At 45.0% G+C, this 247888-nt stretch overlaps 5 protein-coding genes and 1 non-coding gene across 6 annotated transcripts; 4 read left to right on the forward strand and 2 right to left on the reverse strand.

The window, feature by feature from the left end:
• Positions 1 to 18677: 18677 nt before the first annotated feature.
• Positions 18678 to 88293, forward strand: HDGFL3 (HDGF like 3). The gene is made up of 6 exons (XM_060259737.1): positions 18678 to 18811; positions 70445 to 70521; positions 72941 to 73079; positions 75565 to 75723; positions 82673 to 82819; positions 86451 to 88293. Exons 1-6 carry the CDS (start codon positions 18728 to 18730, stop codon positions 86454 to 86456), a joined length of 612 nt encoding a protein of 203 aa, XP_060115720.1. The 5' UTR covers positions 18678 to 18727; the 3' UTR covers positions 86457 to 88293.
• Positions 88294 to 94366: 6073 nt separating this feature from the next.
• Positions 94367 to 129061, reverse strand: TM6SF1 (transmembrane 6 superfamily member 1). Its single transcript, XM_060259738.1, has 10 exons — positions 128922 to 129061; positions 121316 to 121419; positions 120042 to 120139; positions 116625 to 116728; positions 113756 to 113838; positions 110870 to 110991; positions 103332 to 103436; positions 99851 to 99943; positions 97804 to 97923; positions 94367 to 94692 (listed from the first exon to the last, which is right to left on the reverse strand). Exons 1-10 carry the CDS (start codon positions 129011 to 129013, stop codon positions 94501 to 94503), a joined length of 1113 nt encoding a protein of 370 aa, XP_060115721.1. The 5' UTR covers positions 129014 to 129061; the 3' UTR covers positions 94367 to 94500.
• Positions 129062 to 146832: 17771 nt separating this feature from the next.
• Positions 146833 to 162678, forward strand: BTBD1 (BTB domain containing 1). Its single transcript, XM_060259835.1, has 8 exons — positions 146833 to 147358; positions 152434 to 152590; positions 153702 to 153807; positions 155058 to 155255; positions 156764 to 156956; positions 158626 to 158713; positions 160249 to 160395; positions 162176 to 162678. The coding sequence occupies exons 1-8, from the start codon at positions 146937 to 146939 to the stop codon at positions 162332 to 162334; spliced, it is 1470 nt and encodes a 489-aa protein (XP_060115818.1). The 5' UTR covers positions 146833 to 146936; the 3' UTR covers positions 162335 to 162678.
• LOC132587997 (U6 spliceosomal RNA) lies at positions 157973 to 158075 on the forward strand. The gene has a single exon (XR_009556484.1). It is a non-coding gene; the product is annotated as a U6 spliceosomal RNA (small nuclear RNA).
• A 13935-nt stretch (positions 162679 to 176613) lies between the features above and the next one.
• On the forward strand, positions 176614 to 182286 carry C19H15orf40 (chromosome 19 C15orf40 homolog). The gene is made up of 4 exons (XM_060260166.1): positions 176614 to 176806; positions 179319 to 179445; positions 181165 to 181292; positions 181610 to 182286. Exons 1-4 carry the CDS (start codon positions 176705 to 176707, stop codon positions 181700 to 181702), a joined length of 450 nt encoding a protein of 149 aa, XP_060116149.1. The 5' UTR covers positions 176614 to 176704; the 3' UTR covers positions 181703 to 182286.
• A 46481-nt stretch (positions 182287 to 228767) lies between these two features.
• Positions 228768 to 233764, reverse strand: RAMAC (RNA guanine-7 methyltransferase activating subunit). The gene is made up of 3 exons (XM_060260177.1): positions 233589 to 233764; positions 231787 to 231963; positions 228768 to 229471 (listed from the first exon to the last, which is right to left on the reverse strand). Exons 1-3 carry the CDS (start codon positions 233723 to 233725, stop codon positions 229273 to 229275), a joined length of 513 nt encoding a protein of 170 aa, XP_060116160.1. The 5' UTR covers positions 233726 to 233764; the 3' UTR covers positions 228768 to 229272.
• Between the last annotated feature and the right edge of the window lie 14124 nt (positions 233765 to 247888).

Genomic DNA, 247888 nt, shown 5'->3' on the forward strand with positions numbered 1-247888 from the left:
ATTCAAGAAAACAGTCACCAAGCTTCCTATTGAGTCCCATCTCTGAACTGGAACCAAGTGCTTGCAAGGAAGAGATGGGACCCAATAGGAAACAAATCATTTTGATAGATGCATTGCAGGTGATGTTTTTGAGTTTCTGAAATAAAATGAAGATGGGGAAGGAGTCATCAGCTTTGCCCAGGTTTTACTGTTCCTTCCTGTTATTCCTCTCTGAATTTCTCACACAGTATCTACCTGTGGCTTCTGGTGACATATTACAAATATTTCACCAGAGGGGAAACCAGATATGACTGAAGCAGTCTGCATCCTTTCCTGAGTGAATGTAGTCGGGAGAAGATGCTATGGAATAAGATGGCTTCTATTCACATAGCATCTTGGGCATAAAATAGCTGTACAGAAGTCTTGTGGGGATCCCTGCCATGACTGAATGCAGCCATGCTATGCACATGCACCAGTTTGGACAAATCAACACCATTTGCAGTGTATGTGTTGGATGCACATGATCAGCTGGACATGGAATGCTGATCCTTCAGCACTCGCTCAATTTTTTTTTAAATGGCTCCTGGTAAAAGTTAGTTGCTGATTAAGTCTTAAGAGTTGCTAAAGAAACACCAAGACCTATATCACCAAAACAAACAGACAAACTCTGCATAATGACCATATGATTACAGAAGTCTGAGAGTCAGGGCGGTATACTGGTTAGAGTTAGACTGCCAGACTAGGATCTGAGTGAGCCATCTCTGAATCCCTACGCAGCCTTGGAAGCCCTCTGGGTGACCTTAGGCCAGTCCTTTCTCTCAGCCTTAGGTACCTCACATGGTGGTGGTTGTGAGAATGAAATGGAGGAGAGCAGGACTTTTTTTGCAGGAAAAAAAACCCAGCAGGAACTCATTTGTATGTTAGGCCACACCCCTTGATGTCACCATTGTTTTACAGGAGAGGAGATCAATGTAAGCTGGTTTGGATTTCTACTGGGGTGAAAGAGTGGGTGTAAATGAAGCACATTTTAAAGGTGTTACTTGGTGGGGTTTTCTGGGGGAATGTGGTGGGACAAAGTTCTGGAACCTCTTTGTGGAAACAACATTCACAATAAATGTTTAAAAGTTCATGAGGGGCACCTGTGTGTTTCTCCTTTATTTCCCTCTTGAGAATCCCAGCACCTCTTTTTCCAGAAAAAAAGCCCTGACCTCTACAAATCTACTATTCAGGACCTCCTTGTGAAGTAACTCCACACTACTCTCTCCAAACAAAAAATGCAAGAATCTCACATGAGATTAACACCAAAAGTTTAACATTCATTTATGAGATTTATATCCTGCTTTTCTACTAACAGATAGCACAAAGGTAGTTTACAAGTGGAAACTGCAAAAAACAAAAAAGTTAAAATCCCACCAAGCAGACAGCAATAGCATAACAGCCACATACACAAAATCCAGCAATAATATAAACAATCAGGCCTCGGATTCAGTGGGAACTCACAGGAGAACAGCTCCTGAACCTTTCTGAGAGTTCCTCCTCCTCCTTCTGAGAGTTCTACCTCTTTGTTAATTGAATAGTAGATGCAGCTGCATAACAATCCCTGGATGAGCTCCACTACCTATTTTTCTACAAAATGACCCCTGTAAATAATATGCTACCAAAAGCGATGAAACCTTCAATAAAATCATGTAAGGCTGAACTCTGAGCTTGACAGAGGCAACAGAAGATACTCATCTTGTAATAAATAAACTCATATTATAAGAACAACACATGGTGCTTTGGAAGATAGATCAGTGACAGCAACCTTTATGTGAACAGGAAAAAAAAGGTGGCTGAGCATATAATAATGAGACAGCTCACATGAGCCAACCCATAAGTGTACCACCAATCTGAATACACAGTTGTCTAAACATCTTAAAAGACTCCTAAACATGTTGATAGGCAGCACATTGCTTATACGCAACCTGGCTAGACACTAATTAGATGCTAGGTAATTAGGCACAAATTAGACAGTAGCTTGAAAACCCTGATTCTACTTTTCACCTTTCCATGTCAAAAAAGGACATCATTTGAAGGCAAATGATTTGCAAAATCAAACTATGAACTAGACAAAGTTGAGAGAAAATATGCTTATTTTCTAGGAATAGAGTGTAACAGGATGGTGCCTTACAGAATTATTCTTTGCTTAAAATCTCACTGATGTCCCCTCTACTTCTGCTTTTCCTTAACCAAGAGCAGGGCTTTGTTTGCAGAACAAGCCGAGCAGGAATTCACTTGCATATTAGGCCACATCCCCTGATATCATTATTGTTTCACATAGGGCTTTTTTGTTTTAAAAAAAAAAGCCCAGCAGGGACTAATTTGCATATTAGGCCACACCCCTGACACCAAGCCAGCTGGAACTGTGTTCCTGCTCAAAAAAAGCCCTGACCGAAAGTGTTTTCTGTGACTCATACTGAAATGCATAATATTTTGGTTATGACCATAAAATGGAGCTGATGAACACCATAACTATGGATGGGCATGAACCAGCTCACGAACTAACATTCATCACAAATCTTGGGCAGTTTGTGGTTCACGAAGTGATGTTCATGAAAGGGCAACTGGCATGAACATTCCACAGATTTGGTGCTATTTGTGCCAGTTTGTGGCAGATTGTGAATGGAAGCATTTTCCAGACAGACTGTCTCCACTCAAACTGTTTACAAAACTCCAAAGCAGCAGGAAAGTGGAATTCTCCAGCCTTGGAAACACCAATAGGCACTGCTGGCTGCCAGTAAGAGTTCCCATTCTGCTCTATGGGATCAGAATGCTATATATAAGATCAGCTCAGCTCTGCAGCCTCTTTTCTCTTGACTGTTTGCAGTTACAGAGAGGCAGGGAATTTCTTAAAAGTGGACTAGCAGAGCACGTTGTCTTGTGATTCAGTCTCCTCTGCTGGGGTTTTGGTGTTAGGTAGACTCAGAGCTCTGAGCCACCCTGTCTCTCTGTTCATGCCAAGGAGAGGGGCTTAGCTAGTGGCTTCCTCTGCTAAAGACTCACATTTTGGTTGTGATTCCTCTCCCCTGCTGCAGTTTGGGGTCTTAGGGGGACGCAGGGCTCTGAACCACCCATCTCTCTGCTCACACCAAGTAGAGGGGCTTAGCTAGTGAGTTCCTTCACTGAGGACCCACATTTTGAGAACTCTTCTTCCCTGCTGGGGCGTGGGGTTCTTACATGGACTCAGGGCTCTGAACCACACTTGGAAACATTTCTGCACCCTCCCCATTGACCCATGTGTATCACACCCAGGTCCAGAGTGGCACAGCCCCCCAATGTCCTCCTCCACCTTTTGTAGTCACCTGAAAAGGGTGTACCCCAGTATGTTTCCACTGGGGGAATGAGTGGTAGCCAGTGGGAAGAAGAAGAGGTCCACTCCCTCTTAGTAGGAAGAGTTGGAGGAGGAGCAGGAGACCTCTCCAGGAAAGGCTCCCCACAGGCAGGGTACTGTGTGTGGTGCGACATCAAGGCAGGCCACCCTCTAAGAGGTCATTCCCATGGGGACGCTGACAGTGCCATTCAGAAGGGCCCAGGAAGCAGCCACTCACCTCATTGGCAAGATGATTGGTGTGGATAGCCAACCCTTCTCCCTTGTGGTAGCCTTTCGCCGGCTGCTGCAATACCTGGCTCCTTAGTACTCTGTCCCCTCATGGAGGACCATGAATTGACTAGTCTTGCCCACTTGTCAATGGTGAGCTCTCCAGAGCACAAGGCAAAATGAAGCACTTCACAGCAGACCCCTGGAGCAGCCAGGAACATGGCTATCTCTCCCTCACCACCCACTAGTAACAACCAGAGGGCCTATCTGTTGGGGCTGTTGGGGCCTGGCCCAGGCTCCAGGAGGGCACAGTCCTACCACTAGGTTACAAAGTGGTTCTGCTTCATGCGCAGGGGGTGGATGCAGACCACACAGCTCAAAACATCACTGCTGTGTAGTGTAGTAGTGTAGTGTAGTTAGTGTAGTGTAGTGTGAACAGACCAAGAGTGGGTGGGAAGCAGCAACATTGTCCCTGGCTATATGGTCACAGACACAAGCACGAACATGCTGACAGTGTTGAAGGCTACTCACCTCAAGGGCATCTTCAGCCTGGCACACACACTGCCTGGTTGTGAAGGATGCGCTGAGGCTGGAGAGCATTGTCAAGACCACCTGGGATGCTGCCACCCTTAAGATGAGGGTCTTGCTGGAGACTTGCCATTGCCTGGCTGCCCACTTCTCATGCAGCATCAAGTCTGCCCATCTACTGCACAAGAGGCAGGAGAGGGGGATGGGCCTGAACACCGGCTCATGCTGGACTTACTTACCCATTGGAACTCCACTTACACTATGATTGTGCATTTGTTGGAGCAGAAGAGCATGGTGCAGGTTGTAATGTCCTCCAGGACAATCCTGCACAGAGAAGAGGAGCTCAACATCAGATCCAATGACTGGCTGACCCTCTCCCAATGGTGCATGTCCTCAAGCCCTTCTAGGACACCAGTAATGTGCTCTATGCCCATACAACCAGTGTGGGACAAGTCATCCCCTGATTAGAGGGCTGGAGTGAGTGCTGGCCTCCACACAGCAGCCGGACCCCACGGGGATGCCTGTTCTCTCATGGGTCAGGGCCTTGACAATGAAGTTGTGGATGGGTATCACCACCAGGTTGCATCCTCTCTGCAAGGAAGGGAGGGTACAGGCTGACATGTTTGTGTGACCTCTGGATAAAAGGAAGTATTGCTCCCTGGAATTCATAACTCGTGCAATGGAAGTATGAGTTCTTCATAGGAGTGTGGAGGTTACAGGCCAACAGATGTGGCCAGAAGGAACAGCAGGGGGAAGAGACTGGGGGTAGGAGGAGCCACAACTTGGCACCTCTGCCTCAAAGAGCCAACCAGGGAGAAGTCTTGCTACTAGTTGTCAGTGGTGAACTTATTGGCATGTGATGGTGGAGGATTTGGCAGAGGTGAGGGTGAGGGAATAGCTTGCCAAGTCTCCTGAGCCTGCCAGCACTGATGCCCTGGAGTATTAGTCACACAAGACTGCCAATGGTCTGACATCTCTTGTACGGTCATGAGTCTCCAGTTGCCCTCCTACCAGTGTCCAAAGTGAGTGGGTGTTTTCCTACCTCAGAGACATTCTCAGCCCCCACCTGCACCTGGCCAGGGTTGATTAAATGGCCTTCCTGAAGGTCAATCTCTCCCTGCCAGGTTATCCCTCTCTAGACCTCCCAGGGAAAGTTCCAGGCCTCCCATTGTCTCCCTCCATTCCTCCTCCTCTCCAGGTGATCCAGAATGCAGCCTACAGTTTGTGCCCTTGGCACTTGAGAGGCAGAATGGCTGCTCTGCAGAGTGGGGGTGGGCTCCCTCACCCAACACCTACCTCATGAATCAACAACATCTGCCTCATAACACAACACCTACCCCATGACCACTTTAAATGGAAAAATCTGATATTCATTAGTCTGGTTGGGCTGGGAGGCTCTGCCTGCCAAACTGCCATGGTTTTTTGAGGGGGGAGATCCTGTCCTGTCAGATGTCTGCCTTTCTGTTGTGGCTGGCATCACTAATAACTTTAAGTGGAAAACTCTTATTTCCACTGGTCTGGTTGGGCTGGGGTGCCCACCAACCTGTCAGGTAGTAACTTTGGGGAGCTCCTATCAAAACTCTGGGGATGTGTGCCTTTCTGTTCTTCAGAACCTTAAGGGGGCTGTGAGCATAAGGAGGATGCTTACCTTGCTTCCAGTGTCTATCTGGGCAGTGGGGTCTGCCAAGGTGAAGTTTCCCTCTGATTTTGGTGTCACTGGCTTGTTCCTGAGCCATTCTATAGACTGGAGAGGCCTTTTGTGGGGATCTGTAACCCCAGAAATGTAACCCACTCTAAATTGGAGAGATTGTCCAAGTTGTCCTTTAAGTGCTTGCAGAGGAGAGGCTGAGGGACTTGGGAATGTTCAGTCTGGAGAAAAAGTTGAAGGGGGACATGATTGCTCTCTTTAAGTATTTGAAGGGCTGCCACTTAGAACAGGGCAGAAGCTGCTCCTGTTGGCAGCAGAGGAGAGGAGTCACAAGAATAGATTTAAATTAAGGGCGGAAAGGTACCATACCAGCTGGATATTAGGAAAAACTTTTTTACAGTAAGAATTGTTCGACAGTGGAATCAGCTACCAAGGGAAGTGGTGAGCTCCCCTTCACTGACAGTCTTTAAGCAGTGGCTGGATGAATACTTGTCTGGGATGCTGTAGGCTGATCCTGCATTGAGCAAGGGGTTGGACTAAATGGCCTGCATGGGCCCTTCCAACTTTATGATTCTATGAGATTGTAGAGGAATGGGGGGCAGGGTGAAGTTCCCTGTGCCTTTGGTGTGTGTAGCTTGCATTGTCTACACTTTTGAGCCTGTGCCTGACATCTCCCCCAAAGCACTTCCTGGCTTGACTTAGTCCTGTTGGGGTTGCAGTGCCACAGTGGCACTGGTTCTGCTGGGATTGCAAAAATGCTCCCCCCCCAGTTTGACCTGATTTAACCTTAGTCCATTGGAAACAATGGAGGATAGGGCATCTTCTTTGAGGTTCCATAATTTAGACCCCATAAATCCAATATTCACCAAGCATAGTGGCAGGTAGAGAAGAGTCATATGGAGATCCCCTGAGTTTGGTGTCTCTAGCTTCCACAGGATCCATTCTATATACCCCTGAAACTTCTGAACCTGTGCTCAGGGCTTTTTTTTAGCAGGAATACATAGGCATGCAGTTTCAGCTGGTTTGGTCAGGGGGTGTGGCCTAATATGTAAATGAGTTCCTCATGGTCTTTTTATATAAAAAGCCTGTATGAAACAAAGGTGATGTCAGGGGTGTGGTCTGATATGCAAATGAGTTCCTGCTGGGCTTTTTCTACAAAAAAAGCCCTGCCTGTGTCTGTCATTTCCTCAGGAAGCACTTTCCTGGAGTCACCTTCTTTGGGAACTGTAACTCAGACCCAGTAAATCCAGTCCTTACCAAATTTGGAGAGCAGGTAGAGAAGAGTAAGCCAAAGATCCACTGTGAGTTTGTGTCAGACGAGGAACTTCAAACGGAGACGGATCATACTGTTACAAAGTTAATCCATTTATTTGAGAACAATCAGTCTAGTATAGAAGCAAGTTGAGTTTGATAACTCTCAAGGCTATGCCTTGCCTTTTTGTGCATTTCAGAGAAAGGAAACAATACAGTATTTTCACACCTTCAGAGACGGTCGCCGCTTCCCATACTCCCTTAGCTCTCTCCCAGGAAGCTCCCCACCAGTCGCCTTGGGCGTGTTAACTTCAAAGGCCCCAGATGGTTTCTAGGCCGAGTGTGAAATTCCTCCCCTTGCGGTTAGGGATGGCTCTGGGGCAGAATACAGGTTGCTGTTCTCACGGTTAGTACAAGCAGGGTCATAGCAGAGTACAATATGGCATTAGTCATGTCAAGCAGATACATTATACAGGTTATTATACTATAGCTAAGTTACACGTCTGACATACTGCCCCCCCTAAGCTCTTGCTCGGGGTTTGTCTGGGTGCAGTAGGTAAAACTTCTTCAGCAGTTGTGGTGCCCGCAAGTCGGCTGACTTCACCCATTCATCACAACTCAGGGGGAAGTGTTTCCAGCGGACCAAGTAATACAGTATCCCCCTCTGGACCCAAGAGTCCAAGATCTCCTGCACCTCGTCGTGACTCTGGCCCTTCACTCGAATAGGAGGTGGCTTTGCAGGGCGGGGGTGCCAAGATGTGGCTCCAGGGTCCTTGCGAAGAAGACTGCAATGAAAAACAGGGTGGATCTTACTAAACATCTTCGGCAGCTCTAATTCTACAGTAACCGGATTGATAACCCTCTTTATTTTGAATGGTCCAAGGAATTTGTATGCTAACTTTCAACAGGTTTGTGGCAGGGGTAGGTTTTTGGTTGACAAGAACACCTTTTCTCCCACCTTGAATTCCCACTGTGAAGAATGTTTCTTGTCGAAGTAGTCCCTGTAAGTCTTTTTTGCTGCCTCTAAGTTGTCTTGGATCATCTCCCACCCTTTCCTAATGCCCTCCCACCATTGTTGACAAGAGTTGGGAGGTGAGGGGCCGTTAGTGGCTGGTAGGGATGGGAAGGGCCTCCCCTCATACCCGTTAACTATTAGGAAGGGCGAGGCCCTGGTGGAGCTATGCACACTATTATTGTAGCCGTACTTGGCGAAGGACAGGAGCTCGACCCAATTAGACTGTTGGTAGTTGATATAGCACCTGAAGTATTGTTCCAGAAGCCCGTTTACTCTCTCCGTCTGTCCGTCGGTCTGGGGGTGATAGGCCGAGTTCAGTCCTTGTTCTATCCCAGCTATCTTGCAAAACTCCCGCCAGAAGTTGGCAACAAACTGTGGCCCGCGGTCGCTAATGACCTTCTCTGGGAATGAATGGAGTTGGACCACGTGATGGAAGAATAAATACGCTAATTTCTTAGCCGTGGGGAGTTGCTTGCATGGGATGAAGTGCGCTTGCTTAGAAAAAGTATCTACCACTACCAGCACTACTGTCTTCCCTTGGGAAGAGGGAAGTTCTACTATAAAGTCCAGGGACACCACCCCCCCCTTGTACAGGTATTCCCTCAGCACTTCATTTATAAAGTTCATAAACACTCCCGGCGCCCCTTGTAGTCTGAAGGGCATTACTAAGTACTCGAACTGTCCCATGGGCATATTGAAAGCCGTCTTCCACTCATCCCCTTCCTTGATTCTAACTCTGAAATAGGCGTCTCGAAGGTCGAGCTTGGTAAACACCTTCCCCTCCGAAACCGTGCTCAATAGGTCTTTAATTAAGGGGATCGGGTACGCGTTAGTCATGGAGATCCCGTTAATCCCACGAAAGTCTGTGCAAAGTCTTAGGCTCCCGTCCTTCTTCTTTCGGAACAGGACCGGGGCCGCGTGGGGTGCTTTGGCCGGTCTGATGAACCCTTGCTTTAAGTTCTTGTCGATAAACTTTCTAAGCTCTTCCTTTTCCGCCCACCCCATTGAGTACAGTTTCGCCCGGGGAAGGTCTTGCCCTGGGATCAGTTCAATGACGCAGTCTGTAGCTCTATGGGGTGGTAGTTCATTGGCCTCTTCCTCACTGAACACCCGCTTTAGGTCTTGGTATTCCCTGGGGATCGACTTTATTTCTTCCACTGACATGCAGATTTTTTTGTTCTGCGGCGGCGGGCTCAGGCCCCATTCCTCCCTCCAGTGGTGATGGGTGCATCGCCAGTCGGTAAAGTCTACGGTGTGGGCCTCCCACTGGATGTCGGGCTGGTGCCTAGCCAGCCAGCCCACCACCACCACCACGTTGAAGGAGGAGGAAGGGGCTATTACAAAGATCTCGATCTCCCAGTGGTCGCGAGTCCCCATCGGTACTGCCTGGGTCTCTTTGGTGCATGGCTCACCCCGCATGACTGACCTGTCCATCTGCTCAAACTGGATGGGTTGCGGGAGCGGGGTCCTAGCTAGTCCCAGGGCTTCCACCAAGCGGGGGGTGATTATCTCCCGCGTGCAGCCCGAGTCGACAAGAGCTCAGGTATGCATGAACCTTTTTAGATTGGGGTTCAGTAAGGTTACCTGCACAAACATTAGCTCCCCCGTTATTCTCACCATTATTGGTGCCGGTGGTTTCACAACCTGCGTCTTGGCACCCATCAGTGCAGGTTGCTGTCGTTTCCCGCCGGCTCGGGGTCCCGCGACTCCTCGCTGAAATCTTCGATGGTCATAATATCCTCATCTACCACCACCGATGTGGCGGCGCTGCCCCGATTGGGCTCTTTCGGTTTTCCACTTGCCTTCTTCGGGGTTCCTGCCAGTGCCTTTACTGCCGATTGCGGGGCACACAGTTTCTCGGGGCAGCTTACTGCTAGGTGCCCCGGATCCCCGCATCTGAAACACCTCCACCCCGCGCCTGGGGTCGAACTGGCCACTGGGACAGGGGTCTTCTTTGCTTCGGGCTTAGTGGGAGTCTTAGCGGCTCGCCCCCCTTTCCCCACCACTTGTTGTTGGTGGCAAAGTATCACATGTTGGAGGTTTGTCTCTACTTTACCCGCCAACTGGATCCACCCCACTAGGGTTTCTGGCCAGCCTTGGGTGTAGCAGCAGTCGAGGATGCTTGCGTTTCTTGGAGCGGGTCCCCGTACTGCCGCAGCATTGCTTGCAGGAAGTCGTACACCGAGCCCAACGCTGGGCCTTGGGCAGCATATAGGCCGACGAACCATTTTCAAGTGGCCCCCTTCAGTTTAGATGCTAGGTAGTCCACCCGGCTGGCCTTTGTGGGGAAGGTCACCCCCCAGTGGGTCATGAAGCTGTTACACTGGATCGTGAAGTACTCCACCTCCTCTGGGTCCCCGTCGAAGGTGATCTGCAGTTCCCGACCCCTCGCGCCATCCCACGGAGCTGGTGCAGGCAGTAGCGCAAGTCCCACTGGCCAACCAGGTGGCCGCCCTGGCCCCGGTGCGGGGATTGAGCCCCTCAGTTGCGCGGGCGTGTCGTGCGGCCCTTCCCCCGGCGGTTCCTCCGATTCTTCCCCCTCAGTGGTTCCTCCGGCTCGTCTCTCAGGGTGTCGATGGGTTCATCCCCCGGGGGGTCCTGCGGGTTCCCTCTGGGCATGCTCCCGATCTGCTCCCGGATCGCGTCCAGTTGCCTTTGTAGTTCTCGGGTGATCTGGATGTGGCTCGTCTGGACCTCGTTGTGGATTTCTCTGGCCCAGATGAACATCTCATCTCGTAGCAGCCGCGCCTCCTCTCCTCTCCGAGGGTTTCGTCCATTCCCTTCCTCCGCGCTTCTCCCCGATCCGGCATCTTCTCCCTCTGCCCCGGTCCCAGTCAGCAGTGCGGTGTAGCGCACTGCGGCCTCGTCCATTAACACTGTAGAGGTCCGCGGTTTCCACTGCTTTGGGGTATAAAGCAGTGTTGAAAAATGCACCAGCGATTTGGCTTTCCTTTGGACTACCGTCACTCCCTTCGGGACTGTCGTCTCTTCTATCGGTTCGGTGGGCTCTCCGTTATCTGGCGTCCTGTCGGCCATCCAGCCAAAGTTTCCAGTTCGGATAAGCACCGGGAAGATCAAACTCAAAATGTCAGACGAGGAACTTCAAATGGAGACGGATCATACTATTACAAAGTTAATCCATTTATTTGAGAACAATCAGTCTAGTATAGAAGCAAGTTGAATTTGATAACTCTCAAGGCTATGCCTTACCTTTTTGTGCATTTCAGAGAAAGGAAACAATACAGTATTTTCACACCTTCAGAGACGATCGCCGCTTCCCATACTCCCTTAGCTCTCTCCCAGGAAGCTCCCCACCAGTCGCCTTGGGAGTGCTAACTTCAAAGGCCCCAGATGGTTTCTAGGCCGAGTGTGAAATTCCTCCCCTTGCGGTTAGGGATGGCTCTGGGGCAGAATACAGGTTGCTGTTCTCACGGTTAGTACAAGCAGGGTCACAGCCGAGTACAATATGGCGTTAGTCATGTCAAGCAGATACATTATACAGGTTATTATACTATAGCTAAGTTACACGTCTGACAGTTTGGTATCTCTAGCATGCCGCATCACAGACTTTAGGAACTGGTTCATCTAGCGCAAAAAAGTTAATGATGGTCCATGGTTTGCGAACCACACCATCAAAGGAAAAGCACTGTTTGTTCAGTTGATGTATATTTACAAGACTTATCTGGACAACTTGGTCAGAATATGGTAAAAAAACCAAATTAAAAAAACAACAACCAGCAACTCTATACCACAGAAAACCATCACAATAAAGCTGCTCGATTTTTAAAGCTATAAAATCATCTCACATTCTCCATAAAGACATCACAACACCCAACAGCCATCAAAATAATATTACAGCAGGAAACAAGCCAGAGATCAGTAGCCCAGCTCAGCTATGCTAACATTACACAAGTTAGGCTGTTGTCTTTCTGAGACCCTGTCAGGATTCCATAGGAATCCACCAGCAAGCCCTGACCTGGATAGCCCAGGCAAGGCCAATCTCATCAGCTCTCAGAAGCTAAGCAACATCAACTCTGGCAAGTACTTGGATGGGCGACCTCCTTGGAATACCAGCAGTTGAGATGTGGGGGCAGGCTTTATTCAGTTTCCTCCCTGAATATCCACCAGGCTCCCAGTAGGGGTCACTCACCATAAGTCACTATGACAGTGGTGGCGAACCTATGGCACGGGTGCCAGAGGCAGCACTTGGAGCCCTCTCTGTGGTCACACGCACTCCCTCCCCACGCACAAGACTCTGGAGTCATATCTCATTGAAGAAGAAGAAGAAGAAGAAGATATTGGATTTATATCCCGCCCTCCACTCCGAAGAGTCTCAGAGCGGCTCACAATCTCCTTTACCTTCCTCCCCCACAACAAACACCCTGTGAGGTGGGTGGGGCTGGAGAGGGCTCTCACAGCAGCTGCCCTTTCAAGGACAACCTCTGCCAGAGCTATGGCTGACCCAAGGCCATGCTAGCAGGTGCAAGTGGAGGAGTGGGGAATCAAACCCGGTTCTCCCAGATAAGAGTCCGCACACTTAACTCCTCCTCTCCCCAAACTCAGGCTCCTTTCCCCAAATCTCCAGGTATTTCCCAACCCAAACCTGGCAACCCTAACTGGGCCTCCTTCAGAGAGACGACAGGGCACTCCAACCTTTTTGAGCTCATGGGCACCTTTGGAATTCTGACATGGGGGGGGGAGGTGCAACCACAATGAAGCTCCCAAGCACAACACACAGAGGAAAATTCCTTGCAGGTGTTCCTGCAGTTTTCGGGAGGGGGTTAGATAGGACCCACTAGGGCAGGGGTGGCCAAACTTGCTTAACATAAGAGCCACATAGAATAAATGTCAGATGTATGAGAGCCACCAGACACGAACGTCAGATGTCTGAGAGAAGAGAGGAAGGAAGGAAAACAGGTGGGGAGGGAGAGAGAGAGGTGGAAAGAAAGCAGCTTGAACTTTAAATGCATTCTCCAAGCCACTGGCTGGCTTGGCTTGAAGAAATGGTTTAAAAAGACAAATGCCTTCTTTGGTGGGGGCTTCAAGAGCCATATGTGACTCCTGAACCACAGTTGGCCACCCCTGCACTAAAGAGATGGGTATAAGGCAGCTTCAGATTTTCATGTGGCCAAGACCTGGTTGTGTGTCATATTTCAAAACTGTTGTGGCACGGTCCAAGCCGAAGGCAAGAAGAGAGCATGGGTGTGTGGGGATGGGGGGGGCGGGGAGGAGAGATCAGGACCTTGATTCAAGCACATTTTTTTGAAGGGATGTGGGTTTATTACAGGAAATGTTGGAACCCACTTATCTGGCAGAAACAGCCAGGATCACCTCTGGTTTAGGAGTGGAAAGGAAGGAACTGCAGGCTTCCTTGCTTTCAAATACGATGCTTCTGATAGCAGTATCTGAGCAGAGCTCTTTCAAGCTATAGGGACCATCAGGCAAATTGTTGATAAGCTGTTTTTGAACTGTTGCACTGCTGTTCTGGTTTCTCAGAGCATACCTGACAAGTATTTGTCCAGTGCAAGTCCTTTCCTCTGCTGCCAGCAGGAACAGCTCCCTGCCCTCCTCTAAGTGACAGTCCTTCTAATACTTCAAAAGACTAATCATGTCTCTCCCCTCAACCTTCTCTTCTCTAGACTGAATATCCCCAAGTCCCTTAGCCTTTCCTCATTAGGCTTGCTCTCCATGGTTACTGGGAAGTAATCTACAGTGAGCACTGTGGCACCTACTTTCTACACATGCACAGGATTGCAGTTTTAGCTTAAAGAAAGAAGATATTGGATTTATATCCCGCCCTTCACTCTGAATCTCAGGGTCTCAGAGCAGCTCACAATCTCCTTTATCTTCCTCCTGTACAACAGGCACCCTGTGAGGTAGGTGGGGCTGAGAGAAGTTCTCCCAGAAGCTGCCCTTTCAAGGACAGTTCTGTGATAGCTATGGCTGACCCAAGGCCATTCCAGTAGCTGAAAGTTGAGGAGTGAGGAATCAAACCCGGTTCTCCCAGATAAGAGCCCACACACTTAAACTCTATGCCAAACTGGCCCTCCTTTCTCACATCAGACTTTCTAGTTAATACAATTCAGACTATCCCTGAAGTTTCCAAGGGTAGTCATGCTGGCCCATAGTAGAACAACTCAAGCCCGGGAGCACCTTAGAGACCAACAAGATTTGGGGAGGGGGCACAAGCTTTCCAACATTAGAGCTCTCTCAATTAGATAAAAGCTTTGACTCTCAAAAATCTTGTTCTCTAAGGTACTGCTGGACTCAGATTTAGCCATATAAATCAGTGGACTCCTTTCATCAACTTATTAACTAACATCATGTATCCCCTGCCTTCCTCCCCCAAAAGGACACTGAAGTGGTTTGATACACTCTCCCCTTCTCTTTTATCCTCACAATTAACCTATACGGCTGGTTAACTCAGAGTATATTACTGGTCCAAGGTTTTCCAGCAAGCTGCCAGGGCAGAGTGGGCATATGAATCAGGACCTCCCAGATCTGATTTGGACACCCTAACCACCAGCTCCTACTAAACACACTATATTTTAATGTATTCTTTTTTCCTAATGGCAAACTAGAATTATGTTTATAATGTATGTTACATGTTCAAAAGTAAATTAGGTGGACAGGAACACCTCTGGGAAAGGCATGTTCTCAGTTTAACCCAGACTTGCAAGCAACAGAGCAATGAACAGCCTCCGTTTATTGTCTTATGACACTCTCACCATCATTCTCCCATTCTGACATGTTACTATTTTGTTGGTTTCCTAAGCAAATGCTATCCAGACCAAATGTCCTTTCAGTTTGTTAATTTCACTATGAGTTGTTTTTTCTAAACTAAAACCTCAGTATTCAGGTGAAATTGCCATGTTGGCACTTTGCAATAAATAAGTGGGTTTTGGATTGCAGTTTGGGCACTCAGTCTCTAAAAGGTTCGCCATCACTGCACTATGACTTCCAGGTCCACACACACACTCAAACATGCACACACACGAGTACAAAAATACACACAGACACAAAAAAGAATCCACTGGCAACACCTATCCACTATCCTTCTTTTCTTCTCACCTTATCTAGCCTGGGGCTCTTTTGCTTCATGAATCCTTATGGGCAAGGTCACAGGGTTGGGAAGTTCCTGGAGATTTAGGAGTGGAGCCTAGGGAAGGTGAGGTTTGGGACCTCTCCAGAGAATTTGGCCAGACTTTAATTCTTGCAGGCAGTTGCCACTCTAAAATCTTTGGGCTATTCCTGTTGACAGCAGAGGAGAGGATTCACAATGTGTTTAAATTAAGGGTGGGAAGGCATCGACTGGATATTAGTAAAAACTTTTTTACAGTAATAAGTAAGAGTTGTTCAACAGTGGATCTGGCTACCGAGGGAGGTGGTGAGGTCCCCCCTCACTGGCAGTCTTTAACACTTATGAACACTTATCAGGGATGCTGCTGACCTTGCATTGAGCAGGGGGTTGGACTAGATGGCCTGTATGGCCCCTTCCAACTCTGTGTGATTTGTTTCTGTGACCCCTCCGCCATGCCAACCTTTGCTGTTGCATTCCCTCCCCACCAGTGCTCCGCAGTGTTAAAAAATCCTAGCAAGTAGAAAGCTAGCAAAAGAGTTGGTTGGATTAGAGCCTTTCCCCTTGTGCCAGCTGATAATTTGCAGGTTTTTTCTTCCACAAGCTTTTGCCTAGGCAGCCTGAAGTAGCAAAGTTCATTCTGTCACCTCATGCTGGTGCAGGTGCAGAACGGGTCTGGAGGGAGGGGGGGGAGCACGGCAATAATTTCCTTCTATGTTCACGTTTAGAAAAAAGGGTCAGCATATGGTCTGTCTGAACCAGCCCACATTCACACCATTTCTTTCTAAAGCAATAATGTTTAAGTTTCTGCTTAATGTGTTCAACAGTTCAAAATAGCATTCTCACTCTTCAATCCCATACCATTCAAAATGGGAATGCTTGTAGAAGAAAATTGGAAATTAAAGCTGGGCTGAGAGAAACTTGGGCTAGGAAAGCCTGCCTGATAAAAAAAAAAAAACTTTTCCTTCAGCCTTTGCTTATTGATAATAAGCACACAAGGAAGGCAAAACTCACTGTTATATTTCCACTTTGCCATTGAGAGAACTGACACTAAAAACTTACCTGAGGCAAGCTGTTCAGGTCCCCACATGAAGCACCTAGTTCACTGCTAGGCTTATCTGCCCCATAAACTTAAGCAGATTTAAGTTTTTTCCTCTCCACAGAGAATCCTAGAAACTCAAGTTCTGGAAAGGACTCATTTTAATGCACTCCACACTTTGACCAAACTACACTTCCCAGAATTCTTCGGGGGAGACAATGTTTATTCAACTGGTGTACAGCTTGTATGCACTTGATGTTCCCCTTCTCATTGTGCATAATGAAGGTCTTAAAATTAGTACTGTCCATGAAAAGGTAAATTTGGCTTTGCTGGCACATTGTGAAAATTGCCCTTGATATCTGGCCTTTTGATACCTGGCACCTAGCAGTGCTTAACCTCTCCTACTCCACAGCCATTTTCCCCAAGAACTTGAGAAACATTTCTGAACATTTGCAGAGCACCTTCCATACTGAGGGGAAACCAGATTTTTAAAAGACTGACAAGGAAATTTGAAACATATGTCATCCTTAGGACAGTGTTTTTCAACTGACAAGAGACCCCTTGAGCCAGTATAGAATCAAATATCACCTCAGAAGGCTTATGTAATTTGTTTTCATTTTTTAAAAATGTCTCTTACAGAATGTAGAAGAGTAATTATCTTAAAACCATCTTAGAAGAGCAAGCATACCTATTTTTCTGGCTTGACACTGGATTTACTTAGCAGGAGCTTCAGGTTTTTTTAGTCTGTGGGCCCAATGTGGACAGATGCCACCACAAAATGGTTGCTAGGAGGACAATCACAAAATGGCTGCCTTGGGGTGCTGCAGCCAGTCACAAAATCTTGGGAAGTCACAAGCCAAGCAATTCCCTAGGATGGAGGCGGCTGTTGCTGAATGGGTGAGGGGAGGGTGCTCCCTGCAGACACAAAGGTAATGCTCTTCTGAAGTAGCTCCTACCCCTCTGAGGTAAGGAAAAGCTGGGATGGGATCTTTGCCTTGGGGAAGAAGCAAATGGGTGCCAGTCAAGGTGGCTCAGCATTAGGAATCACTGCCCAGTTTAGGGGATGAGCTGTGAAGAATCCTGTGCCAAATCTCTCCTTCCTCAAAAACTCTGCCTAGACGCCAAACGTCAGATAACAAAGATCCTGGCAGGAAAGCCTGTCAGAAGAACTTGCTAGGAAGGCCAGGGAGCAAATGTGGGTGGGTGGGTGTAGGTGTACATGTGCTTGACTTCTCACTCAATTCTCCAAATGGCCATCCAGGAAAACTAGCTGCATTTTTTCCTCCATGTCACAAGATGAAATTCTGGGAAAGGCCTGCCAAATTCCTGACTGGTTTACTTTTATTATTATTTCCAACCTGCATTTTTCAGCCCAGCTGGGTTCCTCAGATGCCAAAGCTATTCTGAAATGCAGGAAATATATCCTCTCTGAGCCAAGAGTCCAGTGGGGCCTACCCAGCTCCAGCTGCCCCCCAACCCCAGTTCTATGGAACCTATTTACAGTTCAAATGTTAAAGATGGAGGCTGCCCCTTTTCTCTCCACCCCCCCCCCCCCGAGGTGTCCAGGCGCTGAATCTGAAGCAGAGGGTTGCTGTATGCATCTCTAGGACTTAAGCGGCATTTGTTTCCATTTTCTTTTTTTTAGAAAAACTAGGAAGAATCCAACCGATAAACCCAATTTATTACTCTCCTTTTTTCCTCTCCTTCCCAAACAAATATCCAGTAAATCAGAATAAAGAGTCTCTCCCACGCATCTTTTTTCCTGAGCCCAGCCGCTCTCTCCCTCTCTGTCTCTCAGTGTAAAGGACAAAAACAGCCGTCTTGTACAGGCGCGCTTTGCCTGTTTCTGTTTTCATAGAAACCGATTCGTGTACCTAGAAAATAAGCGAAGCCGAGAGAGAGAAAAAAACAGGGAGCAAATTCGGGGAGGGGAAGGAGGGTGGGGGAGATGGTGTTTTCCGTCGCTGCCCAAGGAGTCATTTTTGGAGGAGCAGGAAGGATCCATCTTTCTCTTGCAGCAGCAGCAGCAGCGGCGGCGAGTGTCGGGGAGCGGAGCGGGCAAGTGGAGCGAGCGGCGGGAGGCGGCGGCTCCATTTCCCTCCTCGCCACATTGTTACCGAGCCAGAGGTTGGGGGAGGGGGCTCTGCGCCTCCCCCCCCCATGCACACACCCCCTAAAGTAACCCCCTCAAAGCCCAGCCTTCTCCTTCGCCCAGGACCCCCGCGAGGCAGCTGGGTTCTCGGGGGCTGGTGGCGCTGAGTCCAGGGCCTCCAGTCCCCCCTCCCTCCGGTCGCACATCCACACTCACTCACTCACACACACACACCACGCCAGCTCCCGTCTCCTTCTTCTCCACCACCACCATCACCACCACCTCCTCCTCCTCCTCCTCCTGCCTGAGAGGCCGGGCCCAGCCCAGCCTCGCCTCCGGAGCCGCTTGCAATCCCGGGGAGAAGGGGGCGACCGCACCAAACCGCCCCCCCGCCCGGCCCCCGGGGCCTTCGGAGGAGCAGGGCGGGAGAAGGGGGCTGGGAGAAGGCCCGGAGGGGAAGGAAGGGGGGCCCGCTTGCATCGGACTCGGCGCCAGGGAGGGGAGGGGAGGGCAGGACCCGATGGCTCGACCGAGGCCCCGCGAATACAAAGCCGGAGACCTGGTTTTTGCAAAAATGAAAGGCTACCCGCACTGGCCGGCCCGGGTGAGTACGCGGGGGTGGGCTGGGGGTGGGGGAGGCATGCCAGGGGGGAGGGGGAGGGGATGCCCGCCAGCCCAGCTACTCCCCCCCCCTCCAGGGCGGCCCAGCCCTTTTCTTGCGTGCTGCCGCAAAGGGGGTATTGTTTTGTGCATGTGTTTTAAAGCCCCTTTTCCCTTCCTTTCTGCTTCGCCTTTCTCTTGCTTCTGACAGGGGCGTGTGAGCCATTGCAAATGCCGAGCGGGAGGGGTGGGGGCTTCCTCTCCCCCCCCAATCCCATCCGCATCTAACCTCCATTCTTTCCCACCCCACAATGGGACGGGGGGGGAGTCGTTCTCCTCTTGCCCCCCTCCCTATCTCTGCGCCCGCCGCCATCCATCCCCCACCCCATTGTGGCCTATTATTCTTGGACCTTTCGCAGCAGCAGCAGCAGCAGCCGCCCCTCTCCACCCCAGGGGGGTGGTGGTGGTGGGGAGCAGATGGTGGCAGTAGCGGGTGGCTGTACCTGGAAGTATTGTTTTTAAGGGGAGGAGGCAGAAACAGCCGCTGCATTATAATGACGCCGGTTTATTATACTCTCTCTGCCTCTCCACCAAACACAGGACTGAATGCGGCCGCTGCCGCCGCCACCTTCTCTTCCCCGCCCCCTTGCTCCTTTGCAGGCAGCAGAAAGCGGGGGGGGGGGGGGGGAGAGGAAGAACAGCCTCCCCTTTTGCCAAAAATATTATGAGCAAAATCCTATAGGCAAATGTTTTCCAAAGCCAAAGAAGGGGGCAAATAGTTGGAGGCGGAACCTATCAAATAATGCGGTTGGTGTTTGTTTAAAAAAAAATTGACACAAATGTTCAGTAATCCTGCAGCTATTCTTTGGGTTCAGGATCGGGGCCTAAATTTAGAAATGGTGTGCACCTGGGCTTCTGAGTCAAGTGTCTTATGTGTAACAGTGGACAGGTACATAGGGATGGGGTGAGGGGGGTGGGCTGGACATCTTGCCCTCATTTTCTGTGCATTTGGAATGGCGTTTTTACAAGGGGAAAAGTCTGCAGTTCATGTCCATTTCTTCCTTGTATGTACTGAGGGTGGGCAAAGGGGAAGGGGTTGCCAACTCTTCACCTGGTCCCTGTAGGTGGGCCTTATTTACAGTAATCCCTGCTGCTGATTTCTGCTGATCATGCTGCAGTTGAAGGCACAAGAGCAGGCCAGATGGGATTCCCCCCCTCCGGACTAGTTAGCACCCCTCACAGAGGCAATTGAAAGATATGCCTGTCTGTTCACGTGTATATGTGTGAGACACAGAGAAAAATTAGAATACAGTTCAGCCTCATAGATTCACAATATACAGTGCCAGCAATGAATCCAATTCCTCAGTCAATATCTAGGAACTGGAAAGGCAGATACTGGAAAGGCATCTGAAACCCCCCCCCCCCTTTTTTTGTGTGTGTGTGCAAATGTTGGTATCCATTTTCATTTCTGCCAAATCTGCTGTTCCTCTAAACTCAGTACTATGGCATGAAATATTATTCCATGAAATAAGACTCAAATTTGATTATCTACCATCCATTGAAAATTTGGGGAACCATCCATCTGATTAGAAAAAAATCATTGAAATAACAGCATTTACAAATGTTGTAAAAATGTACAGGGAAAAAGATTGGAAGTTGGGGGCTCACCTGCTCAGAGGGTTCTCAGATCTCATTGCTGGGCCTTAATCGTGGTTGTCAAGGCATGTTGACTAATAACAGCACAACAATGCTTAATCAATGTTTGGATTTTATTACACACCCACACACTTACAGTTAATTTTTATCTCATACCATTTGGGATGTATATGAACCCAAGACCCATCTGTAGTACAATAACATGCCATTGAAGCAAAATCTCACCCCCATCCCTGCAGTGTAGCAGATTAGTAGCATAACTTGTGATTCAACACATTTTGCAAAGGCAATGTACCGTTTCAATATTCCTAAAGTAATTTGGAAGTCATTTGAAGCCATGATGAGTTATGAATGTATTGAAAAGGGTCACATGTTCAGGTTTGACTTCACCAAGTCAAAAACGAGTTAAAATGGGTTTTGAGCATGAAACCAATATCAAGCATCCTGAAGAAGAGTTACTTTAGCCCTTTAACACTTCTATCCATCCACCCTGTGTAGTATCTTACCATACCTAGTGTCCATAGAAGGAGAAGGAAAAAAACCATTCACAAAGAGATTTCTTCCTGGACCAATAGGCTTCCTAAGTTCTCCCTAATATTGAATAAACGATTGTGATTTAAACTCAACATATAGCTTTGGGATTTATAATAATTATGCCTGAATGTACCCTTCTCATTAAACAAGAACCTGTGAATTTAGGGGGAGGTATTTGTGAGTTTCCTGCATTGTGCAGGGGTTGGACTAGATGACCCGGAGGTCCCTTCCAACTCTATGATTCTAACCCCAAGATTGCTTGCTCCTTTTGAGGTTTTTAAAAAAAAATTCAGTGTTTCAGCCCATCTCATTTCAAATTTGCTAATAACTATGGACATGACCCATCCAGTGCTGAACTCTTTTAAGCCTTGTTGATTTTGGAGGAAGATACAAGAATGTACAAACAATGGGACTTGGGAGAAATGTATTTTTGGCCATCATTTTTTGTATGGACAATGAATGGTCCTGCACACGGTCACTTAAGCCCATTGAAACAAATAGGATAAAGCATACTTAACTCTCAGTTGGGTTGTGGCCAGTACACACAAGCAATAATTCCCGGATGGCCGAGTGAGGCCTGCAAAGAGGTCAGACAGGAGTCTGGTGAGAGAGTTGTCACCATGCCAGTATTGTGTAAAGTGAAAGTGCTTTGCTTCCAGGTCAAGGAGGTAAAATTCACCTGGAGAGCCATAAGCAAGCCAAGAAACCAGATAGGTGCATCTCCTTAATACAAATAACTTAAAAAAAAAAAAAAAGTACATAGGCATATACTACTCTATAGGTCTACATAGGTTGTTCTTGTTTTTTTACACTTAAAACCAGGCTTTCTAGTATGGAGGTTAAAGAAGCATAGATCGGATTCTTGTCTGGTTTCCCAGCAAACACTGGGCAGTCCAAACCTGCTTGTCATGAGCCCCTGTAGAGGGACCATGATGTTTTTTGCTGCTTTTTGGAAGGGTCTGCTGCTAAGGCATATGCATGGAAAGCAATGCAGCCACAACTCCTTACACGTTTTGCATGTAAGCTCTAAGAGGAACACGCAAAGTAACAGAGCATCTGTTAAAGTTCCAGATCACAGCAGAAAGTCCCAGATCGCAGCAGCTCCAGTAAAAAGGAGGTGAAAGACCTCTGCCTGCGACCCTTGTGAGCTGTTGTCCATCAGAGTAGGCAGTACTCACTTTGATTCAGTGGTCTGAATAAGTATGAGGCAGCTTCATGTGTTCTTGTGTTCAGCATCATAAGAACATAAGAACATAAGAGAAGCCATGTTGGATCAGGCCAGCGGCCCATCAAGTCCAACACTCTGTGTCACACAGTGGCAAAAAATGTTATATACACACATACACTGTGGCTAATAGCCACTGATGGACCTGTGCTCCATATTTTTATCTAAACCCATCTTGAAGGTGGCTATACTTGTGGCCGCCACCACCTCCTGTGGCAGTGAATTCCACATGTTAATCACCCTTTGGGTGAAGAAGTACTTCCTTTTATCCGTCTTAACCTGTCTGCTCAGCAATTTCATCGAATGCCCACGAGTTCTTGTATTGTGAGAAAGGGAGAAAAGTACTTCTTTCTCTACTTTCTCCATCCCATGCATTATCTTGTAAACCTCTATCATGTCACCCCGCAGTCGACGTTTCTCCAAGCTAAAGAGTCCCAAGCGTTTCAACCTTTCTTCATAGGGGAAGTGCTCCAGCCCTTTAATCATTCTAGTTGCCCTTCTCTGCACCTTCTCTAAAGGCCACTCAGCCACTCAGCTTATTCCTCATTCCCCTCCTCTCTTGTCATGTGGCTGGTGTCATGTGACTATGATGTCACGTACTGGCAGCTGAAAGGGTCCTGTGTCTTGTGCTGCTGCCTAGGGATTTAAATGGGGTCCTTGATCAGGAAAAGTTGATGGCCACTGATCTAGAGAAATCTGCTCCTGGGCTGTTCCTTGATTTCCAATAATATCAGTCCGAGAGTCAAGTTTAGAACCAGCGGTCATTGCAAAACAAGGGTGGATTTAGAGTGCAAGGAAGAAATACATTGTGTAAATGTACAAGCCACATGCATATTTAAATGCAAGACAAATGAATTTGCCCATTCACTAAGATAACAAAGGCCAAAGGGTCATTGTATAGAGCAGGAAGCTCTTCTATTATTCTTGCTTTCATTGCTGTTGGAAATTGATGGAGGGCTTGTAGAAGTATCACTGTGCCTTCAAGCATCTGCAGAAGCTATCCAAAGGTTGTTCACTTGTCCCTAAATGGATAAATACCAGAGAACATGGGGGAAGTTCAACACATAGCTGAATATATCGTTTCATAAATCTCTAGCACTTGCTATCATAGCAGAGCTAGAAGCACAGCAGAACGAAAGATTCAAGGTTTAAAGCAAGCCCACGGAAGTTTACCAGCCCATCTTTCCACGCAACTCTCAGTTTACAAAAGCGTTCTTGCTCAATTGTTTCAGTCTGATCCCTCATTGCCAGACCACAAGCAGGCCAGTGACTGTTTGTAAATTTGCCTTAGCTTGAACTGTGGCTACAGGCCTGAGGTTTCAACCAGTGTCTGCACAGCTCGGAAGTGAAGGAGGGTTACTCACAGTCAGTACTTGGGTGGAAGACCAACAAGGAAGAGCAGAGCTGCTGTGTAGAAGAAGGCAGTGGCAAACTGCTCATCTCTTGCCTTGAAAACCAACATGAGGTGGGGGGATCCAAATGAGTTGATCGTGGCTTGACCACATTTCATTTTACTTCAGTTCAGGATGTCTTCGGACTCTGAGCCTTTGAGTCAGAAATACATCACTTGTGAATGCTGTTATTGATGGACAGGAAGTAGGTGATTTTGAAGCTGTAAATATGTTCTAGGTTTCGTTTTCAAACTACAGATCTGAGAGAAATGACACCCCCCACCCCCTCGTTTAAGTGTATCTTGTAAAAACACCTTTAGGCAATAACCTAACTCAGAATAGATCCAAGTAGGCAGCCGTAATTGATGTATTGGTGTTGAAAAGGAGCAAGGGACTTGACATAGATTAAGCTATGGCCCTGAAAAGATGCACAGGATAAGATGGACTGCAAGCAGCAAGGGCTGTGGCTCAGTGCTAGAGCACTGCAGGTTCAATCCTCATCCTCTCAAGTTAAAGAGATCCGGTAGAAGGTGATGTGAAAGGAACTTGACCTGAGACAGTGGAGGGCTGCTGTCAGTCAAAGTACGGTAGATTATACTGACCTTGATAGGCTAACAGTCTGACTCATTATGAGGCAGCTTTGTATATTCAAGCCTCTACGCACTTCTCTCGTGATCTGCAATTTCATGAAGATGCCAAGTATCTGGCTCATTTTGATTATAGATACAAGGACTAGGCTGCATGAAAAGAAGTGATTGTCTGTTAACTACAAGGAGCCAAGGTGTGTGTCAGGATCCATTATGGATCTGCAAGACCCTGGTTGTGTTTTTCATTCTCCTAGGAAGCTGCCTGGGGACCTTAGACATCTCTCTCTCTCTCTCTCTCTCTCTCTCTCTCTCTCTCTCTCTCTCTCTCTCTCTCTCTCTGCCTCTCTGCCTCTGCCTCTCCTGCCTCACAGAGTTGTTAGGAAGGTAAAAGGGTGGGATAAAAAAATGAACTAGCTAGATACCATCTGTACAAGGCCAAGAGAAACAGCACAGTGTCGTTGTGACAGTCTTCCTTGGTGGTTTTCCATGCAGCCAAAAAGGTTGATCTTTTGACTGCAGTCCATTGTACCCCACCCTGTTCTCCTGCATGGGTGAACTGGTTGTACATCCCATTTGCAATTGATTTAGTTTAGCTGGCCAAAGTTAATTATAACAAGACACAGGGTGGGATCAGACAAGGAATTTGCCATAGTGTCTCCTGGCTTTAAAAAAGCCAGTGCAGTTTGAGGCACGCTGTGGCACCTGACTTGGGCCACATACACGCTTAGGGGAGCTTCAGACTACTCCTGCGCATGCACAGTCTGCCCATGGTACACCCCAGCCATTCAGACAGCCCAAAAACACACCATGCAAGCACTTCAGTGATTTGCCACCAGGAAGTAGGCCAAATCGTTCATGTGATTGTGCCCTCAGATTAATTGCAGGCAGTTTATTCCACTGGTTTCAGTGGGATGTAGGCTTTGATGGAGAAGAACAGGATGAAATGGGCTATATCTGCTGCAAATAGAGAACCGTGTGTTTAAATGCTCTTCTTAGTGAAGTACTCCCTGTGAAACAGAAACTAGCACAGAATATGTCTCCCCTCTGAGCTAGTCTTCTGTTTGCATGGAGTGTTTATTTTTTTAGCACCAAAAGGAACATTTAAAGCTGGAATCTACACAGACTTCCCATGTAGTCTGCAAAAGCACAATTCATCCTACTACCTCTGCCACTAAATTGGGACCAGGGACCAAGGTTGCCCTGAATATATTGGCAAGCTAGGCAGTCACCTTCAGAGCCAAGATTTGCTTCATTCAATGGAAGTGTATTTCTATATTTTCAACAAATATATTAATACATTATCTCTTATTTGTAGGTGCCTAGGGCACCAAAAACCTTTGGGCTGGTGCTGTCAGGACGTAGGAATGTATGAAACTGCATTATACTGTATTAGGCCATGGGTATGTTCAGCTCACCACTGGCCCATCTGACCAGCATTAATTAGTGTATTGGGGCAGACAATTCTTTCTGGACCTGTCACTGAAGTGGAAATGTCGGGTCTGGAACCTGGAACTTTAGGCATGCAAATCTGGTGCTTTGTATCAGCAGCTATTTACTATGATGATTGTGGACCTGTTGGGGTCAACCACAGAGAAAGGTTGGGATTCTAATAGAAAAAGAAGAGTTGGTTTTCATACCCCACTTTTCACTACCTGAAGGAGTCTCAGAGTGGTTTACAATCTCCTTCCCTTCCTCTCCTTACAACAGACACCCTTTGAGGTAGGTGCAGCTGAGAGATCTCTGACTGGCTCAAGGCCATCCAGATAGCTTCATGTGGAGGAGCGGGGAATCAAATCCAGTTCTCCAGATTAGAGTCTGCTGCTCTTAACCACTTACGGTTGCCACTTGCCAGTCCCCTGGTCTGGGTGGAGGTTTCCCCGCTTTTGCACGCTCCTCCCTGACACTGGCTGGCGGGAGGGAACTCTCACCAGCAAATGCCCCAAAACGTGCATTGATGACATCACCCAGAAGTGACATCATTATGCTGCCAATGCTGCTCAGTGATGTTCTAGTTTTTGGGCAAAGCCATAGAGTTTTGCCCAAAAACTAGAGAGTTGCAATGCAACATCACTAGTGTGACAGTGTCACTTCCAGGTGACATCATTTTGTGCACGCACAGAAGATCCTGGGAAGGCCTGAAGATTCCCCAACAGGGGAAACCCTAACCCTATAACCACTACACACTGGCTCTCAGTAGCAAGAATCACAGTGCAATCCGAAGCAAAGTTACACCTTTCCAAGTCTGATGAAGTCCATTAGGATTAACTTCTGTTTAGGATTTCACTGTTGGCTGAAATGTGTTGAATGCTGCAAAAGCACCATATACATGCGAAGTGCTATTATTAGCCTGTAGAATGCCACAACATTTTGGCATTTATAGTCTAATGCCAGTTATGCATAATTTAAAGCCTACTGAAATTAATGACTGTTGAGTACATAACAATTCTGCACTGGACTAGGCCTTTAGCTGCATACCTAGCACAGGGGGGGAAGCAGGGAAGAATGCCATTGGAGGTGTTTTGAAAGTTTCTACAGTTTGTACTTTTCTTTTTTAAACCAGCCAGCTTGTTCAGCTGGATGATCTTTTATAGGAAAAGCTTTCAAATCTCCTTTGGCTGGCACGGTTCACCTGCCGCTCATTGCGGTATGCAGCCTGGCAGTGCTCCCTTATGCAAACTTACTCCAGGCTAAGTCCATTGATTTTGACTCTGCACCGCCGTGCTTCTCAGAGTTGTACTCTTAAGTCCATTGAGGTAGATGGGTTTAGAAGGATCAAATCCAGACAGGACTGCCATGTCAGTCTTTGTAGCCACCCTGCTAAATTTAGGATCTCGCACATGTCCCCATATTTCATCTTTTCAAAATGAAATTTCTTTGGCAATCAGTACAATTTTTATTGCATTAAAACACAGAAGTGCTGTTTGTGCAATTTGCAATGTGTTTGTTCTTTAAAACAGTAGTATTTTAAATGGAAATGTTTTACAAAGAGCAGAATTATACATGCTTTCTTTAGGGTTGCCTTTAGGCCCAACATATTGCATGCCTCCATGAAGTCAGACCTTTCTTAAAACACAATTTTAAAAACATTTTGAAAACGAGAACATTTTTGAATGCTGCTTGAAAAGCTTTAGATGCTGCCTGGCTTGGGTATAATTATGACAGTTGGCAACCCTTTCAGAATGTTGAGAGCCAGCTATGGCATCATGGGAAACTGGCAAGCAAAATAAGGATCCTATTGTATTTGTCATATCCATATTCAGTAACAGCTACAATAACACAAAGCTGGGTTATATGTGTTCATGTGTTGCAGAATCATCTCTGATGTGATTTTACATTTGCAGGTTTCCTATAACCCTCTCACGTGCAAACTTTAATGAGGCTGATTGTTACTGAGTGGGTTGGAACTGGCAAATGGCTGTGTGCCTCAGGAGGTTTGCTTTGGTGGCCATGCCACTCATGCATTTGGTTTACTTGCTGACTTCTGCTTTCATTTTGTGTGTGTGGGGGAGAGAGATGGGTTTTCCTATGAGATTTAAAGCGGTAGGTGTGCCTTTCCCACTCTGCATGAGAAGCCTCCCTTCCTGCACCTGTTCTTTACCTTTAAAAGATGAAGAGAGATCCAGGTCATTCTGTTTGTGTCTAGCTTTCCAGAGCTATGAGACTTCATCTGGCTGTGTTTTATATTTTCTTAATGGCTGAAAGCTTGGATTTTAACCAGGGCTAGCACAACAAACAGCCTATATAGACCCACTGGCGGGGAAAGTCCCATCTGTTTCTAGGGGTTTTTCTGAGCTTGTGAGCACAAAGGGAAGATTTCTCAACAGAATGGGAATTGGAGAGAACATGCATGTTGGTGTTTCTGGATTACATCAACTGTGCATCTTTTCTCATCACTTCCTCTGTTAACAGTGGAGACCAGCAGAGAATTTGAACAAGTTAATATACATTAGTCTAGAGGAAAGGGCATTGAGCTTTTTGGACTGGGTGGTTGGATGCAGGGGTTTTTTTGGAGTAGGAACTCCTTTGCATATTAGGCCACTCTTCCCTGATGTAGCCAATCCTCCGAGAGCTTACAGGGCTCTTAGTATAGGGCTTACTGTAAGCTCTTAGAGGACTGGCTACATCAAGGGTGTGTGGCCTGATATGCAAAGGAGTTCCTGCTACAAAAAAAGCCCTGGTTAGATGTACATTGGAAGTACAAAATTTAAACTACCTTATATCACTATCATGTTCTGAGGAATTTTCTTTTAAAACATTTTTTGTAACATCCAGCCTGGTGAATGTATAATTCAGTTGGTCCTAATTATGTGGATTGACTTCTGGGGTTTGGTTTGGTTTTGGATTTTACTTTTGAACCCATGCAGCTACTAATGTAAATCAAGACAGGCCACTGATCTGTCTAGATCCAGTGTTGGTGCTGGTTTATTAGGGTCATACATGGTCAATGAAGGTATTCTCTTGTGGTTTTCTCTTTAAAGTTAAAAGCAGCTGGTGCCCAATGCTGTTTCCTTGATTTGAATTTCCTTCCTGAAGTTGCCATTTTGACCCATGAGGGAAATCCTATGTAGAGCCTTTTTTTTAGCAGGAACTCCTTTGCATATTAGGACACACACTCCTGATGTAGCCAATCCTCCAAGCGCTTACAGTAGGCCCTGTAAGAAGAACCCTGTAAGCTCTTGGAGGATTGGCTGCATCAGGGGTGTGTGGCCAAATATTCAAAGGAGTTCCTGCTACAAAAAAAGCCCAGCTCCTATGGTATTTATGTTTTCCCCTGAACAGTAAATAGCAGCTTGTGTGAGAGAATATGTAAATTTGGAACAATCATGTAGGGAGAAAGGATATATCTCCCTTCCCATATGATATGTTCATGATCCAGTTCACATATGAACACACCGCAGTTGTTTTAACTTTAAAAAAGGGCTCTGGAAAATCTTTATTGTTTGTATTCCATGGCCTGTACAGCGGTCGTTTTGTAGAAAAATTGGTGGTGGAGCTCATCCAGGGCTTGTTATGCAGTACCATTCAATGGACAAGGTGGACCTCTCAGAAGGAGGAGGTGGAACTCTCAGAAAGGTTCATGAGCTGTGGACCAGCATGAGCAAATTGGGCCCAAATAATGGGGAATTCTGTCTTGGTCCCATTGGATGCTTGGACAAAACTTCACACCATGTAAAATGCTAAGTAAAGTAAATTCCTTTATTTTCAGGGGACTTTTTCCTCCTCGTTATTTCATTCTCTTATGCACTTTATGCTCAGCTATTAAGCATTCCTGTGTATATTGATGAGAGGATGGTGTCTGCGTGTGTTGCATAGATAAAAAGCTATTCTTTTATTTACTCTGGGTTATGACGATGCAGGAGTTCTTTGCAACTCCTTCAAATACATGAACCCAACTGTAATCTTAAAAAGCTTCTCTGGACCAAGGCCACGCAGACCAGGAGCTCTTTTAAATAACCACCAATCAATCAGTCACTGAAAAACTGGGAAACCCTTACTCTCACCATCCATACTTCTAGGGATGTTGGATCCACGCCATTCCCTACCCCACGCTGACTTCTAACAGTCTTTGAAAATCAGTAATCATCAATGATCCATCAGTAAATGGTCTCCTTTCTGCATCATTTTCCAGGCTCCTGTTTTACTAGAGTATTCTGATTATTGATATTCTGGAATGCATCATGTCGAGGAGGAGTTATAAGTGATAGGAAAGGAGGAGGAAATGTGGATTAGTGGTAGGTTCCCAAGTTCAGTTCCCAGCATCTCAAGTTAAAAGGGTCAAATAGTAGATGATGTAAAAGATCTTCACCTGAGACTCTGGAGAGCAGCTGCCTATTGGAATAGACAATCCTGATCATGGGTGGACCAATGGTGTGATACAATAAGGCATTTTTCATGTGTTTGAGAGGAAAGTGGGGATGTTTTTCTGAGATCTCTGCTTTGTGTGGTTGCATTCCTGGTATACTAGAACTGGCATTGTTTCAGAGCATTGTGGGTGGCAGTTAGCACATATTGGGGCTGTTCAGATGCACAGTATAAGCAGTTGTCACTGCTGTTTCATACCGGATTAAAAGTGGTTGATCAGATAGCAACATCTGCCTCCGGGTATTAACTTGTAGTAGCCCCCCTCCACCAATCCTTCTCGGAACCGGAGTATTTCATTACCTGCTCCTTTGTGGTGTTTTTTGAGTTCTCCGGTTTCGCCTCATAGTTTCCCCGTCTGGATAGTTCTCGACCAACTTCCGGATGTCTGAAGGCTGTCCCGGAGCAAAAGGAGCCTCAGACATCTGGTTTACGGTCACCATTTTTTTAAATTACTTAGCGATATATGCATAACTGCATAACCACATAATGTTTTAACCTATGTGCATGCACATGTGCACAAATGTGCATGACATGCATCATGTGTGCGTGCTCATGACGCTCATAAAAGTGGAGAAAAACCTGCATGGTGCCGTCGTGTGAACGGCAGAAGACGGTTTCACCGCAGAGTGATTCGAATTGCAGTACGGCAGTCTGATGGATAATATCCGGAACATAGATATTTGGAACAGAACCGGGTCAGTTTAACACGGACTCAACACGCTGTGTGAAAAGGGCTGGTGTGTATGGGAAACAGTAAACAAGCATTCTCTACTTTGGGCTTCACTTTTCAGTCTTCATTCATGCATCTTTCAAACATACATTTTACTGTATCTGAAGCAGGGATCTCTCCTTCTCTCTTCGCCCCTTCCCCCCATTTTACCATCCTTTTCCTTGCTTTTCCCACTCCTCTTGATCCTGCTTCCGTTGTTACCCCCTGCCTGTGCTACCCTCACTTCTTACCCTTCTCCTTATTCACTTCTGTACTGCAGGCTCCAATTCTGTCCCCCCCCCCCCCAAATGCCATTCCACTCTTACCACTTACTCCTGATACTTCTTCCTGCTTACCTCCTTGCCTGTGAGAGCCGGTGTGGTATAGTGGTTAGAGTATCTGGGAGACCCAAGGTTTGTATCCCTACTTTGCCATGGAAACTCCCTGGGTTACTGTGGATCAGTTACACAATCTCAGCCTAACTTACTACACAGAGGGGAGAGTGGAATGAGGGGAGAATGATAAAAAGGCTCTTTGGGTCCCCAATGAGAAGAGAAAAGTGGGGATTAAATAAATAAACAATTTCGCCCAATTTATCCAGTGTCCAGTTACCCCCTCCTTACCTATTTTTCTTCCTTCGTCTACTGACTACTTTAAAAAAATGTTTTGTTCACATCTTGAGTATTTACGCAACCCTAAAAGTTTGCATGGGGGTGTTATATGACGTCTGTACATTGCTAGTTTCCTGTAACTTTTCATATTTTTATATTATGTATGCATCCGCAAACCTAATTAATCCGCCTTTGTGAGCTTTAAATTAGGCTTCTGGGGCCACCCGTGCAAGTTAGATATATTTTATCTTCTCCTTTAATTTCAAAGAGCCCTTCTGTCACCCATCCCTGAATGGTTAATTTTTAATAGTTTGTTTTTAATGCTTGTATTATATTTCTAACAAGAAAACATATCCTGCCTTGAGCCCTAAGGATAGTCAAAAATAAGTGAAGGGGGAAAAATCAATGGTACTTTTTTTGTGATGACATTTGTGTCGCTCATACAAAACCCTCATTCATTTTGATTCAGAAGTTTCCCCAGGCTAACAAATGTTGCATTTTAGACCATTTTGTAAATGTTGATATAGTAATTAGCTCAAAAGTTTCCTAGAGTGGGAATGGCTCAAGTCAACTCAGAAAAACATGGCTTCCCCAACATTTCCTGTTTTTTTCAGTGTTTAAAACAATTTTATTGGTAACATATGGTAGCAAATCTATATCTATACCTTAGAACTTAAAAAAGGAAAGATTTACCTACCCCATATCTTACTTTTCCCCCCACCCCTCCCCCCGCCAGTGTTATTTACTTAAAGAAAAACAAATATTAAAGGTACCCTTAACTATTAAAAAACCAAAAGTTATATTCTTGTTTTAAAAAACTTAATCATTATCAAAGATTGTCCAATGTCCTCTTATTTTCCACTCTTTTTCTACGTATCTTCTGAACTTCTTCCACTCCATTTTAAAAACTTCTAAATCATAGTCTCTTAATATTCTTGTTAATTTGTCCATGTCACTCCATGACATGACTTTTATAATCCAATCCCATTTCTCTGGTATTTTTTCTTGCTTCCACAACTGCTCATACAATGTCCTAGCAGCTGAGAGAAAGTACCAGATTAAAATTCTGTCTTCTTTTGGAAATTTTTCCATTTGTAATCCCAACAGAAAAGTCTCTGCAACTTTGTTAAACTCATATCCCAAGATATTAGACATCTCTTGCTGAATCATCTGCCAAAACATTTTAGCTCTTTCACAAGTCCACCACATATGGTAGAAAGAACCTTCATGCTTTTTACATTTCCAACACCTGTCTGGCATCTTGTTATTCATCTTTGCTAATTTTTTAGGAGTCATATACCATCTATACATCATCTTAAAGCAGTTTTCCCTAATACTTTGACATGTTGCGAGTTTCATAGAGTTCTTCCACAAATATTCCCAAGATTCCATCTTTATTTCTTTATTTACATTAATTGCCCATTTTATCATTTGAGATTTCACTACTTCATCTTCTGTAGACCATTGTAAAAGTAATTTGTATACTTTTGAAATTAATTTCTCATTGTCTCCAAGCAGAACTTTTTCCATTTCTGTTTGTTCTTTCGTTATTCCTTCAGTTTTGATATAATTCTCCACCAAGCTTTTTATTTGTTGCATTTGAAACCAATCATATTTATGACTCAATTCTTCAGCAGTTTTCAGTTCTATTTGTATTTTTTATAATTGTATTTTTAATAATTGATTATATGACAGCCACTTTTCTTCGCCTGTTTTAGCCGTTATCTTTATCACTTCAGCTGGCACTATCCATAAAGGTCTTCTCTCATCACCATATTTCTTATATTTTATCCATGTATTTAATAGGTTGCTTCTTATATAATGGTGAGAGAAAAGACCATCCATCCTCTTTTTTCCATAATACAAATATGCGTGCCAGCCAAATTTATTTCCGTGACCTTCCAACACTAAAAGTTTTTTGATTAACAATGTTATCCATTCTTTCATCCATACTAAACAAACTGCTTCATGATACAATTTTAGATCTGGTAGTTGGAATCCGTCTCTCTCTTTTGTATCTGACAGAATTTTCATTTTAATCCTTGGCTTCTTCCCAGCCCACACAAATTCTGAAATTTTCCTACGCCATTTATCAAATTTTTTGGCATATTTCACAATAGGAATAGTTTGAAACAAATACATTATCCTTGGTAGAATATTCATTTTTATTGCAGCTATTCTGCCCAGCAATGACAAATTAAGCTTGTTTCATTAGGGTTTGTAGAATCTTTCGGGATCAAGTGCCGTGTTCTACTGCAGAAAGTTTTCCTTCTGGAAGGAAAACTTTCTCCAATAGAACACAGCACTTGATCCTGAAAGATTCTACAAACCCTAATGATGTTACCAGCCGTGAAAACCTGAAATCTTTGATAAGCTTGTTTCATTTTAGCATATCTTCATCCATTTTATGCCAGAACTTCTCATAATTATTTTTAAACAGATCAGTGTTTTTCATTGTTATCTCCACCCCTAGGTACTTTACCTTGGAGGTGACTTCACAGCCCGTTAGTCTTTGTAATTCTTGTTGTCTATTCATCTGCATATTCTTACACAGAATTTTAGATTTTTCTCTATTTATAGAAGTCCCGCGAACTCCCCATATTCTTGTATTTTCGTTAACAACAAAGGTGTAACTTGTATGGGGTTTTCATTTATAAACATTCTATCATCAGCAAATGCTCTATATTTGTAAGTACATCCTTTTATTTGTAAGCCTTCTATATCTTTTTCTTCTTGAATCTGTATCAATAAAATTTAAAGAGTCATTATAAACAACAATGATGAAAGCGGACAACCTTGTCTAGTACCTTTGCTAATTTTCATTTCTTCTGTGAGGTCTGCATTAACACACAGCCTTGCCCTTTGTTCAGAGTATATTGCTTTTATCATTCTTATAAAACTTTCTCCCAGCTCTATCTTATCCATTACCGCAAACATAAAGTCCCAGCTTAAATTGTCAAATGCTTTCTCTGCATCTGCAAAGAATAGTGCTACTTCTTTTTCTGGATGTCTTTCATAATATTCTACAATATTTACAACAGTTTTGTAATCCACATTATTGGGTTATGGTTAGCCCCAATTTTAGATAAAATCTCTATCTTCCTTGTTATAAGACTTAAGTCTTTAGTTCCCCACAGCATGTCAATTCTAGAAAAAGTTTTATGTCTTGCTGAAAAAAAAGTGTAATTCCGTACTTCTGGATTAAATTTCCTCCATATATCTTCTAAATTTTCTTGTTTAGCCAATTCAAAGAAAGACTTTGGCAATTTCCCTTCTTTCCCATCATTTTTTTTCCTTCCAGATCTATCCAATGAGTTCTTCACTGTTCCATTAAAGTCTCCCATTAACAATACTTGGTCATAAGTCAGCTCATCCAACTGTTGTGTAATGTCTTTTAAAAAGGCATCCTTTGCCATTAGGCGCATACAGTCCCAATAACAACGTTTTTTTCCCATTTAATATCTTTGCTGCTACAAATCTTCCATCCTTATCTTTAAATACTAATTTTGGCTCCAATTCTTGTTTAATATATAAAACCACTCCCCTTTTCTTCTGTTCAGCTAGTGAAAAAAACTCTGCTTCCAATTGTTTGTTCCATAAAAATTTATAATCCTTTTGTTTAATGTGTACTTCTTGCAAACAGATTATATTACAATTTTGTTTCTTAATCCAATGAAATGTTGCCCTTTTTTGTGGTGAATTTAGTCCATTAACATTCCAAGACAATAATTTGTAATCCATCATGGTGCAAATTCTTTATTTTCTTCAAAAAATCTACGCAACTCCTGAGCATTTGTAATTGTGACTCTTTTTTCCTGGAGTTCAAAGCTCAAACCTTCAGGTATTATCCATCTAAACCTCGTGCCATTGTCTCTCAACTTTTCTGTCAACTTTTTGTATGTTCTCCTATCATTTATCACTTGCCTTGGCAGCTCCTTCATGATTCTCACTTTACTGCCTCCCACTATCAATGCCTTTTCAAAATTTTTGTTCACGATCCTTCCCACCATTTCCTTTGTCATATATTTTATAACAACATCTCTTGGTAAATTATTTTTCTTGGCAAAAAGTGAATTCACTCTGTACATATAGTCATACATATTTTTGGTCTCATCAGGATCTTCTTCTAGGAATTCTACAATTATTTTTATTATATATCCTTTCAGATCACCATCCTCCACTTCAGGTACTCCTCTCAGACGTATCTGAGTTTCCATTAATTTGCAGTCATGAATTGTCACTTTTTCTTGAATTTTCAACAAGGTGGAATCATATACTTTCATTTTTCCTTCTACTTCCTGCACTTTCTTAACTGTTTCCCCAGTTTCCTTTCTGAGATCTTCCATGTCTTTTTTAATCTCTGCAATAATTTCTTCTTTCGATTCATCTATCATCTTCCTGACCCCTCTCATCATTCTGGCTTCCATTGCATCCAATTGTTCCTGCATTTTTTCCATTGAAAGAGCCCTTGTTCGGGGCTGCTTGGCTTCAGACATTTAAAAAAAAACACCAAAAATTTTAATCTCACAAATCTCGTATTTAGCTATCAGATTCAAAAGATTTAGGCTTACTTTTTATAATAAGCTTTATTTCATCTTCCTCGGAGCTTCCTAGGCCAAGATATGAATTTTTAAAACTTTTAAACCCTTCAAAAAATAACGAAATTTTTGACCTCACCAATTTTCAATTTGACTATCAGGTTCAATAGATTAGGACTTGCCCTTTATGGCAAGCCCAATTTTGCCATCCTCTGAGCCCCTAAAGTCCAGATATTTATTTTTAAATAAATTTTCCAAAATAGCGGCCGCGACTTTTTATTATTTCTTATTATTTCTTTTTCCTTTTAAAAAATTCCGAGGAGCCCACAAATAATATGACCAATAGTACTTATCTTCTTACCCTCTTTTCAGTTGATTCCAACAATTTTTAATGTCCCAAATTCTTTTAAAAACAATGTTTTTAATTTAGCCTCCCAGCAATGGCCGCCGATGTTTCTCAATGGTATATATTCCTAGAGTAGGTTTTCTTTCTACTACTTCCTGTTTTTATTGCCACCAACTCACAAGGAGATCTCACGATACTTGACGTACTTCCTGTCTTGCTCAGATGTGCTGCAGGTCTGTTCCAGTGTGACGATGTTGCTTTTACTTCCAAACCGCAAGTAGACAAAACAATAAATTCCTTCTCACTTTTTAGCAGTTTTAACACTGTCCTTTATATTTATAAAATCCAAATTTCGCCTCTTCCTTCCCTCTTCTTCCAAGCTTTCTATACTTTCTTTTCCCGCCTTTTAATTTTGTCCCTTTAAGCTATAAATAGCTCTGGAATGAAAAAATAATCTTCTGTACCTTTTCTTCCAATTATCCAAGGTTCCACTGGTTTTTCAAAGCAATGTTTAGCAATGTCCAAGAAGGTTAGGATCCTGACGAGCTTATGTCAAATAAATGACTCTGGGCACTTCTGCAGACGATGACTATGCAACTTCCCCTGAGACCCCTCAAAGCCTCAAAGAAGTCCCCTCCAGGGCTCCCTTTAACCCAAGGTAAATCTCCTCAAAGTTTTCCGTGCATATCTTGGACTTTTCTCTAACTGAGAAAAGTAGGCAGTAGGCATTAATTTGCCTTCCACTACCCCAAACAGAAGTTCCAGCCTGCTCCCGTTATGAGAGACAGCTCAGCTCGGCATTTTCCTCCTTCGGAAGTCCCACCAACATTTCCTGGTTTGACTGCAGCAATTTGTGACTTTGCTTGGTTATTTATTCTGTGCTGAACACAATGGAGAGGTGACTTGACCATGAATCCTTGGATAAGCTGGATGTACAAACAGTAACACAGAGGGGGGGAGCTTTTGTAGAAAAGACCCAGCAGGAACTCATTTGCATATTAGGCCACACCCCCTGACATAATTGTTTCACACAGGGTGTTTTTGTAGGAAAAGCCCAGCAGAAACTCATTTGCATATTAGGCCACACCCCCTGACATCACCATTGTTTCACACTGGTGCTTTTGTAGAAAAAGCCCAGCAGGAACTCATTTGCATATTAGGCCGCACTCCCTGGTGCCAAGCCAGCCAGAACTGCGTTCCTACTAAAAAAAAATTTTAAAAAAATTGCGTGTGTATAGAGGGCGGGGTGTGTGTGTCCTTTCAGAAGAGGTTTCCAAAACAGTGTTCCTTGGGACAATGGCATTGCTCAGAGGTTTTAGAGGGATTCTTCAGAAGGGAAAGACATAATGGCAGACTAGGTTCCTTGATTTCTCCTTCAAAGCAAGCCCAATATTTGTTTTGTTTTCTATGAGTTCATGCACAGTGGCGGTGAGCCCTAGCCAGTGCTGTGTGAGAACTGCATGTGAGCCATAAATTTAGCCCTCTGCAAAGTGCAAGGATTCCACCTTTCCCTCGCTAAAGCCACTAATCCAGAGCAGCTGGTGGCTAAGGACCCCCAAGTGGATTGCACCCTGACCAACATGCTTTACACCAGTGGCACCACTGTGATTTTTTTTGTCTTTGTTTACTTAGTTTTAAATAAAACTAGAAGAAATAAGACAGAAAAAGAGAGGAGGCAGGTGAAGGGCGAAAGCTGTCCAGATGCTAAACAGCTGAGTAGAAGAAGGAATTTGGATAGATTTAATCATTTCTCATTTTCATATGGCAAGCTGCAGTTCACAAAATTGCCTCTCCTGCAGAATTATTAAGGGCATAAAAAACCTCCCCGACCTTACCTCTTTGCCTAGAAAGAAAAGAAGAAAGATGAATGTGCACAATGAAATAGCGCAAGTCTGTTCATGTCACACTCGTTGTCATTATTAAAAATGAACCTGAAACCCTTCATCTTTTTAGACAGATGGACTTCCCATGTGTTGCAGTCCTAAAAAGCATTTCCTTTAGAGTGGACTAGAGGGGCAGCACTTTTAAACCAGAGGCAAACGTTCAGCAAAGCATGACAGTACCAGGGCTTTTTAAAGCAGGAATACACAAGAACGCAGTTCCGGCTGGCTTGGTGTCAGGGTGTGTGGCCTAATATGCAAATGAGTTCCTGCTGGGCTTCTACAAAAAAACCCTGTGTGAGACAATGGTGATATCAGGGGGTGTGACTAAATATGCAAATAAGCTCCTGGGTTTTTTCTACAAAAAAAGCCCTGGACAGCACCATCTCTTGTATTTGCTTGTGAGGGAATCCCATGGTTCCCATATTTGTTTGTGAGGAAATCCCAAGCCGCCCTGAGCCTGCTTCGGTGGGGTAGGGCAGGATATAAATCGAATGAAATAAAATAAATAACAAATAAAATGTTTGGACATGCCCCTGCAGGACCGGATCTACGTGTTTTTTTGAGGGGGGGGGGAATTAAAAAATGATGCCCTTTATGGGCCCATTCTAACTTACGGGCTCATAGAATAGAATGGACTCCATATCCAATTTGGTGCCCCCCTCCGGTGGCGCCTGGGGTAAGCGCCCCTTCTGCTCCCCCCTAGATCCAGCCCTGTGCCCTGTGTTTTCATTTGCTAAAATTGACATATTAATGGGAATGGCCATGTTAAAGGGAATCAACTACCAAGGAAGTTGGTGAATTCCCTCTCACTGGCACTTTAAGCAGCAGCTGGACAAATGCTTGTCAGGGATGCTCTAGGCTGACCCTGCATTGGTTGGACTAGATGGCCTGTATGGCCCCTTCCAACTCTATGATTCTATGATTCTTTATAATTTGGCATGTGATTGAAGATTCTAATATGAGACCTCACTCAAACATGGAATTCTGCTATGAGAACATATAAAGTTGACCAGTATAGGACTATTCCCTAGGCCCTGCTGAAGGTCAGCTCTTAGGCCATGCTCAGGTAATAAACTGTTCAGAGATTTGGTGGCAGTTTGGAAAAGCTGTTGTAGAATGTGATGCATTTTAATAACATTAAGAAATGTTATTGATAAAATTAAATATTTTTGGCTAATCAATTAGAGGGGGTTTTAGGGTGGGTCTTTTAATTAAATTAACTATGGATTAAATTAGGAGTGTGCCGGACAATTGGGGTTTTGAAGTGGGGGGTGGGGGGGTTAAGTTTTGAGATAATACAGGTGTGGGGTGAGGTCGTCTTGGTATTAGTGAAGGCCACACCGGACGCAGGTATGGATGCCCGACCTGGGGATTCCAGTGCTCCTGGGGAGGGGAAGGTACGATGGTGGGAGCAGACAGAATTATAAGGGAAGGAGACGGAGACAAAACAGTGCTCGGCCTGCTTCCAGTCTGCGTCCCATCCCGACGGTGACAGGTAGTGGGATCAAGAGGAATAGCCCGCCTCCATCATTGGTGTTATGTAATGCCAGGTCCATAAATAATAAGACCTCGATCCTTAGGGAGTTCCTGCTCAAGCAGGATATGGACCTGGCTTGCGTGACCGAGACCTGGGTGCAAGATGGGGAGATGGTGGCTCCCTCCCAGATGACTCCCCCGGGTTACTCGGTCTTTCACCAATCATGGACTAGTGGGTGGGGGGGAGGGGTGGCGCTATTCATATGGGAGGATTACTCCTTCCAGGCTCTCCCGGCCCCAACGATCGATGGTATTGAATGTGCGTGGGACATTGGGGAGGGGTTGGCGATCTGGCTGGTGTACCATCCGCCTAATGCATCGGCCAGCACTTTACCATCCCTGATGGAGGCCGTGGCAGGCTGGGCGTTGGAATACCCAGGGCTGATGGTCCTGGGCGATTTCAATGTCCATGCCGATGACACAACCTCCAATCTGGCAATGGGCCTAGTGTCTTCCATGGCGACACTGGGACTCTCCCAATTTGTTACAACTCACACACACTAGGCTGGTCACATGTTAGATTTGATCTTTGCGTTCGGGATTTTGGTGGACGATATTGCCGCAGAAGCGGTGTCATGGTCGGATCACTTTGCCCTCAAGGCCCATGTGAAGGCGCCGCCCCAACCCTGTATGGGCGGAGAGCCTATTTTGGTTCGCCTGCGGAGTCTGATGCACCCTGAGCGGTTCCAAATGGCCCTGCGGCATACCTGGCCCCCTGGTGATTCCCTTGATGACCTGGTTGAGGCTTGGCATGGCCGGCTATCCAGGGCCATCCAAGGGATCGCTCCCCGACGTCCTCTGTGCCCTCATGTGAGGCTGGCTTCATGGTACACCTCGGAGCTACGGCAGCTGAAACAAAGGCTCAGATGACTAGAGAGGCAGTGGTGGCATACTCGTGATGAAGCGACAAGAACATCCTACAGAATGTTTATGAGGTCTTGTGAGATGGCAGTCAAAGCTGCAAAAAGGACTACTTTGCGGCTAGGATTGCATCTGCAAATTTGTGCCTGGCACAATTATTTAGTATAATTAGGAACCTTACAACACTGCCTCAAGGCAGCCCAAATGTGAGAGAATTAAAAATAGGCTGTGAGGCTTTTGCGAAATTTTTTGCAGATAAAATCACGTTGCTCCACCAGGACTTTCCGACCCCATTGGATACAATACAAGATCTTGAGGCTCCATGCCTGTCTTCTGGTTCAGTTCTGGATCACTTTGACACACTTAGCCTGGGAGAACTTGACGGAATTCTCTCTACTGTACGTCCAACAACTTGTGATTTGGACCCATGCCCCTCTTGGCTGATTAAATCTTGCTAGAGGGAGCTTACATGTCCTTTATGGGACATTGTAAATAGATCCCTCTCAGAGAGCCGATTTCCAACACCTCTGAAAGAGGCTATGGTCCGCCCTCTCCTGAAAAAGAGTACAGCAGACCCGGCCGAATTGGCAAATTACCGACCAGTCTCAAATTTACCATTTTTAGGTAAAATTATCGACAGGGCAGTAGCGCTACAGTTGCAGGGTTTTCTGGATGACACTTCCATCTTAGATCCTTACCAGTCCAGCTTCCGCCCAGGCCATGGGACGGAGACAGTGCTGGTCACCTTGGTGGATGATCTCCAGCGGCATCTGGATCGAGGCGGCGTGGCGGTTCTGATGTTGTTAGACCTGTCGGCTGCATTCGACACGATCAACCATCGGTTACTGACCCGTTGGCTCGCCGACACAGGGATTAGGGGCTTGGCCTTACAGTGGCTTTCCTCTTTCCTTGATGGACGGGGACAAAGGGTGGCAATTGGGGGAAAGCTGTCCCAGAGGCACACACTAGATTGTGGGGTGCCACAGGGAGCAGTTCTCTCTCCGATGTTATTTAACATCTACATGCGCCCCCTTGCCCCAGATTGCCCAGAGGTATGGGCTGGGGTGTCATCAATATGTGGATGACACCCAGCTCTATCTACTAATGGACGGCCGGCCTGACTTCCGTCCCAAAAAACCTGGCGCTGCAAGCGTGGCAGGTTGGCTCAGGCTGAGTGGGTTGAAGCTGAATCCAACAAAGACGGAGATCCTTTGCTTGGGTCATGGCGCTCTGGGAAGAGAAATTCCTCTCCCAGTTTTTGACGGTGTGTCACTGAAAGCGGCGCACCGTATCAAGAGCTTGGGGGTTCTGCTGGAGCCTTCATTGTCAATGGAGGCCCAGATAATGGCCACTGCCAAGTCCATGTTTTTTCATCTTAGACGGGCGAGGCAGTTGACCCCCTTCCTCGAGTGCCAGGACCTAGCAACAGTGATCCATGCAACGGTCACCTCAAGACTAGATTACTGTAATGCCCTCTACATGGGGCTGCCTTTGTGCCGAACCCGAAAGCTGCAGCTGGTGCAGAACGTGGCGGCTAGGCTGTTGTTAGGGCTCTCGAAGTGGGAGCACATACGGCCAGGGCTGCGCGGGCTGCACTGGCTGCCGCTTGCAATACCGGGTTCGGTACAAAGTGCTGGTTATTACCTTTAAAGCCCTATATAGTCGAGGGCCTGCCTACCTGAGGGACTGTCTCTCCCCATATGAACCCCAGAGAGCACTGAGGTCAGGAGGAAAGAGCCAGCTGAATATCCCTGGGCCGGGGGAGGCCAAATTGAAGAACACAAGGGAACGGGCCTTCTCTATCGCAGCTCCACACCTGTGGAATCAACTTCCGGATGAAGTGCGGCCCTGCAGAGTCTTGAGCAATTCCGCAGGGCCTGCAAGACTACTCTTTTTAAGATGGCCTTCACTGAATGCTGAGCTAATGATAGATTCACTGCTGTTGTATTCCGCCATCAATTTATTAAAAACCTGTAATTTAGCACCATAACTGTTAATTTTAATTGGAATGTTGATTTAAATGATGGTTTTATAATGTAGTATTTATTGAATTATATGATTTTATTGTATTGTATTGAATATGTTGTGAGCCGCCCTGAGCCTGCTTCGGCGGGGAGGGCAGGATATAGATAAAAAGTATTATTATTATTATTATTATTATTATTATTTTGGAAAAAATATTTTAAAATATGCATTTGCTTGCTTTCTCTGCAAAAATAACCGGACTAGACACTGTGTGTAATCCGATGGGCTTTTTGACCAGCCGTAGTCCCTCACTCTCTGGATTTTACGGGCATGATCACATCCACCCTTGTCTCATAAGAACATAAGAGAAGCCATGTTCGATCAGGCCAGTGGCCCATCCAGTCCAACACTCTGTGTCACACAGTGGCCAAAAAAAAATCAGGTTCTATCAGGAGGTCCATCAGTGGGGCCAGGACACCTGAAGCCCTCCCACTGTCCCCCCCCCCCCACACCAAACACCAAGAATACAGAGCATCACCTCATCCTGCAATGCCTCCCCTGCATACTAAAAAGTTTTGCTGCACCTCCATGGTGTATTTCTGGCTGTCTGAATAGGCAGGGGTGTGCCATGCATGCACAGGAGTGGTGTGAACACTCTTAGTGTTTACGTGGCCTGCACCTGTGTTGGGCACCTTTTAATTGCTGTGGCGTGCCTCAAACAGCACCAGCTTTTAAAAAGTCAGTAGACTGCCATGGCAACTTCATGGTCTGATCATACCTGGTGTTTGAGCTATTCCAGTTGATTTCAGAATCCCCTTTGCCTTGCAGGTGGGAGAAAATTGTTACCCCTTGCATTGAGACACCCCCCCCCCCCGTAACATATGTGGCTCGAAATGCATCTTGTTGGCAGTATGCCTAAAGGAGGAAAGATCCCATTCAGCAGTGCTTTCCCTCAAAGTGTGCATCCACATGCAAGGCCCAGTAGTTGTAAGCAAATACATCTTTAGGAGTGGCTAGAATAAACATCATTCTAATGTGTTCAGAGTACACTCAGCAAGTGGTGATCTGCATAAAACAGACAGGAGAAGAGAGCCAGCCTTATTTTGTTTGTAAATGCTATTTTTTGTCTGGCTGTATTTGTTAACTTTGTTTGAACTGGCTGGATTTAAACAATGATTTTGATATTTGTTAAAGTTGGACTTCCAGGTCACTGCTGCTGCCATGACTACGGCCTTTATTTCTTGAAGCTGCCGAAGGCTAGGGTTGCCAAGTCCAATTCAAGAAATATCTGGGGACTTTGGGGGTGGAGCCAGGAGACATTGGGGGCGGTGCCAGGAACAAGGGTGTGACAAACATAATTGAACTCCAAGGGAGTTCTAGCCATCATATTTAAAGGGGCAGCACACCTTTTAAAATGTCTTCCTTTTATAGGAAATAATGAAGGATAGGGGCACCTTCTTTTGGGGCTCATAGAATTGGACCCCCTGGTCCAATCGTTTTGAAACTTGGGGGGGGGGGGGTACTTTGGAGAGAGGCACTAGATACTATACTGAAAATTTGGTGCCTCTACCTCAAAAAACAGCTCCCCCAGAGCCCCCGAAACCTCCAGATCAATTCCCCATTATACCCTATGAGAATCAATCTCCACATAGGGAATAATGAAGTGCTCAACAGATGTCCCCCCCTCCCTGTTTCTGGTGACCCTGAAGCGAGAGATTGGGCTCTGTACTCACGAGTTGCTGCCAACTTCTTCAAAGTAACACAGACACACCATCCCAAGAGGAAGCCTTTCAATCGGAGACTGAAGCCTCCAGAGGTGAAAAGGCACATGGTCCTCTGTGGGCGGGGCTTCCCCCCCCCCCCGCCGGCCAGCTGACTGGGGGCGGGAAGGAGCCTGGGAAAGCAGAAGAACCCACGCTGGGACCTGGGGATTGGCAAGCCTACCAAAGGCAGCAACCCTAAGGTTGAACATCCTGGCTTTCTAGCACAAAAAGGTGAAGTTCACAGTTCCCAGAGAAATCAGAAAGGGCAAAATGTCTCTTGTTTTGAACCAGCTGATGGAGAAGGGCCCAGTAGTTTTGTCCATCAACTAGCTTTCTTATACTGAGTCAGACTCTTGCTCTGTGTAACTCAGGACCATTGCCAACTCTCACTGGCAGCAGCTCTGCTGAGTCTCAAACAAGAGTCTCAGGCCTTTCCTGAAACCTGTTACTGATGATTGACCCTGATAACTCTGGTGTGGAAAGAATGTGCATTTTCACTGCCCTCATCTCTGCAGTGAGCCTATGGATAAGGCCCGTGGAGAGCATTCTCTAGACTTGGCCTCTGTTGCAAATGCCTGAGGGGCGGTGGTATTAGTGGGCATGGCGGAACTGAATGATGAAGTCTGAGTCCAAGGCAGAAAGCTGGCTAGTAAGAGTTACCCGGATTGGTCCTCTATGCAGCTGGGTGTTAAAAGCACAGCAGTGCAATCCTATGCAGAATAACTCCAGTGGACAACTATAGTTCATTTCCCTGGGTTTAAGAAGTTGGCTGTAAGTGCTCAAAAGATACTTTCAGGTTTGCATCTTTTCTGTTTCCACCAACAAATAATTTTGCTATCAGAAAAAAAAGAACTTGAATCAAATTTGCAAGGTTTCCTGTGATTACCATTTATATTCAGCTCCAATTTAAGTATGTTGCCATTGGCTTCAATTGCTCTTTCTCTAAGCAGCAACATTTTCCTGGATTGCTCCAAGGTTTGATGCCTGCATCTTAACATTTTTTGTTTGTATGTTATCAGTTGTGCTACCAGAATTCATTCCAGTCTGATGCTCTGTATTTGCGGTTCTGTATGGTCACCATGCTCTTTTCTGCCTCCACCCAAACTCCTCTCCTGCCCAAACCAGATATGTTAAGCCAGATATCTGAGACTTGTAGCTCATTATGGAACCCAACAGTGGTGGAAAGTGCCATCAAAATTGCAGCCCACTTATAATAGCCCTTTTGGCTTTTTCAAGAGAAAACACATGATTTTCCATTGTCTTCCTTTGCATAGCAGCCCTGGTGTTCCTTGGTGGTTTCCCATCCAAGTACTAACCAGGATCGCTCCTGCTTAACTTCGAAGATCTGATGAAACTGGACTAACCTGGGTCATCCATGTCAGGGCATGGAACCATACATGGCTCTTTTAAAAAATAAAAAACAAAGTCAAAATTAGAAGTTAAGAAATATTGGAGTGGTAGATGAGATGCTAGAATAACCAAAACTTAAAGAAAACAGCTATCAAAGATCTTTATGTGACTACAGGTCTTCTTAGGAATGCTTTACAGAAAAGGAAATGACAGTTGCCGGCTATTAAATATAAACCATGCGAAGATTTTTGCAGTAAAATAATTGTGCTGGATGCTTCTCTGTGCATCTGTGAGTTATTGTGAGGACCTTGTGGCTGCAATCATGCATAGTAAATAATGCACTTTCAAACCACTTTCAGTGCACTTTCCAACTGGATTTTACTGAGCGAACTGGCAAAATCCAGTTGGAAAGTGGATTGAAAGTAATTTATTTAGTGCATATGATCGCAGCCGGTGCGTGCTACTTCCTAACAAGGACAGCACAACAACCAGAATCTTTGTGGATTATTAATCAACATGCCAATTATCAACAAGGCGAAGATGAATATTTTCATTGTTTGCAAATAGGTTTTCTTAACCTGGCTATTTGTTGATCTCCTGCTCTGGATTTTATTGTTCTTTGGCTCTTTTATTATAAAAGGTTGTTGACCCCCACTACCCCCCATCAAGGTGTGCAGGAGAGCACTGCCATAGGTTTTAAGCTTTGCCAGTCTTCCAGGTTTGTTTTGGGCTGGTCAGGAATTGCATTTTGTTAGGAAACATTTGAAATGTACCATGATTCTTCAGTCACCATATGATTTTTATATATTGTGAGAAAGGGAATGCAGATACATTTTGCCTAGGAAGTTCAGCTCTTTTAAGAGTTTGTGATCAGCTAAGCTAGTCATCTACCTCTTGATCATTTAGCATATGCATTTTTAAGTGTTTACTTTTAAAAGGTGTATCCCGTTTTCTTAAAAAGTGAATTGACTGAATTTAAATAAATAAAATTTCAGGGTAGTGAAGGGGGTGGAACTTACAGTATAACAAATGAAATGTCAATAGAAGAAACAAGCATCTGTAATACATTTTTGTGTTTCAAACAATTTTTATTAGTAACATATGGCAACATATCCAATTTCTTATATCATTAATAACTACTTTTTTAAATCCCATATATTACTTTCTACATACCCCTCACCCCTTTACTTGACCCTCGCCGGTGTAGTAAATTCAAAACATTTTAAAAGGTACCCCTAATTAATAAGAACCAAAGTTCATATCTTCCCCCCACTTATACTTAATCATTATCAAAGATTGTCCAATATCCTTTTATTTTCCATGCTTTTTCTACGTATCTTCTGAACTTCTTCCACTCCATCTTAAATACTTCTAAATCATAGTCTCTTAAAGTTCTTGTTAACTTATCTATTCCACTCCATGTCATAACTTAAACAATCCAATCCCATTTCTCTGGTATTTTTTCTTGCTTCCACAACTGCGCATCCTAGCAGCTGAGAGCAAGTACCAGATTAAAGTTCTGTCTTCTTTTGGAAATTTTTCCAGTTGTAATCCTAATAGAAAAGTCTCTGCAATTTTGTTAAATTCATATCCCAAGATCTTAGAAACCTCTTGCTGAATCATCTGCCAAAACATTTTAGCTCTTTCACAAGTCCACCACATATGGTAGAAAGAACCTTCATGCTTTTTACATTTCCAACATCTGTCTCACATCTTGTTATTCATCTTTGCCAATTTTTTAGGAGTTATATACCATCTGTACATCATCTTAAAACAATTTTCGTTGATATTCTGGCATGCTGAGAGTTTCATAGAGTTCTTCCACAAATATTCCAAGTTTCTGTCAAGTCGACGGATTCAAGAATGAGTCAAAGTTGATACTAAGTTCCCATTTATTGATAACCGGTACTTTGGCGCAAGCCTCTAGCTTGCTAAGAATGAAACCAATACAGTGATACATGGGTTTTAAGGAACACTTCAAAACATTTCTTGGGGGGGGGGGGTTTACAGGAGGAAACATTCACACACAACTACTAGATACTTCCTCAGACGATAGCTAGCAAATGCTCTTGAATTGTTATGCAAGGCTTCCTCCCACCTCAGGCCCTGAGAAGGCGCCGGCTAGTTCCTTCACCCCAGTTACAAATCAAAATAAGAAAAGGGGGGAAGGGGAGCAACTAAGGTAGAACATTAATAGCAGTGGATCCATTTAAGATTTTAACAGGGCCTATTGCTTAGGCCATGATCCCCCAGTCTTAAGTCGTTATTAGTCGATCTTGACAGTTTCCAGCTGTATTTCTTTATTTACATTAATTGCCCATTTAATCATTTGAGGTTTTACTACTTCATCTTCTGTAGACCATTGTAAAAGTAATTTATATACTTTTGAAATTAATTTATCAGTGTCTCCAAGCAGAACTTTTTCCATTTCTGTTTGCTCCTTCCTTATTCCTTCAGTTTTAATATCATTCTCCACCAAGCTCTTTATTTGTTGCATTTGAAACCAATCATATTTATTATTCAACTCTTCAGCAGTTTTCTGTTCTATTTTGCCACTTTGTATTTTTAACAGTTGACTATATGACAACCACTTTTCTTCCCCTATCTCAGCTGTTATTTTTATTACTTCCGCCGGTACTATCCATAACAGTCTTCTCTCATCTCCATACTTCTTATATTTCATCCATGTACTTAACAAATTATTTCTTATATAATGGTGAGAGAAAAAACCGTCCATCTTCTTTTTTCTATAATACAAATATGCGTGCCAGCCAAATTTATTTCGGTGACCTTCCAACATTAAAAGTTTTCTGTTTAACAGCGTTATCCATTTTTATCCACACTAAGCAAACTGCTTTCTGATATTATCTTAAATTTGGTAGTTGAAATCCACCTCTCTCTTTTGCATCTGTCAAAATTTTTATTTTAATCCTTGGTTTCTTCCCGGCCTACACAAATTCTGAAATTTTTCTTCGCCATTTATCAAATTGTTTACTATCCTTCACAATAGGAATAGTTTGAAACAAATACATTATTCTTGGTAGAATATTCATTTTAATTGCAGCTATTCTACCCAACAAAGACAAATTGTTCCATTTTAACATGTCTTCATCCATTTTACGCCATAACTTCTCATAATTATTTTTGAACAGATCAATATTCTTCATTGTTATCTCCACCTCCAGATATTTTACCATGGAGGTGACTTCACAGCCCATTAGTTTCTGCAATTCTTGTTGTTTATTTATCTGCATATTTTTACACGGAATTTTTTATTTTTCTCTATTAATACAAAGTCCCGCCAACTCCCCATATTCTTGTATTTTAGCTAACAACAAAGGTGTAACTTGTATGGGGTTTTCATTTATAAACATATCATTAGCAAAAGTTCTGTATTTATAACTAAATCCTTTTATTCTTAATCCTTCTATATTTTTTCTTCTTGTATCTGCATCAATAATATTTCAAGAGTCATTATAAACATTAATGGTGAAAGTGGACAACCTTGTCTAGTACCTTTGCTGATTTTCATATCTTCGGTAAGATCTGGATTTATACATAACCTTGCGCTTTGTTCAGAATATATTGCTTTTATCATTCTTATAAAGCTTTCTGCAAGCTCCATTTTTACCATTACTGCAAACATAAAGTCCCAGTTTAAATTGTCAAATGCTTTCTCTGCATCTGCAAAGAATAATGCTAGTTCTTTTTCTAGATGTCTTTCATAATATTCTACAATATTTACAACAGTTCTAATATTGTCTCTTATTTGCCTTTTGGGAAGAAAACCTGCTTGATCTTTCTTTATAAAATTTATCAAATGCTGTTTAAGCCATTGTGCTAGGATTCTTGTATAAATTTTATAGTCATTATTTAATAGCGAAATTGGTCTATAATTTTTTACGTTTGTGACATCTCTATCTTCCTTAGGTATCAACGAAATAACAGCTTCTGTCCATGTGTTTGGTATTTTCCCTTTCATTCTTATCGTATTCATCAACTTCTGCAACTTTGGCATTAATTCCTCTTTGAAGATTTTAAAAAATTTAGTTGTATATCCATCTGGCCCAGGTGCTTTTTCATTTTTTATTGCATTGATTGCTGCTTCAATTTCTATTTTTTCATTTGGATCATTCAAAACTTTTCGCATATTTTCAGTTAAGGGCTCTATTTTTACCTTTTGTAAATATTCATCTATCTTCTCCTTTATTTTAACACCTTTAAATAATTTGGCATAATACTTAAAAAATTCTCTTTTTATTCCCTCTTGGGTAACCACTTCTCTTCCATCTACCACAATTTTATTAATAATTTTACTTTCCCTCTTTTTTTTCAATTGCCAAGCCAAATACTTTCCCGGTTTATTTGCTCCCTCAAAGGTTTTCTGCTGCAATCTTTTCAAACTCCATTCCACTTCTTTAACAAATGTCTCATTTGAGTTTGTAATATTGTAATTTTCCTTATAATTTTCTTTTTCCCGGGCCTTTTTCTCAACTCCCCTTCTTTTTTTTAATCTCATTTTGAATGTCCAACATCTGTTTCTCTTTTACTCTTTTGTCCTTATTATTCAAAGTAATCAACATTCCTCTCATAACTGCTTTGTAAGCATTCCAGACCGTCTGGAAATCTATGTCCTCTCTGTCATTCATTTGGAAAAAGGCTTTAGTTTCATTTTCTAGGTATGTCACTGTTTCTTTATTCTGTAGCAAATCTTCATTCAATCTCCAGCTTCTCAACTTCTTGGACAATTTTGTAATCCACATTATTGGATTATGGTCAGCCCCAATCTTAGGTAAAATCTCTATTTTCCTTGTTATAAGATCTAAATCTTTAGTTCCCTACAACATGTCAATTCTAGAAAAAGTTTTATGTCTTGCTGCAAAAAAAGTATAGTCCCGAACTTCAGGGTTAAATTTCCTCTATATATCTTCTAGATTTTCTTGTTTAACCAATTCAAAAAAAGACTTTGGCAGTTTTCCTTTTTTACTGTTGCTTTTTTCCCCTCCAGACCTGTCTAATGAGTTCTTAACTGTTCCATTAAAATCTCCCATATTCAAAACTTGATCATAGGTCAGTTCATGAAGCTGTTGTATAATATCTTTTTTTAAAAAGCATCCTTTGCACCATTAGGCGCATACAGTCCCAATAGCAATGTTTTCTTTCCATTTAATATTGTTTTTACTGCTACAAATCTCCCATCTTTATCTTTAAACACTAATTTTGGCTCCAATTCTTGTTTAATATAAAAAATCACTCCCCTTTTCTTCTGTTCAGCCAATGAAAAAAATTCTAGTCCCAATTGTTTATTCCATAAAAATTTGTAATCCTTTTGTTTAATATGCACTTCTTGTAAACAAATTATATTACAGTTTTGTTTCTTAATCCAATGAAATGTTGCCCTTCTTTTTTGTGATGAATTTACATTCCAAGACAATAATTTGTAATCCATCATGATGCAAATTCTTTATTTTCTTCATAAAATCTACGCATTTCCTGTGCATTTGTAATTGTGATTCTTTTCCCCTGAAGTTCGAAGCTCAGACCTTCAGGTATTATCCATCTAAATCTTATTCCATTATCTCTTAATTTTTCTGTCATTTTTTAATATGTTCTTCTATCATTTATCACTTGCCTTGGCAACTGAGCCCGCCTCGGTGGTGTGGGGCGGGATATAAATCGAATAAAATAAAATAAAAAATAAAATAAACTCCTTCATAATTCTTACTCTACTGCCTCCCACTATCAATGTCTTTTCAAAGTTTTATTCATGATCCTTTACTGTTTTATTCATGATCCACCGTTTCCTTTGTCATAAATCTTATAACAACATCTCTTGGTAAGTTGTTTTTCTTAGCATAAAGTGTGTTCACTCTATACATATAGTCATACATGTTTTTAGTCTCTTCAGGATCTTCCTCTAAAAATTCTACAATTATTTTTATTATATATTCTTTTAGATCACCATCTTCCTTTTCGGGTACTCCTCTCAGACGTATCTGAGTCTCCATCAGTTTGCAGTCATGGATTGTCACTTTTTCTTGCATTTTCAACAAGGTTGGAATCATATACTTTCATTCTGCCTTCTACCTCCTGCACTTTCTTAGATGTTTCCTTTCTGAGATCCTCCATATCTTTTTTAATCTCTTCAATAATTTCTTTTTTCGATTCAGTTATCATCTCTCGCATACCTCTCATCATTCTGGCCTCCATTGCTTCTAATTGGTCCTGCATTTTTTCTAATGAAGTAGCCCTTGTACGGGGTTGCTTGTGTTCTGACATTTAAAAAACAGCGAAAATTTAGACCTCACCAAATTCAAATTCAACTATCAGATTCAAAAGAATAGGACTTGCCTTTTATAATAAGCCTAATTTCGCCATCCTCCAAGCTCCCAAAATCAAGATATTTATTTTTAAAGTCTTTAAATGTTTCAAAATGGCGGTCGTGACTTTTTGCTGCTCCTTACAATTTTTTTCCCTTTTAAAAACTTCTAAAGTCCACACACATAATATGTCCAATAATACTTATCTTCTTGTCCTCTTCTGAGTTAATTCCAACAATTTTTAATGTCCCAAACACTTTAAAAACCTTATTTTAATTTTGACCTCCAAGCAATGGCCGCTGCTATTTCTCAATGGTGTTATATTCCTAGAGTAGGCAAAAATGAATAACAAGATGCCAGACAGATGTTGGAAATGTAAAAAGCATGAAGGTTCTTTCTACCATATGTGGTGGACTTGTGAAAGAGCTAAAATGTTTTGGCAGATGATTCAGCAAGAGATTTCTAAGATCTTGGGATATGAATTTAACAAAATTGCAGAGACTTTTCTGTTAGGATTACAAATGGAAAAATTTCCAAAAGAAGACAGAACTTTGATCTGGTACTTGCTCTCAGCTGCTAGGACATTGTATGCGCAGTTGTGGAAGCAAGAAAAAATACCAGAGAAATGGGATTGGATTGTCAAAGTTATGACATGGAGTTAAATGATAAGTTAACAAGAACTTTTAGAGACTATGATTTAGAAGTATTTAAATGGAGTGGAAGAAGTTCAGAAGATACGTAGAAAAAGAATGGAAAATAAAAGGATATTGGACAATCTTTGATAATGATTTATAAGTGGGGGGAAGATATGAACTTTGGTTCTTATTATTAGGGGTACCTTTTAAAATGATGTTTTGAATTTAGTACACTGGCGGGGGTCAAGTAAAGGGGGGAGAGGGAAGGTAGAAAGTAATATATGGGATTAAAAAAAAGTAGTTATTAATGATATAAGAAATTGAATATATTGCCATATGTTACTAATAAAAATTGTTTGAAAAAAAAAAAAGAATTCCAAGCCAAGTAGAAGAGTCCACCTGGTGGACCCATGCGGTCTTGGAAACTAGGAAAACACTAATGTGGTGAAGATTCCTTCCATGTGGCTTCTCACATAATCTTTGCATTGTGGGAAGAGCCGTACCACAAAATGGTTAAATGAGAAAAGGACCTAAATTGGATATGGGAACTGGTGAAGGTTTTATATAGATGTTACTGAATGACTAAGGCTGGGTATAGACGAGCAGCTTCAGGCACCCCGGAGGTGCCCCAAACTGTGCCACCCCAAATTGGAGCGGACGGAAGGACTTTGTCTACCACAGAATACTTTTGCTAGATATTCATGCCAGTAGTGACATCTGAGGTCACCTCAATGTCCATTGAGCAGCCAATTTTTAACCTCTTATTTGAGACAGTGCCAGCAGCTGTTTTCTCAGCAGGGCTTTCTAGACAATGTGCCTGCATTTGCTGGTTCTTGAGCCAGCTGAACAGTTGTCCTTGAGATAGCCCCTTTTAATGACAAAGAGATAACCCTTTCTGTCTGTCTCTACAGTAATAAGAGCAGGATCTCACAAAGCCCTGTGCCTTGCCCAGTATTTGCAAAGTGAATAGGAGCAAATTAGGATTCAGATTATAAAAGCATTACCAGATGCAAGAACTGAGCGATTTAGCATGTGTAGTAAGATAAGAACCTGATATCTCTGTTAAGCCCTTAGGGTTCCATTGTCCTGAGTGTTGTAATAACCTGTAATTCAGCAATCTCCTATTCTAGTCTGTATCTGAAATTCCTTTGCAATAAAACAGCTGCTTTGAGGTCCCCCATTGAGTGTTCTGGGACGCTGCAAAGTTCTCCTACAGGTTTCTCAATGGTGTGATTCTTAATATCAGATTTGTGTCCATTTATCATTTTCCCCTCCCACCCTCTCTCTACCTATATGTAATGGTTGGCAAAGTCTGTTTCAGTGTATCTGAAGAAGTGTGCATTCACATGAAAGTTTATACCAGGAATTAAATGCCGTTGGTCTTAAAGGTGCCACTAAACCCAAACTTTGTTCTCTTATTTCAGACCAACACAGCTATCTACTTGAATTTGACTATTAGCATAGGCTAGGCTGCAGTTTGCCTTTCTCTTGTCCATGAATGTTCCTTCTAGACTTGAAAAAAGATTTAGTTTGTTCCTTTCAGAAGACTTCACACTTCAATTCTTTGGGGTTTAACTTCAAATCAGCTACTGTAAACCTAGCACAGATCATTTGCAGTTTCTGCTCATAAGTCTTTAATTGAAAACCATTATAGTAACCAAGTTGAAGAAGTTTCCATAAGTGGAAACAAGTTACTCTGTAGTATTTCTGCTATACAGTATTTATTTACTCAAATGCAAGACTAGGGTTTTTCCAAGGATGCCATTAAAAAAAGGAGGGAGTCATCTTAAATTCACTAATAAACTACAGTTTATAGTCAATAATTTTTTTAAAAAAACCTTTTTTTGTGAATAGCATTTTTAGGCTTAGACAAGTGATCTTACTCAGGGGTGTTAAACATGTGGACTGGGCCCACAGTGGGCTTCTATCAGACCCCTGAGCAACTGGCTGTCATCTGCTTCCTTCTCCCTATCTCTTGCTTCCTTCTGTATAACAGCTTGCTTTGCCAGGTTTGTTCATTTGTGCAGGAGCTACAGAGCAAAACCTCTATTTTCTCCATTGGCTGAGGTGCCTCCCTTGGAGAGGAAGGGGGAAGGAGAGCTTGTTTTTCCAGGTTCTCTAAATCACACAGCAGAGCTACTGAGCCAAGCCTCTCTCCCTTCTATTGGCTGAGGCACCTTCCCCTGTCCCCTGGGGAAGAAAGGAAAGATCCACAGCTTCTTTTGCCCAGTTCCTTGGATCCCATGGGAGAAATACAAAGAAAGCACCTTTAAGACCAACAAGTGCTAATATTTTAAGCATGTTTTATGGTTTTTAAATATATATATATATTTAATTGTGTTTGTCTGTGTCCTTTATAAAGTTTATCTTAAATAGATATACACATGGCCTGGTCTGACATGGCCCAGTCCAACATGGGTCGGCCCAACCCGACATGGCCTGGCCCAACAAGGTCTCATTTATGTCAGATCTGGCCCTCATAACAAATGAGTTCAACACCCCTGTCTTACATATTCTGAGTTGTCTTCCTTCCCTGTCAAGCTCAATTTACCCATTACTTCCTTCAGCTAACGGTCAAAGAAAGCCAGACTTTATTTCCCAAAAGATGTCTTAGCATTTAAACCAGCCAATCAAAGTAAAGCTCACTGCTCTAAACCTAGTGAACCTCTCGGCTTGGCTTCGCGAACGAAGATTTAAGAAGGGTGCAATAGTCCACGTCTGCTGCAGGCTCGCTGGTGGCTGACAAGACCAATGCGGGACAGGCAGGTCCGGCCACAGTGGCTGCAGGGAAAAGTCTGATTTAGGGTTGGTGCTGTAGCAGTGCGATTTTTCCTCAATCTCCTTTTGTCCTTGAGACCAGCTATGCGTGCGTTCTCAAAGGAAGAGACAGCCGGGTGGATGGTGTGCCTCCATGCTTTGCGATCTGAGGCTAGGTCAGACCACTGGTGATGGTTGATGCGACAGGTGCCAAGGCATTTCTTCAAGGAGTCCTTGTACCTCTTCTTTGGTGCCCCTCTATTTCGATGGCCGGTGGAGAGTTCGCCATACAGGGCAATCTTGGGAAGGCGGTGGTTTTCCATCCTAGAAATATGCCCTGCCCAGCGCAGCTGCGTCTTCAGCAGCAGTGCCTCGATGCTGGTAACCTCCGCCCGCTTGAGGACTTCAGTGTTGGGCACAAAGTCACTCCAGTGGATGTTGAGGATGGTGCGAAGGCAGCGCTGATGAAAGCGCTCAAGGAGGCGCAGGTGATGACGGTATAAAACCCACGATTCGGAGCTGTAGATGAGGGTTGTCATCACAACCGCTTTGTAAACATTGATCTTTGTGCCTTTTTTCAGATGCTTGTTGCTCCACACTCTTTTGTGCAGTCGGCCAAATGCACAGTTTGCCTTTGCCAGCCTGTTGTCAATCTCCTTGTCGATCTTGGCATCTGAGGAGATGATGCATCCAAGGTAGCTGAACTGCTGAACTGTCTTCAGAACTGATTCACCCACAGTGATGCAGGGAGGGTGTTAATCTTCCTGGGATGCAAGCTGGTGGAGAACTTCCGTCTTCTTCAGACTAACTTCTAGGCCGAATAGCTTGGCAGCCTCTGCAAAGCAGGACGTCATATGCTGCAGAGCTGATATCATCAGCAAACAGTAGCTCTCGGATGAGTTTTTCCATTGTCTTGGAGTGGGCCTTTAGTCGCCTCAGGTTGAACAGGCAGCCATCGGTGCGATAGCGGATGAAGACACCATCGTCATCATCTAGATCTACTGCGGCTCTTTGAAGCATCATGCTAAAGAAGATCGTAAAGAGAGTTGGCGCGAGAACGCAGCCTTGCTTTACACCTGTGGCTATTGGGAAGGGCTCCGAGAGGTCGTTGCAGTGTCTGACTTGGCCTCGCTGGTCTTCGTGTAGCTGGATGATCATGCTGAGGAACCTTGGGGGACATCCTAAACGTTCCAAGATTTGCCACTGGCCTTTCCTGCTAACGGTATCGAAAGCTTTGGTAAGGTCGACAAAAGTCACATACAGAGCCTTGTTCTGTTCCCTGCATTTCTCTTGGAGCTGCCTGAGAACAAATACCATGTCGGTGGTGCTCCTGTTAGCTCTGAAGCCGCACTGGCTCTCTGGGAGGAGTTCTTCTGCAATGGTGGGCACCAGTCTGTTCAGGAGTATTCTGGCAAGGATTTTGCCTGCGATGGAGAGCAGGGTTATCCCCCGGTAGTTGGAGCAGTCTGACTTTTCCCCTTTGTTCTTGTATAGGGTGATGATGATTGCATCGCGAAAGTCCTGTGGTAATTTGCCTTGTTCCCAGCAGGTGACAAGTACTTTGTGAAGTGAGCTATGCAGTACTGTGCCCCCATGCTTCCAAATCTCTGGTGGGATTCCATCAACTCCCTCTGCCTTGCCACTTTTCAGTTGCTTGATGGCTTTAACAGTCTCTTCTAGGGTGGGGATCTCATCCAACTCTGTTTTCACTGGTTGAAGTGGGGTGAGGTGGATTGCTGAATTTTGAACTACGCGGTTGGCACTGAAGAGAACCTGAAAATACTCCAAACACCGGTTCAGTATGGATGCCTTGTCTGTGAGGAGCACTTGGCCGTCTGCACTACGCAAGGGACTCTGAGCCTGATATGATGGACCATATACTGCCTTCAGGGCTTCGTAGAACCCTCTTAAATCACCAGTGTCTGCACACAGCTGAGTTCTCTCTGCAAGCTTGGTCCACCACTCGTTCTGAATGTCTCGAAGCTTGCGCTGGAGGTTGCTACATGCAGCGCAAAAGGTTGCTTTTTTTCCAGGACAGGAGGGCTGAGCAAGATGTGCTTGGTAGGCAGATCTCTTTTTCGCCAGTAAATCTTGGATCTCTTGATTGTTCTCATCAAACCAGTCCTTGTTCTTCCTTGTGGAGAACCCGAGGACTTCTTCAGAGATCTGCAGGACGGTAGTTTTTAGGTGTTCCCAGAGTGCTTCTGGAGAAGGGTCTGTGGGGCAACTGGGGTCCTCAATTCTTGCCTGGAGTTTTGCCTGGAAGGCAGCTTTAACTTCAGCTAACTGGAGACTGCCAACCTGAAACTTCCTCCGAGGGATACCTCCTCTCCTGGGTGTGGATTTAAAGTGAAGATGGAGATTGCAGCGTACAAGATGATGATCCGTATGACATTCTGCACTGGGCATTACTCAGGTGTGTAAGACATCTCGAAGGTCTTTCTGGCGCACCAGAATGTAGTCGATAAGGTGCCAGTGCTTGGACCGTGGGTGCATCCAGGTTGTCTTCAGACTGTTCTTCTGCTGGAAGATAGTGTTGGTGATGGTGAGCTGGTGCTCCGTGCAGAATTCTAGCAGGAGGCGCCTGTTGTCATTGCAGTTGCCAATGCCGTGTTTGCCAAGTACTCCTTTCCAGGCTTCCGAGTCTTTACCTACTCTGGCATTGAAGTCACCAAGGATGATCACCTTGTCCTCTGTAGGGGTCTTCCGTACGAGGTTGTGTAGATCAGCATAGAACTTGTTCTTTTCTGCAGGATCTGCTTGAAGGGCTGGGGCATACACACTGAAGAGTGTTGCATGCTGCTTGTTTTGAAGTGGGAGGCGCATGGACATGATGTGATCTGAGTGACCTGTTGGCAGGTTTTCGAGTTTGGAGGCAATGGAGTTCCTGACCATGAAGCCAACGCCAGAAAGGCGGCTCTCAGCCTTTGACTTACCTGACCAGTAGAGGGTATAGCCAGCACCGTGTTCTTGAAGACTACCTTCCTCAGGGAAACGGACCTCACTGAGAGCTGCTATGTCGATATTCAACCTGAGAAGTTCATGGGCAACTAGAGCAGAGCGTCGTTCAGGGCGACCACTGTCTACTGTGTCAAGCATGGTGAACCAGGTTTACTACAATATCATAGTCCATGTAGGGGTCCCAAATCCCCCGCCTGGGTGGAAGACCCCCGATTTGGAGCCTCCTCCCCCCGCTCGCCAAAAATCTGGAAAGCGGGGGGGAATGGTGGCCCTTCCCACCAAGACGAGCCGAGCGCAAGCGGGCCTCTGGCTGGGTTGGCTGCCCACCGAGGTCTTGCACCGCTGGAGCTGGGCGCTCCTTCTCAGAGCCCTTTTCTTTCTGGTGGCGCAGCTTCTCTTCCCGCCTCAGCTTCCGCGCCCTGGTGGTGGAGGACCGGCTGTCCCCGGAAGGAGGGAGGGAAGCGCGCTTGTTGGCCTCTTCTGCGGCGGCAAAACAAATGAAAAAAAAGTGAGCTCCGTTGCTGCTGGCCGCGCTCGCCGCCTTGGCGCCCGCAGCCACTTTGCAGCGACGACGGCTCCAGCTGCATCACCACCCCCCGCGCCCTCGCTTCCTACCAGGGGCCACAGCAGAGCCACTTGGGGAAACCCCCGGCAGAGCGGCCGCTTTCTACAGGAGCCAGCAGGTGACAGGACTGTACGCGGGTGGCGGGACTGGCTCTTCTGACTGCCTTGACTCGAGGGAGGGCAGGTGAACTCCCGGCGGCGAACTGGTGTGGGTGGGCAGGCAGGCAGGCAGCCGGGTGGGCGGCTTCTGTTGCTGGGGAGGGGAATGCCCTTAATCAATGGGCAGGTGGGAGCGGCGGTGTCGGACTTGGAAAAGAAGGTGCCGGGGTTGCCTTGGGCACTTGAAGCTGGGGGACAGACAGTCGCCTGGCCAAAGTGGGGGAAGGCAGGGACTGCTGGGAAGGGCGAGCGAGCAAGTGCCAGAAGGGCAGCAGCAACGGAGCATGGGACCAGCTGCCCATCGTGCCTTCCTTCACAGTAACACATACACACCAGAGTTGAAGAGCCCATGATCCTCTGGGGACGGGGCTTCCCCCTCTGGTCAGCTGACTCGGTGGCAGCGCGGGAAGCAGTCCCCCCCCCCCCCGATGTAGGACCATGGCGGAGTGCAGATTTGCATTGGGGGGTGGATCCACATGTAACTTGAGGTCTTATCACCAGCTTTAAGAGGGGATTGGATAAAAATATGGAGCAGAGGTCCATCAGTGGCATAATTGCCCATCTTGGAGTTCAATTATGCTTGTCTTACCCTTGTTCCTGGCTCCGCCCCCAATGTCTCCTGGCTCCACCCCCAAAGTCTCCTGGCTCCACCCCCAAAGTCCCCAGATATTTCTTGAATTGGACTTGGCAACCCTAAGTCCATGGCATTTTCTGTAATGGGGGAACTTGTACAAGAGGCTGTGAGATGTTGTTGTTAGCTATGTCTAGGTACATATATATATTGCATTGGTCACTTAACAGATATTCCTCTGAAGCCCAAAACTCTTCAAAGATTGGGATATTGGGCATTTGTGAGTAATATGTTCCCTGCAAACTTATTATATTCTTTTTTATCCTGCAACTGGTTTTTATAACATTGCCCTTTTTAAATGTTGGCTTTTATTCAAAGTGGGGCAACCCAGAAGTCTTTGTAGTGCAAAGGTTAAACAGATTAACTCTGTGAGCAGTTCAACTGTGACTTCCTCGATTTTCTGGCAGCCATTCATATATTTCAAGCCCTGCCCTTACAGGTCTTGGAATATATATGGCTGAGAGTTGGAATTTAGGATTTTGACTTCACACTGTACTAGCCCATCCTGCTATCTTCTATGAAGAGCTCTTACCTGGTTTGGGTTTGCCCCCTCCCCTAGTGAAGAAGTAGGAATCAGAAGGGACAAGGCCAGAACCTCTGGGGCCAGAAAATGTTTAATCCTTCCCAACCCTGTGCTGAGTCCTCCTTGCTAAGGGGCAAGCCAGGGCAGGAGACTGAACTGTTATGTTCTAGATCAGGAGTGGCCAAACTGTGGCCTGGGAGCCACATGTGGCTCTTTCAACATATTGTGTATGGCTCTTGAAGTCCCCACCACTCTGTCAGCCGGCTTGGAGAGGGCATCTCTCTCTTTAAATCACTTCTCTAAGTCAAGCCACCCAGCGGCTTGGAGAATGCACTTAAAGTTAATGTTGCTTTCTACCTCTCCCTCCACATCTTCCTTCCTTGCAGCTCTCAAACATCTGATGTTTATTCTGTTTGGCTCTTATGTTAAGCAAGTTTGACCACTCCCATTCTTCACAGAATTCCACATCTGGACAAGAAGATATAATGGAAATAGCCACATCTTACTTGAGGTTTATGAGCTCCAGTTTGGGAAATTATTGGAGCTCTGAGGGCAGAGCTTAGGGATGATGAGGTCTGGGGAGGGGAGATAGCTCATCAGGGATATAATGCCATGGAGTCCACCCTTCACTGTTGCCATTTTATCCAGGGGAACTCTGTAGCCTGGAGATCAGTTGCAGTTCTGGGAGATCGCCAGGCCCCACCTGGAGGCTAGCAACTCTACTTACATTGTCCTCATGAATATTATCTTTGTGCGCAGTGGGATGATGTGTGATGCGGGTGAGTGGGGAGAGGAATGAAAGTCATTTTTGCTACTGAATGCTAAAGCTCCAAGCCTGATTGTGGGTTATTACTTCAGCCAGCACTTCACTTCAGAATCTGCTTGTTTCCTTTCAGAAGCAGCCCAAAAGAACCGTGTGGGCTGCCTTGAGAAGCAGAGAAAAGCGAGTGAGGAGGAGGGGGGCAGTAGCAAGAGCCGTGCTTCTGTCATTAGCTGTGAGCGCCTGCTACTAGCATCTGGCCTCTCATCTCTCTTTTGTTCCTGGATTCGAGCCCTGAGGGGGTTTCTTTTTTTCTCTCCTTAAGGTCTTGCTGACACTGAGAGAAATAGCCAATCCAGTTCAGAGAAAGGGAGGGGGGCAGCATGTAAGGACAGGGGGGGGGACTGATTTGCGGCTGATTCCAGCTGTGGTGTGTGTATGTTGAAAGGGGGGGGGGTGTCCGCTGTAATGACTGCTTCTCTTTCCCATTGCTGTTTGTGTGTGGAAAATAACAGCGGGTTTCTTGCCAGTACTGAGATGATTCAGCTAGTTAAATAACAGGTAGTTATGGCGTCTGCACTCAGATAAGATGGGCCATGGGGATTTGGTTTAGAGCAAGTACTTGTGTGTGAGGATCACTTTGAGTTTTATTCTTTCTCCCCTCCCCCCTTCCCTTCTCTTTAGAGGTCTCTCAGGGAAGCACAGATTGCTCTGCTTATGGACAAAAGGTTTATCTGACTGAGGGCCTGGACCTCTGCAGTCTGTCTGCCGTTGCAGTGGGTTTAGACTGGCGTAACTGCACAAGCTTGTATTGTTGTGGTGCACATCTAAGTAGTGAAGTGACAGATTTCAGGGTACCACTGAGGGAGTACATCCCTTTCCTCCCCCCCCCCCCTTGTACCCTAGAAGCTCTTTGATTCATGAATCTTGAGCAGCAGAAGACGCTTATGTCTTATTTTTTTTTAATTCAAGGGCTAAAAGGACTGAGACAGATTTCACAATTGCTAGAGTGTTCTTAGGCTCCTTATCACTGAGCAAAAGAGCCAGGGTTTCCAGAGTATGAGGGTACAATTGGTTGAATAAAGGCTTAATATAGTAATCCCTAATAACCTAAAAAAATCTGCATTCCAGTGAGGTAGTACATTTTAATGTTACCCTCCAAGAAGACCTGCAAACTTATCCCTTCCACTTAGTAACTGGCCTTTTGCTGAGAAAAAAAGGCTGTATGGCCTGGGTTTGTCTACGTTACTATATTTATTATGAGGTGTAACCCCAAGAAATGCTGTTTAAGTATGCTTGACTTTTCTTTTGGTTTTCATTTGTTTATTTGCTATTTAAGTTAGATATGGGTATTTTTACTGGTCCTGTGAAACAAACACTTTAGAATCTAGAGGTAACTGATTTGTTTCTAAGCACAATTCAAGATGCTCATTTTAGGGTTGCCAGCCCCGCTATTACAACCGATCTTCAGACAACAGATATCAATTCACCAGGAGAAAATGGCCACTTTGGAAGATGAACTCTATGACATTATGCCCCAAGCCCCACTTTTTTTCTGGCTCCACCTTCAAAATCTCCAGGTATTCCCAACCCATCCCTAGCTAGGATTATTAACTGTCTGGGATAAGAGGACATGTGGGTATGGTATAGCACAAGAAAGCAGAGAGAAGGAATAAATAAGTTGTCACAATGCCAGAAAATAAGTTGTGGGTTCTCACAAGGTCCTGTACTAGGAATGGGCCAAATTAATTGGTTCATAAATGAGCTGGAGTTAGCAATAAAGGCACCAACAGTGCCATCCTCAGCAGAGTTGCCCTTCTTTTTTTTTTTTATATTGACCTTCTTCTAAGCCAGTTTACTTCAATGGACTGAGAAGGGTATAACTCTGATTAGAACTGCACTGCAAGTGAACAGATTGGAGCCCAGTAATTTGGGATTGCAAAATGCAGAGCAGACTGCAAAGAACTGAAGAAGGGTCTTTCCAAACTGGTTGAGTGGGCAACATTCTGAAAAATGAGGTTCAGTGTAAGTAAAGTAAAGCACATTTGGGGCAGGAAAATTATAACTCTGTGTACACTGATGGGATTTAAACTGGCAGTGACTAACTAGAAAAGGAGATTTGAGAATCGTGGTGGATAGCTCAGTGAAAATGTCTGTTCTGTGTGCAACAAAACAAATTCCATGTTACAGTTAAGAAAGAGATGGACAATAAAATGGCCATTCTCTTGCCTTTCTATAAATCTGCGGCAATGCTACATTTGGAATATTATCCAGCAGCTAGATCTTGATAAGTTGCAGAGAAAGACAAAAGAATGATTGAAGAGGGTTAAAGCACTAGGAAATGTCTAAATAAATGGGGGCTTTTCAGGGGGGTTTTTTTTTGGGGGGGGGGGGACAACTGGGGCCGCATAATAGGGTTTTGTAAAATTAATTCCACTTTCCTTAAAAGCTCAAGCCAATTGCAACCAAATTAAAATATGCAGAGTAAGTATATTTTTAGGTCTGTCAACTAATTAAATTATTTTAGTTGATTAATCAGCTGCCTTTTAACCAATTTACTGATTGAGTAATCAGCTGAGTTTCAGTGCATTTGCTTATTTCCCAAAGTCTCAGTGCAAGAGCCCTTCGAACTATTGAAGAAAACATAAAAGAGTTCATAATTTCATAAATGTGAATTAGCATTCATTGTTCAATGGCAAGCTATCTTTGACATTTTATTTTTCATTCCACGTTCTATCAAGAGAGCAGAAAACATAACAGACTAAAGTGGGGTCCTTTATTCATTTATTTATAACCCACCTTTCCTACAACCTCAAGGCAAATTGCCTAATATAAAACCAAGTAGTGAGCAGAAGACATCCAGTAAAAATGCAAGTAGGTTAGGATGACAAAAATAGGAAATAATGCAAACAAAACCGTGTAAGATATGATCTACCTTAAAAGGGCAGAAAGTGGAAGTACAAAAGTAGAGTTGAGTAGACTACAATTAAATTTCCTTTACAAGAGCATCCTATTGAACCTCAGTTTTGGTGAGTGAAATTGTCCTTCATTGAGTAAAATTGCACCACTGTCCCACTGTGAATTACGGTGCAATCTTATACAGCGTTACTTCAGTCTAGTCTCATTGCAGTGTGTTGAGACACGAGGAACTGTGCAAAAGGGTGAAACCCTAAACAAAATTACACTGTTCTAATGACCCCATGAACAGTAACAAAAGGCTAAAAGATATGGCGCTTGAAGATGAGCCCCTCAGATCAGAAGGTGCCCAGTATGCTACTGGGGAAGAGTGTTCAAGTAATCACAGAAAGAGTGAAGCGGCTGGGCAAAAGCCAAAAGGACGCTTAGCTGTGGATGTGTCTGATGGTGAAAGAGCAGTCCAATGCTGCAGAGAACAATACTGCATCGGAACATGGAATGTAAGATCTTTGAATCAAGGTAAGCTAGATGTGGTCAAGCAAGAGATGGCAAGACTGAACATTGACATCTTGGGAATCAGTGAACTAAAATGGACGGGAATGAGTGAATTTAACTCAGAGGATCACTACATCTATTATTGTGGCCAAGAGTCCTGTAGAAGAAATGGTGTGGCCTTTATAGTTAACAGGAGAGTGAGGAAGGCAGTAATGGGATACAATCTCAAAAATGACAGAATGATATCGGGTCCGTATCCAAGGCAAACCATTCAGTATCACAGTAATCCAAGTCTATGCCCCAAACACTGATGCAGAAAAGGCTGAAGTGGATCAGTTCTATGAAGATCTACAACACCTTCTAGAATTAACACCAAAAAAAGATGTCCTCTTCATCATAGGGGACTGGAATGCCAAAGCAGAAAGTCAAAAGGTAACTGGAACAAGTGACAAGTTTGGCCTTGGAGAACAAAATGAAGCTGGACAAAGACTAATAGAGTTTTGTCAAGAGATTAAGCTGGTCATAGCGAACACCCTCTTTCAACAACTCTACACGTGGACATCACCTGATGGGCAACATAGAAATCAGATTGATTATATACTCTGCAGTCAAAGATGGAGAAGCTCCTTACAGTCAGCAAGAACAAGACCTGGAGCTGTGGCTCAGATCATGAGCTACTCATTGCAAAATTCAGGCTTAAATTGAAGAAAACTAGGGAAGCCATTAGGCCATTCAGGTTTCACCTTGATCACATTCCTTATGAATATACAGTGGAGGTAAAGAATAGATTTAAGGGACTAGAGTTGATAGAGTGCCTGAAGAACTATGAACGGAGGTTCATGACATTGTACAGAAGGCAGCAATCAGCACCATCCCAAAGAAAAGGAAATGCAAAAAAGCAAAGTGGCTGTCTGATGAGGCTTTACAAATAGCTGAGGAAAGAAGGAAAGCGAAAGGCAAAGGTGAAAAGGAAAGATTCAGCCAACTGAATACAGATTTCCAGAGAAAAGCAAGGAGAGATAAGGAGGTCTTCCTGAAGAAACAATGCAAAGCAATAGAGGAAAATAATAGAATGGGAAGGAGAAGAGATCTATTCAAGAAAATTGGAGAAATCAAGGGAACATTTTGTGCAAGGATGGCCATGATAAAGGACAGAAACAGTAGGGACCTAACAGAAGCAGAAGAAATCAGGAAGGGGTGGCAAGAATACACAGAAGAATTATACAAGAAGGACCTCAATGTCCTTGACAACCATGGCAGTGAAATTGCTGACCTTGAGCCAGACATTCTGAGGGTGAAGTCAAATGGGCCTTAGAAAGCATTACTAACAACAAAGCGAGTGGAGATGATGGTATCCCAATTGAACTTCTCAAAGTCCTAAAAGATGATGCTGTTAAAGTGATGCACACATTATGTCAACAAATCTGGAAAACAGAACAGTGGCCATGGGATTGGAAAAGATCAGTTTATATTCCAATCCCAAAGAAGGGCAATGCCAAGGAATGTTCAAATTATCTCACCGTTGCACTCATTTCACATCCCAGCAAGGTCATGTTAAAGATCCTACAAGCCAGGCTTCAGCAGTATGTCGATCGGGAACTACCAGATGTTCAAGCTGGGTTACAGAGAGGTAGAGGAACTAGAGATCAAATTGCCAACATTTGCTGGATTATGGAGAAAGCATGGGAGTATCAGAAAAATGTCTATTTCTGTTTCATTGATGATGCTGTTAAAGTGATGCACACATTATGTCAACAAATCTGGAAAACAGAACAGTGGCCATGGGATTGGAAAAGATCAGTTTATATTCCAATCCCAAAGAAGGGCAATGCCAAGGAATGTTCAAATTATCTCACCGTTGCACTCATTTCACATCCCAGCAAGGTCATGTTAAAGATCCTACAAGCCAGGCTTCAGCAGTATGTCGATCGGGAACTACCAGATGTTCAAGCTGGGTTACAGAGAGGTAGAGGAACTAGAGATCAAATTGCCAACATTTGCTGGATTATGGAGAAAGCATGGGAGTATCAGAAAAATGTCTATTTCTGTTTCATTGACTTCGCTAAAGCCTTTGATTGTGTGGATCACAACAAACTGTGGTAAGTCCTTAAAGAGATGGGAGTACCAGACCACCTCACATGTCTCTTGAGAAACCTGTATAAGGGTCAAGAAGCAACTGTCAGAACAGGATATGGAACAACTGATTGGTTTAGAATAGGAAAAGGAGTTTGACAAAGATGTATATTGTCACCCTGCTTATTTGATTTATATGCAGAGTGCATCAAGCGGAATGCTGGCCTGGATGAAGCACAAGCCGGAATTAAGATTGCCAGGAAAAACATCAACAACCTCAAATATGCAGATGACACCACTCTAATGGCAGAAAGTGAGGAGGACCTAAAGAGCCTCTTGTTGAGGGTGAAAGAGGAGAGCACAAAAGTAGGCTTGAAACTCAACATCAAAAAAACTAAGATCATGGCAGCCAACCCCATCACACCTTGGCAAATAGAAGGGGAAGACATGGAAGTAGTGACAGACTTCACATTTCTGGGATCCAAGATCACTGCAGATGGTGACTGTAGCCATGAAATTAAAAGATGTTTGCTCCTTGGGAGGACAGCTATGGCGAACCTGGGCAGTATAATAAAAAGTAGCAACATCAGCCTGCCAACAAAAGTCCATTTAGTCAAAGCGATGGTATTCCTAGCAGTAATGTATGGCTGTGAGATCTGGACCATAAGGAAGGCCAAGTGCAGAAGAATTGATGCTTTTGAGCTGTGGTGCTGGAGAAGAATCTTGAGAGTCCCTTGGACTGCAAGAAGATCCAATCAGTCAGTCCTAAGGGAAATCAACCCAGACTGTTCTCTGGAAAGTCAGATGCTGAAGCTGAAGCACAAATACTTTCACCACCAAATGAGAAGGGAGTACTCACCGGAGAAGACCCTGATGCTGGGAAAGACAGAAGGCAAAAGAAAGGGACAGCAAAAGAGGAGATGGCTGGACAGCATTACTGATGTAACTAACACAAAATTGAGCAGACTTCAGAGGATGGTGGAAGACAGGAGGGCCTGGCATGACTTTGTCCATGGGGTTGCAAAGATTCGGACTCTAATGTGCGACTGAACAGCAACAACAAGGTAATTAATATAAGTGGACTTAGAAGAATGCAACTCTGTTCAGGATTGCACTGTCAAATCAACCAAAGTTGTGCTGTTTGAGCCTGTGCCGGGTTGCCCAGAAGGGCTGTTTACTCCCAAACAAATACACATAATCTTAGGCGTATTTACACAGAAGTCAAGCCCACAGCATTCAGTTCCCAAATAAATGAGCATAGGCTTGCAGCCTTAGTTGGCTAATCTGCTAGTTAAACCAGTTAAAGCTTGCAGTCTTGGTAATTTAGTAAATCCACTTATTTTTTCAGAATGCATTTCAGTTGCTCAGCTGTCTTCAGGTTTTCTTAGGAAGAGCAGAATTTCAGTTCCCCTGCTTCAGATGCTTCTTGTCCTGTTTAGTAAAAGTGTTTGTGTGAGATAACCCCCGTGCTCATGTTAAGAAGTATTACCATTTATCAGCATCCCCAGGCCACCGACAGAAGTGCTGGCAGAAGTAGCAGCTTGCTGATTATGACAAAAGGCCAGTAAGAATGTCTGCTCCCTTCTGAAAGGGATATATGTGAGCAATGTGGCTTGCCTTGCAAGTAAGCATCAACTTTTATCAAACCACAGACATTTCACCAACCCCTGAACCTTGCAGAGCCAGTATGCCAATGGGTATTCTGGAGAGGTGGCCCAGAAATTGTCTAAATAAAAAAATAAATAAATTAGGCTGAGACTGGCAAGAATATATAAAGTTGTCAGCAATCATTTCTGGTATGTCAACATGCCAGTTGTTGCTGGTGCGTTGCTGGAGAGAGCCAGAGGGGTGTAGTGGTTCCAGAGTATCAGACTTGTAGGTTCAAATCCCCAGTTGTGCCATGGAAGCTTACTGGGGTGATCTTGGGCCAGTCACATGCTCTCAACTTAACCTACCTCACAGGGTTGTTGTGGGAGTAAAATGGAGGAGAGGAGAATAATGTCAACTGCTTTGAGGAGAAAAGGTGGTACACAAATAAAATAAATATATAAACAAACACCACATGGATTTCATACATATGTGTTGGAAGTGCATTATATACCAGTAGTCCAATACTGGTGAATTATTGGGAAATGATAGAAATAATGCTCTCAAAAGAATTCATATACAATATCATACCGGAATTATTTTTATTATGTAGCTCCTATTCCAAAGAAATACAGGGTTGGGTACATTATATGTCATTATGACTGCCAGATTAAGCTGAAAAGACTGACAAGGAGATCTTTTGTAGATAAGATTAAAAACTATGAGCTTGTAAACCTTACAGCACTTCAAAAAAGAGGAAGATGTACAGGACATTGATCAAATATAGCAAAAAGTTTAGCTCTGTAGGGAACAGACAATATACAATATGTAAAAGTTCCCATCTTATAGACAGTTCAAAGGGGCAAGATAAGGGATAGGGGAGGGACGGTGGCTCCGTGGTAAAGCATCTGCTTGGTAAGCAGAAGGTCCCAGGTTCAATCCCTGGCATCTCCAACAAAAAAAGGCAAGTAGGCATTAAAAACCTCAGCTTGAGATTTGAGAGCCGCTGCCAGTCTGAGTAGAGAATACTGACTTTGATGGACCGAGGGTCTGATTCAGTATAAGGCAGCTTCATATGCTGCATGGAAACGGAGAAAAGATACAATATTGTTTGTTTCTCATGTGGAAATTGTTTATTTGTTCATTCTTATGTATGTATAGCTGGAAGAAAAATAAAATAAAATTTTTTAAAAAAAAAGCTTTTTAAAATGAGGCTAGAATGTTGCACTTGGACTAAGGTGGGCTTGCCAACTCTGGGTTGGGGAAATTCCTGGAGATTTGGGATTGGAGGATAAGGTTTTGAGAAGGAGAGGAACCTCAACAAACTATAACACCATAGAGTCCACCCTCCAAAGCAGCCATTTTCTCAATGGGAGCTGATTCCTTTACTCTGGAGATCAGTTGTAATTCCAGGAGTTCCCCAGGCCTCACCTAGAGGTTGGCAACCACAGAATAAAGATCCTTTTCTAACAAGGGGTGGCCAGACTGTGGCTTGGGAGCCGCATGTGGCTCTTCCACAATATTTTGTAGCTCTCAAAGCCCCCACCGCCCCATCAGCCAGTTTAGAGAAGGCATTTGTCTCTTTTAATTCATTCTCCAAGCCAGATGGCATGGGGGCTTGGAAAATACATTTAAAGTTAAGTTGCTTTCTTTCCACCTCTGTCTCCCCCTCCCCTCCCTCTCCATCTATTTCCCTTCCTTCTTTCCTTCTTGTGGCTCTCAAGCATCTGATGTTTATTCTGTCTGGCTTTTGCATTGAGCAAGTTTGGCCACCCCTGTTCAGCTATGAAGTACGTAGTGGCTCTCCTGAAAAATTGTTGAGGAGGCCAAAAGGGAATGAACCTGTTAGGCTGCCTGCAGGAAGGGGTAATGGCTTGAACAGACATGAAGCCGTCTTATATCGAGTTAGGCCCTTGGTCTCTCTGGGTCTACAGGTTGTCTGCTGTTACAGAGTCTCAAGTGGAGGTCTTTCGTGTCAAGTGGAAGTGCAGAGGGATGAAACTGGGACTTTCTGTGTGTGAAGCACATGCTCTTCCTCTGGGCCACGGCTCTACTCCACACGTTGCCCATTCAGAATTAGAATAGGTGACCTCTCAAGAAAGCTTTTGCCATTTGAAAGGAAGTGGGGTGTCATCAATATGTGACATGATTGATAAACATCTGGATGTCTTGGGAGGCAAGTAGAAATTTCTGAGTTAGGCAATTCTATGAATGAGGCACCCATGAAAGTTAAAAACATGCATTTTTGTTCCCACAATGAAAGTTGGGTTTTTCAGGATTCCAGCAAGCTTCAGTATACATATGTATGTGCAAGTTTCTCCCGTTGGAAGTGGCCCACTGATGGCTGCATCGGGCTTTTGGAATGCAGTGGCTCTTGCTTCTTCCCACCAGACACACTTCTCATTGGCTAAAGGTTTGACCTCTCTTTCTGTTCAACAGATTGATGAACTCCCTGAGGGAGCAGTGAAGCCTCCAGCAAATAAATATCCTATCTTCTTTTTTGGGACTCATGAAACGTAAGTGAATGAATGGCATGTTCTTTAAAACACACACAAACTTCTTGCTGCTTTCCAGCTGAACTGAACTCGAGTGGAAACTGACATGAGGTTGAACCAACACCAGGTTGTTATTTCCCAAAGGCCTCTGCTTCAGCAAAACTCCCAGGGTGGGCGTGGAAGTTCCTCTTGAGAAGGGGATGTGGATGTGTTAGCCAAAATGCTGTGTTCAGATTGGGAGCTCCTTGCTGGAATATTTATGTGTCACATTTTTTAATCCTACTCTTCTGGCAAGGAGCTTAGACTGGTGCTGAGTGTCTACAGCAGGCCTGCAATATTTCTGACCCACCCAGCTGAACAACCCGGCCCCCTCCCCTTTCTGTGCATTGCAGCCCGCCGGGTGCTGAAAGAGCCCTGTTACTGTAGCCTTAAAATGGTCAGTTAGAATTGGGAGGTTGTTTGTCACACCTCTTTTTTAGGTTACGTCATGCAACTGATGGTTTGCATCCAGTGTGGAAGATGGCAGATTGTGCGGGTCTGGATTGGAGTGTTTTCAGTTGGTCTTCTATCAAAAACCAGGGTGTTTCTGCTTTGTTTCTCAGCAGACCTCTTCTGAAATGACAAAATATCATCCCAAAGCCTCTTTTTTTTAAACCACAATCCCATGAAAGTGTTCAGAATCTTCTGATCTTCCTTTAAGGTGTTTGTGGCAGTTTATATTGTTCTCCCTGACCCCATTTAACCCTCATGACAACTCTTTGAAGCCAGTTAGCAGCCCAAGACTGGGGATTTGAACTAGAGTTTCCCAGGTAATGGTCCAGCATTCTAACCATTACACTACATTGCGTCTTTGTGGAAACCACCTGCGTTGCACTGACAAAGGGTGAAGTGTAAGGAAGTGTGGTGGAACAGCCCCACTCTGACCTGCAGGCCCTGTTCTGCCATGCCTTCCCGGGTGTCTGGGCACCAGTAGCTGCCCAAAGGCTCCTCGTGGCATCTGTCATCCACCTGGCTTTCCCAACACCGGAAGGGGCTTTCTCTCCCTCTCTTGGTTCAACTGCTATCACCATCTGGCCTTTGTAGGAATTTCCCACTGAGAGCACCAGGGCTCCCAACTTCCCCTCCCTTTTCTGAGGCCTGGACTCCCATGTCTTCTGCTGTCCAGCAGCTGGTTACCACGGGAACAGCTTTACTGCATTGTGCACCACTGGGAGACTGGCCGCTCGTCAACTGACTGCCTCTCCCCTTATTCTGGTGCTCCTTTATTAAATAGCATGCCTGGAGTGATGGAGGTCTGATGTGGTACAGAGAACTGCTGCCGGCATTCAAAGTTATAAAGCACTTATTAAAAAGAAAAAGTCCACATGCACACTCTCAGCATAGGCACAGACTGAGCAAGGGATCCCAAAGAAAAGTCAAAATGCAGTTCCTCTGTCCCTCTCTTGGTACATGCCCCAGCAGATGTTGATGTAAGGCAGGTTCTTTAGCTTAAAAGGTTACAAAGGGCTTCTCATTGCCTTGAAGCCTCTGCTCAGGTGCTCAGTCCTGCAGACCTCAGGGAACCGTTGTGTCTGCCTTCATGCCCAATTTCATCACCTCTCCCACTGATCAGGTCAAAGAAGCTTTTCCTGAAGTGTCCAGGAAAAGACTTTTCTAAGGGTTTCAGCCTCCAAAACTGTTCCCTGCTAGATGTCACTTGCCTAGCTGAAGGGGGTGTGTGTGTGAGAGAGAGAGAGAGAGAGAGATTTGACAATCTCACTGTAGCCCGCCTGGCTTTACCGTCTGCATTGGTAACTCTGTGGTGGGTGACATCTCCCCAACCTGTGTTCTGCCAAGACAGAAAACCTTTTTAAGGTGAAGATTTTGCTCAGTTCAGACTGCCAAGGAAAAATGAATTCCTCCACAGGAAGCATTCAAGAATGTCATGTGGGGGTAGAGTTCTTCTTGGGCTGTAAAGATGGGAGGGTATTGTGTTTGTTTTGTTTCCAGCTGTTCAGTCATTTAACAGTTATAATGAAAAGCATGTATGGAAGACATTTTCCTCACCACTGAATTACTACAGTCAGCCAACACATGATAAAGGGCTTCCAAAACAGTAGGGCTGTGTGTGAAATCTGTGATACATTTGCAGTTAAAAAATCGTTGTAACTGTTCCCCTCCCCGTGTGGCAGGCGTTTTGATTCCAGGGAATAAATGACTGCAGTTTGTGGTTTCACCATGTGAGGGCGCATTCACACAAACCTTTAACTACAAAGGTACTGTGTATGTTGTTCAAAACATAGAGAAAAAAACAGCCTAAAATTAAATCTCAGAAGTGAATTTCTTTATTTAAAAAAGTAACCTGTTATCGCTAGACTTCTCATCTTTCTCTATATGGAAAACATTGTTTTTTAAAAAGCGGAGAACTCCTGTTTGACTGTGACCTTTGTTGAAAACGCAGTGCTTTCTTGGGGCCAAAAGACCTCTTCCCATACAAAGAATATAAAGACAAGTTTGGGAAGTCGAACAAACGAAAAGGATTTAATGAAGGCTTGTGGGAAATAGAAAACAACCCTGGCGTCAAGTTTACTGGATACCAGGTAAGGCTTGCTTTTCCTTTCATCCACGTGTTGTTTATATCCCTTCCAAGGTTACTTGACTGAAGTGCAAACAATTGGGCTGCTGCACCAGGAGATATCGTCAGCTTGATACCTTGGATGGGTCCAACATGGGCAGGAAGGATCTTGTGGCAACAGCATTTCTGTTATCCTGTGCCAAATCCTCAACAATGCTCAGCTGGGCTATTAAGAATCAGGAGGCCTTGGGGGTTCTCTGCTTTGAGTTTTCAGCTAGCACGGGTGGGTTTCAAACTTTCTGCTTTGCAGAGGATGGTGGGATGGGTTTGGACTGCTCACTGAGTTTCTGAGGGGCAATTGTGAGACTTCATTTGGAATACTGTGTACAATTCTGGCCACCGCATCTCAAAAAGGATATTATCGCATTGGAAAAAGTGCAGAAAAGTGCAACTAGAATGATTTAAGGTTTGGAACATTTTCCCTATGAAAAAAGGTTAAAACGCTTGGGGCTCTTCAGCTTGGAGAAACGTCACCTGCGGGTGAAGTACTTTTCTCCCTTTCTCACAATACAAGAACTCGTGGGCATTCAATGAAATTGCTGAGCAGTCAAGTTAAAACGGATAAAAGGAAGTACTTCTTCACCCAAAGGGTGATTAACATGTGGAATTCACTGCCATAGGAGTTGGTGGTGGCTACAAGCATAGCCAGCTTTAAGAGGGGATTGGATAAAAATATGGAGCAGAGGTCCGTCAGTGGCCACAGTGTATATATATATATATGTGTGTGTGTATACACACACATATATTGGCCACTGTGTGACACAGAGTGTTGGACTGGATGGGCCATTGGCCTGATCCAACATGGCTTCTCTTATGCTCTTATGTTTGTGTTAGTGTGCCCTAGAGCTCAGCAAATAGTCCCTTGTCACTATACATTGCAAAGAAAGCTTGGTTAGGATTCACAGTCTTTCAGGGAGGTTTGTCTGCTGACATGGAGGATATGTTTGCAAGGAACTTCAGGGATCTTTACAGTACTGTCAGCACTGGAGAATGTGTGAATCGTGTGCCAAATTCTTTAACACCTAGGCCAAGTCCAAACAGGCAGCTTTTGATACAGCACTGGATTTGTTGTGATGCACATTGGAGGTGCTGCCCACATGGCATCCTGTCATTCCTTGTTTAGGGCTCTTCTCTGGGAATCTTATATGGAAATTATATAAGGCAAGGTACATATTTCAATGTGAATGGACCTATACATATACATATATATATGGGAAAAGCCATCTTTTCCCATCCCAGTACTTCCCTCATTCTGAGCTCTTGCAGTGGGGGAAGGAGAGGTTAGAGTTATGTGAATTTGTCCTGTTTTATCTTAGTCACCTTGGAAAGCATTTATTGACTTATGTAGTTGTTTCATTTTCTCTCTCTTCCTCCAATGGGGACCCCAAAATGGCTTTCAGCATTCTCCCCTTCTCCATTTTGCCTTCACAACAACCCCAGTAGGTAGGTCAGGCTGGAAGTATATGGCTCCTCCATGGCAGTGAGCCTCCATGGCAGAGTGGGAATTTGAACCTAGGTCTCTCAAATCCTAGTCAGTATAGCATACTGTACTTTGAAATGTGCAGCGTCTACTTCCTTAATGGGGATGTCTGTGTGCAGTTGTATAGATCTGTGCAGTATTTGTTACAGGTGCTGTCCTCTTTAGCCAGTCATTCTTGTGTTTTGCTCTGAATTGTTTTTGACAGAATGTAGCTTGTGGTTCACCAGAAAGCTGTAGTTAACGTCATTGTAGGAAAACCAAGGATGGAGACCTCTGGCCACTGCAGTAGTTCATGTTCCTTATTGCCAATGGAACAAACTTTCCAAAGGGTTTCAGCAGTGCTATTCTTGAAAGGACTAAAACGCATCACCCAGAAGAAAGTTTTCTGATCTGTAGCATGTGGACTCCCATCAGCTCCCTCCCCCCACACTCCCTACCGAGTTTCTTTCTTGGCACTGGGGACAGAGCTTGCCATCTTGGAGACTGCAAAATAAGCCATCTAGGTGGCTGATAAAAAGGCTCAGTGAATGCCTCAAATCTGTCTGAATGTAGTAAAAGCAAAGAAATGTGTTAACGGGCAAAGAGTTCAGCTTGCAGAGAATCATAGTTTTCATTCAAAAAGATATGCCTAATAGTGCATGGGTAAACTCATGCTGAGACCTCAGAAGTCAAAGAAATAGTTGAAAAAAGGTGCAGGGAAGGGCTTCTAGGCTCTGTGTCCTTCCCCTGTCTAGAAAGATCACCATAAAACTTGCAAATTAAGAATATGCAAATCAGTCTGGATTGCAGAATCCAGGATTTTAGGGTGCCTGTTTGCAAAATTTCCAGAAAAAAATGTTTTACTCGAAGTCTATGCTGCTGTATGTGGAATGGCAGGGCTGCCAGGCACCTTGGATCAGTATCTGAAATACAGGATATTACAAAAGCTAATTGGTGGGAGTTCTGACTGGTGTTGTTTAAACTTTCAAAGGCAATTCAGCAGCAGAGCTCATCAGAGACTGAGGGTGAAGGGGGGAATACAGCAGATGCCAGCAGCGAAGAGGAAGGGGACCGGGTAGAAGAGGACGGGAAAGGCAAACGAAAGAATGAAAAAGCGGGCTCAAAACGGAAAAAATCCTACACTTCAAAGGTAATTCTCTGTTTTATGGAAAGCAAAAACAAGATCTTTAAACTGCCAGCCGAAATGGTAAAGTGCTACTAAAGAAAATGCCACAAGCAAAAAATGAGCTTGAACTTAGGGTGCATTCACACTACACTAAATAATGCATTTTGCAACTGGATATTTTCTATTCTTACACAGTAAAAATCCAGTTACAAAACACATTATTTAGTGTCGTCTGAACACACCTTTAGAGTAGCTAGGGGTCCCAACCCTCCCGCCCTGGCGGGGGACCCCAGTTTTTCCAGCCTCTTCCCCCGCCCCCCCCCCAAAATGGAAGCGGGGGAAGGGTGGGAAACGGCGCCAAGGAGCGGGCGACGCCGCTGCGCTGCTGCCGCCTCTTCTCCGTAGCTGCTCCTCCGAGATGGGCTCAGCCTGAGGAGCAGCTATGGAGAAGCGTGGCGAGCCCCGAATCTGGGTCCTTCTAGGACCCTGAGCAGCAACGCTTGAGGAGCAAGGGGGACGCGCTTCGCTTCTCCGCCGGAGAAGGAGGAGGCGGCGCTGAACTGAGCCGTGGCGGGAGGAGGAGGAGGCAGAAGGAAGGGAGGTTGAGAAAGGCAAAAGGAGGGGGAAGAAAAAGGAGGAGGCTGCTGTGTCGTGGTGTGCGCGCGCAGCAGTAGTGGAATCGCCGCTGCCTTCGCTAAACCGAGGCTTGAGCCCGTGGGGAGGCGCCGCCACCACCCACCACCCCCAGAGCCAAGCTGCCCAGTCACCAGCCCTCAGAGCCCAGGTAAACCCGAGAGAGCAGCAGCGACCCCTCCTCTCCGCCCTGGTACGCCTCAACTCCTCCCCTCTTCACCTGCCCTCCTCAGGGGGTTGCTTGGCAACGCCCCTTGCGAGGGAGGGAATCGAATGTGTTGGGGGCCGCTGTTTGAGGCGAGGAGATTGGGAAAGATTGGCCTGGCTGCCTCCTCGCCTTCCCTGCTGGCCGGTAGGGTTGCCAATCCCCAGGTGGGGGCAGGGGATCCCCTGGTTTGGAGGCCCTCCCCCCCTTCAGGGTCGTCACAGCCTTGATCTTGGCTCCACCCCTAATGTCTCCTGGCTCCACCCCCAAAGTCTCCTGGCTCCACCCCCAAAGTCCCCAGATATTTCTTGAATTGGACTTGGCAACCCTAAGAGTAGCTAGGAATGGATCTGATGTTTACCAGAAAGGGTTAATTAAAAACAAAACAGAAGCATGTTTTCAGATGTTTCCTCAGTTTGTGACAGATATTTTCACAGCTTTGCTTTATGCTTGCCTGTTCCTTCCCCCATCCCCCTTTCCCTCATGCGCAGAACACAATGAAGGCCTCATACTTTAGGAAATCTTCACTCACGTTACAAATTTCAAGTTAAGAAGTCATCCCCAGCAGATATGTTGTATGCACACATTTCAGTTCCAGGGGGGTTAAATACCAATGAAACTGTGGCTACATTCTGATGTCACCAGAAACCTTTGCCTGTTTTGTGATAGGCATGTACTTGGTTTGTGCATATTGGAGCATGTTACTTTCTCAGGATTTGTGAACTGGGTTTGAACCTTGTATTAGAGTTTTGGGTTGGGGGGATTAGAAATTGAACTCCAATTGGCCTTGGCACTTGCATTTTGGATGTGGATATAAAGTATTTTTATTTTATTTTATTTTATTCGATTTATATCCCGCCCTACCCCACCGAAGCGGGCTCAGGGCAGCTCACAACACAAAAACTAACAAAATCAATTTAAATACATTAATAATACATTAATAATTATAATTATACAATAAAATACATAAAATACTTATAAAATACATAAAAACACGTAAAACTCACTTCAGTATGTACTATGCTACCTTCCTTAAATCAATTCTGGCCCTCTGGCAATTCCCTCGATGACCTGGTGGAAGCCTAGAATGACAGGCTCTCCAGGGCCCTCGACGAGATTGCACCTAGGCGCCCTCTGCGCCCTCGCCTAAAGCTAGCACCCTGGTATAACCAGGAGCTGCGACTCAGACGACTAGACAGGCAATGGCAGTGCACTCGAGACGAAGCGACTAGAGCATCTTATAGAGAAGGTATGAAGTCCTATGAGATGGCAGTCAAAGCCGCAAAGAAAACATACTTTGCGGCTAGGATTGCGTCTGCAACTTCGCGCACGGCACAATTGTTTAACACAATTCGGACTTTGATAACGCTGCCACAGGGTAGCCCAAACGCTAGTCAATTGGAAATCGGCTGTGAGGCTTTTGCGAAATTTTTTGCAGATAAAATCGCGTCACTCCACCGCGACACCCCCGCCATATTGGAGACAGTATGCAAACCCAAGGCTCCTTGCCTGTCTTCAGACTGTATTCTGGATGGTTTTGGCGCTCTCAGCCTGGAGGAAGTTGACAGGATCCTCCTATCTGCACGCCCTACAACTTGCAATTCGGACCCGTGCCCCTCCTGGCTTATTAAATCGTGCCAGAGGGAACTTAGGTATCCTATACGGGATATCATAAGTAGATCCCTAATGGAAGGGCAATTCCCAACACCTCTTAAGGAGGCAGTGGTCCGCCCCCTCTTAAAAAAACCAACATTGGACCCGGCCGAATTGGCACACTATTGGCCAGTCTCGAATTTACCCTTTTTGGGTAAACTCATTGAGAGGGCACTGGCGTTGCAACTACAGAGCTTCCTGGAGGATGCTTCTGTCCTTGACTCCCATCAGTCGGGCTTTCGCCCGGGTCATGGGACAGAGACAGTGCTGGTTGCCCTAGTGGATGATCTCCAGCGGCATCTGGACCGAGGCGGCTCGACGGTACTGATGTTGTTAGACCTATCGGCAGCGTTCGATATGGTCGACCATCGGTTGCTGACTTGCCGTCTTGCCGACGTGGGGATTCAGGGGTTGGCTCTACAATGGCTTACCTCTTTCCTCAAGGGTCGGGGACAAAGAGTGGCGATTGGGGGTGAACTGTCCCGGAGGTACCCTCTGGATTGCGGGGACCCTCAGGGAGCAGTTCTCTCCCCGATGTTGTTTAACATCTACATGCACCCTCTTGCCCAGATTGCCCGGAGATATGGGCTGGGTTGCCACCAGTATGCTGATGACACCCAGCTCTATCTACTTATGGACGGCCGGCCTGCCTGTGTCCCAGAAAACCTGGACCTGGCATTGCAGGCTGTATCTAGATGGCTCAGGCTGAGCGGGCTGAAGCTAAATCCGTCGAAGACAGAGATCCTTTGCCTGGGTCGCCGTGGTCCGGGGAGGGAGATTCCCTTACCGGCCCTTGATGGTGTGCCTCTGTCAGCGGCGCACAGGGTTAGGAGCCTGGGGGTGGTATTGGAGCCTACTTTAACTATGGAGGCCCAGATAGCAGCCACTGCCAAGTCCGCATTTTTTCATCTTAGGCGGGCAAGGCAGTTGGCTCCTTTCCTGGAGGACGATGACCTGGCAACAGTGATCCATGCAATGGTCACCTCGAGGCTGGACTACTGCAATGCCCTCTACATGGGGCTGCCCCTGTGCCGAACCCGGAAGTTGCAGCTAGTGCAGAATGCCGCTGCCCGGCTGTTGTTAGGGCTCCCTAGACGGGAGCACATTCAGCCGGGGCTACGGGGACTGCACTGGCTGCCGATAACATACCGAGTTCTGTACAAGGTGCTGGTTATGACCTTTAAAGCCCTTTATGGCCTGGGACCTGCCTACCTTAGGGACCGTCTCTCCCCACATTCCTTGAGGATGTTCCTTTTGTTTTACTTGCATTTTGGATGTCATGGCAAATTTGAAGGTTTCCAAAATCAGGACAGCTTTAATCTCACTCTACAAAGTAATGTTGCACACGTGCTACTGTGTTTGCGCCAGGCAAGTATAACAAAAAAGGTATGCAAAAGTAGAAAAAAACATGACACATACGGATAGCCAGCCAAACACCATTCTGAATTAATTTTCCTCAAGATGTTCCCATATAGTCCTGTTTGTTCATACCATTTGTAATTGTAAAGGCAGCCAGCAGGGGTCAAAAAAAGTCTCTCATTTGTGTTATGTAAGATGCAAAATAACAATCTGTCTGGGTCATTTCCCCCCCTTTTTGTACACTTTGCTGATATACCATACATTTTTACTGTCAGTTGTTCCTGCGTACTTATGCATTGGTTACTGTTATATTGAACACTATTTATAATTCATAACACTGTTTATAATGTGCCTGCCATATTATTTCAGAGTGTGGATTCAGGTAGTGTTTCATTTGTAGTTTATTATATACCCCTGTTTTTGTTATACCTTCCCACAGTTTTGTATTTTGTTCCTGCATTCCTTGAGGATGTTCCTTTTGTTTTACTTGCATTTTGGATGTCATGGCAAATTTGAAGGTTTCCAAAATCAGGACAGCTTTAATCTCACTCTACAAAGTAATGTTGCACACATGCTACTGTGTTTGCGCCAGATTGTTATTTTGCATCTTACATAACACAAAGATTTGTTCTGACATCTAAATGTGGCCATGTTTTCACATCCCTGGGATTGAGGGTATGCATATGCATAGAACAGATCATTTATTGGAGATATCATTTGTCAAAAGATGATTAGCTGTGTATAGCCTGCATTCTCAGAAAACCTTTTGAAGGAGACGGACGTCCGACAGACAGACAGATCCATCCATCCATCCATCCATCTACTTATCTTTCCCTACCTTTCTCCTGGTACAGTTAGGAGATTTTGGCAATGATTGCCATCAGTTGACAGCTCTTCCTACCACCAACTTCAAAATAGTTCATTGGGACTTTTTGAGAGAAATGGTTCCTTGTTGACCTTAGCAAAAATTGTTTTTATTTAAAACTACCAACCACAAGAATTGCTAAAATCTGGTCTAGCTCAGTCCAGACCATGGCATTACTAAGATGTACTACAAAAGTGTGAAAATATATGCAACAGATTAATTTTGTAAAAGAAAAAAAGAATAGTAATAGTCAGTCTTTCTAATAACAGCCTAGTTAGCTCAACCTAGCCCAGTCTCATCAGAACTGATGAGGCTAATCAGGGCTGGCCCTGATTAGTACCTGGAGGGGAGACCAACAAGCAAGAGTAGGGTTGCTAAGCAGAGGCAGGCAAGGGCAAACTACTTCTTTTCATCTCTTGCCTTGAAAACTGCATGAGGGATTGCAATGACTTGGCTACAACTAGACATCTCACTTTATCTTTAATCCTGCTAACAAAAGAGTTTCCGGCTCAACATTAGGAAGAACTTCCTGACCGTTAGTGCGATTCCTCTGTGGTACAGGCTTCCTCGGGAGGTGGTGGGTTCTCTTTCCTTGGAGGTTTTTAAACAGAGGCTAGATGGCCATCTGACAGCAAAGAAGATCCTGTGAATTTAGGGGGAAGTGTTTGTGAGTTTCCTGCATTGTGCAGGGGGTTGGACTAGATGACCCTGGAGGTCCCTTCCAACGCTATGATTCTATAATTCTAACAAATTTGACAGTGACCCAGCTCTAGAAACCCTTCTCCTGTGACCATCTGAACAACTGGCATTTGGTTCTGTGTGTACCTGTTCTAGCTACTGATTCTGGTTTCTGGCTTCTCCTTCTGCTGTGTTTCTAAATATTTAATTTCTGAAATTCGAATGCCCTGCCTTTCCCTGGCATTATGCAAAACACCTGAAAAGAGAAAAGAAGAAGCAAGCAAGATCCACTGAATACACCATCAGCCCTCCAAGAAAGCACACATTATAAATCATGGCATGTCCAGACCAACCGTTTGCTCCTCGTAATCACACAAGGGGTGGTGTTAGTGCAGGCCACAACATTTCCCTGGATGAAGACCACCAGCTGTCAGAAGCACAGGGAGGGGTTGTGTAAAAACCCCTCCATTTTCACCACAGTGGCCAGATTTTGTTCTCTGTGTCTCCTCTGGGAATTGTCTTCTGTCATACCATTTTGCTGAATTGTTCTGGGCAGTTGTAATATTGTTAGCTGTCTTGAACATGTCTGCAGAAAGGCAGGATGTTACTCTAACAAGTCAACAAATAAGATTATTGATATCGGAGATGTGTCTGGTGCCTCTACTTTTCAGTCCCTGCAGGCATTGTTGCCCTGGTCCTTGCATCCAGCCCTCCCCATATCCACCCTCTTGTGCATACTCTAGCGGTGAGAGAAGGGCTGGGTCACTGGGCCAGCGAGAAAAGGGAGGAGGAGAAACTATAGCTGCCTTGCCTCCAGGACCTCTGGCAGATTGAAAGATATAGACGAAAACCTTCAGGATGCAGTCTGGCAATCCTATCAATTGCTTTTATTTCATGTTCCTGCAGTTGGCTTGGATGGATATTCCTCTTTGTCCTTCTTCTGGGCCATTGCCACGTCCTCCATTAGTAATGTGTTTTCCTTCTTTAAACTTTGCATTGGGTGTCTAGGTGCCATTCAATAGACCCCAGGCTAATTGTTTTTTGGGGGGAGGTCCTAAGATAAAGCTGTTTACTTGACAGTCCTGCTTGCCACTCAGTTCCATGTAGGAAGACTTTTTGAAAGATGGCCCAGCCAGGTGGTTGCCTGCCAGTGGGGGTGCAGTGGTGCAAACTTAGTCTTCTCTTAGAAAATGCAGACTATGATCCTGGGAGGAGAAAGCCTGTCTGAAGGCATGGAGATGACTACCAGTCCTGGGACAATGAGGGGCAGCCAATGAAATCAAATTAAATGCAACATAGATCTGCCATCAAAATCTTAATTTCTTAATAATCAGATTCAGATTATTTATTATTATGGTTCATAACCAATAAAAACAATTTAAGAAGCCAGTCCATTCCAATCTGATGTACAAAGTACTCAGACATTTAGACATAGTCATTACAGTAGAATTAAAATATTCGAAAAAGGGAGCTTTGGAAGATAATTTTAAAAAATTTTAATAATCTGCCATCAAAATCTTAATCCTTCCAAGTCTTAAAACATTTATTTTAATTTGCTTTTCCCCATTGGATATACTTAGAAATCTTCCAAGCAGTCACGGAAATCTCCCGGTGATGAAGATGACAAGGACTGCAAAGAGGAAGAAAATAAGAGCAGCTCAGATGCCGGGGAGGCAGGCAACGACACAAGAAACACCTCTTCAGACTCGCAGAAAACTAGTGAAGGGGTAAGGCTGGCTTGAACCTCCTCCAGAGGAGGTTGAATCACTGGGGTAGCATCACCGTTCCAGCACTACGTGTGAAAACCCTCGTCCTTTGGGCTGTGCTCACTAGCATTTGGGGCCAATTCTGAACTCAGGCCCTCCTCCGTACATTTTCTCTCTGTGGCTATTTAAATTTGGGTTATTTTTAGTGCTGTATTCAATAAGCGGGGCTTGGAGAGCTGGTTAAACTTTCTCACTCATTTGTATCTCTTCCCCCCCACCACCATCCACAAACACACATACCTTCTCTCTAAGGAGCTTAGGACAGCATACATAGGAGCCCCTGTCCTTATTGTACCCTCAGAGCTACCTTTGTGGTAAGAAGCTCGACTGAAGGGTTGTGACTCGTCTGCTGTCCCCTGGTGAACTTTGCGGCTAAGTGCGAGTTCCAGCCCAGCTCTGTAGCCATGGTACCACAGTAATTGGTCAGTAATGCTGCTGTTGCTATCCTGCTACCTTAAAAGGAACAAACATTTCTGATAGGTTAGGGAGTGACTAGACATTACTAAAAGGCCGTAGGAGAGTTAACCTTGGTCCTTGGCACTGAAAGAAAATTGCTGTTGCTCCCAGATTATGCAGCACATGTGCTCTTTCTCCCTTCTTTTACTGCTTTTTGATAAGGATACAGTTGACAAGAGGAATGCTGCATCCGTTTGGCCTGTGCTCTACACAGAAAATCATTCCCTCTCCCGCATGGATAACCTTGTTTTATAATTTTAGTTTATTTTTGACTCTGTGCCTTTGATTTGGTGAATCAGCTTGCAAACACTCGACAGGTCAGACGCATGATTTAAAATCTTGCATAAATCCTTTGTCCTCTTACACACAAGCCGGATAAAGAGCTGGGCCTTGTGGTTCTTGAAGATTCAAGATATGAGATTGTTCCAGTTTTAGGTCCTTTTAGTATGTGTGTAACTAACTGGGCCTGAAGACCATAAAGCCGAATTAAAGATCACATAGCCTTTTGCAGAACTATATGCAGACCCCTCCCCCCCCCCCCACATACATACACCTTTGGCCAACACACATATTGTTCCTTTCCATCATTCAAAGAAGGCATAATCAGTCATAACACAGGAAAGTGTTCCAGGCCTCTGCATTGTCTTTGGAATCTACCATAGTTCAGGGTTTTTTGTGATCCTGCTCTATACCCTTGACCTGTTAAATACATGGGAGAAGTGGGTTAAGAATACCCAAGAGGAATTCTGCCATGTTACCTAGAAAACTAACAATGTTTGCACCAATCCCATCTAGCTCATCAGATCCTCTTGGCCCTATTTGTGTCACAATACTGCTACACTGACCCTTACATTAGATTTCCATTCACTCACCATGCCAAGCAGCACTGTATCATGGGTTGTGTATTCTGCAGTTCCTGCATATCTGAATCATCAGTAGGAAGGGACCTCCAGGATCATCTAGTCCAACCCCTCCCCTGCACAGTGCAGGAACTTCACAAGTACTTTCCCCTAAATTCACAGTTACCTCCCCTTAAATTCACATGGTTAGTATAGTTACCATGCAGGTAGCCCTGGCTGCGTAGAAGAAACCTAGTCTAAAAAGTGAGTGCTGTCAATCGAAGACAAGGGTGTTTGTTTTTTCTTTTTTTACCACATGATGGCACCATTGGGCTCTGTATGCAGTGCTTATTTAGCCAGCAAATCTCAAAGTCAAGCTAGAATTAGCTGACTACGTGAAGCTGCCCTATACTGAGTCAGGCCAGTAGTCCATCAAGGTTAGTAATGTCTGCTCAGCCTGTCAGCAGATCTTCAGAATCTCAAATGAAGGTCTTTCACATCACATGGTCCTTTTGACTGGAGATGCCAAGGATTGAGTCTGGGATCTTGCATGCCAAGCTGCAGCCTAGGAGACAAAAGGTATCTACAAGAGCCAATTCACATGACAGCCATCAGCACTACTTTCATGGCCATATTAGAATTAAAAAACAATATTCTGCAGAATTTAAACCCCACCTTTCTACTGTAACAAGGTTCACCAAAGTAGCTAACAAATTAAAAAGATATATATAATAAATCACATCTTAAAACCCAACAAAAACCCATAATCAAAACCAGAGCTGAAATACATAAAAACAGCAATTAAAACATTGGATAGGAATGAGGGGGTCGCTGATAGAATGTCAAAAGCCATGCGTCTTCACCTGTTGGTGGAAGATGGCCACAGAATGGCACAGATGAGTTTTCCTGGGGAGACAGCTCCAGAGTTTTGATGCCACAACTAAGATGGCCCTCTACTAGGTTGGCATTCACCTGATCTCAGAAGGTGGGAGCACCCAGATCACAGCCTCAGAAGATAACTGCCGTGGTTGGGTAGGTACATAAGGGGAGGGCTTTTTGTAGCAGGAACTCCTTTGCATATTAGGCCGTCCCCCCTTATGTAGCCAATCCTCCTGGAGCTTACAGGGCTCTTAGTACACGGTCTGCTGTAAGCTCCAGGATGATTGGCTACATCAGGGGTGTGTGGCCTAATATGCAAAGGCGTTCCTGCTACAAAAAAGCCCTGCATAAGGGAGTTGGTAGCAAATAGGGCTTTGAAGATCAATGCCAAGATCTTGAATTATGCACTGAAAGAAACTGGGAGCCTCTGTAGGTGAGCTAAGACGAGTGAAATGATCCCTGTTACCCACTCCTGTCAACATCCTAGCTTCAGCTTTCTTCACCAAGTGAAGTTTCCAAATACTTTTCAAGGGCAGTCTTATGTAGACCACATTCCAGTAATCTAATCTAGATGTAACCAGGGCACACAACCGCAGCAGCCAGATCTTTTCTGCCCAGGAAAGGCTGCAGCTGGTTAAGCAGTCTAAATTGGTAAAAAGCACCCTTGCACAAAGCTGCCTCCTGCCTTGATCAAAGAGCAGCCCCAGACTACAGACCTGTTCAAGGGGAGTGCAACCCCAGTCATGAACAGGTTACACCTTGAACCCCTGGTCAACATTTCCATCCACCAGTAGCACTTCCTTCTTGTTGGGATTAAGTTTCAGTGTATTAGCCCACATTTGCTCCAAAACTTTCTCCAGGGGCTGGTTCAGGGTTTCTTCAGCAGCCTCCCTGGGATCAGCCAGATGCAAGATCTGAGTGTCATCCACATATTGGTGACAGCCCACCTCAGGTCTCCAGATGACCTCATCCAGCAGATGCATGTAGAGCAGGGGGGCCGAGATGAAGTCACGTGAGTTTTTCCAGGCTGCAGCTGAAATTGTACATCCCTTTCCATCCCTTTTACTGCAAAAGAGGCTTTTCAACATTCATTATAAAAAAAAAAAAGAATCCATGCATGGAAGCTGCTTCCATGCCTGGATCCCCTTTGCTGGACTGTGGCAGATTGGTTACAATATTAATATGTCCTCTCCTCAGTCGTCGTGATGCTCATCCACTTTGGCTGAGTTGTACTGGAACCTGTGAAGCCCTGTTGACTTTTGCAGGAGTATTAAGCATGCATTTAAATCTGTTCTCTGGCAATCAGTGGGGTTTCAATGTGTTGAGGCTGCTGGATCATTTGATGGCTGGTGCAGTCTCAATGGAGTCATGTAACTCTTTTCAAAAGTTGCTTCATATTTTCTTCCTTTTCCCCCCAGACTTAACCAACAAATTGACTGCTGCATATTAAGGGAAGACACAAGATGATTACATGTTTGGTTGTCTAATATTCTTGGATTTGATAGAAGTCAGCACATCTGTTCATCAGCAGCATCTCTGTTTGTTTGCACATTTATCCACATTCCTACCCATCCTGTTTGCAGAAAGCAACTTTCAACTTCATTGTTACCTACCTGCCCTACAGAGAGGGGGACCCCTTTTATGAACGTCATTTTATTTAATCACGTAAAGATGCCCTTTTCCAGCCCAGCAAACGTGATGTGCAGCAACATTGCCAACGTGCCCACACTAGATGCCTTTTGCAACAAGAGGGGGCCACAACTTCAAACTTCATTGCATTTGCCCAAGTGGAGTCTGGCTTACAGAAAGCTTTTGCCACAATAAATTCATTAGTCTTTAAGGTGCTGCGAGACTCTTTGTTGTTTTGGCTCCAAATTTTAAATCATTCTTGCCATTTGTCTGCCTTTATTCAAAAAGAAAAATATATATATATAACACACTTGGAAATAAGTACCCCCTCATAAAGAACCTCAAGAATTCAGTCAGCTTACAAACCACAATTTTTTACAGTTGTTCTTCATGTATTTTTTTTAAAATGGTGTAAACCGACAGTATGGATCCAGCACCTGAAATTATTTTACGTGACCCTTCCAAATAGCAGTCAACTCATGGTAAAAGGAAACAAAACACAACAGCACGGCTTGCCCTGCAGTTTCATTTGTAGGGAAACTGGGGGGAAATGAAGTTATAAGAAGTGAAGATTTTCCCTCATTTCTCTTTTGGATTTTGTATGCCACATGTAAATGTACATATTTGTATGTAATGCTATGCCTGAGATTGAGCTCTGTGAAGCTGTTAATATAAATTAACTCAAGGATGGCACCAACCCACCCATTCATGAGAGGGTCAAGTTTATGCACAGCACCCCCACCCCCTCTCTCTGTGCTTGGAGGTTAAATTGCTCTCCTATTTCCACTTAAGAATACAAAATATGGCCATCTTCAATTGAAGACCTGATAACATCTACTCAAGTTGTGATCCCTGCTCAAAACTCAACTATTTAAGAAAATACTTTTCCTTATTAGAAATACCTAGATAGCGATCCTCTTTAATACTTCTCAAAATCATGATGTAGTGTAAGTTCTCTGACTTAGTTCCTATATGTGGAGTTAGTGAAAGTCTTTTGTGTTTCTTTAGATAAATACAAGGAATTTTTTCAACACCAACACAATTTGAGCTTAACACAGCTCCCCCCCCCCTTTTTTTTGTTTGTTGGGATGCCTTCAGTTTTTTGACCTTATTATGATGCAAAAGCCCTGTGGGAAACCAAACCAAAACACCCAGTTTTTGTTTTTTAAAGAAAAGATTAGTAAAGAAAAAAAGATTCTGCCATATTCTTTCCTGATTTTTCTCCCCCTTCTTCCGAAATTAGATCTAGACGAGTAAGTAAGCATTCCAAACTCCATTATTCTGTGTACATTATTGTTGCTATTGTGAGAATAGAGAATTTTATTTATTTTTTAATGCCAGCTTTTATTGTGAAAACATATGGGTTTAGTCCGGTTTTATCAATCCTTGTTATGCTTGTCCTTGGACCATCTTTCGCGTACTCAAGGTTTGTAGTTGAAAAGTTTACTGTACAAAAAAAACACACAAAAAATCAAAAAAGGTATTGTTTTTACAGAATAAATTTATTGGAATGTGTATCAGGAGTAAGGTTTGAGGTTGTAAGCAGCTAAGTTAGCGTCGTATTTGGCTTCATACGTGTAACAATGTGAGGTATTCATGTAACTTGAGTATTAAAGCAAAGCGTTCTGTTAACACTGAGTTGGCTATAATAGAACACAAATTCAGGGGAGGTCTCTTTCTTTCCATCCCGTTGCTCTTCTTATTTGTGACGCTCTGGTGGTAGCCCCAGGAACAATCTACTGCAACTGCATGGCCACAACAGATCATGCTGTTACATACCTACCGAGTTTGCCTTCTCTCCTTCACCTTATCTGTTCTAAATGTAGTAGGCCTCCAGGAACTGGACATGGAACTGTCTGCATTCAAAGTACATGCTCTATCACTGAACCATGGCCTTGTTGAGTATCCCAGCCATGGCAGACTACACCTACAGTTTGTTCCACGGGTCCTCCACCTTGTTGAGTGTCTGGATGCTTTTGGAGGGAAGGGTAAGGAGCACCACCACAAAATGGCTGCCATGCAAAGTGCAACCGATCACAAAATGGCTACCATGAAGGCAATTATGAAATGTTGGGAGGTTCTAAATTAAGCTCCTTCCTACGATGGGGCAGTTATTCCTACAAACCCAAAGGTTATGCTTCTGGGGCTCCTCTGAAGCACCTCCTGCTCCAATAAGGTAGAGGAAAGCCAGAACTGACTCAGCTTTGGGGAAGAAATTATGGGCATCATGGTAGCCAACAAGAGCATTGCACTGGGCACCAGTAGTCTATTGTGCTGTGCAATTTGATACATTTTGGTCAGTGTCAAACAGTTTGTGCACTGAGAAATATGTTTGCATGTAGTTGGGCATATGGCACTTCTTAAAAAGTAATAGGTGAGAAAAAATAATAGAAAAGGATTAATTCCTCTTTCTTTTCTGTCTTAATAGCCTACATTAGGTGTTCATTATGGAATTATTGAGCTTTCAAAGACATTTATTGACTCATATGCTAGTACTCCGTTCAGCAAAATGTTAAGCTTTCCTCTGGCCAGTGGGGAGAGGCAGCCTCAGGATTCAAAGAAAGGTTAGGGAGGGGGGGGAGGAGATCACATCCCCAGGTAAATGAGGGAGGGGGTGTCTCATCGCCATTCTTTTTGAGGGAACTCAGTTATTCTGTTTCCCTTTCTCTGTCTTTCTCCCTCATTTTCCAAGCCTTCCTGTCTCTACTTTCTCTGCCTTTCAGTCTGTCTCTTACATTCTCATTTTCTGTGCCCTGTTTCTTGTTCCCTTTCAGGGTGTTTTTTTGGGGGGGAGGGGGCAGTGAAGAAGATGACTGCAGATTTATACCCTGTCCTTCTCTCTGAATCAGAGACTCAGAGCAGTTTACAATCTCCTATATCTGCTCCCCCCACAACAGACACTCTGTGAGGTGGGTGGGGCTGAGAAGGTTCTTACAGCAGCTGCCCTTTCAAGGACAACTCCTGCAATAGCTATGGCTAACCCATTCCAGCAGGTGCAAGTGGAGGAGTGGGGAATCAAACCCGGTTCTCAAAGATAAGAGTCCGCACACTTAACCACTACACCAAACTGGCTTTACACCAAACTGGGAGGCAACACACTGGCCACTTGTGCTGAAGGAAAATGGGTAGGTACCCTCCAATGCCCTGGAGATGGTCACACAAGTAGTCCTGATTCAGTCATCTCTACTTCACCTAATATGCCTGGATTTTCCAGTTTAGTTGGGATTCCAGCCTGTTATAGGCTGAGGAATATGGTAACATGAGAGAAAAGAACTTGGTCCTGGAGACACCACTTTACATCACTGATGAGGATGGTGGCCCTGCAGGGCCAACTAAACATTCTAAAAACAACACACATTCAATACCACATGGGAATGCATCAATACGCGGCAAAATGGTTACATGTTTCTACACAAAATTTTTCTATTCTGTTTTGCTGTTCCTAATTGTGCCTTCCTGGTTGTTTAGCTGGACATCCCAGAACCCAGCACAACCTAGAACTGCATACTTGGATGGCCTCTATGTGCTTGCTCAGGTAAGAAACTACATTTCTTATCTGAGCAAGCACATAGGCTCTGAGCTGGTTTGTAAACCACAGATTTGTTGCCTGAACCATGGCCATTGATCAGTTCTTTCCACAAGGCTGTAGCTTTCCTGGTGACAAAGGGGCTTGCCCGGACTCCTACTCGCTGTTCTTCAAACATGACAACTCCAGGGATTACTCCATCCCTTGAGGTGGCCATCTAGGCTTAGACATGCTGCCAAATTCTGTGCCAGCCTTGGGTTTACAGTGCAGTGAATGCCTTTTTAAAAGAAGAGTTCAGAAATCAAGAACTATGCCAGGCTCTTACAGCATCATGCCTAGCAGGTTTCTCTTGTCCATTTGGCCCTGTAACACGAGTGCATGGGATGTGTCTCTGAGTGCAGGTGCTGGATTCTGTCCCATCACTGGTTTCTTCACTTCCTCCTTTACAAACAAGTGGCCTTCAGGGCTTTCCTTCCTGGTCAGCTGCTGCAAGCTCTACCCCACCGTCCTTATCCAGCATGGCAACTTGCACGGCACTTGCTGCTGCTCATTTTTGTCCATCACTGTTAATGCGCCTTTGTGTACTGACGTCTTTCTAAGCCCCCCAAAAAGAAAAAGCTCCTCAAAAGACAAGACAGCAGAGGCCAAGCTAAGAAGTAATAGATATAAAAGGAAAAATGACCAACTATCTTGAATATATGGTTCAAGATAACCTAGCACCTTGGGAATAATAATAACAGGTTAAAAAAGGTAAAGGTAGTCCCCTGTGCAAGCACCAGTCGTTTCCGACTCTGGAGTGACGGCGCATCATGACGTTTTCACTGCAGACTTTTACGAGGTGGTTTGCCATTGCCTTCCCCAATCATCCACGCTTTCCCCCCAGCAAGCTGGGTAATCGTTTTACTGATCTTGGAAGGATGGAAGGCTGAGTCAACTTTGAGCCGCTACCTGAACTCATCTTCTACTGGGATTGAACGCAGGTCGTGAGCAGAGAGCTTGGACTGCAGCTTTACCACTCTGTGCCACAGGGCTGCTTGTAAGAATAGGTTACACAGGAGTAAAATTACCAAACTATTTGTAAATGCAAGGTACACTATCCACCAATAATATGAACAATGCAAAAAAAAACAAAGTAATACAAATGAGATCTTCCCAGTCCAATTCAGCACTGCTTTAACTTTTGCTATTTCCTCTATTTTCATGGATTACCATGAGGGTACAGAGTCTTTCAAGTTAAGAAAGTTTCCATATCTACATATTTTCTGTGTGATCTGAAGATATTGTGAGAATATCTAAACAAGTGTGTGCCCAGGATCTTGTCCTTGTTATATTTGTCATTATTTACACCTTGTATGGGCTAAATTGTGGAAAGACCATTTGTAGTTATTTTGCATCGTTCATATTTTTGGTGGTTAGTGTACTTTTTAAAATCCTAAATAACCTATTCTTTTATCTCAAACCATATGTTCCAGACAAGGTTGGTTATTATTCTATTATTATTCTATGTATCAGGTTTTGACTGCCTCTGCTTTTGTAAACACTACTGAGATTCGTAAGCAAAAAAGACAAATTTCCACTCCCAAGGTATTTACAATATAAACTGCAGAAGAAGAGACAACAGGAAGAGACTATCAAAGCATGAATGAGGACGAATGCAATTCACGTGTGCTCCAGTTCCATTGCAATTAGTTGAATTATTACAGACCTGCACATCAGAAAGAGTGACCACCCAGTGCATATAGAAGGGGCCATTTAAAGTGCCGCATCTGTGGGAAGAGGGAGTAGTTGAATCCTTCCTTCAGCCACCCACTCAAAGCACCCAGGATCAGATCATAAGTACTGTAAAGTGTAGTCTGTGTCTAATGGGTTAAGCCCAGGCCTCGGATTCAGCGGGAGCTCACAGGAGCCCAGCTCCTGAACCTTTCTGAGAGTTCCACCTCCTCCTTCCTACCTTGTCCATTGAATAGTAGGTGCAGCTGCATAACAATCCCTAGATGAGCTCCACCACCTATTTTTCTACAAAACGACCCCTGGTTAAGCCCAAGGTTTCATGGAAAAGATGGATTTTAAGAAGGTACTGGAAGGGAGAAAGAGACAGACAGGCAAGGGGTGTGGGAGGGAGTTGTACAGCCATATTGGTCCGTGCAAGATCCAAAAACAGTAACGGAATCCATGTAATGCCTTTTATTGGGCTAGCCAGATTGGCACAAAATTCTGTGCAAGCTTTCTGAAGGAAGATTTTAAGCACAGAGGCAGTGAGGGAGAATGGGCAGAACCATTTAAGAAAATCAGTAAGTTCAAGGGGTGTTCTCTCCTGAGGCAGAATTGCAGGTTTGGTGCCCTGACCTGGGAGGCCCAGGCTAGCCTGATCTCATCAGATCTTGGAAGCTAAACAAGGTTGCTTCGAGTTAGTACTTGGATGGGAGATCAACAAGGAAGTCCAGGTTGCTATGCAGAGGCAGAAAAGGCAAGTCACCTCTGTTCATCCCTCATCTTGAAAATGGGGGATTGCCATAAATCAGCTACAACTTATCTACATATCTACATATTTTCTGTGTGATCTGAAGATATTGTGAGAATATCTAAACAAGTGTGTGCCCAGGATCTTGTCCTTGTTATATTTGTCATTATTTACACCTTGTATGGGCTAAATTGTGGAAAGACCATTTGTAGTTATTTTGCATCGTTCATATTTTTGGTGGTTAGTGTACTTTTTAAAATCCTAAATAACCTATTCTTTTATCTCAAACCATATGTTCCAGACAAGGTTGGTTATTATTCTATTATTATTCTATGTATCAGGTTTTGACTGCCTCTGCTTTTGTAAACACTACTGAGATTCGTAAGCAAAAAAGACAAATTTCCACTCCCAAGGTATTTACAATATAAACTGCAGAAGAAGAGACAACAGGAAGAGACTATCAAAGCATGAATGAGGACGAATGCAATTCACGTGTGCTCCAGTTCCATTGCAATTAGTTGAATTATTACAGACCTGCACATCAGAAAGAGTGACCACCCAGTGCATATAGAAGGGGCCATTTAAAGTGCCGCATCTGTGGGAAGAGGGAGTAGTTGAATCCTTCCTTCAGCCACCCACTCAAAGCACCCAGGATCAGATCATAAGTACTGTAAAGTGTAGTCTGTGTCTAATGGGTTAAGCCCAGGCCTCGGATTCAGCGGGAGCTCACAGGAGCCCAGCTCCTGAACCTTTCTGAGAGTTCCACCTCCTCCTTCCTACCTTGTCCATTGAATAGTAGGTGCAGCTGCATAACAATCCCTAGATGAGCTCCACCACCTATTTTTCTACAAAACGACCCCTGGTTAAGCCCAAGGTTTCATGGAAAAGATGGATTTTAAGAAGGTACTGGAAGGGAGAAAGAGACAGACAGGCAAGGGGTGTGGGAGGGAGTTGTACAGCCATATTGGTCCGTGCAAGATCCAAAAACAGTAACGGAATCCATGTAATGCCTTTTATTGGGCTAGCCAGATTGGCACAAAATTCTGTGCAAGCTTTCTGAAGGAAGATTTTAAGCACAGAGGCAGTGAGGGAGAATGGGCAGAACCATTTAAGAAAATCAGTAAGTTCAAGGGGTGTTCTCTCCTGAGGCAGAATTGCAGGTTTGGTGCCCTGACCTGGGAGGCCCAGGCTAGCCTGATCTCATCAGATCTTGGAAGCTAAACAAGGTTGCTTCGAGTTAGTACTTGGATGGGAGATCAACAAGGAAGTCCAGGTTGCTATGCAGAGGCAGAAAAGGCAAGTCACCTCTGTTCATCCCTCATCTTGAAAATGGGGGATTGCCATAAATCAGCTACAACTTGATGGCTCTTTCCACCACAAGGAATGGTAAAGGAAAACAAGAAAAGCAATTTTCCATTCTCTGGCTCATTGAACAACGTCATCCAAATGCAAAGTGTGGGATTTTTGTCTACACTGCCTGGCTTTGAAGCAATGATAGGTGTCTCTGCAACCAGGTTCAATGATCAAATGGTCCAGAGTCCCATCTACAGTGACCCAAGGGTTAGCTGCATGCTGGTTCTATGTAGGACTGGCCTACACCAACCCAGTGGTGAGGATAAATGCAGAAGCTTAGCTAGCTCCCTCCAGTTCTAACTCAATATCAAACAGCATACTTACAGATAATGGTGATTGTGTGAAAAGACACTCTTGAAAAGTGCTATGAAAGATAGAATAAATCTTTATTTTCAGCAGAGATACATTAAAAACTGGCAGGGCACTTCTTTTTGAACATACCCCAGGATTTGTAACAGCAGTCCAGTTATGCAAACGCAAATCCATGACTTCTGTCTTCTCACTCAGCCTTCTCTTCTGGCTTTGGTTTCAAGAAAAACTCCGGATTTTGGACACATCTATAAGCCAGTAACTGAGGAAGGATTCCAAATGTTATGTTGAGAATTAGAAACCAAACCCTTGCTTCTTCAGGGACTCTGTAGCTGTAGGGCGTTCTAGCATGTAAGGAGGCACCAATGTGTGAAAACTGAGCCTGTTACACAAAGAGAGAGGGACAACTTGAAACAAATCTTTGAGTGTCTTGTTATTTGACACACACGCTGTCTCTCAAACATATATTTTGGTTGATTAATAATACTTCCTTTAATCAATTAAATCATCACCTGGGGCCTGTGGTTATTTATTCAGCACCTTGCCAATCACAGAACAGTGCACTGGAAAAAGTATTCAGCATCCTGGGAATCCAAGACTTCAGGAGTTTGTATAAGTTAAATTTCTAGTTCAGGAGGCCGCAAAAGCAATGATTCAGCACTGCATATTTTCTCACATGCAAACTGACTTTAATGTTTTTAGTTGCTTAAGGTTAGTGAAATCACTACAGAATGTGGGAGACCACAGCACAAAGCCTAACTAACTGAGGGCTGTCCCTAAGGGATATATGCATGATTGTGTCATGTACACTCACCTTTGAGTGCTTTTCTAGTGTACACAATTAGGGTTTGCAGGTTTTGTTCCGCAGCCCTGACACAAAGCTAAATATCATCTCTGCAATATTCAGGATCTGGCCCATTATTTGTAATTAAGATATTACTAAAAAAACTGCTTTTTTTCCTTTTCTAGAGACAGGTTTTTGCTCTGTCACTGTTACAGAAGCGTCAGGCCACTGGAACTGTTCTGGAGTAAATTTACATCAAAGGTTATGTCCAGGGAAGAGATGGCCAAGCCAAGGAATATTTTTAGCCTAAACAAACATGTAAAGATAGAAGCAATAGAGGAGCACTCGGGGATTGAAGCTGTCTTTTGTCTCCCATCTGTTATCCTCTATTTCAAGCGACAGATCATTTGCAGTAACAATCTCGTGCCCAACCAGACTCTGCAGGGGGAGAGAAAGGCCCAGGTACAAGCCCCATCAAGGTCTTCCATTGAAAGGAAAGAGGGGCCAGTTGTGTTCCCCTGGGGGCTGCAAAAATGTTGGGAAGACACTGGCAGAAAGGTCAGAGAAGGTGCTGAAGGGTTGAGAAAAAATATCCCAAGAGCTGTACATTATAGCAAACATGACTCCACTATCAAAATTGGCATCCGTACAGCTTTGGTCTGATCCAGCAGGGCTCTGCTAACCTTTTCAAATATATGTACCAAGTTCTCCCTGAACTATGCAATATCATGACAGTTAAGCCCTGAGCTGAGAATACAGCTTTTTGCTTATCCTTTGGCAGCCGTATGGTTCAAAGCACATACAAAAACTGTGGTTTTTTTAACAAGGAGAAAGGGAACTGCTTGATGCTTCCTGAACTGGATGAAGGGGACCTCAAGAAGAGCCTGCTCAGCGGTACCTAGCGGTATTACGGCCAGACTGGTGGATGGAAATGGGGCTGCCACTCTGCGTTTAGAAATACCTGGAGACTTGAGAGTAGGGCTGGGGATGGTGGGGTTTAAGGAGGGGAGGGGCTTCAGTGGGGCATGATGCCATACAGTCCACCTTCTGAAGCAGCCATTGGCTCCAGGAGATGTGGAAGACATTTTCAAAATAAAAATAAATAAGCAATCCATGCAGTCTGGAGATCAGCTGTCATTCCAGATCTCCAGCCTCCACCCGGAGGTTGAAAAATTAGAAGTCACTCAAGATAGCAACCAGTAAACAATACACAAAGGTTATAGTGACACAATTACTACAATTATAATGCACTACAATAACAACTTCATAGGTAAAACCAATAATAACACTTGTACATTAAAAAATGGAACATTCTCAACACAATACTAAGTCCATAATAACACAGTTTCAGTAGTAGAGTTCCAATGTACAGGAGGGCAGCTTCATATCCTGCTTCGAAGTTTCTTCCAGCGAGGAACACTCTACACATTCCTTTCTCCAATGGAGCTGCAAAGTAAATATTTTTCCAAGTAATTCATGAAATATTTTCGAAGTCACACATCAAACATTCCAATCATACAATCAGAGATGACAAACTTGTTAATATCTCTACACATCTCACCTTTCCACAAAATCTCTGTCTTGTTATGTTACTTACACACTCCAATAATTCTAAGAACTTCCAATTGGAAGGCAACTTCAAGCTCTTCCTCCTTCAATAGTTAACTGAAAACATAATACACACCATTAACACAAAATTAATAACACCAGTACCACCCTGCAAATTGCATTCCCCCAGCCAATACACTTACATTACACTTCTTATACATTAAAAATAGATAACAGTCTCATTCAAACAGGCAACAGTTCAATACAGCTCAAGGCACCTCCACTCTAGTGGCACACTGTTTAAAAAGGAAAGGTGAGATGTGCAGATACGTTGTTAACAAGTTTGTAGTCACTGATTGCATGACTGGAATGTTTGATGTGTGTCTGAAAATATTTCATGAATTACTTGGAAGAATATTTACCTTACAGCTCCACTGGAGAAAGGAATGTAGAGTGGTCCTTTGCTGGAAGAAACTTCGAAGCAGGATATGAAGCTGCCCTCCTGTACATTGGAACTCTGCTACTGAAACTGTATTATTATGGACTTTGTATTGTTTTGAGAATGTTCCATTTTGAAATGTACAAGTGTTATTATTGGTTTTACCTATAAAGTTGTTATTGTAGTGCATTATAATTGTAGTAATTGTGTCACTATAATCTTTTGTGGGTTGTTCACTGGTTCCTACCAGGAGGTTGGCAACCCTAGAAGCCCAGGTCCCCAGCTTGTGAGCTCAGCTGGACAGGAGGATGCAAAATGCAGGTTTATCTTCACATCTGAAATAAACATAGCCATCTACAGGAGGAGGAACCACTAAGTCCAGAGTCTAACTGCACCTCAGATGGCTCTGCTAGGGCTTCTACGGCCGCCATCTTTCCTTCTTCCTAGAAGGCTAAGGAGCCTACAAGATATGAGTTCTGCCCAACAACCAATTCCAGTCTACCTAATATTTTACAAGGATGCAAACAAGAGGCCTTATGTAAGGAGCTGACTGATTGGCTAGCTACTGTGTTAGCTCCAGTTGTACTGACTGCTGATTAGCTATTCCTTGTGTCATTCATGAAGCCACTTCCCCTCATCACTCCAGCTTTTAAAACAAGGTTTTAAAAAGAACGAAATTGTGAGACCAAGACATAAACATGACAAAGTGCTATTGGTAATACCTGGGCGAGCCCTCCAGCATGTATAAGTGTTAAATCCGGCATCCAGGAGCACCCAGGCACAAGTAAGCCATAGAGCGCCATGAGGTAATATGGCACAGAGTAGAACATGTACACCAGCATCTGCACAGCAGAGGAAAAGTTAGTGGGTCTGTCCCTTCAGAACCAGAAACACACAAGACTCAGCAGGGCAGACACACTGGTCTCAAGACCACCATCTTCTCCATTTGTGGACAAAGCAATCAAGGGTGGAGGCAGGTTCTATTTTCACTTGAAAAGGGGATGTGGGCAGGGGAAACAGAACCCTCTCTTGCATTTTGTCCTCACACTCTTGTCACCCTTTTCTCCCAGCCTTGCTCCAATACCACAAGTGAGCTGGTCTGGGAGAAACCACCCCTGAAATGACAGAGCAGGACACCTGGTTGGGCCTGAGGCTCCAAAGACTTGGATCTATCCAGCATTAGGCATTGTTGTGGCCATTGTTGTAGAAAAATAGGTGGTGGAGCTCATTAGAACATGCCATCCACCCCCAGCCAAAAGCAACCTGACACAAAAAAGAAGAGCCCCAGGCAAGCGAGGCCTGCTTGGGCTGGCTAGAGATCCAGCCAGCCCAAGCAGGCCTCACTCTCCTGGGCTGCCCCCCAGCCGGATCTAGGGGGGAGCAGAGGGGGGTGCTTGCCCTGGGTGCTGCCGGGGGGGGGGCGCCAAATTGGGCATGGAGTCTATTCTATTTAATGGCCCATAAGACAGAATGGGCCATAATGGGGTGTTATTTCTTAATTCCCCCCCTCCAAAAACTGCCCCCCACCCCAGCCAAAGGCCAGCAAACTGCCCAAAATCACATAAGAAGTGGAGAAAGGGTGGCACGGACTTTTCCAGAGATTAATGAGGGCTGATGAGGGTGTGGTAAAGCCCCTGGTGGCTGGCTGGCTGCCCGCTCTCCTAATCCAGGGATTGTTATGCAGCTGCACCTACTATTCAACGGACAAGGTAGGTGGGGAAGAGGAGGGGGGCCGTCAGAAAGGTTCAGGAGCTGTGCTCCTGTGAGTTCATGCTAAATTCAAGACCTGGTTGTGACTTTAAAAAAACTTAATTAAGTTTTGCGTCCATCACTCCTTTCTGAATTATTGCTCAGCAACTGCTCAGTCGCTTGCTCTCTCCCTTCCGCATTCAGGGGTCCGAAGAATGGGCCTGCCCCTACACAACACACTTGGACACATCATAACTCAGATGAAGTGGATGGGGAATTTTCTCCTGTAGATTTCCCAGACCAATTCTCAAAAATTCTCTGGGGGGAAAAGCGGGAGAAAGAGCTTTGTGTTTTGTTTTTTTAAAAATCAGGGTAGCTGATTTAAACTCATCTGTTTTTTGATTGAGATGCATCACAGTATGCAAACAATTAGACACATCCGTGAAGGATGAGTTAGTCAGTGACTGTCACAAGAAGTGCTAAATGGATCCTCTAGGTTTAGAAGCAGCATGCCTCTGGGGATCAGACAGTGGGACTAAACGAGAGGGGACAGATATGGAATAGATCTCAGCAAGACCCATAAAGCAGCACTTAACTTCAACTTAGCACTGGCCACAGTGTTAAGCAAGACTCCTGGCCTAAGCTGTTCAGCAACTCTGAGGGTTTTTGAACCAGGTGATTGATTCAGATATGCAGGTGGAAACCCAGAAAGAAGAAGATATTGGATTTATATCCCGCCCTATACTTTGAATCTCAGAGTCTCAGAGCAGTTACAATCTCCTTTAGCTCCCCCTCCCCCAATACAGACACCCTGTGAGGTAGGTGGGGCTGAGAGAGCTCGGACAGAAGCTACCCTTTCAAGGACAACTCCTGAGATAGCTAACCCAAGGCCATTCCAGCAGCTGCAAGTGGAGGTGTGGAGAATCAAACCCGGTTCTCCCAGATAAGAGTCCGCGCACTTAACCACTACACCAAAAAAGGCACTCGTGGGATGAATTTCAGCCTTCCTATGTCCTCTCTCTTCAGGATTCACTGTTTTCCAGAGTCATAGATTACAGATTCTCACTGCAGAATGTTTACCTGAAGTTTTGGATAAGCAGCAGGATCTTTTAGGTAAGGTTCATGAAACTGGTTGTATAACCGGCACAGTTCAGCTGGGCAGTCCAAGGCAATCTAAAGAGAACTACATGGCATTTAGACTGCAAGTCCTCTGAATAACTACCATGCATAGCCTCTGTATAGCACCTAGCACACTCTTGTAAATGCTGCAGTAAATGCTAAGTGTGGGATTGCCCAACAAAGAAATTTGTCCAGGGGTATCTCAAGGCCTTTTGCCATCCCAAGAGCCCTGCTCCTGTGCTGCCCCCACCAGAAGCCCCCCCCCCCGCCCCCGAACCTGATTTAAGCTCATGAAGCAATCTTATATCAATTCAGAGCACTGGTCACTTGGATGGTGACCCAGCCCTGAGTTTGCCTCCCCAAATTCAAGAGTCAACCCATGTTTGGAAGACATGTCAGAGCAACTATGTAACAAGGCATCCCTCCATAGAGAAGGCAGAAGACAAATCCTTTTATGGTGGAATGTTAGACTGAGATTACTTTTCCTAGAGCAAAACACAATGACCAGAGAGAAACCTAACTGGCATAAACCTATTTGTCAGTAACAATCTCTTCACAGTGTGCACATCTTTCTAATATGCTGCTTTGTCCTTTCCTGGGACAGATTGTTTTTATACTGTTGTAGAATATAAAATGACAATTAAACCCACCCATCTTTTTCTCATTTTTCACCAAAAAAAAGTGATGTCTTATCAAGCAACGCAAACAACATTTTCTCTGCAAGAATTAAATACCTTCCAACTTTGGGGAGGTGGGTTTGTTTTGTTGCTGCTGCCCCTATAACCTTTAGTACAGGGGTGTCAAACTCATTTGTTATGAGGGCCGGATTTGACATAAATGAGACCTTGTCAGACTAGGCCATGTATATAATAAAATGTAATGCCAGGTAGTGGACATATAAACTTTATAAAGGGCACAGACACACAATTAAATATTTTTTTTTACTTAAAACATGCTTAAAATATTAGCATGCTTGCAGTATTTTGTTTTACAGTCTCTGATAAATGTCACCTCTTGCTATGAATTATTGCATCAAAAACTGCAGACAATGTCTGTGCTGTACCAGATTGAATATGTGCTGTTCAGGTGTACACATCTGTAAGTTGCAAACCTACTTTTGATTCACTGACATTCCTTTCAGACATCTCATGGTCAATGCTTTGAGCCTAAGACCCAGAGGAACATGAAACAGCTGGGCATTGTGAGCTTTTGTACAGAAGTTGCTTCACGTACTAGTCAAGAACATGTGAAGGCACCATGGCACAGACTGAGGGCTATGTGCTTGTCTACAAAACTATCATTTCCCCCAGAAAAATGACTACAACTAAAAAAAAAATACAACTCCCCCCCCCCCCCCAAAAAAAAACCAACTACAAAAACAGAGAGACAGCCACGTACAGTGGTCAGTGTCAGCCTACTATCCGGGAAGTCTAAATTCAAGACCCCCAATCAAAGGAAAATGTGAAGGAAGGGGGGAGAGGGAAAGGCTGATTTGCTGCTCTGGCCTATCTGAGAAGAAACACAAAATGGCGACCGAAAAAAGCAGGCAAGGGAAAATGAAGCAAACCACAGCCAGTTGCTGGAGGGCCTGATTGGAGCCCTCTGTGGGCCTGTTTGACACCCTTGACAACAGAATGAAATCCAATGACTCTTTTCTCCAACCAAAAAGTGGGATCCACACTTAAAAAAAACCCCCAACTTTGTTTGCTCTTGGGGATCATGTTAACACAATTATTTCAAGGCAAACATCCCAGGCTATTGAACAGAGAAGGAAATGGGCAATTCTTACAGTGAAGCTAGTCAGTTCCGAGCCAAGGGTTTGCCAAATGCAGCCACAGCAGTTGCTTGTGGCCACTGAGGCACCGTGGGAACTAGGTAGGCCGAACAAAGAGGTATCAACAAGACAATGGCAAATGTGATGGGAAAGAGACTGCAGCAGGAATAAGAAGCAGCAGAAGAGCCATTAAAGGGGAAAGCACATACAACAACCATTTCTCAGACTCCAAGAACAGCAGTGGATCCCAGAGTAACATGCCCCAGATCTTACTGGTTTCCACAACTGCAGACCTCTCTCCATTTGCTGTTAAATGAATGTTCTACCTCTTCTTGTGCTATGATCAAGTTTGAGGTGGGTAGCTCAGGTGATGGTCTGCAGCAGGAGAGCAAGATTCAAGTCCACGAGCTTTTTCAACAAGATTTCCAGAGTGCAAGCTTTCAAGAGCCCTTGCTCCCTTTGTCAGATACAAGATATTTGATAAAGACACTTTGACTCTCAAAAGCTTGCACCCTGGAAATCTTGCTGGTCTTTAAGGTGCTACTGGACTCATTCCTATGATCCAGGTGGCCCACATTCTAAAAGATATCCCAAAAATTGATGAAACAAAACCCTTTTAAAAAAAGAAGAGTCCAGGGGAGGGAGGGTTAGAACAGCACTCCATGATTATTCCACACCAACAACTTCCAAAAGGCTGTACCTCGTATAGGTTATGGAAGTATTAGAGGGAGGGGCATTAATGCTCCTCTTCAGGAAGTTTGCTCCAGATCTTCGGGGCAATCACAGTTAGGGCCATGCTCCTTACTGTAGCTGATGTCAGCTCTTGTTTTGAGGAGAGATGGCCAGCAAAGGTCTTCCCAACAGATCTTGGAGGGCAAATGGATCTGAAGAGCAGTAGGTTTATTGTATGAAGGAAGGGAAATGACTGTTGTGCAATCAAGGGAATAAAAAAATTGTGATACTTATCTGTAGATCCAGGTGGGCAGCCATGTTGGTCTGAAGCAGTAGACGTGTCAGGCACAAGGGAGTGTCTGAGGAAGTGTGTGTGCTCATGAAAACTCACACCTTGAATAAAACTTCACTGGTACTTGACTATAGTAACCAATGGCTGGCAAGTCCCACATTTCATGGATAGTCTCCAGCAGCAAAGAACCAAAGCTTTTCTGGGATGGTTTCTCTTGAGACTGGAGCCCATCAGTAGTGAGCCAAACAGTGGCTTCCTGGGGCCCTTTCCCATGCCAGATGGGAGACTTAAGCCTCATGTGTTATGGTGCTGAGCTGAATTGGCTTCCCCATGTGCCTGTATTTTCAACACATCTGCTGGCTGTTTCTCATGGCAGAGACAAATCAAATCTGCCCAAATCAGTGAGCCCCCCAGCATCCATGCAAAGATGCCAAGGCCACTCTACAGCCCAGCAGGTGGGACTCTAAAACTTCCCTGATGGGACTCGGACCACTGCTCTAACTCTCTGCCAGAGAACGGAGCCTCCAGAGCAGCTTCCCCCAAGGCAAGAGGAGCTGCCCTTGTAAGGAAATGTGGCCTGTCCCTCCCAGGCAGAAGCAGGTGCACATTTCACTCCTGAACTCAAAAGTGAGTCTGGACCTCCCCCCTACCTTCCAAACATTGCAAGAAAAACAGAACAGGGGACCTCCTTTTGATCCACTCACCATGCCCCTAAATAGGCAAAATCCAGTTGCCAAGATGAAGTATGCAGCCAAGAAGAGGTCCACGGGTCTTCTGAGAAGTCGTTTCTGCTGCACTTCTTTAATCGCCTGCAACGTAATGTCGTGTTTAAGTAAAGACCACCAAGAAGCTCTGCACTAAGACAAACAGTGATCAAAACACACTTTGCAGGAGATGTGGCAGCAGTTATATTTAGCCGCAGGCAACCAGTTCTGTACACTAAAACATGTTCAGCGTAGAACCGTATATAGAAATGGGAAACGGGATATAACCTTTGTAAGAAAACAAAGGGGCCAGAGAGTTCTCTTCTGTAAGAAGAACCTGGTCTCTTCCTGTCATGGACCCCGTACCTGAAGAGACTTTACAGCAAGCGCCTCCACCCTCTGATGTCTGCCAGGACAGCTGCCCAGTCTAGGGTTTTCTCAGTCATGGCACCAGTGTTCCCTCTAAGCTGAGTTAGTGTGAGCTAGCTCACTGGTTTTTAGCCTCCAGCTCACACATTTTTGTCTTAGCTAAGGAAAAATGGCCCCGGAGCAAACTAATTTATGCAGTAGTTCACAACTTTAATGCCAGTAGTTCACAAAGTATAATTTTTGCTCACAAGACCCCACAGCTTAGAGGGGACATAGCATGGCACCCCGTTTGTGGAACTCCCCCCCTTACCAAATGCAGTTGCAATATTTTTTGAGGAGTGAGACTTTGCTTGGACCGGGGGGGGGGGGGGGGAGTGTTTGTTTTGAAACTTACAGGATCAATTATTCGGGTTGTGTGTGTGGTTTTAATTGCCAAATGTCCATTTTCGTTTTGTTTTCCTTGTAAGCTTCTTCAGGAGCTTTGAGATGAAGAAGCAGAATAGAAACGTGACGAAGATAAAAATATGGATGACGGTGAGCATCTCTAGCGGGGCTTACAATGGTTTTTTTAAAAAGACAAACTCGTCAACTACTCATTAGTCCGGTTGACATTTCAGAAGAGGCATCTGCAGTCACTGGCAGAAACTGCCTGCCCGGGTGTCCCTAGAGGAGGCTATACAGAGAATGCCCTTTTGTCCTTGCTTAACCCAAACACAAGAGTACAGAAAGCAATGGCAAGGTCCGTTCAGCAAACAACTACAAAGTGGCTCCACCTTTGCCAGTCTGAATTTGTGCTCAGTGCTTCTCCTATAAATTGAAGCTGTTTAGGCACAGTTTACCCTCAAGTCTCCTAAACAATTGCATTGTGTAGATAACTGATCATGTATCACAGATTGCAGTTAAGTTGCTGGTGGTTTCACTTTTGCAACCAGCTTCTCTGCATTTAATTTTTTTTGTTTTATATCAACAGTCCTGAATCAAACTGCCTTGATGAGGTGAAACTGAAAGGCAAACAGATGCTTCTGTCTAATTTTTTCCCCCTGTCAAGTCACAACTGACTTACAGTGACCCCTTATGGCAGGGGTGGCCAACGGTAGCTCTCCAGATGTTTTTTGCCTACAACTCCCATCAGCCCCAGCCAGCATGGCCGATGGCTGGGGCTGATGGGAGTTGTAGGCAAAAAAACATCTGGAGAGCTACTGTTGGCCACCCCTGCCTTATGGGGTTTTCAAAGCAAGAGACATTCAGAGGTGCTTTGCCATTGCCTGCCTCCACATCATGACCCTGGTATTCCTTGGAGGTCTCCCATCCAAATCCTGGCCAGGCTGACCCTGCTGAGCTTCTGAGATCTGATGAGATCGGGCTAGCCTGAGCTATCCAGGTCAGGGCTCCATCGAAATACCAATTAAAATCCAGCTTTTCTGCAATAGTTATGAAACAACAGGGAAACATGTTAACAATGTATGGCCGGAGAAAATTCATTTGAAGAACAAATCATCTAACCAGTGCTGGAAGCTCCTTATTGTACAAACTATGGTCATGATCCAAGTAGTGCGTTTTTATTTGAAAATGCTATTGTTATATTTGAAACGAGGTTTTTGTGTGCTGTTTTTAAAACGGCAGTCTGCTTTGTGGGTTCCTTGTACTGGAAAACAGGATTTAAAATATTTTAATAAATATGATTAAAAACTTGAGGCCTGCAATAAATTGAATTTATTTTGTTTTCTCTCTCAGAATCAAAGCAGATTCCACAGTGTCAGACAATATGCTCTTATAGATCCCAGTAGGCAGCCGTGTTGGTCTGAAGCAATAGAACAAAGCAGTAGACACGAGGCACCTTTAAGACCAACTAAGTTTTATTCAGAATGTAAGCTTTCGTATGCTCTTAAGCAGACTTCATCAGACATATGGGAATGGACACAGCAATTCTTAATATGTGTGCAGGGTGGAATCATGGGAGAATCATAGCAGATTAAAAGAACCACAACTAGGATCTGTGTTTGTTAGTGTAGGACAAAACAGGGCAGAAAAAACACTAGGTGATAAAAAGCAGACTGCTGTCGTAGGGGTGCCATAAATGTAGGTAACATTCTGGCTTTGTTAGTTTAAATAGAGGGCATGTTTACTCAAGAGATTATAACATAGTTTGCCATAGGATGGGTTGGTATATGCAATAAGACAAACAGCCAATAGCCCCCATTTGAGTATGTCAATACAAAAAAACAAAAACAAAAAACCCAAATATTCTGATACACTGTTCTAAAAGAGAAATAACATAAGTTAGCCCTTAGAAAAACAGGGTGCATTAAAGTATAGTGGAAGGTGGGTTAGTATATGTAATGAGACAAACAGCCCACATCCCTCATTTGAGCATGTCAACACAAAAAAACATTATTTGATACACTGTCCTGAAAGAGAAATACATTGGAACACTGGATGCACAGCTATACTCAGTGAGAGTTGGTTTAGTATATGTAATGAGATAAAAAACCAATATCCCTGTTCAGTCCTGGGGAGGTGTTTGTTCCAAGTTTCATGATAATTTGTAATTCAGCAATTTCTCTCTCCATTCTGTTCTTGAAGTTCCTTTGCAGTAAAACAGCTACTTTGAGGTCACCCACTGAATGCTCAGGAAGCTCATGTTAGCTTGCAGGCTCCGAGGATGCAGAGAGAGGAATCACAGAGGAAAGGGGCCCACTGATGCCCAGATTCTCTGGGCTGAACACATTTACTTTCTATCCCATGCTTTTCCCCTTATGGAACTCTAGCTGGCATTCATGGGATGCCCAGGAAGTCTTCCAGCAAGGTGCTGACCAGGCCCGCCATTCTCTACTCTGAGGGCAGCTCTCCAAGGGCTTGAACAGAGGCTTCCCCCAGCCTTGCTGGTACAGCACAGTGAACAAACTGCAATCCAAGAAGCCCCCAGCTCAGGTCTCTCCTCTGAGATGGCCTCAGTAGCCAAGCTTAGGCAGGCTGGTGGCTCTGAGTGTCAGCTCTCCAAAGCAATGTTAAAGACTCACCTGATGGAACTGCCAAAATAATTACAATGATAATGATATTGGATTTATACCCCACCCTCCACACTGAATCTCAGAGCAGTTCACAATCTCCTTTATCTTCCTTTCCCACAACAGACACTCTGTGAGGTGGGTGGGGCTGAGAGAGCTCTTACAGCAGCTGCCCTTTCAAGGACAACTCCTACCAGAACTATGGCTGACCCAAGCAGGTGCAAGTGGAGAAGTGGGGAATCAAACCCGGTTCTCCCAGGTAAGAGTCTGCACACTTGACCACTACACCAAACTGGCTCTCGGGAATGGCTCATCTGCAATGGAAGCAAACACCGAAAGCATGCTACAAATACCAACGCTATACAAGAGGCAGTGTGGTGTAGTGGTTAGAATGTTGGACTAGGATCTGGGAGACACAAGTCTGAATTCCCACTAACCTCCCTGACAATGACCCCTATTCCAACCCACGATGGAGACTAATATATGTCATTTTGTTTAGATTTCTTGACTATTTAAGTATCCAAATTAGAGTCCCAACTATTCTTGTCTGCTACAGAAGCCATAAATTGAATGATAAGAACCAAGTTCTTTCCCAGAGGAAAGGCACTTTCATGGCAGGGCAGCCAAAAAAGCCTAGAGAATCAATGAGATGACTCTATATTTAGCATCATGCTGCAGACATAAAGCTGACCTCTGCTGATAATTGGCTGAAATGCTCATTTTCATACACAGCACAAGCTCATCAATTCAAATCTGACAAGACTGAGACAGAGTGCGCTTCCCACGCAGTTACATTAATATCAACCATTCAGGCAGGAATGTTTTTTTGGCCACTAACACGTGGCCAAAAAAACATTTATCTGATATTGAAGGATGGCTTTTCAGATGCGAGGGATGTGGACTGTCCCATATGATTTCGCTATAATTAGCAAACAGCTCATCCTGCACAGTTAATTCAATTTTTTTTTTCCATTAACACTATCAGAAATGTCCTCGGCGCAAGCCTTCTGGAAATGGGTGGGAGCTTTTCCAGGTCTGAACTTAGAACTTTCATAATCCAAAATGTGATCCTGTCTGCCTGGGGCAGTGGGGAAAATATTCTGCATATTTCCTGAGGCTTTTCCACTGGTTATTTTACATGTTCTTTGGGTGAGCCCAGGCAAAGGGGCATGAGCCTTTAAGGCTTGGGGCTGTACAACCGTTGTACATCTCTGTTCATATCCAAGAGACGGTCCCCATCACAGCTGCTAGTCACTCAAGACACAGTATGCTGCATCCTGCAAAGTGCTGTCCTATTGGCCTGACTTGCATGGCCCAGGCTAGCCCAATCTTGTCAGATCTTGGAAGCTAAACTGGGTCGGCCCTGGCTAGTACTTGGATGGGAAACCACCAAGGAAGTCTGGGGTTTCCTACACAGAGGCAGGCAATGGCAAACCACCTCTGAACATCTCTTGCTTTGTGCATAAAACAATTTTATTTAATAACATATGGTATTCATGTCCAATAAAACATTAATAAACCCCATTATCTATCCCATACATTACTATTTTTCATCCTCTCTTCCCCCCATAGCTTGACCCCCGCCGGTGTCATTTACGGTATTTAAGATACTTATAAAAAGAAAGTAACCTTATCTCTTAAGAATCTTATAACACACAAAAAAATTATTCTTCAAGAAAATACATATTTCTAGTATTACTTATATATCACCCTAACTTCATTATTATAATTCACCTTCATTCTTCATTTTTAATATTTTAACACTTAATTGTTATCAAAAATCACCCAATGCCCTTTTATTTTCCATTCTTTTTCTATATATCTTCTGAATTTTCCCCACTCCGTTTTAAATCCTTCCATCTCATAGTCTTTTAAGATTCTTGTAAGTTTGTCCATTTCACTCCATGACATAACTTTTACAACCCAGTCCCATTTTTCTGGTATTTTATCTTGCTTCCATAACTGCGCATACAATGTCCTAGCAGCTGAAAGTAAGTACCAAATTATAGTTCTATCTTGCTTTGGAAACTTTTCCATTTGTAATCCCAGTAAGAAAGTCTCTGCAAGTCTCTTGAATTCATATCCCAATATTTTTATAATCTCTTGTTGAATCATCTGCCAAAACGGTTTTGCTTTTTCACAAGTTCACCACATATGGAAGAAAGAACCTTCATGCTTTTTACATTTCCAGCACCTGTCTGACATCTTGTTGTTCATTTTTGCCATTTTTTTTGTCATATACCATCTGTATAACATTTTAAAACAATTTTCTTTAATATAACATGTCAAAATCTTCATAGAGTTCTTCCATAAGTATTCCCAAGATTCCATCTGTATTTCTTTATTTACATTAATTGCCCACTTTATCATTTGAGATTTTACTACTACATCTTCGGTAGACCATTTCAGTAGTAACTTATATATTTTTGAAATCAGCTTATCATTATCTCCCAGCAGAACTTTCTCCAACTCAGTTTGCTCTTTTCTTATTCCTTCATTTTTAACATCATTTTCCACTAAACTCTTAATTTGTTGCATTTGAAACCAGTAAAACTTATTATTTAGCTCTTCGGACATTTTTAATTCTATCTTATCTCCTTGTATTTTTAACAATTGACTATATGATAGCCACTTTTCTTCACCCGTCTCCAAAGATATTTTTATTACTTCTGTTGGCACAATCCACAGCGGCTTCCTCTCATCTCCATATTTTTTGTATTTCATCCATGTATTTAACAAATTTCTTCTTATCCATTTTATTATTCCCATCCATTTTATTATTCCCATAGTACATATATGCATGCCAAGCAAATAAATCTCCATGACCTTCCAGTACTAAAAGTTTTCTATTTAATAACGTCACCCATTCTTTTATCCACACCAAACATACTGCTTTGTGGTATAACTTTAAATCTGGTAGTTGGAATCCTACTCTGTCTTTTGCATCTGTTAAAATTTTCATTTTAATTCTTGGTTTCTTTCCAGCCCATACAAACTCTGAAATCTTCCTTTGCCACTTTCTAAATTGTTTATTGTCCTTCACTATCGGAATTGTTTGAAATAAATACATAATTCTTAGTAGAGCATTCATTTTAATTGCAGCTATTCTACCTAGCAATGACAGATTGAGCTTGTTCCATGTCTGAACATCTCTTGCTTTGAAAGCCTTCTGGAGTTGCCATAAGTTAGGTGGTGGTGATGATGATGATATTAGATTTATACCCCACTGTGCACTCTGAATCTCAGAGCAGCTTACAATCTCCTTTATCTTTCTCCCTCACAACAGACATCCTGTGGGGTGGGTGGGGCTGAGAGAACTTTCCCAGAAGCTGCCCTTTCAAGGACAACTCTGCAAGAGCTATGGCTAACCCAAGTCCATTCCAGCAGCTGCAAGTGGAGGAGTGGGGAATCAAACCTGGTTCTCCCAGATAAGAGTCCACGCACTTATTCACAACACCAAACTGGTGCACCTTGATCACATTTTCCACTTCCACTGTTATGAAGCAGAAAGGCTAGGCCTGAGGAATAGCTATGGTTCAAGACTACTACAGCACACATTTGGTATGTGGAAGGTCAGAGGTTCAGCTCCTGTTATCTTCCAAGTCTAATGGAACTGTTGCACAGGAAGGTGTTTAGCCCTGAAATGCGTCCTTGAGATGCTACATGCTCTACTTGGACAAACACAGAGGCTCTCGGTATATTTTCCAAATCTTTGACTCAATGGAGTAAACTATTTCAGACTTGTTTAAGACTGTTTCAGGCAGAAAAACTGGGCAAAGGGGAAAATGTAATCTTCTGTTTTTACTATGGTCCCAATCCAAATCAGGACCCCCAGACAAAACTGCTTCAGAACTCCCAACACAGAACTTCTAGAATCTCTAGCTGGACTCTCCCACCACAGGCACTGGGGAAAAACACTTCTGCACCCCAGACTCTGGAAAGCCCCTGATACAGAGTACCCGCTAAGCTTGAGGAACCCTGTATATAGCACCTCTGTACATCTCGCATCTTCACTTTATTTAGGCCTGTTAAGGACCGAAGGCCTAAAATATGCTCCATTTTTTAGCGTTCCACAGAAATGCTTATTACAACAGACATACCCTTGAAATCAAAGAGATGCTTTTCATCAACTTTCTTCGCTTTGCTCTTTTAAAAAGTTACCTTGGCTGTAGAGTTGAAGGTCTTTGGAGATTGATTATAAATTCTGAATCCAGCCCATATCGGAAGACAAACGTACGGTATGTTTAGTAAAAGCGCAGGACAGATCCTTGTTCCGTACTTTCCTAGTCAGCAACAACAAAAGCTATTAGCTACAGGACAGCTGGCTGATTTAGGGATTCTTTGAGTGTAATCAGGCAGACTTTTTGGCCTGCTACAGCCACCCCCGAATTTAATGTGTGTGATCACATGTGCACATCTGTTCCCCACAGTTAGCTCTCCTTTACCTCGTGGTGAGATGGCCTGGGAACAGAGTAAATAGTTGTTGCAGCGCTTCCATGGTGCGTTTCTGTCCATGTGATCAGCCTGGGTGCACCATGGATGTGCTGTGTGCACACAGGAGCAGTGTGAATGCTCCTCTCAGTGTGCATGTGGCCCATGCATGGGTCAGCTGCCATCTGATTGCTGCTGGGGTGAGTTTTTATCTGGGGCGGCTTTTTAAAAACCAAGAGACCACCATGGCAATCGGCTTGTCTGATCCCATCCTTAGCCGATTCATCTGTTAAAAGATGACATTCGCAGTGCTATCCTAAGAAGCATTACTCTTCTAAATCCATAACTCTGCTCAGGACTGCTTTGCCAGCTGATGAGACACATTTGCACATTACCAGACTCTCCAAGACACAAAGCAAGGAGCCCTTCAACCAATAGGAACTGAAATCAAAGGAGATTTTGGCAGAGGCTTTTGTTTCAGCTGCACATGAGCAGCTGAGCTACATAACAAGGGGAAGACCTTCACCAAGGCCTCTCTTGCTGCTCTCATGGGTCAGGGGAAATTAAAGTCCTTTGCCTCACTATGAAAGACAATGGCTGAGATGGATCCACAAGGCATGGAGGAACAGAACGGGCTGGGGATCCCTGGATCGTGAGTGGGGGGAGGAGAGGAAAAGCTCATGGGACCTCCAGCTGACTATCCTTTGCCCCAGTCTGCTTTGCCCCAGTTTTCAACAGCATTATCCTCTTTCATGACTAATTTGAGCCAATGTGCTCAGAGGAAACTGATTTTTTTTTAAAAAAAAATGTATTTACAACATTTTAACAGACCCCACTTCAGCTTCTCCAGGCAGCCAGAATTCCCTGAATTCTAAACCTTGCCAGCCACTGGGCTTTATTTGCTTAAAATATATGTAAATATGACTTTCTCCCAATATGTTAGAACCAAAGATAGGCACGCACAAACACACACACAAACATTTTAAAATCAAACAATGACCAAGTCAGAACCATTAAAATGTTATGCAGCCTTAAAAGCCAAGAACCAATAAGCTTTAAAGATCAGCAAATGCCCACATAAATAAATAATTCTGTCTTGAATGTATAATACACCACGTTGTTCCGCCAAATACACATAGCGCTGATACTGCCTGGCCAGCTAAAAGCAAATGCTGTTTAATTCTATTGCTGTACTCCAGGCTTGCACATTAACAGGCATCCCCCCATCTGATCCAGTCTTCAATGCTGCAGCACCATCAGCCATCCTTCTTACAAACTGGACATGTTTGGTAAGACCTCACCTGGAGTATTGTGTTCAGTTTTGGGCACCACATTTTGAGAAGGATATAGACAAGCTGGAACGGGTCCAGAGGAGGACAACAAAGATGGTGATGGGTCTGGAGACCAAGTCCTATGAAGAAAAGTTGAAGGAGCTGGGCATGTTTAGTCTGGAAAGGAGGTGGCTGAGAGGTGATAGGATCACCATCTTCAAGTATTTGAAGGGCTGTCATATAGAGGTTGGTGCATAATTGTTTTCTTTGGCCCCAGAGAGTAGGATCAGAACCAAGAGGTTGAAATTAAATCAGAAGAGTTTCCAGCTCAGCATTAGGAAGAACAGTTAGAGTGATTCCTCAGTGGAACAGGTTTCCACGGGAGGTGGTGGGCTCTCCTTCTAAGAAGGTTTTTAAGCAGAGGCTGGATGGCCATCTGACAGCAATGTGGATCCTGTAAATTTAGGGGGGGGACCAGTATTTGTGAATTTCCTGTATTGTGCAGGGGGTTGGACTAGATGACCCTGAAGATCCCTTCCACCTCTATGATTCTATGTGTGAATGAATGTCTGAGACTGTTTTTTCTTGAGCCCAAACAGGGCTTTTTTTGAGCAGGAACACGCAGGAACGCAGTTCCGGCTGGCTTGGTGTCAAGGGGTGTGGCCTAGTATGTAAATGAGTTCCTGATGGGCTTTTTCTACAGAAAAGCTCTGTGTGAAACAATGTTGACATCAGAGGGTGTGGCCTAATATGCAAATGAGTTCCTGTTGGGCTTTTTCTATCAAAAAAGCCCTGAGCCTGACCCTCCATCAATCTCAACCCAAGTTGCTGTGCTTCGCAAAGGTGCTTCCCAACTTCTCCATCCCAGGATCTTTTAAACCGAGATGCCAGAACTGAACCAGGGGCTTTCTGCATGCAGAACAAGTGCTCTACCACTGACGTACAACTCACCCAAAATATTGCTGAAGGGAAGCAGCCAATGAACTACAACAGATATTTCTTCTCAGTTAATTTACACACATCTATTTGAACCAGTCCCAAGTTAAATTTGTTTCAAGGCTTAAGCACTAATGGAACAAACAAAAGAGTCGTTCCATACCCCCACCTCTGCCCCAGGAGGCATGGAACACAAATCTGCATGCATTCCAGGCACAAGATCAAAATCTGCAGTAAGCCTGATTTTCTGTTTGTTTACCATGGCATGCAAAAAGGTATTCAGTTATGCAACAATGTATTATTGTTTGAATTTTAACCAGGAATATATTTTTGTGGTTTCATCAAATGTAGGATCCTGAATATGAGTCAGTTTCAGCAGTGCACAAAGAGGATTAAGTGATCTCCTTACCTACAACATTTCCAGGAACAAAGACAACGACACTCATCAGGATGGATCCCAGCCAGTACAGACCGATAGTCCGATAAGTTTCCCTGAAAGGGAGAGATCGAGTGTCCAGATCACCATCCATATGCTACTGAGCTCCAAAACAATTTTGCTTCCAGAACAAAGACATACGTATTTGAAACTGTGAGATTATTTAATGCAAGGCTCTGGTGGGACACAGCCTCCCTCCAAAATATTCTAGATCCCTTGCCTAATTTCCAGCCTTCTTTAGGGGGGATGCGGGGGGGGGGGGGAAGCATGGTCAAGCTGCAACTGATTTATGGAGCAAGGGACTTTCAAAGCAAGTGAGAAAAGGGAGGGGGTGCCATTGCCTTCCTCCACAGAGTCTTCCTTGATAGTCTCTCATACAAAAATTGACCCTGCTTAGCTTCTGAGATCTGATGAGATTGGGCTATAAGAGGCTGCTTTCCCCTGCCTTTAGTAACAAATCATTAAGTATATTAAGCTAAATGGGTTGGATCCATATTTATGATTTATTTATTTTTGCAAATGGGCTCAGGGTGGATAACAACAAAAGTTAAAATAATTAAAAACTACCAACTAAAACCATAACAATACAATAAATCAAACAGCATATATGTCACAGGCCACGATTTCCACTGGGCACATTCTCTATATCAGTACAGCTGTAGGCCCAAAGAAGTAATAGTAAGATTAAGATTAAGATAAGATAGCATCATGACAGGGAAGGGAGGCCAAGCAGATGGAATAAGATGCTTAAAACAATTTTATTGGTAACATATGGTAATAAATCTATTTCTTACATATTTAAAAACTTCTTTTATCTACCCCATATATTACTTTCTACGCACCCCTCCCCCCGTTACTTGACCCCCGCCGGTGTTATTTACTTAAAATGCAAATATTTAAAGGTACCCTTAACTATTAAAACAAAAATTTATATTCTTCTTTTTTTAAAAAAACTTAATCATTATCAAAAATTGTCCAATGTTCTTTTATTTTCCACTCTTTTTCTACATATCTTCTAAACTTTTTCTACTCCGTCTTAAAAACTTCTAATTCATAGTCTCTTAATATTCTTAATTTGTCCATTTCACTCCATGTCATAACTTTTATAATCCAATCCCATTTCTCTGGTATTTTTTCTTGCTTCCACAACTGCACATATAACGTCCTAGCAGCTGAAAGCAAGTACCAAATTACAGTTCTATCTTCTTTTGGAAATTTTTCCATTTGTAATCCCAACAGAAAAGTCTCTGCAACGTTCTTGAATTCATATCCCAAGATCTTAGAAATTTCTTGCTGAATCATCTCCCAATACTTTTTTGCTCTTTCACAAGTCCACCACATACGGTAGAAAGAACCTTCATGTTTTTTACATTTCAAACATCTGTCTGGCATCTTATTGTTCATCTTTGCCAATTTTTTAGGAGTCATATACCATCTATACATCATTTTAAAACAGTTCTCTTTAATACTATGACACGTCGAAAGCTTCATAGAATTCTTCCACAAGTATTCCCAAGTTTCCATCTGTATTTCTTTATTTACATTAATTGCCCATTTAATCATTTGAGATTTCACTACATCCTCCATAGACCATTTTAAAAGTAATTTATATATTTTTGAAATTAATTTTTCATTATCTCCAAGCAGAACTTTTTCCATTTCTGTTTGTTCTTTTCTTATTCCTTCAGTTTTGATATCATTATCCACCAAGCTCTTTATTTGTTGCATTTGGAACCAATCATATTTATTATTCAACTTTTCAGCAGTTTTCAATTCTATTTCCAAGCAGATGGAATAAGGATTGCCTCAACCAAAGGTGAAGACAGAAGCCTTGCTGAAGAAGTCTTACAGTTGTGGCACAATCCTCAGCAATTATATGATCTTTCAAAGCCCGCTGACTTCAAGGACTTTTGAAAAGGTGCAGCTGTGTTTACAACGGCACTGCTGTTCTCTCAGAGGAAGAAGATTCATTTATAGTGGGAATAGAGTCAACCCAAAGCAAAAACCTTAATTATTTTTTACAGCGTCTTCTGATGCTCCTTTAACGCTGTCCCTCAACCCAGTATTTCTAGCTATGAATTCTATGTATGTTAATATAGGATAAGCTGTTAGGGTCATTTGTGGGTAGGTACAGAATTCTACAGTACAAAGTTCTTAAGGGTTGAACTAATAAAGGCATTTATACTACAATTCTATATTTTAAAAAATAAATCATTGTTTCTTCTTTCCTGGGAGCTTTGGGAATTATGGGAGGGGAGGAGGGACTAAAGATTTCTCAGCTCCCCAATTAAATAACAATTCCCAGGATCCTCTGGGGCAAACCACTGCAGTTAAATTCATGTACAAATGATGCAAACCAACATAGACCTGCCTAAAAGCTCTCTTTGAGTTATATAGTGCTTGACAATTCCTCCACTATTGCCATGACCCCATCTCTTCTTTGGGGAGCAACAAACAGCAATATAATCCTGGAAGAGGAAGGAAAGACACTCTGCTGTTGCTAGGAAACAACTGCAAAGTCTGATCACCAATTATTTCTGAGTGACAGATACCACTTTTTTATTTTAAAAAATCACATTTTCTAGTGCCTGAGGATTCAGAAGGCAAATCCTTTTGGATTCAGAAGGCAAATCACAGAATAGATCAAGAAATAACTTGATTTGCAGTCCTAAGGGATCCAATTTGGGGGTTGGGGGGTTTAAGCAGGGAAGAAACCCCATCTTTGCTTTTCTGGCAGGAGCCTCCAACCTTCCCCCACCACAGCTGGTTGGAAAGCCCGTTCCATGTAGATTCCTAGAAGATGTGCAACATATACAAACGAAGGGGGGGGGATCTGACTTACTCCCAAGCAATGGCCGCCACCATTAAGAGATACATCAGATAGTGCACAGAGCCATCCCAATAGCAGATCACATGGCCATAAGCCGTGTTTAGGTAAGGTTCACCCTAAGGAAAATAAATGTACAGGGAATCACATCAGAAAGCATCGCACAAATGTACAAACAAAAACAGCCCAGGACTGCCCTCCAAAAAAGCTCATTCAGTCCAGAGATGCATATTCATCAAATTTCAACTTAAAAACAACATACTGGTATCTGACGTCACCACTCATGAAGCATGCCACATAAGGGTACCCTGCTGAATCCAATGGATTTACCACCGAGTAAAGATGCATAAGAATGCAGCTGGCCAGTTTTGATACTATGCAATCAGATGGATTTAATGGGTCAAACTGTACCGAGACTTGAGATGTAGCAAGGCACGTAACCCTTTGTCTTTCCCCCAAGTTCCCCTCAGCAGCTTCTTCTGTAAATCACAGTCATGAGGCAGGGCATACATTTAATAAATAACCCCAAGAAACAGCAGCTTTGCAAATATGGATTGTACAGCAGACAAAATACTGAAGCCCTGGGGTTTCACTAGATGACCCTGGAGGTCCCTTCCAACTCTATGACTCCATGATTCTATGGCTGCAGTCACACATACTAAATAATGCACTTTTGATTCACTTTCAGTGCACTTTCCAACTGGGTTTCACTGTGTGAACTGGCATAATCCAATTGGAAAGTGCATTGAAAGCAGATTGAAAGTGCATTATTTAGTGTGTATGATCACAGTCTATGAGTACTTTTAACAAATGTAGTGTAGTGTGGCATTAGCTTATATACGGACTAAAGCCTACATCATCAGCTGCGGAAAAGGGTATCTTAGACTGGCAAGTATGTAAATCTAAAAGGGGTGCCAAGTTAAAAACAAAGCTTGTTAGAAGTGGGGCAAAAAGGAAACAAAACCCAGAGTTGCAGCAGGTTTGTCTTATTTCTCTAGATGAAGCCTAACGTATAAGAATTATTGCTAACTTGTTTTCTCTGTATGCATTTGTTATATGTATACATGCCAATCAATTGAGGATGGCACTTGATGGTAGCCCTTGATGGTGCCACAAAACTACATAGGTGCTTTATTTCTTATACCAGACTTCGGGTAAAGATCAAGTTAACATTACCCATCTAGTACCCTAAGTGGTTTGGTCCAAATGTATTTATTCCTCTGGAGAGCTGAACTATGGATATCAAAATGGTTCCACATGTTTGAGGTGGGGTCCAGTGCCATGGAAGCATCCATTGTCTCCTGGGGAACTGATCTCTGTAGTCTGCAGATGAGCTGTGATTCCAGGGGGGGCCCAGGTCCCATTTGGAGCCTGACATCCCTAGCTGCAAAGTCAAACCCTTTTAATAACTGAGAGCCACCAGCTTCCTTTTTATATTATGTCACTGTAACATTGTTACCTCTCCAAAACAGGACTATAAAATTGTTATATTTAATAAATAACCCCAAGAAACAGAAGTTTAGCAAATATGGATTGTGCAGCAGGCAAAATAGATGACCCTGGAGGTCCCTTCCAACTCTATGACTCCATGATTCTATGAGTACTTTTAAATAATTTAAATAAATAATATAAATTAAATTTAAATATATAAAATACACACCCCGTATATTTATTGCTCTGAGCTACATACAGCCACCTTTTCACAAATTCTGTGGCTCAGCATCTCTCTCTTACTTTGAAAGAAAAGAATCCCCCATAAAAGTGAGAGGGCAGAGGGAAGCCTGCCTAGGAGTCGATGTAGGGGCCTACATCTCCCAGGGTTCTGTCCCTCTGATTGGGTAGCAGTGTTTGGGAGGGAAAACTAGCCCAGAGGGGGTGAGACCTGGGAGGAAAACATAATCAGGCTTGGCTGGAAAGGGAAGTGGTTCCTTCTGGAGAGGCTGCAGACAGAGGAGGAGTGCTCTTTGGAACAGCTACAGCAGGAAGGTTCCCTCACTCAAGGAGGGTTAATCTTCAATATTAGAAGAAAGAAAAGTATAGATAGCCATGTTAGGGCTGTTTATTTATCTGCACCAACCTTTACTGTTTCTTATTTTGCTGTTGTACTAATGTTTTACTACTCACTTGCTGTTCTAGAGCACTTACATTAAACTTTTTCTTATTAAACTGCCTGGGTCCTCATGTCTCTTCAGTAAGCTTCCCAATCCCCAGGGCCCAGCGGGGGATCCCCCAGTTTTACAGGCTTTCCCCCGCCCCGAGACAGCGGGGGAAGCCCTGCTGCCACAGGCACCATGCACCTCTAGATCTCCAGCAGGTTTAGAAACCTGCAAACAGGTCCCATTTCAAAATGTGTGTGTGTTTGTGTTTGTGCCTTTAAATAAGAACAGGAAACAGGAAGTACTTCATGGGGAAGGGTCAGCAGCACAGTCCCCCCATTTGTTTTGCTTTCGTTTCAGAGCAATTAAGATTGCGTGTGTGTGTGAGAGAGAGAGAACAACATAGTCCCTGTTCTTTTCAGATGTCCTCGTGGAGGAACCAGACCCAGTAAGTATGTGTGTGAGAGAGAGAAAGAGGGTTGTTAATCCCTAGGTTTGGAGGCCCTCCCCCCACTTTAGGGTCATCAGAAAACAAGGGGAGAGGGAAATGTCTATTGGGACTCTTATTCCCTATGGAGAAGATTCCCATAGGGAATAATGGGGAATTGATCTGCAGGTATCAGGGGCTTGGGGGGGGGGCTGTTTTTTGAGGTAGAGGCACCAAATTTTCAGTATAGCATTTAATGCCTCTCCCCAACATACCCTCCAAATTTCCCCAATGTCTCCTGGCTCCACCCTCAAAGTCCCCAGATATTTTTTGAATTGGACTTGGCAACCCTACTCTTCAGTCATGATTAAAAGGTTTTGCTAATAAGGAAGACACAGGAGTTGAGTGGGTGTTTTGGGCCCTCCCAGAAAGACCCTTACCAGAGTGGTGGCAGCCAGCAGAAAGCCCTTCCTGGTCCCCCACTGTGTGACAGTCCCCTACAAACAACTCTCTTGGAGAGCAAATGAAATAATATGGTGACCTCAAAGGAATCTCCCCTTTCCTCCAAGAAATCTATAAACATTCCATCAACCCAGTTAATGGATTTAGGATCCTACCCAAAGACAATGTGGAAGCATAACTATGCAGTTACTTTACAGTTTGTATAACGAAAGGCTAAACTTCCAGAGATATACACTTTACAGCTTTCTTGTAAGCAACTCATATTAGCCATTTCATTACCAGCATCAAAAGCGAACAATCATAAATTACCTTACTGGACTTATTCAGAGCTTCGTCTTGCCACCACCCCTCCTCTTTCCAGTAAGTGTTTAAACAAGAGTCCCACCCAGTCATCCACCAGTCCACTCCAGCCTTTATGCTTGTTCAGAATGTTATTTTTTTATCTACCTCTTTCAAATAATGGGTCATGAATCCATCTATGATGCCATCTTGTTCAAGCCCAATGATCAGGTTCACGACACTTGTGAAAGCAAACACCGCATAGACTGTGGAAACATGTGAAGGAAAGAGGGAATACAGACAAATGTTAGTTACAGGCCTAGTTCCATGCCATCCACTTCAGTGCAGAATGTCAGGGTGCCATTTCAGAACTGCAATCCTAATCAAACTTGCTCAAAAGTAAATCCCGCTGAAATTAGGAAAGGTAACTTTTCTCTGCAGACAAATGTAGAAAAACTAGAGTTTCTTGCCGAGGGAGCACACAAGACAAAGGATTTCAGAGGGCCATTACATCTGAAAGCCAAATACGATTTAAGTCGTTAAAGACCCATGAAGATTTTGAAGAGGCTTAAAGTACGAATGCTTTTCAGCTAAGAATTTCTGGAGGCCAGTTCAACGAGTCAGACAGCAAGGTGTATTGCTCCAGCTTTGTAGGTTAGTCTTATCTACTTTTCCAGAGTTGCAACAGGATCTTATGCAATTCCACAGGCTCTGTAAGGCAGAGATGTTCTGTCAGGCTTTCAGTTGAGGTTTCTGGATGTCACTTCTCTCTTTTTTTCCCTACCCCACCCCCCAAGATGCTTTGTAAGTTTTCTTCTCCCTCCAGCAGGGCTCCCTGGTAGTCCAGGATTCAAGGAAAACCAATAGGGCGCCATCTGAGTTTTTACAATTTTAGCTGCTTTGTGAGTTATTGATTTCATGTATTTTAACTATGTTGTAAATTGCCCAGAGCCTGGCTCGAGCTGGGATGGAGCAATTAATAACACTAATAACAACAACAAAATGAGGCCCAAAACTGTGGTCTAAAGGTGCTCCATGAGCTTCTCAGGATAGAAATGTGATAAGCAGAAAGCTCCGTTCCTTTAGTCATCTGACCTTGCCCATCCAGGTCAGATCAAACTAATCACTTGAACCTTTCTTAGCCCTCAACTGCCATGCCTGTACAAGCCTTTTCAATCTAACTGCACAGAACCAGCAGTGGTGGTGGTGCAAAGTGTCATCAGGTCCCAACTGACTTACGGTGACCCCGTTATGCTTTCAAGGCAAGAGACGTTCAGAGGTGGTTTGCTACTGATTGCCTCTGCGTCACTACCCTGGAATTCCTTGGTGGTCTCCCGTCCAAGTACTAAACCAGGGCGAACTCTGCTTAGCTTCTGAGATCAGACAAGGCTGGGCTAGCCTGGGCCATTCAGGTCAGGTCAGGGTATGGAATTCATACTTACTATAAAAGAGTGGGTCCTTGGGTGATTTTCTCTTCACCAGAAATCGAGCTGCAAGAGCCACTAAGAGGAGGACCAGCAGTCCAACGGCTACGATGGCCCAGGAGCTGCACAAAGAAGGTCAGAAAGAAAGATCACATTGCTATGATTTTGTTAGGTCATTTTCTCAGATACAACCAAAACCAGAAGATGATGTATTGTCGATGTTCTAGATTAGAAAACTAAAAAAAACCTACATTTTTTTGGATATTCTTTTATGTTTAGTTGATTCACACACAACCTGCCAAATCGGGAACAGACTTTTTAATACTTACGTTTCTAGCGTGTGTTGTCATTATTTAGACTACCGAAAAAGGCCCTCTGGCAGGCCCGTAGCCAGAAAATTTTGTGTGGAGGGGCCCCGAGGTAAGAAATTTGGTGGGGGGCCATAGGGTCAGATGGCCCTGTTTGCAGGGAGGGCTTCTCTTGAGGAGCCCTTCGCGCACACTCCACGAGTTTCCCTGCCTCCTCTGCCCACCCGCCAGCCGCTGTCAAACCCTCCTTTCCCTCCCCTCCCCGCAGGCGATCACAGGGCCGTGCCATGATCACATGTGGGAGAGGCAACGGGAAGGGATGGGAAAAGAGGGGTGGGCAGCAGTAGCGGCCATGGCGAGCTGGCCAAGGAGACACAGGTCGTGGTGGCAGGCGAGCGGGCAGTGTGCTGGGGATGTGTGCAAAGGGAAGGGAAGAAGTGGGCAGCAGCAGGCCTGCAGAGGAGGCACAGGCCGCGGTGGTGGGCGAGCAGGCAGCGTGCTGGGGGGGGGGGGTGTGGAAAGGGGAGGGGTGAGTGTCGGGCCAGCGGAGGAGGCACTGAATGGAGGGGCCCTACAGGGAGAGGGGGGGTTAACAGAGGGGCCGGGGCCCCCTGTGGCTATGGGTCTGCCCTCTGGGCTGGTGTGTTTGGTCTAGTACAGGGGTGTCAAACGTCTCACCCATGGGCCAGAACCGCCCCACCCAGAGCTTTAATCAGACCTGTGGGGCTGTTTTCTCCAGCCTCCCCCTTTGAAGCTTAGGGGCTACTGAAGTTCCCAGCTCCTCCTTCCTTGTCTTTGCAGGCTGAAGCAGAAAGCAATTCTGGGCTTAAAAAGAAAATATGGAATGGACTTTCCATTAAGGTCGTTGTGCCCAGATAGATTGCTCTGGGAGTAGTCTGTCTGGGCACAGAGACCTTTATGAAAAATCCATTCTGTTTTCCTTGCAGCTTTGTCTGTGCTGCAATGTATTTTAATCACCAGTTAGAAGCTGTTCCTTGCTGGAGTTGTGTGACCTTGCAAATAAAGGGTTGATACTTTGAGCCAGCATGTCTCTGCTGAATGACCGTAAGAACTGGTGCCTAGCGAGTACTCTAACCTGAGAACCCACAGCTAAAGGAGGATATTACACTAAAGACCTATTGTTGATCTGAGTAGACCTGGAGCAGGGGGAGAAGCTTGCAATGCCCAGCCATTTCTTGTTTTCCTAAGCTCAGGGCATTTTATATTTTTGGTTTATATTTTTAGTTTTTGCTGTGATCCTTGTGCTTTTTTCTTGATGTTCTATTTTTAAAATTGCATTGCCAAATCCCACTATTCCTCCACCTTTTCATTTTAAACAAACTATCACAAGAATTTTAAGCATGTTTATATTTTAAATAAAAAATAATATCTTTGTGTTTCTCTGTATCCCATATAAAGTTTATATCTCTGCTATCTGGCATTACATTTTGATATACATGGTCCAGCCCCACAAAATCCCATTTATGTCAGATCCAACCCTCATGACAAATGAGTTCAACACCCCTGGTCTAACGGTTATTTTTTGGGGAACCAAAGTTTTGCCCTTAGTTGCTGAATGTGTTAACTTATATATGTTTCTGTATGCTATGTGGATGTAATGTGATTCCCACTACCTTGCGGCTTTTATCTATGGTTTTTAATCTATATTTACTGTGCACTCTGTAACAAATAAAGATAACGGTAGTCCCCTGGACAAACACCAGTCATTTCCGATTCTGGGGTGATGTTGCATCATGACATTTTCATGGCAGACTTTTTACGGGGTGGTTTGCCATTGCCTTCTCCAGTCATCTACACCTTACCACCAGCAAGCTGGATACTCATTTTACCAACCTCGGAAGGATGGAAGGCTGAGTCAACCTTGAGCCGGCTACCTGAACCCAGCTTCCACCAGGATCGAACTCAGATCATGAACAGAGAGCTCAGACTGCAGTACTGCAGCTTTGCCACGCTGCGCCGTGGGGCTGCTTTCTGTAATAAATAGGTGTATCTTATTGTTTTGTTTAGCTGCTCAACCTTCTAGGTTCCTGACTATGTTCTAGAACCCCAGGATTTCTTGGAAACTTAGCAAAAGTTCCTCCATGAGAATGGACAAGCTTCCATGATAGGCAGCCTAACCAACCAATTCAGATCTGCTCAATGCTATGTGTAGATGGCTAGGAATTCACTGTACATATTCTAGGTGCATGCTCCCCCTTCTCCCATAATGCTAGAATTTGGGGGTTTCCAGTGAAGTTGATGGGCAGTTGATTTCAGGATAGACAAAAGGAAGGACTTCTTCATTCAGTGAGTAACTAAGCTGTGCAGCTCTCTGCCACCAGAAACTAGCATAGGTAGCTTTAAAATGGGATTAGACAGATTCAGGTCCATCTACAGTTACTAGTTATGATGACTGAAAAGGAACCTCCATGTCCACATGCAGGCTTCTATCCCGTTTCCATGCCCTCCAGGGCAAATGGAGAGCTATGGCTAACCCAAGGCCATTCCAGCAGCTGCAAGTGGAGAAGTGGGGAATCAAACCCTGTTCTCCCAGATAAGAGTCCGCACACTTAACCACTACACCAAACTGGCTCTCCAAACTGGAGGATACTAACCAATATGAACCACTGGTCTGGTCACTTTTTATGCTGTCATTTTGCCCATGGCAACAGGTTTGGCTTACACAACTGTACCTTGAACACATAATACATTAAACAACTGTTTTGAAGACTTTTGATATTCTTTCTGGAAATGCAAATTGGCATTCTACCATTCAGTGGACTAAGGAAACTGTATTTGGAAACAACCCTTGCATACCACTTCCCTTTTCTTACTAAAGCAAATGTCAGATCCTTAAAAGGATGTACAAGTGAGCAGATATTGTGGTCGTATTTCACTGGCTCAGTTCAGACATCACATCACACCACCTTTAACTATGGTTCAGTGTGATGTCTCAACTGACAACCTGGACCAGGTGATAAAACAGAGTCACAAATGATGGCTTGTGCAAATGATGGTTTGGTGCAGTGCCGACAAACCATGGTTACAGCCATTGCTCTGTTACCAGAAGCCATCACACCTAGAGATGGAAGGTCCTAAAAATGAAATCAGTCATGCAACTCTGAAGCACAGTTGGCATGTATTTTTGGAAACTCAACTTATGGTTTAAGTGCTAAGCTATGGCAAACATATACTGCACTTAGGCATAATTTTCTGTTGCTCCAGAAGTTCGGACCACAACCAACAGACTGAAATTAGATCAAAAGAGTTTTTGGCTAAACATTAGGAAGAACTTCCTGACAGAGTGAAACATAAGTGGAACAGGCTTCCTCGGGAGGTGGTGGGCTCTCCTTCTTTGGAGGTTTTTAAACAGAGGCTAGAGGGCCATCTGACAGCAATGCTGATCCTGTGAACTTAGGTTGATCATGAGAAGGAGGACAGGAAGGGCTGCACCAGTGCTTAGTGGTCCTTTCTTACACGCCCAGTGGCTGTTCGCCACTTTGGGGTCAGGAAGCAATTTTTCTGCAGGCCAGTTTGGCCAGGGATCCTGGAAGGGGTTTTTGCCATCTTCTGGGCTTGGAGTAGCGGTCTCTGGGGCTGTGGGCAGACACAGAGGTACTTATAAATTTCCTGCATTGCGTGGGTGGGGGGTGGACTAGATGACCCTGGAGATCCCTTCCAACTCAGTGATTTTATGATAATGATAAACAATTCTGATTCTATGATAATGTCTGAATCAAGCCAGTGTGGGAAGAAAGCTATGCAACAAGGTTCCTCTACTGGAGTTGTTATTCTTCTATTTGTGTTACCAAAGACCAGTCCTGTCTCTTATTGCTCCTTATGTAGAAGAAGAGTTGAATTTATACCCCACCCTTCACTCGGAGTCTCAGAGTGGCTTACAGTCGCCTTTCCCTTCCTCTCCCCACAACAGACACCCTGTGAGGTAGGCGAGGCTGAAAGAGCTTTTTCGAGAACTGCTCTTGAGAAAGCAGCTCATTAAAGAACTGTGACTGACCCAAGGTCACTCAGCAGCTGCATGTGAAGGAGGAGGGGTGGGGAATCAAACCTGGCCCTCCCATATTAGAGTCCACGCCCTTAACCACTACACCAAACTGCCTCTCTGTGTACCAACAACTGATAGCATTTTCTTTTCCAGCATGCTTTTTGCACTCTGGCATGCAAGCTGATTCTATTTTTGACAGCCTTCCCAAATGGCTGAGAAAAACTATTTTCGTGCTTTCTCTTGCTTCAAGTAGATCCAAGCAGGCATTTCTTGTGATAGCAGCCTGGAGGTTGCAGATGGTTATTTTTTTTAAGAAAAGAAAGGCAACATGTCATATTCTAAAAAGAATGTGAGGCTCAGGCAGTGTTTTTGCAGACTTTCTGGCCTAGGGGGTAACAGTCTACAGTATGCCATTGCCCCTTGTCAGCCAGGAGCTGCATGCCCAGGAACAGGACCCTCCAGATCTTCAGCAGTGCACAAGAGCCACCACATAAATTACAAGGACTACCTGGGCTTATAGAGACCACCTGCTCTTTGGTGTCACTAAAAGTCCAGATGGGCGAGCCCTGGGCCCTGAGGAACATTAAACCACATGAAGCGGCCTTATACGGAACCAACAAGGTCAATATTGTCTACTCAGATTGGCAGCAAGTCTCTCAGGCAGAGCTCTTTCACATCACTGACCACCACATCCCCTTTAGCTGGCGATGCTATATCTGGGGCTTTCTGCAAGCCAAACAGATGCTCCACCACTGAGCCACCCCTTCGTATACTACCTTTCTGCCTGATTTCAGGCACTTAAGATGGCTAACAAAAATCCCTACTATAAATATGCTCTCTGATGGTGAGAGCTCCCAGCAGTGATGCTACCTACGCTCCCCATATATGTTCCCCACGGAAAGCCACCACAAACGTGTAAAGTGACTCATTCTGGATCAGTTGCAGCTTCTGAACACTCTAAAAGGGAAGACCCACACAGAGAGGATTGTAGTAGTCTACTTGCAGTAGTCTATCTGTGCATGGGTGATGACATCTAGGTCCCTATTTAAGGCAGTCCTGAGCTTTAAAAGGCAAAGAGGCAGTTGAGAATCTTTGCAGCACGTACTTTCTTCTCACTACTTGCCAATCCACCTTAAGCCCCAAATCTTGGGTTAGCCCTTCCAAACAGACCTGGCCACTAGCACCTCTTTTAGATAAGTGGATGTCCTGGCACTTCCTGCTACCAAGGCAGCTGCTAGCTATTGTTGTTCCTCTCTCCACACAATGTCCCTTGTAGGCTGCACAACACAGCTTCTAAAAATACCACCAGCACTTATGCAAGCAATTTCACAAACAAGCAGGGGCTCCCTTTGCAGTTCTTTGGCCAATGGACCATCTCTGGAGGTCGTTTCCATGAGCACCATGTGAGTTTTGCATTCCCTGCATTGGGAACTTGCACATTTTAGCCTTTGCAGTCAAGGGGCCTGCAGCAGGCATGAAGGGAGCAACAGGAATCAAACAGCTGTAAAGAGGCAGCCAGGGTGGTGCAGTGTCAGACTAGGACTCAGAAGACCCAGATTCCAGTCTCAGCCCCATCATGAAGCTGGTTGGGTGCGCTTAGGGCCAGCCAGTCTCCTTATTGTAAGCGTAAAAGGGGGGAGGGAATTTTGAGTTCTTTGTAGGATACAGATGTGGTGTCAGGCAGAAACAGTGTGCAAAGGAAATTACAACCAATACACACAAGAATGACCCATTATTCCCACTGTGTTTTAATATACTTCCAAAGTTTCTGCTGTCTTTTCTAAAGGGTGGGTTTGAACAGGTTTGCTACCTTGGACTTAAAACATACTTACTGAAAAAGTTTTATGCCTATCAAGTGTTACAAAGGCAAGTAAACCAACTAATCACCTTGAGTAAACCAACTAATCAAAGGCGAGTAAACCATATATCCCTTGAGAAAGAATATATTTTAAAATGTTTATTATTAAAATAATACTGTCCTTTTCTACATATGTTCACATCGTACAGGGAAGGAAAAGCAGAAAAGCCTTAAAAATCAAAAGTATATTCTGGCCAATGTGGTTTTCGCACTGATTTCACAAGAGGCTGGGAAATCACCAGTTCATTCATTGGCCCTTCACAAGCCCCTGTCATTTGTAGGGATTACAATAATAATGTACTCCAGGGCTTTTTTGGTAGAAAAAGCCCAACTGGAACTCATTTGCATATTAGGCCACACACCTCGACATCAACATTGTTTCACATAGGGCTTTTTTGTAGAAAAAGCCCAGCAAGAACTCATTTGCATATCAAGCCACACCCCTGATGCCAAGCCAGGCGGAACCGCGTTCCTGCTCAAGAAAAGCCCTGATGTACTCAAACCGCTGCGAAGGCTCCAGCAGAGCCACGGAAGTGGTGGCGCCTGCCTGGTCCTCTCGGGAGAGTCAAAGCGGCAGCGACTGTCAAAAGCAGCCTGCCCCGGCAGCTCATGTAGGGGAACGCCCTTCTCCAGTGGACTGGTCCAGACCAGGCCCTCCAACTTCGGCAAAGAGGAACTTCGCAAAGGCAGCACAGAAACCACCTTAAAAGTCTCACGCAGTTTGAAGAGGGCTACCTTAGAGCCCTCTGCTCTAGTTTTAAAAAGGTCAAAGCTGCACTAAGCACCAGCATGCCTTATTTTGCAGATGAAGCACAGGGACTTTGCAGGCATTTGTATTCACACTGCAACTTAATCTTACACACTTAACCCAAGGTGTGAACACAAAAGGCAACCGTTATTGTGAAGGTGCACTAATCCAGGGAACCCAGATTGGGCGACTCGGCAAAGCTCCCGAGTTTGCTCTCCGTGCTGCATAAAACGAACTCTAATATAATAATAATAACAACAACAACAACATTTTATTTATATCCCGCCCTCCCGCCGAAGCAGGCTCAGGGCGGCTAACAACATATCAATCCATACAATAGGTTATACAGCATGAACACCCTTCAACTTCTCTGGGTCGTCCGTCTCACGTCTGAACCGTAGCCACTCAAGACAAGCCGCGCTAGAGAAACTAAACTCACAGCCCAAAGTACAGGTCACGGGGAAGCTAAAAGCTGATTTCAGAAAGTACCCACGCCTTTTCTCCTAGGCTCACTCGGAAGTCAAGCCGAAATCACACCGGTACGTGAAAGACAGCCCGCTTCCCTTCAGAGTCATCCATCACCAAGCTGGCTGCAAGCGCCTTTCCTGGCGGCTGAAGGGCTCGTGCGAAGTGGCGCTCCGGCACCTGAAAGGCTGGAGATGCTGCCTTCCGAAGCCCGGTGGGAAAGCGCCCTCCGCTCGGCTCACCTGCCCGGGGCGGCCAAGGCGTTGAAGAAGTAAGTCACCGGGATGGCCGAGAGGGACAAGACGAAGACGCCGGTGGCGGCCGAGGCGCTCATCCCCGCAGCCGCTCGGGCTCCCCTGCTGCCTCCGCCGCCCGCCCCGCATCAGCCGCACTCGCCGCCCGGCCCACCACGCCTCCCGCGCCCCTCCCAGGGCGCGCCGCCCACCGCCCTCCTCCCGCGCCCCCTGGCTGGGACTGGCCGCCGCATCCCCTCCCAGAGCCAGAGCCAGAGCCGGCGCACCCCTCTCCTCCTCCTCCTGGGGCCGGCCGGGTGGAGCCTGCTGCTGGCGAGCTGGAAAAAGTGGCGCGAAGAGGCCAGGAGGGGCCCAAGTGGAGTGTGGCGGTGTTAAACTCGTCTGCTACAAGGGCCGGATCTGCCATCAAGGTCGCTTGGTGGGCGAGCCCTGTGTGCGCCCCAGGTACCGGAAATAGAAACTTTATAAAGGACACTGGCAACCCCAGTCAAAATGCAACAAAAGCCATGGATTCCTAGCGGTGAAAAGGACACATACAAAAGCCCCGGTAAATGTATTTAATCCGCCTACTTTAGGGACCCTCTCTTCCCATATGTGCCCCAGAGAGTACTGAGATCAGGTGCATAACATCTTTTGACAATCCCCAGGCGGAAGGAGGCCAAATTGAAGACTAGGAGAGAAAGGGCTTTTCCATCGCAGCTCCACACTGGTGGAACCAACTATCAGATGAGGTGTGGGCCCTGCGTAGTCTTGTTCAATTCGGTAGGGCCTGCAAGACTACCCTCTTTCAACTGGCCTTCTCTTAATGTGGATTCTAACCTATTACATACGGTCATCATAAATTACACGAGGAGAACATCTAGAATATAGCACCTGAAAATGTTAGAGTTTTATTTAATTGATGGTTTTAATTATAATGTTTTTAATGTAATAGCAAATATTATGAATTATATGTTGTATGATATAAGGTTTTATTATTGTAACCTTGTATTTATGCTATATTTTGTGAGCCACCCTGAGCCTGCTGCAGTGGGGAGAGCGGGATATAAATAAAATATTATCATTATTATTATTATGCAAGACCAATCCCGCCCCCCCCCCCCCCCGCCCACAGAATGCCATAAAAGGGGGGAGTACCTTCCATTTCCATATAAACCACCTCCTTGCAGGCTGGGGAAAGAGGCCTGGGCAGGTGGGGTTCCAGCCCCTGGGCCTTCTGTTTCACAACCCTGTTCTAGTTCTTCCCACTCTGTTGCAAACTATTGCTTTATGCTTTTCCCAGAATTTGGATTATTTGCCCTTTTTTTTGTAAATACAAACAAAATCAAAATTAGGTGAGGGGAGGAGGAGAAGCAATAAAGGAACAGAAAACCATACTGCAGCTTCAGAAGGCAGCTGTGTTGGTCGGTAGAACAGCTCAGTTCCAGGGCTGACCCTGCCACAAGGCAAACTAGACGATTGCCTAGGGCACTGGCCTACTGGGGTGACAGATTGGGTGCCCCCCATGTGACTCGGTGATGTTGTCAGTGGGGGGCACCGGACGTTAGCCTTGCCTAGGGTGTCAGAGAGTTTAGGGCCAGCCCTGCTCAGTTCTAATCCAGGAGCATCTTAGAAGCTAACAAGATTTTTTTTTGGGGGGGGGGGAGGAGATGAGATTTTGAGAGTCAAAGCTCCCTTGGTCAGCTAAAGATGAAGACCCTTGAGTTCTGCTCTCTCTCTCTCTCTCTCTCTCTCTCATTCTATTTTTAGCCCGCCCTTTCCATAGAACTCACATTCTACGGGCCCATGGCGCAGAGTAGTAAAGCAGCACTACTGTGATCTGAACTCTCTGCTCACGACCTGAGTTCTATTCCGGCGGAAGCTGGATTCAGGTAGCCAGCCCAAGGTTGACTCAGCCTTCCATGCTTCTGAGGTCGGTAAAATGAGTACCCAGCTTGCTGGGGGGAAAGTGTAAAAGACTGGAGAAGGCAATGGCAAACCAGCCGGTAAAAAGTCTGCCATGAAAACGTTGTGAAAGCAACGTCACCCCAGAGTCGGAAATGACTGGTGCTTGCACAGGGGACCTTTCCTTTCCTTTCCTTTCCTTTCCCGTAGAACAGGCTCAGGGTGGGTCAGAAGGTGGGATGGGGTTGTCACAAAGGAACTCAAGATGCAGAGGTAGAAAGTTGTTGACTAGAGCAGAGGGGAAAGTCTTGGGGGCAGAAAATTGGCCGTTGATCTCATGTCCCTCTTCTGCCCTGGGGACGCCATTTCTTCACTCCTTGGGCTAAAGTAATCCAGACAGAAGCAGTCCAGCTGTCCAGACAACAAATAAGTGCTGGCAAGCACTCGGCAAAGGTTGCCGCCAGGGCCGTGGCATCCTCTGTAGTTTTGAGGTGACAATCCTGGTTGAGGAGCACCACTCTTCCATTAGATACAAGAGCTTTGGTCGAGGAGTTACCTTTTGAAAAGAAGTCTCTTTTTGCCAAGAACATAGATGAGTTTCTTTCTAACATAAAAAAAGCAGACAGCCCGTTCCTTAAGTGTATATGGAGCTTCATCGCAGAACACTCAGCGTGCATCTCAACGTCCTCATTATCAGTCAGTGTTCTATCTACCACAGAAGCCACATTACCAGCCCTACCAATATCCTCATCGTCAATACCAGTACCAGTACAGATGAAGAACCCAGCTTAAGGCTGACGCAGAGGTTCAGCTCAAGGCCGTGTCCCTCCGCAACCAAAGGAAGCCAGTAATCAATATTAACAGCCCCCTAAGATGTGACTAGAGGCGACTGGGGCCTTGGGACATTCAGGGTTTTATTAACATTTGTCCCACTTTTTTGCAAAATGGTGTTCTATTACCACTGATTTGTGGGTGTTAAGTATTGTTTTAGAGGGCTATGAGTTAGAGTTTGTGCCATGGCCCCCACTTTTCAGGGGTAGTTCTGCTCTAGATAATCAGCTCCCTGAATTGCCTGTCCAGTTGACAGAATTATTGCAAAAAGGAGCAGTGGAAGAATCCCCTGAGGGCTAAAACACCCTGGGGTTTTATTCATGTTTTTTCCTCATAGATGAAATAGATGGTGGCCATAGGCCTCTCCTGGATTTACATGAATTAAATGTTTATCTGTATGCTCAGGGATTCAAAATGGTTTCTTTGCCCTCTGTTTTAGATTTCCTCACTAAGGAGGTATGGTTTGTGGTGTTAGACCTGAAAGATGCGTATTTTTGTTTCTCTGTACCTGAGGCACACAGATGCTATTTATCTGTCAGGCAGGGTACCTGAGTGTATTGGTACACAGTACTTCCCTTTGGCATGGCGACTGTGCCTAGAACATTCACTAAATGCATTGCTGCTGTTATGGCCCATTTACGTTCCCTAAGTATTGTGATTTTTCCATATTTGGCTCCTAACTAATGAGGATCTTGTTCTGCTAGAAAGACAGGTGCAACGGGTGTAGGCTTGTTGAACTTTTCTGAGTCTTATTTTGAACCTTGAGAAATCTCACTTGCAGCCCTCGTGGTGCAATTCATAGGTGTATCTGAGGGTTATAACGTCTGGGGAATCACAGCTGAAATTCTCTAATTTGCCTGCAAGCGTAGGGGACTACTGCCATAGTTGCTGACAATAATCCCAGAACATGTTGGCTGGCACGTTTTGACTGAAAATGCTGCTTTCTGAAAGAGGCAGCAGTAGCATTAATAGACCTTCAAAGGCAGGTAAAATTGCCTTTCTCTCAATGGAATCTCATTGAGAGAAAGGCAATTTTACCTGCCTTTGGAGGAAGGTCTATTAATGCTACTGCTGCCTCTTTCAGAAAGCAGCATTTTCAGTCAAAACGTGCCAGCCAACATGTTCTGGGATTATTGTCAGCAGCTATGGCAGTAGTCCCCTACGCTTGCAGGCAAATTAGAGAATTTCAGCTGTGATTCCCCAGACATTATAACCCTCAGATACACAATCCAACCACTGCTTATCAGTTCCTCGGACACTGATCAGAGACTTGTTTGTGGGCATGCCCTTTGGTTACTGGTCTCTTGATGCACTGGACAGTGACACTTAAGGGGATTGTCCAAATCCTGGCAAATCCAACAGTTGGCCTCTTTGGGAGCCTTCCCAATGTGGGGAGTCCCTTGAATGTGCACTAAATTCAGATTGCAATTAATAAATCCTAGTTAAACTCGTGTCATTTCGTCTGGTCTCTTCATTTCAGGGTATGCTAGCAAGTGACTTTGAGCGTAAAACTTTGGACATGAGAACCAAGAAAGGAAGCTCTGATCCAGAACATGAGAAGGGAGCAGATGATTTAACAGAAGTTTTAGGGCGGGAATTGAGAGCAGATCAGGAGATTCTGAAGGAAAGAAAGGATTGCTTTGATATGATAATTCATAAAATAAAAATGAGAACAGAAAAGAGTGAAAAAGAAACAAAAGCATTAAAAATAGGCTGTCAGGATAATGGAAGAGGTAAGATTTGGTAACTATTTGGTAAAACAACATGAATTATTTGGTTTGGTCCTGGGAAAACCTTGTGATCGTTAAGGCAGGTTGGCATTCTTGTGAAACAGAAGGCAAGAATGGAGATAAAGATGAGAAAGAAGAATCTTAAAATGAGTTAATGGCAAAGCCGAGGGAGAAGTGATACTGTTCTTGTGTGAATGGCTGATCTTCCTGATGGGATCAGGTTATTGCAGTGCAACTGAGAGAAAACACTTTCAGAATTCCAGCAAAGAACTTACCATGACATCTTAATACCACCCCTGCATATAATTTAGATTGATGTATAGGACAAATCAAATTCTCACCAATTGGGGGGGGCATGGAAGGGGGAAAATGGGGGTATTTCCTGGTAACAATAGTGGTGAAAAGACAGGAGTAGATCTCTTCAAATGGTAGTACATTACAGAATAGTCTTCCAGAATAAAGGGATGCTTTCGACAGAGAAAGGTAGCTGTTTGTTTCTTCCCAAAAAGCAGCATCCAGTCCCTGTGGAAATGAAGCCTACAACATGCTGGGGAGTTGCGTGGCACCAGCCCCACTGGGACGAAGAGCACCTTGAGGCTCAGGGCAGCATTGACTGTCCTCCCCTTTGCCCTTGATTCTCACAGCAACCTTGTGAGGGAGACTGGGCCAAGAACGACTCAAGGGCAACCACCAGCAGCCATTGTGGTCTGCGGGGTGGTGGTGGTTCTGAGCCAGGTGTCAAGCATGCGGGTTCAATGACGAGTCGAAGTTGATACAAAGACTACGTTTATTGATAGTCCGATACTTTGGTAACAGGTTCTTGAGAGTAATGCCAAATACACATTGATACAATACTTTTAAGGCCAACTTCAAAGGGATTCCAAGGGATGGAGTTGCGGGGTAACATTCACACATAAACTATCATAAATGTCTATGTTCCCATAGTGTTATCAGGACTGTGTCCTTGCTTTCTCCAGATGTCTCTCACGTCCTTACCGGAATGTATGGGAAGGTGCTGATCACTTGGTTTCAGTTCTCACTACTTCTGAGAGCCAGTTTGGTGTAGTGGTTAAGTGTGCGGACTCTTATCTGGGAGAACCCAGTTTGATTCCCCACTCCTCCACTTGCACCTGCTAGAATGGCCTTGGGTCAGCCATAGCTCTGGCAGAGGTTGTCCTTGAAAGGGCAGTTGCTGTGAGAGCCCTCTCAGCCCCACCCACCTCACAGGGTGTCTGTTGTGGGGGAGGAAGGTAAAGGAGATTGTGAGCCGCTCTGAGACTCTTCGGAGTGGAGGGCGGGATATAAATCCAATATCTTCTTCTTCTAATTAATAGCCATAAAGCAAGACAGGGGGAAGGGAAAGAATAACAAGCTAAGAAAGTTGGATCCTCCATGATGCTTCACAGACCAGGTTAGGCAGGACCCTTACACAATCAATTATCAATGGAATTTCACCATGCTTAACATACTGCCCCCTTTAAAATCAACCTCGGGGGGTTTTGGGAAACACTTTATGAAACTTGTTTACTAAATCAGGTGCCAACACATCTTTTTCTGCCACCCATTCATTTTCGCTGGCTGGGAAGTGTTTCCATTTAATCAAATAATACAAAGTTCCCCATTTTATCTTTGAATTTAATATATCTTGCACTTCATGATGACTTTGATTTCCAATCTGGATAGGTTGTGGAGCTGGTGGTCGAGGGTGCCAAGAAGAACCACCCGGATCTCTTTGCAAAAGACTGCAATGAAAGACAGGGTGTATTTTACTAAACATCTTGGGCAACTCCAATTCTACAGTCACTTTGTTAATCACCCTCTTGATCTTAAAAGGGCCCAAGAATCTATACGCCAACATCTTGGAGGGTTGATTTAACGGGAGGTTCTTTGTCGACACAAATATTGAATCTCCCACTTTAAAATCCCAAGCGGGTACATGGGATTTGTCATACTGTTTTTTATACGCCTCCTTGGCGGTTTCCAAATTCTCTTGGATTCCCTTCCAGCTGTTCCCTAACTTTCCCCACCATTGTTCGAACGAGGTGGGGTCCCGGGTTCGCTCTCCTCCTGGCAGCAACGGAACAGGCTTCCCCTCATACCCATTTACAATCTGAAACGGGGAAGCCTTGGTTGAACTGTGCATGCTGTTATTGTAACCATACTCAGCAAACGACAAGAGATCCACCCAGTTAGACTGTTGGTGATTCACATAGCACTGTAAATACTGTTCTAACAGCGCGTTCAGGTGTTCCGTCTGTCCGTCTGTCTGGGGGTGGTAGGCTGAGCTCAACCCTTGTTTTATGCCTGATAATTTGCAGAACTCCCGCCAGAAGTTGGCAACGAACTGTGGCCCCCTGTCGCTAATAATCTTATCAGGGAACGAGTGTAGTTTCACAATGTGATGGAAAAACAGATAAGCTAGTTTCTTAGCTGTTGGCAGCTGCGCACAGGGAATGAAATGTGCTTGTTTGAAAAAGGTGTCCACTACTACCAGCATTACGGTTTTACCCTGTGAAACTGGTAGTTCGACTATAAAATCCATTGACACCACAGACCAAGGACAGGTGGCTGTCTCTAGAGGTTTTAACAGCCCGGGGGGCTTCCCTCCCCTTCTTTTTGCCATTAAACAAATGGGGGTGGTAGGCTGAGCTCAACTCAGAAACGTCCTTTTTCATGGAAGGCCACCAAAACTCTGTTAATCAGATGCAATGTCTTCACATATCCAAAGTGGCCAGCTAATTTGTTAGAATGGCAAAATTGCTAGGGGGGGGAGGGCCTCCAAACCAGGGGATCCCCTGCCCCAGCTGGGGATTGGCAACCCCAGGTCTCCCTTGCCACAGATTAGAATAAGTGTGAGTACCCTTACCCTCTTTTCTCTAAACCTGGATGTGTATAAAATCTGCCAGCTGCAGATAACACTTATGCATTTGACACGTTTGTTGCAATGAATCTGCTGTTTTGCTGTAACAGACAGGGATGGTGATTCCCTAGGAACATGCTTTGTTTAGGTAAGCCACAGGCTAGACGGGGTCAAAACTGTGAGGGAAGTTTGTGTCCTTAAGCAGTGAGACTTTCCAGAGGAAGTGCTTCCCGGGCTTGGCTTCCTCTGGAGGAGAGAAGAGCATGCACTGGAGACTTGTGGTTCCTTTGTAATACTTGCTTGATTCACAGATATACAAACAACTGGAAGCATAAAAGCAGGACCAAATGTTAAGGTTAAGAGGCCCCATAAACAAGGGAGCATTTAGTAGGTTTGGGATACTTAGAGGCTCTTACAATCCGAGACTGTAAACAGTAGCTTATTTTGTTTGTGTACAGATCTTGCTTGGCAGAGAAGCACACCTACAGATCAGCTGATCTCCTTCCCCATATCAAATCAGCAGCCTGGGAGACTCTTTATCTCAAGATATTTCCCCATCAGATGCTTCTGTTCATGCCAAAGGGCTGGCTGCTGCTTCTTCTCATGCGCACACCCTTCTGCCTGGTCCCTGCTTCCATCTCTCTTCTGGATATGCATTGTGCAAAACAGGTAGCCACATCCAAAACCAGAAGTCACAGAATACAATTTCTTAAGATCAGCCAAAATGACATGAATCAGAGCTCAAGGTTTTGAGTTCTCTTCAACACGCTGGTTTTGGAAAAGCAAGCAAGGGGAAGTTTCAGGCCACAGTCTTATTTGTTTACTTCATTTGTATGCTTTCTTCCTCCACAATGGGGACCCAAAGTTGCTTATATTGTTCTGCTCTCCTCCATTGTACCCCCACAACACCCCTGTGAGGTAGGTTATGCTGAGAGGGTGTGACTGGCCGGAGGACTCCCAGCCAGAGATTCAAACGTTGTTCTCCCAGATCCTGGTCCCATACTGTAACCCAGGAGTGTCAAACTCATTTGTTATGAGGGCTGGATCCAACATAAATGTGACCTTGTTGGGCCGGGCCATGAGTGTCATAAAATGGAATGCCTGGTAGCAGAGATATAAATGTTATAAAGGACACAGACAAACAAAATTAAATATATTTTTTTTAAACTTAAAACATATTTAAAACATTATGACTCGTTGGTCTGAAAGGTGCTTTCTTTGTCTCTCTCCCATGAAATCCAGGGAATTGGGCAAAGGAAGCTCTGGCACTTTCCTTCCTTCCCTAGGGGTCCAGGAGGGGGAGGAGCCTCAGCCAATAGAAGGAAGAGAGGCTTGGCTCAGTAGCTCTGCTGTACAATTGAGAAAGCCGGGCAAAGCAAGCTACCTCTCCCCCCCTTCCTCCCCAAGGGAGGAGCCTCAGCCAACAGAAAAAATAGAGGCTTTGCTCTGTAGCTCCTGTGCGATTGAGCAAGCCTTACAAAGCAATCTGTGATGCAGAAGCAAGCAAGAGAGAGGGAGAAGGAAGCAGACAACAGCCAGTTGATCAGTTGACACCCCTGCCTAACCACTATACCATAGTGGCTGTCATCTGCATCCCGGGTTAAATGCTCTGCACATGTGAATGGGGTTGTCAGCCGATGTAACTTTCCTGAGATAAAATGCTTAGCTGAACTGTCACCATCTTGAAACGCTGTTACTAACCATGAGAAAGACCTTGCATATCAAAGTAGAAAGTTGTAGATTGTTGCCAGTGCTTGGTGTGAACATTTCTTCCCCTTGATACTAACAAAGGCAGAAATTTCCCTTTGAAGAAAAAGCCCCTCCAGGGACAGCCGCCTGGCCATCCCCGGAAGACTAACAGTAACAATAAGAGAAGAGGAGACCTTGTGAATCTTTGCACCTCAATTCAGCAATGTCTAGAATTGTGGCTTTGTATAGTTCCCTTTGATGTACCCCCCTTATAGCATGCTCTCTACTGCTACAATGTATCAGTCTCAATTTTCCTTCGTTCTGATGCTTATGGATTATCCAATAAAGCCTAACTTTGCAACAATTCAAGGTCTGGTTAATTTGAGATCCCATCGTCTGACATGGGTTGATGGGTGGAGCTGGCATTTAGTTTGCTCCTCTGGCTTTGGGAAGAAAAAGGTGACGCTGTGGCAGCAAATATATAAAAAAGAGGGTTTTATCAGATGCCACACAGAAGATAGTTTCTTTACAGTGTTAAGAACAGGAGGGAAGAGTGGACATTCTGATGGGGCAGTCCGCTTGACTGAAATGTCTGCCACCGGAGGTGTAGTTCTCTCACCTATTCCAAATGGACTCATCACTCTTTGCCTGATTCTTGTTTTACAATGAATTCTTGTAACTTCTCCCTATTCTGCCCTCTTTGCCCTTGAAGCAAATAGCTGTTGTGAGTGCATACGTCACACAACTAGAAAAGCTTGTGCTGAAAAAAATATCATTAGACTTCAAGGTGCTGCTGGACTCCTGGTCTCTCTGGACTCCCGAGGAGTGTCGTTTTAGCGCAACCCCATGGAGGTAGATTCTTTCATTGTAATCAGGCAACAAGCTCATAAAAACAGACAGTCAGTAGTGCTTGATGTTAGAGATCTCTGCTTAATTTTGCTGACCTTTTCTTATACATTTACAGTGCCATCCTGAACATAGTGGTGGAAAGCGCTGCCAAATCACAGATGACTTATGACACCCCTCTAGGGTCTTCAAGGCAAGAGATGTTCAGAGGTGGTTTGCCATTTCATACCTCCTCTCCCCTCCAAGAATTACTCAGGGTCAGCCTTGCTTAGGTTCCAAGATGTGAGGAGATCTGGCTAGCCTAGGCCATTCAGGTCAGGGCTAAGGTACACCTTTCTAAATCCATGGGAGTCAGTGGGCTTACAAGGATGTTTAGGATTGTGCTGTCAGTAATGTTTTGCTATAAACATCAGGGATGCTCTACGGCTCTTGTCGTGTAGCACTTGACAGCTATGATATCACATTTGATTTGAAAAGTGAATATTCCACTCTGCTTCCACAAGGTTGTTAAGGGCAGCTTACGAGTTTAAACCAGAAAAACTGTGCTCCAAGATGTATCATTACACAGCTCAAATGCTAAAAGAGCAGCTAAGGGCATCCATGGTGGTGGAAATTACATCGAGGTGCAACCAACATATGGTGACTGCATAGGATTTTCATGGCAAGAGATAGTCAGAGGCGGTTTGTGATTGCCTGCCTCCATGTCATAACCCTGGTATTCCTTGGAGGTCTCCCACCCCAATAGTAATAATAATAATATTTTATTTATATCCCATCCTCCCCACCGCAGCAGGCTCAGGGCGGCTCACAACATATAATAAATACATAATTACAATATAAAACATTATATCAATACAATATATAATTCATTAATTACATTAAAACCAATGTAATTAAAACCATCAAAGTTAAAAACTAAACATTTACAGTTGTTATGTTCTAGATGTTCTCCTCTTGTAAATAGTAGCCAAAACTGACCCTGCTTAGCTTCTGCGATTTGGCAAGATCAGGGTTATCCAGGTCAGGGCAAAGGGCATCCATACATTTAAAATGTAGTAGCTATAAAATCTTTCAAATGCCATGCAAAGGCAAGATCCAAATCTAGAAATGATTAAATATATTATGGTGGCAAAAATGTTATTAACAGATTAGGCAGTCCAAACAGGAAGAGACAGGTTAAGAGCGATGTTCAGAGGTGGTTTGCCATTTCATACCTCCTCTCCCCTCCAAGAATTACTCAGGGTCAGCCTTGCTTAGGTTCCAAGATGTGAGGAGATCTGGCTAGCCTAGGCCATTCAGGTCAGGGCTAAGGTACACCTTTCTAAATCCATGGGAGTCAGTGGGCTTACAAGGATGTTTAGGATTGTGCTGTCAGTAATGTGGAGTCTGTGGAGCTACGCTGTGGAGTCTTGTGAGCAAAAATTCTACTCTGTGAGCTAATGGCATTATGGTTGGGAGCTACTGGCATTATAATTTTTGAGCTACTACATAAATTAGTTTGCTCTGCGGCCATTTTTTCCTGAGCTGAGACAAAAATATATGAGCTGGAGGCTAAAAAATTGTTAGCTAGCTCACAGTAACTCAGCTTAGAGGGAACACTGGTTAAGAGTCTGCATCTTGGTTAGCAGGATGAAGCTGACTAATTAAAAGAACAGGACTGTAGGTGGCTAGGAGCAGGGTACATGGAAGGTTAGAACTGCACTATTATCTTGCAGATAATTTAATGTTATGTTGGTATGAAGTAACAAAACAAAGTTGGAGTCCAGTGGCACCTTTATTCAAGGTGCACATGAAAGCTCATACCTTGAATAAAACATTATTGGTCTTAAAAGGTGCCCATTGGCCTCTAACTTTGATTTTCTTATGTTCCAGAATATCAGAATATCCAATGTCATAACTTTACACATTTGTATACAATATTGTTATACAAAGGACCCTGAGGCATCCTCTGTGTCACTACAAGAGGGAGAACATGAGATGCACCACTCTATCAGCACTGCTAGTCAGCACAAAAGATAAGGAAAAGGAGACTCAGTTTTGTAGCCCTGGAGAAAACAAGGAGCAATGGACTTTCTGTATGGTACCTCAGTAGGCCTGTTTTCACTGGCTCCTGTGACTTTGACTTGCAACCTGTGACCAGGAGGGCCTAAACTAGCCAGATCTTGTCAGATCACAGAAGCTAAGGAGAGTTGGCCCCAGGCCTGTAGCTACAGAGGGGCCCAGGAGGGGTCAAGCCACTCCATTCAATCCCCCTTTCCAGCTTTATGTCCCCTCCATTGGAGGACCTTCAATCTGCCCCCTTTGCTCACCACCACTCTGAACAAGTGCAACATTGCTCAAGAAGGAGACAAGCTCCATCATTTCTTTCGTAAGCCCGCCCCCCCTCCGCAGCTTGGGCACCTTCCTGATACAGTTCATGATCTCAGTAGTGAGCACAGTGAAGTCCTGCTCATAGCCCATGAAGTCAGGTGTCATTTTGGGCCTCACAGTCCCCCTACCTAAAATTTTCTCCTTTGGCCCCCTCCCACCTAAAATTTTCTGGCTACAGGCCTGGTTGGCCTTGGAGAGTACTCGGATGGGAGGCCACCAAGGAAGTCCGGGATTGCTATGCAGAGGCAGGCAACGGCAAACCACCTCTGAATGCCTCTTGCCTTGAAAACCCCATGAGGTTGCCATAAGTCATCTGCAACTTGATGGCACTTTCTGCCACAAAGCTGCAGCCATTAACAGATGACAGTGCTTATCTCCATGCTGTCAGAAAGCTTCACTAGCTGATTTCAGAACTATAAGCTGCTGCTAAGGAGCGATCCTATATGTCAGCGGAAGTATAATTCCCCCCCCCCAGCTTTATGCAGAACCCCTCTGTGGGACCCATGCAGCTCCTAGACATGTTTCCACATAAGCCAGTCCCAGTGGAATTTTCCCCAAATGCATGTGCCTTGGTGGCCTTAGTGTAGTTCTGCATATCAGAGGAGGAATCTGTTTGTTCACAGCTGTTTCTTTACACATAAACGTTCGTGCTGAAGCTACTGCCCAGATCTGTTTTATAATCACTCCACTTGGAGCATCCAATGTTCAGTATAATTGTTGCTTACAGCAATCTGAAAAGAAGTATCCCCAGGAGAATATGCATACATTGGGGAAGACAAAGAGAACATTAATCAGGCTGTTCTTCTGAGCCAAGAAACTGGCCATGTTGCAACTTTCAAGAGCATTGCAAAGAAAACAACCTGCTAACCAAACATCCTGTGTCAGAAAGAGGAAACACATGTACTAATGCATTCTAATGAGATGGAGCATGAAGCAGGAAAGAATGTCAATTGGTTTCCCAAAGGTTCAATGCACTGGCAACAATCTTCCGGCAGCAGTTTCCAGCCAAATATTAAAAGGAGCACTGTGGTTACTTTTTAATGCTGTAAGCCCCCTACCTCTCTTAAATGGAACCTCCTACCACCATGCAAGATGCTGTCACAGCAATCCTTTCTTATCTTTCCTTAAGCTCAGTTTAATGCAGAGCAATTTCTTGCATAGCATTAAAGGTATTCTTAAAGTAATTTATACTTCTTGAAACAGATAGTCTGGATTTTGCCTAAGACAAACCTCCGTGTTTTCACAGTTAAGCAGAGTCTGCCAAAGATTCTAATGGAGTCAGGATGGCAAATTCTGTCAGGCACCAGTACTCCAAACACTCCACCAGATGGCAAAAGAGATCCATGCATTGGAAAGAGCAAACTGAAGTAATAAATAATAAGCTGCTTTCCTACTTTTGCAGATCAATTGCTTAGCATTCTATAGGTTTGGTTAATTTGTGCCACTGCCCTCTGGGGCAAAAGTATTTGTTCCTTGAGGACATTTTTATCCTACCTCTCCCCAAAATCTTACGCAATACTAAATGAGGTGTCTGTAGGTTCTGGTCAGTGCCATGTCTCTCCTTCTTCCAAAAAGCTAAAGTAAAATGTATTTACTTTATAGTCCACTTTTTTCACTGAGACTCAGGTCATATTTCACAATACAGATTGCTGCAGTCAATAGGATGAGACATCTAATGAACAATATAATAGAACAAGGGTTACAGAAACCTGAAACAAAGTAGAAATTATTAGACATTATATGTTAACCAATGCAGTACCATCGCAGGCAAAATCCTTGCTAGAATACTCCTGAACAGACTGGTGCCCACCATTGCAGAAGAACTCCCAGAGAGCCAGTGCGGCTTCAGAGCTAACAGGAGCACCACCGACATGGTATTTGTTCTCAGGCAGCTCCAAGAGAAATGTAGGGAACAGAACAAGGGTCTATATGTGACTTTTGTCGACCTTACCAAAGCTTTCGATACCATTAACAGGAAAGGCCTGTGGCAAATCTTGGAACGTTTAGGATGTCCCCCAAGGTTCCTCAGCATGATCATCCAGCTACATGAAGACCAGCGAGGCCAAGTCAAACACTGCAACGACCTCTCGGAGCCCTTCCCAATAGGCACAGGTGTAAAGCAAGGCTGCGTTCTCACGCCAACTCTCTTTACGATCTTCTTTAGCATGATGCTTCAAAGAGCCGCAGTAGATCTAGATGATGATGATGGTGTCTACATCCGCTATCGCACCGATGGCAGCCTGTTCAACCTGAGGCGACTAAAGGCTCACTCCAAGCCAATGGAAAAACTTATCCGAGAGCTACTGTTTGCTGATGACGCTGCACTCATCTCCCACTCGGTATCAGCTCTGCAGCATATGACGTCCTGCTTTGCAGAGGCTGCCAAGCTATTCGGCCTAGAAGTTAGTCTGAAGAAGACAGAAGTCCTCCACCAGCCTGCACCCCAGGAAGATTATCACCCTCCATCACTGTGGGTGAATCAGTTCTGAAGACAGTTCTGAAGACAGTCCAGCAGTTCAGCTACCTGGGGTGCATCATCTCCTCAGATGCCAAGATCGACAAGGAGATTGACAACAGGCTGGCAAAGGCAAACTGTGCATTTGGCCGACTGCACAAAAGAGTGTGGAGCAACAAGCATCTGAAAAAAGGCACAAAGATCAATGTTTACAAAGCGGTTGTGATGATAACCCTCATCTACGGCTCCGAATTGTGGTTTTATACCGTCATCACTTGCGACTCCTTGAGCGCTTTCATCAGCGCTGCTTTTGCACCATCCTCAACATCCACTGGAGTGACTTTGTGACCAACACTGAAGTCCTCAAGAGGGCGGAGGTTACAAGCATCGAGGCACTGCTGTTGAAGACGCAGCTGTGCTGGGCAGGGCATATTTCTAGGATGGAAAACCACTGCCTTCCCAAGATTGCTCTGTATGGAGAACTTTCCACCGGCCATCGAAATATAGGGGCACCAAAGAAGAGGTACAAGGACTCCTTGAAGAAATCCCTTGGCACCTGTCGCATCAACCATCACCAGTAGTCTGACCTAGCCTCAGATCGCAAAGCATGGAGGCACACCATCCACCAGGCTGTCTCTTCCTTTGAGAATGCACGCATAGCTGGTCTTGAGGACAAAAGGCGATTGAGGAAGAATTGCACTGCTACAGCACCAACCCCAAATAAGACTTTTCCCTGCAGCCACTGTGGCCAGATCTGCCCGTCCCGCATTGGTCTTGTCAGCCACCAGCGAGCCTGCAGCAGATGTGGACTACTGCACCCTTCTTAAATCTTCGTTCGTGAAGTCAAGCCGAGAGAGTGTAAGCCTAAATGCCCTCAAAACGAGGTTGGGGAATTAGTTAGGTGGGCACCTGGCTCACTAGGAATCTTTTACCAATGTATACAAGAATACACGTCCAGAAAAGTAATGCTTAGATATTAAGGACTCTAATTTAGTAAAATCAATTATAATTTATTGGAAAAATATATAGACTTCCATACAAGATGAAAAATACACATACAATCATACACACACACAGTCCTAAGAAATATAGAAAGATCGATAGGGGAACATAAAGGGTAGACACACAGGGTAATATTACCTATCGTAGTCTTCAAGGAAGGCTCCAATGGCGACAAAAGAGGACGGGGGAAATGGACCCAAAACTGTGGCCAGAATTGGGGATGGATCTAGACAGCGGAATTGGGATACTGCTAGAAGCACACATGAGTAGAGTTGGGTCAGAGGTTATAAGGACTCCCTTGAGCCCTCAAGGAATGGGAGGGAGGAGAAAGGGGAGGCTCTGCAATGACCAGGAAGGCTGGATTATTGCAGAGCCAATAGCAAGTCCCTTAGTGGCACCCAATTGGGTACCTGTCTTGACCAATGAACTTGCCTGGATCCTGGGTACCTGAAAGAATTTCCAGATTGAAGCAGGCTGTGGGGCAGGCTCCAAAGTGACAGAATAGAAGTGATTACTGAGTGGGGAACACTTAAGATTAGATGGACTTATCTGAAAAGGTGACAATAGAGAATCACATATTGACCTAGGTATCACCCGGTTTAGACAAAAGACTTGGCTCATGCAGGAGATGGTCTTCCTCTTTCTTAGTCTTCTTCCTAGCACCAATCTTTGTCCTGGGTTTTGTTAGACAAAGGCTTGAGTGGTCTGGCAGGATCCATGCCTGGATAAGCTTGATTGCCTTATGCAAAAGCTGAAGCAGCTGTTGGATATGGAGTCAGGAAAGCAAGATGGATACTGGTGGTGTTAGCCTTTGGTTCATGGAAACAGGCTGGAAACTGTTTGCTTGTACAGTTCATGGTGGCATGGCTTCTTTTACTGCAGCGGCCACGACTGGGCACACAAGGAGTAGCTGGAGCACGTCTGAAGTTCTGGCTAACACCATCCAGAGGTGTAGAATGCTGCTGCAAAGCTGAGGCTTATAGTATCCACATAAGCCTTAGAAACTGTAAGCAAAGTCCACTTCTTAGAGCAGATGTGTGAGAGTCAAAACTCCAGGCACCCTGGCCATATGTATGAAAAGTAGGGGGCTTTCCTTACAAGAGAGACTACATCAGTACAAGATAATGCACCCAAAGCAGTATAATACATACAGCAAACAAATATTTACTATACCCAGTGATCTAGTCCATAATCCTGTTCCCTTTATAACAGCAGCACCTTCCTCAACCATTCTGTTACAACACAGCCGAGTTATCTTTATAATAAGCCTGTATGGGGTGCTACTCTACTCTGTACTCCTCCTATCAATAGAATCTCATAGCTTGAATATGGGAAACAAGAATAACGCACAGTCTGAACGTCTGGTAAACATAGACAGCCTAGGATAGCTTCAGATCTCAGAAACTAAACAGGGGCTACTCTGGCTAGAATTTGGATGGGAGACCTCCAAGGAATACCAGAGCCGTAATGCGGAGCCAGCCAATGGCAAACCACCTCTGGAATGTCTCTTGCCTTGAAAACCCTGCAGGGGTGTCAAACATGCAGTTCAGGGGCCGAATCAGGCTCCTGAAGGGCTCCTATTAGGCCCCCCAAGCAATTGGCTGTCATCTGCTTCTTTCTCTTGCTTCCTTGTGCATAACAGCTTGCTTTGCAAGGCTTGCTCAACTGCACAGGAGCTACAGAGCAAAACCTCTATTTTCTCCAGTGGTTGAGGCTCCTCCCTTGAGGAGGAAGGGGGGGGGAATAGCTTGCTTTGCCAGGCTCTCTCAATTGCACAGTAGAGATACTGAGCCAAGCCTCTCTTCCTTCTATTGACTGAGGCTCTTCCCCCCCCCCCCAGTCCCCTAGGAAAGGAAGGAAAGAGCCACAGCTTCCTTTGCCCGGTTCCCTGGATCCCATGGGATTAATGCAAAGAAAGCATCTTTAAGACCAATAAGTGCTAACGTTTTAAGCATGTTTTAAGTTTTAAATATATATATATATCTGTGTTCTTTATAAAATTTGTATCTCTGCTACCTAATCTTAAGTAGGTACACACATGGCTCGGCCCAACTCGACATTTGAGGGGTGCCACTCCTGCATTAGCCGCTATGAGCGTTGGGCGGGACGCGCCCAGCCCCACCAGGGACCATGCTTCAGCGAGACTCATCTTTGCTTTATCCTTTATGGCCCTTCCGTCTTTCCGTCTCCGTGTCTACTATTGCGCATGCGCAGAAGAAACGGAGGGCGGACTGCAAGAAAGTAATTGGTGCGGCGTGCGCAGGTGCGCGGTTAGCGATCCTCTGCCTGGAGTGCGCAAGCGCCGGCGGAGGAGTCCCGCTGAGGCGACTTCGGCGATGGCGGCCGCGGGCGGCCCTGAGGCGACGGCGGACTCTGAGGGGATCGCCGCCGCCGCCCCTGCTGTCTCCGCCGTTGCCGTGGCGGCCGCCGCCTCCTCGCCCCCGGCTGCCGTGGTGGTGCAGCGGGAGCCCGTGTACAACTGGCAGGCCACGAAACGGTCGCTGCGGGAGCGCTTCGCTTTCCTCTTCGCCAACGAGCTCCTCAGCGACGTGCGCTTCGTGGTGGGCAAAGGCGGCCCCAGGGCCGGGGGAGGAGGAGGCGGCCCCGGGCCCGGCCAGCAGCGGATCCCCGCTCACCGCTTCGTCCTGGCCGCCGGCAGCGCCGTCTTCGACGCCATGTTCAACGGCGGGATGGCCACCACCTCGGCTGAGATCGAGCTGCCCGACGTGGAGCCTGCCGCCTTCCTCGCCCTGCTTAGGTCTGTCCGTGGCGGCAGCAGGAGAAGCCAACTGGGGAGGCGGCGGCCCTGTTCCCACGTGACAGTGAACGCGCGTCTGAGGCTCTGTCTTTTTGGTGCTGGGAGGGCAACAGTGGGAGGCAGGCCTTGAATTCACAGGAGTGCAGCTCCTGAACCTTTCTGAGGGTTCCCCCTCCTCCTTCCCACCTACCTACTTTGCCATTGAATAGTGAGTGCAGCTGCATAACAATCCCTGGATGAGCTCCACCACCTGTTTTTCTACAAAACGACCCCTGCTGGGAGGGCCTCTGGTGGACCTCCTGGTGGCACTCCGGGGTTTTTTGGCCACTGTGTGACAGAATGTTGGACTGAATGGGCCATTGACCTGATCCAACATGGCTTCTCTTATGCTCTTATCCGTTTGTAAGAAAGCCGCAGCGCGCCTTCGCTTCACAAAGGAAACCAGGTTCTGGGTTAATGACAGTAACTTAATGTGGAGTTTAAATTATATGTTGAGCCAAACAAGAGTTGAGCATAGCCTGAGAATTGTTTTATGTGTATATAAAGAAACATTAAGAATATGTTGTGCATGCATGATATGTGTGATTACTGTAAACTGTGGTTAGGGCTAGTATGGGGTTGTGATTGAGAGCTGGAGGGGGTCAAACTAGGGTGTGTGAAAACAGGAGGGTTTTTTATTTCTTAAAGACTGGCACTGTTTTTTTAATTCCAGAACAAGAAACCAAGTGGGGGGATGGGGAAAGTTGTGGCTCAGTAGTAAAGCCTCTGCTTGGTATGCAGAAGATACCATGTTGAATGAATCCTGGGCATTTCCAGTGAAAAAAAGCCTCCAGCTGAGACCCTGGGGAACTGCTGAACATCTCAGTGGACAGTACTGACCTTGACAGATGAAGTGTTTGGCGTTCAGTATCTTTTATTAAGGCCAGCCAGCCTAATGTTTTTTAAAAAGCTATTACATTGATTCACTTACTTGTTCTAGATTTTGTGAGTCAGTATGGTTGTCTGCAACCTTTTCCCCACCAAACGTTTTATTCCTGTCTTAGTTTTCATTCTTTTCCTCAGATGTATTGAAGCATCAATTCATTAAGCAAATATCGTTTATACTAAGAGCTGTAGGCATTGGGGGAAAGATGGGCAATATTGCAGATCTTGCTGGAATAAAGTTCAATGGTTTCGGAAAATGCTACTGGACTATTTTATTTTGTTGCTACAACTTAACATCACTGCTGTTCTGGAATTATTGCTGCGGCTCTTTAAAAGACTGGCAGTCTTATTCCAGCATAGGCTTTTGTGGATCAGAGCCTCCTTTTTTAGCTCTGAGAAATAAATTGGGGGCTACTTAAGAAAATTTCAGCTTTTGTGGGCTTGTGTTCAGTTCTTCAAGTGCAGTGTATTGGATCCTGACTAGGCACAGTAGTGATCCACTCATTGCAGCTGAAGAAATGGGCTCTAGTCTGTGAAATTTAGAGTAGAAATAACATTGTGTTCATTTCTACAATTTTGTGTGTAAGAAGAAAATTAGTAAGTAATTTTTTCTGCTGTGCTAGTTTTCTCGCATGGACGTGCGATTTTATAAAAGATCAGGTGATCAGGTTAAAAAGAAATTTCCTTACATGCAATTTAAATTGCAGTTAAAAATGTCCTCTGAGGATTTCAGAGAAATAGCCATATAAGTTTGTTGTGGCAAAAATTAACAGGGGATATAGTGACATTTTAAGGCTGGCGGAATTTTATACCTGCATAAGCTTTAGTGAACTAAAGTCCATTTCCTTCAGATGCAATGGATGAATCTTGGCTTTGCATTCATTCTTGGTCAGAGGTTTTGGGCGGGGGATCATCTACCTGACAAGAACTGAGAATTAAGGTAGTCACAGTGAGATAACTATTCTAACGAAACTGGGGATTTTCCACTCATGGCAGGGATTAACTATTTTAGCCTAACTAGTGAGGGGTCTCCATTTCTTCCTGATTAAATTTGAATTTTGCATACATAGAAAGCTAGCACAGCAGGCTAGAAAGTTCTACTTCCTTGCCTTTGCTTGCCGTGCTGGTTTTCGATTTTTAAGAATTTTTTCTACATGGGGTGCACTCCTAAATGCTATTGTACCATCTCAGGTACTTCTGCACATTTCTGCATTTGTGAACTAGACTTTCTCCTCACCTACATCACAGGGTCCTTGGGAGAGTGATCTTTCCCATGGTGAACATATAATGCTGTTGGACCAGAAAAGGGCAAGGTGCAAAGTAAAATAGTAGCAATCAACATATATATTTCCCTTTGCCAGTTGGTTCTGATGTAGCTCTGTTTCCTTTGTAAGAATGCCATCCCAATCAAATCTGGTAACAGCTGAGGTAACCATTTTATAACAGTTGAGGTTTCAAATTAACAGCTGAACTTGAAGTGGCTCACATAAATCAAGAGACACAGGCATCTGCCCTCATGTTTTGTAAACTAAAAAGATAAACTGGAGAAAACAAGTGGAATGGAGGGAGAGAGCGAGAGGAAGCAGATCCCTCTGACAGTGGCAGCATTTATATCCAGTTGGTGTGTTCCTGAGAGGGAGGGGAGGCAACCTCCTGATGATCCTCAGAAATCTAGCTGGTAGCAGGAACCAGAATGTCCTTATTAGGCAACTGACATTGGAGCAGCATTTTCTGTTGGCAGTTGGGAGACCCTGCTCTTTTTTAACTGTTCATTTTCTGGCCAATCTCTGTGGCCAGGCTTTTCTTCCTGGGAAGGGCAGGTGCAGCCTTCCAGTCACCAATTAGTACATGTGCACTGTTCTGGTGTTCCTTAAGATAACCCTTTAGGGTAGCTCAGTATTAATGTTATCATCTTTGTATTGTGGGGAGAGCAATGGCTAAATGAGGCTGGCTTTCCTGAGGCCATGGCTGAGTAGAGACTTGAACTAGGCATTTCCTGGCTTATGCTTTGAGCAGCTGGGCTACACTGTAAATAGTGATCTTCAAGCCATTTGTTAACAGAGTGATTTGGTGCATTTGGAATAGGGTCATTGACTTATGTTTGGGAGAATGTAATCTTAGAATTCAAGGCAGTAGTTCTCAGGCTCTGAGTCAGGACCCAAAAGTAGGTTGCAGCTCTCTGGCAGGATGGGGCTGAGAACAGGGTGAGCTGAGAGAGTCGGGTTCTGAGAGGCTGGTTGGCAAATTTGGGTATGTCTCTGCATGAGGTGTGAAATGGCCATGAAGTAAATCTGTTGCTCAGAAATGGTATATATTTATGAATGCTAAGCATGAAAAATAGAATGTGAACTTGTTTGGTGTTAACAGATCTGTTATTCTTGCATTTTATATTGGGGGAGTAGCGTGGAATTCTTTTGCAAGAGGATCATGAGCAGTACAGTTTGCTTTGACAGGGTCCCACTTCAAAATGTTTGATAACATTAGCTTAAGGTGCAAATCAAAGAAGACTGGATTACTTGATTCTGTGTTATTTTATGCTTGTCGCTCCGTGGGTGTACAGTGACGTGAATCTATACATTTTTCCTTTACATGGACTGTCTCTCTTGTTAGAAGCCTTGCCCTGTGTACTGTCCATGTTTCCCCTTCTTGCCATTTGTAGGTCTGTGCATCATATGTTGCTATGGTAGCCTTAAACAGTTTCCTCTTGTAAAACATGTGACAGTAGCCAAGTCTTGTGGCTAAAGCATTTTGAAGGACAGTGTTCTAGTTCTAACCAGGGACTTGGTTAGCCCAACAAGAAGGCTGTCATGAGAACATTCTGATCTGAACACTTCATTGAATTCAGGGCTGCTCCAACAGTACCGTGTTCATCAGTTCCTTCAGCATGGAGTCCCTGTGTTCCTCTGTTGACAGTGAGAACTGTAGACCCTCTGATCTGAGTATTAAAGGCAGTGTGAAATGGACCAGGTATGAAAAAGTAACTGGATCAGTTACATTCCCAAAGGTGGTTCCTGACCTTTTAAGTGGGAGAACGCTGCTGAGCATTTTGCAAGGACTCAGCCTGTTTGTTAATATCTCTCTGCTGTAACCTTTGAACTAGCAGTTGCTCAGCAAATCCAAAGGTACTAGGCTCTTGGGAGACTTGCAGTCCAGTTCTTTATATATTTGGAGAAAAGCCCCACGGGGTCAGTGGAGCCTATTTAGAAGTAAACATGCAGAAAGGTTGCAGCCTTAATTGCTAACAAATATGGCTGGCAATAAATTTAGGTTGGGCTTATTCTTTCTGCCAAAGTTTGAGAAACGGCCTGATGCCCAGCAGACTGTGAACAAATTTAAATGAAGTGAAGAAAACTATGCAGTGATTATGAGTATGCAGTGGATTAGGGAGGAAAAGGCTGGACAGTAAAAAAAATGATATCCCCTTTAGAAGAGGGTGATGTGATGTGATGTGAAATAAGACGAAGATTCAGGATCTCAAAGAATTGTTGGTTGTTTAAAAAACTTTTGCTACACACAACTCTCACTTTAAGACTGCTTAAAATACTATAGGGCTGGATCAAGACTAAATTGGCAGTTTCTGGGAATTCCCCCCTTACCACCACAGATCCCCACTGCCAAGTATTCTTGCTCAGGGTCTCCCCTGCTCCCAAGCACTATTTTGTATAGGGAAGGGGAAGCAGGACAGTTTCATTCTGCCACTGGAAAATTTATTTGAGATTCAACCCATAAAATGAATGTTGTGACAGGAGAGGGAGTTCTCGTGTCAGAGCAAACAAAGTAGGCTTGGGGGTTGTTCAGTTTTGGCTTGGGTCTATAATACATGTTTAGTCCACTCGTTTATGGCTAGGAGATTTGCATGTTCTTAGAACAATACTAGGACTGACATGGTAATTGGAATTCTGTGCTCTAGATCAAAAACTACAGAGCAAATTAAAAATAGTAGATTTAACTTCCACCTTATACCTGCTTCATCCATTCAGTAAAACAAAGGATTCTTTGTCTTGAATAACTGGAAATTTTATCTAAATTGAGAGGTAGCAAACTCACTTTGTAAGATCATATATGGCTTAGTTTTTATTGTTCATGCCTGTTCAATTACAGACAGCTTACCTATCTTGGATGTTCTTCTTAACTTTCATTTTGATTTCTAGGTTTTTGTATTCAGATGAAGTTCAGATTGGGCCAGAAACCGTTATGACCACACTCTACACAGCCAAGAAGTATGCTGTCCCAGCCTTGGAAGCTCATTGTGTAGAATTTCTCACGAAGCACCTTCGGGCAGATAATGCTTTTATGTTGCTAACTCAGGTAATTGTTTTAATTTGTGACTTGTTATAGATGCTGCTCTGTATTTAATGAACTAATTAGGAGTGTTATATTAACTACCTAGCTGCAGGGGCTTGTGTAGCATATAGAAAAACATCTGTAGCACAGGAGTTCTAGTTGTTGCAAGCACAAATGGAAGCAGAACATAGAAAGCTGGACACAACTGCCTGTTTGTCTTGTACAGAAGACATCAGTCTAGGGAACTATCTTAGGAAAAATAGACTATTAAAACATTTGTCTACTTCTCTGAGATCACTGCTACTGGAAAGTTTAAGGATATCTCTAGGTGCCTTTCAGACACGGTCATGGAATATTTATTCATTATCAAGGGGAAAAAAATGCATCAATATGTTTTCTTGGAAAATGCATCATGAGTCAGTCAGCACTTTTTAATTACCATATTTTAGTAAGTTGTAGTTGTAGAAATGTGACACTAAAATTGATCTGGCAAGAAAAGATCTGGCAAGTTATAGGCAAAGACTTTTGGAGTATCTAATTCTAATATTTAAAAAACTGAATTCTGCTGCTTTTGTAGAAATCTTAGCAACCTGTAATTTATGAGGTTTAGCATAACATTCTGCCTTACTTTGAGTTCTTTTGAACTGACTCCTTCAGCTTGATGCCACCTGAAAGTAGTTGCCTTTTTATGCTCCTATGAGCTAAGTGCAGTTAAGGGACTGGATGCAGACCATGTGGTTGTGCATTGGTAGCAGATTCTCCCTCCCCTTCTGCTGTAACTATGGATAAATGCTTTTCAGTGGCACCAACATTAACAGCAGTTAAGATAATGTAAGAAACTTCTTGAAAGAAGGGTTTGAAACCAGTTTGGAATCTTGGTTTCAAATCTTGATTAAATGTTAGCTGTAGATAGGATGGGGGGTGTTTTCCAGAACACAGCAGCTAATTCTGGAGGAGAGTGACTGGGGGGCCTGCATTCATAATATATCTCGGTATGGAAGAAGTTGTAAAGGAAGTGAACTGGATCTGGGTTTCAGTTGAAAACCTCATCTCCATTACTTTGCTTTGCACAAGACAGAATTTGCACAGTAACACTAACCATTTGCACAGTAACTCTAACCATATCTTTGTGTAGGCTCGTTTATTCGATGAGCCACAGTTGGCCAGCCTCTGTCTTGATACAATCGACAAAAGTACAATGGATGCAATAAGCGCAGAAGGTTTCACAGATATTGACATAGGTAAGTCACCCTCTAACAGCTGAATATGAACGTTGAGGGAGCACCCACTGGTTGCTTTTTTAATGTTGGTTGTTTGATTGTCCTTCTAGCCTCTACCATACCCACATTTGTGAGTGTCTGCCACACTGTCAGGGTTAGGCAGGGCCAACACATCCTCCAGAGTCCCTCTTGGAGACCTCAGCAGGCCTCAGACTAGAGAGGGAAGGGGTTAACAGCACACTAGGTCTTCCTACTCTTTTTTCTGTTCTCCCCTGTAGCCAGTTAAGTAGCAGGAGGGCTAATCTGGTCTCCCTGGGGTATGCCCAGCACTTCCTCTTCCTGCCTCCCTGAGGGTTGCGCAACCCTCAAATTGTTTGGCAGGAGCTATTATTAATCAGGTGCAACTGAACCAGGTGGTCCTTCAGCCTTGCCATCCACCTCCTTTAAATGACCGTTCCCCTTCCCACTAGCCAGCTAGTGCTGGCACATTAGGGCTTAGGGCCACCCACATGGCTGTTCCTCTTGTGCCTGCTGCTGGTTGGGCATGGCACTGGCATGTTGGGCAGGCCCGGCTTCAACAAGTCCACCACATGGAAAGGAGACTGCCCTCCTGTATCAGCTGACACAGATGGGGCCAAATTCTGCTTTATGCAGCCCATTGCCAGGTAGGCCCTCTCTTCTTCATGTAAGACAATTTTGCATTTTCTGATAAGCTGTGGAACACATAAAAGAAGAAAAAGAAGATATTGGATTTATATCCCGCCCTCCACTCCAAAGAGTCTTAGAGTGGCTCACAATCTCCTTTACCTTCCTCCCCCACAACAGACACCCTGTGAGATGGGTGGGGCTGTAAGGGGCTCTCACAGCAGCTGCCCTTTCAAGGACAACCTCTGCCAGAGTTATGGCTGACCCAAGGCCATGCTAGCAGGTGCAAGTGGAGGAGTGGGGAATCAAACCCGGTTCTCCCAGATAAGAGTCCGCACACTTAACCACTACACCAAACTGGCTCTTCAGAAAGAAACATGTACACTACTAAAATAGTTTTGAACGTCAATAAATTATTTTATTAAAGTGTTTAAGCAGCCGCCAGGCAAACATTTCTAGAGATGCTCTAAGCTGATCCTGCATTAACAGGGAGTTGGACTAGGCAGCCTGTATGGCCCCTTCCAACTCTGTGATTCTATTATTTATTTCTCAAAAAAAAACACCAAGTAATTTTTAAATAATTTTTTCTATATCTGCAGTTAACTTGGTGATTTCCCCCCCCACAGACACTTTATGTGCAGTTTTGGAAAGAGACACACTCAGTATTCGGGAGAGTAGACTTTTTGGAGCTGTTGTTCGCTGGGCTGAAGCAGAATGTCAAAGACAACAGTTACCTGTCACCTCTGCAAATAAGCAGAAAGTGCTTGGCAAAGCCCTCTCCTTAATCCGTTTTCCACTGATGACTATTGAAGAGTTTGCAGCAGGTAATGTTATAGTTCATTTCACTGTTGGGGAAGAGGGGAAAGCTGATGTGTCTTAGCATGTGATGCCACAAGCGTCTTAAAGCTCCAGTCCTGTGTGCATGTGCTAGAGTGGCATTTCTGTGTTTGGCAACATGTTTGCATGGGGAGTTTAAAAAGCAAAGAAGAATTACAGAATACTTGTGTGAGCTGTAATGATTTCTAAAGGAGCTTTGCTTTGTGGCAGTCCAGTGAGGCCCTTGGCAAGCTTGAGCCTAAACATGTAGTCATAAATCTGATTAACTTTCCTAGAACGTGCTTCCAAGTAAGTGTTCATAAGATAGCAGTCCTACTATCAGCTTTTTGTTCAACAGAACATGTTTGGCTGTACTTTGAACCCATTCCCACCCATTCTTCTCTCTAATAAATTGCATTATCTTTTTCCTCTTAAGTCTGCTTTCAAAAAAGAGAGAAGGGTTTCTTGGTTGATTAATTGCTGAGAAGATGTGTGTAATACATCCTGTGACAGCAATTTGAAATCATGTCTTGCTAAAGACTTTCCAGTTGAGGCTATGAACTATTATTTGTAGAGTTGATTATTTAACATGGTAAAATAACAATGTCCTGGGTTCAACACAAGGTAAGAAATGAAAGTCAGCAACAGTGCTTGGAATGTTTGGTTTGGATACAAAGAATGCTGAAGATATTAAAGTGTGTCTTTCATAAAACTTGAATTTTTATTACACTTTTTGTAGCGTTATTTTATGTTCCATATGCAATACATTCTGAAAACCATACTCAGAATTAATCTACAGATCTCAGCTAGTGTTAGCTTTTTAATAGCTTATGCTAAGTGAAAATGGTACTCCACCACAGTAAACAGTTTTGTGGCTGGGACACAAACCAGTGGAACCAGAGTAATGCAATTAGAGCTTGTTAATCCCACTGACAATTTGCAGAATGCATACATATTACTTATAGAGCACTTACTGAGGAAAATTGTTCATCTGCTGCTACCTGTGTTGTCTTTTAGATGCCAGGTCAAAACATTTATCTTTACTCAAGCTTATGGCCTAGCCTGTGATCTCTTTTAAGGATTATGATTTTATGTAGCTGAATGTTGTTTTTAATGCTGCTTTGGCTCTACTGTTTGCTGTCTTACTGCTGATTTTTGTTTTGTTTACTTTGTGAGCTGCCTTGAGACAATAAAACATTAGTTGCTAAATGAAAACTAACAAACAGTTCTCAGGCCTAACTCACATGGTCTGTGTAAGCAAGTCCATTTATCCAAGATTTTGTGGATAATTTGGCAAGTTTTGGTCTAGCTGAAGAGGGCAATCAAACCTGTTTTATCCCAGGAGCATTGCAGTTCATTGTTCAAGCAGCATTTATCCAGAATTCACGTATTTTTCTACTGTGTTTAAGTATGTGTGCATGCAGATGAGTGGGTGTTTGGTTTTTGCTCTTCCTTATATTTTACAGTTTGCATCCTAGAATAGGACATCAGCTGAATGCCATTGCCTCTTTTCCAGGTCCTGCTCAATCTGGAATTTTGTCAGATCGACAAGTAGTAAATCTCTTTCTGCATTTTACAGTCAACCCTAAACCTAGAGTTGACTATATTGACCGGCCAAGATGCTGCCTTAGAGGAAAGGAATGTAGCATCAATAGATTCCAGCAAGTGGAAAGTCGCTGGGGTTACAGTGGAACAAGTGACCGCATCAGGTATTTGATCACCCTTTTCCAGGGAAATTATATTAGCTGCCTGTCACAGTTGTGCCTGGGAGAAAATCCTTTCAGGATTATTGTTTGCTGGATAGTTTGGTGGATGGCAATGGAAGGTGTCAGTGCACTGGCAAGCTGTGAGGGTTTTCATCTAACATCTAGGATGTAGTGGAGTAGAGCATAAATTGGTTTTTTAAAGGAAATCAAGACATCAATCTCTCTTGCCCTCTCAATTCCTTATGAAAGTTTTAATTAATTTTTGAGAAGAAAGGGCAAACAGCTGGCATAAGGAGTGGATTCCAGGGAGGGAGTGCCACTGCTGAGATAAGTCATGCTCTTTGTCTCTGTCTGACTGAATTTAGACATAAAGTGGATTTGAAGCAAGGCTTCCTGGAACACCCTTCTGTGTGGTAAAACTTGTTAGGATGAAAGCGGTTGTCTTGTTAAATTGGGCCTCCCTTTAAAATAGTTTGGCAAAAAGTATCTGTTCAGGCCTGTTGAGAAGCTGATATTTACATACTCGTAAACCTGCATCTAGAAAGCAGTTTTAGGAATTCAGGGATTTCAGTTCTTCAGGAATCCTTAGACCAGAGTAAAAAGAGAAAAAGTAAAAAGTGGGAATCTGTGTTTGGGTTGTCCATCACTTTAAACTTGTATAAATAGCAGTGGGTAGGTGTATCCAATTTAAAGCAGGGCTACAATGCTGGGGTGGTGGTGAACGTTTTTTGCACTGTCCTGGACCCTTTTCCTGATCATAACCTAGCTGGTTGTCCCAATAAGGAAAACATGAATAAATGTACATTCTCCCTGCCAGACCAAATAGTATCAGCAGGGACAGATGACATTCCATAATTAAGAAGGATACATTTTACACATCTATTGCCAATTCTGATATATTTCTTTGTTTATTTCACTGTTTTCCACTGGAATTATACCTAAACATTTATTTATTTATCTATTTATTTTATTCAATCTGTTAGGCTGCCCATTCCCTGGGCTCAGGGCAGCTTACAGCAATTTGATAAAATACACATATACTAAAATTGGAATGATGCAGAGAAGATTAGCATGGCCCTGTGCAAGGATGACATGCAAATTTGTGAAATACAATATATAATATTAAAATACATTAAAACAATCTGTCAAAGCAATACTAACAGTACTGTATCCTATCCAAGATGACATATAATCTCAGTGATGACCTTATAAACTTATCTTATTGTTTCTATTTGCATCTGTTAAAACATTTTATTATATCGTATGCTAATTTGCTGTTTAGCCTTTGCCTTATACATATGGACTGGTAAGTTTCATTTCAGTTTGTCTGAGGAAGCATGTGTGCACACAAAAGCTCATACATTGAATAAAACTTTGTTCGTCTTAAAGGTGCCACGGGCCTCAAACTTTGTTCTAGCTTCTCCAGAGGTGTGATTTACATTGTGCTAAAAGGGCAGTGGGGAAGTTACCCCGCCCTGCCCATTCCAGCTGAGTGCCATGGCCCGAGCTAAATCAGTCTCTCTCCCCCCCCCCCAGGGGGGGGGCCCTGCTATTAAACTTTTTAGAGAGGAAATCTAATCAGAGCTCTAGTGTTTTGGTGAAGCAGGTAAATCACTAATATTTTATGCTTGCATTTGAAATCTGTTGACCTCTTGTCTCTTTTTTTGAAAAGGTTCACAGTCAATAGAAGAATCTCCATAGTGGGATTTGGATTATATGGATCAATTCATGGACCCACAGACTATCAAGTTAATATTCAGGTATTATAGTTTTTCAGTACTATAGGGAGTCATGTATTACAATAAATCTAAAAGGTGCAATAATTACAAAATCTAAAAGGTTCAGTAGGATATGTTCCACTAGCAGTCATTCCTCAAATTAGTGAGGAAATTTTTGAATTATCCATATTAGGCTCGATGTTCAGCACAAAATAATTGGAGGCAAGGTGAGGGATTCTCCTTCATGAGGATAGGTGGGTGGGCTTAACATGAAGCTTGATGAATAATAGGAGACCTCAGAACCTTGTTGACACTTTTAGTTGACCTTTATAACAGCTATATAGACAGCTTGGGGGTTTGCTAATTTAAATGGGATTGGCCAGGGAGGTTCTATTTAGGATGGAAGGGATGCTGGAACAAAGATTCCTTAATGGTAACCCCAAGGAACAAGTTTCCCACTCCAATTTGCTAATCCATAGTCCTGAAGATGTGTGAAAAAGGCTTCCAGAAAAAAATGCCATTCACAGTGTAGGATACTCCTAGACAACAATGACTACCACGATATTTGAGATACTTGCTTCAACCAAAAAGTATACTTTGCTTAAAGTGGGATGCTTAAAGTTAAGTTCTAGAAAACTAAAAATTTGAGATTGTGTTGAAAGTGCTACCAGCTGCCCTTAAGTACACACATGAAGCTGTCAGTCCATTGAGGTCAGCTTGACTGACAGCAGTTCTCAGTGGTTTCAAGTAGAGGTCTTTCACATCACCTTCTGCCTGATATTAAACCTGGAACCTTCTGCATACAAAGGAGGGTCTTTTCCATGGAGCCACAGCCCTTCCCCAGTATTTCCCTTTTGTGGTAAAGTAACAGGAAAATGTCTAAGGTACCAGGGAGAGAAGTTTAAGGCAGACGACCTCATATGATTAAAAAATACACAGTTATTAGTTGTTTTCCCCTCTCTTTATTTGGAACAGTTTCACCCCCTCCTCGTTTCCTCATTAAAAGGCAGAGGGATAGGCTTTCTCTGCCTGTAGAGCGGCTGCCAGTTAGAATGCACAATGCCAATGGACAAGTAGTCAGCTCAGAAGGCAGCTTCATATGTTGTATTTCTGGACTATAAGTATGTGGTGTCAAAACAGCTCTGCATTTCAAGCATGTTGGTCTATGATCTGGTATGAGGTACTTAATACAAAAAAATCATGCTGCTTGAGCATGAGGTACTACATTCATAACAAGGTGTCAGTTAAAGCCCTCATTTCTACATGGGTCAGTAATGACTCGGTGCTCTGCCTATACCTTTTTCCCTACATGGTGGGTGGTGAAAGCCTCATAGTTTGGGACCAGTTTGCATCAGGATCTGGGGGAGCCAAATGGAATGCAAAGGCATAGAGGAAGGGAAGAAATATGTATGCTGCCCTGTGCTCTTTGGAGAGGAGGAGGAGAGTTAAAGTGCAGTCTTCAGAAATAACAACCAAAAACCCAAATGAACCCAGTGGTCAGTCCTTTGTGATAAAACATGTGGAAAGCAGTTAAAGAAAAATCACAAACTTCTTGTTTTGCCTGTCTCTCAATACAGATAATTGAATATGAGAAAAACCAGACGCTTGGGCAAAATGACACCGGATTTAGCTGCGATGGAACTGCCAGTACTTTCAGAGTTATGTTCAAAGAACCAATAGAGATTCTACCAACAGTATGCTACACTGCCTGTGCAACTCTGAAAGTAAGATTGTACTTTCTTTTTGCTGTTCTTTTTTCCCAGTTGGGCAACTACATTTATTTAAACTACGTATTTGTAACCACTCATACTGTTTCTATTTATTTACAAAATTTCCCCATCCTTCTGCCCTTTCAAGGGCTGTCAAGGCAGCTAATAATGTAAAAATACATAATAAACACTGTAAAACCATTGAAATAATCCCCCCAACATGCCTCATGAAACAGCTTTTGAAAGAATTTTTTTAAAGTTCACATGCACACAAAACATCAAACATTGGTTAGAAAGGAGGAATCCTTGAGGGAATGCCAGCTGGAACAAAGACATCTTCATCTGCTGGTGGGTGATGTCAGGAGAAGGGAATTATTTTCTTCAATTTACATCCTGCCCTCCCCACAAGCAAGCTCAGGGTGGGTTACAAGGTCACACAAAAATATTGTGACAGTAAGCAAAATATAAAATCTTGAGAGTTTAAAATGTAGTACCAGAAAACCAGGGTGAAAGTTGCCTCAGTAGCGATGCTTGGATGGAGATTTTTGAGTAGTGTTGTTGAGTATCAAGCCATTAACCACAAGGCCAGGGCTGTCAGCAGGCTATTAGTGCCCACTGCCTCCACTGACAGCCCGAACACACAAATCTCCCTGGGGAGAGAGTTTCAGAGCTTTGATGCTTTGATCAATAAGGCCCCTCACCCAGGTTGCCACCTGCCTAATCTGAGAAGGTAGGGGGGGGGGGCTGAAGCAGGGCCTCCAAAGTTGACTGTAATGGGCGATACCTTAAATTTCAGGTCAGACCTTCTGCCCACTAGTAGCACTTCTGTCTTGTTGGGAATCAAGCTTCAGTTTATTAGCCTGCATCCACTCCAAAACTGGTTTCAGGGTTTTTGCAGCTTCCCTGGGGTCAGCTGGAAGTGCAAGATAGAGTTGAGCATCATCCGCGTATCAGTAACCGCCCAGTTCTTCAGAACTGGAGGCACCAAAGCCTGTTTCAAGGATGGGGCAACCACCCTCTCTTTTGCGGAAGCAGTAACTGCTTCTTGATCCCTGTCGGCCAGCCCTCTCCCAGAAGATTTAAGTAACCAGGAAGGGCAAGAGTCATACAAGCTCAGGGTGGGCCTCAAATGTCCAGGGATCCTGTCCATATCCTCAGATTGAATAAACTGAAAAGTATCCCATACAATTGGACAAGTCAGCATCCTGTCACTCAGACCCAGAGTCCAAGTCGGAACTCATGCAAGTGATTTTATCTGCAAAGTGCTCAACAAAATGATCCCCTGAGCAGTCTACCTCCTCCTGCGGGCCAGATCCCAACAGGCCTTTGACTGCTCAGAACATCTCCACTGGCCTACACTGAGCAGGCGCAATGGTGGCAGAAAAGTGTTATTCCTTTGCCACCATCACTGCCATAGAGTATGCTTTAAAACAAGCTTCTACCCATGTCCTATTGGATTTGGCCTACGTCTTCCTCCACTGTTTCTCTGTCTCCCTTGTCGTTTTATCACCCTCAGCGCCTCATTCTACCAAGGGGCTATGTGGGCAGTGCCTGGAAGTGTCAACTGCTGGGGTCATTTTCACATGCCAGAGGTCAACCAGGGCACTGACAAGAGCATTACCCTTCTCAACAGGAAAATCTCTTGGGAGCCATCAGAAAGTCGTTTGGATCCATCTTTCTCTGGGGGGCAGAGTCTTTGTTGTCTACTAATCCTTTGATGCCAAGCTAGAGAGCCCTATAACAAACACTAGCTAACTTTAGTACAGGAGAAAGTAATTTTTTTTCTTCCATTTAGGGCCCTGATTCTCACTATGGCACGAAGGGACTGAAGAAAGTAATCCATGAGTCTCCCACTTCAAGCAAGACTTGTTTTTTCTTCTTTAGTTCACCAGGTAATAACAATGGTACCTCAATAGAAGATGGACAAATACCAGAAATCATTTTTTATACGTAACTTAGACAACCAAGAGGAAGCAGCTTGCATTGGAAAAGGACAATTGGGAGATGTGGAATACTGTGAAACTGTAAATAATCTCAAATATATGGAAGTATTGTACATGACAAGCACTAAACTAGTATTTACTACTTCCAGTGGCAGTATATGCAGTTGAATTCTTCTCAAACTAAAATATTCCTACATGTACATAAATATTTAACTTTATCTCCCTAACATGCTATTACCCATAACCTGGAAACTGAAGCAGCGTGTTTGTATTTTTTTCCCTGTATTATACTTGTTATGATCTCTGTGGATGATGTGACTGTATTTCTGCACAATACAACATACAACATACTCAACTAACCTTGCATTGTTTAAATTTGAGTCATACATGAAAGTAGAAGTATGACTAATATCGCATCTGTTTTTTTAATCATTACACTGTACATAACCGGGGGGTGGGGTTGCTGTGTAGAAAAATTGGTATTATACCAGCCAGTTGTAAGAATTTATTCTTAAGATATAAAGTGAAGATTGGAAGATAGTTTGTGTAGGTCTGGATGCTTTACTTAACACTCAGACACTTCAAATTTACATATACAAGGTCATATGCAATATCAGAGGTGTCAAACTCATTTGCTACAAGGGCCAAATCTGACATAAATGAGACTTTGCTGCGCGGGGCCATGTGCGTACCTATTCAAGATTAGGTAGCAGAGAGATAAACTTTATAATGGACTCAGACAAACACAAATATTTAAAAAAAATAAAATAAAACATGCTTAAAACATCTGCACTTGTTGGTCTTAAAAGTGCTTTCTTCACATCTCTCCCATGGGATCTGGGGAACTAGGCAAAGGAAGCTCTGGCTCTTTCCCTCCCTCGCCAGGGGACCAGGAGAGGAAGGAGCCTCAACCAATGGAAAAAATCAAGGTTTTGCTCTGTGTACTTCCTGTGCAATTGAGCAAGCCTTCCAAAGCAAGCAGTGATGCAGAAGGAAGCAAGAGAGAGGGAGAAGGAAGCAGACAAGAGCCAGTTGCTTGGGGGCCTGATTCGGTCCCTGGGCGACATGTTTGACACCCCTGATATACATGTTCATAAACAGAAATTTTTATTTTCATTTGTATTATACATGTTTGTTTATCCATTTGTCTTTTCTCTCCAGTGGGGACCAAAAACAGCTTACATCATTCTCCCGTCCTCCATTTTATCCTCACGTCTTCATGATGCAGGTTAGGGTGAAAGTGCGTGACTGCCCCAAGGTCACCCAGCAAGCTTGCCTGGCACAAGTGGGGATTTGAATCTGGGCCTCCTGTTGCTTTAAATTATATAGCTAAATCCTTCTTGCCATTGTAAATATATTTTGAGGAAGAGATACGGAGATGTGTGTGGTTTTGCTGGCTTCTCCCTGAAGTCCTGGGTCTGACTAAAATGATATATTTGTGGTTGGGCTATACCACTGGAGCTGATGCGGGGGCTCATGTAACAAAGTGCTGCCTGTATATTTTAGAAACTGCCTCCACATAAATGTCAGGGAGAAGAGTGTAGCTTTCTCCCTACCATTCTATGTGGAGAAAATATGGTCATGGGAGCCCCCAAGTGGTATGTATTAGCATAGTAAAGGCAGGTCTCAGTGGGTGCCAGATTTTAGTGTGGGCACTGCCATGACCATCCCCAAGAGCCTTCCATAAACAAATCTTTTTGTGCTGCAAACTGCCCTACTACTGTGTATGTCTGTCATGCAGGAGGGCTGTCTGAGAAGCATAAATCCCAAGTCTCCTTGGCTTTACAGAACAAGTAGCTTTGGTTACATGGATGCTAGTGCAGAAAAATAATTTTTTTTCAGTCCACATTTTAAATATTGCTGGATTTCTCCTCTCCTCCTCCAGTCTTGCAGGCATTCGTTAAGAATACTGTAAAGAATAACAATGCCTTTGGGATTGGACTGCAGTTTAATTACTGGAACAAAGAATTGTTTGGGGTGGATGACGCTTCCTTACAGAGAAATATGTGAGTCCTCTTGGAATAGCATCTCTTTGAAAGAGAGGGGAACCCCTTATACTGGGCAAACTGAAACTTCTTAGGTGTGGGATTTTAGTTTCAAAAACACAGAGTGCTAGCAAAATGCTGAGGTGATTAAAAGGACTGCGCCACATCCAACTGCTTCAGCATTCGACCACCTCATTCTCCTGCCTGTGAAGCCAGATCTTAAGCATTTTGTTTTCAGAGGCCACCATTATAATCAAAAGTTCAACTGAGAAGGTTCCCAAAATGTCAGGACTCCTTCTTAGAGCCCAGAATGTCAAGTCGGCTGAATTCAATAACGAGTCTCTTGATAGAGTAACAAGTTTATTGTAATCAGAACTAGAGACCATGGCAGAGATTGAAGGACTGAAATACATATGCACTAATCCAGTATTTAAGGTATGAATCTAAAGGATTCCTACGGGGGGGGGGGCAATCTATGCAACACATCTTCACACTAGGATGCTACTTCTTTCGTTCCCAGGCCGAAGCCTTGATACCCCATACTCCCCACAGAGAACAAGGCTGGGAAGGCGCCACTATCTTGTTCACATGTTAGCATTTCAAAGCAGGTTACACAACAAAGGCCTTTCTAGTGAGGGGGCAGGAAAGTGGGCTAGCAGCCCCCGGTGTACACTGTAAAGTACCCAGACTCCTTTACTTCAGAACCAAACTTAATACAGATATTGAATAACTCATAGCAGACTTGACATACTGCCCCCCCTAGGGCCCCCCCCTGCCGGGCGGCCTTGCAAGGAGGGCGATTCACATTTATGGCTCCGGAACTCGGGCCCCGAGAGGCTCCGGCACTCCCCCTTCGAGGGGAGGGTTGGTGAATCTTGCAAATGCCATTTGGACGGCCCCGGAGATCTGCGCAGTAGGCTGCAATGAAAAACAGGGTGGACTTTACCAAGGGCAGGGGGGAGGTCTAACTCTACTGTCACCGGGTTGATCACCCGCTTGATTTTGAATGGCCCTAAGAACTTAAAAGCCAATTTCCTAGACGGTTGTGCCAGAGGCAGGTTTTTTGTTGACAGAAATACGGAATCCCCCACCTTCAAGTCCCAGACTGGCACATGGCTTTTATCGTACTGTTTTTTATACGCCTCCTTAGCCAGCTTCAGGTTTTCTTGAATGGCTGGCCAACATTGGCTGGGACCTTGCCACCATTGCTCGAAACTTGAGCCCGTCAATCCCTCCCCCCCTGGCAGCATGGGGATCGGCTTTCCCTCATACCCAAACACTGTTGCAAAGGGAGATGCTTTTGTGGAACTGTGAGCGCTGTTGTTGTAAGCGTATTCAGCGAAGGGGAGGAGGTCCACCCAGTCTGACTGGCGTAGGCTCACAAAGCACCGTAGGTACTGCTCTAGCACCCCATTCACTCTCTCAGTCTGTCCGTCCGTCTGGGGGTGATAGGCAGAGCTTAGCCCCTGTTCCATCCCTAATAATTTACAAAACTCCCGCCAGAAGGTGGCAACGAACTGAGGCCCCCTGTCACTTATGACCTTGTCAGGGATGGAGTGATGCTTGGCCACGTGGTCGAAAAATAAAGTCACTAGCTTCTTGGCCGTGGGTAATTGGCTGCAGGGGATGAAGTGGGCTTGTTTTGAAAACGTGTCCACTACCACCAGTATGACTGTTTTCCCCCGGGAGGATGGTAGCTCGACTATGAAGTCCATGGACACTATGGCCCATGGCCGTTTTGCTGTTTCCAGAGGCTGTAGGAGTCCCGGGGGTTTCCCCCCCCTCTTTTTTGCCATCACACACACCGGGCAACCAGCTACAAAGTCCGAAACATCCTTCTTTAGGGACGGCCACCAGAACTGCCGGTGCACTAAGTGCAAGGTTTTTACATAGCCGAAGTGCCCAGCTAATTTGGAGCAGTGACATAGTTGGAGAATTTCTTTCCTTAATGTTTCCGGGATGTACAGTTTCTCCCCCTTGTACCAAAGAGCGTCTTTTCTTTTCTGCAACCCCTCCGGCCGCCCACCTCCCTCCCGTTCGGCCTCTAGGGTGATTCGTTCTTTGCTTAGCCCACTCAATTCCTTTTTCCTCTGCGAGCAGGTAGTGACCATAGCCGCCACTTGTGTGGGGGGGATCAGGGAATCTACCACTTCCTCTCTCTGGCTCTCATGCTGTGGGAGCCTGGACAGGGCGTCTGCTAGAAAATTGCGGGTCCCCGGGATGTGCTTCAGGGTGAAGTCGAATCTGGAGAAGAAGCCCGCCCACCTGATTTGCTTTTCACTCAATTTTCTTTTCCCTGTTAGTGCCTCTAGATTTTTGTGGTCCGTCCATATCTCAAAGGGCACCCTGGCTCCCTCCAACCAGGACCTCCAAGTTTTCAGTGCAAACATGACAGCGAAAGCCTCTTTGTCCCACACTGACCAGTTCCTCTGCTCCTCTGAGAACTTTCGCGAAATGTAAGCGCAGGGTCTCAGCTTCCCCTCCTCATCCCTCTGCATGAGAATGGCTCCTACGGCGACATCGGAGGCGTCGCATTGGACCACAAACCCCTTCCGCTCATCTGGGTGGCTTAAGACCGGCTCGCTTGTGAACAGTTGTTTAAGCCGGTCGAAAGCCGCCTGACAAGTCGGTGTCCAATTCAGCCTGGCCCCTGGTCGCTTTGCCTCCTCCCCCCTCCCCTTCGTCTTCAGGAGGTCTGTTAGGGGCAGAGCGATCTGGGCGAACCCTTCAATGAATGTCCTATAGAAATTGGAGAATCCGATGAAACTTTGGAGCTGTCTACGTGTCCTCGGGGGGGCCCACTCTAGAACTGCCTGAACTTTAGCTGGATCCATGGCCAGCCCGTCCCCAGACACCCGGAAGCCCAAATAGTCTAGTTCCGTGCGGTGGAACTCGCATTTAGACAGCTTGGCGTAGAGCTGGTGCTTCAGCAGGGTGGCCAACACTTCCCTCACTAGTTTCACATGGGATTGTTCGTCTTGCGAATAAATAATGATGTCATCAAGGTACACCACCACCCCCTTGTACAGAAATTTCCGCAATACATCATTTATGAAATTCATGAACACCCCAGGTGCCCCTTGCAATCCAAACGGCATGACTAAATATTCAAATTGCCCCATCGGGGTGTTGAACGCCGTTTTCCACTCATCCCCCTCCTTGATGCGCACTCGGAAGTACGCGTCCCGCAGGTCAAGCTTTGTGAAAATCTTCCCCCCCGCCACCGTGCTTAGCAAATCTTTGATGAGGGGGATGGGGTAGGCATTTGACATGGAAATCGCGTTAATCCCACGAAAATCAGTGCAAAGCCTAAGACTGTGGTCCTTTTTCTTTCTAAACAACACGGGGGCCGCGTGGGGGGCCGTCGCGGGTCTGATGAACCCCCTTTTCAAGTTCAAGTCTAGGAATTTTCGCAGCTCCTTCTTCTCAGCCCACCCCATTTGGTAGAGCTTGGCCCTGGGAAGGCTTTCCCCGGGGATTAGTTCTATCGCGCAGTCTGTGCTCCTGTGGGGGGGTAGCTGGTTGGCCTCCCGCTCACTAAATACTTCCATCAGGTCGCGGTAGGCGTCCGGGACATGGTGCACCTCTTCCACCAGGACGCACGCCCTCTCCCGAGCGGCTGGCGCTCGTGGCCCCCATGCTGCCTGCCAAAGGTGCTGGTTGCAACTTGGGTCGGGAAATCTGATGGTCTGGGCTCTCCAGCGGATGAGGGGCTCGTGCTTCTCCAGCCACCCCACTCCCAGGACCACGGGGTAGCCACAGGCGGGCGCGATCACAAACGTCTCTGAGTCCCAGTGGTCCTCAATCCCCAGGGGGCACGGCTCAGTCTCTTGCGTGCAGGGTTCCCCCCCCATTACTGACTCATCCATCTGTTCAAAGTGCATGGGGTGGGGCAGTTGTAAGCGTTTCAACCCCAGAGCCTCCACCACCCTGGGGGAAATCAGCTCTCTATTACAGCCCGAGTCTATGAGGGCCCGGATCTGTAGGAACCTTTTTAGCTTTGGGTTCAACAATTTGACCACTATAAAGTACAACCTTCCCGTGGGTCTCACCGTTAGCGGTGCCTCCTCTCGGTCGACCTGCTGGTTGGCACCGTTCAAAGCAGGTCGGCGTCGTTTCCCGCCGGCTCCTCTTCCCACGCCAGCTCGGCCAGCTCCTCTGACAGACGCACCTCCTCCTCTTGTAGGTCGTCTTGCACCAGGAGCGCGCTGCTCTTCGCCGTGTCCTTAGGGCGGCCGGTGGTTTTCTTGGGGCCGGGGGTGCCCGGGCGGGTGGCTCCCTGCAGTGGGGCGGCCCCGGTGGCTGATTGGGGGCAGCCGGAGGCCAGATGGTTGGGGTCCCCACACCGGAAACAACGTCGGGGCCCCCCCGGGGCAGCCACCGCCTGCTTCTTGACTTTAGGTGGCTCAGCCTTCCCGGGGCTTGCTTTCGGCTGAATTCAATAACGAGTCTCTTGATAGAGTAACAAGTTTATTGTAATCAGAACTAGAGACCATGGCAGAGATTGAAGGACTGAAATACATATGCACTAATCCAGTATTTAAGGTATGAATCTAAAGGATTCCTACGGGGGGGGGGGGCAATCTATGCAACACATCTTCACACTAGGATGCTACTTCTTTTGTTCCCAGGCCGAAGCCTTGACACCCCATACTCCCCACAGAGAACAAGGCTGGGAAGGCGCCACTATCTTGTTCACATGTTAGCATTTCAAAGCAGGTTACACAACAAAGGCCTTTCTAGTGAGGGGGCAGGAAAGTGGGCTAGCAGCCCCCGGTGTACACTGTAAAGTACCCAGACTCCTTTACTTCAGAACCAAACTTAATACAGATATTGAATAACTCCTAGCAGACTTGACACAGAATAGCACTGAGATGAGATTTTGGTGCTCTGAAAAGGCCCCCTGTTTTACAGCACAAGTCTGGGGTCTGAACTCAATCTTGGTACTTCAGACCATAAGAAACACCCTGCTGGATCAGACCAGTGGTCCATCTAGTCCAGCATCTTGTCTCACACAGTGGCCTTTAGTCACCATGGCTAGTAGCCACTGATAAACCTCTCCATGAATCTATCTTAACACTGTCTATGCCTGTAGCCATCTGTACATCCTCCAGCAATGCATTTCACATTTTAATTATTCTCTGTAAAGTAGTATTTCCTTTTGTCCATCCTGTAACTTTTGCCCACCAGCTTTATTGGATATCCTCTAGTTCTAGTATTTTGGGAGAGGGAGAAAAAGTTTTCTTTGTGAAGTCTCTCCACTGCATGCATAATGTTACAAACTTCCACCATACCCCCCCTTTACTCATCTCTTTCTAAAGAGAAAATACCAGATTCTTCCCTCATAAGGAAGATGCTCCAACTCCCTAACTATTTTGGTTGTCCTCTTTTGTACTTTTCCCAGTTATGTGATGTTCTTTTTGTGATATGGTGAGCAGAACTGCACACAGAACTCCAAATGAGGCCACACCATAGATCAATACAGGGGTATTATAATATCAACCACTTAAGAGAGCTTTCCCTCAGTGACAGTGCCTTAGCAATTTTGGGTATGAAACGGTCCTTCCAATTAGTGGAAGTGTCAGCCACAGCTTGTAGGGCAGCAAAACTATTGGTAAGTGCTATAGCAACTCCCTTGTGTGATCTCACAATTTAGAGAGCTTGGCCAGTGCACTCCCTAGAGTTTGAAGAACCCTGGCAGCATAATGCCCAAGATGGCTAACTTGAATACACAGCACTTCGAAATGTCTCCTGCCCCTCTCAATATACCATGTCTCTGTAGACACTGGAAGAAAAAAAATGAGTAATAAAACTTGAAGTTTGCTAAACTGCTTGTCAGAATTCTTGAACAGGTGGGCATTGTCAAGGAAGCAAGGATGGCAAAATCCATCTAATCAGATTTCACCATCTCTGTCTTCCATTAAGTGGCCTGAACTAAAACCAGCTGAAGACCAATCACATTCCTTTAGGACCTTCAAAACCTTTCATATGCGGGTCGCATATGAAACCCGCAAAGCTCATTTATCATGGGTTTGCCAGAAGAAAGCTTTTGGGTTATAGACTGGAATGTTCTATTTTCACCATGCAAATGAAAACAATTGTTGCATTCTGTTATAAAGAAAATCATGCAAAAAGATTTCTTAATTCTGGAATATTTTGAAAAGATATTCCCCCCCACGGTTACATTTGAGCAATTGCACTTCAGTTTAGGAAGATTTATTTTTATTAAAATATTTTCTCTCATCTTTTCTGCTGTCCATGAGAAAATATGACTCCTGGAATATCTTTCTAACTCAATTGTTCTGCACTATAGTGCTGATTACCCTCTGGTTTAGGTAAGATCAAACATAATACTATGTCATTAGTCATGTCATTAGTCAGCCAGTATGATGTAGTAATTAGGCAGGCAGACAAGATTCACCAATACGCTAGAAAACTCTTGGGGTTTAGGGTTGCCATCCTCCAGCTGGGGCCTGGAGTTCTGGAAGTGCAATGGATTTCCAGACTAGAAATTAGTTTCCCGGGGGGGGGGGAATGGCAGCTTTGGAGTGTGGTTTTGTTGTCACATCCCTACTGAGTCCCCTCCCCAATTCAACGTTAACAACTATATTCTGGGTCAATCACACAGCCTGGTCTACCTCACAAGGTGGTTGTCAGGGTTATGTATGAGGGGAGAGCTATGTACATTGCCCTGAGCTATTTGGAGGAGGAGTGGGATAAGACTGAGGGTGAGTAGCTCAAGGTCACCCAACAAACTTCCTATGTGGAGTTGAACTTGGGCCTTCCAGATTCAAGTTTGACACTTTCCAAGCCTAAGAAGAGACTGGATTTATATCCCACCCTTCACTTGGAGTCTCTAATCTTACAATCTCCTTGCCTTTTTCTCCCCACAACAACCTGTGAGGTAGGCAGGGCTGCGAGAGCTCTTTGAGAGAACTTGTGACTGACCAAGATCACACCAGCAGCCACATGTGGAAGAGGAGTGGGGAATCAAACCAGGTTCTTGATTAGAGTCCGCTGCTCTACCCCTATACCAAACTGGCTCTACACAGCCCTACAGAGTTGCAATTTCTGGGATGTATAATGATTCCATCATTTTTTAAAAAATAGACCCCAGAAATATGAACATTTCTCCAAACATTAAAAATTCTGTTTAAACATTTCCAATGAAAGGTTAACACTTCCTGCTTCTTTCTTAATCATGATGCTAAGGTTGTTTTCCTCATGTTTGTAGCTTGGATATGGAGTGTTTCATCAAACAAAGTGGACTTTTGAACATATGAAGCTGCCTTATACTGAATCAGACCCTTGGTCCATCAAAGTCAGTATTGTCTTCTCAGACTGGCAGCAGCTCTCCAGGGTCTCAAGCTGAGATTTTTCACACCTATTTGCCTGGACCCTTTTTTGGAGATGCCAGGGATTGAACCTGGGACCTTCTGCTTCCCAAGCAGATGCTCTACCACTGAGCCACCGTCCCTCCCCAGATTTTGTGGTAAATCTGTCCATCAAATAGTTGGGTGTTTCATGCTCCAAAAAAGAGAGTTGGGTTGTGAAATCACCCTGGCTCTACCCACTCTTTCTGGGCCTGGTAGCTATGAGAGCACTTGGGTGTTCTTCCTGAACAAAAGAACAGGAATTATCCACATGGGCACTTGATGGGTATGTAGGAACTGATAGGAACATTGCACCAAAGGCTTGGTGTGCTTGTGGTGCACAATGCAGCCAGATGGGATACCAGGCATTGCAAAATTGGTTAACATCAGAAAGAAAATGTTACCATAGTGGGGTTCAGGCTATGTGGGTCAGCAAAGCATAATAAAGACATCACCAGTTTAAACTATTCAACCAATTCACAATTATTGTTTCAGCTCTGACCCCAAACACCATCAAAGCCGTTCACTCGGACGTATTATGGGTCTACTAGACACTACATGCAAGATGCATGGTGCAGTTCTGCAATGTTGCTGTGGAGTAGGGTTGCCATGTCCCAGGTGGCCACTGGAGATCTCCATATAACCAAAATCAATTCCCCTAGAGAAAATGGCTGCTTAGGAGGCTGGATTCTATGGAATCATATCCCTGCTGAGGTCCTCCCACCCTCCACGGGCTCCACTCCAAAAACCACCAGACATTTCCCAAGCCAGAAAGCAGGGTTGCCAGCCTCCAGGTGGTACCTGGAGATCTCCCACTATTACAACTGATTTCCAGACAACCAAGATCAGTTCCCCTGGAGAAAATGGTGGCTCTGGAAGGTGTATTTTATGCCCTTGTAACCTGCTGAGGTCCCTCCCCAAACCCCAGGCCTCACCCCCTTCCTAACCCAGAGCTGGCAACCCTACTGTGGAGTAATGGCTAGAGTGTTCAACTAGGCCTTGGGATACCCAAGTTCAAATCCCCACTTCTAAAAAAAACCCCTTACTGGGTGATGAGCCACTCTTTCAGCCTAGCCTATTTCACAGCATAAAATGGAGGAGAGAATTGTGTACACCTGCCCTGAGTTCCTTTGAGGAAGGGCAGAATGCAAAGGTACTAAATAAACAATAGTTTTGTTCTTCCTGCTGTTAACCTTGTAAAAATGTGTATTTATTATTACAAAGTCTGTTGCATGTTTTCACCTGCATAGTGGGCCCTGCCCTGGAAACACTACCTTCAGTAGAGAGGCTGGGTGAGTGGTTGCTTGCAGCAGAGCAGAGGAAAAGGGGTGTGTGTAATCTTTGTACAACTGCTAGGTCTGTGTTGGAAAATACGTGGACACTTTGGGGGTGGAGTCAGGAGAGAGTGAGGTTTAGGGAGGGGGGCCCTCAGCATGGTAAATGCCACAGAGTCCATCCTTCAAAGCAGCCATTTTCTCCAGGGGAGCTGATCTCTGTCAGCTGGAGATCAGTTGTAAAAGTGGGAGATCTCCAGGCCCCACCTGGAGGCTGGCAACCTTACCTCCAAGAGGGAGAGCAGGGCAAGGAGGAGCTGAGGCATTTTCCTCCTAAAAGTGTGGAGAACTTCTAAAGAAGTTGTTTCTGAGGAGAAATGCCTGTGGAGATGGACAAAGACAGTTGGTGGGAAAGTGGCCATCTTCTGGCATGGGCCTTTGATCCTAACCATTAGTGAGACTTCTGCTGTGACTGAGGAAAAGTGGATTCTCGATGACTGTGAGGAGAAGTGGAGATGCAACCTGTCTGCAGTTGGCGAGTCAGGACCCACAGATATCTTTTCACACTGATGTTGGCAGTGCTCAATATAATTTTGACTCATACTGTTTTGTTTAAAACTCCCAGTTCTGAACCCACTGTTTCATCCACCTTTCAATAAAAGTTATTTGTTTAAGTGCAGTTCAGGTTTTGAATCAGCATCCACAATTCTGTGACCGTTAACCTGTTCTTTTCAGACAAAAAGGGTTATGATGCTGAGGATCGTTCAGTTCTCCCCCCCCCATCTTAAATCATAGGTTGAAGGCGTGAGGAGGGAGGCAAAGCAAAGAGCAAAGACATGTCTTGTATTGTGGGGAACTGAACATTACCACAAAGAGATATGGATTGTTGGCTGTTCAGCATCTCTTGACATTCCCCATAAGAATGTGGATTGAATGGATAAATGCCCAGTTAGTAATCTGTGAAGCAATCAAAGACTCATTCCAAAGAGCAGCCGAGTTCAGTTCTCCACATGCATCAGCTTTTGGCAACTTTACAGCAGCTCAGCAAATGTTTCTGGTGTCAAGGAAGCAGATTTCAAAGTAACCAGTCCTTGAGTTGAAACAAAGTATGGTTTATTGATAATCCATGTGCTTCTATTGAGCCAAGTATTGGAACTGATACAGAGTAACAGTAGAATGCATACTTAAAGGTGGCACATCAAAGGTTTTCTAAACATTGCTACAATTGCTAAACAATCCTGTATTCAGGTGTGAAAGTTCACACAATAATTTCTTTATCTCCTCTGTGGTTATTCTTCCTGGGTCCAGGCCCGGCCTGGGAACCTGTCTCTGGAGGCTTTATCTTCAAAGAGCAAATTCCTGCATTTGTTAGTAAAAGCGAAAGAGGCGCCGGCTAATTCTCTACTTTGATGTGCCTCAGCTTAGTTCAGGGTTAGTAACAGTTACAGTATGGCAGTTATATTCAGATAAACATAGACAGTCATAGAAAGATAAAACATTGCTTGACAGCTGGAAGCAAGGATCAGGGTGAATCAATCACACCCAGTTTAGTGACATTTCTCCACCCAACCTGTCTTCTATAGTCATTGCGCCGATTGACAATAAACATACAAGCAACTTTTTTCAAAGTATACCCTTTTTGCCTTTGGATTTCTGAGCTACATTTATGTTACCTTCCCTTAGGGGGAACTGCATCTGATTTGCGAATTAGCAAGAAAGTAAATAAAAATCTTGCAGGTCTTAACGGCTGGCACTCTGGAATTGCAAATAATCTCCAGACTATAAAAACCAGCTCCACTGGTGAAAATGCCTCCCCTCCTTAAGCCCTGCCCTTCCCAGGCTCCACCCCCAAATCTTCAGGAATTTTCCAACCCGGAGTTCGTAATCCTAACGTCTGGATTTGCACCAGAAGTGATATTGCACTTCTCACTCCTCACCAGTTGGCAGTGCTCCCTCAGTGATATAGAACATGAGTGGTGAAGTGTGGAACAGTGCACACTATGGGCAAAAATACAAGGGATAGGTGCAAACTGTGGCCACCGATGCCATTTAAAAAAATATTTGTCGTTCTTTAAATTGCTATGAGACCTTGATCTGTATTGGGCACACAGGGTAGGATTGACAGCTCTGGATTGGGAAATACTTGGAGATTTGGGGGGTGGAGTCTGGGGGGAGGGATTTCAATGGAGTATAATGCTACAGAATCCACTTTCCAAAACTGCCATTTTCTCCTGGTGAATAGATCTCTGTTCCCTGGAGATCAGTTGTAAAAGTGAGAGATCTCCAGCCAACTTGGAAATGGCCACTGGGCCTCTTTAGGAATTGCCCAATTTTACCAATGAGCAAGAAGTTCTCCTGGAGGAGGTGCTTCTTGCTTTCTCTCAAAGTCTTAAACCCTTGATGGTAGGGCTTCCTCCAGTGGTTTCCTCCAGAAGTGATATCAGACTTCTCTAGGAATTGGGGGAAATCCCATGTTTTATCCAAACTTGGAAGAAAAACAAGCATGTGCATTTATTTATCAACATGCCATGGATGCATGATTTCTGGATGTGTGCTTTGTGTGGTGCAAACTCTGGCCATGGACATATGTGATTTGACGGTGAGTTTGGCATGACCCATCACAAAACCCCTTAAGATCTATTCTTTGGAATCATGTTTTTGTGATGTGAAAGTGGTGGATGCATGATTTTTGTGATGAAGCTATAGATATGATATGTGGTTTGATGGTGAGTTTGTAATTACCTAAATCCTGAGGATCCATGTGGATCCATGCTTCAGAACTATATTTTTATGTCATTGTGTTGCCATGGATCCTTAACTTTTGTGGTGCAAGCTGTGCCCATGGACATGATATGTGATTTGACAGTGAGGCTGGGGGTGACATAATGCAAAAATCCTGAGGACCCACGAGGACCTGTCCTTCAGAACGTTTTTGTACCATTGCAGTGCCACAAAGCAGCAGGTCTGTGATTTTTGTGGTGCCATCTGTAGTTACAGACATTTTAGGCAATCTAATGGTGAGTTCTAGATCACCCAGTGCACAACTAATGAGGATCCATGGTTTGTAAGTACAGTTTTGTGCCATTGTGGCCCCACAAAGCAGTGGATGCATTTTTGTGGTGCTGCCTATAGACCAAAACATGGTCTACCCTATATCAATGATTTTATTTTGTTTCAATGCAAAAATCATATGAATTCATGAGGATCCATTTAAAATCATCCAGATCTGACTTTTACTTTTTAGAAAAAATACTTTTTGAGTTCTGAAGAGTGTACTTTTTAAAAAGAAGTGCATGCATGGAGCATGCGTAGAATGCCTTTTCTGCTATCATGCAAGGGCAGAAAGAAAGGCTGTTACTGAAGAGCAACTTTCCAAAGGGGGTGTTGTGTGTGAGCTATGTCACACTGGCAGAGCATCTGCTTGACACGCAGAAAGTCCCAGGTTCTTCAAGCCCTGGCATCTCCAGTTAAAAGGTAAGGTAGAAGGTGATGCGGGAGACCCTGAAGTATGCTGCCCACTGATCTTGATGGACCAAGGCTCTGAGCCTCTGATTCAGTATGAAGCAGCTTCGTGTGTTCCTCTCGGCCAATCAATCCATAAACCCTGCTTTGCTTTACCTCGGCTACTTCGCGCTGCAGACCTTGCGCATGCGCAGTTGCATCCGCCTCGAGGGGGCGCCATCCGCACTATCATTACGGAGGCAAGCCGCTACACGGACCCAGGAGAGGGGCGTTTGAGAACGAGCGCGATGCTGGGATTGGCCCGTCCTGTTTTCCGTCAGTGTCCGGGCTTGAGGCAACTTTTCTCGGGCGCTGTGAGGGAGCGGTTCGGCGGCGCTATGCCCCGGAAGGTTGGTTCTTGCGAAGGAGGGACGGCGGCTCAGGGAGACGGCGTTGCGCCCCTCGGGTGAAGGACTGGCGCCCGAAAGGGGGATAGCGGCCAGTATAGGACTGTAGAATGGACTGAGGGCTACTTCCGGTATAAAACGGAAGTGAGGACGTGTACCTGGCTGTACGGCAAAATTGATACCCAGATTGAAACTTCGTTGGTGCTCCTAGGCTCGAACTCTGTCCTGCTCTAGGGAAGGCTTGGATACTTCTTCTTTTTTAAAAAAAATAAATATATATATATATTAATTAACTTTTATTAAAATAAAATGGTTATAACTAACAAATACTTAACAGTATACTTGTGAATTTTGTCAAACTATACGAAGTGGAATGTTCAAAAAGGTATCCACTTAAAAATAAAGGACTAGCATGTAACAAGTAGCAGTTGAACATTTTCTCACAATCAGTTTTAAACAAATTTAAAGATATGTTGAAATCTTATTATGCCATTTGTTTGATTTATATATGAAGACCTTTAAGCATAGAGATAGATCCAAGTGGACAGCCATGTTGGCCTGAAGCAGTAGAACAAAGTAGGAGTCAAGTTGCACCTTTAAGATTAATAAAGTTTTATTCAGAATGTAAACATAGAGATGGCAGTGACACCAGGAGAGAGTGATGTCATTCTGTGTCCAGGTCTCTGCAGTGTCCAGGTGTTGGCGGGCACATTCCTCCTTTTAGGTTCTCCCCTCACATGGGAGAGAATAAAGTGTTAGAATGGCCTGTGGGTATTGGGTTCCATTTTAGAATATCCCTTTCCATTAAAAAAACCAACAACATGTAAAATGTGGATTTTAATGTTTTTACACGTGCAGTGATGCAGTCTGTTCTGTCACTTCAGCATTCCAGATCGTTAGTCTCACCTCTCTCTGCTGCCAGTGTAAACCAGGTTTTGGTCTGAGAGTAGAGGCATTGCAGCTTTTAAGGGTACATTGCTGACTGCAGAGATGCAATGACAAATATGTTTATTCTGTACTTGCTAACTGTGTTTTGTTTGGTTTGCTGAAACAGTTTGGTGTAGTGGTTAAGTGCAGGGACTCCTATCTGGGAGAACCATGTTTGATTTCCCACTCCTCCACTTGCAGCTGCTGGAATGACTTTGGGTCAGCCATAGCTATCACAGAGCTGTCCTTGAAAAAGCAGCTTCTGTGAGAGCTCGCTCAGCCCCACCTACCTCACAGGGTGTCTTTTGTGAGGGAAGAAGATAAAGGTGTTTGTGAGCCACTCTGAGACTCGGAGTGGAGGGCGGGATATAAATCTAATATCATCTTCATTTGTCTAATTGTATCACATGGGACTTTTACATAAGGTATAGCCATTGCACATTGTAGCCAAACAAGTACGCATGAGACTGTACCTGCATTCTCTGAGCCATTTGGGCCTAGGGGCTAAGATAGCGAAGTGTCAAAAGGGAAGCTTTCTTTTCAGAACTCACCACTGCTGCAAATGTAATGACTGGTCTTGGGTAAAATGCTGCCATTCAACTTCACCCTGCCCCTTATTTGACAAGACACCTCAGATAGCTCCTCAGTAAGCTTAGTAGTCATGGGATAAGAGGATAGGTCTGAGTCTCTTGTGAATTGGTTAAACTTCAGGAAGCAGAGAGTAGGAGTAAGTGGGCAATTCTTGTAGTGGAGGGAAATGGGCAGAGTGGAATTATTTGGAAGTGGGGGGAGCAGTGCAGTGACCAAATTTGCAGATGATACCAAAATCATAACTACCACATTCAGAGGCAGTAAACTTTGGAATTCCTGCACCAAGAGGCAGCATCAGGGAAGGGCTTTGGCTTCTACGCTCGGTTTGTTGGCCCTCTGAAGGAAGTGGTTGACCACTGTGTGAAAGGGGGTGCTGGACTAGATGGACCAATGAACCCAAGATTCAGAATGGCTCTTCTTCTGTTCTTAAACAACACATTCTGCAACATAGGATAATAATATTGGTTTACCTTTTCAGGTTGCAAGAACTGATGAAGTAATATTTGCATGTTCTAAAGCAGGGGTGTCAAATATGTGGACTGGAACCAGCCTGGCCAGTGCTCTTATCTGGCCCATGAGCAGCTGGTCATTACATTTATTGCCAGAGAACAGAGTCTGGGCATTATGTCCCTGTATACTGTCCTAGTGCTAATGAGTAATTGATTCTGCAAGTGGGAGGGTGGCATCAGGGAGATGTGACTGTTAATGTTTAAAGCATGTTTGTATTTTCAGTAAAAAAATTGATATTGTTCAACTGAAAACATAAAGTTAATTTATCATATGGAAGTTGTTCATGATATGAGGCAAGTTGGCTGTGTTCTGTCTCTCTCTCTCTCTCTCTCTCATTCATCAGTTCTTGCAAGGAGATAAATCTGAAATAAATGCGTATGAATTGTTTTCAAAACTCTTGTAAATTTTTTGATTAGGTGGTTAACTTTTAGTACAGCTGCCTAAATTTTTAAATTGGTAGCCTTGTTTTTTCTGCCTTCTCTTTCAGGGGAAAGCTCAGACTAAGGATATAGTAACGCCTAATGATCCTTCAAGCCCTGTGGCAATTGATAAAACTGGCTCTGTTACCATTGCTGTTCATGCCAAACCTGGAGCTAAACAAAATGCTGTAACAGGTATATGAGAAATCTAAATGCCTCTTTTTATATAGATCCTGTTTCCTCAGCTGCTAAATGTAGTTTCTTAAGATAACTTTGTTGTTAAGAATATTGATATCTACAAGGTGTAACCCAGGGGTGTCAAACATACGGCCTGGGGGCCAAATCGGGCTCCTATCAGGCCCCCAAGTAACAGGCTGTTGTCTGCCTCCTCTCTCTCTCTTGCTTCCTTCTGCATCACAGCTTGCTTTGCCAGGCTTGTTCAGTCGCACAGGAACTACAGAACAAAGCCTCCACTTTATCCATTGGCTGAGGTTCCTCCCTTGGGGGAGAAAGGATAGCTTACTTACTGTTTCTTAACCCATTGTTTCTTAACCTGTTTTTATATGCCATTAAAGGTTGATTGATTGATTGATTGATTGATTGATAGCTTACTTTGCCAAGCTGTCTCAGTTGCACAGCAGAGCTACTGAGCCAAGCCTCTCTTCCTTCTATTGGCTGAGGCTTCTCGCACTGTTGGTCCCCTGGGGAAGGAAGGAAAGAGCCAGAACTCCCTTCACCCAGTTCCCTGAATCACATGGGAGAGATACAAAGAAAGCACCTTGAAGACCAAAAAGTGCTAATGTTTTAAGCATGTTTTTAAAAGTTTTTTAAAAATATATTTACTGGTGTTTGTTTGCGTCCTGTATAAAGTTTATATCTCTGCTACCTGGCATTACATTTTATGACACTCATAGCCTGACCCAATAAGGCCTCATTTTTGTCAGATCCAGCACTTGTAACAAATTAGTTCTACACCGCTGGTGTAACCCTTCTTAATTTTCAAGGTTTTCATAACATCTTAACTATTACAAGGTGGGACTGTACAGTGGGAGAACGAAAGGGGCAATCTGTTCATATCCAGTGGTATTGTAAAGTGACTAAAACCTATGGGCATGGTCTCTGACAGACACAGTATGTGGATCTGGGGTGGGTCTCTCCCAGTAGGCCTTATACCAATGGATAAGAATGTTGAGACTTGCTGTTTGCTTTTTGTTGAATGGATACAGGATGGCATTCATGGCCATAAGAGTAACGTTTATTCAACATACAAGATTTATTTATTAGATGCATTGGCAGTCTACTTATTTTTATACTGCCTTTCTGTTGAGAAGTTTGGGAGTAATTTGGCTGAAAATTAGCTTAACCAAACTGTCCTTTGGGGATACTGAACACAACAGCCTAATTCTTTACAATATACGTTTTACTCTGGCAAGCTGCTCAACTGGGGGGCCCGGGGGGCGGGGTGCCAGGTTGTGCAATCCAGGCTGGATTTTGAGGGGTTTTGTTACAGACAAACAGTTTCTGGACTGGAATGGGGCTTATGCTGGAAAATGCTGATCCCCATCTGGAGGCCTCATTGGATGTCTGTGGAAGAAGGCCTGTGGCAGCAGTGGCCGTCTTGCACTGTGCTGAGCAGAGGTTTGCTGCAGAGCATGCTGGGCAAGGTCTGATGTACAGTGTGGGGCTTTTCTAGGCCAACCTAACTCCTACTGTGTAGGTCTAAGTTTAACTTTGGAATCCATCGTAGACGTTTGCTAGGCCAGAAGCATTTCATTCTGGGCTTTGGAGCTAGTCTGAAGGTTCTTGCGTCTTAAAAGGATGAGATGTAGTTTAGTGATTTTGGGCAACAGCAGGATTTCAAAGTGTATATTTAAAAAACATAAGTAATTATATCTATTGAAATACTCCTTACAGATCTGACAACTGAATCGGTGGGCGTAGCCATTGCTGCACCTCCATCCGAAGGGGAGGCCAATACAGAGCTGTGTCGCTATCTTGCCAGGGTCCTTGAAGTTAAGAAGAGCGAGGTGGTGTTAGAAAAGGTACAGTGTGCTAGCCCTCCTCCCATGCTTGCAGTTTACATGTCATGAAGAAGTTGTAAGTTCTTCTGAGCTTCTGAGAGAGGCTAAGCTCTGAAGTCTTTCACATCAAGGAAAGCTGCCTTCTGCCCAATCTTGTCTAAATTGTTTCTTAACCGGCACCCCTGTGGTCCACTCATGTGTGCTTCATTTCTTTAACCAGACACTGACCCTCCCTCCCTTGGGATTTCAGATAACTATACTGCTTTCAAAATTCCCCTGTGTTCCATGTATTTTAGTTTGGGAAACCACCTGAAAGTCTTTTAAATGTTTTGAGACAGGGTGCTAAATCACGAGAAAAAGTAGTGAAGATTTTGGGACCCCTGACTCCCGAGGAAGTCTTGGAGCGGCTGAGAAAAGAGGCTGGGAGCTGAGACATCTAGTGGTGCTGATGAAGATGCTGTCAGAGCTTTAGCAAGTCCTTCCACTGGATACGCCAAAAAGAGGAGGCCAGTGCACACAACAATGGGCAGCAGGGGAACATTAACTCCTGTCAGTGTCTTGCTTGACATATGGCATCTGGACAGTGCTGGGAAGATCAATGTTTATTTTCATGTTAGTAACAATTCTCCACCCCCCCACCCCCGCCCCCAACATACACACACATGCAGTGATTGAAACGTTATACTAAGATTTCAGCTCATGGTCATTTGGTATGCATGAATTCATCATGAGAGAGTATTGATAACCTGTGTTCCATTGCATTTTGGTTTGAGGAAACAACCATGTGGGGCCTGTTTTCTCCTTGAGGTTTAAGAAGTTTTTAAAGAATCGCTGCAAAGAATTTTGACTGCTGCATTCTGCCAGAGCTTCATAAAATTCTACCTACAGTACTGTTTTCTGGCTGGGTATTTTGGATTTCTTTTTTCACATCATGCCATGCTCACTGCCTTGCAGGCAGTCAAGGTACCGTCAGTACTTGTCCACTTTAAAATAAAGTGAGTCTGTCATGCTCTCAGATTGATTGTTTCTGTCTGTCAGAGACTTTCATTTACTCAGCTGGGAAGATGACTGTTCCACATTTTCTTCAATGCAGCTATGAAAACCACCAGGGACTACTTAGGTCAGGGGTGTCGAACTCATTTGTTATGAGGGCTGGATCAGACATAAATGAGACCTTGTCGGGCTGGGACATGCCATGTCTGGCCAGGCCATGTATGCACCTATTTAAGATTAGATAGTTATATAAGACACATAAAAACAAAATTTAAGATTTTTAAAAAAAACTTTAAAAAATGCTTAAAACCTTAGCACTTGGACTTAAAGGTGTTTTCTTCACATCTCTCCCATGTGAACTGGATAAAGGAAGCTCTGGCTCTTTCCTTCCTTCTCTAGGAACAGGAGGGAGTGGAGCTTCAACCAATAGAAAGACGAGAAGCTTGGCTGAGTAGCTCTGCTGTGCAATTGAGAGAGCCTGGCAAAGTCAACTCTTCCTCCCCAAGGGAGGAGCCTCAGCCAATGGAGAATATAGAGACTTTGCTTTGTAGCTCCTGTGTGACTGAGCAAGCCTGACAAAGCAAGCTGTGATGCAGAAGGAAGCAAGAGAGAGGGAGAAGAAAACTAACGACAGTCAGTTGCTCGAGGGCCTGATACGGCCCCCGGGCTGCATGTTTGACACCCCTAACCTAGGGGTTTTAGTAGGCCATATGCTGAACATGAGTCAACAGTGTGATGCGGTGGGTAAAAAGGCAAATGCAATTTCGGGCTATATCAATAGAAGTGTAGTGTCCACATCATGTAAAGTGATGGTATTGCTTTACTCTGCTCTCGTAAAATCTCACCTGGAGTATTGTGTTCACTTTTGGGAACCCATTTTAAGAAGGATATAGAGAAGCTGGAACGGGTCCAGAGGAGTGCAACGAAGATGGTGAGGGGTCTGGAGACCAAGTCCTATGAAGAAAGGTTGAAGGAGCTGGTCATGTTTAGGCTGTAGAGGAGGTGGCTGAGAGGTGATAGGACCACCTTCTTCAAGTACTTAAAGGGCTGTCATATAGTGTGGAATAGTTTTCTGTGGCCCCAGAAGATAGGACCAGAACCAATGGGTTGAAATTAGATCAAAAGAGTTTCCTGCTCAACTTTAGGAAGAACTTCCTGGCCATTAGAGCAGTTCCTCAGGAGGTGGTGGGCTCTCCTTCCTTGGAGGTTTTTAGCTAGATGGCTATCTGACAACAATGCGGAGCCTGTGAATTTAGGGGGAGGTATTTGTGAGTTTTCTGCATTGTGCAGAAATGTGCATTGTGCAGCAAATGTCACCCCCATCTTTAAAAAGGGTTCCAGAGGAGATCCGGGAAATTACAGGCCAGTCAGTCTGACTTCAATACCGGGAAAGTTGGTAGAAAGCATTATCAAGGACAGAATGAGTAGGCACATTGATGAACACGGGTTATTGAGGAAGACTCAGCATGGGTTCTGTAAGGGAAGTTCTTGCCTCACTAACCCGTTACATTTCTTTGAGGGGCTGAACAAACATGTGGACAAAGGAGACCCGATAGATGTTGTTTACCTTGATTTCCAGAAAGCTTTTGATAAAGTTCCTCATCAAAGGCTCCTTAGAAAGCTTGAGAGTCATGGAGTAAAAGGACAGGTCCTCTTGTGGATCAAAAACTGGCTGAGTAATAGGAAGCAGAGAGTGAGTATAAATGGGCAGTCTTCGCAGTGGAGGACGGTAAGCAGTGGGGTGCCGCAGGGCTCGGTACTGGGTCCCATGCTCTTTAACTTGTTCATAAATGATTTAGAGTTGGGAGTGAGCAGTGAAGTGGCCAAGTTTGCGGATGACACTAAATTGTTCAGGGTGATGAGAACCAGAGAGGATTGTGAGGAACTCCAAAGGGATCTGTTGAGGCTGGGTGAGTGGACGTCAACGTGGCAGATGAGGTTCAATGTGGCCAAGTGCGAAGTAATGCACATTGGGGCCAAGAATCCCAGCTACAAATACAAGTTGATGGGGTGTGAACTGGCAGAGACTGACCAAGAGAGAGATCTTGGGGTCGTGGTAGATAACTCACTGAAAATGTCAAGACTGTGTGCGTTTGCAATAAAAAAGGCCAACGCCATGCTGGGAATTATTAGGAAGGGAATTGAAAACAAATCAGCCAGTATCATAATGCTCCTGTATAAATCGATGGTGCGGTCTCATTTGGAGTACTGTGTGCAGTTCTGGTCGCCGCACCTCAAAAAGGATATAGCATTGGAGAAAGTCCAGAAAAGGGCAACTAGAATGATTAAAGGGCTGGAACACTTTCCCTATGAAGAAAGGTTGGGACTCTTTAGCTTGGAGAAACGTCGACTGCGGGGTGACATGATAGAGGTTTACAAGATAATGCATGGGATGGAGAAAGTAGAGAAGTACTTTTCTCCCTTTCTCACAATACAAGAACTCGTGGGCATATGATGAAATTGCTGAGCAGACAGGTTAAAACGGATAAAAGGAAGTACTTCTTCACCCAAAGGGTGATTAACATGTGGAATTCACTGCCACAGGAGGTGGTGGCGGCCACAAGCATAGCCACCTTCAAGAGGGGTTTAGATAAAAATATGGAGCAGAGGTCCATCAGTGGCTTTTAGCCACAGTGTGTGTATATGTGTATATATATTTATATATATATAAATTTTTTGCCACTGTGTGACACAGAGTGTTGGACTGGATGGGCCATTGGCCTGATCTAACATGGCTTCTCTTATGTTCTTATGCAGAGGGTTGGACTAAATGACCCTGGAGGTCCCTCCCAACTCTATGATTCCTCCCTCCCTCCCTCTCTGTCTTGTGGCTCTTAGGCATTTGAGGTTCATGTCTTGCAGCTCTCAAACATCTGATGTTCCTTCTGTGTGGCTCTTACATTAAGCAAGTTTGACACCCTGTTCTAGGTCCACTGGTTCCTTCGTCCTATACAACTTTGCCCATGCAAGTCCTGTGATCCCAAGCTTGGCCATTTGCACTCGTCAGTGGTCCCTTCCTCCCTTTTTCACCTGCAGAAGAGTTGGCTGGATCCAACCTTTGGTGTCTTCCTGTGCTGAGGAGGTAGATTCATCTGGAGCAACGTGATGAACATTATAACATATTAGAACAAATACAGCATTTGGTGGAGCATCACTGTTGGACGTGACTGGCTTTTGGACTAATTTACTTCATCCTCTCCGTGTGATTGACCAGCAATGTAGAAAGATGCAAATCAAAACTCTGTAATTTGGGGTAATTTGACAATAAATTTACACATTGATTCTGGGGCCCCCATTCTTTCTGAGCCTGCAAACATCTGGAACAATAACCCAGGATGGTTAGTATGGCCCGCACAGGTGGCAGAACCAGTCGAAAATATCAAGGAATGAGGTGATGCATAATTCTCATCGTAACTGTAACGTACTCGAAGCGGAGACGAGAGTAGGGCAACATAGTTTATTAGGAGCACGTTGCAAGAGAGAGAGCACGCGGGCCGGGCCCCACTTATATACAATTCCCGGTACAGCCTACTGGGTCGGTCAGGCCAATCCTGACCTGTTGAACTACCCGCCGCGACTGTTGATTGGCGGGTGATTCCGCGCCCTGCGCTGGAGGCTTCTGGGACAGCCCAGTTGCCTCTGCGCGGGGCGCATGTAGTTACTGATACACTACACCCCTCCCCCCCTAGTTAAGGAACATAGTCTTTGAGATACGCGGGGGGTCGGCGCTCCCGGGTGGACCGTCTAGGGAGGTCCGGTGGGGGAGGCGCTGCTTCCGCGGTTGGTGCTTTGGCGGCCCGTGGTGTGGCCGGAGGCGGCGGGTCTGGCTCCGCGGGTCTTTCGGGCTCGGACCGTTCTGGTGTTCCCTGCGTCGGCGTGATGGGCGTTGGGGCCTCGTCCTCAGGTCGGCTCTCGGTTGGCTCCTCCCGGGACCACGCCTCTTCTGTGTCCGCCGGCTCCTCCGGTAGCGTGCGGCGGCGCAACTGGTCTATGTGCCGCCATAATACCTGGCCCCCTTCGGTTGATATATCATAGTGGCGGGACCCCGTCACTCGTAGCACTCGGCCCGCCACCCAATCAGGCCCCCTTGCATAGTTCCGGGCGTAAACTGGGTCGCCCGCAAAGAACCCCCTGACTGCGTCCCGAACCTCGGGGCTCTCGCGGGTGTCTGACGCCCGGTCGGGGTGTAGCCTGTCCAGTCGGGTTGTCAGCTTGCATCCCATTAGGAGCTCTGCCGGGCTCACCCCTATGACCGGGTTGGGGGTGACCCTATTGTCGAAAAGGAATGCCGCTAATCGGTGGTCCCAGTCACCCTGCACAATTCGGCCCAGGGCTTCTTTCGTGGTGCGGACCATCCGCTCCGCCTGGCCGTTGGTGGCTGGGTGGAAGGGGGCAGATCTTATGTGCCTAATCAGGTATCTGTGGAGGAACGCCTGGAAGTCTGCAGACGTGAACGCGGCCCCGTTGTCTGAGACTAGGGTGTCCGGGATACCGTGTGTGCATAAGACCCTGCGCAGCGCTCGGATTGCGGCGGCGGATGAGGTGGACCCTACGGGGATGACCTCCAACCACTTGGTGTAGGCGTCCACTATTATCATGAAGATCTGCCCCTGGAATGGCCCCGCGAAATCGAGGTGGAGTCTCGACCATGGTTTCCGGGTTGACTCCCACCTAGTGGCGGGGGCGCTGGGAGGCTCGGGCCGTGACTCTTGACACGTTTGGCACCGTCGGACCCAGCTCTCTATCTCCCCATCCATCCCCGGCCACCAGACGTAGCTTCTGGCCAAGGCCTTCATTCGGACTATGCCGGGATGCGTCTCATGTAAGGATTCTAGGACACGCTTTTGCAGCGGGGGCGGAATCACCACCCTACTTCCCCATAACAGGCACCCCTTGTGGGCTGCTAGTTCCTCCCTCCTGGTCTTATATGGCTTGAATTCTTCCCCCATGTTCCCCTCCGGCCAGCCCCTCACCACCCAGTCGACCTAAGAGGGGCTTGTGGTCCGTAGCTATGGTGAACCTCCGCCCATATAGGTATTCATGGAACTTGCGGACCCCCGCCACGATTGCCAGAGCCTCCTTGTCTATTTGCGCGTAGTTGCGCTCGGCTGGTGTCAGTGTACGGGAGTAGTATGCGACCGGTACCTCCCTCCCGTCGGGGAGTTGGTGCCCCAGGACTGCTCCCACCCCGTATGGCGACGCATCGCAAGCCAGGATGACGGGGAGGCCCTCGTCAAAATGGTGGAGCACCGCATTAGACACCAAAACATCCTTGACTGCCTGAAATGCGGCTGCTTGGCGTTTGCCCCAAACCCAAGGGGCTTTTTTGTCCAGCAGGCGGTGCAGGGGCTCTGCTAGGGCCGCCTTGTGGGGGAGGAATGAATGGTAAAAGTTAAGCACCCCCAAGAAGCTTTGTAGCTCCGCTTTGCAGGTGGGGGCTGGCGCTTTCACAATGGCTCGGGTCTTTTCTTCCGTTGGGTGGATTCCTGCTGCGTCTACGGCGAACCCCAGGAACTCCACCCGTGGGACCCCCAGCAGGCATTTCTCCCTCTTGACTTTGAGCCCCGCTGCCTGGAACCGGCGGAGTACCTCTCTTAGGCGGTTGCCGAATTCTTCGGGGTCCGGGGCGGCGACTAGCACGTCATCAAAAAATGGCTGGACTCCGGGGATCCCTTTCAGGAGAGCGTCCATTATACTCTGGAAGATCCCGGGAGCGACGCTAACCCCGAATTGAAGCCTCTTCACCCGGAAGGCCCCCCTGTGTGTCACTATAGTTTGGGCTTCCGCCGTCTTAGCATCTACCGGGAGCTGTTGGTAGGCCTGTGCCAGGTCCAGCTTCCCGAAGATCTTGGACCCCGCTAGGGCAGCCAGAACGTGGCTCACCACCGGCACTGGGTAGGGGTTATCCTGCAGTGCCTTGTTTATCGTGCATTTATAGTCTGCACAGATTCGCACCTCCCCGTTTGGTTTGATAGGGGTTACGATGGGGGTCTCCCAGGTGGCGTAGTCCACGGGCTCCAGGACTCCCTGGGCTGTGAGGCGGTCTAGTTCGGCCTCTATTTTTGGCTTTAAAGCGAACGGGACCCTCCTCGCCTTGAGCCGAATCGGCCTGACCGTGGGGTCTAGCGGTAGGGAGATGGCTGGCCCTTTGTAGCTCCCTAGAGAACCATCGAACACGTCCGGGCATATCTCCCTAGAGAACCATCGAACACTCTTGGCATATCTCCCCGAACCCCCTGGGTGTTAGGGTTTGCCCCACCCCTTCCAACCGGATCCCCAAGGGTTTGAACCACGCCAGTCCTAGCAGGGTGGTAAGCTGGCGCTTTACCACCAGGATGTCCAGCGGGCCGTAGAAGGACCCCCGCTCGACTTGCACCCGCGCCCACCCCGCGATTTGCACCGGATTCTTCTGAAAGTCCCGGAGTATGAAGTTCGCCGGCCTTAGTTGCAGCCGCTGGGGGGGACACAGCTTCCTCAGGGTTTCCTCCGCTATAATGGAGATGGAGGAACCAGAGTCCACTTCCATTTGGCAGGGGTTCCCTTCGATGAGGACCGCCATTTTGATTTTGTCGGGGGTGGAGAGGGGCAAGTTCAGTACCTGCAGGGACGTGGAGTCCGTGGAGTGGAACTCCGCCGACTCGTGATGCGTGGTCGGCCTCCGGCGGTTGGGCTTGGCTCGGCAAGCCCTCGCAATGTGGCCCGTTTTTCCGCAGCTCCGGCAGTCCCAGGTCCGGTACCGGCAGTCCCGCCTGTCGTGGAGGTCGCCGCAGCTGGCGCACTTGGTGGCCGGAACCCTCTCCGTCGCTGGGGGTCGTTCGGCCGCTCGAGGGCGTTGGGCGGCTCTGCTGGGTGGCCCGGCTGGGCGGCGCAGCTGGTGGGCTTCTTCCTCCTCTGGGCAGTCGTGGTCCAGCTCCTCGTGGTGGGCGGCTTCTGTCCGGGCCTTGGGGAAGGTCCTGGAGGTCCTCTCGAACGCCACCGCCTCGCTGAAGGCGCTCTGGAGGGTGAGCTCTTCTTTGGCGAAGAGCTTCTGCTGGAGCCTCTCGTCGCGGAGGCCCCACGTAAATCGGTCGGCCAGGGTGTCTTCCAGCTGGGGGAAGTTGCAGTTCCCGGCGATCTTGCGGAGGGCCGCCAGGTAGTCGGCGGCCGATTCCCCCACTGCCTGGTCCCTTCTGTGGAACAGGAACCGACGGGCCACCCGCGAAGGCTGTGGCGAGAAATGGCCGGTGAGGAGTCTGATGATCTCCTCGTAGGACTTCTCCGTGAGGCGGACGGGAGCCGAGAGACCCTTGGCGATCTCGAACGTGGCTGGCCCGCAGACGCTCAGGAGAACGTCCCTCTTCGTGCCGGCGTCGGTGACCTTGTTGGCCCTGAGGTAGAACTCGACCCGCTCCGCGTAGGACTCCCAGCCCTCGGGATTGGCGGGGTCGAATGTCTCGATGTAGCCGGTGGTTCCGTTCTGTGTGGCCATGGCGGCGGCGGTCAGGGCTCGTGGTTGCCCTAGATCTCCGTGGTAGCCGCTGAGGCTAAGATCCCATCCTCGTCGCCAGTGTAACGTACTCGAAGCGGAGACGAGAGTAGGGCAACATAGTTTATTAGGAGCACGTTGCAAGAGAGAGAGCACGCGGGCCGGGCCCCGCTTATATACAATTCCCGGTACAGCCTACTGGGTCGGTCAGGCCAATCCTGACCTGTTGAACTACCCGCCGTGACTGTTGATTGGCGGGTGATTCCGCGCCCTGCGCTGGAGGCTTCTGGGACAGCCCAGTTGCCTCTGCGCGGGGCGCATGTAGTTACTGATACACTACAGTAACTCTTCAACATCTTGGGCAGCTGCTCTTTTAATCTCCACAGCCAATCGGATCACCAGTTGTCTGTCGGAATTCCTGCTGCACAAAGCCCCACCTCGCCTTACCCACTTTCTGAAAACACTTGGTGGGCATCAGGAAAGGTGACGGTGGGATTTTGGGAATCCCTGGCTTAATTCATGACACATAGACAACCTCCCATTTCTACCCTATAGCCCCAAAATTAGTGGTACCTCTGGTTTGGAGTGGCAATGGCACCACATGGGCCCTTTTTGCACTAGCTGGATAATCCAGTTTCAGTCCTGTTCCCAGATTTTGGTGTTATACTGAATTCAGACTCGCCCTTTTTATCCCAAGCATTATCTGCCTTTATACTAAACCGTGTCGAATCTGCGTCACACCCCTTTGCCACTGAGTATCTGGATCCTGATTCTCCAGAAGTTAGTTGCCCCCCTTTACCTTGATCTGGTAAATCATTTATCTTGATCTGGTAATTTGTGGTACCTTGATCTCACAAATTAAATGTGAACCTGCAAAGAAGCGATTGCCCCTTTCCCTCCTGTCAGCCATTCCACATTTCTGAAGATCCCCGCTTGTTGGCGCATGGACAGGTGAAATGCCTCCTCTTGAGTCCCTATAAATCTGCACTCTCCCTCCCCTTCTTTGTTCTCAGTCTGATAGCCCATCTCTCCATGTGGCTGCAGTTCCCGCAAACACTCGCTGTAGCCATTAACACTGCCGGCCAAGAATCGAGCGGTTTGGACCCTTGCCAAGAATCAAGATTGGTTTGGACCCTTGCTTACAGTTCACAGCATTTAAATTTGAGTGTAAGCGTGATGCTGAGTGTTCTTGGAACATCGTGATTCTGGTTGGGTGGGTATTTAACAAACACTAACAGTACCTTTCTGTTGTGCTTGTGTGAAAGGTGTTTAGTGCTGCCGCCACAGATGTGAGCAGCCCTTCTCCTGAAAATCACCCATTGCCCCTTTGCTGACACCCATCCCCAGACAGCAAGTTGCCAGAGCATAGCAGTCGGGCTCAGAATGGCTCAATGCCGATTTGAAACTTGTAGTAGAGATTTTGTTAAATGTGTATTAAGAATTTGTCTGAATGCTTTTGACAGTTTTGGAATGCTGAAGAAGCACTGAGAATTAGTTCATGGAAGCTTTTCATATGGAAATATAGACAGTGGAGTATCCCTTGCTGGAAGAACATTCGAAGCAGGAGCATCGAGTTGACTTCCTCTCCATTGTGACCATCCAAGTCCAACAAATGGTACCCTCAAATGGTACTCTCAAATGCAAATCCCAAGTGCTCAAAATCATCTGGGTGAATTGGGAGAAGGCATTGCAACTCGTCATGATTTTTTTATACTGTATGCTTTGGTGAAATTGTAATGTTACCGTCAACAGCAATTATTGCCTTTATCTTTAGAACTGATTGTTGTGCATTCTAATTTATAGTCATTTGGGTCACTATAACCTGGTGGTTGTTTTTGTATATATCTCTGAGTGACCTCTCTCTTAGTCTTCAAACTAGTATTTGGAGCAAGAGCTAAACCAATTGCCCTTATGGCTTTAGACTGCCAATCTGACATACCTCCACAGGTACCCGTACTGGGAACTGGTCGGCTTCCGGAACCAGCTGACAGAACCTCTCCATCTGCTGTCGAGATAGAGCATCAGTGACTCTGTTATTGACACCTGGAACATGCCGTGCTTTAAATAAGATATTGTTCTGCAAGCAGAGAAGTGCGAAAGCCCTAACCAAAGCCATGACCTAGAGGACTTAGACATCAAGGAGTTAATCACGTGCACTGTGGCAAGGTTGTCGCACCAAAAATGTACAGTATGGTCGGCAAAGTTTGCTTTCTAAATCCACAATTGGAAAGAATTCCAGAAAGGTGAGGTCTTTGACCTAACTTGCCTGGAACCATTCCTCATGTCAGACCCAGAGTCAAGGAAAAGACATTTGAAGTTCAAGATCTTTATTCCAGCTTCATGGGCATACACACGCGTTGTCAGAACTGACCTCTCTGTCAGTTCCCCCAACTTATAAACCTTTGCCCTGACCGTTACCATTCAAGCCAAAGCGTGCCAAGCAAAAGCGGGGTTTTTGCGTGGGGTTTTTGCTAAGCTCTCATCACCACAGGTGCCCACTATCATTTCATGGTTCTCATCTCCTTCAGCTCTTTGATCTTGGTTACCTAGCAACTAGCCAATTCCCAGACATGCCATCCTCTCTCCAGATAAGCAACAAGTTACAGTTATATCAAAGGCATAGCAAGCGCAGCATAGCATTGAAGCACAGCATAGCATTGTACAATTGAATACACGTGACAAGAGGAACAAGATGGAGTGACTCTTGACACCTCAGGCCAATCCTCAGCACACCAGTGACCCCGGAAAAGGAGGCCCAATCCTGAAGGCTCTGCAGCAACTGATGTAACCTGGAGTTCAGCTTCATCCAACAGGTCTTCACGCCCAAAGGGTACTTCGTTATGTGAAGAGAGAAATCCACACCAAAAGGTCCTCCTTAATACCCCTGGTGACCCTGGTCCTATGGTGTGGGAGGTGAAGACTTTTCATGACTTCTCACCCTCTTTGAACAAAAGCCTTAAATGCAAAAGAAAGATGGCCCACTAACAGGTGTAATCCAATTAAAGTAATCTTCCTATCCCAAACCAAGTCAATCATGGACTGCAAAGTCCCTAACGTCAGCAGGAAGACAGGACAACTGCCCACCCGTGCCAATCTGAATGCTCAGCAAGGTTAAAACAGTAGCAGGGCCCTTCATTTTTTCCTGAGCAAGAGGAACCCCCAAGTCCTTGGCCAACTCCATAAAACAACGGAGCAAAATGGAACATTGCCCAGAACCCTTAGCACCAGCAAATCAAAAACCATCAAGATAATAAGAGCAGTACTGTGAAGGCCAACTCTCAACCGGAGGGCCCACTCCAAGAAAGGAGCTGAACCGTTCAAATGCAGTGCAGGAAACCAAACACCCCATAGGGAGGGTCCTACCCATGGAGAAGCTACCCTCAAATGCAAATCCCAAATGCTCAAAATCATCTGGGTGAACGGGGAGAAGGCAGAAAGCTGACTTTTAAAAAAAGTTTTAACAAACTTTATTAGAGATTGTAAAAGGATAACAAAATTATATACATGAGGAATTAACATCTCCACGGAAACAGAAAATACAATCATATCCAACAAAATATACAAGATTTTTAAAAATTTCTTCGTGCTATAGCTTAATAAATGAGATCTATAGCTTCTAGAAAGGAAGAATACTTATTTTTAAATTTGTAATTTATTTATAATAGATTTTATTTTATTGAATCTAATCCAAAACATAGGGAACATAGACAACATAGGGAAAATAAATAACAGAAATATAAATTTAACATACATAACTCTGGATGCATATAACAAATGATATATATAAATAAGTAACAGAAATATAAATTTAACATACATATCTTTGGACGCATATAACAAATATATATATATATATATAAATAAGTAAAAGAAATCTAAATCTAACAAGGGAGCTGAGCTCGGAGGAGAACGCCTGTGAGTGCGCTCTTGGAAGTGCTCCAAAACTGACCAAAGAAGGGCAGCCTCAGATTGCTTCCGAGACCTGGGGTGCAGCTTGCCCAAAGCCCTCCCTGCACTTCCCTGATGTGCTGCTGCACCTGCCCTCCCTGCGGGTGGGGGTGCGGCAGTGGGGCAGGCGCGGGTGGGGGGGCAGTGCAGGGATGACTCTGGGCAAGCCGCGCCTGCACTCTCATAAGCAATTTGAAACTGCTTTCTTAGGTCAGTTTTGGAGCACCTCTGAAGGCGAAAGTGGGGGGAGCTGGGCACATTCTTCTCCCACGAGCTCAGCTTCCCTTACAAGGGAGTAAGAATAGAAAATCTCAACAAAATTGTAATAACATTACATGATAATAACAACATACATTCACAATTTGGCGATACAAATTGCCTTTCGCTGCCCCCAACTAGTCTGGTATGGTGCCTCTCTGGCTGCGGTGGAGCCTTCCAACATTATCCCGTGGCAAAAAAATTGTCCAACGTGTGGCTCTTCTTCCAGTAGTGTTCTTCAAGCCTGATGATGGGACCCGATCTCAGCACAGCATAGGTCAGCAGCAGATTAGGAAAGAGGAGAAGAGAGCCTGGTTAGTCTGCATCCACCTTGATCACAGCTGACTCCCCCCCCCCCGAAAGCTGACTGACTATCACATTTCCCTAATTCTGCCCCTTGCCCATCACTGCGCACCACCCACATGACTTGATCGAATGAAGTGTCTCTGACAGAGCAGAGCTCCTCTGGTATTGCACCAATCACTGACCCCACAAGGGGGAAGGAGAGGTGATAAAAGAGGCAATACTCCCCTGGGGTCTTCTGGGGCACCACACCAAGTGGGGAGACCTGCTAATTGGGCCCTGGTGGTGAGAGGAAGGGGCCTAAAACCCTGCCTCTTTGTGAATTTTTGCCCTAACAATATGGCCCACCTCTGATTACCATCGAGTCTTCTTCCAAACAGCGGTGTACTTACTTCTGTTTGATGGGCCCCCAGCCGAGCGAGACCGGTGGTCTTATTCCGGCCGTGGGTGAACCTGGTTGCTCCTTGCCAGGCATCGCCTCAGACACTGAAGGATCCTCTGGGGGCGAATCCAGGACGGCAGAGGAGGCCAGCAGGCGCACGATGTGGTGTCCTCAAGCGCTGGGGTGGGCTCGCTGGTGCTCTCCGTGGGTGTAGTCGTCCTCTGTTCTGTTGTCTCCTCCATTGGCTGGACCTGAAGTCGAAAGAGAGGCCACCAAATTAGACTGTGCTAATTAACATGGTTTCTGAGCAAGGAATTCTGAGAAATGGGGCAGTGTTCTGGAAGATGCTTTTGATACTCCTGCCAGGCAGATCAGAGGAAGGGAGGTAGCTTGGAGGGCACTGTAAGGACCAACCATGCCTAGAGCTGAGGGAGCAGCGGCTTGAGGAACAATCCTCCAGCCACTGCCCCCTCGGCTCCAAGGAGTGTTGATTGGCTGGCTCTTACAGCGCCCTCCAAGCCCCCGCCCTTCCTCCCTTCCTCTGGTCTGCCTGGCAGATCCTCAGGCCAGCCAGTCGACATTCTACACAGCCAGCCAGCTAGGGGAGCATGGCTGATTTCCAAAAAGGACCGAATCATCCACTCCTTGCGACAGCCACTTTTTCAAGAAACAAGGAGAAGCAGTCGCTGCGGGGCTCAGATCCATTTGGATCTTGTGTCTATTTCCTAAACTGGGGGACCCACAGTAGATCCCTGAGAGACTGCCACCCAAACCAGGCCCTTGGCCCGCCTACTTCCCATGAACCTTCACTCCACTTTCTTCTTAACTGAAAACCCCCCAACTCTTTTGCCTTCTCTCTTGGAAAGGAGTTCCAGCGTTTGGATCCTTTTGCTGGGCCTGTGGTGTCCTTTATGAAGTGGTGAGCCAGAATTACGCACAGGGTTTCAAAGGGAGCACACCAGCTTTGTGTGTTCACCACTGACTGACTGTGCCCATCTAATCCCATCTAGTTGGTCTGTTGACCACAAAAAGACAGAAACAAAACAAGAAAGCAATTCTTGTTCAAAGTTCGTTAGGAACGACCCACATGGAGTTGTAGCAGCTATACATTGACTCGCTTTGACAGCTCTGTTAAAATCCAGTCATGAAATGATAGTTAGAAGAGCAAGCAGGCTTCTTATTCAGATGAGGAGAGGAAGAACTCAAGAGAGGTTCTGCAGACAGAAGGACTAGAAGGAGCTGAGGACCCACCACCAAGGAGGGCTGATTCCTGACCCTCTAGGCCTCCTTACAGTCATTGACAGGCTGAGGGGCTGAGCATGGCATACCTCCATCTGGCTGGTGTCACCTTGGGCCTCCTCCTCAGTGGCACCGCAGTCGTTGTCGCTCGACACCACGGGGCTGGGTGTCGAGCATCCGTCAAAGGACATCTGAAAGATAAAGAGGAAAAAAGAAAGGCTTCAAACTCGTCAGGAGTGGATATTCTGAGACTCCTTCAGAAGTGGATATTCTGAGATATTCTGAGACTCCAAACAGCCTTAACTGCTCTGTGACTTCCGTGCAAAAGTTGCTTACTGCAAGGAAGTGTCACAGAGGCCCCTCCGCCCCCACCCTTCTTTTGATCTCGGATATTAAGGGACTGCAGATAAGACATTCGCCCCCCCCACCCTGCGTCCACTCCTGTCTACTTGGGCTCATAGTCTGCTTAGAATACAGAGGGCTGCAGCTCGCCTACAAAGCATGTGCAGAAGGTCCCTGATTCAGTCCCCAGCATCTCTCTTTTGAAGGATTGCAGGTCCTGAGAGAAAGCTCTCTCTTCTTGAGATCCAGGAAAGCTCATGGAGAATGATGGTCTGACTCTGCCCAAGGCAACCCAGAGGCTGATCTGGTTTCACAGTGGAGGGTTGGTTGGTAGGAGGGCTCAACGGTTAGAGCCCCTGATTTCAGGGCAGGAGACCCCCCCCCCCCATTCCATTTCCACTTAGAGAAGTCTCAAGCCTCAGGGACTGTGGGAAGGGAGAGCCACAGCCTGCCAAAGTTAAGCAAAGCTAAAGTTAAGCGCCAGACCAAGCATCTGACTCTACTAAAGGCAGCTTTATACATTTCGAAAAGGTCCCCTCGTTCACTGGTGGGGCACACTCTTTGCACAAAGAACGTTCAGTGAAGGTGGTCATCCTAACATGGATTTCTTGTCTCTTGTAAAAGAAGGGTACTGGAATGGGTACTTCCACTGTGTTACCAGCGTTCTTCTCCATTGACAGTTTCAGCTGGCCCCACACAACATCTCCTTTGCCTGTTTTCTCACCAACCCATTTCCAGGCCTTGACAGGTTCTTGCCGCCTGCCAGTGGGCCTATTATTTGAATTCTTCTCTCAGTTTTTCTGACCCCGAAACCTACATGAGCCTCTGGAAATCTGCCTAATTTCCTTCTTTCCTTGGAAGACATACCTCACTGGACACGTCCTCCAGGTCCTGTATCACTAGATCATTTTCTATAATGTACTTCCATAATCCTTTCACGTTGAGCTTCAGGGATTCAGAAATGTAAATAATATAATTATGATATGATATAATAAATATAATATTATAATACAATATAATAAATATAATGTGATGTAATGATAGAATAGAATAGAATTAATATAATGTAATGTGATGTGATATATGATCTGATAGGATATAATATAATATAGTATAATGTAATGTAATGCGATATAAAAGTATAATATAAAATAAATCTGTAGTGGCAGGAGCACATTGGTGACTTGTCTCTTTCTCCCCAATGGAGATCACCCACAGGATGGAAGCCATTGAATCAAGGGCCAGAAGTCCTAACAGGAGTGGCACCTCCATGTTCTATCTTTGAGTACCAGGAGTTGGAGGGGAAGAACCAGGGAAGGGGCACCTTGTATGTGTTCTAAAACCAGCCAGCCAGTTTCTTTTCCAGAGAGAAAGCTGTACGAAAGAGGCCTTTTTTTCTCTTTCAGGTACTTTTGGAAGGGTTTGTAAATAGCAGGTATTTTATTAAAGATTGGAATGAAGAATGGGGCTCCTTGGTGAGGGGCAGTCTACCTCAAGTGACCAGAATGTGGGAAGAAGGAGGCTATTGCCTGAGACTTTGCTTTCTGGGCTGCTTAGCCACTGGCGGGAACAGGACATGGGACTAGACACCTGATCCAGCAGGGCTCTCCTTAGGATGGCTCCCCCAACATCAGAACCGCCACCCACATTTCTCTCCCCTTCTGTTTCTGCCATGGCTTTTATGGGCACCCCGAGTCTCCCCGGTGGCAGAAAGGGAGAGGAGGTCATTCTTACCTGTTTCCCCTCCATAGCTTGTTGGGTTTTTTGATGCTCTAGTGACTTTGGTGACTCTTGTGGGTCGAGTGACTGTACTGGCTCTTCACCCAACGAAGCTCTGGCATCAAATGACCGTTGGCTGTGGGCGAGGCTCCCAACTGACAAGCCCGGCCAGGTTCCGAGTCCGCATCACGATGGTTCTGGAGCTGGGGGAGGGGCACTCGATGGCATCCTGCCCTGCTGAGGTTTCCCTGGAGCTCCCCATGCTCCCCTCCCAAACTCCAGGAATGTCCCAAACCCAGAGTTGGGAAGCCCAGCCCCAAGGTCCCTTTCTTGCCCTCTTGCTGCCAAATATATACGTATACTTTGCTCCAGTAGGCATCAGTTTTCCCTTGCCACACTGAATCTCCTGTACCACTTGAATGCCCATTCCCCCCTTGGAGAGCTCCGTGAGGAAATGCTCTTCCTGGGGGAGATTGTAGACCAGGGGTGGCTAAACTGTGGCTCATACATCCTGTCTGGCTCTCGAAGCCCCCATTGGCTGGCTAGGAAAAGGCATTTCCCTCTTTAAATTACTTCTCCAAGTCAAGCCAGCCAATGGCTTGGAGAATGCATTTAAAGTTAAAGTTGGTTTCTTTCCACCTCCTCTCCCCCTCCTTCGCCCTCATCTATTTGCCTGCCTTCTTTCCTTCCTGTCTTGTGGCTCTCAAACATCTGATGTTCATGTCTTGTGGCTCTCAAACACCTGACCTTTATTCTATGTGGCTCTTACGTTAAGCAAGTTTGGCCACCCCTGTTGTAGACCATCGTCCACCACTATTAACCTGTCACCGTCCCACAGTTCACAGCTGCCTGGGAGGGAGTTGCTAGGTCATTTGTCTACTTGAAAAACCAAAGCTTAATCCTGGAGGATGGTGAAGAGCTGTTCACCTGAGGCGGATGATCCTGGCTAACAAGCCAGCCACACCTGCAGAAAGGTGGCCTTCTCTCTCCCTCTGTAAAGGGAAGTGTCCTCCTGCCAGTGGTTAACACTCATGGGCTGTGAGCCACTGGGCCCTTGGCTATAGAAAAGCTTCTGTGTCAGCTGGTTTCTCGAGGGTTGTGTGTCACTAGCCTTTGATGGTGGTTGTTACTCTCAGAGTGGAAGCCTATGCAGTGTGACTGTAGTCAAAGTTGACCTCAGTTGGCCTAGAGTAGAACACCTCTCCCTTGGATTGCCTGGTGGGCCACCCCAAACTCCGTTATGTTCCACCCGCCTGGATGAGAAGAATCCCCCCCCCCCAGTTTTTACTTTGCCCAAAGCAAAGTTCTGCCTGAAGTTGACAGAAGAAGGTGGCTAAGAGGGCTTTTAAAATATTGGGGCACACAGTGGAACTGCTCCAGCGGTTTTTGTGTAGCAGGAACTATTAGGCCACACACCCCTGATGTAGCCAGTCCTCCTGGAGCTTACAGTAGGCCCTGTACTAAGAGCCCTGTAAGCTCTTGGAGGATTGGCTACATCAGGGGTGTGTGGCCTAATATGCAAAGGAGTTCCTACTCCAAAAAAACACTGAACTGCTCTAGCTTGCTCCCCCTCCAGACTCTTTTGGGAAGGGTAAAATCCCTCCAAGGATAGACCCTGTTTTATCCTCCCCTCTTTCCTGTTCACTTCTTTCGATGGGGAGGAGCATTTCATTTCTGTGTTCCCTACAGGGTATCAACTTGAAAACAATCTGTGGTTGTGCTGTACTGTTGAAGGCTTGAGCTTGAAGCATGCGTCCATCACTCGCAAGGATCCTGTTGCCTGCATTCCAATTGGCCGTTGTCTTAGAACCGACCAATCGGGGTGCAAGGCATTTTTCAAGGAAATGAAGGATTCTGGAGAGACCAATAGGAGGGATTGCTGCCAACCCTAAGGGGCGTGTTCTACTCAAATAAAACGTATATAGTTTGCTGTGTTCCCTGTTCTTGTGTGACTGTTTTTGTTCAATAAATGGTTACTGCTGGGCTCTGGTTGGATGGCGATCCCTCGGGGTGTCCCTGAAGCCAAACTCTCAAGGCTTGGTTCAGAGCCCAGGAGAAGAGGCAGGCATTCAAGGATGATGACCACAGCATGACAGCTGGAGGAGGTCCCCTGAGGCTGCAGGAAGGAGGGTACCGTTGCTGGAAAAGATTTGGTGGAGACATGAGAGAAAGACCCCAAGATAATGTGCTTCCCTCTCTGCAGTCTTAGCTGTTGTAGAAGTGCTGTACTTTGTGGCTCAGACTTCTCTCAATTTTATTAATTGATTAAAAGCTTTCCATTTGGTCTTTCCTTACACAGAAGGAGTTTGCAAGAGGCTCGGGAATGGCCTGAATCTAAAAATGGCAAAGTACCGAACTCAAGGGGAAAACAGGCGGAACGACTACAGCAGCCTACAAGCTGAGCCCCCTAAGAGAGGCTATGGCAGAAACATCCACCTCCTTCAGACAGGGCCGGCTCGCCCACTAGGTAAAGTAGGCATTTGCGTAGCGTGCCGGCAGGGCAGGGGTGCCAAATTCGGCCTTCCCCCCCTCCCCCCTAGGCAAATGCCTAGTTTTCCTGCACTGTCCAGCCTCCTTGCTCCCTTCCCCAGCATGTCTATTTCAATGCCCGGGAACAGGCGGTGAAGCACCACACTCCCAAACTATTTAAAGGTGCCCCCCCCGCTGATCAGCTGATTGGCGTGTAAAACTACGCCGGAGGCTCCCAGCTCCTATGCCAGCTCTCCTGTGTGCTCACTGTCAGTGCCAGGTCGAGAGGGCAGGCCAGCAGCAGCAGGAAGGACCAGCCAGCCTCTGAAGAGCGACTGCCGCCACTGCCTCGTCCCCCCTTCCTTCCTGGATGAGACCCCTGCTGGTGAGCAAATGGCTTCCACAGTGACAAAAAGGGTCGTGGATGTTGACTGTGCAGGTACAAATGCAGCTGCAAGGTGAAACACTTGAGTTTTGAAATGTCCCATACTGGGATGTCCGGAGAAGGAGGAAAGATCACTATTATCAGATCACACTTTTCTGACCTCCTCTGATGTGACATAAGTCAGTAAAGCAGTCTTTAGTTAAATTTGCTTGCGGGAAATTGTAGGCATGCTGGAGACATGGACCATCAAGTTGCAACTGACTTAGCGTAACCTGATCACAGGGTTTAGAAGGCAAGAGAACAGCAGAGGTAGTCTGCCATGGCCTTCTTCCATCTTTCAACCTTTGTCTTCCTTGGTGGACTCCCACCCAAGTACAACCATGGTCGGCACTGGTTATCTACTGTTCAGTCTGGGCTACCTGGGCCACATAGGCTGCCAGCATGGCAGGAGAGGTGTTTCAATATATGAGCTAACCATTACAGTGGAATCCTAACAGAGTTGCATCCTTCTAGACCAGGTGTGGCCAAATAATGGCTTGGGAGCCATTTGTGGCTCTTTCATGCATATCGTGTGGCTGTCAAAGTTCCACCAGCCCATCAGCTGTCTTGGAGAAGGCATTTCTCTCTTTAAATCATTTATCCAAGCCAACCAGCTGCTTGGAGAATGCATTTAAACTTTGAGTTGCTTTCTTTCCACTTTTTTTCACTCTTCCTTCCTTCCAGTACTAAAAGAGCTTGCAGATGTAATTTCTGAACCTCTGGCTATTATTTTTGAAAATTCTTGGAGAACAGGAGAGTTGCCAGAAGATTGGAGGCAAGCGAATGTTGTCCCCATTTTCAAGAAGGGGAAAAAGGAGGATCTGGGTAACTACCAACCCATCAGCTTGACGTCTATACCTGGAAAAGTTTTAGAACAAATTATCAAACAGTGATGCCTGGAACATTTAGAAAGGATTGTTGTGATTACTTAGAGCCAGCATGGTTTTCTCAAGAACAAGTCATGTCAGACTAACCTTATCTTTTTTGAGAAAGTGACTACCTTGCTGGATCAGAAGAATACTGTAGACATCGTTTATCTTGATTTCAGTAAGGCTTTTGATAAGGTTTCACATACTATCCTTGTTGACAAGTTGGTAAAATGCAGTTTGGATCCTGTTACTATTAGGTGGATCTGTAACTGGTTGACATATCATCCCCAAAGAGTGCTTGTGAATGGTTCCTCATCCTCTTGGAGAGAAGTGACAAGTGGAGTGCCTCAAGAATCTGTCCTGGGACCTGTTTTGTTCAACATCTTTATCAATGATTTGGATGAAGAAATAGAGGGAATGCTTATTAAATTTGCAGATGATACTAAATTGGGTAGGGATGCAAATACAGTAGAAGACAGAAACAGGATACAGGAAGATCTTGACAAGCTGGAAAACTGGGCTAAAACCAATACAATGAATTTTAACAGGGATAAATGTAAAGTTCTGCATTTAGGTAGGAAAAATCCAATGCATGGTTATAGGATGTGGGAGACTTGTCTTAGCAGTAGTATGTGCGAAAAGGATTTAGGGCAGGGGTGTTGAACTCATTTGTTATGAGGGCCGGATCAGACATAAATGAGACCTTTTTGGGTCGGGACATGCCATGTCTCACCAGGCCTCTTTAAGATTAGGCAGCTGAGACATATAGGACACAGAAAAACACAATTAAAGATTTTTTTAAAAACCACTTTAAAATGCTTAAAACATTAGCACTTGTTAGACTTAGAGGTGTCTTCTTTACATCTCTCCCATGGGATTCAGGGAACTGGGCAAAGGAAGTGCTGACTCTTTCCTTCCTTCCCCAGGGGACCAGGAGGGAGAGGAGCCTCAGCCAATAGAAAGAAGAAAAGCTTGGCTCAGAAGCTCTGCTGTGCAATTCAGAGAGCCTGTGATGCCCCATGAATTGCTGTGCAATTCAGAAAAAAAATAGAGGCTTTGCTCTGTAGCTCCTGTGCGACTGAGCAAGCCTGACAAAGCAAGCTGGGATGCAGAGGGAAGCAAGCGAAAGGGAGAAGGAAGCTAACAGCCAGTTGCTCGGGGGCCTGATAGGAGCCCTCCAGGGGCCTGATTTGGTCCCCATGCCGCGTTTGACACCCCTGACTTAGATGACAATTAAACTTAATCCAAGTATCTGCTGCTTTGAGTTGTTTGGAATAAAGTAAGGAAACTCAATCAGAAAATGGTTGAGAGGAAGGGGAGGCATCTGTCAAGCTCAGACCTTGGAGAGACATTAGGGCCTTGGGTCAGGAAACCATATTGGCCATCCATGGTTTTCTCATTGCAGTCAGCAAAGGGCTCTTTTTCCTCATGGCAGAGTGGTAAAAAAGATGCCTTGCATGCCATGCTAAGGTCCCAGTCATTTTGGAGCCAGTTTGGTGTAGTGGTTAAGTGTGCAGACTCTTATCTGGGAGAACCAGGTTTGATTCCCCACTCCTCCACTTGCAGCTGCTGGAATGGCCTTGGATCAGCCATAGCTCTTGCAGGAGTTGTCCTTGAAAGGGCAGCTTCTGGGAGAGCTCTTTTAGCCCCACCTACCTCATAGGGTGTCTGTTGTGGGGGGAGAAGATATGAGAGATTGTAAGCCGCTCTGAGTCTCAGAGTTCAGAGATAAGGGCGGGGTATAAATCTGCCATTCTTCTTCTTCTTTAAAAGGACTAGTAAGGCTAGTAAGACCTTGGAGAGCTGCTGCTAGATTTAGCAGATCATCCAGGACTCTGAACCAGTTGTCTGGCCTGGTACAAGGCAGCATCTTGTGTGAAGTCGCTTGGAGCTCAGTGGGGCTAACTAAACACACGGGGCATCACAGTCTTAAACCCTTTTGCATGGTTTAATATAATTCTGCCATTTTCACAGTTTTTGCACCATATTCTGCTACTGCTGGGGAGGGATAATGAGCAGCACAGCACGCAGCAAGGAAGTCTTGGCTTCTGAGATCCACCAGCTCTTTGCCTTGCACTTTCAAACACATCTTTGAAATCATGAGGTCAAGAGAGATGCTTTTTGGATGGAGGGAGAAAGAAAACAGAGATTCTCTAGTTTTTGCAGTCAGTACCACATTCTTCACTTTTTGAGCAAAATCAAAGCATACATGCAGTTTGCTTATTCATTCATTCATTACTGTCAAGACCAGCTTGCAATTTAATCGCACATAAAATACATAAGAACATAAGAGAAGCCATGTTGGATCAGGCCAATGGCCCATCCAGTCCAACACTCTGTGTCACACTGTGGCCAATATATGTGTGTGTGTGTGTATAAAATTTATTTTTCTATCCTGCCCTCCCCTGCCAAAGGCGGGCTCAGGGCGGCTCACAGACATGGAATACCATGATTTGGATAAAATACAATGTAAACAGGAGTTTTAAAAATACAATTCAACTACATAAGTTAATTAAAATAGATAAAACAGGTACTATAAGGTGCTATAGATCACAATCATGCATAAGATGACTATATATATATACACACTGTGGCTAATAGCCACTGATGGACCTCTGCTCCATATTTTTATCCAATCCTCTCTTAAAGCTGGCTATGCTTGTAGCCGCCACCACCTCCTGTGGCAGTGAATTCCACATGTTAATTACCCTTTGGGTGAAGAAGGACTTCTTTTTATCCGTTTTAACCTGACTGCTCAGCAATTTCATTGAATGCCCATGAGTTCTTGTATTGTGAGAAAGGGAGAAAAGTACTTTTTTCTCTACTTTCTCCATGCCATGCATTATCTTGTAAACTTCTATCACAGGGGTCCTCAAACTACGGCCCGCTGAGGACGTTTATGCAGCCCGCTGGGTTATGGCAAAATCAGACTGGAAGTGACGTTCGACCTAAACTCGCGTTAGCAACGCACACTTCCGGTACTGGGCTGAGGCGGCGGAGACAGAGTGTGAGGTGATACCGAGGTGAAGTGAGTTCCCAGGCCGGGGTGTGTGGTGTGGGGAAGGGAGAGAGATGCAGAAGATGGAGAACTGACGGCCCGCGGCCTTGTACAGTAACGGCAGTCCGGCCCTCCAACAGTCTGAGGGACAGTGAACTGGCCCCATATTTTAAAAGTTTGAGGACCCCTGTTCTATCATGTCACCCCGCAGCTGACGTTTCTCCAAGCTAAAGAGCCCCAAGCGTTTTAACCTTTCTTCATAGGGAAAGTGTTCCAAACCTTTAATCATTCTAGTTGCCCAGTAAAAGAAATTTGAATTTAAGAACTTTTAACAGTCTTGCTTATAGTATCCTTTATTTTGTAGCCTTCAGGGTCTTTTAAAAAAATTTCCCCACATATTAATAGGCAGTCACCCTAACCTAGATGGCCTGATTTTGAGATCTCAGAAGCTAAGCATTCCTGGTTAGTACACTGATGGGACACACACCCACAAGGAAGTCCTGGGTTGCTCTGCAGAGGCAGGCAATGGCAAACCATCTCTGAATGTCTCCTGCCTTGAAAATCCTGCCTTGAAAACTTGAAGAAAAGTTAAAACACTTGGGGCACTTTAGCTTGGAGAAACGTCAGCTGAGGGGTGACATGATAGAGGTCTACAAGATTGTGCACGGGATAGAGAAGGCAGAGAAAGAAGTACTTTTCTCCATTTCTCACAATATGAGAACTCGTGGGCACCCAATGAAATTGCTGAATAGTCAGGTTAGAACAGATAAAAATACTTCTTCACCCAAAAGGTGGTTAGCACATGGAATTCACTGCCACAGGAGGTGGTGGCGACTACAAGCATAGGCAGCTTCGAGAAGGGATTGGATAAGCATAGGGAGCAGAGGTCCATCCTGATGGCACCTGGATTTTTGGCCACTGTGTGATGCAGAGTGTTGGACTGGATGGGCCATTGGCCTGATCCAACATGACTTCTCTTATGTTCTTAACCCTGCAGGGTGGCCATAAGTCAGCTGTGACTTGACAGCACTTCCCGCCCCCAATAATAGGCTCTCTTTCCCCTCTCCTCCTGCCAAATTCACCCCAGACAACTGTCTGCATTGAGTTTTTCCTGTAGCCTACTAATTAAGGACATTAAATTATTCTCTGCTGTCCTCTTCTCTGATTCAGTCCACAATTTTTATTATCTCTTGCCTTTGTGTCTTTCCCTGTTCTGCTCACCACATACCCACAGGCTCTCCTCTGAAACTCTTCAGGTCTCCCTACTTTCCTTCATCCATCTCAATAAGCCCTTGATATTGACAGCCTTTTCAATAACTTGCAGTCAGGAAGTGCGCCTTCTAATGTCTTCCTCTGGCCCTGGAAAAGACAGAAGCTTTGTCTTCATTACTTCGCTCTACCCTCGTTATTTCCTCCTTGTGTGCATCTTAAGTATCCTGAGCCAGCTGAGTGCCACTTTGTTTCAGCTTTCTGTGTTCTCTCTCTGAATGTCTTAACCTCTCTCTCCCTGCAAAGGGCGATGTTTTGCTCTGCTGGCACACTTTTTAACCTAGATTTTCAGCTCCTTTGCACAGGGACACAGTTATTTACATATCCAAAAAGCTGCAGTAAAGAGCAGCAGCTTCCAGTCCAACCCTCACGGGTGTCCTTTAAATCTGTGGGGACTGCACGAAAGAGAGGGCCACACCCAGGATCCGTGGACAGTGCATCCGATCATTAACATTTCTGTGGCTAGGTTTTCAGTGGTTGATCTTGGTGGTCCTTACAACAGTGCGGTAAGACAGGAGGTCCTGATATTTAGATGTTTATAGCCCACTTTTCTCCCCAATAGGGATCTGTAGTGGCTCACAGTATTATTCTCCCCTCTCCCATTTTATTTTCAGAACAGCCATCCAGGAGGGCTGAGAGAGAGGGACCAGCCCAAGGGCATTCACAAGCTTCCTTGGCAGAGTTGGGGATTCAGACTTGGGTCTCCCAGACCCAAGTCCAGTACTCTCACTGTTATACCACGCCGCCTCTTGCAGGTGAGTGCAGGATGAGGGCGAGAGCAGCTGATCTCAGCTGCAAATTCTCTAGGTGGCCTTAGATGAGATTTGGATCTTTTGGCTCATGCTTTTGGGATTGTGTCAGTGCTGTAATCCTGGGTGGATTTAACAGTCATTCTTCCTTTCCAGTTTGGTGTAGTGGTTAAGTGTGCAGACTCCTATCTGGGAGAACTGGGTTTGATTCCCCACTCCTCCTCTTGCACCTGCTGGAATGGCCTTGGGTCAGCCATAGCCCTGGCAGAGGTTGTCTTTGAAAAAGCAGCTGCTGTGAGAGTCCTCTCCAGCCCCACCCACCTCACAGGGTGTTTGTTGTGGGGGAGGAAGATCAATAAGATTGTGAGCCGCTCTGAGACTCCAATGTCATCTTCTTCTTCCTGAGAACTGCGGTTGGAGAAGATACACGGGGAGTTTGGGGCTGAGACGCCTCCCCAGACCATGATTTCATGACTTAGCAGTCATTTGTCTTGCAGCAAACTTTGAGGAGGAGTAAGCAGATTGTCAGTGATGCCAGCTGATGCTTTCTTTCTTCCCTTCTGAAATAAAACCCTTGTCCTGTCATCTTTTTTCCTTCAGCAAAGCCTTTCCTGAGGTACCATCTCAGCCACCTGACTTTTCCTTGTCCCTAGCACAGGGCAGTGCATATTTTAAGACTCTGTGCCTGTCCCAAATAGGAGGTTGTATAAAAAATTGAGCAGATTTGTGTAACTTCTCTTTGTTTTAGCAACCCTGAAATATCTACTGCTTGGCACAATTTATTCCGGTGGTATGTTTGCTGGTGCCCAGACCCGGATAGCCGAGGCTAGACCACTCTTGTCAGATCACAGAAGCAACATAGTTAGAATCATAGTTGGAAGGGACCTCCAGGGTCATCTAGTCCAACCCCCTGCACAATGCAGGAAACTCACCAATACCTTCCCCTAAATTTACAGGATCTTCATTGAAGTTTACCCTGGGTCGTATTTGCATGGGAGGTCTCCCAGGAATACCAGAACCCTGATGCAGAGGCAGGCTATGCAAACATCTGGAACATCTCTTGCCTTGAAAACCCCAACAGGGGTTGCTGTGAGTCAGCTGTGACTTGACGGCACTTTCTGCCACCATCTTGTTTGCCGGACTTTTGTGAACCACTCTACTCCCGGGCACTTGAGGGCTAAGAACTTGGTTAAAAGGAGGGGGGCAAAGTTGAGATGCATCAGAATCCCTGACTTCTGTGTGCTGCACCACATTACTGGGCTTCCTTAGAATTGTGGCACAGACAGAAGCCTACCCTGTTCCCAATAGCAGCGTCTCTCCCTCCGCAGTCTATGCGTATCGTGTGGATCTGCTGTGACCACCCTTTGTGGAGGCAGTGTGCAGATTTAGCAAGGTCCCTTTTGCTTTGTGTGCGTCATCAGCTGAAGGCTGGCTCATCCTGCGTTTTGGAACTAGGCTGGGGTTCTGCAGCTCCCTGCCAGGCATTTCTCCTTTAGCTAAATGCACATCTCGGTGCTTCAGATGTTTCTGACAGTTTTGAGTCTGGGGTACATTTCAAGTCTTGGCAAGATCACTGAGACTACATCCTGCTGCAAAGGAAATTTCAAGAACACCACCAGAAGGCCCTTCTTTCCCAGCGGAGAATTGTCAAGTAGCAGCCTTTCTAACGGGAAGTACAAGGCGCCCCCTTCATAACTCGATAGTCTGTCAGTTTCCCCCCTGCAACTCCATTAGAGAACCTGCTGCTTACTGTCAGGGTCATAGGAGATTTCTTCAGTAGAGTTGGTGCCGCTAATTTCTGCCTAATAATTATTTCTATTTTTGCCCCGTCACCCTGCTTCTGAAATCCAGGTTGCTACTCCTGCAAAGCTCTTTTAAAGCCCAAGGACACCTGAATGTCTGGGTTTTATTCTTGCAAAGGCATCCTTCTAAATCAGGAATGACTTCTGGGGCGGGCAGCAGGCTGGATTTCAACCTCCTCAAGTGATTTTATCTGCTCAAATATTACAGGGGGGGGAATGTTTTCAAGCAGTGCAGGATGGTGCTAGTGTATGTATGAACGTAGCATCCCTCACTTTTAGATTTTATTTATTTTTGAAAGAGTTGTGCTTCACCTCTCCATCACAGCGACATTTGGACTTTGCTGGACTTCTCATTTCTTTCAAATGAGAAGACTATCGTTCGCTTGCTTCTCTCCCACGCAAGTGCGGGAATCAAACAGCAGCAGCAATAAAATCACCTGTCTAATGCTTAATGGAACAGGCTTCCTCAAGAGGTGGTGGGCTCTCCTTTGGAGGTTTTTAAACAGAGGCTGGATGACCATCTGACAGCAATGAGGATCCTGTGACTTTTGCGGGTGGTATTTGTGCATTGTGCAGGGGGTTGGACTAGACGACCCTGGAGGTCCCTTCCAATTCTATGCCAAAAGCTCACAAGACCAGGTCAAGATCTTAACCTGAACAACCTGCTTTTCAGTATTTGTAATATCCAGCCTGATGAAGAGTTCTGATGAGCTCAAAAGCTTGCACAGCATTTTGTATCATTTTCACATTATATCGATTTTGTAATTTTGTGGGCCAGAACAGGCATTTATGACTTTTTCTCTGCCTCTCCATCTCTCAGTGCTAAAATATGACAACTTGCATGATACAAGCTAAACGTTTCTCAAGGTGGACATGTCAGACTCAAAGCCAGTGAAGTTTGGGAAGGAGCCATGTCTCAGTGAACCTGGCAAATGGTCCCAGGTTCAATCTTCACTCAGACATGAAGCTGAGTTCAGTTGGCCATTTAATCTCTCTCCACCTAACCTGCCTCACAGGCTTGTGAGTGTAAAAACAGGAAAGGAGAAGCAATATATGCTACCCTGGACTCCGTGGAGGAAATGCAGGACAAAAATACGACAGACCTTTGGGTAGCAAAATGCACTTCTGTCCCCCAAGCCAATCCACTGGAGCAGAGTGCCAGGAGATGGTTGTTCCAGGTCTAAAAGGTGATTTAGGAGAAGGAGAGAATCCTTCTGGCCTGACAGCTGCTCCACATTCATTACCGGATGATTCTTTTTGCAGTTCCCAGTGGCTTTTTTTCCTGTTGATACAGTTGCTATAGAAGGAAGGCATGGAGGGTTAAATGGGAGTATAGCTCATGTTCTGTGGACTGTTTTTTTTTTTTTTTAAACTTGTTCCTGGGGCAGGAGGGAATGTTCCTCTTCCCAACATAAGCTTAAAACAAATATTCACTCATTCTGATGCACCCAGTTTTCTCTCCTCCAGAAGGACCCCTCCCTGTCAGGACAAACAGCTTATATGCAGTGGTCCACAGGGGTCTCTAAAGCATGTCAGACACAAATTGCTACTGATGTATGGGGAGCGGGAGAGAAACTACCACAAATATTGCCTCAGGTGGGACCCCAAGTGGTAGAGAACATCTTTTTAGTGCCATCCTTGTCACCTCATAAAAACCTAAAAGAAGCCACCAGGAGGTGCCCCAGAAGCCCTCCCATCGTGCCCCGCCCCCCCCCCAGCAGTTAAAGCACTTCAGCTACAACCTTTAAAACGACAGAAGCAGCCCAAATCTGCCTTCTTCGACACTTTGATCTTTTCTCCTAGATCTTGTGGCATCCTATCTGATGAGCTCTGGTGCACCTGAAAGCTTGTGCAAAACTTTGTGCCAGTTTGATTGGTTCTAATAAAAGGTGAGACACCATGGTTTGGGTTTTTTGTGGATGACAGAAAGATGCCCTTCAGCTCATTGACCACTGGGTGGTGTATTAGTGAACCATCTCCACTGTGTGTCTAGGGTTGCCAATCCCCAGGTGGGGGCAGGGGATCCCCTGGTTTGGAGGCCCTCCTCCTGCTTCAGGGTAATCAGAAAGCAGGGGGGGGGGATATCTGCTGGGCACTCCATTATTCCCTACGAGACCAATTCCCATAGGGGATAATGGAGAATTGATCCATGGGTATCTGGGGCTCTGGGAAGGCTGTTTATTGAGGTAGAGGCACCAGATTTGCTGCGTCTCCCCAAAATACCCTCCAAGTTTCAAAAGGATTGGAGCAGGGGGTCCAATTCTATGAGCCCCAGAAAGAAGGTGCCCCTATCCTTCATTATTTCCAGTGGAAGGAAGGCATTTTAAAAGGTGTGCTGTCCCTCTAAATGTGATGGCCAGACCTCCCTTTGGAGTTCAGTGATGCTTGTCACAACCTTGCTCCTGGCTCCACCCCAATGTCTCTTGACTCTACCCCCAAAGTCCCCAGATATTTCTTGAACTGGACCTGACAACCCCATGTGTGTCCCATTTAATTGGAAGCTTGAGTTCTAATCTTGTGTTTAGTGCTTTGCTGTTAAACTGCTTCTTGCCCTGTGCTTTCATCTCTGTCCAGATCTACGAGGCAGTTTACTACCAAGTCAAAAAACATTACAATAATTAACCTGGCAATTAAATTTAAAAAAATAATGATAAGAGAGCATGGCCCTCTTTCAAACTGCTGGGGAAGAAGAAAGGAAAATAGTGTCTGTGTCACAAAATCATTCATTGCACTGGACCTGAGCGGTTCTGCTTCTGTCCTGTGATGCCATTAAAAGAATGTGTGTGTGTTGCAGGCCTTTTTTTGTAGAAAAAAGCTCAGCAGGAACTCATTTGCATATTAGGCTACACCCCTGCCACCAACCAGCCAGAACTGCGTTCCTGCTCAAAAAACGCCCTGGTGTGTATGTCACAGATAGAAAGGTCAAAAATAGAGCTCTGTGCACCTAACACAGTACCCAATAAGAAGGCCAGCAAGATGGCATTGCAATTTTTCATGCTTTAAGATGGATGAAATTTCCTTTTGGACAGGTACTTTAAGCTCCCAAAAGGCTTTTCTTGGGTTTTTAATGAACAAATTTCTTGCGGTGCAAAATTTGGGAATTACAACCTTAACACATAATGGTTTGGAGGGGGGAACCCCTTTCTTCCCCCTTCCAGTTGCTACCTAAAATATCCTTTTGCCCAGCAACAGGCATCCTTCATGAGATAAATTTCCAAAGGCTGATGAGATGAGCCATTGCCAAGATGCTGTCTTGGGTCCCCTGCCGTGGCAGATATCTGGAGCTGCAAGATATGCAGATTTATCTTTACCATGATTTTTAAAAAAGCTATAATGAAAATCCCACAGAGTTTAAATTAAGGGCTGCCAACTTTTCTGTGGCTCTCAATTCACTGAGCTCTTAGCAGTTCTGGTTGGCTTGTTGGAGGTAATTTTACAGCATTGGCTGCATGTCACCATGCCCGTGCTCCACCAAGGGGATGTTGTTCACAGAGCACATGATGGGAGTGCCTCAAAATGTCTCCTGACACCTGGCCTCAGTTCAGTGCTTGGGAAGGTAAAGGGGAAAGTGGGTCTTTGATGGCAACATTGTCCTCAGGTTTCCAGTGTCCATGTAGATCTACATGTGCTGCAGAACAGCTGGCAGATTGCTTTTCATAGAATCATAGAGTTGGAAGGAACCTCTAGGGTCTTCTAGTCCAACCCCCTGCACAATGCAGGAAACTCACAAACACTTCCCCCTAAATTCATAGGATCCGCATTGCTGTCAGATGGCCATCTAGCCTCTGTTTAAAAACCTCCAAGGAAGGAGAGCCCACCACCTCCCGAAGAAGCCTGTTCCACTGAGGAATTGCTCTAACGGTCAGGAAGTTCTTCCTAATGTTGAGCCGGAAACTCTTTTGATTTAATTTCAACCCATTGGTTCTGGTTCTACCTTCTGGGGCCACAGAAAACAATTCCACACCCTCCTCTATATGACAGCCCTTCAAGTACTTGAAGATGGTGATCATATCACCTCTCAGCCACCTCCTCTCCAGGCTAAACATCCCCATCTCCTTCAACTTTTCTTCATAGGACTTGGTCTCCAGACGCCTCACCATCTTTGTTGCCCTCCTCTGGACCCCTTCCAGCTTGTCTATATCCTTCTTAAAATGTGGTGCCCAAAACTGAACACAATACTTTTGTATGTTCCTTTCCCCCCCATTTTTGCAAAACAGTGATGCTCTGACCAGTGCTCCCTCTAAGCTGAGTTCGTGTGAGCTAGCTCACCGTTTTTTAGCCTCTAGCTTACACCGTTTTGTCATAGCTCAGGAAGGATGACCCCAGAGCACACTAATTTATGCAGTAGCTCACAACTTTAATGCCAGTAGCTCACAAAGTAGAGCTCCACAGCTTAGAGGCAGCACGGGCTCTGACCTAGATGTCCCAAAGCAGCCTGATCTCATCAGGTCCTGGAAGCTTAGCAGGGTCAGCCTTGGCTGGTATTTGGATGGGAGACCAGCAAGAAATACCAAGATCACTAGTGGCAAACCCAGTGGAGTCACTATAAGTTGCCTGCACACAATTTTTTCCTCTAATAGCTGCTGCTTCTCTTTTGTTCTGTACCCAAGGAAGGTTGTGTGGTTTGTCCTGAGGTCTAGTAGATATCCCTGTTTTGTTTGCAATTCCTAATGGGCAGATTGCTTGGATTAAACTGCCATATTTTGACTTTCTTGTAAGACTTAAAAAAAAAATGGGCAGACAGTTTGTGGGATGGAAGATCCTATTAAGACTATGGTGCTTGGGGAACTTAAGTATCTAATCCCTTCCTGGCACCTACAAGACATCTGTGCCTTTGCAAAGCTCTCGGAGTTTATCTTCTCGGTTGCAATCAGGTTATGCAGAAAAACAAGAGGAGAAGATGGGGAAATGCAACACCACCCTTTGAAATGGCTTCCCTAGTTTCTCCCTGCTTTCAAACTAAGCCTAAAGTACAGGCACTCCATCTCTCTGCTGCGTGTGTGATGTATCTTTCAGTTGTTTCTAAAGAACAACCACCATGCTGGGAAACCCTTGGTTGGCTCCAAAGGTGCCCTCCTGTGCCTGGAAGACATCTCTTACTTGTGGAAAGGCTATCCTTGTGGGTGAATGTTGCATAAGAGAAGGCACAATGAAATCCAAATTTGGCCTGCTTGCATAAACATGGCCTGTTGCCCAAGCGGAAACACGAACTATAAAAACATAGATCTGGAAGGGACCTCAGGGTCCATCTAGTCCAACCCCCCTACTCAACACAGGAAATTCATAACTACCTCCCATCCCCCCATTGACCCCAGGTCTCTGCCCAGAGAAAGGGAAAAATCTCCCTGGGCTAATCTGGCCTGGAGGAAAATTCCTTCCTGACCCCAAAGTGGAAATTAGCATTCCCCTGGGTGTGTAAGAAAGGGGCCTAGGGTTGCCAATCCCCAGGTGGGGTCAGGGGATCTCCCAGGTTTGGAGGCCCTCCCCCCACTTCAAGGTCACCAGAAAGCAGGGGGGAGGGGAGGGAAATGTCTGCTATGAAGACTTATTCCCATAGAAAATAATGGCTAATTGATCCATGGGTATCTGGGGCTCTGGGGGGCTGTTATTTGAGGTAGAGGCACCCATTTTTCAGTATAGCATCCAGTGCCTCTTCCCAAAATGCCCCCCAAGTTTCAAAAAGGTTGGATCAGGGGGTCCAATTCTATCAGCCCCAAAAGAAAGTGCCCCTATCCTTCATGATTTCCTATGGAAGGAAGGCATTTAAAAAGGTCCCTTTAAATGTGATGGCCAGAACTCCCTTTGGAGTTCAATTATGTTTGTCACACCCTTGCTCCTGGCCCCACCCCTAATTCTCCTGGCTCCACCCCCAACATCCCCAGATATTTCTTGACTTGGACTTGGCAATCCTAAAAGGGCCACAAAGCCGACCATTGGACCATCCCTTCCTGTCCTCCCTCTCATGATGTCCCTCAGTTCACAGAATCAGCTGTTCCCCCAGAATGAGAGCGGCATAGCACTACAGGAACTCTTGTGCTGAAGAGGGGTAGCAGCTGACTTCCTTCTGCTCACATCATTCTTTGAATGTCATCTTGAAAGCCCAAACCCAGCCCTTGAAGACGTTCCAAAATGTCAGTCACACTTTATTAGTATTACTCTGTGTGTGTTACAGACATGAGTATCCACATTGGTCATGTGGGGCAATACGCAAGGACCGCGTCTACGGACTCCTTCAGTGTTGCAAGAGGTGAGCTGCCAGCAGCACAGGCATCTCCTTTCTGGGCAAGGAGGCACCCACATCGGAGGCAAAGACATGTTTAAAAAACCAGCAGTGGCCCAGGTTTGTTTGTTTTAATCTTGCGTGTGCTGAGCAGAAGAACCAGTCCTGCAGCTTTATTTGAGAGCTAAATGCCTGGCTGTGAGAGGGAAGGCAGCATGGTATATAGCCTGAGCTTGGAAACTAAGCAAGGTTGGTACTTGGAAAAGAGATCACCAAAGAAGGCTCTGCAGAGAAAGGCCATGGCCAACCACCTCTGCTTTTCATTTGCCTTGAAAGCCCCTTGTGGGAGCCACCATAAGTCAGCTGTGACTTGACAGCACTTTTCACACACACACACACAGCTTGGAGTAGAGCTCTTGACCCAGAAAAAGTCTATTAAGCATGATATGTGTCATGAGCCCTGAGGAGGGGGAGCTGGTAGGGTTAACAGATCAGGAAGAACGGCCTTCCAGCACCTCAGCCGAAGGACCAGCAACTGGCCCATCAATTACTCTCCCCACATTCCAGGCACCAGTGCGGCTGTTGACAGTCTCCTCCAAGCTCTCCTCCTCCCATCTCAAGAATGCGGAACCGGCTTCGGAAAACACTCTCAGAACGCAGGCACAAGGCGCACCAATGCTTCCAATCTTTTAGCCCCAAGTTCTAGGAGAAATACAGCAACTCAGGGAGCAGGCTGATTGAGGCTCCCATATGACTCACACCTGGGACTTGGCAACCTCGTGGAAGCAACAAGTTGATTCCCTGGCTTGCATCCACGCTCCTTCCTGATTCCAGTTCCTGACCAGTTTGAATTCCTTGGCACCCTGACTTGGCACCCTTTGGACACTGACTTCTGCTTCTGGTTTGCGATTTTGCTGTGGTGACTTGACTCCTGCTTGACTTCCTGAACTTTGACCTCAGACCGGCTTTGGACTCCCACCTGCCTGCGCCCTGAGAATGTGACAATATGCTGTCCAACCACATCAAAGTTGATGCCTCGCGGCCCACACCAGGAGATGTTGCTGGAGCCCCCTGCATCTTGCTGCACAAGAACAACAGTTGTGTGTGCTGTCAACTTAGATGGCTTGTAACAAGGACAGTCATCGATTTAGAGGAATCCTGGGCTGCTGTAGAACAAAGTTTCAGTCCAGTGGCACCTTTAAGGCCAACAAAATGCAAGAACTGAAAGGAGGAGCAAATGTTGGTTCGTAGCTCAGACGAAGTAGTTAGAGTGTTGGTCTGGGAGATTGTGATTCAGGTCCCCAGTTGCCATGAAACTTAGTGTGTCACACCTTCCAAGTAAGTTTACCAACCTACAAGTGGTGGCTGAAGATCCCCTTGGACTACAACTGATCTCCAGGCGGCAGAGATCAGTTCACCTGGAGGAAATGTCTGCTTCGGATAGCACTATCCCCCATTGTAGTCTCTTCTTTCCCTAAACTCCGCCCTCCTCAGGCTCCACCCTCAAAACCTCCAGGTATTTCCCACCCTAGAGCTGACAACCCTACTGCCAAGGTTGTAGTGAAGACAGAGGAGGGGAGAAATTTGGAGGAAGGTCAGGGGGAAATATAGCGGCCCCGTAGTGCAGAGTGGTAAAGCAGTAGTACTGCAGTGCTGTGGTCTGAACTCTCTGCTCAGGACCTGAGTTTGATTCTGGTGGAAGCTGGATTCAGGTAGCCAGCCCAAGGTTGACTCAGCCTTCCATCTTTCCGAGGTCGGTAAAATGAGTACCCAGTTTGCTGGAGGGAAAGCGTAGATGACTGGGGAAGGCAATGGCAAACCACACCATAAAAAGTCTGCTGTGAAAATGTTGTGAAAGCAGCGTCACCCCAGAGTCGAAAACGACTGGTGCTTGCACAGGGGACCTTTCCTTTCCTATCAATGGTAAGCATGAGCCCCATGGTGCAGAGTGGTAAGCTGCAGTATTGCAGTCCAAGCTCTGCTCACAACTTGAGTTCGATCCCAGCAGAAGTTGGGTTCAGGTAGCCAGTTCAAGGTTGACTCAGCCTTCCGAGGTTGGTCAAAGGACTGGGGAAGGCAATGGCAAACCACCCCGTAAAAAGTCTGCCGTGAAAATGTTGTGAAAGCAACGTCACCCCAGAGTCGGAAACGACTGGAGCTTGCACAGGGGACCTTTCCTTTTCCTTTCAGGGGAAAATGCACTAAAGGAGCCCTCCTCTCCAGTGTGTATATGAAGGGGAGAATGCCCACCCTCAGCAAATTTTTATACCTGCTTCTATTCTATTTTATAACTGCTTCTATTCAATATTAATAGAGTTGGAGACACTTTTTAATGCATTGGAAGTTTTTAACTGATTAATGTAACATTATTTTATCTGCAAAATGTTGCAGCCTGGCTAATAACATAGACTTTTTTTCCTTTTTTTTGAGTTGAACATTTAAATTAAAGGAAGCCACTGAAAGACTTTTAATCCCCCCTACCAGCCCCTCCCTGCCATCTAATTAAATCAATTTGATTTGTCAAAAGCTCTTGGTATTTGCCAAATTGTAGTCATTTTTCCCCACCATGTGGCTGTGGGGGGCACTGTTATCTTTTGCACTGAGGCAAAACTAACACCTTGTAATTACTGTGAGATGCTGGCAGATTCCCTGTGCCAGGGCAGCCAAGCAAGCATAAAGGGGTGGGGCAGAGGGGAGGGGACACTTCAGCAAATGGGAAGGCAAAAGTGTTGTGAAAGCTCTGGCAAATCCCCCATTGTGCTAGATTGGTGGCTCCATTGGAGGTGCCTCCAGTTATTTGCTCTTGACAATCCAAGCTGCCACCACAAGCACTGATTCAGTTCAGTGACTGCAATGTAAGCTCTCGCGCCCTTTCTCTCTCTGGCATTGCTCTAAGGGAGAGTCTTCCAGAATTAATAATGGGGAGCCAAATCTTAATGCTCAAATCCAGGGCACATAGCAGGCAGCTCTAGGAGACATTTGGCTTATGAGTAGACATTTATTCAAATCTGGAATTTGCCAGTTTCCACGCTTTCCTCTCCCTCTCTTGTCCTTTTCAGAATTTACAGTGAACGCACATGCATCCTGCACATGTTTACAACTCTTTGTAAGACAGTACCAATGTGTGTTCAGTTTCCAAATGAAACCAGATGCCAGTACCTGGATAAATGTATGGTTTCAATCAGTGGTGGGATTCAGCAGGTTCGCACCAGTTCTATGGAACCGTTACCTAATGTGCCATCAGTTCTATAGAACCGTTTGTTGGTCGGGCGCCTGCTGTTAACCGCCGCCTCCCCCTTCACCGCTGAGCAGCAGGAGGAGGAGGAAGGGGTCGCCTTTGCTTTCTGCGCCCCGATGAAGGTGAGGCTGGAGGAAACGGCGGGCTCCATAGGGCAGCGAGACCAGGCTACTCATTCAGTAGTTCATGGAGAGCAACATCTACGATTGCCATCAACCAAAAGAGCCATATTTATTTCCATCCCTGGCAGGAGGACTGCACTTTAAGGAGGATTGCAGCTTACCTGTTCCACTGGTGGCTATTTCAAAGTGAGAACCAGCTATCAGCCACAAGCCCCATTAGGCAAAGTCTTTGGTCTACTTTCCTGAAACATGGGCCAGGTCCTGCACTGGGGAACAGTACTCAGAAAAGCATGCCAAAGAGCCACATGTGGCTTCCAATCCATTGAGTGAAAAACACTGATCCAACTGTAACGATATACAACTGGAATCTTTGTGGCAGGGTGCAGCTTTTAAAGAGCTCTTCTACACAATCCTTCAGAGCGCTCCCTAACCTGCAGTGCTGGTATAGTTTAGTGGCTCAGCCACAAACCACAAAGCTCCAGGTTCATATCTCACCTATAAATGAATTTAGTGGGTGGTCTTATGCAGTGGTGGGATTCAAATAAATTAACAACAGTTTAGTTGTCTTTACCTCTTTTACTGTTCTTATTGCAGTATTTAATGCGTGAATTATTAAACTACCTTTCAGTATATCTTTTGGTATAGTTAAAATAGTCATTAGGACATAGAACCTGTTGTTAATTTATTTGAATCCCACCACTGGTTTCAATCACATATTCGGCTGGGCATATGTTGAATGTAATAGGAGAACTGTGTTCAACATGCATATAAAGAAAAATAAACATCCAGTGTACACAAATTGTATGTGCATTTACTGTAACTTGTGAACACAGCTTCTGTTTTTAGAGGAAGGCATGTTTTTCATCTTCGTGTGGTGTGATGGATCCAGGTGGGCAGCTGTGTTGGTCTGAAGCAACATAACAAAGTTTGAGTCCAGGGGCACTTTTAAGACCAACCAAGTTTAATTCCCGGTATAAGCTTTTGTGTGCATACCCAGAATTAAACGTTGTTGGTAAAAGGTGCTAGTAGACTCAAACGATGTTATTTGGTGTAATGGTATGACTGTCAAACTAGGACCTGGGCGACTGTGTTCATATCCCTCCTTGGCTGTGAAGCCTTTTGGGTGACCTTGGGACAGTCATTTTCTCAAGCAAAGTGCTTTTGTCGGGCAAAGATTCCCTCTGAGATGTTCCTCTCACCATGCAAACCCAGCCTAAGCATCCCCATTATAAGGTATTTCTATTTTTTTAAGCTGTCCAGAAAGCTCAGGGGGCGGGGGACCCAGTGACAAACAAATTACAAGATGACGAAGACTGCTGATTTATATCCTGCCCTTCTCTCTGAATCAGAGGCTCAGAGCAGCTTACAATCTCCTATATCTTCTCCCCCCACAACAGACACCCTGTGAGGTGGGTGGGGCTGAGAGGGCTCTCACAGCAGCTGCCCTTTCAAGGATAACTCCTGCGAGAGCTATGGCTGACCCAAGGCCATTCCAGCAGGTGCAAGTGGAGGAGTGGGGAATCACCCCCAGATAAGAGTCAGCGCACTTAACCACTACACCAAACTGGCTCTCAGAAAGCGTGAATCATTCTCATAATGACCTTTCTGGGCCTAGCTTCTCCTGTGTCCTTTTGATGAAACAGCAGCTGGCTATCAACTTCTAGGTCTTTTTGCCGAATCAAAGAATTGCAGAACTTCAGTAAAGCTGCCATGAGGCATTCTGGTAGAAAATTCAATCAGGTGCATGGAGGTACTTGCTATAATGGTAGACAGTTTGTGACCTGAATCAGTCCTAAGCTCTCCTTTCCCCTTAAGTGGATTAGCAGAGTACAGGTACCCTCTGAAGGTTTATGTTACATCAGGATGTTTACAAGAGAATCTCCGTTGGGGAAGAAGAATTTATCCCCAGCATTCTGGCCTCCTGTGCTGTCTCCATCCTGGCAACACAGCAGGCACATCATGAAACAGGGTCCCAGGAGGCAGTAGTATGAATGAGGTAAGTGGTAAATGCAAAACTTAAGGAGAGATGAGGGCAAGAGAAGTACACAGTGGTAAGCTATGAGTAGGAATCACCCCAGATGAAATCTCACCTTGGCTAGGAATTCACTAGCTGGGCATACGCCACTGATTCTGCTGTCAGCCTCTGCAATTTGGGAATCACAACACTGACTTGTATTATAGGATTGATGTTAAAGATACTATAGTTTTCTTTAATGTGGAAAGATTACAGGAAGAAGAAAAGAGTCAAGTGGTTCCTCAGAGACTTCACAGGTTTATTGGGGCATCACAGGCTGACTTCATCAGGTGCATGAAGTGTATCCTCTAGTAGGCAAATATGTGTGAGAAAAAATGATGAACAGTGGGGCTAAAAAGGCCATGAAATTAAAGAGATTCACTTTGTGGCCTTTCTATACAATAGAATGAAAATAACACCGGAAATACAATTACATTGTACACTACCATGTGTGTAAAACATTTATTACTGACAAAAACTATGTAACATCATTACATTCATATGAGGAAATACTTACAGCTCTCGGAATAGCAGCTGGTCTATAAACGCAATAATGATAAGAGTCTGAGGATAGAGAACTTCGTCCAATGAAGTCTGCAGGGCTGAAACTGCCTCAATAAAGGTAACTTTATGCCCTCTTGTCTTCCATGCCACTACCAAGGAAACCAAAGTTCTGCAAGAGAGAAAATGGGACTGTACTTCTAGGACATCTCGCAGTTTCGATCCTTCATCAGCCTGATTTTTCCACAAAAATTTCTTCACGGAGCCACAGAGAGAATTTTGCTGTGGCATGCTGAGATACATAAAAGCTGAGTGCAGAGAACCTTCACGTGGGTGATGAAGAAGTCTTCTTAGGCTTTCTCCAAGGAGTGCAGGCTGGTATATGTGGTTCTCCCTCGGTTTTACCCACACAACAATTCTGAGAGAGATGCGAGGCTGCAAGGAAGTGATATCTGAGGGGAACATGTGGCAAGAAGCTCAAGCAAATAGAATCAAACTTTAGAGCAGGAGTGCCAAACTGCAGCTCGGGAGCCACATATGGCTCTTTCACACATATTGAAGGCCCCACCACCCCATTGGCCAGCTTGGAGAAAGTATTTGTCTCTAAATCGCTTCATGCCAAGCCAGCTGGCAGCTTGGAGAATGCATTTAAAGTTCCTTTCTTTCCACCTCCACATCCCCCATCTATTTGCCTTTCTTTCTTTCTTTCTTTCTTTCTTTCTTTCTTTCTTTCTTTCTTTCTTTCTTTCTTTCTTTCTTTCTTTCTTTCTTTCTTTCTTTCTTTCTTTCTCTCTTTCTCTCTTTCTCTCTTTCTCTCTTTCTCTCTTTCTCTCTCTCTCTCCCTCCCTCCCTCCCTTCGTCTTGTGGCTCTCAAACATCTGCCATTTATTCCATGTGGCTCTTACATTAAGCAAGTTTGGCCAGCCCTGCTTTAGAATAAATTCATATTAAACTTGGGTGGAGCTTTTTTGGAGGGCGAGGAGTTGCTACAATACACTCACAGGCAGTCCTATATAGAGTTACTCCAGTCTGAACAATACAGCTAGACTTGGACTAACTATGCATGAAATTGTGCAGAAAAATGGCTTCCCTTCCAGCATACTGAGAAAACACAGGCAAAACTGTGTTTATCCTTACATTCCCTCCTCATGAGACTCAAGATGGTGGCGTGGTCTCCTCTCAGGTTGCTCCTCGCTTACATTTCCAGCCCAGCTTTTCTCCAAGGAGCAGAGGCTGGTTTATGTGTGGTTCACCCACGTAGCAATTCGGAGAGGTACGCGAGACTGCACGGAAGGTCAGCCAGCAAGTATCATGTCTGAGCAGGCAGGTGGGGAGGGGGGGGTCTTCCAGATCCAAGTCTGACATTCTGAACCCCATGCCAAGCTTGGCCTTCCAACTCCAGTTTGAGAGCCAGTTTGGTGTAGTGGTTAAGTGGGCAGACTCTTATCTAGGAGAACTGGATTTGATTCCCTACTCCTCCACTTGCAGCTGCTGGAATGGCCTTGGGTTAGCCATAGCTCTGGGATAGAAGCTTGACAGGACAGCTTCTATGAAAGCTCTCTCAGCCCCATCCACCTCACAGGGTGTGTTTTGTGCGGGGGGGGGGGAGGTAAAGGAGATTGTGGCCACCCTGAGACTCTGAGATGCAGAGTGTAGGGCGGGATATAAATCCAATTTCTTCTTCTATCCAGGTGTTGAGCAGAGCCAGACTTGCTAACCTTTGGCCAGGTGGCTGCATCCCATGCCTTTCAGATGTACGGGGGGGGGGGGGGACATTTGGACCTCCCATGTAAAAACATGTCCCACTCCCTATTACTAGTGACAAGAAGATCTGCTTTCAGAATCATGATCAAGGGCCTGTGGGAAGTCTCTGATCTTCTCCCTGAAATGTTCACGACAAACACACACAATCTGTACGGGGAGTTTTGTGCCAAGGAAAAGGGTGACGCCAATCGAACTCACAACTGTTTTGGCTTGGAAATGGAAGTTCTATTTTGCTTTATTTTTTTCAGTTTCATCAGTTTTATTGTTCATACCATTGCCTTGGCTGGGAACAAGCTCATTACTGGCATCACTACTGCCTGGCATTGCTAGCAAGAGGCATTCCACGATTTCCAGTCCAAAACACCCACCACATCTCTCCTGCCCCATCCGCCTCTATTGTCCTCGCGCTTCATTTTGACAAGCTGTATAACTTCTTGCTTTAACTAAATAATTGGCCTTTATCCTTGGGCGACTGTGGGTAGTCTCACTTCTGTCACTCAGTACGCTGACCCCCTGCTCCTTTCAGTGTTATTTGAGCACATTTACTGTTTACAGAAAGGTGATTCAGGAGAAACTGTCTTTCTTCTGAATGGCGTCTCTAGAAAAGGAGTCTGCTTCTTTAGAATGGTCTCATTTCTCATCACGCAGGTTTGGTGATCAGGTGCAGGCAGAGAGAAAATTCCCTTCAACTTGTATGCTGTGCTTAGCACACTGGTCACAGAGTCTGGGAAACTCTTTGAGAAACAAAACCCATACATAGCATCCCCTATAAAAATGCACAGTCAGAATTGTGCATCAGCCCTTGTTTGTTAAGAGAACAGAATGTGGCATTGCTGGCAGATGTCACGCGTCTCAGAATCTCAACCTGTAACTGAGAATTTATACTAGGAAGTATTGTGGGCATTGGCTGGTAAAAGTGATGAAGCTAGAGATGGGGTGAACAAGAGTTCCAGTGGCTTGCAGCTCCTTTCCATAAGACAGCCAGTTTGGTGTAGTGGTTAAGTGTGCGAACTCTTATCTGGGAGAATCGGGTTTGATTCCCCAGTCCTCCACTTACAGCTGCTGGAATGGTCTTGGGTTAGCCATAGCTCTCCCATGAGTTGTCCTTGACAGGGCAGCTGCTGCGAGAGCCCTCTCAGCCCCACCCACCTCACAGAGTGTCTGTTGTGGGGGGAGAAGATATAGCAGATTGTAAGCCACTCTGAATGTCTGATTCAGAGAGAAGGGCAGGGTATAAATCAACAGTCTTCTTCTTCGAAAGCCAGTATACAAAATACAAGACATGTTAAAAGTAGGGGGTTCAAACTGGCATCAGTCTCTAGTAAACCACTTGGATAGAAGTGCTGTGTGGAGGTTTGTTTGGGGTTTTTTTTGCATTCCTTTGTTTTTAATTACAGTCAGCAAGAGATTCCCAAGTTCATGGGCTCTCCAGGTGGGGGCCCAGCTTCCTGTCTCCCTGTTTCAAATTCATACATAGTAGTGGGGAATACTATGGTGTGAATTATCTTGATCTTGGTTACCACAACATATTCTTACACTCAGTCCCCTTCTGATTTCTTGGTTGCAGTCTCCCTTTTGGTTGATGATCTACACACTGTCAAAAGCCTTACTGTAATCTACGAAACACAAGCTGATTTCCTTCTGAAATTCTCTAATATGCTCCAGTAATTCTTAAATTTGCAATATGATCTCTCGAGCCTCTTCCTTTTCTGAATTCAGCTGAACATCTGGCATTTTTCATTCTATAAGTCTTTGTTGTAGATTTTGAGCATCACTTTACTTGCATGAGAAATGAATGCAATGATCCGATAGCTGCTGCAATCTTTGACATCTCCTTTTTAAGGAGTTGGAATGCAACCTGTTTCCGTATTTGTTGGTATAGTCTTCTGAAGATTTTGAAAGATGCAATTTCTGCCACTTGAGATAGTTCTATTGATATCCCATCTACTTGTGATTTGTTGCTCCCCGTTGCTCACAGTGCAACTTCCACTCTGCTCTCTAAAACGACATTGTTCTTCAAGAAATTATTCTTTAATCTCTTCTGTATTGTTCTTCAGTGTATTGTTTCCACCTAGGAATGCCAGCATCCAGGTGGGACCTGTGGATCCCCTGGAATTACAGCTCAGTTCAGTTCCCCTGGAGAAAATGGATGCTTTGAAGGGTGGACTTTGTGGCATGTACCCCACTGAGGCCCCTGTCCTCCTCAGACTCCATCCCCAAATCTTCAGGAGTTTCCCAACCTGGATCTGGCAAACTACCCCCTGCCAGTGACAGGGGAGGACACAGGGACCCTATTCCCACCTTTTATTTTATCCTTTCAGATAATGTATTTCCGTGTCATCTTTCAGCATGCCTAACCAAGCTTTAAATTTCCCTTTGACTTCTTGCATCTTGTGTAACAGGTCTCTTGTTCTTCCTTTTGTGTACACTGACTATTATAATAGTTCTCTTTGTCCCTTTGGGCAAGTCACTGGAATGCTGCACAGACAGAGGCCCAGCCTATGAAAACTGACCACCATGGAAAATCAAGGGTAAAATTTATTATCTGGACAGCTCTCTAGTTCTGCATCTCTCAACTGCAAGCCCAGCTCAACAAGAATATCTTAACAGGTCGTTGAAACTTACTCCTAGTCATACTTTTGTGTGTGTTTCTTTCTCCACTTGTTACACAGAAGTGCAATTGGTGAGCGATACAACCCCGCCCCCACACCATTGTGATGCAGCTGCACAGCAGTATCTCCCGGTATTTATAAAATGGCCAGCTGAACTCACTTTCCCCCCTGCACTGTGCAGAGGAGGTTGAGAAACCGGCATTAAAAGGCCTTCTCCTGCTGCAAACCAGCAGATTGGCTAAAATTGTATAACGGAAGGGCTTTAGTCTCTGTAACACACCATGCCGTTGGATAACAATTAGCATGCCAGATTTAAATATTTTGTCACCCATCAATCAGACTACTTCACTTGGGCAGATTGTGCCAAGCTATATCAAGCAATATTTAAAAAAAATGACTGCCAGTTCAGACTGCATTTGCACAGTTCTGGTCACCTCATGTCAAGAGGCATTATGAGCCCAGAAAAGGTGCAGACGAGAATTTAAATAACCAAAGTCTTGGTGAAGAAAACTGATCTATCTATAATTAAAATTAACTTCACATATACTCTGCTTTTCTTCCCAGCCTGGACCCAAAGCAGCTTACGTGTTCTTTCCCCCTTCCCTTTTATCCTCACAACAACCCTGTGGGGTAGGTTAGGCTGTCTCTCGCTGGCCCAAGGTCACCCAGCAAGTCTCCATGGCGCAGGGGCATTCAAGCCTGGTGGTCCCAGATTCTAACACTCCCAAAGAACAGCCAGAGAGTTTGCAGTCTTAAGCTTATAAAACTGTGTGCAGTGGAGGCAACAGGTGGAGCAGAGAGTAAACTTCAATCTCTTCCTTAAATCTAGAATTTGCAGACACCCAATGAATTTGAAGGGCTATAAATTCAGGACCAACAAAAGGAAATACTTCTTCAGAGTAACTTGTCAAGCTATAAGATGTAGCACTGACCACTAGGTGAGAATGATTTGACAGAACGAGATATATGTGTAGAGGGTCAGTGGGACCTCTGTGCTCAAAGGTCTCTGTACTCGTTACTGGAAGGCAATAAGAGGCCTCTTGCCCTGCTTTGCCATGTGGTTGGCGACTACAGGGAACAAGAAACTGGACAGAATGGACCAGAGATCTAATCCAGCAGGGCTGTTATATTCTCATGGTTGGTATGGCCTGTTGGGCTATGCTCCTCCTTGCTTTCAACAGAGCAAATGACTGGCATTGATGTGGGCAGAAATTAACCCAGGAATGCTCTTAAACTCTTGAAGGAAAGTTTGGAAACTTCACCCAACATCGAGGGTCAGTGTCTTTTCTGTGGCTGCAGCACTCTTCTGCCCCTCCTCCCCACAAAAGGGTCCAGTAACTCTAGATTTGGGTTTTTTAAAAAAACAACAACAAAAAATAGTGACATGTGGGTTTTATTTCCATGCTCCATATTTCATGAACTCAGTTGTGAATCTGACCCAGATCAAAATACAACTTTTCTTGTGTCACCTAAAAGGCACAATTAATGCACTAAGCTTATTCAGAAAGTAAGTTTCACCCCCCAAAATCACAGATCTTGGAAGAACCCAGTGATACTTCCACTGTTTAATGTTTTCATCTGCTTCCACTCTGTAAGTACTTTAAATCAAGGGTGTCAAAGTCATTTGTTATGAGGACCTAATCTGACATAAATGAGACCCTGTCAGGCTGAGCCATGTCAGGTTGGGCCAGGTCGTGTGTGCACCTATTTATGATTAGGACACAGACAAACACAAAGATTTTTTAAAAAAAACTTAAAACATACTTAAAATATTGGTCTTAAAGGTGCTTTCTTTGTATTTCTCCCATGGACCCCAGGGAACGGTTCAAAGGAAGCTCTGGCTCTTTCCTTCCTTCCCCAGGGGACCAGGAGGGGGAGGAGCCTCAGCCAATAGTAGGAAGGCTTGGCTCAGTAGCTCTGCTGTGCCTGGCAAAGCAAGCTCTCCCTTCCCCCCTTCTTCCCCAAGAGAGGAGCCCCAGCCAATGGAGAAAATAAACACTTTGCTCGGTAGCTTCTGTGCGACTGAGCAAGCCTGACAAAGCAAATTGTGATGCATAAGGAAGCAAGATATAGGGAGAAGGAAGCAGATGACAGCCTTTTGGCCCCTAGGCCACATGTTTGACACCCCTGCTTTAAATACTTTAAGCCCAGCTCATCCTCTCCCAAATCAAGGAGGTAACAGGTTAAGTATTCTCTGTTGTACATGCTCTTTTCCCCTGCAAATGCTTTGGACTGAGAAAGAGGGAAACTACTGGGAATCCAAGGAAGGTTGCCAAGACAACCACAAATTATTTTTGAGAAAAAAACTCCACCAATTAAAATAGCCATCATAATTCAATAGCTAGGATAGAAAGGAGTGGGATTCTGTGTCCTGAACCTTATCGACACACACACTTTGAAAAAGATGTAAAACTAACCTAGATCTTGTTTAATTTCAGAAAAGGTATATAAAGAATTCAGAGAAAGCAGATCATATGGAATTCCTTCGGGACACAACATGGTGTCAACCTCCATATCCAACAGTATTGCAAGTGACCACTGCAGGGTCTCAAAATCTAGCAAGTGCCCAAAGCTCTTCCCAGCTGTGCTCTGCCAGGATCTAACTGGATGTGCTGTTAAGACTGACAGAAGGTACACAGGGTTAATCTAGAGCAGGGGTGTCAAACTCATTTGTTATGAGGGCTGGATCTGACATAAATGAGGTCTTGTTGGGTCAGGCCATGCGTGTTGTAAAATGTAATGCCAGATAGCAGAGACATGAACTTTATAAAGGAAACAGGCCAAATACAATTAAAGTTTTTAAAAAAGAAGCTTTAAATAAAGCATGCTTAAAAGATTAGCACTCCTGCAATATTTTATTTAACAATCTCTGATAACTGAAGGAAGTAAGAGAGAAGGAGAAGGAAGCAGACTTGCTTGCGGGCCTGATAGGAACCCTCCAGGGGCCTAATTCAGCCCCCTGGCCCCATGTTTGACACACCTGTAAGAGCCTGGCACTAAAATGCAATGCTAAAACCAATCTGCACCATTATCCCTTCCCTCCACAGACTCACCTCCTCTGCTCTGGTCTCCCAACTGAGATAAAGCCTTCTCTGTGTCTCACATAGAGTCACCTCACTTTATAAGGGCATGGTCTGTGACCAGGGAGTGGTGGGGGGCCTGAAAAGGAGCAGGTGGCTGAACAGATATATCCAAGATGTAGGATAGCTGCATATCCTTGACAATAACAGTTGAGCTTCCAGCACTGTCCCTGCATGTTCCCAGCAGACAGAAGACACAAGCAAGACCTCACGAACTGCTGATGGAGATGCCATGGCCCTGGTTTAGTAAATCCCTGGATTTTATGCCATGCTGAATTACTATACAGCTGCTAACTCTTTAAGGACCTTGAGAAATAAGGGGCTGGGAAAAAGAAGAAAGATTTCAATAGCAGAGTTCCCTCTTAAGCTGCAGAGTCTTGTGAGCAAAAATTCTGCTTTGTGAGCTACTGGCATTAAAGCTGTGAGCTACTGAATAAATTCGTGTGCTCTGGGGTTATCCTTCCTGAGCTAAGACAAAAATGTGTGAGCTGGAAGCTAAAAAATCTGTGAGCTAGCTCACACTAAGAGGGAACACTGGAAAAGACTGTTCTTCATGAATCTTGTATTAAGATTTCCTTTTAAAACTTCTGCATCTTTTACTGTTCTTTCCTTCTTAATTTGACATTTTAACTCATCAGTTTTTAGCAGGTTAAATGAAAGAATAAACCAGCAATGCCACATGGATTTATGAAAAACAATACATACATTTGGAATAATTACTCCTGAAAGCACAAGCCTATTTATTAGCAGTAGCCAGTGTTCCAAAAAATGCAACCTATATGTTTCTCTCCCACAACGAAAGATTAAAATTAGTAATACATCTACCCACTAGCAACAGCAAGGTAGGAGTCAGAATGTCAGAAAGAGCAGCCCTGCTTTTGTGCTAACAGCTCTTGACAAATACAAACCCAATTTATTTCCCCCCAAAACTGTTAAATATCAGTGGCCAGTGGCATAAAATGGGAAGCAGAAATGAACAGGAGGGCAGCAAAGCCACAGTTTTACCTTTTTGCAGTTCAGTTTCAAAACATCTGCTACCTTTGCTAAACTATATTGCAAAAATACATCAGCAAGCTTTGCGTTTAAAAAAAACAAACCACCAAACCTATTATATACAAACTCAAAACCTAACCAAATAAAATCAAGATTTCCATCTGAAGGAACAAAAGAGGGAGATTATGACACTGGAAATTCAACTGCAGGTTGAATCAATGGGTCCTATCAGTAACGACCATACTGAGGCCGTGAAGAGTAAGAGCTGTAACCGTAGTGGGACAACGGTCTGTGCTGGGGATAAGGTGGCTCTCTATATCGCTCGTAGCTGTTGCCCCAGCCTCTTTCTTGCCACTGACCAGACCGATAGCCTCCTTGCTGGTCATATCTCTCCCCTCTGCCTCTGAACTGTCTGCCATCTCTGAACCTGAAGAAGTGGGAAATGGAAGAACACACATATTAGCAAAGTGGTCGCACAGCACCTTCACGTTTTTCAAAGCACATCACATATATTGTTCAGGTAATCCCTGCACGAAACCAACTGCCTGAGGCTCAAGGAAGCATCCAAGAGACACTAATTTTGAACTGGAACCTGGAAAGCATCATCATGACACAAGACAGGTGAAAGATCTCTCCCCTTCAAGGAATTTGGGCCCACTTAGGGGAGAGGTCTTCTGGGAGAGGCCATTGGGGATTTGCAAGGTGGTCAGTACACAAATTCACCCAGCACTTCATAATAGCTCTCCAATTCGAAGCTAATGCAGGATTTAGGCTCATTTATTTATTTATTATTTATTTATTACATAAAACTTCTATCCCGCCCTCTCTGCAAGCGGACTCAGGGTGGCTTACAACATTCATTTACACAGTTAAGAATGATAAATCAATAAAATCAATAAAACATCAATACAATTTAAATTTTTTAAAAACTATTTCATGGTGCTGTATCATTACTATACTGGCGGTTCTGCTTTTCAGATGGTGATCACCGAGTACTCTAACTGATGTCAGGTGGCAGCTCACAGTTCTATGGTAAGTTGTAGCCATCGTGCTGTCCACCACCTTTCCCCACATTTGCCCTGAAGGACTTTACATTCAGCTAATCACCATCTGCTGGCTGTCCTGGCCCGAAGGACGCTTGTCTTGCCTCAACTAGAGCCAGGGCTTTTTCTGCCCTGGCTCCGGCCTGGTGGAACATGCTTCCATTGGAGATTAGGGCCCTACCTGATTTACTACCTTTTGTAGGGCCTGTAAAATGGAGCTGTTCTTCTAGGCCTTCAAGTGAGGCAGCAGACATCGAGTCTGGCCTCCCTGTTGCAGCAAACCATCATCTATCAGGTCTATTGGAACATCATTGGTTCCAGCTCTGTTTGCACTATGGCCTGATTAAATGAAGTAATTTATTATTTTAATTGTTTATTTACTTCTAATTTTATTACTTATTGTTATTGTTTAAATATGTTGTGATCTGCCCTGAGCCCACTCGCAGGATAGGGCGGACTAGAAATTAACAAAAATAAATAAATAAATAGGGAAGCTGCTGCTTTGGTGCATTCCAGAAATTGAAATGCTCTTGGATCCTCCGCCTTCCCACCCCACAGACAAGGAAATTCTCTGACAGCTGATTCTTACGCTGTTCTTCTAGAAGGCAACCTTCCCATCTAGCTCAGTGTTTTGCTTTAGGCAGTACACCTAAACTGATGAGAAGAACAGCCCACGGTTCCATTCTAGGGGACTGATCAACCGCTCATATTTTCCCTAATTTTTTTTCGAAAAAAAAGTGGAAGCTGATGGACTCCTGATTGTCTGGCCTGGTTTCTCCCTAACCCTGAGGAAAGCGCGAACGATTTCTAATGCACAACGTCCTTTTCTGTCTCCCAAGGTGCCTGTAGGCAAGATAAAGCTTAAAAGCTCTGGGAGGGCAGCCTGGAGTAAAAAATAAAAATAAAAAAGGATGACTTTGAATATTTTTGTAGGTACACTACCCCGGGTGCTTAGCAGAGGAAGATGAAATGTATTCAGCAGTCACAAAGAATCAAATGAAATGCAGGCCAGGCAACACAGAATATGTTGAACATGATCTAAGGATGCTCATGAAATATTTTTTGGACAATAACGGAAGGACTAATTGTTCAGTGTACTCAGCATTAATAATTAGGCCACAGAAAACTGGATCTTCAGTTTATTAAGGCAAAGGATTGGATCCCTTTTTTTCTGCTGAAAGAAAAATCACGTTGTTGACCAAGCAAGCAGTCGACTGCCCCCAAGGCCACTCTTTCAAGAGTTTCAGTTCATTCCTTTTGGCATAAAGAACACTTTGTCTCAGCCCTGCACAGAATGCAAAATCACTCATGGCGGCAATTTAGAAGAGTTCCATGACTCTTTTCTAACCTACTGGGTTGGAGAAAAATTATTTAGGGAAACTCACTCAGTGCAGAATTGGCAAGTGCTGGCCCAAGGGGACAAGTCTGCCCCTTGACAGATAATATCTGGGCCCTGATTTGCCAATCCCAAAGCAGAAAGATACTGAGAAAAGCAGGACCTGCAACCAAAGTTCTAACCAGCAATTTGTTTTTGAGAAATGACCAAGTGGTATTCTGGCTGCCACCTCCTCTTCAAAATAACACTAGCTGCTGATCAAAACAACACACTGAAAAGACAAATGTTGATATAACGCCTAAGGTATTTTTATTTTCCCTCTGTGAAACTAAGAAATCTATTTTAATAAAATAGAACCACTACCGATCTCTATATTGTTGATGACCCCCCGATCTGCTTCTCCAGTCTTCTATTAGGGGAGGTGGGTCTGCGGGGCGTTGGACGTATTTCTGATATTCCTTGTCTTCTGACGTAAATCGATGGGCAAACATCTTTTCATAATTCTGAAGGATCTCAAGTTTGGAAGGCACCTTGCGTTCTCTGATGAAAATACAAAAACAAAAAACTATCACCCTAAGTTTTGGCAAAATGGTTCTTACTGACATCAACCGTGAAGCTAAAATTGTTGACCAACTGGATTGACAAGATGGGTTAAACAGGGCTTTGTCTGGTTCTTCAAGCATGTAGTAAGAGCAGTTTTCCCCAGATATGTTGGCAGCTGCTGCTTTGTCATACTCTTGCATGTGCAGCCTTCAGTAATGCAGGCAATTTCAGTGACACTGGACAATTCACCTGCACAGCCACTCACAGCTCATTTCTATACAAGCCGCTCTATCTGGAGTGCACCACGGATGACCCTTCGGACTAATGCATTCCACCAGTTGCCTTCTGTGGGATTAATGACCTTGCTACAGGTTGGTCCCAGCTGTTCCCCCGCCCATCTCACCCACTTCACCACTTTACTACAAATCTCTGTCCCACATGGTTTTTGTACACCCAGGTCACTGATCCCCACAGATAACTTACTGGAGGAGACAAGCTACCCTGCCTTTTTCACTGGCAGAAATGTTGGTTGGATCCAATCTTATGTCTGGAGACACTTCTTAAGAATGCTGAAAATGGTTTAGAGAGGCAGAGTGATGACAAGGTGATGACAAGACCATTTCTTCCCCACTGTTGTTCCTGGTTTTGGAAACAATACTAGGACCCACAAAACGTGAAAAGCAAAATTGGTGTTCACCACCATCTTCCTTTAAATTGCTTTCAAACCTCTGGAGAAAAAAACTAGTCCAGCTTACTGTCCCAGACGAGTAGCCATATCCGACAAATGGTGGTGGGACACCAGATAGGGGAGGGACAGTGGCTCAGTGGTAGAGCATCTGCTTGGGAAGCAGAAGGTCCCAGGTTCAATCCCTGGCATCTCCAAAAAAGGGTCCAGGCAAATAGGTGTGAAAAACCTCAGCTTGAGACCCTGGAGAGCCGCTGCCAGTTTGAGAAGACAATACTGACTTTGATGGACCAAAGGTCTGATTCAGTATAAGGCAGCTTCATATGATATGGCCAACAGTCTATATTCAGTTATGTTCATAAATTGATTTTTATTTAATAGGTTTTTATCTTGTCCTCCTTCCAAGGAGCTTAGGTAGTGTACACAGTATGTGTGTATGCATTTCTTTTGCTTCCTAGAAAGTTTTCTTAAGGGATTTTAAAACATCTTTGATTTAACATTCACCCTGATCTTCCACCTGATCTCCACACCCCAGGACCGAGGGGAAAAACTGGGCCCTTTCCTCGTGGATAATGTCTTTTTAGGGCTTCTCCCTGCAATAGAACTGAGACTGATCTACTCTGCAATGCAATTATAGAGGCATACATCCCCCTCCCAACTTTGTACCAATCTTCAATAGGTCTGGTTTGCCTGTTGTGTGCCCGCATGTTCAACTGATATATATTTGAGTTGATTTTCTTAAAGAAAGATACACTGCAGTTAAAGCAGGCAGTTATAGGGACAACACATTGTTTTGAAAATAAATGAACAGCTCATTCTACTTGCGTTTAAGTGTTTGCATTGATTTATGGGCCTGCAGCACCCCCACTCCCCACAGTACAGCCCTATGACTCCCCACCAAAAGAAAAAAAATTCACAACCCAAGGGGGGAAGTTACCTGTTTAACCAGTCTTCTAATACAGGAGGTGGATCTGCAGGGCGATGGACATATTTCTGATATTCCTCATCTTCTAATGTAAATCGATGACTAAACATCTCCTCGTAACGTTGAAGGACATCAGGAGTAGAAGCCATTCTGAAATCTCTACAGATACAAAAGGTTACTTTGACAGTCAATTATCTGTGTAAATCAGAAGCCAGCACGAATTCTTGTTGTTCTGAGACACAGTAGTGAGCTCAACCACAAAACTGTCTCCGTGGGGCAAGCCCAATCACAAAAGTGCTGGGAAGTCCCCAAGTCCAGTTCTGCCCTACAACAGAGGCAGATGCTTCTGAATGAGCACTCTTTTGTCAATGTGTTTTGCTTCCTGAACTCTCCAGAAGTACCTAATGCTCCACAAAGGCAGAGGAAACCCAGGATCAGCTCTTTCGTTTTGAAGGATACTTTCAGTTTCTTAAGCACTGCACAACCACGGAGAGGTCTCCATGATCAGAGACAGAAGAAATAGGCAAGCCAAAGGTGAGCAGCTGTCCCAGCTCAGGGAGCTCATAGCTTTACTTCTTGGTTCACAGGTGGGAACCAAGGTAAAGAAGGGAGATGTATGTGTGTGCATGTGTGGTAACGGTGGTGGGGTTCCAGGGCAAATAGTGCAAATGCACCTGAAAGGAATAACACATTTGTTAAACTCCCAAGCGCATCTGCAGCAGCCCAAAATCACCAAGATGCAAGGAAGAACTAGCCATCTGCATTTGGTGGCATCTATACTTGGTGATCAAGCATTGCCTTCTTTTCAAAACTGTGATAAGCAGGGTTGCCAACTCTGGCCTGGGAAATTCCTGGAGAGATGCAAGTGGCACCTGGGAAAGGCAGAGTCTGGGGAGCAGGACAAACTCAGTGAGATGGGGAGGAGAGAAGGAGAAGAGATCACAGATTTCTGCCCTCTCCAAAACTGCCACTGCATCTCCGTAAATCAGTTGTTATTCCAGAACTCCGGACTCCTATCTGGAGATTAGTAATCCTATAAGTGAATACGAAGATAGTGCTCCCTCCACACATACATAAACCTTTTCAGATTAATGAATGAAGCACAGATTCCATATGGCACACACACATGCATTCCATGTTGCACATATGAACATACATATGAACATATGAAGCTGCCTTATACTGAATCAGACTCTTGGTCCATCAAAGTCAATATTGTCTACTCAGACTGGCAGCAGCTCTCCAGGGTCTCAAGCTGAGGTTTTTCACACCTATTTGCCTGAACCCTTTTTTGGAGATGCCAGGGATTGAACCTGGGACCTTCTGCTTACCAAGCAGATGCTCTACCACTGAGCCACCATCCCTCCCCAAATGTATGCAAGAACTAAAAAAATCTGGGGATTAAAAATTTACTATTCCAAAGGAAATTTTAATTTTTTGCAAAAGCTCACTATTCCAAAGGAAATGTTAAAACTGCCGTTGCGGGACGTGCGTGTCCCTTTAAGGCGCCCTAAATCCCACTGCCTAAACGGGGGGGGGGGGAGCAAATTCAACCACCCCCCAGCCGCAGGCCTGAATCGGGGCTTGTATTCAGCCCCCCTCGCTCGGCTCCAAGAGAGAAACAACCGAGAACCGCTCCCCTGCCTCGCGCACCCCCCGCGCCCGCGGAAAAGAGAAGAAGAAGCCGGCCCGCCTCACCCAGAGCCAGGCTGGGCCTCTGCCGCTCTCCTCTTCTCGCGCGCTGCGGCTCCCCACTTCCGCCTCCGTCCAGCCCCGCCTGTATGGGTGTGGCCTTGCCGCTGGTGGGCGGGGCTAGCCGCGGTTTAGGCCTTAAAGGGGGCGGGGCAGCCACGGCGCGCTTGATCTCTCAGGACGCGGCGTCGCCTGAGTGAGGAAAGAAAGAGGCGCTGCGTGGCGGAGACGGAAAAGAGCTCCTCGCCGCCGCCGCCTCGAGGCACGCAAGAAGGCAAGGAGTTCCCGTGTCCTCTGCCCCTCAGACGCAATGCCAAGGCATGGGGTGCCTTGAACATGTGCAGAGTGGCTATTAGCCACGGTATATATATGTGTGTGTGCATATGTGTGTATATGTGTATATATACACACACATATATATATATTGGCCACTGTGTGACACAGTGTTGGACTGGATGTGCCATTGGCCTGATCCAACATGGTTTCTCATGTTCTTATGAGTGTTTTTACCTCACGAATAGGCCCTCGCGCCGCTGCGGTGACGCCCGTGTACAACTGTCTGTATCCACTCCTATCCAAGTGGGAAGGTGGTTGCTTGCAGGCTTCAGGGCTCATAAATAAATGTGTGGCATCTATACTTGGTGATCAAGCATTGCCTTCTTTTCAAAACTGTGATGAGCAGGGTTGCCAACTCTGACCTGGGAAATTCCTGGAGATTTGCAAATGGCACTTGTGAAGGATGCCGGACTGAGCCCTCCTAGAGATGCTGCCAGCCTCCAGGTGGGACTTGGGGCTCCCCCGGAATTGCAGTTTACAGACTACAGAGATAAGTTTCCCTGGAGAAAATGAAGGCTTTGGAGGGTGGACTCTGGGGCATTGTTCCCTGGCTCTGCCCTCCCCAGGCTGCATTCACAAATCCCCAGGAGATTCCCGACCTAGATCTGGCAACCCTGTCCCCTGTCAGTGGTGAGGGGAGTCCTGCCCTGGCAACCCCATCCACTCTCTGCTTGACTTGCAGGCCAAGCAAAGCGAAACTGCATTTTATCTATTGAAATATTTCCCCACCACGTTTCTTCACATTCAGTAGCTGAAGGTGATATCAGTTGCAGGAGTTCAGCCTTTAATCTGATGGATTGGTTTTAACTGTGTGCTAAACTGTAGGTGTATATTTTGGCATTGTGGGAAGGTGGTATTATTTCTCATTGAGATTTTTAAACAAACAATGAACAGGAGGCAGTTTCCATACAATGTCTTCCAAAAGTACACTTTTCTTCACAGTGACCTTTAAATGTTAATTGTCTGACTTTTGAACATGCTTTTGTACTGAGGATAATTTTAAAGTCTATTCAGTCCAGGCTATTTCTTGGTGTCTCAGTGGTATCAGGACCAGTTTCTGAGCTAAGCATAAGACTCCAACTCCTTTCCAGGTCTCCTGCCCAAATTCTGCTCAATTTTCTTTGGCATCAAAACTGCTTCTTGCAGGCTGTGATGTCATCTTTTAAATTTTTTAAATTAATTTTTCAAACAAAACCCTCCCAAAGGAACAACTGCTCAAGACAAAGAAGAAAGAACCTTTATAGAACATAAGAAATGAGATTACAGAAAAATACAAAGGAAGACGATGTTGAATCAACTATTGACAGAGGGCTTAATATCCAAAAATGATGATGAAAATGCAAAGGTGAATGGTCAACTTTAACTTTAAGAGACTAGCAGATTTAAAATGAAAGGACAAAATATTGATTTTGTTGAAGGATGACTGGGGAAAGCAATAGCAAACCACCCCGTAAAAAGTCTGTAGTGAAAACGTTGTGAAAGCAACGTCATCCCAGAGTCAAAAACGACTGGTGCTTGCACAGGGGACTACCTTTACTTTTTTTTTCTTTATTGTAAAAAAATACTATTAATCAACTATCTAAGGAAGGGTGGGTGTGGGGAGGGAGAAGCTTGGAGAGGATGAATCCCCTAAAGGTGCCACAGCATGGCATAATTGAAAATAACTTAAGCTGTCTTACTTCAGAATTGGGTGAGACTTGGGATGTAAATCAAAAGTGCAAGTAAGTGGATTCCATTCCAGAAGCTTCCCCTGACCTGAGGAACTAAACAGGGATGCCCCCATCATCCCTGCTTCTTGTCCTCTTACTAGAACCCTTAGCAACTGTCATAAAGACTAATAACCATATTAAAAAAGGTAAAGGTAGTCCCCTGTGCAAGCACCAGTTGTTTCCGACTCTGGTGACGTTTTCACAGCAGACTTTTTACATGGTGGTTTGCCATTACCTAGAGGTCTAGAAATAAATGGTCAAATACATGCAATCAATATGTTTGCTGATGAAGTGGCAATATGAACTGTAAATCCTAAAGAAGCTTTACCAGAATTAATGAGAGAGTTCCATGAATATGGAACAATAGCAGGACTATGTATTAATTATAAAAAGTCTGGGATGATATATATAAATATTAAATGACAAACACAATGTGAAATTCAAAATTACTTAGGTACCCCAATACATCATAAATCATTTAAATATCTGGGGATAATTATTTTGAATAATTTAAATAAATTTCAGCAGTTAAACTTCCATCCAGTGGTCTGACAGATAAGAAAAGATGTTAAAAGATGATCCCACATCCACTTGTCAATTATGGACAGAACCGGTGCTATAAAAATGGTGGCGTTGCAAAGTATGCTGGCATCTTTTGATTCTTTCTTATGCTTCTGTAAATCACAGTGCCAGGCGTGTGTCATTCTTCCATTTACTTTCAAAGTTGCAAAAGTAAAGATTATCTCCCCGTAGAGAAATGAATGATTTGTGTTTATGCATTAATTTTGGTTCTGGGCATGCTTCCCAAATTGAAAAAGAGGCACTGATAATGGACAGTTGCAACAGAATGCCTCTTTTAAGGACAATTTATTATATTCCACGTCTGACTTGGAAGAGGTTGAATTATCTGATTGTACAGACTTTTGAGACATGGCAGAGTTAACTGCAGCAAGAAATAGCTGATTGGAAGGTCAGAGCTATAGTGGGCGGCCTCATTCTGTGGATGGGTGATTTGGACTCTTGGGAACCCCTAAGGGTTTAATTAATTTATTTGTGACTGCATGATATTAGGATCTTCCCCACCCGCCCCAAGCTGTAAGCACACACCTTGGGAATTTCTGTCATTATAATTCTATAGGTAAAATCAGATCTCAGAAGATTCTGGGACAATCTACAAAGCTCTGAAGTACTTCTGTGGTTCTTGTTGTGAAACTGATATAAATAAGAGGTGATCAATATATTGTGCACAGTGTTCAAAATGGCAATTTATCAAACTTGAATTCCAGAAAAACTGCCTAACCCCTTCCCCCAACATTTCCTGGAAATAGAATTATTATTATTTCATCCGTTCAACATAAAAACAATTTTACAGGCAGTTAACATTTAAAGGTCAGTCTTAAGTGATGTGCACACAGCCAAGAATATATACACCCTGGTCAAAGAACAGAACTTACATATGTCAAGACGTGCAGCTTAAAGCCCATGTCACTCTGGCCCCACATGTGCAGACCCAAGAGCACATGCGAGAACTTCGCACAAACAGCCAACAGATGCCAGGGGGGTGGGGGTGGGGAGCGGATTGCCTAGAGTGACTTCCCTAAACTCTTACAAATACCAGACACAAATACCACACACAAATACCAGATACCTCAACTTTACAGATGCAACTGGAATTGCAGAGACAAGGTACTTTGCACAGGTAATTAGCAAAGTGGGAGACACACCCCTGATATAGCCAACCCTCCAAGAGTTTATAGGGCCTACTCTAAGCTCTAGGAGGACTGGCTACAACAGGGGTGTACAGTGACTCACACACAAGTCACCGACCAGGCCGGTCTAAAACCAACTCATCAGGGGCTGGCAACTTGCTTGGTATGTCAATAAAGCCACATCTCAATGGTTCCACCAGCTTCCCACCCCTCCCCGAATGCCTTGATTTTAAAGAGAAAAGGCTCCTGTCAATCCTCTGCCCTTCCCACCGAAACATCTCCAGAGGGTATGCAATGCACTCTGACACCTGTGGGCCATGCAGTGGTAGATGAATGGAAAAAGAAACCTTCACACCCAATAGTTCAAAGCAGTGCAGGGCTGGCCCTAGACTATCTAGTACCCTAGGCAAGGCTAACTTCTGGCGCACACACACACACCTGTACTGATAACCAGTTTTCAAAAACAGATGAATTGTGGGGGAAATGAAAAGCACAAAACTTGAAATTGCTCCCTGACCTGAATAGCCCAGGTCGCTGAGTCACATGGGGGGCTCCCAATTCGGCCCCCCAGAAGGCCTGCACTCTAGGCAATCACCTAGTTTGCCTAGTGGCAGGGCTGGCCCTGAGTGCATCCCACAAAAAGAATTCAAGGTGAGCAGTTTGCAAGAAGGGTGGTCCTCTTGTTGATAAATGCTCAGTTGCAAGAATTCTCCCCCTTGTGCTCTGGCAAAGGCGAGAAGGGAGCATAACTGCCTCTACAGGCAAACAGGAGGCACTTGTTCCACCTTTGCTCCCACTGTCAGACACTCAACTTATTTTCCTTGCAGGTCACATGGCAGCAGAACAAACAGCAAATGGCAAGAATTTCGCTGGTTCTAGGATGCGTGAGTAATATCTTGGTCACTGTATTGTCTTGCAAAATGACTGAGGTGCCAAACATATACACAAAGGGGAATGTACGTTGAGGAGTGGGGTGCTAAGCTGAGATGTGCAGAATGGAAAAACACAAAACGGGGTGGTAGAGCATCTGCTTTATGGGCAGAAGGTTTCCAGTTTAATCTCTGGTATATCTAGTTAAAAGGATCACATGGTAACTGATGTGAAAGAACTCAGACTCTAGAAAGAGCCACTGTCATTCTGAATAGACAATACTGATCTTGATAGACCAGTGGTCTGATTCAATATACGGCAGCTTTATGTATTCCCAGTGCATGGTTCTTTCTCACTAAACTTAGGAATCCATAATATGCTGTTAAACATGCAAACTCTCTGCTGCAGCTGCTCCTGATTACTATCCCCATCTCTCCCTTGTCTCCTGATAGGCAACCACCAAGCCATTCAGTTACAATTACAGAGAAAGATATACCCCATTCTCAGTGGAAGCCCACAGTTTCTTTGTGGCACTTCCAGAAAAGTTGAAATGCTGCAAGTCAAGTGACAGGTGTAATGTAATAGGTGATTCCAAAGACATTTTGTAATATTGTCTTTTTAAGGGGATTTGTGTGTCCACTGAATGGAGACAAAGGTGCATTCCCTCCCTATGCTCCATTTGCAAAGGAACTGGTTATTTTAGACAGTCTTGGAGAGTCCTGTTTGGCTTACCATCATTTCCATCATCATGGTTATCTGCAGTGTTCCCTCTAAGCTGCAGAGTCTTGTGAGCAAAAATTCTACTTTGTGAGCTACTGGCATTAAAGTTGTGAGCTACTGCATAAATTATTGTGCTCTGGGGTCATCCTTCCTGAGCTAAGACAAAAATGTGTGACCTGGAGGCCAAAAATCTGTGAATAGCTCAGGCTAACTCAGCTTAGAGGGAACACTGGTTCTCTGATAAAGAATCACAGTTGCTCTTGGCTGTCATCACGAAGACCATACAGTGGGAGAGAGCCAGTGAGTTCTTTGCTGTAACAATTGCTCCTGCCTGTCCCTTCTGCACTGGAGCACTAGCAAAGAGGGGCAGGGCAGGTCCCAGCAGTTCATCCATCCTAGTTAGTGCCGATGTGATGATAAATCAAACATTTGAGTTGCCACAGAGCGTCAGATGGAAGGAATCGTAGCAAGGAGTCCCATTAAAGTAACTGACAGATTTAATAAACACGGGGGGACTGGGCATACCATAAAGCATCTAGGGAAACAAACAGATCAAACAATTACCTGTGTGGCTAGTGGTTAGCTATTGCAATCGTCATCTTTTGATTTTCTCCAGGGGTGGAACTTGGTTCACAGCAATGCCTGCTGTAAATTTGCCACTGTAGCCAGTGTGGTGTAATGGTTGCAGGAGGGTCTGGGAGATTCAGGTTCAAATCCCCGTTTTGCCATGGAAGTTTGCTCGATGACATTGAGTCAGTCACAGTCTCAGCCTAGCCTACTTCACATGATCGTTGTGAGGATAAAATGGAGGAAAGGAGAACAGTATAACCTTCTTTGGGTCCTCAAGGAGGAGAAAAGCAGGGTATAGTGAAATAAATATAGTTGTGTGGTTCTGCCTTTCCTTGCCTTGCAAAAAAAGGCTGTTTCCTTTCACACAGGCATCCACATAAATATACTGTGTGCAGTGTTATTAGTGGTGTGTACATGTGTGTGAAACCACTGTCACCCCAGCAGACAACATCCTGGGAAGCCTCTGAATTCTTATGTATGGTTTCTGAGCTGTAGGCCACAGTGGGATGTGGTGTGTGGAAAGGTACTACTGCTGTCTGTCCCTAGAGTCATGCTTGTGACCTAGGTGTGTATGGGTAGGGTGATGGCATTATTGTATTCACACTGACACTGCCTATTGCTTGATCCTTTCTATAACTTGGGTGAGTCACATTCTCACAGTGTTTTTATAGGGTGCAAAAATGGAAATTGAGATGGCAAATTGATGTATGCCTCGTTGAGTTCCTTAGGGAAAGTGTTAGATTAAAAACACATATAATAAATATATACACAGGTAATGCGAGAACTTTCGTCATTAAGAGACACAGACTGGTGAATGATGGTGAAGTTGCCCTGGCCACTGTGTGGTTATGTTAGGATTATGACTGTGATATGCTGACCGTAGCCCTGACAAAGCAGTTGCTGAGTGCAGTGGGACCATGGGATCAACTTTCTAAAGGTACAAACAGTTCTGGCTTTAAAAGGGGGGGGGGGAATCCACATCTGTGTACCCAGATTGGATGCAGCTCTGAATGTGATTTGTTCTTTAGACTGCTGTATTGGCTGTATCTAAAAATAATGCATACCTCTTTATATTAAATGTGTCTTTGAGAATATTACGAACTGCCTAAGTAAACACTTAGAAACGAATCTTGATCTCTCAGCACCAACATTCAGGGCTCATCTTATGGTTTAAAACAGCAGAACATTTTAATTAAACTAAAGAGAGAAGCTCAAAGTGTAGCTCTACCAATAGAACAGTATTCAAGAATAAACATACTTAGGATTAGGCTGCATGGCTGCCATTTTGGGCATACTGAAAGCCTACTGAAATTAATGGGATTTACTTTTGGGGAAATATGGATCAGATCAAGCTGCTAAGCTCTGTTAATGTAACTGAAGGCAAATGGAACATGCCTGGGAAACATATCTGTTGTTTGCCTCATTCTCCCCCCTCCCCCCCCCCAAAACAAACCCCTAGAGATTGTTTAGAATGCAAACAGCAATGTTATTGACACATGCAAGGATTTGTTTAGGAAAACATGACCCCCCCCTACTTTAGATAGCAGATTTTGGTGCCAAGTATTTAAAATCTGCTGTGGGGGGGGGGGGTTGCCGCTGGAGCCAGGTGAGTAGAAACATTATTTGTATTTTCTTTCTCAGATCCAACCACTCTTTACGCCAGTCCTGCAGGCAGCCTATTTCCGCTTGAGGGCTAATTAAGAACCCCTGCTCCCTGAACTACTACAGTTTCATCAGATGTTGATATCTGACATATAGTCTCCTTAATCTGGAATGTGGAACATCAGTATTCTCATCTGTATTATTTGGAGTGTCTGTATGCAGACCAAGAACTCAGTATTGCTCTTTCACAACTTCTCTTCATTTGAGTGGAGCTTGTGTGGGAGGGCTTCTCACTGGATTCTGTCCTAATAATTCCTTGCAATTCCAGATGTGTTGTTTCTGGTAGACTCAGGTTTTCTGAAATTGCAGTTGCAATCAAGGAAACATTTCATCTGAGCCCTGATATATGATGTGGCACAGCTGTGTTTTAGAATACTAGGTCTTCTGGCATCTCCCCCTGCCATACACAAATACACATGATACTTCTTCCATTTGGAGCTGTGTGTGTATGTTAACAGTCAGACCCCTTCTCTCGCTGAAGGGCAGTTTATATATACATATATACATATTAGCTCAAAAATCATAAGCTACAATGCACTGCCTGGCCTAAAATGATGCAAAAGTGATGCCAGCCGACAAACGTGGACATATAGTTTAGAAGTGTGGGTCAGAGCAGCTGTCCCACTAACAACCTCCTTCCCACCTTAAAGAGAGGCATAATGTAGGACAAAGGGTCTCCCAAAAAATCTTGCCTCACCTTGGACTAATCTTCTCAAGACCCAGCCTCACTTCTCCTCACCCATTTACCCTAATTAAGCAGCACTTAACACTATTCACAAAACCTGGTAGCTTTTCCCATCCAGTACTTACAGGATCATCAAGCACCATTAACACCTATAGTTCACCTCAGGTAAACCCATCAAAGTTTCCCCAAATCATTGTCCACCTTCAAAAAACCATATTGTTTTGGGGGCCAATACATCAATTTGCAGCAGGGAGTGTTTTGTTCCATAAAGTATGTCATCCTGCTCCATAGCAGTGTGTCATTGTGTTCTCAGCGCCAAACCTCATACCCCCAAATCTGTTTCAGTTCTCTGTTCTTCACTCCATGAAATGCTGGTCATTTTGCTGCTGCCTCCATGGACCTTATTCTTCAGGACTAGTAACTATAGCCTTCCCCAAAATTGCTTTCTCTTATTGTCTCCTGATTTCTTCTTAGCTAGTTTGTGTGTTTTCCAAGTATTTGTATGTGGGTGATTTGCCCTTTTATTCCTATTTCAGTAAAACCCCTTCCAGTTGAACGCACCTGACTGGTTTCTTTATAGAGTTCTCTAAGGGAAAAGTCCCCATAAACATTGGTGGAGAATCCCTTGCTTTGTCTCCTTTAAAGCTAATTTCCTCCAATTAAATAGGAGACTGCCTCTTTGGGTAACAATACTTCTGCCTGCCCAGTGCAGCAACTTAATGCAATTGAAGAAGAAGTCTCTAACGTGCAAGCACTTATATGCCACAGTAAAAATGCCACAGTAAAAATGCCACAGTAAAAATGCCACATGATTCTTTGTTGCTCTGGATGCAGCAGGCTAATGTGGCTATTCTTCTAGATCGTACCTTTCAGAATATCAAATAGATAAATGTTAATTATGACATTTCTTAAAGAATAATTTATATGCCTCCTGATTTTGCATTAATTGGACCTACACACAATATTAAATGCAAGTTCCTCAATATTGATTTGTCTTAGCAGTAGTATGTGCAAAAAGGATCTAGGAGTCTTAGTGGATCATATACTGAATATGAGTCAACAGTGTGATGTGGTGGCTAAAAAGACAAATGCAGTTTTGGGCTGTATCAACAGGAGTATAGTGTCCAGATCATGTGATGTGATGGTATCGCTTTACTCTGCTCTGGTAAGACCTCACCTGGAGTATTGTGTTCAGTTTTGGGCACCACATTTAAGGATATAGACAAGCTGGAACGGGTCCAGAGGAGGGCGACGAAGATGATGAGGGATCTAGAGATCAGGTCCTATGAAGAAAGGTTGAAGGAGCTGGGGATGTTTATCCTGGAGAGGAGGCAGCTGAGAGGTGATATGATCACCATCTTCAAGTACTTGAAGGGCTGTCATCTAGAGGATGGTGTGGGATTGTTTTCTGTGGCCCCAGAAGGTAGGACCAGAACCAATGGGTTGAAATTAAATCAAAAGAGTTTCCAGCTCAACATTAGGAAGAACTTCCTGACCGTTAGAGCAATTCCTCAGTGGAACAGGCTTCCTCGGGAGGTGGTGGGCTCTACTTCCTTGGAAGTTTTTAAACAGAGGCTAGATGGCCATCTGACAGCGATGAAGAGCCTGTGAATTTAGGGGGAGGTATTTGTGAATTTCCTGCATTGTGCAGGGGGTTGGACTAGATGACCCTGGAGGTCCCTTCCAACTCTATGATTCTATGATAACTTGAAAATCAGAAATGTTTACGCAGACCAGAACACTCACAGAGATTGAAAGGACAACTAACCAAAGAAAGCCCAACCTATTTACTTAGATTAAATTATGCCTTTTAGCCTGGTATAATCTGAAGATTGCACAAAGATCTGTGTAACTTCTTTCTTGTAGATTGTGTATGGGAGGGAGGGAGGGAGGGGGGAGTTGTATGGCATTTTGGAAGTAGATTTTAAGCAGATGGACAAAGAGACAGGAAGGATGAGCCAGCGTACACCAGATGGACATGATTATATTCAAATACTTGGGTGAAGGTTAGTCTCCTACTGGGGGGAAAAATCAATACACTCTCACAGCAAATTGTCTTAGACCCGTGCCAGTCTGGCTTCCGACCGGGCCACGGGACGGAGACGGTCCTGGTCGCCTTGGTGGACGACCTCCAGCGGCAACTGGATCGAGGCGGTGCGGCAATACTGATGTTACTAGATCTGTCGGCTGCGTTTGATACAGTCGACCATCGGTTGCTGATCCACCGCCTCGCCGACATAGGGGTTGAGGGGCTAGCCTTACAATGGCTTTCCTCCTTCCTCATGGGTCGGGGACAGAGGGTGGCGATTGGGGGTGAGCGATCCCAGAGGCGCACACTAGACTGTGGGGTGCCCCAGGGAGCAGTTCTCTCCCCGATGTTATTCAACATCTATATGCGCCCCCTCGCCCAGATTGCCCGGAGATTTGGGCTGGGTTGCCATCAATACGCAGATGACACCCAGCTCTATCTACTAATGGACGGCCGGCCCGCCTCCGCCCCGGGGAACCTGGATCGGGCTTTGCGGGCTGTTGCAACGTGGCTTAGACTGAGTGGGCTGAAGTTAAATCCAGCGAAGACAGAGGTTCTCCATGTGGGTCGTGGCACTCTGGGGAAGGAAATATCTCTCCCGGCCTTTGACGAGGCGCCGCTGAAGACGGCGCAGCGGGTAAAGAGCCTGGGCGTCTTACTGGAGCCTTCATTATCAATGGAGGCCCAGATAACAGCCACTGCCAAATCAGCCTTCTTCCACCTGAGGCGGGCGAGGCAGCTGGCCCCTTTCCTAGAGCGTCAGGACCTAGCAATGGTGATCCACGCGACGGTCACCTCAAGATTGGACTACTGTAACGCTCTCTACATGGGGCTGCCTCTGTACCGGACCCGGGAGCTGCAGCTAGTGCAGAACGCGGCGGCCAGGCTGCTACTTGGTCTCCCAAGATGGGAGCATATACGGCCAGGGCTGCGCGGACTGCACTGGCTGCCAATCGTATACCGGATCCAGTACAAAGTGCTGGTCATAACCTTTAAAGCCCTATATGGCCAAGGACCGACCTACCTGAGGGACCGTCTCTCCCCATATGAGCCCCAGAGAGCACTGAGGTCAGTGGGGAAAAGCAGACTGAATATCCCTGGGCCAAAAGAAGTTAAACTTCAAAGCACCCGCACCCGGGCCTTTTCTGTTGCGGCCCCACAACTCTGGAACCAACTCCCAGAGGAGGTGCGGGCCCTGCGGAACTTAGACCAGTTCCGCAGGGCCTGCAAGACCGCCCTCTTCAAACAGGCGTTCACCAATAACTGAATTAATGTTTACCGCCAGATTAGTAACGTTTACCGCCAATGTTGACTTAGGAATGTTTTAATTAATTATTGATTATTGACTGATTTTAATGTGAATTTTAATGTGAATTTAATGTTTTTATTACTATTGTTTACCTGAAATGCTGTTAGCCGCCCTGAGCCTGCTTCGGCGGGGAGGGCGGGATATAAATAAAATTTTACATTACATTACATTACATAATGAATAATCTTGATAATGATAATGACATTGTTTGTATTATGAGCAATACAGTGAAAAAAACATGACATAAATCATAGAATGACAGTGTTACGTTGCTTTCCCTGTACATCAAAGGCTGTCATAGGGAAAGTTCTTTGTTACATCTGTGAAAAATGGATTTGGGATTAAAAATAAATATATACTACATGACAAGTCTATACAGATTTATGTATGCAACTTCATTAAGTAGCAGCTTTTGATACAGCTGTTTTGTGCCAGACCACAAAAGAGCAAACATATTTTATTTCAAAAAATTTTCTTCTCAGTGTGTTTGAATGAAAATGTAGGGCTATAGAAATAAGAGTGATTCAGGATATGTGTGTGGTAAATCTGTTAGTCAAACTCATTGTGGGTTCTCAAATTATCTTCAAGGGAGCTCTTTGAGAGCTTTCTTCAATAAGATCAGTAAGAGCAGAGAAGCTTATTCACTACATCTAGTCTCCCCTGCGCAGTGTCAGACACAGAGGCAAAAAAAAGACAAGTATAGTTCAAGATCTTTATTCCAGCATCATGACCAGATACAGGCCTTGTCATAACTGGCTATTCCAACAGTTCCTTATCCTTATAAACCTTTGCCCTGACCGTTAAAATGAAGTGATTCTGACATTCTGCCCCTCTAGGGCCCCCTCCCCCTGGGCTTATCGGCATGCTTGTTGTAAAAGTCTTTAATCAGATCTTTACAGTTCGTATCTTTGGAGCTGACCCATTCAGCTTGGCTTAGGGAGAAGTGAGTCCATTTGATAAGGTAAAACAGTTCACTACTTTTGATCTTGGCATCGAGAATTTCCTGCACTTCATGATGAAT

This window comes from Heteronotia binoei, chromosome 19, assembly GCF_032191835.1.
Source record: "Heteronotia binoei isolate CCM8104 ecotype False Entrance Well chromosome 19, APGP_CSIRO_Hbin_v1, whole genome shotgun sequence".
NCBI classification, from domain to species: Eukaryota; Metazoa; Chordata; class Lepidosauria; order Squamata; family Gekkonidae; genus Heteronotia; species Heteronotia binoei.

What these genes read in the sequence shown, in the direction of transcription:
- C19H15orf40 (XM_060260166.1), top strand. Translation starts at nt 176,705, where the DNA reads ATGCTGGGATTGGCCCGTCCTGTTTTCCGTCAGTGTCCGGGCTTGAGG. An exon ending in GCGGCGCTATGCCCCGGAAG is followed by an intron (nt 176,807 to 179,318) that starts GTTGGTTCTTGC and finishes CTTCTCTTTCAG; the next exon opens with GGGAAAGCTCAGACTAAGGA. An exon ending in TAAACAAAATGCTGTAACAG is followed by an intron (nt 179,446 to 181,164) that starts GTATATGAGAAA and finishes TACTCCTTACAG; the next exon opens with ATCTGACAACTGAATCGGTG.
- RAMAC (XM_060260177.1), bottom strand. Translation starts at nt 233,725, where the DNA reads ATGGCTTCTACTCCTGATGTCCTTCAACGTTACGAGGAGATGTTTAGT. An exon ending in TTAGAAGACTGGTTAAACAG is followed by an intron (nt 231,964 to 233,588) that starts GTAACTTCCCCC and finishes TATTTTCATCAG; the next exon opens with AGAACGCAAGGTGCCTTCCA. An exon ending in CATCAACAATATAGAGATCG is followed by an intron (nt 229,472 to 231,786) that starts GTAGTGGTTCTA and finishes CCACTTCTTCAG; the next exon opens with GTTCAGAGATGGCAGACAGT.
- BTBD1 (XM_060259835.1), top strand. Translation starts at nt 146,937, where the DNA reads ATGGCGGCCGCGGGCGGCCCTGAGGCGACGGCGGACTCTGAGGGGATC. An exon ending in ACTATCAAGTTAATATTCAG is followed by an intron (nt 158,714 to 160,248) that starts GTATTATAGTTT and finishes CTCTCAATACAG; the next exon opens with ATAATTGAATATGAGAAAAA. An exon ending in CTGCCTGTGCAACTCTGAAA is followed by an intron (nt 160,396 to 162,175) that starts GTAAGATTGTAC and finishes TCTTCCATTTAG; the next exon opens with GGCCCTGATTCTCACTATGG.
- HDGFL3 (XM_060259737.1), top strand. Translation starts at nt 18,728, where the DNA reads ATGGCTCGACCGAGGCCCCGCGAATACAAAGCCGGAGACCTGGTTTTT. An exon ending in TTTTTTGGGACTCATGAAAC is followed by an intron (nt 70,522 to 72,940) that starts GTAAGTGAATGA and finishes TTGAAAACGCAG; the next exon opens with TGCTTTCTTGGGGCCAAAAG. An exon ending in TCAAGTTTACTGGATACCAG is followed by an intron (nt 73,080 to 75,564) that starts GTAAGGCTTGCT and finishes AAACTTTCAAAG; the next exon opens with GCAATTCAGCAGCAGAGCTC.
- TM6SF1 (XM_060259738.1), bottom strand. Translation starts at nt 129,013, where the DNA reads ATGAGCGCCTCGGCCGCCACCGGCGTCTTCGTCTTGTCCCTCTCGGCC. An exon ending in CAAGGACCCACTCTTTTATA is followed by an intron (nt 120,140 to 121,315) that starts GTAAGTATGAAT and finishes ATGTTTCCACAG; the next exon opens with TCTATGCGGTGTTTGCTTTC. An exon ending in TTTGCCTATTTAGGGGCATG is followed by an intron (nt 99,944 to 103,331) that starts GTGAGTGGATCA and finishes AGTTCTCTTTAG; the next exon opens with ATTGCCTTGGACTGCCCAGC.